Below are 288,358 nucleotides of genomic sequence, written 5' to 3'. Positions count from 1 at the left end.
GAGGCAAGAAGAGTGACTTCTGTCTGGGGCCAATATTCTAAAGTCAAGGTCCAGGCAGGCTGGAATGAGGAAAGCCTAGCCTGGAGACAGTGTGAAAAGTATGAAAAGTGTGAAAACAGCACCAGCTTGGGTTGGGCCAAACAGGTCATAGGACAGAGATCTTGTCAATCACTGTATGGGTGTGTATCTTTGTCTCCACTACACCCAACACAATGCTTTTCCTTGGTGAAAACCACTGTAAATAACCATTAATAATATGTAATTTTATTGTTTTTAAAAAACATTTTTATTGGTTTATTTGCAAGGAGAGAGAGAGAGAGAAAGAGAGAGAGCCAGGACCTACAGCCACTGCAGCTGTAGATGCATGCACCACCTTGTGCATCTGCTTCCACAAGGGCACTAGGGAATTGAACCCAGGTCGTTAGGCTTTGTAGGCAAGGGCCTTAACCTCTGAGCCATCTCTTCAGCCCAATTTTTAAATATTTTTAATGTATTTAAAATATTTTTATATTTATTTATTTATGAAAGAGAGAGAGAGAGAGAGAGAGAGACAAAGAGAAGAAGGGGGAGAGAGAATGGGCACACTATGGCCTCTAAGCCACTGCAAATGAACTCCAGATGCATGTGCCACTATGTGTATCTGACTTATGTGGGTTCTGGAGAATCAAACCCGGGTTCTTTGGGTTTTCAGGCAAGTATCTTAACCATTAAACCATCTCCCCAGCCCTCCAGTCCAATTTTTTGTTGTTAGTTTGAGACAGGTGTTCATGTAGTTCAGTCTGGCCTCCAACTCACTGTCTAGTCAAGGTTGGTCTTGAACGCCTGAATCTACTGCTTCCCAAGTTCTGGGGTTTCAGGTGTGTGCCACCATACTCAGCTAAGATGACACTGATTTATTCAAAGCAAAATTTATATGAACCTAAGAATTGGTAGAATTGATTATAGTGATTATTCATGTAATAAAATAATAAACTAACAAGAACAGATTAATAGCAATCAAGTAACTCAGAGAAGGGTCCTTTCCTTTCACACAGACACTGTGTTGTCTGCCTCTGCCTAAAACATCACAGTATCATTACTCTGGCTTTGGAGAAGGGTGTAGGGACCTAGCAGAGGACCTGGGGGATGGGCATTGGGTGTGCACACTCTGTGCTGGGCAGCTTGGTGGCACTGAGGTAACGTCTGGGTAGAGACAACAGAGGGCAGGAGACAAAAAAAAAGAGGTGAGAGGAAGAGTGCCAGGCGTACCAACAACCGCATTAGCCTGGGAAGGGGAGGGAAGGAGGGATCTGTCCAGACACAGGAGACCTAAGTAGCCCAAGCCAGCGCTCCCTCCTCCAGGCTGAGACCCCTGTCTCCCCCACAGACATCTCCACACCAGATGCAGCTGACCTGAATGGTGGCTCTGATTTAATGAGGAAGAGCATGGTCAGGCATTTTCAGCACCAGGAGGGTCTTCATGGGGACGGTTCTCAGCCTGTCTACCTCCATCCCATCTTCCAGATGACACAAAAACACTCAGCTTCCATCCCCCAGCAGGTGCAGGAATGACTGGAGAAGCGGCCTCTGAGATGCCAGCGTTTCAGGTATCTGGAACCCAGCCATTTCGCCTATGCTTGCTTTTGTGTGCCTAGCTTGTTAGGCAATAAAAGAAAAGTACATCTGCATAGGTTCAAATGAGCTTTCCAGTAAGTACCAGATCTCTAAATACCGAGTGGGTGCTGCCACCTGGGATTCCTCCTTGGTGGTGAGGCCTTGCATTTGAGGAAACCCCATTCCCCCTGTCAGGCAATACTGACGCCAGCTCTACCCAACATGTCACATAGCTTCTCCCACTTCCAGTCTTTCAAAGGTGCTCCGGGCTACAGCAAGTCCTTGTCCTTGGTCCACAGCTCTCTGACATCCCAGGTGAACACCCCAGGCAGGTGCCCCATCTCCCTCCACAATCCATACAGGCTCTCAGGGTTGAACCTGCTGCCAGGAAGGCTGGTCTTGGGCAGGCCACAACTCACCGTGTGCTGTTGGTGCCCACTAGGGGAGGAGACCTGGGTTGGGCAAAGTTTGGATTAACTCTACCCTGCCACTAACACCTGGGGCCACCAAGTGCCCCTTGCCTGAGGAGATATGAGATCCAGAGGCACACTCACCACACGCATGGAGACACACAGAAGGGTACACAAACACACATGCACAAATAGCAAAGAGAACATGAGGACACATAGACATGGACACACACGTGGACATGGTACTGTGGTGGCACCTCGTATCCCAGCACTGGGTGAGCAGTACCCGTGGAACATGTTAATTAACACAGGCATACCCACCGTGTGCTCACTACACCAGGTACAGGCTGAACCAGGAATCGTGTGTTAGATGGGAGGCCTCAAAGCACATTCCTGAGGTGTATTTGTGGCAGTGACACACAAACATTCCTGGGAGCGTGGCATGGTGTGGGACAATAGGAAAGAATGGGGACAAACTCAACAAGGTGTCACTTAAGGCCCTCATCAAACTCATCTGAGAGTATCAGTGAAAGCTAAGGTTGGCCTCAGTTTACCTGGCTTCAACTAATCCAGGCCCACCACCTCTAAATTCAGTCTAGTCCACCTCAGAATGCCCCACTTCAACATCCCTCACCTCAGCATCTCCCACCTCAAAATCACTTAAATCATCAGCCCCCACCTCAGCATCTCTCACCTCAGCATCTCTCACTTCAGCATCTCTCACCTCAGCATCCCACACATAAGCATCTCTCACCTTAGCATCCCTCATCACAGCATCCATCACCTCAGCATCTCTCGCCTCAGCTTACCTCACCTCAGCATCCCTCACCTCAGCATCTCTCACCTCAGCACCTCTCACCTGAGCATCACCCACCTCAGCATCCCTCACCTCAGCATCTCTCACCTCAGCATCACCCACCTCAGCATCTCTCACCTCAGCATCCCTCACCTCAGCATCTCTCACCTCAGCATCTCTCACCTCAGCATCTCTCACCTCAGCATCTCTCACCTCAGCATCCCTCACCTCAGCATCTCTCACCTCAGCATCTCTCACCTCAGCATCCCTCACCTCAGCATCTCTCACCTCAGCATCTCTCACCTCAGCATCTCTCACCTCAGCATCTCTCTCCTCAGCATCCCTCACCTCAGCATCCCTCACCTCAGCATCTCTCACCTCAGCATCTCTCACCTCAGCATCTTACACTTCAGCATCTCTCACCTCAGCATCTCTCACCTTGGCATCTCTCACCTCGGCATCTCCCACTTCAGCATCTCTCACTTCAGCATCTCCCACTTCGGCATCCTTCACCTCAGCATCTCTTACCTCAGCATCTTCCACTTCAGCATGTCTTACCTCAGCATCACCCACCTCAGCATCTCCCACTTCAGCATCCTTCACCTCAGCATCTCTCACCTCAGCATCTTTCACTTCAGTATCTCTTAACTCAGCATCACCCACCTCAGCATCTCTCACCTCAGCATCTCTCACCTTAGCATCCCTCACCTCAGCATCCCCCATCTCAGCATCCCTGTGGTTCCTGGCTGCCCTGGGGCTGCTGCACATTGGTTCCCTGAAGGTGTCCAGGCAGCTGTGGAGCAGAGTCTTGAGTGGATGTGAATGCGACATGAAGAAACACCCAAGAGACTGTGTCACAGGACAAGTCATTTATTTATTAGGGGAATGGGCTTATAAGCATCCATGTAGTGGCAGGAAAAAGGTATGGGGTACCAGTCACAGAGGTATTGACTATGTGAATGAAGGCTGCTGGCTGATACCTCATTAACATATAGGGTTAGGGTAGGGGTACGGGTCATAGGGGAATTGGCTGTGTGAGGGCTGCTGGATGATACCTTAGTAACATATAGGGACCTTCCTGGTGAGTGGTAAAAGGCCACATGGACACTGGTAACTGAAACCTAAGTCTTATCAGGACATACAAGTGCCCCAGGTGGTAGAGGGAGCAGCCTCACTCCTGCTGGTCTCCAGGTGAGATTATCGGGGTTTAGGCCTGTTGCAACCTCCTGGACCTGGGGCCCTTAGCCGTGCCTGACAGCTCAGGCCTGCTTAAACCTCCAGTGGGCCGGGTCCCTCAACTGTGCCCGACACATCCCTTACCTCATCTTCCCCAATATCAGTATCCCTCGGCTTCAGCATCCTCTGGTCTCAGCATTGCTAGCTTCAGGCAGGGAGTTGGGTCTCACATTCTAGTGTTTGATCACTAGAGTCACCAGAGATATTGCCATGTGTTCTACCCATAGCCGAGGCAAGTCCCCAGAAGGAATGTCACAGGTACTGGGGACTTGTGAGAACCTTTGTGGTCACCCACATTATCCATAAAGCATAAATGACCCACATCAATTAGTTTATTTTATGGTTATTTGTTTTTATTTTAGAGGGAGAAAGAGAGAGAGAGAATTGGCATGCCAGGGCCTCAGCCACTGAAATCGAACTCCAGATGCTTGTGCCACATAGTGGGCATGTGTGACCTTGCCTCATGTTTGTGCTTCTAGCTAACGTGGGATCTGGAGAATTGAACATGGGTCCTTAGACTTCACAGGCAAGCCCCTTAACAGTTAAGTCATCTCTCTAGCCCTATTTTATTTTTTTTAGATTTTTAAAATTTATTTGTGAGAGAGGGAGAGAGAGAGAGAGAGAGAGAGAAAGAGGCAGATACAGAGAATGGGTACACCAGGGCCTCTAGCCACTGCAAACAAACTCCAGACACATGTGCCACCTTATGCATCTGGCTTTATGTTGGTACTGGGGAATTGAACCTAGGTCCTTAGGCTTCACAGGCAATTTGCTTAACCACTAAGCCATCTCTCCAGCCCAACACATCAATTATTTTAAAGAAAACTATTTTAACTCAGTGGTAGGGCACATACATGCTTAATATGTATGAGTCTGGGTTCTATCCCTGAGGCTAGAAAAGGAAAAAAAAATGCTTATGTCAATCTGTCCTGACAATGGAATAAGGAGGAGAAAAGCCCATGGCCACCTGTGTAGGAACAGGACACAAGCTAAGCTTTGAGATGCCAGCTTCCCCTTGGTAAATATTACCCAGTCTGGGCCTGGCCCTGTTATGCCTGTGGGTCCTCGTGGACAGGCCAGCTCCATTCCAAACCCCTGCCTGGCTTGGAGGCTTTGTGGCGTGCAGGTGGGTTTTGGGTCCTGTCTGCAGTGTCTTGTTAGACACATGCCTTTCTGACCAAGGTGGGTGAGGCAGGTTAAAGTATGATGGAGACAAAGTGGAAGTCTGTGCCCAAGCCCAGCAGTTCCAGTCCCTCCTGGGCTCTGGCCTGCAGCCTGGCCTCCTGCTTGCCTCTTGTTAATGCCAGGTGAGTGGCGGGTGGTGAATTGCTTACAGATGGTGTGCGTGTTTGTGGGGGGGGGGCATGGGCAATTTGATGGGCCAGCGAGGGCCAGGCCCTCATTTAGACAGACGCGTGGGATGGAGCGGGAATCGTCCCAGGCCACAGCTGAGTAAGCAGCAGGCAGGAAGCCTGTGCGGCTGTTCCAGGCTGGACAATGTCTGCTTAAGTGGAGGTGCGTGGGGAAGAAAGCTCAGTCCCTGGAGGGAGGCCCCACACCCTCAGCTAACAGCCTCAGGCTGCACGTGGCCTGACCCAAACGGAAGAGTGGCTCCTTGGTGACAGATACCAAGGAAGAGAGCATTCAGTGGGACAGCAGCAGGCTGGCTTGACGAGAAGCAGCTGAAATGACATGGCCTTTTAGAATCAAAACTTTCTCAGGAGAAAAAGAAAGACTTTGGAAATCCAAAGTGGTCCCTTTTAAATATATTTTATTTATGTATTTGAGAGAGAGGAAGAGAGAGAGGGAGAGAATGGGCACGCCAGGGCCTCCAGCCACTGCAAACAAACTCCAGATGCATGTGTCCCTTGTGCATCTGGTTTACAGGGGTCCTGGAGAGTCGAACTGGGATCCTTTGGCTTTGCAGGCAAATGCCTTAACCAATTCTCCAGCACCAAGGTGGTCCCTTCTAACAACTGTTCAGGGAAGAGGGAAAATTCTACTCCACTTGACTGTAACTAACTTATATGTGGTAGGAGCCAAGGAGGCATTAGATAAACCATGACCTGGTGGTCTGGGTTTTCCCTGGCAGAAGGGGGGCTGGGTCCTTTCCCCACCTGGCCCTGCTCCCTGGGGAGCAAGAGTCTCTTAAAGTGAACACATCTATGTTCTAACACTTGGGGCATTGGGAAAGCAGAGGCTCAGGATCCCACTGGGTTGGAAGAAGCTTCAGAACTTGGGCCAGGGCAGGATGCAGTAGGACCCTGATTCTTTACCCCTTCCTTCCCTCCTTCTTTCCTCTCCCCTTCTTTCTTCCCTCCTTCCACTTCTTCCTTCCTCCCTTTCTCCTTGACCAAAGACTTGTTTGGCTAGGGAGATGTCTCAGTGGTTCAAAGCACTTGCTTGCAAACCCTGCAGGCCCAGGTTCAATTCCCCAGCACCCACATAAAGCCAGATGCACAAAGTGGTGCATGCATCTGGGGAGTTCGTTTACAGCAACAAGAGGCCCCGGTGTGCCCATTCCCTCTCTCTCAAATAAGTCTTGTTTGGTTCAGTAAAACTTTTTTTTTTTTTTTTTTTGTAACTAACTGCATGACTTATTTTGCATTGCCATGGCCTCACCTCACAGAAGCATCTTAGGAAAGAGGATTTCAGCCCATCAGGGCAGGGGAGGCTCTGTGGAGTAGCTCAGTTACTGGCAATGGGAGCATGTGTCAGAGGCTCTCCACATCACAGCCCCCTAGGAAGCAGAAGGAGACAGGAGGTAGACAGAGATACATAACATACTCCCAAGGACCCCCTTACCTGCCCACCATGTGTGACCCACTTTCTTCAGCTAGGTCCCCACCTCCCACTATAGCACCACTACCTGGGGGTCAAGTATTCAAAACACAAGGGAGCAAGGAAGCCCTCATAACTACAGCACCGTGACTGAACACAGGGAGTCAGCATTGGTACAGTTTCATTACCAAGACCTGGTTCTAGTTCATACTCAAATGTGAGCAACACCCCCAGATGGCCTTTAGAGCCTCATTTCTAAGTCAGGACCAAACCATGCATCTACCTGTCCATGGGCCTCACCTCCTTCATTCCAAAATGGTGCCCCTCTCAGGCTTCCATGCAGGTGTTTAGGCCAGGTGCTCTGTAGCATGCCCTCACTTTGGGTCACCTCAGACATTGGGATAGGCTAGCACAGAAGTGGGTAGATGTTCCCCGATGGCATCTTGAGCAGCGGCGGCATGTGTGTCTGCTGGCTTTCTCCACTTAGGCATTACTATTGCCCCTCTGTATGAGTAAAGGACTTATGGAGATGGGCTGGGGAGATGTCTTGGTGGTTAGGTGAACTTGCTTGCCAAAGTCTATCTGCCTGGGTTCAATCCCCCTGGACCCATGTAAAGCCAGATGCACATAGTAGGTGCATGTATCTGGAGTTTGTTTGCAGCAGCAGGAGACCCTCTGGTGCACTGGCTCATTCTTTCTCTGTCTCTCTTTCTCTGTCCACTCTCTCTCTCTCTCATCTGCTCATAAATAAATAAGTAATTTTTAAAAAGAACTTATAGGAAATCATGTGCCCACAAATAGCCCATTGCTCAGAACCCTTGTTACACTGTAGTTTTGGACACACACCGATCATTTGATTCCACGATTCTGAATGCATCTGTTAGTTGGTCGGGCTCATTAGAGCCAGGAGTGCAAAGTGCAAAGTGCAAACTCCAAAGTTTCTGGAAGGAGAGATGAGCTGTTTGTTTATATGTCCACCTAGGGAGCCTATAGCCTCCCTGGGGGCATGGGTTTCTGCTCATGTGAGTGTCTTCTCCACGTGAGTCATGAAGAGGGAATGTGACATCTTCCAGAAAAACACATCAGCCTTCTGAATCCAAGCCAAGCCCACGTGTCCCTGGCCATGGCTTTAGTGGGTGTTGGGGGTGTGCCTGTTGAGTCCCAGAGTCCCAGGCATTTGGATTGCAAGAGGTAGGTGCTCCTGTCTGCAGAAGTTTCCTCAGTGCACTGGCTGGGTCACACTGCAAGGCCCCTGGAGTCTTAAGAAATCCCCCATTAGTCCCTCTTGGGGCTAGAATCTGGCAATCTTGGTGTAAGGCAGGGCCCAGTCCTCACACCTGCTGGGGGCAGAACTATAATGGGGATGCCTGAGAGTCAGGGCAGCCACAAGGGGTCCACGTTGAGTGGCTAGACATCACCAGCCAAGAGACATTCACCTTATGGATTCAGTCTCCAGGAAAAGGTTGGCTGTCCCAGCTCTTACTTCTCCAAGACAGTCGCATGGGTAACCCATCACCTGACAGGCTGGGGCACACAGCTTGGGTGACAAACAGGACCCAGGCGAGATAGACCCAGGGTCAGGGCTGGCTGGGCCATTCACTAGCAATCCAGCCACCTAACCCCATAGTTTCCCCTTCTGTCAAGGTCCTAAAAGTACTTGACCAATAAAGCCATGACAATGAGTATGATGCTTGGGACCGGGGCTGTGCACAGGGCTGCACAGATCCTTACTGACTAGCTTTTGGGTGGGGGCCGAGACAAAGTCTCACTGTGTAGCTCAGACTGGCTTGGAACTTGCAGCAATCCTCCTGTCTCAGTTTCCCAAGTGCTGAGATTGTAGGCATGCATTGTCACATCGGGCTTGCTGGTTTGAGATATATATATGGGTTTGCTGGGCTCTAACCCTTCCCCCACCCATCTGTAACCTATAAGCCTCCCCACTTTGTTTCAGAGAACAGGAGCTGAGGGAGGTTTACCTCACTGGTAATGCATGGATTGGGTTGGCCTGACCTCAAAGCTCACCTGGTCCAGATACCTGTGTCCCCAACATCCAGGTTGAACCCAATCACTCAGGTGGTAGCATTAGGAATTGGAGCCTTTGGGAGTGAAGAGGTCAGGAAGGCCAAGCTTTCAGGAGAGGAACCAGTGCTCTAAGGGAGCCGCTGAGGGTCCTGGGCCCCTTCTGCCATGAGGTCAATGAAGGCACCATTCGTGAACCAGGAAGCAGCCGCAGCCCTTACCAGACACTCCATCTGTGAAAAATTCATTTCGGTCCTTTATAACTACCCAGGCTAAGGCGTCTTGTTTTTTTTTTTTTTTTTTTGTTAAAAATATTTTTTTTAATTTTTATTTATTTATTTGAGAGCAACAGACACAGAGAGAAAGACAGATAGAGGGAGAGAGAGAGAATGGGTGCGCCAGGGCTTCCAGCCTCTGCAAACGAACTCCAGACGCGTGCGCCCCCTTGTGCATCTGGCTAACGTGGGACCTGGGAAACCAAGCCTCGAACCGGGGTCCTGAGGCTTCACAAGCAAGCGCTTAACCGCTAAGCCATCTCTCCAGCCCTAAGGCGTCTTGTTAAAGTGGTACAAACCAACTAGCACAGCTCCTCCAGCAGAAGAACTCTTCAGAAACACAGCACAGAAGGATTTCTGAGCTATGATCAGCAGTAGACACAGCTCCCAGAAGGCAAGAGCGTCACCACTTGAAGGCCAGCCTGGGTTACATAGCAAAATCTTGTCTCAGAAAGTGTAAATGAGCCAGCAGTGGTGGCGCACGCCTTTAATCCCAGCCCTTGGAAGGCAGAGGTAGGAGGATTGCCATGAGTTTGAGGACACCCTGAGATGACATAGTGAGTTCTAGGTCAGCCTGAGCTAGAGTGAGACCCTACCTCAGAAAACCAAAATAAATAAAGTGCAAATGATGTAACAACAACAATGAAATGCTAGGTGTGGTGGCACTCAGGAGGAGCGAGAGATCAAGGCCATCTTTGGCTACATACTGAGGTGAAGGCCAGACCTGGCCTCCGTGAGACCTTGTCTCAAGAGGTTAAAAAAAAAAAAAAAGAGCCTGAAAAACAGATCCGTTTGGTCTGCAGCTCTGGCTCAGGCGGGATGGATGGGTGGATACAGGATGCCACAAGATGAGCCTCACCCTGGTGCTGGCGAGGGCAGGAGCAGCCAGCACTAAGGCCAGGGGCCAGCAGCAGGCTCTGTCTGGGCACCCAGGGTTCCATGGGGAACACTACTGGGCAGGATAGGACACAGCTGCCCACAGGGCCCTGCAGCGGGAGTGGGGAGAGGTGCAATATACCTCCACCTCCATATCTCACAGCAGCTGGTCCCGAGGGGAGGGTCTCTCGAGCCTGGTATCCACACACAGGCAGGGAAAGGTATGAAGAGTCACAGATCCTGGTATGGACCTATCAAAGCCGGTGCCATTTCCTCTCACACACAGTATTATGGGGGTGGGGGGTCCCAGTGTCTCTCAGGAGAAGGCCCTGCTCTGTAGTCTATAAACATCACAAAGACAAGTAAACATCCCTCTGGAAGCCTGGATCTGCAGGAGACATCTGGAAAAGCTTGCCTTACTCTCTGGCCTGAGATGCCTGCTCCCTGTATGGTGGGAATATTGCCTCAGCCCATGCAGAGACCACAAGGTGCAATCAGAATGGTGTTCCTGGGCCACAGCTGACAAGGCATGTCGGGGTGGGGGGCTGCTCCTGAAAACCAGGGAGACATCTGAGTGATAGTTCTCACTTGGGTCCTGTCTGACATGAGGCTGGACCTGGAGACAATAGTGGATAGTTGATGGGCAGGGGGTTCCAGAACCCTCCAGGGGCCACCTCTCCAGACCTGGGCTTGCCCTTCCCATCAGGGGATCCCACCCTGTGATTCTGTTTTTGTCTGGAATTCCTCCCCAGCTTTTTTGCCTCTGGGATGCCCCCTATACCCTTGGCTCTCCCACAAACATTCCCTTCTTCCCAAACTGGGTCAGAACCCTGCTGTGGGCTCGCTGAGCACCAGTCAAATGGAGAGCGATGGTGAATGTAGACTCTCCCTGACCAAGCTTCAGTTGGACTCCTCTGAATCACTCCTTAGTCAGGCCTCAACCTTTGGGCTTCTGAGCTCATGTCTGTACCCCTGGCTTTACAGGGCATCCCACCAGTAAGTTCAATGGGTATGTCGATTATTCTGACTGACCCAGGTCCTCATGGCCATGTGAGGTCTGGCCACCTTCCACGGGAGTCCCCAGCTGGGGTTTCCGCCCTGCGGTGCCTGCCAGGTCCCCAGCCTCTTCCTCTTCACCATGCTGAGAACTGGGCAGGTGCTGAGGGCTCTCCTCTACCTCAGCATACCTGGACACTGTGCTTTCACGACTGTTCTCTGGCTCTGGTCATCCATGTGCTTGTTGCTGGATGGGCAGGCTTGTGTCTGTCTGGCCCATACCTGGCACGTGGTAAAAATTCGGGACAGAATCTGAGTCCTTGGGTAGGTAATTGAAAATCCCAGGTAAATCTGTTTCTCTTGAGGGTCTTGCCTGGTGTGAATAGGACATGTAGTTAGCAGAATTTCTCACTTGCCTGCCGTGTTCTTTTCTTAAATTAATTTTTATTTATTTCTTAGAGAGAGAGAGAGAGAGAGAGAAAGGCCACTCCAGGGCCTCTAGCCACTGCAAACGAACTCCAGACACATGCACCACCATGTGCATCTGGATTATGTGGGACCTGGAGAACTGAGCTAGGTCCTTAGGCTTCGCTGGTATAGACCTTAACTGCAAAGCCATCTCCCCAGCCCTCCTGCCATGTTCTTAACGGTGTGGGACAGGAAGGAGAAACACGCAACAGCCATCTTCTGATGGTGAAGCAGCATGGAAGTGGCAAATACACAGTGTTCCTCTGCTGTTCCAGAACCTTCTGAGGTTTGCACCTGGCTTGGCAGAGCTACTCACCGGGCAAGACTGGTGTGTGTGTAAGTGTGTGTGTTTGTATGTATGTGTGTGTGTGTGCGTGTGTGTGTGTGCACACATGCACATGCATGCATGTTTCCAGAGCCCCAAACCACCCAGAAGACCGCTTTGCTTCAGAAAAGTCATACAAGATTGCCCCCCCCACTTCTACTCCTGGGCCCAGGACCTTAAGGTCTGAGAACCTGGAGGTCTGAGTCATGAACTCTGGTTGGGAGAGTCCCAGGCTGACAGAATGGTCTATGCACCCCCAATCTGAAGTCCTGGTCATGTCCTACATGGCATATGGATGACAGTCCCCACTCCTTGGTGACAGTGCCTGGAAAGTGGCCCTTACAGACACTGAGGAACACAGATTTGTGAGTCCACAGACTCTCAGAAAACCAGGACAGGAAATTTTGCACAAGATTTTTTTTTTTAAGTGTTGAAACAAACAAACATGAAACAAAAAAAAGAGGGAAAAATATTTTAAAAGGGCTGGAACCAATTTTGGGGTTAAACCCAGCTGCCCACACAGATTCATTTCAGCTTTTTAAGTGTTATTCTATATGATTTATTTCCTGCTAGTGCGTCTGACAACCATGGGGTAAATGTCTCCATGGACTCTGGAAGCGCCCCATCCTTCCCACTTTGGGAAGGTCCTTCCAGCACTTAACCTGATCCAAAACAACAACAACTGGTTTTGATTTAGAAAAACAAAACACACAAGAAGACGGAAGAGTAAAACACTGATTCTGGAAGGAGTCATTGAAGCTTCCCAAACAAGTCACCCCAGGTACCTCTGGTTCCCCGAGAGGTGGGATGGGGTGTGCGTGTCCTTGGGTGAATGACAGCCTCTTCCTAGGGGTACAGTGAGTGTAGGCTGAGATGGGACATGGCATGTGGTAGCAGTGATCATTCCTGTGAGATGGAAACCACTTGCTGGGTGGAGGACTTCCTCCACCATGCCCAACAGATCAGCTCTTACACAGAAGGCCCAGTGACGCTCGCAGATGAGCTTTGGATGTGACTGTCACTTGTTCCAAGCTTGTTCAAGATGAGAGCATGGGCTGGGTGTGGGTGGCACACACCTGTAGTCCCAATATTTGGGAAGTGGAGGCAGGAGGATCAGGAATTCATGGAAGTCTCAGCTATATAGTGTTGCCTGGGCTACTGGAAACCCTGTCTCAAAGAAAGTAGGGCGGTGGGGGGGTCTGGGGAGACAGCTCAGTACTTATACGCAGCACAAGAACCGGACACACACAAGCGACACAATGCAAACAAACAAAATAAAGGGGGAAGCGTGAAGAAATTTCTCAGTAGTTAAAAGAGCTTGTTTGCAAAGCCCCTGGGCCTAGGTTCCACTCCCCAGTTCCCAAGCAAAGCCAGATGCTCAGAATGGTACATGAGTCTAGAGTTTGTTTGCAGCAGCAAGAGGCCCTGGCGTGCCCATCCATTTTCTGTCTCTGCTCTCTAATAAATAAGTAAAAATATATTTTAAAGTCATGGGAGGACTTCATTTGATCAAAGGTTGTGTTGACTCAAGGCAAAGTTGTCTTTTGATTCAAAAATAATCTTTTCGGGGCTAAAGAGATGGTTCAGTGGTTAAGGAACTTGCCTGCAAAGCATAACGACCAGGGTTCAATTCCCCAGTACCCACGTAGAGTCAAATGCATAAACTGGCACATTTATCCGGAGTTTGTTTGCAGTGGCTAGAGGCCCTGGTGTGTCCATTCCCTCCCCCCTCCCCTATCTCTCTCCTTGCACATAGATAAATAAAATGTTTTTTTTTTTTTTTTTCGAGGTAGGGTCTCACTCTAGCCCAGGCTGACCTGGAATTCACTAAGGAGTCTCAGGGTGGCCTTGAACTCACGGCGATCCTCCTACCTCTACCTCCCTAGAGCTGGGAATAAAATATTTTTTAATAAGCTTTTTATCTAAAAAATGGGATTCTTTCTGAGGGAGGAATAGGCTCTAAAAACCTTATAGTTGAGTCTTTCATTCATGACCACCATGTACCCACCCTCCAAAGGCCTGCTGGTTCCATGGAGTTAGTTGGAGAACAAAGAACCCTCCATGAGTCAGGATGAGACAGGATGGCATTCAGATGTAGGGAGTAGGGTTTCTGGAAGGCGCCTGTGGAGTCAGACCTAAATAGAGCAGGTTAGTCCACAGCACCTAGCCATACCCATCCTGTGGCCAGAGAGGTTTGGGGGCCTCCCATGGGTCTGTAAAGGCAGTGTTACTCTCCTTGCATCCCTTGAGGGCCTATCCCTGTGGGTCCTGGGAGTTGTGAACCAGCAGCCACCATCTTTGTGGCCTTGGCATTGCATGTAGCAGTCAGCAGCCACCCAGTTGGCTGTTAGAGCCCACATTGACCCAGAACTGGCAGGCTGGCTCGGGCCCAGGGCAGGTCTGAGTTCAGCCATGGGCGCTGTGCCGCCCTGGTAAGTCCATCTGGGCACCTGTGGCAATGGAAGAAGTAGGTCAGGGCTGGAGGCCAAGAAAGCAATCCGAAGTTAGCCCCAGCAGAGCCAGGCGAAGGCCCTGAGCAAGCCCCGGCCAGACCAGCCAGCCAAGGTCGGCCGGCGCCTGGGCGCCAAACCAAGCAACGCTGGACAGGCCCTAACCCAGGCCAGGCAGGCAGACCGAGCCAGCTCCAAGATGCTGACCAGGCCTCTGAGGGGCCTGGCAGTGGGCAGGGAGCAGGCGCCTGGCCAGGTGTTCCCAGCAGTGCACCTGAGGACACAGCTGCTCAGCCTGGCTGTGACCTTGGCAGCCCCAGGGGTGGGAAGAGGATGGGGCCAGGGCAGATCAGCAGGGTGACCTAAGTGTTGGGGCGGTGCCCGAGCCTCGAGCTTCTTAGCTGATGTTTGTGTTCTGCCTTGAGGCTGGGACTGTGTGCAGGCTTGGCCTGGCCTTAGGGCAGAGACACCCCAACAGGTCCAACCACCTTCCTGGTAAGTCAGGGGCAGCTTGAAGGGATGGCAAATATCAATTTAACCCTTTCTTTGTGTGTGTGTGTGTGTGTGTGTGTGTGTGTGTGTGTGCAAGGCACATGGGAGGGTGTGTACACACATATGTGCTGATGTGGCACTCATTGCACTAGCCTGTGGCAGCCACAGGAGAACATTGGTGGCCCCACCATCACTCACCCACCTGTAGGCTGACCTGGAACTCACTCTAGCCCAGGCTAGCCTTGGACTCACAATGACCCTGCTACTCCCACCTCAGCCCTCTGAGTGCTAGATTAACTGTGCGCCACCACACCCGGATCTCCACTCCCCACAGCACTGGAATTACAGGCATGCGTGGCCATGCACAGCTATCGTGTGGCTTCTGCAGATTCCAACTAGGGCAGCCCCGGGGCCCCCTCAGGCCCTCATGCTTGGTAAGAAGCATACTGACCCGCTGAGCCATCTCGCCCGCCTATTTCTTTCTGTTTTAGGTGGATCGCCCAGAAGCAGAGAGTTTGGGTACAGACAGTTCAAGGGGGAGGCAAGCAGGCCCAGGAAGCACAAACGAAGCGAGGCAGGCGGAGAAGACAGCAAAAGAAAGTGGAACTCCAAAGTACTGAAAGGGAGGACTGCCCGGGCAGTGACGGAGCAGGACTTCCAGACAGTGTATGTAGCCAGTAACCTTGTTACAGAATCTGATGCTTTCACGTGTGGCTTTTATCTTTGGATCCAAAATAGTTGCTCTAGCTGCTGCTGCCATGCCTACATCCCAGTCAGAGAGAGGGGAGAAAAGGCAAAGAGTCCATGCCCTGTATTTCTCTTCTACTCACAGTCACAGTCACGTGCTAATTCCTAGTTGCAAGGGAGGCTGGGAAATGTAGTCTACAGCTGAGGCACTCTATTATCATAGCGGGGGAGTGGGAATGGATGTAGGTGAGAGTTGTAGGAGAGGAATTCCTATATTCACATCCTGAGCTGAGGTCATGTGAATCCAATTCTAACACCTCTGTCAGGCAGAGGCCGTCTGCTCTGGATCCCCACATGCAGTCCATGGAGCATGGTGTGCAGAACAGTCATCCATCCCAGACCCATGAAGAGGGGACTTGCATGATCAGATGTGCATAAGGTAAGGACGAGGGAGTATCATGGTTTATCTGGAGAGTCAAGGTCATCACAAGGTTCCTTGTAAGAGGGAGAGAATAGACTCAGAGGAGGTACCTTGTGATGACAGATGGTGGTTAGGGGTCCTGGGTGGAAGGATGCAGGTGGCCTCTGGGAGCAGGAGGAGGCAGGGAAGGCACTCTGCCCTGCACACAGTGACTCTCCAGTGAGACTCGTGGAGTTGTTCTTGTGGCCTGTAGAGCACACACATGGTCCAGTGCCATGGGAAGTGACAGCCCTGAGCCAGCCTGGGCGGCCCTGGTAACGCAGTCTCAACCTTGGTACAGAGCATGGCTAGCTGTGGCCTCTTCCTGACCTGTGCCAAGCTGGAGGCTGGCACAGCCCTCAGGTGCAAGAGGAACAGAGGGAGTGGCTGGGGTCAGAGATGAGAGTCGAGAGGCTGGGTGTGGGCCGGTGGGGTGCAGCAGGACCCTTGGGAAGGAAGGAGCAAGGGAGCCGCTGGCATGTGACTCTCTGGAGGAGACTTGCCCTGTGGCTATGATGAGGGGCTGCCTCCCCTCGAGGTACTCTGCCCCCTGACTTCTATACAAACATCTGTATCAGGGTGGAGTGACCCAGCCCTTTGAGAGACACTGCTGGACAGGTCTCCCTATGGACTCTGAGCCAAGCCAGGCCCTCCGAGCCTAGAGCTACTCGAAGTTTCCTAGTGGTAAGTAACTCCTTCTCCCTATGCCAGGGGCCTAAGGAAAATTCCCAATTTGATGGACCACTCTGCTCTGCTCCGAAGGGCTCAGTCAGCCTGTCTCAGACAGTTCATGGAAACAACATCATAACAGCCAGCTGTGGCTTCTTTCACTCCACCATGTCCTCAGGATCCGGCCATGGTGTAGCTTGTATCAGCAGCTTTTCCTTTCCTGCTTCTGCCCATGTAATAGTCCACATTTTGTTTTGTCACTAGAGTTGACGGGCAACTGCACTAAGTCTGCCTTTTGGCTGTTGTCCATGGATGGAGACACAGTGAACATTCTTGTGTAAGTTTTTGTGAGCGTAAGTTTTCATTTCTCTTGGGTGGGTACTTACAAGGGGGATTGCTGAGTGTTTAACCTTGAGCCAGATTGGGAAAACCTAGGTTTTTCACAATTTACATAACCTGTTGATTTGCTAACACTTGTGGAATGTTGGCTATGGAAAAAGGTTGTCACCTGAAATATCTTATTTCATCCACACAGCAAACCTACTTGGTTAGAACTATCCCCATTGTATAGAGGCAGGAAACTTGGCGATCAGAAAGGTTAGGTCACCCAAGAAGAGTGTGAAGCTCCTACATCTTGAGCAAAGAGTTGAGTCCAGGCTGTGGGTCCCTCTTCCTTTTGATACCTCCCATCAGTGACTGCGCACGTGCTAGGCAAATGCTCTCTTTGGACTAATTCTTACTAAGGTGTTAGGAAGATGGTAGGAGGAGCTTGGCTCCTAAGAACGCAGTTCTAGTGTCCAGGAGGTCTGAGGAGAGCCTGAGGGAGAAGTGTACCCCAGGCTACTGTCCTCCTCTTCCTCCTGGATGTGCCCATGGGCTGGGCCAGCATGCTGTGTGCAGGGCTCTTTGCATAACTGGCCCAAATCTTCACGGGCGGAGGTATCTAGGCCTGAGCTCCATGCTCCAGGAATCCTACTCTCTCCTCTGAGAATCTGTCTTCCCTCATACTCTTAGGCAGAGGGGATGCTGTCAGCCCCAGGACCCCACTTTGAGGGCCCCTCTGACCCTAAGGCATGGGCCTGTCTGCAGGGTGAGGTCTGTCCCAGGACCCTGCTTTGGATGACAAGGTCGAGCACTTCCATGTCAGCTTGGGCAAAGAAGCCTTCGAGCAAAGCTTATGAAGAGGTTGGTTGTGACTCCACATAACTGAATGTGGGGGTGTTGGGAAAACGGGAAAACCTTGACCGCAATAAAACACACAATGACCAAAAATGAATCCAAAATCAAGCATATCACTGTAGCATTCACCCATGTCAAATTACATGACTTCACTGCAACCTGAGTTCCGGAACACACCATATACACTACCCTGCGCATGCCATCACACCACACAGTGACAGGTGCTGCCTGGAACATCTCAGATCAGGTTCAAGACGGTTGTATATTATAAATTTCATTTTTTTTTCAAGGTAGGGTCTTGCGGTAACCCAGGCTGAACTGGAATTCAGTGTGTATTCTCCGAGTGGCCTCAAACTCACAGCGATCCTCCTATCTCTGCCTCCTGAGTGCTGAGATTAAAGGCATGTCCTACCACACCCGGCTTTATTTTTATTTTATTTTATTATTTAATTTAATTTAACTTAATTTAATTTTATTTTATTTTAAGGTAGAATCATGCTGTAGTCCAGGCTGACCTGGAATTCACTATGTAGTCTCAGGGTGGCCTCAAACTCACAGCGATCCTCCTACTTCTGCCTCCCAAGTGCTAGGATTAAAGGCATGTGCCAGCACACCTGGCACTATAAATTTCATTTGTCTTTTATTTATTTATTTATTTGAGAGAGAGAGAGAGAGAGAGAGAGAGAGAGTAACAGAGACATAGACAGAGGGAAAGAAAGAATTAGTGTACCAGGGCCCCAGTCCCTGCAATTGAACTCTTGCCTCACCTTTGTGTGTCTGGCTTATGTGGGATCTAGAGAGTCAAACATGGGTCCTTAGGCTTTGCAGGCAAGTGCCCTAACTGCTAAGCCATTTTTCCAGCCCAAATTTCACTTTTTATGGTACATGCAAAGTTTGCTGGGCTGAAAGAAACATAATGGTGGCTGAGGAGGAGATGGCTCAGCGGGTAGGTGCGCTTGCTGCACAAGTGCGAGGTCCTGGGTTCAAGCTCCAGCATTTATGCAAAAAAAGTCAAATAGGGCTGTTCAGTCCTGTAACCCCAGCACTAAGAGACAGAAGCAGGAGGATGGCTGTGGCTTCCTGGTCAGCTTGCCTAACGGAAAAACAGGGAGCTCCTGGTTCAGTGAGAGACTGCCGAAGGGAAACAGGGTAGAAGAGCTCTAGAGGACATCTGACATCTTTTTTTTTTTTTCCCTTTTTCTTTTCTTTTCAATTTTTATTAACATTTTCCATGATTATAAAAAAATATCCCATGGTAATTCCCTCCCTCCCCCCCCCACTTTCCCCTTTGAAATTCCATTCTCCATCATATCCCCTCCCCATCTCAATCATTGTACTTACATATATACAATAACATCGGACATCTTTCTCTCGCTTCTACACATGTGGGCATGGGACACACACACACATGCATACATCACATACACACACATTACACACACATGCAAAAAATAAACATAATGGCTTAATTATGAAAAGTAAGTATTTACTTGAGAGAGAATGACAGAAGAAGTAGACACAGAGAGTGCAAACTAACTCCAAATGCATGTGCCACTTTGTGCATCTGGCTTTGCGTGGGTGCTGGGGAATTGAACAGGGGTCTTCAGGCTTTGCAAGCAAGTGCCTTTAACTGCTGAGCCATCTCTCTAGCCCTGAAAACATCAATTTCTTTTATTTTCTTTTTGCTTTTTCTAGGTAGGGTCTCACTCTAGCCCAGGCTGACCTGGAATTTACTCTGTAATTTTAGGATGGCCTTGAACTGCGATACTCCTGCCTCTGCCTCCCGAGTGTTGGGATTAAAGGTGTGCACCACCACACCCGGCTTATTTCTTTTCTTGAGATGAGGTTGCTCCCTCAACCTAGGGCTGCTGTCCATCAGTGAGCCCCAGAAATTCTCTGATCTTCCCCCCATCATTGGACTGGGATTAGTGATGCATGTAGAGCCTAACTTCTTACATGAATTCTGGAGAATTGAACTTGGTGCTCTCTGGCCTGAGAGGCCCTCATGCTTAAGCAGCAAGTGCTCTTAACTAGCGAGCCATCTCCCCAACTCAAAGCCCTGCTGCACCCCCACCCCAGCCCTCTCCTGGGGTCTTATCCAAGTACATGGATGGAACTTACTCTGCACTATAATGAGGACAGGGAGAAGGGGTGCTTAGGTTGGGGGAGTTACTACTCATGGGGATGACCTCGGCCCATCCATTGACACCTACACACTGTCCCTGATTCTGCTTCCTCCTAGCAACGGGGAGCTCTCACTGCCACTCTTGAAGACTGGGGCCCTGCTCTCTGGATCCCAAAAGCCAGGCTGTAGTGCCCTTAGCAGGTGGGGCTTGCTAGTGGAAGTAGATCACTAGGGGCAGCCCTTTGAAGGTGATACCCACTTCCAGTGCCAGCCTGTTTCTCTGCTTCCTAGCCCAAGCCATGTGAACAAACAGCCATCACACGCCCCCACCAAGCCCTCTGGAACCATGAGCCAAAATAAACTTATCTTCCCTGAAGCTGTTCCGCAGAGACTAGAAAAATTCCCAACACGATCATCTGCCCATTATCTATGCGTGCATACACCCCCCCACACACACACACGTGTGCAGATATTCTCCCTCGTGCTGATTGCATACCCATTTAATAAAGTGAGGGTTACCATCTGTGTGTGTCTGTGTTTCTCAGGGTTGGAGCTAGGGACCTCCTGTGTTAAAATTGCCTGGGGCCTTGTCAAACCTAAAGGTTCCTGATCCACTGTTGGGCCTGAGGCTGTCCCTGGATGGGTCTCCTTTGGTATGTTTTGTGGAGATTGAGCCTAGGGCCTTGCATGTGATACAACACAAGCACTCCACCGGAGCTACACCTCAAGGATCCTCAGATGAGAGCTTCAAGCAAGATTTCCAGGCGATTTTGCAGCTGAGGTCTGGGAGCCTGTGATTCCATAGACGCAGCTGTGTGGATGGCTGGGGCCCCAGGCCTAGCCAGGGCAGGGGGAGGGACAACAGCTCCATTGTTCCATCAAGCAAGCGGGAGTCTCTCACCTACCTTCCTCTAAGGCTGAAGCACAGCTGGTGGGTCCTGTGGTCCAGATGTTGGGGTCACGGAGACCCGGCTCCACCCCCTGGCCCTGCAGAGCCATGTACACACAGGCCATTGTTGGGTCAGGCCCACCCTCAGCACGCTTGGCCTTCCTTGGCAGCTGTGTGGTGTTCCCGGGAAGTGGCCAGCACTGACATCCCAGGACAGCCGCTGGGGTGGGCCTCAGAGCCATCTGGAAGTTTCCAAGCCTTAGGGAACACTTACATAACTGTTTAAAGTGGAAGTTTGGATAATGGGTCAGTTTAGAGGCCAAGGACAGATTGAGTGCTCCACGCCCTGGGCAGGGCGGGTCGGGTCCCAGCATGTCTTAGCGGATCCTCAGAGCTCTGTGCACGTGTCTGTGGAATAAGTGTTTATGTGCAGACAAGGCGGAAGTCCTTGGAGCCAGGATGGCCAGAGCATTGGAGGCCCCAGACCATCAGCAGCACCTTGGAATGGGCAAGAAATGCAAATGCTCACTTGGCCGGCGTCAGCCCTTGATCCAGCAGCCTTTACTTTTATGTCCATTTTTGATATTTTTCTGTACATGTGTGTGTTCATGTGTGAGGGTGTGCATGCATATGTATGCAGATGTATGTGGAGGTCAGAGAGTAACCTCAAGCATCGTACCTCACATACACAATCCTTTGAGTTTTTTTTTTGTTGTTTGTTTGTTTGTTTTTGGTTTTGTTTTCAAGGTAGGGTCTCACCCTAGCCCAGGCTGACATGGAATTCACTCTGTATTCTCAGGGTGGCCTCGAACTCACAGTGATCCTCCTACCTCTGCCTCCCAAGTGCTAGGATTAAAGTTGGGTGCTGTCACGCCCAGCTAAATACTCCTTTTTTTTTACCTCTGCCTCCCGAGTGCTGGGATTAAAGGCGTGCGCCACCACGCCCGGCTAAATACTCCTTTTTTTGAGGCAAGTCTCTCATTGGCCTGGAGGTCTCCAAGTAGTCTATACTGACTGGCCAGGGAGCCCCAGGGTTTCCCCTTATCTCTACTTCCCCAGCGCTGGGATGACAGGTGTGCAACGACCACATGAGCATTGTTACCTGGGTTCTGGGGTTCTGAACTCAGGCCCTCGAGCTCTCACAGCAAATGTAAAGACCCACTGGGTCATCGTTCTAGCTGAGTCTGCGTGTTTACCAGCTCCTTGAGGGCTCTGCAGGTTCCAAGGTGAGCTCGCAGGTGGTGCAGGGTGGTGGAGTCAGCTCTCCTGGACACCGTGCAAATGCAGCCCAGTGCTGTCCACCTCAGACCGCCTGGGCTTAGGTCTCTGAACTGGGGGAACCAGGCACTTAGAGGTCCTTTGCAACCCTCCTAGGCAGCTGGCTGAGGCCCACTGGTGTAGGTAGAGGGACCCCAGTGTCAGAAGCCGTGCAGAATCGGAGGCAAATCCCGCCTGTAACAACAGCCTGGAGAGTTTGGGCAAGCCACAGGAAGGTCCATGCCTCAGTTTCCTCACCTTTAAGTGGAGGACCAAAACAAGGAGGGTGGCCTCCTCCTTATGGAATGCCAATCATGGGCTCGGAGCACAGTGCCACGTGTCCTTGCTCCTGTCGCTGTCTCATAGTATCTGGCCCAGATACTATGGGGATTGCTCCCATGGATGGCAATGATATCACTGCTGTTACCACCCACTGAGAGTGTCATCATTACAGCCATGCGGTCATGCTGCTGTCACACTATGGGACCAGATGTCTTCTGTTGCTACTGAGTCCCTGTCAAGTCAGAGGGTGCGGCTCCCTCCTCAGGACTACGGCTCTGGGCTCTCGCAGCTACAGCAACCCAGCAGTCCCGCCCTGGGTCTCAGCCTGTGTAGTGCGAGGGCACAGGGCTGTAGGTGATCTAGAAAGACTCTCTTTCCCAGTACTGGGAGTACCATAAACCACTTTCTGCCTCTCAGGAGGCTCCTATCTTAAGGGACTCAGCCTGTCTCTTGTCATCTGCCACGCAGCAGATGGCATTTATGCTGAGGGTGGCTTCAAAGCAGCCCTGCCCTACCTGAGCCCCTCTTTCTGGGACCAGGAATGCCACAAGCCAGCACAGCCCTCCCTCCAAAGCTGGGAAGGGGACTCTTGCCACGGGTGTCGGCAGCAACCAGCTACGGTTGTCTGGAGTGATTCCTAAGAGAATATATACACCACTGGACTTCAGAAATGCACAAGGAGGCCAGGCATAGTGGCGCATGCCTTTAAACCCAGCGCTTGAGGCTGAAGTAAGAGGATCGCTGTGAGTTTGAGGCCATCCTGAGACTACATAGTGAGTTCCAGGTCAGCCTGGGCTAGAGTGAGACCCTACCTCAAAAAATAAAAAGAAAGATGGGCTGGAGAGATGGCTTAGCGGTTAAGCGCTTGCCTGTGAAGCCTAAGGACCCCGGTTTGAGGCTCGGTTCCCCAGGACCCACGTTAGTCAGATGCACAAGGGGGCACACATGTCTGGAGTTCGTTTGCAGAGGCTAGAAGCCCTGGCGCGCCCATTCTCTCCCTCTCCCTCTGTCTTTCTCTCTGTGTCTGTCGCTCTCAAATAAATAAATAAATAAAATGAGCAAAAAATAAAAAGAAAAAGAAAGAGGAAGGAAGGAAGGATTGCTGGAACTCAGAACTTGATTCTCGAGCTCAGGTCCGAGGCAAGCCATCACAAGGTGGGAGCTGTCAGAGAAGCTATCGAGGTTCACACAGGGGACAAGCTACTGTCTTTTTCCCCTTTCTCTCCTTCTTGCCTGCCCTTCTTTTCCTTCTTCCTTCCTCATGCTATGTATCGAACCCAGGGCCTGATGCATGCTAGGCAGGTGCCTACTCCTGAGCCACACTGCAGCCCAGCATCATGTCTTCCCAATGCTTGCCCTCTTATTTGGATGTGAGCTCTGTGGCCACCTGGTATGACCCACCTCCATACATACCAATAACAGTGTGGCATCTGCTGCCCTAATGGCTGAGGAGTAACTGGCTCCTCTGGTGTTCTCAGAGAAGCAGACATCTATCTCCCTGGGAGCGGCAGGTGACAGCTCTACCCTCGGCCGCCATCCCCCACATCCTCCGTGGTTATTGGAAGATCTGGTTTTCAGTGGAAACACCACGCCACCTACTGAATGTGGAAGGGAGGTGGCATTAGAAAAGTCACTGCTCCCGCAGGTGTCAGGCAAGAGTAAACAGAGGCTTAGAACTTAGTGAAGACTTTCTGGGGAGCAGCCTTTCTCTCTACAAGACAACAGTTTATTTTATTTTATTTATTTGTTTGCAAGCAATCAGAGAGATAGAGTGAGAGGCAGGGAGGGAGGGAGGGACAGGGACAGGGACAGGGACAGGGAAAAGGGACATGCCAGGGCCTCTTGCTGCTGCAAAATAAATCCCAGATGCATGCATCACTTTGTGCATCTGGCTTCATGTGGAGACTGTGGAATCAAACCTGGGCTGTTAGGCTTTGTAGGCAAGTGCCTTAACCATTGAGCCATCGCTCTAGCCCTTGTTTGTTTGTTGTTTTTTTTTTTTTGAAACAGGGTCGTGTGTAGCCTGGGCTGGCCTTGAGTGTTGAGGTCACGGGCATGTGCCACCAAGCCTGGCTTTACTTATTTATTTATTTATTTTTTATTTATTTATTTGAGAGCGACAGACACAGAGAGAAAGACAGATAGAGGGAGAGAGAGAGAATGGGTGCGCCAGGGCTTCCAGCCTCTGCAAACGAACTCCAGACGCATGCTCCCCTTGTGCATCTGGCTAACGTGGGACCTGGGGAACCGAGCCTCGAACCGGGATCCTTAGGCTTCACAGGCAAGCGCTTAACCGCTAAGCTATCTCTCCAGCCCTACTTATTTATTTTTTAATAGGAGCTTCAGCTAGGCTTGGTGGCACATGCCTGTGATCCCAGCACTGGGAAGGCTGAGGCAGGAGGATAGAGAGTTTCAGGCCATCCTGGGTTACATAATAAGTCTGAGGTCAACCTTAGCTAGTGAGATGCTGTCTCAAAACCAAAAATGAAGAAAAGGAGCCTCGCGATGGTAAAACGTGCGGTTCTTTAACAAGCAACAGGGGTGCTATCAACGGGGCCTCCTGGCTGGCTACATGAGGACACACTGTTCCTTCTATGCTGTCCCTGCCCAGAACGCACACCTCCTTGTGAAGAAACACTGGGCAGACTCAGTAAGAGACACATTCACCAGAAACCCATACAGAATGTCAACGTTGTAAAGTTGAGGACATTGAGAGATGGGCCAAACCAAGCCCTGGGCTCAGGCTCTCCTGCCTCCACAGGTGCTGAGTGACCAGTGACATCCAAGCAAGGTCTATAGACTGGACATGCACCGTGCCACAATGGCCTCCTGAGCCAGAGGACTGGCCAGACGGCAGGGGAGAGCATCACGTTCTTGTGCCCTGGTCCTCAGGAGCACACCCCAGAGCATCTAGAGATAAAGGGAGGTCACATGTCTAAACGCTCTCCTGAAACAGTGTGCAAAGAGTGGAGCTGGAGAGAGAGAAGGGCAGAGCAAGTATGTAACGGTGAACCTCACACATCCGAATGGCTGGTGGAGGGGGTGGGGAGTGGGATTCCTGTGGATTTTCTGCAAGTCGGAAATTAGGCCAAAATAAGAACTTAAAAAACAAGGTCTGGCTGGGCGTGGTGGCGCACGCCTTTAATCCCAGCACTCGGGAGGCAGAGGTAGGAGGATTGCCGTGAGTTCGACGCCACCCTGAGACTCCATAGTGAATTCCAGGTCAGCCTGGGCTAGAGTGAGACCCTATCTCGAAAAAAAAAACAAAAACAAACAAACAAGGTCTGGGACTGGAGAGATGGTAAGTGGTTAAGGTGGCAGTGCAGCCTTGCTGGAGGAGGTGTGTTACTTCAGGTGTTATAGCCTAAGCCCCCCTTGCTATAGCCAGATCATTCTGGAAGCTACCTCCCAGCTGCTGTGGTAACATGTAATTTGAATGTACGTCTGCCATAGACTCAGGTATTTTTTTTTTAATTAATTATTTATTTATTTATTTATTTATTTGAGAGCGACAGACACAGAGAGAAAGACAGATAGAGGGAGAGAGAGAGAATGGGCGTGCCAGGGCCTCCAGCCTCTGCAAACGAACTCCAGACGCGTGCAACCCCTTGTGCATCTGGCTAACGTGGGACCTGGGGAACCGAGCCTCGAACTGGGGTCCTTAGGCTTCACAGGCAAGCGCTTAACCGCTAAACCATCTCTCCAGCCCAGGTGTTTTTTTTTTTTTTTTAAAGAAAATTATTATTAATTTATTTGAGAGAAAGAGAGGAGAGAGACAATGGGCACACCAGGGCCTCCAGCCACTGCAAATGAACTCCAGACACATGTGCCACCTTGTGCATCTGGCTTTCGTCAGTCCTGGGGAATCAGATCTGGGTACTTTGGCTTTGCAGGCAAGTACCTTAACCACTAAGCCATCTCTCCATCCCTCAGGTGTTTCATTAAAGCTTGTAATTTGGGGTTTCTAGCCACCTGGCTTGAGGAGGTATGACTGGGCATGGATTCTGGGGTCCAACCCAAAGGTGTTTGGGGGCAGATCTGAATTCCAGCCCAGAGGCATGCAGAGAGGTCTGAGCTCAGGGGACCTGCTTGCTGGTTTTCAGTGTTTGCTGGCTGCTGCTGGTTTTTCTCTCTGCTTGGGTTTACGAATGGGAGCCAGCTTCTTCCACCACAGAAGGAACTTCCCCAGGATCTGTGAATTTGAAGTAAACCCCTTCCTCACACAATCTGGGTCTGGTTTGGATGTCCATCCCAGCAGCATGAAGCTGTCTACTACAGATGTGATGGCCAGCCTCTGCTCTGCCATGATGAAACTTCCCCTCAAAGCCATAAGCCAAAACAAACCCTTTCCTCTCACAAGCTGCTTCTGGTCAGACATTTTGTCTGACCAGAATGAGAGGGAAACTGCTATACCAGCCAGTTCATGTGACAACCTGGACCCCAGACAGAATGAAAAATACATTCTCTATGGCATCTGGGTGAGGGCAAAAACCAGGAGTCACCACTGAGAGGTAGGAGATGATAAGGACGCCATGTCGGTGGCTGACTGTTCACAGAGATCCACATTGGGAAGAGCCAGAGGCCATAGGGGCTGGCCAGTGAAAGAAGCTTCCAGGCTACACTGTGGTGACCTGGCAAGTGTTCTCTGACCAGGATGGAGGATAAGTAGCTGGCAGGGATGTGGCTGCACATCCTGGCTGCCTTCTGCTCACCCTTGGCTGGTTTCAGGTGGCTGTCGGCAGAGTGCTGAGCCAGGTCTCACCCCATGGCAGGTTTCAGCAACAGGGGTCTTTGGGAGGCGCAGTTTTGGGTGCCAGGGGTCCTGGGATAAGAAGCACATCCCGCCAGGTAGGAGGTGTCAGGCTGGTTCTGGGTTCATGCTCCCCCCCATATTCCTGTGTTGGAGCCCTAATGGGACAGTATTTGTATGTAGAGTTGCTAAGGAGGTGACTAAGGTTAAGCAGGTCCTAGGGGTAGGGCATGATCCAGTGTGATCAGTGCCCCTGTAAGAAGCAAGGAAGCTGCCAGGTGTGCACACACAGAGAATGCCCCACGGGCATGCACAGCAAGAAGACGTTAACCAAGGGAGCCAGCCCTGCCCACACCTTGACCCCGTACTTCCAGGCTTGGCTATTGGGTAAGCCACCCCACAGCCTGTAGAAATGTGTCATGGCAGCCCTTACTGGGGAGATGGTGACCGAAGACCCGGAGCCTGTCTCCATTCACAGGGCCATCTGGGGGCTGCTGTGTCTCGGGCTGCATCCCTGCCCGGCCAGGACATAACCTGCTTCTTGGTGACTCACACACTTACAACGACACTCCCTTGAGCTGACAGAGGTGGGGAGGAGTACACAGTCCAGAAAAGAAACATTACACAGAATGTTAGAAATCGAACCAGATTTATTGAAACAATAGCGACAACCAGCGTGGCCCCTATTCACGCAAAGCACATAAAACATTTACAATAAACTTTTGTACACAGGAAGTAGTAAAACACATCATTTTTCATAGAAAAAAAAGCACACAGTAAACTGCGGGCTGAGCAAGCCTACAGATCATTGGTTGAGTCAGCGCACCCTTCTGGACACAGCTGGAGGCAGGTGGCTGTGATGCCCTCGCGCCCCCCTCCATGGGTGCCACCTTTTTTAAGCCTAGGATAGGTGCTGGTGACTCTGGGGAGTCAGTGAGCACAGAAGTTTCAAGGTGATCCCTGACTCCAAGGACATTTGTACTTTTGCATTTTTCTGCAGGAACACGATTCCAGTTTCAAACTGTTGGTGAGGATGGGAAAGGGCCAGCTTGGGAGCATTGAGGCCCTGGGCACTGTCTGTCCCAACAGTGGCACTGACTCCCACTGGGAGTTCCCACTCGCCCTCGAGTGAAAGCTCCCAAAGACCACCCGCTCTACTCCACGACGGCAGCACTGGTCACTCATTCTAGAAATCCAAGAGGGGGTCTGATTTTTCTTCAGTCTTGACCTCACCATGGCCACAGCAGGCTGGGCACTGAGCCAGAGCTGCACAGCACACCTTACATCCAGAAGCTTCCCAGCTGTTGGGTGATAAACAGACCCCTAACAAGTGGACTGGCCAGACCCTCTTTTCTGACTCCTGGGTGGAAGAGTCCATCTATGAGTGACGGTTAGCCCATGGTGCACAAGGCAGAAACAGCCTGGCCAAGTTCAGGGCTCCACGGCTTTTCACAAACTTTCTGGAAGGGCTGGTGGCATTTGCTTTTTTTAATGTATGTGTGTGTGCATGCATGTCTGTATGTGTGAATGGATATGATGCGTATGTGTGTGTGTGTGTGTGTGTGTGTGTGTGTGTGTGCATGTGTGAATGTACATGGTGGATAGGGGTGCACATCTAAGGACAACCTTGGGGTGTTTGTCCTCTTTCTACCTTGCTGGAGTCAAAGTCTTCCCTTACTGTTGCTGCTACGTGTGCTCCGATTTAGCTGGCCTTCAAGTTCCTGGATTCTCCCGGCTCCACCTTCTATGGCTGTAGGCATGCTGGGAATCACAGACACATGTGTCACTTTCAGCCTGGCTTTATGTAGGTTCCGGGGAATAAAACTCAGGCTAGAAGACTTGCAAGTGCCTTTGACCACTGAGCCATCTCCCCATCCCCACAGAAGGGATTTTGGAAAGCGATTAGCCGTCAGAGCTGGTCCTGGTGGGGCACACCTGTGATCCAGCGCTCAGGGGGCTGAGGCAGGGTGACTGCCTTGAACGTGAGACCAGCCACAGCTACACCGTGAGATTCCACCTCCAAACAACAATAAAAAACAGATACGATCTGACAAAGGTGCCTCTGCAGGTCTCGTGGTCCTTGTTCACACTCACATAGGTTTGTGCTGTTATTTCACTCTCTCTCTCTCTCTCTCTGTCTCTTTCTCTCCTTTTGCCTACGAAATATTTGGCTATTTGAAGCCAGTGTTCACAAGGCAACGCACTGGCCAGCCCAGGGCTAGAGGTGGAATTTTACCTTCTGCAGAGAAATGCTATTTATTTCACGGTGGGTTTGGGGCGGGCTCCAGAGGAGCCTTTCTAAGTGATGGAAGCCAGAGCTCACTGACTCTTGGAGCTGGTGACGCTGGCAGAAGCAGAGCCACACAGCAGTGTGTCTCTGTCCCTCTCCCTCACTGCCGCAGGCGGCTTCCTAACCACAAACCAAGCTTCTAACCTCAGTGAGGAATGTGCTGGGAACTCATTCCTCCTGCTGTTAAAATCTAGGTCAGCCCAGGCAGGAGGAAGGAGAGCAGTGATCTGATACTCCAGCAGCTGCTGCAGGGCCACCCTCCCGCCCTCTCAGGGGCCGCATCAGAGACTCCAGAGGGAAAAGAACACAGGAGGCGCACAGAGCCGTCTGCACAGCAAAAGCCCCTCGGCCAGGAGGACGCCTATGCTAGCTACTGGGACGAGCAGGAGCCACGCTGGGTGAGTGGCAAAGGGTCCTGATGCATTGGTCCTCGATGAGACCAAAGGTCACATGGAAACACAAGGGCCACACAGACAAGGAAGGCGGTGACAGACATGAGCAGTCTCTGGAGATGCTGCTAAGCTCTAACAGGCCAGCTCTGCTGGACACATAACACGTGGCTGCCAAGGGGGGCCAAGGGCTGACCTGCAAGGGAGCCCCCACCCTCGGAACCTCTCCTTATAGCCCATTTGTCTGACCAGCAAACATGAACCCCAACTTCCAGGGGTAGGGATGGACTGACTTGTTGCTTTTAAATTATGACTGTCTTTTTCTTGGAGGTAATGTGCTCTATGTCCAGATGCTTTCAAACCTACGTCCTCATGGACTCGGACTCCTCTCCCTCCACCAGCCAAAGAACACATGACAAGGAACATTGTGGCAAGTGACCTCTTCGAGAGGTGGGCCAGCTCTCTAAAGGACAAGGGCTGCCAGCTGGAGACACCAAGTCCTGACAGGCCTGACTCCAAGGATGGTGTTCCTCTATGGTGAAGGGATGAAATGTTATACCCATGCCAAAGGCCACCAAGGGATGTAATGTGTGTGCCATTTGAAAGGACGTTTTCTGACCCTTCTTCATATTCCCATCCCACCCCCAAAGGACAAAATGACAATAAAAAGCAAGACCCTGATGCCCCGTGGGTGACACACACACCCTTCTTCTGGGTGCTGGGCTCTCACTGTCTGACAGCAAAGATCCGGAAGGCACTTCCATCCCGAGGTGTGTTCAGGCTACAAGAGAAAAAAGGCAAGTTACGAGAGTGGTGGGCAGTGGAGTGGCGTGTGGGGAGGTTCTGGTGAGCAACACTCCTACCATTGAAGAGGACAGAGTCCACCTCAGCCAGGCAAGCAGTCATAGTGTGAATCTAGGCCCAGGCATCCTCCTCCCTCAGCTAGATCATCCTCATTCTGTTTACTTGGCTGTATAGTATTCCATAGGTCATCCTCATTCTGTTTACTTGGCTGTATAGTATTCCATAGATCATCCACATTCTGTTTACTGGGCTGTATAAATATTCCATAGGGTGTAAGCACTATGTTGTGCTTACTGGAGTCCCTATGGCTGGGGACTTAGTTCTAACCTTGCACTTTGGCAAACAGGGTCATTACTGTGCCAGGGTTTTATACATGGATATGAGAGTCCCAAGGACAAGCCCCTAGGAATGGAATTGCTGGATAAAAGTGCAGAGGTGAGTCATGTGTGATGGACACCTGTAACCCAGCAGTTGGGAGGCTGAGGCAAGAGGATCTCAAGTTCCAGACCCAGGATACACAGCAAGACCTGTCGTAGCTCAGTGGTTAAGTGCCTTGGGTTAAATCCTCAGTATTGCAAATAAATATATAACAAACAAAAATAGAACAGCTGGATGTGGTGTCACGTGCATTTAATCCCAGCACACAGGAGGCTGAGATAGGAGAATCGCCATTAATTCTAGGCCACCCTGCGCTATAGGGTGAGGTCTAGGTCATCCCGGGCTAGAGTAAGATCCTGTCCCAAAAAAGTAAAAATAGGGCTGGAGAGATGGCTTAGCAGTTAAGTGCTTGCCTGTGAAGCCTAAGGACCCTGGTTTGAGGCTCGATGCCCTAGTACCCATGTAAACCAGATGCACAAGGTGGTGCATGCATCTGGAGTTCCTTTGCAGTGGCTGGAGGCCCTGGTGCACTCATTCTCTCTCTCTCTCTCTGCCTCTTTCTCTGTCTGTCTCTCTCAAATAAATAAATAAAAATAAACAAAACTTTTTAAAAAAAGTAAAAATAAAAGCATGGATGAATTTGTGATCCCAACAGCTGTCAAAACATCTCCCTCAAGCCTTGTGCTAATTGACACCTCCCGGGAACAGTGTGCAGAGTGGCCCCTTAGCTTGTGGAAATTCTGTTCTCAGTGAATAAAGGTGGGGAAGGAGTTTCCATGTGCACACGGCTATAAAGGAGCTTGAGATGAGATGAGCAGCCCAGCCACGATGTATCAGCAGTTTCCTTCAGGGTCCCCACCAAGAACAGGAGAACCCCGATGGACCGGACCCCTGCACCAGACAGCTGGCTGGACCCAGGGTGGCTGGGAGGGAGCCGCGGCCCCTGGGGAACAGCTACTTGGGATTCCTGGTTGTTTTCTCTGCCTTTCCCCTGCTTCCCCCTGGCAGCTCCTCACTGTTGGCTACCCTAGGGTTGAACCCTGGCAAGGCATATCAGATGAGCAAGCTCAGTGACAGGAGCGAGACCAGGACTCAGCAGGGTGCTCAAAGTGGCTCCCGACAAGCAGGGAGGTGGGGGCAGGGCGCTGCCACACTAGGCTGGGCTAACCTCACAGCTGGCTGGTTTCTGGAAAGCTCTGACTGCAAGGCCTGCCTCCCTCAGGGCTCTGGTTGTGGGATCCCCTTGGAGTCTGCCCATCGGACAGTTTAAGAGAATCACCTCGGGCCACACGTTCCCACATGGAGGAAAATGACACAGAGACAGACATGGTGTGGACGGGTGATGGGTTCTCACACTTACGGTACTGTTAAGGGAGCCCCTGAGGTTGCCCTCCAGGTTGGTATGGGCCCACCCAGTGGGCTGGAGGTTTTGCTTGGACCTACCAAGCGCTCCAGAGCACCCTGTCCACCTTGCGGTGGGAGACCCTCCAAGTCAGGCAGTTACTTCTTAACAGACACACCCAGCAGCGTTGCTCCCCCTGGAAAGACTGCCCATGTGAATGCTGGTCCCCTCTGCTGCCCTAGCACAGAGTCCCCAGGCTTGGGTTGCTTGGGAAGCCTTCTTTGGCCCCCATTTGCTCATGCCTCTAGCACCTGTAAAGCTAATTAAAATAATTTTCCCTGCCTTACCCCAAACCAGGCTTTGGGTGCTCTTTAAAAAAAATTTTTTTTGTTCATTTTTATTTATTATTTGAGAGTGACAGACACAGAGAGAATGTGCGCTCCAGGGTCTCCAGCCACTGCAAACAAATTCCAGACACATGTGCCCCCTTGTGCATCTGACTTACGTGGATCCTAGGGAATCGAGCCTTGAACCATGGTCCTTAGGCTTCACAGACAAGCGCTTAACCACTAAGCCATCTCTCCAGCCCTTGGGTGCTCTTTATAGGGTGGCTTGTGACATGTCTCAAGAGAGTAACTATAGCATTCCTGGGCAGTTTCCATAAATGTATTAGACAATTCTTTTTTCTTTTTGTAATCAGTGAATATACTCACATTGTTAGCCTCCTCCCTGTCCCCCACCTCCCCAAGGACCCTTCTTGTTGGGGTATATGGGCCGTGCATTGTGGGGCATATTAGACAATTCTTATAAAGTATTTTGAATGGTTTTCAGAAAGAGTACTAAAAAGTTTCATACAGCATTTTAAAAATCCTTCAAGCAGAGCTGGAGAGATGGCTCAGCAGTGAAATGGGAGCCTTGTGGGGGCCTGAGACCACTGAGTTCCATTTCCCCAAGCCCCACTAGGCAGGACCACATACATCTGTGACCCCAGTGCTGTGGGGAGCAGAGACCAGAGACTTGCTGGGGCTCGTGACCATGCCAAAGCAGCTAAGAGACTCTGTGCACAGAGAGTCTCGCCGGCACACATACATGCATGTGCCACATACACTTCACACCTACTCTTACACACGTGTGCATGTGAAACAGTTGCACACAAATTGCTGGACTCAGTGACTTGCCTGTCATTCAACCAGTGTTCACTGCAGATCTACTATGTACACACTCTGGCCACAGTGTGTAGGGAGGCGGTAACAACGCTGAGAGGCTCTGGCCTTCACAGAGCCTGTACCCACTAACCATGTGCAAGGAAGTCTCCCAGAGTGCTAAGCTCTGGGAAGGAAGTGGCATAGATTAGATGGAGAGAAGAGCAATGCCAGGAGGCAGAGGAGAGCCCTTAGGGAGATGGCACATCTGTCTAGATCCCAGTGATGAGGACAACTCAGCCACAGGCACATGGGGGAGCTGAGGGAGCATCCAGGATTGGATACCAACAGGTACAAAGGCCCTGGGGTAGAATGACCACAGTGTGCCCTGGCAATAGAAAAGGCCGGTGAGGTGGACATGTGGTAAGGCAGTAGATGCCAGAGCGGCGTGGCCGGCTCAGTGTGGTGGGTTTTGCTCCTAGCACAATAGAAGGCCATTGGAGGAAGGGGGTCTAGAAGAGGCGTGGGGGGTGCTTTGGGGATACACTGCTAAGAGGAAGTTACCCAAGGAAAGTGCCAGGAAGTGCCCAAGCTTGCGCAAAGATGTTCTTCCTGGAGCTGCTCAGAATAGCAAGAGAAGAAAACACTGGTGTGAGGCAATCATAGACCATAAATGAGGTCTATCCACAGCACAGGACCGTGGTCATGCAGGTGATGGGGTGGCATATCAGACAATAATCCCATCTTCAAAAAGAAAAGTGTTTGGGCTGGAGAGATGGCTTAGCGGTTAAGCGCTTGCCTGTGAAGCCTAAGGACCCCGGTTCGAGGCTCGGTTCCCCAGGTCCCACGTTAGTCAGATGCACAAGGGGACGCACGCGTCTGGAGTTCGTTTGCAGAGGCTGGAAGCCCTGGTGCGCCCATTCTCTCTCTCTCCCTCTCTCTGTCTTTCTCTCTGTGTCTGTTGCTCTCAAATAAATAAATAAAAATTTAGAAAAAAAAAAAAGAAGAGTGTTTGTAAATCAAAACACGGACAGGAAGTTGTGGGGATGCTGAGTGCTGTTAATTTCCTAACATTATTTTCACTGAGGCTGGGAGGATATGGTTCAGGGTGAAGTGCTAATCTTGTTATCATGAAGACCCAGAACACATGTAAGGAAAGTTGATCTTGGCCACACGCACTTGTAACCCCAATGCTGGGGAGGAGGAGACAGGAGGATCTCTGAGGTGCTGACCAGCCACTCTAGCCTAATTGGTGAGCTCCAGGCCACTGACAAGCCTTATCTCAAAGAGATGGTGGTATACCTGATGATCACACCTGAAGTTGTCCTCTGGCCTCCACACACACATACACGTGTGTGCCAACACACATGCACATGCTAAATATTTTCACTGCCTCCTAAGGTTTCTTTAATCCTATGAAGACGAAGAGGAAGGAGAAGAGAGGAACAGGGGAAAGAGAATGGAGGATGAAGAGCGAGAGAAAGAGGAGAAGAAAAAGGGAGAGAGAAGCAGGAGGAGGAGAAGAGGGAAGGCCAGGGTACAGCTGGTCCAGGGCCTGGCAGAAGATCTGGGAAGCACACTCCCTGTGGGCCTGCGGGACGGTCCAGTTGAACATCTGCCCTGGCCTGCAGCTCCTGCCGTGGCTCTCTGGGGAGGAAGAACTCTTGCCATTGGAACTTTGCAGCCCAACCTGGAGTAAGTGGGAGGACAGCTGGTTCCGGAGCACTGTGACCTGTCCTGAGAGGGACCGTGGCACTGTCCACAGTTTGGCAGCTGGCCTCGGGGGGGTCATGAGACCCAGGACTGGAATAGCGGAGGAGTAGCCCTGTGACTCTGACCTTACAAACATTTCTTCCATCATTAAGAAATACTAAAGCCAGACTTGGTGGAGCAGACCTGTCATCCCAGCTACTTAGGGGCTGAGGCAGAAATATCTTTCTTTCTTTTTTTTTTTTTAATGTTTCTTTGTTTTTAAACTTATTGTTTTATTTATTTGAGAAGGAGAGAGAGACACTATGGGCATGCCAGGGCCTTCACCACTATAAAGGAACTACAGATGCATATACTACCTTGTACATCTGGCTTACATGGGCCCCAGGAATTAAACATGGGTCCTTTGGCTTTGCAGGGAAACGCCTTAACTGTTAAGCCATCTCTCCAGCCCTAGGAACATCTTTAGTTCAAGCTGGATCCTGGCTGGGCTACAGAGTGAGTTGAAGGCCAGTTTGTTGGTTTCAATCAGATGTCCTCTATAAACTCATGTTTGGTCCCCAGCTGACGGCCATTTGGGAGGTGGAGCCTTCCTGGAGAAGGTGTGGTGTTAGAGGCATCTTTGGGATGTTAGAGCCGGTTCCCCATTGCCAGAGTTTGGCTCACTCTCCTGCTGCTGTTTTCCACCTCTGTGGCAGAGGTGATGTCCAATCTCTGGTCATGCTATGCTGTCTAAAATAAAAATTTTCCTCCCATCAGCAGCTTGTGGTCTAGTGCTTTTTTTTCCAGAAAGGAGAAGATAACTACAATAGCCAGCTTGAGTAATTTAGCAAGAGCCTGTCTCAAAATAAAAGGGCTGGGGTATAGCTCAGAGGTAGAGCTTACTCAACATGTACAAGGCACTGGATTCCATGCCCAGACAAGAAGGAAGGAGAAAGGGAAGATCATTGCTATGTCTCTATGTGTACATATGTACTTTTTAAGTCTGTCATCCCAACATTTGGAGGCAGAGGCAGGAGGATGGTGAGTTCAAAGTCAACCTAAGCTCCATGGTGAGGTCTTGATTCAGGGGGAAAATACTAAAGAGGACACAGACTCCACTCTTGTGGGTAGACCCTGGGCTGTTGAGTCCCTTTCACTAGTGTGTCTGTGTGTTGTGTAAGCATGTATATTTGTGTGCAGATGCATGTGTGCACACAGGTGCAGAGGCCAGAGAACAGGTATTCTCTATGGCTCGTCCATTGCTCATCTCTACCTGAAACTGGAGCTGCTTTTCAGTCCAACTGGCTGGCCAGTGAGCCCCAGTGATGCTCTGCTCTCCTCTCCTATGGAACTGGGGTTACAGGCGTACATGGTCATGCCTAACTATTTGCACGGGTGCTGGGGAACTGAACTTGGTGTGAGTCGGTCCTTCATGCTTGTGTAACGAGGGCTCTTACCTGCTGAGCCTTACCTGCTGAGCCAGCTCCTCAGCCCCTCCTTAGGGGCAGTCAGTGAGCTCCTGTGGCCATGCAGGGTGGGGATGACCCAGAGGTAAGTGCTCGGCAGGGGAGCCAGGAGCCCCCTTACCCACTTGCATGTGCCTCACTGCCTAGTCTAAATAAGGTGTGTGTTCCAGATGCATGTGCACACGTGTGTGTGCACACACACACAACACACCTACTGCCTTCCTCAACTGATGCCATGAAATGCACAGTAGTTTTAAGGAAAAAGTAAGTTTCAGGACAACGTATAAAAACTTCAACGTCCATTTTAATTCTGTGTGTTACACAGGCACAAGGCCAGAAAAGCCCAAGTAAGTTATAAATGAACAATTAGCAGAGGTGAACAGGGCCTACACAGTGGCCTCTTGTGTTCAAGAAACGTAGAGGTAAACTAGTACACATTTTGTTCGCTGTCTTTTTAAAGTTTTATTTTTATTTATTCTTGAGACCAAAGAGAGAGAGAGAACGAGAGACGGGACAAAGGGTCTTATATATCCCAGGCTGGCCTTAAAAACAGTGGTGACTTAGTGGTTAAGGCACTTGCCTGTGAAGCGTAAGGACCCAGGTTTGATTCCTCAGAACCCATGTAAAGCAGATGCCAAGGTGGCATATGCATCTGGAGTTTGTTTGCAATGGCTGGAGGCCCTGTTCTGTGTGGGGCTAGGGGCATAGTATCTCTATCTACCTCTCTCTCTCTCTTTCTCTCAAATAAATAAAATTAAAATTAATTTAAAAAAAAAAAGCTATGTAGCTGGGGTGACCTTGAATTTCTGACCCTCCTGCCTCTACCTCCCGAGTACTGAGATTACAGGCATGCACCACCCGCCACGCCTGATTCATGCAGCGCTGGGGATGGAATCCAGGGCTTCAGGCATGTGAGGCAGGCGCTCTACCAACTGAGCTACAACTCCAGCTCCTTCTCTTTGTGTTTTTAAGACAGTGTCTCACTATGTAGCCCAGGCAAGCCTAGACCTCCCCATTCTTCTGCCTCAGCCTCTTGAGGGCTGTGACTGCAGGTATGGGCCACTACTCCCAGCTATGACTAGTATCTTTGAAGTTAGAAATGAGGGCCAGGGAGATGGCTCAGCAGTTAAAGGCACTGCTGACCTGGGTTCAATTTCTCAGCACCCACAAAGAGCCAGACTTAAAAAGTGGTACAATTGTCTAGTGTTCCCTTGCAGTGGCAAGAAGCCCTGGTTTACCTGTTTTATAAATATTCTCTCTCTCTCTCTTTCTCTCTCTCTCTCTCACACACACACACACGAACAATTTCTTTTTTGTTTTTTTTTTTTGAGGTTGGTTTTGCTGTAGCTCAGGCTGACCTGGAATTCACTATGTAGTCTCAGGCTGGCTTTGAATTCACAATGATCCTCCTATCTCTGCCACCTGGCTCCAGCAAAAATGTTTTTAAGTAACTGAAAAACATCTTCAAGCTTGCTTGCATACACTTGCACAGCTAATAAATAAATAATTTTTTTCAAAAGCTTGCTTAAAGTAGAAATGAATGTGACTTGATACTGAAGGCTAACCCTGGCCCCTTCCTAGGAAGGGCTATGCCCCAGCTCACGGGCGTTCTTGGGCCTAAGGAATCAGATTCAAAACACAGGGGCCTGGATTCAAGCCTAGCTCTGCCCTTATGGGCTGTGTGACCTTGGGTGACTTAACTGAACCCCTCTGCGCTTCTTTTCTCGCTCCAAAAAGCTGGGGTTGGCAACAGTCTGTTAGGTGAACAGGAAGACTTGGGAATAGGCTGGCAAGGAAGCCCATTATTTTCTGCCAGCACTCCTACCACAGGGCAGCAGGACCTGAGCGTCCTGGCACTGGTCCAGCCTGGTGTGGGGAGAGCCCCGGAAATAACAGCTCAGTACCTTCTGCTTTTCAGAACCTCTGCAAACAGCTGGAAATTTTGTCACCCAACCTTGAGATCCCCAGAGCGGGGCTGTCAAAATGAAGTAACCACTAGCCATGGGTGACCAAGCAGGCACTTAAAGAAAGCACACCAGAACAGATGCGAACACGGACCCAATCACTAAGATCGTGTGCAGTACGAATGGAACGTTCTTGTGACATTTCCTATGATTTCATATTGAAACGATATGTAATGGCTTTACTGAGCAGAATTAAAAACACCCTAACATTTCACTTCTGTTGTTCATCAGGCTTCTAGAAATGTTAGGAGCCCAAAGGTAGATCATGGTCATGGTGTGTGCCTACTGACTACTTAGCTTTTTTTTTTTTTTTTTTTGTCTTTTTGTCTTTTTGTCTTTTTGAGGTAAGGTCTCACTATAGCCCAGGCTGACCTGGAATTCACTATGGAGTCTCAGGCTGGCCTCAAACTCACAGCGATCCTACCTCTGCCTCCTGAGTGCTGGGATTAAAGGTGTACAACAGGGCTAGAGAGATGGCGTAGTGGTTAAGGCACATGCCTGCGAAGCCTAAGGACCCAGGTTCGATTGTCCAGGATCCACATAAGACAGATGCACAAGGTGGCACATGTGTCTGGAGTTCATTTGCAGTGGCTGGAAGCCCTGGCACACCCATTCTCAGTCTCTCTCTCTCTCTCTCTCTCTCTCTAACAAATAAATAAATAAAAATAAGGCTGGGCATGGTGGTGCACGCCTTTAATCCCAGCACTCGGGAGGCAGAGGTAGGAGGATCACCTTGAGTTTGAGGCCACCCTGAGACTCCATAGTGAATTCCAGGTCAGCCTGGACTAGAGTGAGACCCTACCTCAAAAAAAAAAAATCAATAAAAATAAATATTTTAAAGGTGTCCACCAGCACACAAGGCTTCCTACTTGGACTTTTGAGGATGGGACTTCATCTCTGTTATTACTATGCCCCTAGCCCCACACAGAACATCACCTATACAGTCGACTGACCAACCCCTGAGCTAGGCAAAGGTCTACCCCCAAACATCTTTGAGGATGTCTTCACTGCTAAAGGCAAGTAATCAAGAACACCGTGTCACACTGATGTTTCCCAATCTTCCTGTGACACCTCTCCTAACAGTGACCCACTCTGAGCAGAGCTCCAGGCTGACCGGCCTCTGGATGCTGGCTCTTCCCGAGCGTACACGTGAGCCTGTCTGAGTCAAGCCCATCCACTTCCCTCTGCTCTCTGGGGCTGTGAGGGTGACAGCAAATGGCCTTCGAGGGTCTCCCTCTGCACAGCCACACAGCCTTTAGCAACTTCTCCCAAAGGACTGTTGTGAAACCAAAGCTGCAGTGACCTGACCCCTAGTGCTGGGTGTGGGGTGCGGGGTGCGGGGTGTGGGTGAGGCCCCAGCTGCTCACAGAGGGCTCTGCCCGGAGTGACTGTGATGAATCGGCTCTCTGGATTTACAATGTCGCTTGACATTGTAATCCCAGCACTCGGGAGGTAGAGGTCTCAGAAATCCAAGGCCAGAATCAGCTACACAGAGAGCTTGAGGGCTAGCCTATGATACATGAGCCCTTATTTCAAAATTTTAAAAAAGAAAGAAAATCAATCAGGGGCTGAGACCATGGCATTTGCTTGGAAAGCCTACTGGCCTGGGTTCAAGTCCCCAGCACTCAGGTAAAGCCAGACAGACATCTGTTTGCAATGGTAAGAGACCTTGGCAATGCACACACACAAAATAAATAAATAAAGAGTTTTTAAAAAATCTATCAATCAATAAAATACCAATTACCTAAAACTTGTCATAGAATGTCCTAAACCCTCACCTCCCTTGGGCCCATCTGTTACCCCTCCATGGGCTCCAAGCCACCAGGGATAGTCACCCTCTGGCTTCAAAACTGGTTCCCACAGGCTGGAGAGATTGCTTAGTGGTTAAGGCACTTGCCTGCCAAGCCTAAAGATCCATATTCAATGTTCCAGGTCCCGTGTGAGCTGGACACACAAGGTGATGCAAGGTCACACATGCACACAAGGTGGTGCACATGTCTGGAGTTCGATTGCAGTGGCTGGAGGTCCTGGTGGACCAATTTTCTCTTCTGGTCTCATTGCTCAATGCCACACAATGAAAGGACAGGGGACGGACACACCCAGAGTATCTCTACAGACTCCTTTGCTGAAGACTCACCCACCAAGGAGGGCCCCACCTCCTGGGACAACCTTCCACGACAGTGACTCAAGCCTGCTAACAGGTCATACTTCCACACTGTCTGTCCACAGCAGGTGACCAGTGACACACCACAGGACAGAGTCTAGCTGGATTGGGTACCTGGGGAGCTTGTGGGCTCCCTGCAAGGAGGTTACATGGATGAGCAGGGGCCTAAGAGCTAAAGGAGCATGACAGAATTTGGGGGGGGGGCTTCATGCCCATCCTGAGAGTGAACCCTTGTGGAAGTTTCTCATGCTTGCCCACGTGGCCCTGCGTGGCACGCACACCATCCCAAGCTTTGAACAGACCTTAAAGTCGACATCTTTGCAACTAGGGTGACTGGATTTTGTCACCCACTTAGTATGAGCCATTCTTACTTAATATTCACATTCACTGTGTGACAGCTGAGGGTCTCAGGCTAGGGAAGACTGCCTGCCCCCAGTACAAAGTAGAGAGGTCCCCCAAAGCTACTAGAGGTCATACATCCTCTCAGCCTGAAAGTGCACTCTGCTCTGGACTACAAGTTCCTTGGGCCCTGGGACAGGTCCTGAACACTGACGACGCCCAGACCCAGCAACTCAGCAGTGAGTCAGGATCTGTGTGTAGCTGCCCCCTGGTGTCTGTGGGTGGGTGAGTGGTTCCTGAACCCCTAAGGGCACTGAACTTCAAGATGCTCAAGTTCCTATATGAAATGTGCACTTCCCCCCCCCACATGGTCACATATTCTAGATCACCTGCTGTCCCTAAGCAGAGCGAGACTATGTGACTGGTAATTATGCTGTTTTGCAGGGGAGCAGTGACAAGCGCCAGGTAGTGATCAGAACAGAGCTCATTCCTGTTTGGAATATTAGGAGAACCTGCAGGTATGGAGGGCCACCTGTGCAGAGATGGTCCATGCCAGGTGTGTGGTTCCCTCATACCATTCTCACACATGCCAGTGGGCATCAGACTCCCGAGGGTGCATGTGGACAGGCTGCAGGGCCACTCCACAGTCTGAACTTCAGGCAGAGAAACATGTGATCTTACCAAGTTCCTGTGACTTGGAGGGTCCTTCTGTGGAGACCCCACCTGCAGATGTGCCACCCTGCTATACCCGTGGGCAGTGCTCCGTGCCCCTTTGTAGGTGAGGAATGAGGCACAGAACAGTAAGTTAACTTGCTCAGGCACCACCCCATTCAAGCCTGAGGATTGGGGCAAAGTCTGGGAATGGCAGGGCCTCTCTATCCTGGAGGGACCGTGTGATGGTGGGGTGACTGGATTGGGTAAGAGAAAACAACAACGAGACATAGAGGTTGATGGAGAGAAGCTGCCTTGGGACCCTCTCCCAATCCCCTGCCTTCTCAGACCCCAAAACGTGGGCCCACCCTGAGGCCATCCTACCCCACTGGGAAGCTGCTGTGATGTCCGCACAGGTCACAGGGCAACAGAGCGCCACCCAGCCACTCCTGGTGAAGGCTATGTGCTCCTCAAGGGCCTCAAAGAGTCTTCATCCCCCTGCCATGACACCCTGCAACTTCCCTCCTTAAGCCTTTCCCAAACCAGGCTACAAAGTAGAAGCTGCAAATCCCAGCAATGAGAGACAAGTGTGACCAGCAGCATTGATGGCAGCTGTCCTCACGGAAGGAGATCCAACTGCTCAGAGCCCGAGCATCCCAGAAAACTAGGAGGGTGGCCTCAGGGCAGGCCCAGGAGCCAGTAAGTCTAATGCCAGCTGTAAGAGGCAGGTCTGTAATCTTGACTTTTTCCCCTTTTCTAATGAGGGGTCTTGGATTATGAGACCTTCAGCACTTCCTTTTTCAGTTCAATTATGCCTCAAATTCCATGCTGAAATCCTACTTCCTGGCACCTCAGAATGTGTCTGTGTTAGGAGCATGGGGGGCTGGGGAGATGGCTCAGTGAGCAAGAGCTCTTGTTGCAAACATAAGGGCCTGAGTTCCATTCCCAGCACCCACATAAACAGTCAAGCATGGCCACACGTGTCTGTGACCACAGTCCTGTGGGGAGCTCCATGTGCACAGAGTCTCAGGCCCAAGGAAATAAGTGGATAAGCAACAGAGGACACCCAACATTTTCCTTTGGTCTCTGCATGCACACGTGCACACACACGGGTGCACATCTGTGCATGGGTATACATATACACACACCATATGACATATACCACATATGCCAAAAAATTACAAAGTGATGAAGGGCTGGAGAGGTTGCTTAATGGTTAAGGCGACTGCCTGTGAAGCCTAATGACTCAGATTCCATTCCTCAGGACCCACGTAAGCCAGATACACAAAGTAGTGCATGCATCTGGAGTTTGTTTGCAGTGGCTTGAGGCCCTGGAGCTCCCATTCTTTCTCTCTCTATCTCTGCAGAATAAATAAATAAAACATTTTTTAAAAGGTGATGAAGGGAGCTTGAGGGAGGACTCAGTGAGCAAAGCACCTGGTGTGCAAGCATGAGGACCTGAGTTCCACCCCTAGATCCCATGGAAAACGTTAGGCATGATAGTGTGTGCTTGTAATCCAGCTCCTGGGAAGCAGAAACACGAGGATCCCTGGAGCTTGCTGGCTAGCTAGTCTAGCTTACTTGGTGAGTTCCAATGATAGAAACTGTCTCAAAAAAAAGTGGGTGCTGGAGAGATGACTTAGCAGTTAAGGCACTTGCCTGCAGAGCCAAAGGACCCAGGTTTGATTCCCCAGGACCTATGTAAGCCAGATACACAAGATGGTGCATGTGTCTACTTTGTTTGCAGCAGCTGGAGGCCCTGGTGTGCCCATTTTCTCTCTCTCATTCTCTCTCTCTCTTAATTAAAAAAAAACAAAGGTGGATAGCACCTGGAGATGACACCCAAGGTTGTCCTCTGACCTCCATGTAAGTATGTAGACTCACACACATGTATGCATGATGAAGGTGATGAGGGGCCCTGGTGGTGGACACCACTGTAAACTGACTGGTGTCCTAATAAGAAGAGACTGGGACACAGACATGCCACAGAGCCATGACCATGTGAAGACACCAGGGGACCATCTTCAACCTCACAGGAAACTGCCCATGCCCTGATCTTGGACCCATAGCCTCCAGCACCGTGAGGAAGTAGACAGCCTTTCCCCAGGGCATCCTATCTGGGTTAGCAGCCCAAGTAAACTAGCAAGACACCAAGCCCCCAACACTGTCCTCTCGGGGAAGTGCTGGGCCTCTCAGCGACCGTGAACTCTCAGGAGGAAACCCCAGGGTAGGAATGTCAGTCTTTGGACATCTGGGCTGTTGCTGTTTCTTCAGACAGCAGCGTGTGAGAATGCAGCCATGTGAAGCCAATGGTCCAGCCCTTCCAGACCATCATCCCAAAGCCTTGGAGGTCCAGTGAGTCACTGCTGTGGTAACAGTTGTGGTGTGTACCAGTGTTCCCCCAAAAGGGTGCTTATCACCATGGGATCAGACCCCCTCCCAGGAGAAAGAGACCTTAACCTCCCCCAGCCAGCCATCTCATACTATGACCACCCAAAGCGTTTCACACTGTAATTACCAAAGACATGGAGGAGACCTAAAGGACAGCTCTGGTACCATAAGAGACAAGCCAGAGCTGGCATAATCTTGGTTTCCCATCAGCTTGTCATCATCAGGCCCCATCTCAACAGATCCGGTCACCAAGTTGAGAGTAGGAGGCATCTCAGTTACTTGCAACCTCAAGCAGGTGTCAGTCACCTGCATCTATTGTCCCCACTTCACAGATGAGAAAACTGAGGCTCAGAGAGCACGTCTGCTAGGCTTAGCATGACCAGGCTAACCCTAAGCAGAGCCAGGTATCTGGACATCAGACATGGCCTGAGATTAAGAAACAAGACCATGTCACTGCATCTGTGTGCAGACTGTCACAGCTGGTCTGGCCTAATCAGTTAGATCCAGGCCAATGAGAGAGCCTGTCTCAGAAAAGGCAGACAGAATCTGAAGAATGATACCTGAGTCTGTCCTCTGATCTCATACACGTGCATGCCCCCTCTACATACCTGCACACATGAACATGCACAGAGTATACACATATTAAATGTTCTTACTTAGAAACCAAAAAGCTGAAAGTAAACAAGACCCCAGGCTTGACCTACATGCCATGGTGAGGAAGAACACTCGTCTACCCAGCTGTGGGTTCTGGGGTTTTTTGTTTGTTTTTCAATGTAGGGTCTCACGCTAGGCTAGGCTGACCTGGAATTCACTCCGTAGTCCCAAGCTAGCCTCAAATTCATAGCGATTCTCCTACCTCTGTCTTCCAAGGGCTGGTAATAAAGGCATGCACCACCACACCTGGCTCCAGCTGTGTTTTAAAGACTGATGGACTTCCAGGTCTGAACATAGGCCCTACCTCTCCGACTGCACCCCGTTCCTGAGTGAGCCCACGTAGGTCTTCTTTTTGTCCACAGGCATCACGTCCACATAACCACCAATCTCGTTGCTGATGACGCCCGCATGCACGGCTGCCTTACAGATGCTGGAAGTCTGCAACGACAAGAGGCAGTGGTCAGGGCTGGGGCCCAGACCCCTGGGTCAAGCTCGCCAAGTTCACCATCGCCTGGATCCTCATGGGAGCCACTGAACACAGCCCTAGGAAACACCTTGACCCCTACTGCCTCTAGCATTGGCCAGTGATCTGCTCCACAAATAAGTTTCAGGGTACCTACAATGTGTCAGCCTCTGGGGGACTCAGCAGGGACCAAATAAAGCCCCTGCTCCATGCCAGAGGGAGGCAGGAAGATAAATATACAAGGAATGACATGTGATAACCGGGTGGAGGGGCTGTTTTAGGAGAGTTGTCACGAGTGACCAAAAGGTACCAGGCCAGGCGTGGTGGCGCATGCCTTTAATCCCAGCACTAGGGGGGTAGAGGGAGAAGGATCGCCATGAGTTTGAGGCCACCCTGAGACTACATAGTGAATTCCAGGTCAGCCTGAGCTAGAGTGAGACACTACCTCAAAAAACGAAAACAAAAAAACAAAACAAAAAGGTACCAGTTGCAGCCACGGAAATATCTGTAAGTAGAGCATTCTACGTGAGGGAACAGCTCATGCTAAGGCCCCCGGGTAGGGGTGAACATTTCTCGGGGCAGGGTGGCTACAGTCACGATGAATCAGGAGACCGTGGACACAGGTAGGAACCCCTGTGCCGGGCAAGTTCTGGGGCTCAAGCTGTGGTGAGGGTACTATTTGCTAGACATCAGGTAGCTCAGGCCTGGGGCAAGGCCTCCATTTCACTGTTCATAAAGGTCTTCACTTATTCAGTAGAAGGTGGATCAGGGCGTGTTGTATCAAGGTGACCGATCCACATTTCTCAAAGCTGGACAGGCTCCTCCAGGGATGGGTAGATCTAGGTGGCCCTAGCCAAGGACCAGGTGATTTCAATGACCACTCAAGGTTGGAAGCTACAGTCACCTCCCTCTGGCCATGTCCATGACCATTTCCTCAGCTGTGTCAAACATGGCCCTGGCTTTATCAGCTTGGAGCGTGTCTCCATCTTTACTTTTTACAGTGCTGGAGATGGAACCCAGAGCCTTGCGTGTGCCAGCCAATACTCTTCTGAGCTGTGCTACCAAACAGTGGTCTCCATCTTCACTGCCCCTTGGGACCACCTACGGGGTCTTTCCACAATGATGATGTCCCGTTGCCCCAAACCCTCCCACCCTGCTGTGTCTGGTGGCTTTGGAGAGCCCCAGCCTCGCATTTTAACGGTCTCCCAGCAGAAGGTTCTGGGAGACACAGCTGGAGCTGGGCTGATCTGACTGGGCAGGAACCACCACTGCTCCTGAGGATCCTATATTTCTGGCTGTGACCGATGATGTCATTTAATGTAAAGGAGAGTGGGGGTGACCATTATTCCCACCTCTCGGGCCCACAAGCTGGGCTTGCTGATTCTATAACTTTGCCAAGACAACATAGGGATTGCAGATGCCAACCAAAGCCAGGTTGAGGGAGGGTTCTGCTTCTGTGGTCAGTAGGACAATGGTCCCCAAAGCTGACCACAGCCTAACACTCAGACCTGGGAATAGCCAAAGGGCTTCGCAGGTGGGATTAAGTTAAGGATCTTGAGGCTGGGAGATTACCTGGTTCATCCAGGGGGCCCAGTAGTGTTACAGGGTCCTGTAATCGGAGGCAGGGGTTGGAGTGTGACTGCACAGGACACCCCCAGCTCTGAAAGGGGAGTAAGAGGCTAGGAGTTGACATCACAAGTCTAAAGGGAGCTGCCACTAAGAGTCCTTGTCCACAGATGGAGCCTGAGGGTCAGGAGCCAAATGCCCTGCCCATGGTCAGAGTGAGGAGTAGGAATCTGAGGAACGAAAGGCGACTGTGCCCGCTAGGTGAGGTCCAGGGCACGGGGCACCGTGCACGGTAAGGGCGTGTGAACACACACTGCCAATGGCCAGCCAAAGGCAAACACCACTGTTGCCATCACCACGACTGAGAACACTCAAGGGACTGTCCTTGCCTGTTCGGGGATCCTCAAAAGCAGTCCCCAGCCAGCAGCAATCATGTCACTCAGGATTGGGTTGGAAATGCAGTTCTCCAGCTCCACCCAGGAACACTGAGTCAGAATGGCAGAGGGTGGGGCGGAGAGGACCTGTCAGAACAGGGGCTCCGCGAGATTCTGACACCCCACACCTGAGAGCTTATTGGAGCATCAGGGAACGGGAAAAGGAAATTGCAATTCAGGAGTCAAGGCTGGCCTGACATTCGCTTTGGTGAGTGCCCTGGCTGGGGCAAGCTTGGCCCCCTGACCCCGGCCCTCTGCCCGAGCCTGGCCAGACGCTCCTGCCCAGCTTGCCACAGAGGGAGCAGCTGCCAGGAAAGCACTTCTGTGAAGAGCAAGGCCCTGCGAGGTCTGAAGATGACGCTCCCAAAATAAATCCTAGCTAAACAGACATTTTCCAAGAGCAGCATCATTTCCCAGAACACAAAATGACCTAGAAACTGAGGCCAGCAAAGAGCCTCAGGGATGAGGAGGGCTTTCTTCCTCCCCCTCTCCTGCCTGCCACTCTCCCTCCAGCTTTCTAAACCTCTTCTTCCCTCCCTCCCCCCCATCTTTAGCATTGAATACTGCAGTGTCTTCATTTATTCCACAAACCCTGATTGAGTAATTACTGTGTGCCAAGCTCTGTCATAAGTGAGTGGCTGTAGACGCTGGAAAGCCTAGCAAGCAGCGGAGACCACGTCCAGGCTTTTCCCTACATCCCTGTCCACGTCAGTGCCATGGTGAGTGGGTGGCTTGAGGCATGTCACAGCAGAACAGGGAAAGGACAGACACCTTCTCGTTTGCCATGCTGCTATGTGACTTGGGTCAGGTTGTTCTAAGCCCTGGTTTTCTCCTTTGCAAAGTGGGGATAAGGATACCTAAACAAGGTGTTTTAATATTTTTTTATTTGACAGAGAAAGAGGGAGGAGAGGGTGGAGAGAGAGAGAGGGAGAGAGAGAGAGAATGAGCACCAGGGCCTCCAGCCACTGCAAACGAACTCCAGATGCATGCGTCCCCTTGTGCCTCTGGCTAACATGGGTCCTGGGGAATCGAACCTGGGTCCTTTGGCTTTGCAGGCAAACACCTAAAACAGTAAGCCATCCCTCCAGCCCTACAAGGTGTTTTAAAAGGACTTAACCATAGTAGGTATTGAACAGAAAGCAGTGTTATATTAGTACTTCCACAGAGCTTTCTGTGGGGAAAAAGGAGAGAGCCTGACCTTTGATTTCTAACTGTGTTCTTTTGATTTATATGGTTAGCATTGACGTTGTTTGATGCAAATGGATTTTATCTTCATGTCTCATCATCAGCTGTCTCTCCTGCCTTGTGCATGAGAACTGCTTGTCTTAACTAGTGCACTTCCACTTAAATTCCACTTCAATAGTGGAGTGAGTGTACAGCGCTAAGCAAGACACACATCTCTATCCCATGCTCCAAAGCTCGGAGACCACTGCAGAAGAGGCAGTGGAAAGAATGTAAGTGCCAAAAGAAGGGAGGACTGCTTACAATGCCGTCTTCCAGACACAAAGTGGCTGTGGTATTCATGAGCTCATAGTGCCTAACACTACCTACACAAGACCTGCTTAACAGGAGGAAAAAATGATGGCATCAAAATTAAAAAAAGAGTAGTAGGAAAGAGTAAAGGGGGCATTTTGGAGGGGGAAAGAAGAGTTGTGGGAGGCGCTTCTGCTCATGGTATATTGCCCATAGGTATAGAGGTGGTTAATATAAAGTTGAAAAAGAAGCAATATGGCTGCTTCTCTGTTTTACTGACTAAAGAAGTCTCACACATCATTTTCTTTTGAAATCATTTTAAAATCACAACCTGGAACATTCTTTTTTTAAGTTCTGGAAATGAAATCCAGGACCTTCTGTTAGGAAAACATTCTACCACTGAACTACAACCCCAGCCTATAATCTTTGTCTTTTAAGAGCAAAATTGACTTGACATCTTTACTGTAACAATCAATACATATTATTTTACTCTTCATAAAAGTTCTAACCTTTAATTTTGGCTAAACAGTTTTCCAGAAGAAAAGAAAAAGAAAGAAAGACTCATAAAAAGGAAAGTAAAACGTAGAGGAAAAAAAGCTTAGTCACAAAGGCTGCCTTGACCTTACAGCACAAAGTGACATGGCATTTACAGGAAGATGGGACAATTGAAGACATATGGAGGCAAAGATGGTGGTGGGGAGGGGAGAGGACAAGGATAAGAAAAGGTGGAGAGCTATACTAACTGCAGTCAAGTGATACTACATTGATCAGATGTTGGGGGTGTTAGGATTAGAAGGTTCCTTAGAGGAGACAACCCCAGCTCTGAGCCACTCCTCAGAGAGGAAAACAAGCTGGCAAGAGCATGCAAGCAGTTGGCAGCAGAGAGGGGACCACACTCGGTCTTCTGAGTCACCATGTCCTGAGCCTTGGACAAGCAGAGGGGATAGGTTGAGCTCTGGGGGGGTCCACATAAGAAAAGTCAGCTTCCATGACCAAGACAGGGAGGAACAACCGAGGACCAGTGTCAATATCACAGTTGTTTCATCAAATGAGCAAAGGGGTAATTGTATTTCTTTTTTCCTGTGTGCTTATAGCTGACAGTGTGCAAGGCAGGAAGAGTCCTGACCAGCATCCACAGAAGCACCCCATGGACACACTTGTCCTTGGATTCATAAGGACAAACAGGAGGAGTCCTGACGCATCCATGAATGAGATCACAGCTGTAGACACAGCCGAGTGACCTAAATTGAAACAGTGGCCCTGGTGCGAAATCTTGGGTTTCTGCTTACAGAACCCGGGGCTGGTTTCCGAGGTGGCCACTGAGAAGGCGGCATACTCACGTCTGCGTAGATGTTGGTTCCAAACACTGGGGCCCAGTAGGATGGCTCGTCTCTACAGTACGCAGGACAGTGGACTCTGGAAAACAAGACGTGTTTGTAGAAGGGGAGCCACCAGCAAGGAAAGACAACTTTTTGAGCTGATTCTCTGCGTGTGAACTTGAAGACTCAAATTCTTTCTAAAGGAAACCACCTTGCCATCTTGGTTTTTTTTTGTTGTTGTTGTTGTTGTTGTTGTTATTGTTGTTTTGTTAGTTTTTCCGAGGTAGGGTCTCACTCTAGCCCTGGCTGACCTGGAATTCACTATGTAATCTCAGGGTGGCCTTGAACTCACAGTGATCCTCCTACCTCTGCCTCCTGAGTTCTGGGATTAAAGGCATGCGCCTCCATGGCTGGCCATATTGTTTTTTTATAAATTGTTTTTGTTTGTTTTATTTTTATTTATTTGAGAGCGACAGAGAGAGAGAGAGAGAAATAGGCAGAGAGCAAGAGAGAGAATGGGTGCGCCAGGGCTTCCAGCCACTGCAAACAAACTCCAGATGCGTGCACCCCCTCGTGCATCTGGCTAACGTGGGTCCTCGGGAATCGAGCCTCGAACCAGGGTCCTTAGGCTTCATAGGTAAGCGCTTAACGGCTAAGCCATTTCTCCAGCCTTGGTCATATTGTTTTTTAAGAAAGACAATGGGGGAGGGGGACTAGAGATGAGCTCAGTAGCAGAGTATGAGCTAAGCTTGCAGGAAGCCCTGGCTTTACCCCCTTACTGCAGAAGGGAGGGGGGAAGGGAAAGAGGATGGGAGGAAGGGAGGAAGAGAGGAAAATTCTTTCACTTTAGCAATGGTAAACATGTATGTAGCACTTTTAAATGCTATACAATAAGACATGCAGAAACAAGAAAGCAAAAGGGAATAAAATCCCAAGAGAGCTGCATGTTGGGTCATGGGCCTCCCATACTTGGGTGTTGCCCAGGTTCTGCTGTGGGTATGGCAGATTATTATCAATAGACCTCTTTTCTATGTGGGAGAGGAAAGGGTGGAGGGTCCCCACCTCAGTGACTCACAGAATACTCTAGAAGAGAGCACTGATAACGTGAGGTGGGAAGGGCTGGGTCACCATGGCATCAGTGGCCACATCCCAACTGATGGCCCAGGGGATGAAGAGGGCGCCTCAAACTGGAAATGGGTGGGCCCCAGGTGGCTGGCGAGCACCACACCAGGAAGAAAGCATGAACCGCTGTGCTTAAGAAAAGGCCCTTTGTGTCTATCTGGAACACTTTACCACAGGCCAAGCCCAGGGACCAAGAAGCCAAGATGGCGGCTGGAAGCCACCTGGCCCTGAGACAGGCCGGATGCTTGGTGGGAAGAAAGCCAAAGCCAGGCAGCAGGAGTGAGGCAGTCCTTGGGGGAAAGGAACAGGGCCTGTGTGCCTAGACTTTTTTAAAAAAAGATTTGAGTCGAAGAACTCAAATTCTATTTCTCCTGGAATGTTACATTTGGACACTGTCCTGTGAAGGTTTTGTATTTATATTTTCTGACATTATTTCCTTCTGAGCACTCAAGTGGGCTGGAAGCTAGGGAGAGCACTCTGGGAGTGGCAGGCCCCAGCCTTCTGTCCCCACCCTCACCCTCCTGGACTCTCCCCTCAGCAGACCTGGGGGTTCTCCACCTGTTGTCCCTTCTAGAATCCACCATCTACAAGCCATGTGAAGGCTCCTGGGACACTACATCACCCAGCGTCCAAGGCAGCTGTATTTGCCCTCAGAGCACTTAGCCCAGGGCACAGGGGGCACCACGACATTTGCAACTACAGTGGGCTAAGTCAGAGAGCTTGATTTGACCCAAGGGCATCTTCGCTTTGCCATGTCTTCTGGTGGCTGAGGAACAGTGTATGACAAATAAGTGTGTCCACAGCTCAGGATGGCTGGCTCGTAGGACGCCTCTCTGCTGAGTCCAGGAAGGGGGCCATTTTCTGTGTCCCTTTGGGAACTTTACAGATATGTCACTAGGACACCCTTCATTTGGAGCTACGAGGTATCACCTTCTGAGAACCACAATGGCTAAGGCCCTGCTGCAGGGACAGAAGGCAGATTGTGGTTGTCCAGGGACGGGGACGGGCAACTGGCCACGGGGTCCTTTCTGGGATGATGACAATAGTCCTTATCTTTCTGCATCTAGCCTTATGTGGGTATTGGGGAATGGGACTCTGGTCATTAAGCTCTGCAGACAAGCACCTTAATCGCTGATCCATCTCCTCAGACCCCTGTGTTCTTTATCTTTGTGGTGACAGCAGCCTGCTGAGCATGTGTCACAACAAGCCAAGCCATCTCCCTCAGGGTGGATTTTACTCTGCACTTCAATAATGCTCGCTTTTTGAAAAAAGCCCCTTCTAGGGTTAGGAAGCAGTGAAACAAGGCCAGGTGGGTAGGTGACTGAGCAGTGGGCAGAGCACTTGGTGCGACAACCCGAGTTCAGCTCCCCAGAACCCTCGTGAAGCTGGACGCTATCACGGGAGCATCCGTAATCCCAGCACGCCTTGGGCAAGCAGGCAGGAGGAGACAGGAGAGTGTCCAGGAGTCCCCAGGCAGCTAGCCTGGGGAACCCCATGGTGAGCAAGTGGCCCGGCCTCACACAAGGGGGAAGGCGAGAACACACACCTGGGCTTGTCCTCGGACATCCACATATACAATGCGCCACGTGCACACTCACTGACGTGTGTATGTTATACACATAAATACACACAAAGGCAAAATAAATAAGATCAGACAAGAGCAAGACACAATAATCTCATTGGAAGGGGACAAGGAGAAGCAGCTTCTAGAACTTCCTGACTAGTCTGAGGCAGGAGGATGACATGCCTGAGGGCTTAGAGGGAAACAAGTCACTTTGACAAGGAGAACCCACTCCAGTGAGTGAAGGGGGCACTGCCACATCCTCAGTCATGTTTACCCAAGCAGGAGCACAGCCCCGGGGGGCACTACTCTCTCCATCTGCTGAGGTTCTGGAGTCTTTGCCGACCCCAGGACAATGAATGCTCCTCACTCACCTTGCTGGATCAAGAGTGGGGGCCTACCGGGGAAGAGCTAGAGGCTCCCTGACTTTCAGTGCAGAAAGCCTGACTTCTGGGCACAACACAGCATGGAGCCTTCCTCTCAGGCCCAGCGTAGGCAGAGTGGGACCGCAGCCAGAGCCCCTAACCCACAAGAGAGGAGCCCTGAGCCTCCCACAACTTACCTTGGGCAGTGGGTGACTGGCTTTTCAAAAGGACAGAGCTGAGCCACCGTGGTGTGGCAGTCCAAGTCTTGTTCTAAGAGTAGGAGACAAAGGGAAAGAGTCAGGTCCTGGGGTCCCGGACAGACACTCAGTGGGTGCTCCTACCCCACGCAGGCCACTTGGTGGGGGCAGACTCAAGGCAGAGTGTGTCTGTAGATGGGGTATCACCACCCCCCCCCCACACACACATTTGGTTTCTCCAGGGAACTAACCTAATCTTCACTCAACAGTGCCATTTGGTTTAGAAGCCTGTCCTCAAAGTTGTCACCTGTGAAATTCCTGGGGAATCTGGGCCTCAGAAAAGCTAAGGGACTTTGAAACCTCACAGGGTCCCATCTCATCACAGCCTCTGTCTCCCGTCTCTGAGCCCTGGAACCTGGAGACCTCATGGCCTGGGGACCCACCTCATCACAGCCCATGTCCCCATCTCTGACCTCTGAGAATCTAGCCTGCCAAGCACAGGCAGGTATCTCTGCCTGTCGTGGTCATTTGTGTTTAAGCAGCAGATCCCACACTGGCCATCTGTGGCCCATGACAGGCATTTTCATTCAGCCTTGATCCTCCTGCCTCAGTTTCCAGGGTGTTTGGATCACAAACATGGGCCACCAAGCCTATCAGGCTATTTCTTTTTTATTTTATTTTTTTTAATTTAAAATTTTTTTTTTATTTATTTGAGAGCAACAGACACAGAGAGAAAGACAGATAGAGGGAGAGAGAGAGAATGGGCGCGCCAGGGCTTCCAGCCTCTGCAAACGAACTCCAGACGCATGCGCCCCCTTGTACATCTGGCTAACGTGGGACCTGGGGAACCGAGCCTCGAACTGGGGTTCTTAGGCTTCACAGGCAAGTGCTTAACCGCTAAGCCATCTCTCCAGCCCATCAGGCTATTTCTTAAAGGACAGGACACAACAATATTTTCAGTTTTCTGGGTCCTGTTGTCTATGTGAGCACCATGCTGCTGCCTTAGTGGAAAGCAGTCACAAGTGATGTAAAAATGAATGAATGTGGTTGCATCCCAATAAAACATTACTGACAAACAAGCAATGGGAAGGTTTGGCCTATCGGCTAGCATCTGCCAGCCTCAGCTAGTCTGTCACTGGCCAGCCCATAGGTTCTGCAGCTTCTCAGCAAAAGAAAGGGCTTTGTTCATAATGGCTATCTTTCACCAATATCACTTAGGTTATGCTGATATTTTTCAGATACTTTCAAAGATGTTTCTCAGCATTTCCAAATATTCTGAAACATATGGACATGCTTTTGGAAATGAGAAAACAAAGTCACAACTACATATTGTTGGTTATCTGTTTGTTTTCTGGCTGGTCCTTTGACATGGAGTCAGAGCCCAGGTGGGTCCCAAACTCACTATTAGCCATGATGACTTTGAATATCTGATGTTCCTGCCTCTACCAGCCTCATGCTAAGATGATGGGTGTGCACTACCACATCTGGCTTGTAATAGCACACAGCTTTAGGAAGGTAGCTAAGCAGATATTCCTGCCTCATGGGCAAGTGAGAAGAGCTGCTTTTCCCCAAGGGGAGGACACACCTGTAGGCAGGGGTGCTGTGTGGATATATCCCTGCCTGCTCCAGCTGATGCCAGGCACCATCAGCCTGGCCAGTTTGGGCACTGGTGGCTAGAGCCTGCTCTCCCATCCAGGCATCCTACCCTCCACACAAGTAAACATGAAGCAATATAAAAAGCTGGACCTGGGCTGGAGGGATGGCTTAGCAGTTAAGGAATTTACTTGCAAAGCCAATGGACCTTGGTTTGATTCCCCAGGACCCATTAGCCAGATGCACAAGGGGGCTCACGCATCTGGAGTTCATTTGCAGAGGCTGGAGGCCTTGGCATGCCCATTCTCTCACTCTCTCTTTTTTTCTGTCAAATAAATAAATAGATGAAAGAAAAAAAAATATATATATATATATATTGTTGTTGTTTGAGGTAAGGTCTTGCTCTAGCTCAGGCTGACCTATAATTAACTACCTACGTAGTCTCAGGGTGGCCTCGAACTCACAGCAATCCTCCTACCTCTACCTTCTGAGGGCTGGGATAAAAGGCGTACGCCACCATGCCTGGCTGAAAATAAAATATTTTTTTTAAAAAGCTGGACCACATACTTGGGCTACAAGGTCAATGAGAAACCTTGCTGGAGCTAAGCTGAAAATCTCTTCCATATAGACCAGCTGACAGAAAGCTGGGAAAAGCCACACTGCATGCAGTTCAATGGGAGAGAAAGAAATCACCAGTGGAGATACTCAACAGTGGCCACTGCAAGTCTTAAATTTGGCCATCCAGGCCAAATGAGCCAATGGGTGCAATAGTGGCATGTGTGTTATGGGGGAAACCAACCATCCTCTAATTGGACTGGCGGCCTGCTCCATGGGAAGAAATACATGCCTGATAGTGAAAACCTACAACAGGGCTAGTCATGAGCCCTAGGGGTGTAATGTCTGCTGCTGTCTGGCTAAATGTATATACTATGCTCACCAAACTTCCCAGTAAGCACTTCTCTTAAGGTTCATACCCATGTATTAATGCTACTCTCACTTTTGGTTAGAAACGCTTATCTTTTCAGATGGCAGTGATCTTGGGATGACTCAGAAGTTACCATGGTGCTGAGAAGTGACAGAGGCATGTTCAGCACTGAAATATCTCTATCAAATCTTCTAAAGCTCAGGGTCCATTGTGGAAGAGGTGGCAGAAAGAACACAAGAGCCAAAGGAAGAGTAGGACTCTTTACAACATGCTCCTCCAGATACAAAATAGCCTGGATATCCATGACCTCAGAGTGCCTGACACTATCTACACAAGACCATCATAATAGGAAAAAAAGATCATGGCATCAAAATAAAAGAGAGATGGTTGAGAGGGGGAGGGGATATGATGGAGAGTGGAGTCTCAAAGGGGAAAGTGGAGGGGGGATGGAGGGAATTACCATGGGTTATTGTCTACAATTATGGAAGTTGTCAATAAAAAAAAATTAGGGCTGGAGGGATGGCTTAGCAGTTAAGGCGCTTGCCTGCAAAGCCAAAGGAACCTGGTTAGATTCCCCAGGACCCACAGAAGCAAGATGCACAAGGTGGCACATGTGTCTGGAGTTCATTTGCAGAGGCTGGAGGCCCTGATACACCCATTCCCTTGCTCTCTACTCTCTCTGCCTCTTTCTCTCTGTCAAATAAGTAAATAAAAATAAAATATTTAAACAATAAATTAATAATAAAAAGTTTTAAAATACAACATAAAATAAAAAGCTGGACCAGAGGACCTGGGGAGATGGCTCACTTGCTTCCCAAGTCTGCTGACTGGAACTCAAATCCCTAGCACTCAAGTAAAGCTGGACAAGCAGTCGTCTATAATCCCAGTGCGCTTGGAGCAATGGGAGGTGGAGTCAGGATTGTCCTGAGGCTCAGATCAGCTACATAGGCCTTCCTAGCAGCAGAAAGAAGAAATGGAGGTACTCCGGGCTGGTGAGAAGCATGGCATGTTTGGGTCTGTTTGCTCCAGAAGGCAGCGGGAACCGAGGACAACCAAAATCTACCAACATGACAAGAATAGCTAGCTGACTCCCTGCCAGTGGATGAGCCAGCCCTCACACGCAGCCAGGGCCCAGGTGAGCCCACAGAGGAACTGGAGAGAAGAGCAAGAGCACTGCTTCCATGGCAAGCCTGACAACCTGGGCCAGGGTGATGGAGACAAACCCTGAGGACATTCAAAATGCACCAGAGCAGAAATCCAGAAGCTGCTGAGAGCTCAACACTAAGGTAGAATTAAAACACACCCACCAAGGGAATTTTGTGGAAAAAAGGACAGAAAGATTGTAAGAACCACAGGATGCGAGGGCACATCCAGGGGCATTGCCCCCTTACCCAACAATGACCGACTGCTGCTCTCACAACTCATCACCTACGCCTTCAGGGTAAATACCAGCGATCTTGAAGGATTAAGGAACCACTAGCTTCGGACCACTGAGCTCAGTGGACCACAGAACTTTCCGGGACCATAGGATGATAAGGGACATCGTTACAAAGCAAGTTCATAACTCAAAGATCCGGCTTCAAGAGCCATCGGGCCACCTGGGCAGGCGATTAGCCTTACCTTTCCCCCATTCTTCACTCCCAAAGACACCCCCCCATCCCTCACTCTATACATCTCTACTATGTCCCACATTAGAACGCTGCATCAGCAGTTTCATCCCAGGAGAGCTGCTGTCCCTCCAATAAAATATAGTCTGTGCGGGGCTTTCTCTCTTGTTTTTATTTCTCATGTCTCTCTAATAAATTCCCCATTCTAACAAACCCCACTGAGGAGGGCCCTCAGTGGAATGGAGGCAGGGAGGAGGGAAATTATGGGGCCAACACATAAATATATCCATACAAAGTTTCTACTTAAGAAAATAGCTTGGAGCTGGGCATGATGACGCATGCCTTTAATCCTAGCACTCGGGAGGCAGAGGTAGATGGATCGCCGTGAGTTCGAGGCCATCCTGAGACTCCATAGTGAATTCCAGGTCAGCCTTGGCTAGAGTGAGACCCTACCTTGAAAAACCAAAAAAAAAAAAAAAAAAAAGAAAGAAAGAAAGAAAGAAAGAAAGAAAATAGCTTGGCATGGTGGCACATGCCTTTTATCCAGGCACTTGGGGGAGAGGCAGAGGTAGGAAGATTGCAGTGAGTTTGAGGCCAGCTTGAGACTACAAAGTGAATCTCAGGTCGGCCTGGGCTAGAGTGAGATGCTATCTCAAAGAAAAAAAAAAGAGAGAGAGAGAGAAAGACCCTAAGTAAAACAAGATTGGAAGGAGAGGACCAACACCCCAAGGTTGTACTCCAACCTCCTCACACATGCAATGGCATGTACATGTGTGCATATACACACACAAATTTAAAACTAAAAAAAAAACAGGGCCGGGATGGAGAGATGGCCTAGCAGTTAAGGTGCTTGCCTTCAAAGCCAAAGGACCTTGGTTCAATTCCCCAGTACCCACGTAAGCCAGATGCACAAGGTGGCATATACATCTGGAGTTCATTTGCAGTGGCTGGAAGCCCTGGCGTGCCCCTTCTCTCTCTCTACCCCTTTATCTCTCTCTCTCAAATAAATAAATAAAAATTAAAACAAAAAAGAAACTTTGAAAAACAAAAAAAAAAAAAACAGGACCAGAGATGGCAGATGTCTGCCATACTTCCCCATGTCTCCCTCTCCTGATGGCGGCATTCCACTGGTATCTGCAGCACTGTGTTTCTGACTCAGCCATCCAGGGCGTGGTGGAGCACACCTTTAGTTCCAGCACTCAGGAGGCTGAGGTAGGAGGATCACTGTGACTTCAAGGCCAGCCTGGGGCTACAGTGAATTCCAGATCAGCCTGGACTAGAGTGAGATCCTGCTTAAAAAACAAAACAAACAAACAAAAAAACCCCACCTCCTCCATCCACCCCCACTCCAAAAAGAAATTGGTCAGAAATGGCCACTTCAGTGGAACCTCCTGGAAAAAAACCTTTTTCTTTGTTGAAGAATATGATGGGCTGGCGTGATAAACACGAAAACAATGACTAAGGGAAGGGAAAGTTCCAGGGAAATCCCAGGTAACCCATGGAGCCTGGCCAGCTTACCTTTCACTTTTGACACGATGAATGAGCTGGAAGGCTTGTACTTGCTGGAAAGGAAATCTCGGGTCAGTGCACACAGGGCTTTGAAAGGGCACACACGCCTATCTGATAGCAGCTTCTGCCCCACACATCCCTGCTTGAAGCATGAGAGCCCAAAAGCTCTTAGAATATTCTAGAGTAAAGCTGCTTAACTTATTCTGCCAAGAACACCTCTAGCATCCTGGTAAAGCCTACCCCTTCTTGGAATAAAAGTTTCCTTTTTAGTTCTTTCTCTTTCTCCTTTGGTTTCTTGAGACAGTGTCTTACGTAGCCAGCTGGTCTCGAACTTGTGGCAATGCTCCTGCCACAGCCGGAATAAATGTGTGTGGGGTTTTTGTTTTGTTTTGTTTTGTTTTTATTGCTTATTTTTGTTTTTGGAGGTAGGGTCTCACTAGCCCAGGCTGACCTGGAATTCACCCTGTAGCCCAAGCTGGCCTTGAACTCACAGTGATCCTCCTATCCCAAACTCCTGAGTCCTGGGATTATAAGTGTGAGTCACTATGTCTAGCAAAGAATCAATGTTTTTAAATGCATGTGATGAAGCCCATGTGATAGTCACGCCTGCAAACTCAGGAGGCTGAGGTAGAGGATCAGGAGTTTGAGGCCAGCCTGGGCCACTGGGCTACATAGCCAGGCCGTGTCTAAGTAAATAAGGAAACAACTTCCCTCCAAGAAATGAAAGTGTGTAAGATCTATTTCTCTTGGACCTGGGTGAGGGACTAATCCCATTCTTAGTGATTAACGGCTCAAATGTGGAACAGCTGGGGTCAGCCCTGAAACCCTAGTGTGCATGAGGGTGTGGCCCCCAGGGAGGGGTAGAAAAATGGTCCAAAGGTCCACAGGAGAAGGACATGGGGCAGGACTGGGCTCCACAGGGTGGCCTGGCCACCCACAGCTGTCCTCCCTTCCCAGGTGACAAACATTACTTTGGAGAAATGTAAATATAGAATAAGACCCAAAAGGACCCCTTACTGGAACTGCCTGGGACCAGAAATGTGTCAGACTTGGGGGTATCTGCATAGACTTCACCAGCTGGGCATCCCCAACTCAAACCCAGTGTCTGAGATGCTCTGAAATCCAGCACTTCAGATTTAAGAGCATTTCTTTTTGTTTCTATTTTCCTCTCTTTCGTGCTCTTGTCTTTTTCTGGCAGGGTCTATCTCTGGAGCCTAAGCTAGTCTCAAGCCCTCAATCCTCTCACCTCAGCCTGGGATGACAGTGTGCATCAGTACACCAGCATATCAGATTGTGGAATTAAAGATGCTTGACTCAAAAAAATAAAATTTAAAGAGATGCTTGACTTGTATACATATTTAAACAATGAAAACCCTGAAATAAAATTTTGCTTAAAAAAAAATAAAAAGCCAGGCATGGTGGTACACACCTTTAACCCTGGCACTCGGGAGGATCACCATGAGTTCGAGGCTACCCTGAGACTACATGGTGAATGGCAGGTCAGTGTGAGCTAGAGTGAGACCCTACCTTGAAAACCCCCCAAAATAAATAAACAAATAGATAAAAATTAAAAAGTAAAAAAAAAAATCTCATTCTTTAGGGAGTAGGGAAAGACACAGTCAAGAGTCTGCCCACACATTCCTGGACCCACCAACCACTTTCCCTGTCTTATACTCAGTGACCAGGAGGCTGGAGAATGTAGGATTTGGAGCTCAAGCAGGTGAGTCCCGGCCAGAATCCAGAGCTGCCTGAGCGGCTCAGCTAGCTCCCCCAGCATGAGTCTGGGCTATGGGGCTTGGCGGTCTTTGGTCTTCCTGGCTCCTCATCTGTCTTGGTATCTAGGTCTCAGGGACCCAAACCCTTCCGCCGATGGAAAGCATGTGTCAGAATGGCTACCTCACAGACTCCACGCCGTTCTTCTGCGACTTGACAAAGAAGGGCACCTTTCCATTCCTGGTGATGTCCACCAGGCCTCCTCGGTCATCGATGACACCATAGTGGACAGCAGCCCGACATATGCTGGACGACTGTGGAGGGGAGGGACAACCATAAATCCACTCTGTTAAGCTGTCAGAAATATCCCAGGCATTTGTCCCCAAGCTACTAAAAGACAAAATGACAGACCAAAACACACCCCACCCCACTGTCAGTGCTGTCCTTCACCATGTCTTGGTTCCCGGGTGGCTAATCCTAAAGAGCTCCTTTGAGCTGCCTTACCAGTGAGGAGTGTGACAAGTGGCCCTTTCTCCCCACTAAGCCAACCACGTGGATGCCAGCTTTGACGTGGAGCCTGACTTTGTGACATTGAACCCCACTTCCCAAAATTGGCTCCACTAGCTAGTGCCAGCCCACAAGCTCCTGCGGATCCACCAGTTCAGGCACCAGCTTTGACTAAGGAGTGGAGAAAATACCTTTCCCTATGAAAACTCCCCATTGCCTAAACTACATGGTAGTCACACTTACGCTTTCATAAAACAGGGATCCGAAAACGGTCGCCTGGCTGTTCACACAGCCTGCCGGGCACTGGTACCTGACAGACAATAAGGATGGTGTTCAGAGAAAAGCACATGATTAGATCTCAGGGGGATGCAGCCAGGCTTTCCCTACCAGATCTCTAACTATACTCAGAGAAGTTCCATTTGTGCCATTCCCATGCTTTCATCAAGTCACAGTCCCCCTGGACCCACAGTGAAACTTGCAATCACATACAAGAGACTTTGGTTGGATTTTGTTTATATGAGACAGGAGTTTCACTCTAGCCCAAGCTGGCCTGGAACTCACTTTGTAGCCCAGATTGGTATGAAATTCGTGGAAATCCTTCTGTCTCAGCCTCCTAAGTGCTAGGATTACAGGTCTGTCTCACAATAGTCTTAATGACCCCTGTCGTGTACTCAAGACAAACAAGCCACAGACAAAGGCGGAGGGCTTCAAGGTCATCGCTACCCCCTGTTCCTAGCTGTCAGATGTGCAAACAAAAAGGTGAAGCCATTATGGAGGGATCACACTGCAAGGAGTTTTGGTTTGGGGGTTGTTTGACTGATTGAGGCAAGGTCTCATGTATCCCAGACTGGCTTCCAACTCACTATGTAATAGAGCTTGACCTTGAACCCCTGATCCTTCTGCTTCCACCTCTGTCAGAATGTGTGTGGGTGTGTATGTTTTAATAATAAAAACTTAGTAATGGGCTGGAGAGACAGCTTAGAGGTTAAGGCACGTACCTGCAAAGCCAAAGGACCCAGGTTCAATTTCCCAGGTCCCACATAAGCCAGATGCACAAGGTGGCACATGTATATGGAGTTCGTTTGCAGTGGCTGAAGGCCCTGATGCACCCATTCACACTCTCTCCCTCTCTCAAATGAGAAAATAAGTATTTTTTGCCTTTTTTTTTTTTGGTTTTTGGCTTTTGAGGTAGGGTCTCACTCTAGCCCAGGCTGACCTGAAATTCACTACATAGTCTCAGGGTGACCTTGAACTACAGTGATCCTCCTACCTCTGCCTCCCTAGTGCTGGGATTAAAGGTGGACGCCACCACACCCAGCAAAAAAATAAATAATTTTTAAAAACTCAGTAATGAGGCTCCTTCTCTCGACAGAGACAAACTGTAGGAAAGCCTTGAGATTCATGTTCATAGACCTCCAGATCACCTTGCTTAGGAATAAATTCCAAGCAAAAGCCAGCAAGGCAGACTTGAACACACACTCCAAGTGTACTGCGACTTATGAAAACTGGACAGATGTCAACAGGTGACAGAGAAACAGTCAAATGTAGCTTTGTGGAGCCATATACCAAGGGATCATGTGGCTACTAAAAATGAAGTGTGTCAAGGATCTTTAGAGACTTTGGGAAATGATTAGTGAATTTCATGAGCAGGACTAGGCCCCATCTGCACAGAGAAAGGACTAGAAGGAAATGTATAAAATTGAGGAGGTTCTAGGATACTCTTTTATTAAGAATTTTTTTAAAGAGAGAGAGAGACAGGCAGACAGACAAGAGAGAATTGGCATGCCAGGGCCTCAGCCATTGCAATTGAACTCCAGATGCATGCGCCACCTAGTGGGCATGTGCGACCTTGTGCTTGCCTCACCTTTGTACATCTGGCTTACGTGGGATTTGGAGAGTCAGACGTGGGTCCTTAAACTTTGTAAGCAAGTGCCCTAACTGCTGAGCCATCTCTCCAGCTCTGGATATGCATTTTTAAAATATTTTATTTAGTTATTTATTTATGTATTTTAGAGAGAGGGAGGAAGAAAGAGAGGAAGGCAGAAAGAGAGAGAGAGAATGGCCTCTAGCCACTGCAAATGAACTCCAGACACATGTACCACCTTGTGCATCTGGCTTACATAGGTACTGGGAGACTGAAACTGGGTCCTCAGGTTTTGCAGGCAAGTGCCTTAACTAACTGCTAAGCCATCTCTCCAGCACCTTGCTTTTTTCTTTATACTCTGTTAATTCAGTTTTGGGGATTATTTGTAATGTATTTTCTAAAGATATGTTTTGTTTTTTATAAAAAAACAAACAAACAGCGGCTTTCATTTCCATGGTGAGGCTGGGCTGCCCTCATGCTTGTGGCTTAGAGCTAAGGCACATCTTCTAACTGCAGACCACTGAGAGTGTTTATATATAGATACTCAACTTCTGCTTGGGAATGCTCCCAACATCATCCACCCTGGAACAGTTTCCCATGGGTAGGGTTTTGAGCCACCCTCTTCTTTCAACAGCTCTCCCCCTCCTCCCCACCAGGTAGGGTCTCACTGTAGCTCAGGCTGACCTAGAATTCACTATGTAGTCTCAGGGTGGCCTCAAACTCACAGTGATCCCCGAGGCTTCAACAGCTTCTTCAAATAGACTAACTAATTTATAGGAAGACAGGTAACATCCCCTCCCTGATGACATAGCTCTCCCACCAGCAGCCAATCGCACAAAACTACATTTGCCAAGCACGGTGACATACACCTTTAAATCCCAACACTTGGGAAGCAGAGGTAGGAGGATTGCTGTGAGTTTAAGGCCAGCCTGGGACTACAGAGTGAGATCCAGGTTAACCTGAGCTAGAGTGAGATCTGACCTCAAAAAAAAAAAAAAACCTATAAAAAATAAGTAATATGGCATGCTTTTCTTGGCTGAGTTCTTCAGCATCTGAATGGACTGAATCAAATGCCTGGCGTGTCCATTCTCTCTCTGTCTCTCTATCTGCCTCTTTCTCTCTGTCACTCTCAAATAAATAAATAAAAATGAACAACAAAACATATGCCTCCACTGGCTAATGACCCATTCAATGCACCGGGCTCTCCAGTTGCTGGGGCCATTAGGAAGCAGCTCTGCCCTGCTCAGCCCTGACAGCAGTCCTGTGTTCAAAATTTGGGACTCCCCCACAGTAACTCCAGCACAGAGGGACAGGACAGAGCCCCCAACTTGGGCAAAAGAAGGAGCAAAGGGCTGGAGAGATGGCTTAGTGGTTAAGCACTTGTCTGTGAAGCCTAAGGATCCTGGTTCCTCAGGACCCATGTAAGACATATGCACAGGTGGCGCATGCAGCTGGAGTTCGTTTGCAGTGGCTAGAGGCCCTGGTGCACCCATTTCCTCTCTGTGTCTCTCTGACTCTTTCTCTCTCTGTCTGTTGCTCTCAAATAATAAAAATAAAACAAAAAAAATTTTTTAAAAGAAGTAGACAAGAGCTTCTTGTTTATGACATGTTTATAACAGGTCTGCTACATACATATCTGGCAAGTCTACAGCTTGGGAACTCTTTTGTACGCTGATAAACAGCACATCTGTAATGCAAGTATCTGCCAAGAATCCTGGGCTGGGTCAGCAGACACTGATTGCAAGGACAGACCGAGGGGTGGGGAGCAAGGTGAGACTGACTGATAAGTCACAGGTCCCTTTAAGCTCTGTAAAAGGGAACCAACTCCCTGAGCCTCTCTCTGAAAGACTGTTTAAACCACCTTCACAGCTGGGCACCCAAGCCTCTTGGTTTGCCCAGGACCCCCTTGGGCTCCTAGGACTTTGAGTGCTAAAGCCAGGAAAAGTCAATCTCTGGTAAGTATATCGGCTCTTCTCAGACGTTGCCACCTCACCCCTGCCAAGGATTTAGTTCTTGTATAGTGGGCAATGTTTCTAGGGCCTAGCCATCTTACCCCAGGCACAGCTTGGAAAACTGCCCTCCGCTCCAGGACTCTCAAGGTAACACTCAACACCAGCAGGATGAGCTCCAGAATCTATATGGCTGGCACACTCCTCAGGAGACCCTGCGAGGCACTAGGATCTGGACTACATAGCAGGTGGAGAAATATCACCACACATCTCACTCAGTGCTTGCAGCCCAGGTGGCCAGATAACATTTCCTGACTGGGGCTTTAAAATCAACACTCTAGCCCCGTCATCTCAGAATGTGTCAATGTCCCTGAGCAGAAGCCTCAGGAATGACACTTTCTCAAGTTCAGCATCTAAGCACTCACCCAGGCGACCCAACCGGTCCTCACCTGTTGCACGTGGAACCTTTACACTTGTCCTTCATCTTGGTGTCACAGTGGACCACTTGGGCTAGGAAAGATACATGGGAACATTTGTCACAGTAAGAAACCAGAAGGTGTGCTGAAGACCCTGCCCCCACTACAAGGGATGATCTGGAATGTTCTGGAATCCACACCAAGAACAAGTAAGAGCAAGACCTCCCGGCTATGGGCTTCAGTAGAAGGCTCAAATCCCAAAGCCATCACTTTGCTACCCTTTCTCTATTTTGTTTTTGGTTTTGTTTTTAGTTTTTAGACAAGGTCTTGCTATGTAGCCTAGAACTGGCCTCTAATTCAATCCTCCTGCCTCAGCCTCCTGAGTACTGGGAAGATTAGGTGTGTAGACTCACCATTTTAATGCAATGGGAGTATGTGACCTTGGATAAGTTCTTTTCCTCTAAGATCCATTTTCCGTGCACAGATACTGGAGACAGTGAGAGTGCTAGCCTCAAATGAGAACTAAGTATGGCCCTGAGGGGTGCCTGATATACACTTGGTGTCCAACGTGCCCAAAGGGCTCTGGGAAAACAGGACTTACAAGGGAGGTGGGACCTGCAAGCAGTGGAATTTACAAGGGAGAGGCCCACAGGGGTAGGACTTGCTTACATGGGGGTGTGACTTATATGGGGACAGAACTCTTAAGGAGGTAAAGAAGATGACCCCTCATTCCAGACTGGACACATGAGTCCCAGCTGTTCTCACCCAAGCAGTGTCCTTCACAGCTAAGATGATTTGTGTAAACCTTTCCCACTTTTTAAATACAGGCTTATACCAGAGACTGGAAGCAGTGTTGTTGTTTACAAAAAGAAGAAATAAGATTGTAATTTAGCCGGGCGTGGTGGCACACGCCTTTAATCCCAGCACCCAGGAGGCAGAGGTAGGAAGATCACTGAGAGTTCGAGGTCACCCTGAGACTCCATAGTGAATTCCAGGTCAGCCTGAGCTAGAGTGAGACCCTACTTCAAAAAAAAAAAAAAGATTTTAATTTACATTGTTATTGGTTCTCTTAAACTTCTGGGTAGGCAAGGGCATCAGCCACTATAGAATGGCTACAGGTTTAGCAAGATGTCTGAAGGCCAAAAAGAGAAAGCTTGATAGGGGAAGAAGATCTTTGAGAAAAATTGGGGGATTGCAAGAAGAACAGACATGCCTTCCTCTGGGTGAGTCCTCTGTTATGTCCTCTGTCACAGGACTGAAAGGGAACCCTACCAGCCTTGTCCTTGGCCACAGCAGCTGGTTCCCACATACGGGGCCGGGCAACAGGACAGCGAGGCAGCAGAAGCAGAAAGCCTCTGAAGGTGATGTGTTCAGGGGCCAGGAAGGCAAGAGGTAAGTACAAGACAGTCTGTGTTTGGTGACTTCCAGAAGTCTCCAGGAAAAGTCAGTGCCCCACCCGAGTGTGGATTGGAGGTAATGCACATTAGTCTCAAAGTTCAGGGGCCTCTCCACCGACTCTGGGTGGCCCATGCCCCAGTAACTGACTCTCTTAATCACCTTGCCATAGATACCGTCACCCCCATAGCATGGATGAGCAGAGCCACAGAAAGTCAAGAAAAGGCTGGAAGGATGCGTGGATGTCTGGCTTGTACTGTGTTCTCTCGGAGACCAGTGCATTCCAGAGGTACCTAACCTCAGCCCAGACTCCCTTTGAAAGGACCCAGGAAGGCCTAACCTTAAAATATCTATGGAGGAAAGACGGCCATTCCAGCACACCTCCCATAATGCTTGCTTTTAGAGACTTAAAAATACCATTTTGAGAAAAACTGACTTGTGGTTACACCCTGGCCTGCCACGATTCAGCAGCCCTCGCTGTCTGTGGACTTAGAGGCTGTCGGCGCCCCAGATCCCCACACCACCAGACCCAAAGAAAACCTCCCCCACCCCCCTGTCTCCGAGGTGGCTAGGGGGCAGGCACACTGACTCACTCATGTAGCTGATGGCAGGGGTCTTCTTGGGTTTTGTGGGTTTGACCACCCTCGGTTGGACCCAGACTTGCTTTTCCTCGGGAGCCGGGGCTGTTTCCACCTCGTTCATCTCGTCTGTCTCAGGTTTCTGGTTGTAGCGCTCTTCTTAATGGTGGTGAGGGAGAAAAAAAATAAAATGCACTGGATTAAACCAAAATGCACTTTGGAGAAAAGCAATTTGAAAACTAACCTTGTTTGAGGTTTGCTTTTACAAAGAGTCATTTCAGCTGCAAAGAGGAGGTTATGCTGGGGACAGAACTGGCCAGGTGGAATTCTACCAGCCAGGAGGGGTGGGCCGTCCCGTTGCCTGTGTTTGCCTTGGACCCAAGAGCAGCGGCCGGCATGGGTGGGAAGGCACGATGCCCACCTGGACAGTGAGAATGCCTGCTTGTCCCACCTCCTCTTCCACACATCATCTGCCCAAGGTGCAGCATCAAGACACATCCCTGGCCACTGACCTTAAGCCATAGCTGGCCCTGGGGTTGTTCTGCTCTCAGTTTTGTGGGGGGGGGGGGTTCACAAAGACTCATGCTCTAACCATCAGAACTTTTTTTTTTTTTTTTTTTGGTTTTTCCAGGTAGGGTCTTACTCTAGCCCAGGCTGCTCTGGAATTCATAATGTAGTCTCAGGGTAGCCTTGAACTCATGGCGATCCTCCTACCTCTGCCTCCAGAGTGCTGGGATTAAAGACATGCATCACCACACCCAGCTTCATTGGCATGTTTTGATCCCTTCTCTACCCTTGGGGTCAGGGAACCACTCACCCTGTTCAAGCCACATCTTTGCCCTTGATTTTTGGGTTTTTTTATGTTTGTTTTTTGAGGTAGGGTCTCACTGTAGCCCAGGCTGACCTGGAATTCACTAAGGAGTCTCAGGGCGGCCTCGAACTCGTGGCGAGCCTCCTACTTCTGCCTCCTGAGTGCTGGGATTAAAGTCATGTGCCACCATGCCCGGCTTTGCCCTTGATTTTTGCTAATAACTTTAGACCTAACTGGGCCTGGTGGCACACACCTTTAACCCCAGCACTCAGGAGGCTGAAGCAGGAGGAGTGCTTTGAGTTTGAGGCCAGCCTGGGCTACATAGTGAGACCCTGCCTCACATAAATAAATCTTAAAGAGCTGGGTATGGTGGAACAGGCCTATAATCAATAGTAAGCAGGCAGCTGAGGCAGGAAGAGTGTGAGTCCAAGACCAACCTGGGCTATGTAGTGATATCTATTTAGCAGTAAATAAAAGTTAAATTATGAAATTTGCAGGGAAATGGATGGATCTGGAAAGGATTATATTAAGTGAAGTAACCCAGGCCCAGAAAGCCAAATGTCACATGTTTTCTTTCATATGTGGATCATAGTTACAAATGTTCAGACTTGTGTGTGAGTTGGAGTAAAAATGGGTAGCAGAGGCCAGTAAGCTAGTAAAGGGCTATAAGGGAGGGAGGAGAGGGGAGGACTTCAGGGGATGTTACTGTACCTATGTAGATGGACAGATTACTGCAGGTGGAATGGCCTAACAGAGGTCAGGGGAAGAGACTGAGTAAAAGGAGTGTGGGGGGAGGGTAATAAAAATTCAGGGGCTGGAGAGATGGCTTAGCGGTTAAGCGCTTGCCTGTGAAGCCTAAGGACCCCGGTTCGAGGCTCGGTTCCCCAGGTCCCACGTTAGCCAGATGCACAAGGGGGCGCACGCGTCTGGAGTTCGTTTGCAGAGGCTGGAAGCCCTGGCGCGCCCATTCTCTCTCTCTTCCTCTATCTGTCTTTCTTTCTGTGTCTGTCTCTCTCAAATAAATAAAATAAAAAAATTAAAAAAAATTCAGGATATTGTGAATAAGCCACATGATAACCTACTTTTTTGAATAATGGTACACCTAGAAGCCATAGACTGTTAATAGAAAAACTTCAGTGCCAGGGATGGGATACCTTCTAGTGAGTTGTTCATCAGGGAGGTAGGTCCCTGACGCCCCCAAAACATTACAGGCTATATTGCCAATAAGGCTCTTGTTTTCCCACCAGGAATAGTTAATAAGACCCTATTGCTGAAGACTCCACATGGCTGGGCTGCAAGGTCACCGAGAAATCAAACTGGGGCTGGGATGAAAACCTTCTCCCGGTAGATCAGCTGACAGAAAGCTGGAAAAAGTTGTACTGCATGCAGACTTATGGGAGAGAGAAGCTATCAGTGGTGAAAAGAGTGGACACTGCAAGCCTCAAATTTGGTGAGCCAGGCCAAATGAGCTAATGGGTATAATAGTGGCATGTCTGTTATGGGGAAAACAACTGCTCTCTAATTTGACTGGAGACCTGCTCTATGGGAAGAAATATATGCCTAATACTGAAAACCTAACCAAAAGCCTATGGTGGGGGAGGTCGTGAGCATTAGAATGTAATGCCTGCTCTATATTATGCTCACCAAACTGCCCTGCAGGAACTTTACTTAATGTTCATACCCATATAATAATGCTACTCTCACTTTTGGTTAGAGAAGCTTCTCTTTTCAGGTGGCGGTGACCACTGGGATGACCCAAAAGGCACCAAAGTGCTGAGAAAACGTGATGGAGGAACGTTCAGCACTGAAACATCTCTATCACACCTTCCAAGGCTCAGGGTCCATTGTGGAAGAGGTGACAGAAAGAATGTAAGAGGCATATGTAAGTACAATGATTGAGATGGGGAGGTAATATGATGGAGAATGGAATTTCAAAGGGGAAAGTGCGGGGAGAGAGGGTATTACCATGGGATATTTTTATAATCATGGAAAACGTTAATAAAAATTGTGAAAAGAAAAAAAAGATTACTAAAAAAATTAGAAAATGTCTTTAAAAAAAAAGAATGTAAGAGCCAAAGGAAGAGTAAGACTCCTTAAGATGCAACTGACCAGAGAGAAATTGGCCTCGATATTCACAACCCCACAGTGCCTAGCACTATCTTCACAAGACCCTCATAATAGGAGGAAAAGATGAATGACACCAAAATAAAAGAGAGACTAATGGAGAGAGGGAGGGGATATGATGGAGAGCACAGTTGTGAAGGGGAAAGTAGGGGAGGGGAGGGAAATATCATGGTTTATGTCTGTAAGTATGGAAGCTATCAATAAAAAGGAAAAAAGAAAAAACACAAAACAGACAACCCAGTACTTGGGAGGCTGAGGTAGGAGGAGTGCCATGAGTTTGAGGCAGTGGTGGTCACTTCTCTAACCATACCGCAATCACGATGTTTTAAACACCTCCATTCATGGATCATTGCACAACTCAGCACCAGTTCACTAATCTCCATTTTCATCATGAAAGACAACCAGGAACTGCTCCATGTGGAATAAGACGGACCATCAAGACACCAAAGCTACAAATCGCAGCCAAAGCAGAGAGCCTGAGAGCGAGACCTGCCTACAGGACCTTTCCTCACAGCCTGGGCCTCTGTCCCCTCCAGAGTACAGAGCCAGGAAGCCCACCTCCTGTACACAGAGGTCTATGCATGGCACCCAGGAAGTCTAGCTTCCATGTTCCTGCAAGAAAAAGGCCTCATAGACCCTCCCTGACTTGACAAGGTCATAGACCAATCACCCCACAGTATGTGAATCCAGCTCACCTGCTGAGCAAGCCTCACAGGTAAGCTCAACCAGCCACCCAAGACTCCATGCTCAGGATGCTCTCATGAGCCCATGGTCACTTCCAGCCTCCCCAGTACAACTTTCCATCATTGAAAGAAGACATTCCCAAGGGCTGCTTGCTCTTGTGCTTGAGCTCTCTCTCTCTCTCTCTCTCTCTCTATTATCTGAGGCAGTGTCTCACTCTAGCCCAGACTGGCCTTAAACTCACAAAGATCCTCCTACCTCTGCCTCCTGAGTGCTGGGATTAAGGGAGCGTGCCATCACATTTGGATCTGTCTCGCTCTTTATTATTTTTGTTGTTCTTTGTTTTTTGTTTTGGTTTTTTGAGGTGGGTCTCACTCTAGCTCAGGCTGACCTGGAATTCACTAGGTAGTCTCAGGGTGGCCTTGAACTCACAGCGATCCTCCTACCTCTGCCTTGCAAGTGCTGGGATGAAAGGTGTGCACCACCACACCCAGCTTCTCTCTCTTTTTAATGTATGTGTGTGTTCATATGTGTATGAGTGCAGGCATGTGTGTGCACACATGTGTAGGTCACAGGACAACCTTGGGTGTCATCCCTCAGGTATGCTCCACCTTTTTGGAGACAGAGTCTGTCACTGGCCTGGAGCTCACCAATTAGTCTAGACTGGCTGGCCAGCAAGCCCCAGGGACCCTCCTGTCACCACCTCCCCAGCGCTCGGATTTCAGGCATGTGCCACCACATCTTATGTGCTCTGGGGATTGAACTCAGGTCTTCGTGCAAGGGAAGCACTTTACAGACTCAACTATCTCCCTATCCCCCAGCATTCACTCATCAGAAAGGACAGCCCAAGACACTATACCAGGCATCTAAATGCAGGGCTAAACACAGTGACTCTCTACTGCCTTTCTAGGCTGGGACAACTCTGTAGCTGGTGAGGGCTAATTCATGACCCACCACCCCTAGCTCTGATCCAAGGGATGGGTGAGGCAGAGGTGAAAAGACACTTGTACAGCTATCATCTCATCCACCCATGCTATACCTCGCACCTCCTCCCCCCAAAATGGCCAAGCAACCCAACCCCCCTGAGAATTCTGTCGTCCATCCAAAGGCAAAAACATGCCTGGCAATGCAGTGCTGAGACATTCAAGGCAGGAGTTCTGGGTGGAACCTCCAGGAAGACCCTGGGCTCTGCAGGCCACCGCGCTCCCTCACCACCTCATCAATGCAGCCATTCAGCGGCCCCTTGCTGAAAGCCGGGCTGTCTGGCGGCAGCTGGGTTTCTTCCACTAGCTTTAGGATCTGAAGTCCTTATAATCCCAGCTTTATTGAGCCAAATATAGTTTGGCAAAGCCACAGGAAGGTTTGAGGGCTCACTGTTTCGGCAAACAGGCAGACAGTCCTCACTCCCAGCCACATGCATGAAAATGGAATGCTGGAAATTACTTACGAGCCCCATTTCCCTCCAGCAGGAAGCCACAAGAGACCGTGACCCTGGGGGACTTGGGGAAATGCTGGGCTCCATTCATCCCAGGTTACTTTCAACATATCACCTGTTCCAGGATAGGAGTTGTGGAGCCCAGAACACTGGACATGTTACTCTGCAGGTTCTCCTGTGTTCTGTGACAGGTGACAAGGTTAGAGCTAACGTTTACTAAACTCAGGCTGAGGGACCCCATCCCAGCTCCTGTCCTTCCCCAGCGTTCTTTGCTTCATCTTGTTGCCTTAGGAAACACCATCATCTGGGCAAGGGAGATGGCTCAGCAGATGAAGCTTGCCCCCACAAGCATGAGGACCTGAGTTTGGATCCCCAGAACTTGCATTAAAATGCCAGTCATGGGGGAGGGGCTAGACAAATTGCTCAGTGGTTGAAGATCCATGTTTGCAAGTTTGCTGGCCAGAGGTCAATTCCAAGCACCCACATAAAGGTGGATACCAAGTGACCTAGGCTTCTGTGATCCCAACAGGCCTATGCCAATGGGAGGGGAGCCAGGAGAATATGGAAGCTTGTGGGTCAGCTAGACTGGTACACACAGAGTGACACTTTGTCTCAAGAGAAGGTGAAAGAAGGGAAAAACACCCCTAGGTTATCCTTTGACATCCACAGGTGCACACATGCGCACATGCGCGCGCACGCACACACACACACACACACACACCTCATAAATATCCACGTATACATACACATAATTTTTTAAATGCCAGGTGTGATGGTGTATATCTGCAATCCCAGCTCTGGTGAGGTAGAGGCTAGGGGGTTCCTGGCTAGCTAGTCTAGCTGAATCAGTGAGTCCAAGTTCAATGTCAAAAAAATATAGGTGGAGTGTGATTGAGGAAGACACCTAAGGCTAAAATCTGGCCTCCATAAACACGGGCACATATGTGTACATGCACCCCCTGCACATGTGCGTGCCACACGAACATGCATGCATGTACACCACACACATAAACATGCAGCTCTTTTAAAAAGACACAGCATCAGCTACCTCTCACAGATGAGAAAACTGAGGCTCAGAGAGACTGTGACCTGCCTGAGCTCACACCCCTGGCATGAGGCTGGCCAGGAGTCAGCTTCCTCTCCTGCTGGGGGGAAGGGAACTTCTCTCCTTAGCCTTAAATCCCTGTGTCCCCATTATAAGTCATGGCCTTAAGGGTACCACAGCACACCCTTATTTAGCAGCTTATGGAGATAAGCTGTGTTAGGAAAGGTTTTCTGCATGGTTAGCTAAGAAAATCACAATGCCTGCCAAGTGAAGTTGGTCATCTTCCACCAAAAATAAAGAAATAAGCACACGGGCACCGTGGGGTGAGTAAGCCAATGTCTGAGGCCTCTGTGTGTGCTGGCGCTTTGCAGATGGCCCTCTGTGGTGGTCAAGGTTATGTTTGTTCTGACACCATGGACACACCTACCAAGTGTCCTGGAGGTGATAGAGTGGCAGCGGTTATAACGGCAGCAACGGGGTTCATGAGGAGCTTGTGGGGGGGGGGGTTCTGTGAACACAGGGACAGGTGTATGTCTGTCTGTGATGTCTGGCAGTTCCTTGAGGATGGATGACAGTAGAATGGTGTTTCTAGGGAGAGCCGCTGCTAGGGATGTGTGTCCCAGGGCTGGATAGAAAGTGGTTCACCAAGCCGGGCGTGGTGGTGCATGCCTTTAATCCCAGCACTCGGGAGACAGAGGTAGGAGGATTGCTGTGAGTTCAAGGCCACCCTGAGACTCCATAGTGAATTCCAGGTCAGCCTAGGCTAGAGTGAGACCCTACCTTGAAAAACTAAAAAAAAAAAAAAGGTAAAAAAGAAACAGGTTCACCAGAGCACACCATGTAGGAAGGCCCATCCCCCAGGAGCCCAAACTGTCCCTGCTTCTGCCCTTGACCCCCCCCCCAAGTGTCCCCTGTCAGGTGGCTCAGGTAGCAGAGCACCTGGGTTCCTCAGATTAGGGACCCTGGCTGTTCTTTGCCTCAGAGCCCAGTGGACTGACACCATCTCCTCAGTACATGTCCACCCTATTCTACAAATCTCCCGGCTCAGCCCGCTGATGGAGTCACACAGAACACATTTCTTAGCCGAAGACATCTGATCGGCCAAGGGCTGTAACCCCATTTCTAAGACTCGACTTCTAGGAGCCAGAGGAATGCTTCAGGCATGAAAATGTGTGTTATTTATAGCTAGAGAGGGGGAAAAAAAGCTGGAAACTTCAAAAACCGCTAACAATAAGCAAATAGGGGTGCGGGTAGAAAATGATGTGGCCCTGGGTTTGCATATACCAAGCAAGCACATTCTGCAGTGCCCTTGGCCCAAGGCAGCTTGAGTGGCAGCTCTGAGCCATGAGATGATAGGAACACATTCAGGACACAGCAGGGGCCAAGCATGATGCATACAGGTCACTGGGGACAAGGGCCTGGGAGGAGAGGGTCAAGCATCAGCATAGACACAGACTCCCAAAGGCACAGGTGGCCCCCATCAGCTGGTTGGGAACCTTATGTTGCTTTAAATTTTGAGTTCAATCTACTGTTGTTGTTTTTTAAATCTGTGGGGTCTTTTTTTTTTTTTTTTTTGAGACCATCTGACTCTATAGTCCAGATCAACCTCAAATTCACAGCAAATCTCCTGCCTCAGCCTCCCAAGTGATGGTATGACAAGTGTGAGCCACCATGCCCAGCTTCTAATCAGCTAGCTGCCTGTGGGGACACCCTGGGACAGTGGGGTCCCCAGAAGATGGGGCTGAAGGGAGACCTAGAAGGTGGGTACAAGGGGGTCAAAGACTCTGACTTTATCATTTAATTCCCCTGTCACCCACTGTCATCTGTGACTGAGGGTGGGAAGCCGCACTTGGGATTGGGGTCCTCAGCTCACCTACCTCGGTAACACAGGTTGTTCTTGCAGCCGCCTCCGTAGCTGGGCGGGCACTCGGAGCAGGGCCGGCCATGCTTGTAGGGGGCCTCTCCAATCCAGTTCCCCCTGGGGAGAGGCAGAAACGCCATCAGGGAAGCCACTCCTGAGTTCTAGGGACCTGCCTCTTCCCAGGCTTGCTGGGGAGGCTGAACAGAGTCCCTGGCAACAACAGGAAGTTAAGGGCTGCACACAAGGAAAGGAAGCTGCCCAGGGCTCAGTCAGCCAGAAAGTTTTGGAACTCCAGGGAGCTACGCAGAGGCCCGTCACCCAGCACCATGGCTTGTGTGAGGAGCAGGCACCAAGGGTTCTATGCTCAGGCCTGGAGGCAGAGGGACCTCTACTAGCAATCTCCCACCTTAATCCTCCACTCACTCTTCGTACAGCATGTGGTCATGGGAGCTGGAGAGATGGCTTAGTGGTTAAGCGCCTGCCTGTGAAGCCTAAGGACCCTGGTTTGAGGCTCAATTCCCCAGGACCCATTCTCTAGGGAGCAGGAATTGGGAGACTGGCTAGCACTGACAAGCAAACTACACATACAGCTATCTGTCCTGTGATGGCCTAGAACTTTCTGCTGCCCAGGATGCATGGCATCACCCACAGATGAAGGCAGGGAGGCTGAGCATGCTGGGGAAGAGCTTTCCTCCTTCCCCTCCACCACCCTCCTGGACACACCTTCCTTCCCCTCCAGCCTCCACCTGCAGGGCACTGCTGGGGGCTTCACTGCTCTGACTCTCAGATGTTTAGACTGCCTGGGGATCCATGGCAGGGGGTCACTGGGGTATCAGCACACAGACCAAGATGCTTCAGCTGTCCCTGGGAGAGCTTAGTGGGCTCCTCACACAACTGAGGCCCCACAGGGCTCCATCCTGTTGGCCTAGCCCAGTTTTCTCTGGCATGTGGGTTTCTGTGTGTCCCAAAGACAAACTGTACCTCAAGGCTCATGGAGCCATTTGGACACTGAAAGTTCTTACCTCCCTCAGTGCTGGGGATACAGGCATATACCACCATGAGCAGCTGGTTTGACATGGGTTCGGGGGATTGAACTCAGGTCATGCTTGCAAGGAAAGCATTTCACCAACTGAGCCATCTCCCTGGCCCTGTGATGTTTTGCTAGAGCCATCTGAGCAGGCTGAGCATGTGCCATGAAAATGTGGCTCGGTGGGTGCCTGTGGGTTAACACCTCACTGTATGCAGGGCAAACCTCTGCCAAGAAAGAGAAAAAGATGGTCCTAAAGAAGGGAAGAGTTTTACTTCTGATCAGACGTTTGTTCTGGTTTTTGTTTTTAGAAAAGACTTAAAAAAAAAAAAAAAAAACAAGAGTTGGGGCTGAGGAAATGGTTCAGTGGTTAAAGGTACTGCTTGCAAAGCCTGATGATGCACATTTGATTCCTCAGGATCCATTTAATGCCAGATGCTCGAATTGGCACATGTGTCTGGAGTTCATTTGCAGTGGCAGGAAGCCCCTGGCATACCCATACTCACTCTCTTTCTGTTGCCTATTTCTCTTTGTCTCTCTTTCAAATAAGCAAATATACAAGTTTTTAAATATATATATATATATATATATATATATATATATATATATATATATACATGTGTATATACATACACTAAATATATATATATATATATATATATATATATATATATATATATATATATATACATACATGCTTTTTTCAAGGGTATTGCTCTAGCCCAGGCTGACCGGGAATTCACAATTCACTGTGCATTCTCAGGCTGGTTTTGAACTACCTCTGCCTCCTGAGTGCTGGGATTAAAGGCATATGCCACCAAACGGGCTAAAAATAATTTTTAAAAAGAGTCAAATCAGGGCTGGAGGGATGGTTTAGCAGTTAAAGCGTTTGCCTGCAAAGCCAAAGGACCCAGGTTCGATTCACCAGGACCCATGTTAGCCAGATGCACAAGGGGGTGCAATGTGTCTGGAGTTCATTTGCAGTGGCTGGAAGCCCTGCCATGCCCATTCTCTCTCTCTCTCCCTCTTTCTCTGTCAAATAAATAAAAATAAGTAAATAAGTAAATAAGTAAATTAAAAATCAAGCTATCTCTAGTTTCCCACCTGCTCAGGCTGGGAATTCCATCTTGGGTCCAGTGCATTATGTCCCAGGGGCTAGAGTGCCTGCCTGGCAATGACAAATGTGCCCAAGCCCCAGGGTTGCTGCTGTCACAGAAATTCCTCATGGTTTTTGCACATCCGTCTAAGTTCCTCCCAACCTCCAGCTCCCCTGCACCCCACCTCCCCACGCCAAGCACATGAGGTCATGCCACTGCACCTCGCTGCTCTGCTAACATGGCAGACGACCCGTGGCGACTGGCCTGGTGTTGTAAACCGCAGACTGCAAACGGGAGAATGGCTGTCCTGTCAGCACATACTTGTGCAGTGAGCCATGGGGGTGAGCGACATATGGATGACATAAGCTTGCTCTGAGGAGGAAGAGCAGCTACGCCAGGCAAACCTGACCTGGCTCCTTTCATAGGGAAACAGAAAATGACAAAAACCAGGCCTGGCATGAGCATGTGCTGTCTATGGCACATTTTCAGAGAAAATGCCAGTCCAGTCAACATCTATTCCTGCTTCCGAATTCACACAGGCGGACTCAGAGGAGAACTTACACAGCCAACCAGGACAACTGTATTCTCCCTTGTCTGTGACTCATCTAGCTTAATTACATTTGGAAAAGGGAACAGGTATGGGGTGAGAAGTGTCTAAGGCAACAGCCCTGCCTCCAGCTCTACTTCCCTCTTCCTGGGAAGACGTGGTGCTCATGTTTTAGAGCCACCTTGGAGCGACAAGGAAAGAATGGCAAAGCCAGACTGGAAGACAGCAAGAAATCCTGAGCCCTTGCTGACACTTGGGAGCCATGAGCTAACCCAGAAGCATCCATGTCTAAACTCCTTGTTCTAGGAGATAACTGACTTCACTCCTGAGTCCAATTTTAGCTGGGTCCCCAGAGCAAGCAAGCACACCCCAACCCACACAACATAGCGAGTTTGTCTTACTTTGGAGAATAATTGCAGACGAAGTAGATGGCGTTTTCCCAAACTTCCCCCCAGACATTTATCCTCCGGCAGGTGTGCACAGCACAGCCAATCTTGTTGGTGGTGGCCCAGACAATCTGAAAAGACAGCACATGTATCACAACTCCAGGGACAAGGCACCCCAGGGTAATACACTCTGGCGTGGGTGCTAACACTAAGGGAAGGGTGAAGGAACAGATTTCCCTACCCCACCCACTACAGGAGCCCATCTTTGGGGGGAAAGTTATATCCACTCACTGTCCTAGAAGTTTCTGGTACTCATCCAGAAGCCTCAGGCCTTAGGACTGTCCTAGCAGCCTGGGCACCTCCTGTACTTTTGGGAGTGCTGAACTGAAGCAGGTGCCCAAGGCCATGAGTGGCTGAGCATATACACACCTGGCCACAACCTCCAGGTTTGAGATACAGGCTGAGGTGGTGACCAGCGCCCCAAGTTACCTGCGTGTAGTGGGTGCACATGGGACCCGAGCAGCGTTCAGGACACCAGGGGTTGCACTCGTGAGGGTAGGGGTAGGTATAATCCTTCACCTCATCATACCAGGACTGCACGTGGAACCCAGGGGAGCGATACCTAGGGGAACAAAAGTGAGGTCACATCTCAACCATACAACCCACCAATGGACACACATGCAGCTCCATGGAGACTCATGATCCCAATGCCATGGGGACCTCCGCTCCCAGCCCCACCACCAGGAGCCAGGCTGGAGGAAGCGGCTTCCACCAGCACCTGTTAACCATGCATTGAGCCAGAACTGGACAGCCAGGCATGGTGGTTCACGCCTATAATCCCAGCACTCGGGAAGGTGGGGTAGGATTGCCATCAGTTCAAGGCCAGCCTGGGCTAGAATAAGACCTTGCCTCAAAAAAAAAAAAAAAGTATGTATGTATGTAGGCATTGTGGCACATGCTTTTAATCTCAGCACTCAGAAGGCAGAGGTAGGAGGATCTGTGAGTTCAAGGCCACCCTGAGACTACACAGTGAATTCCAGGTCAGCCTGGGTTAGAGTGAGACCCTACCTCGAAAAACCAAACAAACAAAACAAATTCCCAGGGGTCCCCACACTCCCAGGTGATCCCCACACCACCTGTGTCCAGGAGACTCTAAGCTAGCCCTTGGCAGGTCCTCTGTCATGCTAAGTGTGGGTTTTTTATACACAGTAGAGGATGTGCATTTGCTCAGATTCCACAGGCATTTGTCTAAGTGAGCACTCAATTTAAGATGGGATTCCAGGGCCAGCGTGGTGGTGCCACTCATGAGGCTGAGGAAGGAGAATTACAGATTCAAGGCATGGCTGGGCTACAGAATGAGTTCAAGGCCAGATTGGGCAACTCAGTGAGACCCTATCTTAAAATTAAAATACATACATACATACATACATACATACATACATACATATATACATGTATATATATATAAGGAGGCTGGGGATATGGTTATGAGACTGGTTGAGCACTTGCCTGACATGTGTGAGGAGCTGGGTTCAATCCCTGGTACAGGGAGGGAGGTAGGCCAAGCAAGGAAGAAAAAAAGAGGGAAAAAGGCTGGAGAGATAGATTGCTTAGTGGTTAAGGTGCTTGCCTGCTAAGCCAAAGGACCCAGGTTTGATTCCCCAGGACCCACATAAGCCAGATGCACTAGGTGGCGCATGTACCTGGAGTTTGTTTGCAGTGGCTGGAGGCCCTGGCATGCCCATTCTCTCTTTCTCTCTGCATCTTTCTCTCTCAAATAAATAAAATAAACTAAAAAAGCGAGAGAGGAAGGGAGTAAGGGAGGGAAAGGCAAGGGAACAGGAGAAAGAGCAGAGCAGGGGGACAGAAAGAAGAAAGAAAGGAAGGAGGGGAGTGAGCGGAGGAGAGAGGGAGGACCGACAACATTGTAATTCCACTTATAGCTGAAGTAGAGGCATAGATATGAAGTAAATAATGACAGAAGTGACATATGGCTAGGACACCACCATGGCAGGTCACTGATGGATAGCTCAGGCCAGGTCAGTGCTGTTTTATTTTGAGAGAATCTTGACCAGCCTAGAATTCAGCATCCTCCTGCCTCAGGCCAGTGCCACCGTGCCCAGCTCTGTTCCGTTTTGTTTTAGCCAGGAAAGAAAACAACTTGGATGCAAATCCACAGGCACTTGGTCACCAGCACAAACAACGTGGTTTCAGTACACAGCAAGGCTGGGGGGTGGAATGACCATTTGTGAGAGCAATGTGGTCAGTAAGGCAGTTAGAGGTCTTGTAACAATTACCGCCTGGGCCCAGCACCAGCAGCCGCGGTCACTGAGGCGCAGGACACAGCCTCTCATCCCAGCCAGCTCAGCAGTGACAAGGGGACCTCAAGGAGTTATGAACAGAAGGAAGCCTGCACCATCCGTTCTCGTGGACGTGGGCCCAGAGACACCATGCAGCCGGCACGGGGCCCTGGCAAGCACAGCGTGGAGGGAACAGTCTGAGCCTCTAACCACCTCGGTGTTATCCCCAGGGGCTCCCCGTGGAATGACCCAAAGGACTCAAAATAAACCCCAAGGAACAAGCCAAAGCCATGAGAATGGAAAGGCTCGACGCTTGTCTGTGACTTGATAGATCTCAAGGTGGTCCTCACAGTGGGGGGACAGTACCGTGCTGCGTGTGGTAAAGGGTCTGAGAGTGAATGAGGCGGGAACAAGGACGGAGTCTGGGCTCCGGTACAACCGTGAAACGCGCTGGTCCTCAGCCAAGTGCTACAAGGACGCCCAGAGCGAGGAGCCGAGTCCAGCTGGCCGAGTTACAGGCGGCCCCTCCCCACCCCGCTAGGTGGTTTCTTTTATTTATTCTTTTGTGGAGCTAAGAATGTAACCCAGAGCCTCACACTTACTAGGCAAGCTCTCCCCAAGTCACCCCCAGCCCGTATACTCTCCTCTCTCCCTTCCCACCCCCTTCTCTTCTCCCTTCCTCTACCCTTACACAAGGACTCGCTGTGGAGCCCTGCCTGGCCTCAACCATGTGTTTTGTTTCTTTAATTTTCAAAATTATTTTATATGTACTTATTTATTTGAGAGAGAAATAGAAAGAGGCAGACAGAGAGAGAGAGAGAGAATGAATATGAGCATGCCGGGACCTCCAGCCACTGCAAACGAACTCCAGGCATATGCACCACCTTGTACATCTGGCTTACGTGGGTCCTGGGGAATTGAACCAGGGTCCTTTGGCCTTGCGGACAAATGCCTTAACCACTAAACCATCTCTCCAGCCCTTGTTTTGGTTTTTTTATTTGTTTGTTTGTCTTTGTTTTTCGAGGTAGGGTCTTGATCTAGCCCAGGCTGACCTGGAATTCACTATGTAGTCTCAGGTGGCCTTGAACTCTGGGTGATTCTCCTACTTCTGCCTCCTAAGCGCTGGGATTAAAGGTGTGCGCCACCACACCTGACAAACCATTTGGCTTTAAATTTATTCATTTATTTAATGAGCAAGGCATGGTGGCACACACGTGTTATCCCAGCACTTGAGAGGCTGAGGCAGGAGGATCATTGCAAGATCAAGGCAGCAGGGGCTCTAAGGCTGGGTGGCTGCACTGAGCAGTGAGGGGACAAGAGCCCTGCCAGAACAGGACACGTGGAACCTGGGAGGCCAACAAGCCTTCTGATGGCCTGACAGAGGGAGAAGTAGCAGGTGGAGACAGATGCCACCCACCATGGAAAGAGGCCCCAAGCTGGTTCCCAGCTCACCCCAGCAGCAACAAGTGGGCCCAGAGCCCTTTAGTGGGTAGAAAGGAAATGGCCCTCCAAGAACCCCTGTGCAGTCCTTGGATGTGGGGTCAGCCTCCCCAGCTAGAATCCCTGTGGCCAATTACTTGGAAGCATTTCTGGCACTAGCCTCAATTTCCCCACATGCCTCTTGCCCCATCCCCCTCTCTCCTTTAACGTCGACAATGCACAGGTGCTCACAGCCCTGCATAGTGGGTGCCTTGCCATGGCAGCCAGCTCGCTGCAGCCCAGAGTGCGTGTGCTCTTACCTGCCCCAATGCACCCCCAGGTTCTGCCCGATGGACACCAGCAGGCCAGCGGGCCCATGCTCCCACAGGCACTCCTGTGCCCATGCTGCCGCAGACCTTGCCAGCTCTTCATCCCAAGTCTGCGGGGAGGGAGACGGGCAGTCAGCATTAAGAGCAAGAATCAGAACCATCCCGCTGGGCCCCAGGGCAGCCCTGGGTCAGCCCAGCCACAACCTCTCTTACACTGGGGCCCAAAACTAGCACCTGGAGGTGGCACGCTGGCAGGTGCTCAGCTCCAGAGCCTTGCCAGGGCTCTGCTGGGTCTCTACCCCAATGCGGCCCTGGTGCGTGTGAAGCAGGATGGTTGAGGGTGCTGAGTGGTTGCAGTCGCACACAATGCAGGAAAGGTGCCACTCGGCAGTCATGCAGAGGCCACTGTTAGGAGGCCAGGACCCACCCACAACCTCAATTGCTCTTGATTAGGCATGCACCAGCCTTGGGGTTTTTAAAATATTTTGTTTATTTTTTAATTTTATTTATTTGAGAGAGTGACAGAGAGAGAGAGAGAAAGAGTGAGAGAGAGGGAGAGAATGGGCACACCAGGGCTTCCAGCCACTGCAAACAACCTCCAGACGCGTGCGCCCCCTTGTGCATCTGGCTAATGTGGGTCCTGGGGAATCAAGCCTCGAACTGGGGTCCTTACGCTTCACAGACGAGTGCTTAACCGCTAAGCCATCTCTCCAGCCCCAGCTTTGGATTTTATCAGAGCTTTCCCCTGTACTCTCACCATGACCTTGGAGATTCACATTCTTATTCCCACTTTACAGAAAAGAAAACCAACACTCTGAGAAGCCAGGACGTTTGCCCAGAGTCCCACAGCTAGGGATCTCGAGCGTTCATTTTGTTACTGCCCACATGGCTGAAGTGATGCATGAATTCCCAGGCTGGCATGCTGAACCACAGCACTATGTCACACAGACCGGGTTCCATGTCTGTATTCCTGGCCTGGCCGTGGCAGCAGGTGATTTTCTGCGGCAGGAGGCTCTGCAGCCTGGCCATCTAGCACTGTGTGGCTCAGGCCTGTCCTTCCCAGGCAAACCCCTGAGCCCAGCTCCCCACCTGCATGTTGGCACCAGTTCCCTGCTCTCCCAAATTACTGTCAGGGTTCCACGGGGCCCTCATGAGCGGGTCCCAGCCCAGCTCGCAGCTCTGGCGGGGAGATACATCAGCCACCCACTTGCCCAGGAGACTCTGTTGTAGCATCGTCCATGGCAGAGGCTGCCCCAGCCATGGCAAGGGAGTGCGACAGCAGTCTGAACACATCCCCCTCTGCAGTCACAAGAGGCCAGGCCCTTTGAAGATGGTGCCTGTGTGTGGGAGGTGCCCTGAACAGCACCTGGGAAGTGCACGGTGTCAGTTCCTGGAGGATTTTTCTTTTTCTCCTTTTGTTGAGACAGGATCTCTTATAGCCCAGGCTGACCTTGAACTCCTGATCCTCCTGCTCCTACCTCCTGAGTGCTGGGGTTGCAGGCATGCACCACACCCGGCTTATGCAGGGCTCCTTGTATGCTAGATAAGCACTCCACCCACTGAGTCACAACTCAGGCCTAGTCCCTGAGTTCTTAAAGCCACCTGCAGCTGCTAGAAGACAGGTGGACACTTCTAGTCAGGGGACAAGTAATGGCCCTAAGGAGTTGTCTTCAGTTTCCCATGATTTTAGAAAACCAGTTTGAGAGGGGTGGGGAGCAGAGTTTCAAATCACCCTGGAGCTCAGGGACAAATGGCCACTTCACGTAACCACCCTGGGGCAGCCCACAGCAAGAGCCCAGGAGCACTGGCCTTGTTGGCTGCCATCACCTGTGGCAAAGGCCAGGCATTCAAAAAATGCATGCTGGGAGATGAGGAGACTGACGACCTGCCTGAGGCCAACAACGGAGACCTCCACCCCACAGACCTGAGGGTCATTGTGCCTGTAGGCTCTGCCTGGGGTCCAGGGGAGTTGGGGTGGAGTCTGCACCCAAAACCCCAACCATTCCACCATGACTTTTTCCATTTTCAACCCAAAGTTTGTGCAAGCTGCCCCATGCTTTGGCATCTTGGCAGAGTGCCATACTTCCTCCAAAATTAGCCGGCCCTTTGGACTAAAGACCAGCAGTGCTCCTGAGGGACACAGATGCAGCTTCATGACACAGTCCCCACAGACAGCCTTGTTCGGGAACCCACAGAACCATGTTCTTGTTCTAGACCTGTGTGTGCGCACAAGGGAGCTGCAAGCTGCTTTCCAAGCCACAGCTGCCAGAGGAGGGGAAAAGCCCATGGCTGGAGAGGGACACAGTGGGGCTGTGACCTGGAGCAGGGCCCACAGACAAGGCTCTGCTGAAGCAAAGCAAGAGAAACGACAGGGGAAGGTTGGTAAAGCAGCTCTGTTGGCAAAGTGCTTGCAGAACAGGCATGAAGACCTAGGGTTGATCCTCAGCACTGCTTAAAACTGGGTGTGGTGGAACACATCTCTAATCCCTGCCCATGGGAGGTAGAGGTTTTGGAGGATCAGAAGATAAAGGTTATCTTTGGCTACATGCTGGATTCAAGTCTAGCCTGAGCTACATGAGACCGAGGGGGGGGGGAGATACAGGTGAGGGGGGAGAGGGTGAGAAGATGAATGTGGTGGTGCATGCTTGCAATCCCAGCACTAAGGAGGCTGAGGCAGAGGGATCAGAAGTTGAAAGCCAGGACTGGAGAGATGGATTAGTGGTTAAGGCACTTACTGGCAAAGCTAAAGGAAGCAAGTTCTATTCTCCAGGACCCACATAAATCCAGATGCACAAGGTGGCATATGTGTCTGGAGTATGTTTGCAGTGGCTAGAGGTCCTGGCATACCCATTCTCTCTTTCTCTCTCTCATAAATAAATAAAATATATTTTTTAAAAAAAGAAGTTGAAAGCCAGCCTGGGCAGGCTTTTTGTTGTCTCAAAAACAAACAAATAGAGCCGGGTGTGGTGGCGCACACCTTTAATCCCAGCACCCGGGAGGCAGAGGTAGGAGGATCGCTGAGAGTTCAAGGCCACCCTGAGACTACATAGTGCATTCCAGGTCAGCCTGGGCTAGAATGAGACCCGGCCTCAAAAAACAACCAAAGAGAGAAACCAAGAGTGTTCTCTGGGCAGTGTGCCATTACAGAACACCCAGGAGCAAACTCCCACTGGACACTGAGGTCACAGGTGTAAAGGCAAGGTTCCCAAGTACTGGCACTGCAATATTCAACCTCAGGGGTGACCCTCCACCACCCCTTCCCATCCTCCCACCTCTAACAGATACCCCATTTCCCACGGACTCAGCTACCCCTGGCTCCTCAGAGAAGCCAGGGTAGAAGGGTGGAGTGTCTATGCAAATGTCTCCTGTCACAGGCACACTTCAAGGAGGGGAGTCTCAAGGGAGAGACTGAGGCTTCAGCAAATGTCAAGGGTTCAGAGCACAAAGGTGACCAAGTTGGGACAGGGATGAGCAGCATGTTCCCCCAGCTGCTGCCTAAGGATGAAGAGCTCCAGGCCAGCCTGGGCCACCCAGTGAAACCCTGCCTCAAAAATACCAGAGCCAGGCCAGGCAGGGTGGCACACACCTTTAATGCCAGCACTCAGGAGACTGAGGTAGGATGATCAGTGTGAGCTCAAGGCCAGCTTGGGCTACAGAATGAGTTCCAGGCTAGCCTGGACTACAGTGAAGCCCTGCTTCAAAAACAAAAACAAGGGGCTGGAGAGATGGCTTAGTGATTAAGCGCTTGCCTGTGAAGTCTAAGGACCCCAGTTCGAGGCTCGATTCTCCAGGACCCACGTTAGCCAGATGCACAAGGGGGCGCACGCGTAGGGAGTTCATTTGCAGAGGCTGGAGGCCCTGGAGTGCCCATTCTCTCTCTCTCTCTCTCTCTCTCTGCCTACCTTTCTCTCTCTGTCGCTCTCAAGTAAATAAATAAAAACGAACAAAAAATTAAAAAAAAAACAACCACTAGAGCCAAGGACATGCTGTTGCCTGCCGCTGCCCTTGGCCGGGGGCCCTGCCTGGCCTGCCCGCGTGGCTTTCATGCGCACTCACCATGTACTCCATGTTCGAGGCAGTAGGGTACACCTGTCCTCGCAGCTTGTTGTGCAACGTGAGGATCTCCTCTTGATCCGACCGAGGGATGGCCCTGCGTGCACGCATGCGTGGCCCGTCCTGCCGGTACTTGCTGAGCAGCTGCTCCAGGCGAGTGGTGTTGGGCAGCAGGAAGCCCTGTGCCCCACACAGTAGCAGCGCCAGCCCCACAGGCACGAGGCTCCTCAGAAGGCAGCTCATGATCCCCACACCTGCAGCCACAACCAAAGGGAAGAGGCAGCTTGGGCTCCCAAGGTGCTGTGGGATGCTGGAAGGTTCTAGAAAGAAGAAAGGGGGCAGGAAACATTGAGTTAGTAACCACAGCAGCCATAGCGTGGACTTGGAAATCAAGACTCACAGAGGCCACAGAGCTGGGGTCCCATGACAAGGTGTGGCAAGCCAGGGGTTCTCTGAGTACTAAGCAGGATACCCAGGGGGTCCCCTCCAGTCTCGTCACTGTATGTTCTAATGTTCTTATTCTAAGCCCACATTTCTGTTCATTCCTTACTCACGAGGGTCTATGGCATGATTTCAGTTCGTACTTGGTAAAGATTTAATTTACAACTGGCCAGCAGCCTCATGAAGCCACCCAGTCTTCTCCCCTTGAAACTCTGGAACCCCAGACCAGTCACAGAGAAAGTCACTCAGCCCAACAGGACACCGAGGTGTGCGCTGCTACAAGCCAGCTTGCTCTGTGAAGGAAGTAGTGGTGGAAAGAGGGTGGGGGGCCAATAGGTCCTCTGGGCCCCACCATCCCCAACCCTTCTGGGCAAGCTCTGTTGTAACTCTAGTATTCATGGTTTGGAAACCCATGACACCCCTAAATCTATATAGTGTCTACAGGTGGGGCCTGAGGAGGTGATCAGGGTTAAAGGAGGGCATGAGGGTGGACCCCATGATGGCATCTGTGACTTTATAAGAGGAAAAGAGGGGCTGGAGAGATAGCTTAGTGGTTGAGGCACTTGCCTGTGAAGCCTAAGGACCCAGGTTCAATTCCTCAGGACCCACAAAAGCCAGATGCACAAGGAGGCACAGGCATCTGGAGTTCATTGTAGTGGCTAGAGGCCCTGGCATGCCCATTCTCTCTTTCTCTCTCTCTCAAATAAATAAGTAAAAATAAAATAAAAAACAACAAGAGGAAGAGAGAGCTGAGATAGCAGGCTGCCCTGTCTCACTGTGAGAGACCAACATCACATTAAAGAAATTTTTTGTTTTATTTTTATTTATTTATTTGAGAGCAACAGACAGAGAAAGAGGCAGAGAGAGAAAGGGCACTTCAGGGTCTCCAGCCACTGCAAAGGAACTCCAGATGCATGTGCCATCCTGTGCATCTGACTTACATGGGTCCTGGGGAATCGAGCCTTGATCCAGGGTCCTTAGGCTTCTCAGGCAAGCGCTTAACCACTAAGCCATCTCTCCAGCCCCTCCATCACATTTTAATGCAGCCTGAACCCCTCACTCTTGAACTTCCAGCCTCTAGAACCACAAACCAAGTACACCTCTAGCTTTGTAGATATCTGGTCTCAGGTATGCAGGTATAACCCTTGAAGATGGATGAAAACACCACCAAACAAGCATGTGTGTAGCCTTCCACCAGACTGGCTGGTGACCTTCTGGTTGCTAAGTAGCCAGTAACTGAGTATTCAGTACTTCTCTCCTTGCTGTGATACAATAGCTGGCTAAAGCAACTTAGGAGAGGGGAGATTAGTTTTGGCTCTTGGTTCCAGGGGAGACAGCACACCAGGGCGGGAAGGCATGGTGACAGCAGTGGCTCCTGGCTGTGGCTGCAGCATATGAGGCTGCTTTGTTCTCATCTCAGTGGACCAGGATGCAGAGTTGCAGGATCCTGATCAAGAGGAAGGACAGTGGCCAAGCCCAATGCTGACCCATCAGAAGCCTGAAGGGCCCAGTCCCTTCAGTCAAAGTCTGTCCCTGTCTTTGCCTACACAGAAACCCCCAGGTGAGCACCTGTTGTACTGGCTGTGACTCAAAGGGCAGCTTCAGGGGCAGGGCAGAGAGGTGGGGAGGGGACCAAGGCCAAGTCAGCTTCCTGGAAAGAAATGCCAGCCCCAGGGGCAGGGCAGAAGCAACCCGTGGGAAGGCTGTTCTCTCCTCCCACCTTGGATCTTTCCAAGCCTGAGCCAGAGGCAGCCACAGGCAGAGGGGAGGGCTCAGCATCTCTCTAGCATGCAGGGGCGCTCAAGGGCAGTGCCCAGAGGACGCTGGGGACCACTGCATGTGTACTGGGCCAGCCAGGAAGCAAATCAAGAATGCAGAGTTTCTCTGAGTCCCCAAGCACTCTGCTCTCTGGTATGTGACCCCACCATATATGCACATGTCCCACGGCACAAAGCCAGGTCAAAGACGAAACTCCAAAACTGACGACATCAGGGTGAGATGGGGGAGCGGGAACTAATGTCACTTCACGTCCAGCTTGGCACCGTGGTGACGCTCTGCTTGCGTTACTCTGCGCTTGAGTAGTGTGGGGGCAGGGCTCAAGGTACTCAAACTGTCCTATGACCCAAATGTGACCAACCAGATGAAAACATGGACATAATTGGGACAGGCACAGCTCAGGGGCAATTAATAGGGGGAATGGTGAATAGATTATGGGAAAGCAGGGAGAACTGTGGTAGAATCCTATACAGCAGTAAAGTGACCCAACTAGGTTATGTGTTGGCATTAATTACAAAATATATAATGATGAGTTTAAATAACAAGTTGTAGAGTATTATGCTAAAGATACGACTTATGTTGATTGAAAACATGAGGCTGGGGATGCCACTCAGTGGTGGACCACCTGTCTAACATTCATGAGGCTGGGTTCCATTTCTGGCACTCCAAACAGATACAAATAGACACACAACCATATTTAATATACTTATGGACATATGCACATATACCAAGTTAGTGTCTGTATGTGTGTCTAAGGAAACAAGGATTGAATGTAGGCCAAGTTCATGGCAAGGGGCAACTTCTAGAAACAGGTAAGAAGAATGCGAAAGACTTCACCTTTGTCATCACTTCATTCCTTGTTTACTTATTGGTGGAGAGCAGAGAGAGAATGGGTGCACCAGGGCTTCTTGCCACTGCAAAGGAACTCCAGATACATAAGTCATTGTGCATCTGGCTTCATGTGGGTGGCTTGGGAATTGAACCTGGGCTAACAGGCTTTGCAAGCAAGTGCTTTAACCACTAAGCCGTCTCTTCAGCCCCTCACTCCTCCTTTTATCTTAATCTCAGGCAAATACAGAAAAAAAAAAAAGTTATCATCTGCTCATGAGAGACAACCAGGCAGTTGGAGACAATGCACAGGGGTGATCTAATGGCAGGGCCAGGTAGAGCCTATTCTATCATTTTCACTTGCCTATTTCTATTATTTTTAAAATGTTTTTTAATTTTTTTAAATTTATTTATTAGGGAACGAGAGAAAGAAGCAGAGAGAGGAAAGAGGGGGAGAGAGAGAGAGAGAGAGAGAGAGAGAGAGACACAGAAAGAGAGAGAATGGGCGTGCCAGGGCCTCCAGCCACTGCAAATGATGTGTCACCTTGTGCAGCTGCCTTATGTGCGTCCTGGTGAGTCAAACCTGTTTCCTCTAGCTTTGCAGGCAAGCACCTTAGCTGCTAAGCCATCTCTCCAGCCTTATTTCTATTATTTTAAAATATTAAATACCTGCTTTTCTTGAAGCTTATATGTTAGTGGGAGGGACAGGGGTTGGTACAGAGAGAGAGATGATGAAGGATAAAATAAAATGTCATTTGACAAAATAAAATAAGGACCAAGCCACAAAACAAGCGAATGCTTTACCCACTGGGCCATCTTTCCAGGCCTTTAACAGGGTTTTTAAAAGTTAATTGATTTATTTATAAGCAGAAAGAGAGAAAGAGAATGGGTAGGCCAGAGCCTCTAGCTGCTACAAATGAACTCCAGATACATATACCACTTTATGATTCTAGTTTTACATGGGTACTGGGGAATCAAACCCATGTTGTTAGGCCTTGCAGGTAAGTGCCTTAACTGCTGAGCCATCTCTGGCATGTTTTTAAAAATTATTTATTTACTTATTTATTTGCAAGGGGAGAGAGAGGAGAGAAACAGAGAGAGAGAATGAGCATGTCAGGGCCTCCAGCCACTGCAACCAAACTCCAGATGCATGTGCCCCTTGTGCATCTGGCTTACGTGGGTCCTGGGGAATTGAACCTAGGTCCTTTGGCTTCCCAAGCAAACACCTTAACTGCTAAGTCATTTCTCCAGCCCCTCTGGCACTTTTTGAACAAACATCATCTTGGTTCAAGAGGCCCAGCTACCATGCCACCTTGTGTGGAACTAAAGGGCATCCTGGCTCACAGGAACTTTTCCCAAGGGGATTTCAGAGATAGATTACAGCTGGGTCTGGTGGTATAGCCCTGTCATCCTCATTACCTGGCAGGTTGAGGCAAGAGGATAATAAGTTCATATCCTATGTTGGCTATATAGTAAGTTCAAGGCCAACCTGGACATCTTAGTGAGACCCTGCTTCAAAATTTTTAAAGGTTGGGCTGGAGAGACGGCTTAGGAGTTAAGGTGCTTGCCCATGAAGCCTAAGAATTTAGGTTGGATTCCCCAGGACCCACATAAGCCAGATGCACAGCTGGTGGCGCATGCATCTGGAGTTCATTTACAGTGGTTGAAAGCAATGGTGCGCCCATTCTCTCTCTCCTTCTCAATCCCCAAGCCTACCCTGGCCTTCCTATGGCCCCCACCCAGGGTAGGCTTGGGGATACAGCTCAATCAGCCACTCACAGCAGCTCCGTGCTAGGCATGTGACAGCGCAGCCTGGCTGAAGCCCAGGAAGGCAGGGTTCATGCTGAGGAGGGAAGAAAGTCAGGCAAGGCTAATGGGACCAGGGCCAATAGTGCCCATGTTCCCAGAGCCCACTGGAGGCTTGGGGTGGGGGAGGAAATTAGCATGTAGTTATAGGCTGACCCCAGTGCCTCTGACTCCCACTGACTATGCCACTGAGTCTGGCTCTGAGGTTCTCTTGTGCCCTTCCTCTCTGTCTCCTGAGAAGGGGTTGTTGGTGGGGGGCTGGTATCCTGGTTCAAATGGTGACTTTGGGGGGCTAGCATCCTGGGTCAAATGGTGACTTTGTGCATAAGGACTTCCAAACATGTCACCCGGGGAGACCTTACATCACAATGACATTTCACCACGACACATCCTTCATCAGCATGCGTACACACACACACACACACACACACACACACACACACACACTGCCCATCTGTGCAGTGCCTGGGTTCACTGTGCAAGCTTGTCCCTGGCCCCATCTCCTGTCACTGCAGCTGCTGCAGCCTTAGCTGCTTGCCTGCGGTCCTGGAGCTGCTCACATGGGGACGGCTGGGCCCCAGTTCCCGCCTGTACAAGGCCCATCAGCTCTCCCCTTGCACCCCAATTCTCCTTGGCATTGCCGAGCTCAATGCTATTTCTAAAGGAAGCCATCCACCTGTTGCCCATGGGCTGCAGGTGGTACAGCCAAAATGCTGGCTGTAAGATTTCCTCCTCCTGTGCTGGAGCTGCAAACCTGAGCCATGGGACCACCAGCGGTCACAGCACCCGGGTCTCTGTGCACAGCATGCAGCGGGCGCATGGAGGCTGCAGGGGGGGCAGGGATACCCTTGGATCCAGGGTCCACAGCAAGACCAAGTGTGAAGTCACCTACAGCCGTGGGGTACCTGGTATGCTGCTGGGGACCAGCTGTCTGCAGCCCCATTTTATAACAAAACAGTCTTGCAGATATTAAGTGGTGTTTGGGAGGCTGGGAATGCCAACTACCTACAGCTTGGGAACTTTCAACACACCTGCCATGACGCCAGCCCTCCAGCCACCCCATGAACCACACCGAGGCTCGGTGGGTGTTTGGGGGTCTGGCAAACTGTTAGCAAGCAAGGTACTTGATCCAGAAGCCAGAGATGAAAGGAAACACACCGTGTCATGCTGCCCCAACTGCGTCTGCATGCTTGGGAAAACCTCCAGACAAATTTCAGGGCTGGCCCCATCAGTCCCAGGGCCTCACACACATGATGTTCCCAGAGCCCAGACCCCGACCCCTGCGTGCCCTCTGCCAGGCTAGACAGATGCACTTCTGCTCATAGAGGCCCCTTCCTGGAAAACCTTACGATCCTGTTGGTCTGTCCACTGCTAAGTGGCCAGTGTCTGACATGTCTCTGTTCCATAAATATTTATGGAATGAGCGGGCAGCACCTCCTCCCCAGCTGGATCGAAAGAGCCATATAAGGATGGTGGAGCCTCTAGGGTCTGTAGCCTTGGCTGTTGGGGGACAGGATCGTGGTTCGAATCCTGAGGATGCTGCTCAGCAGCTGTGTGGCCTCAGACAGAGCATGCAGCTCCTCTGAACCACATCTTCATGTTCATAAGGTAGAGGGAGCTGCCAATAAATGACAAGGAACCAGTCCCCAGGGTTTGGCCAAGGCAGGATGGCTTGCTTAGCAGCATGTTGTTTCAAAGCCTCAGTAATAATACTCAGAAAAAAAAAAAAAAATATATATATATATATATACACATATATATATTGAGATAAGGTTTCTCACTCTAGGCCAGGCTGACTTGGAATTCACTATGTAGTCTCAGGGTGGCCTCAAACTCATGGTGATCCTCCTACCTCTGCCTCCTGAATGCTGAGATTAAAGGTATGCACTACCATACCTGGCAAGTTCAAACTTTAAAAACCCATTTGGGCTGGAGAGATGGCTCAGCAGTTAAGGCACTTACCTGCAAGGCCTAACAACCTGGGTTTGATTCCCCAGTACTCATGTAAAACTAGATGCATAAAGTGGTATATGTATCTGGAGTTCATTTGTAGCAGCTAGAGGCTCTGGCCTACCCATTCTCTCTCTCTCTTTCTGCTTATAAATAAATTAATTAACTTTTAAAAACCCTGTTAAAGACCTGGAAAGATTGCTCAGTGGGTAAAGCACTTGATAGGCAAGCCTGAGGGCCAGAGTTCAGATCCCCAGCACCCATGTAAATACCAACTTGCTTGGAGGCCACTTGCAATCCCAGCCTGCAGCAAGTGGAGACAGATTGCCAGTGTCTGCCTTGCAACCATGAGGGCCTGTGTTTGATACCCAGCATGACCATCAAGTGCCAGGTGGCACACACTAACTACAATCCCAGTTCTGGGGACGCAGAGACAACCAGATCCCTGGGGCTTACTTCTAGCCTAACCGAAGAGCTCTAGGCCGATAAGAGGCCCCGTCTCAGAGAGAAGTGGACAGCATTCCTGAGGATGACACCCACAGTTGTTCTCACACATGGGTGCACCTATACACACAGAAACACATACACACACATGCATAAATAAGTGCATAAACAAATAAACTTCCCGTTAGATACGTGGCACGCGGGAGGAATAAAGAGTCCTGGATGCTTGAAGCAGACTGTCAATGTCACCTTGAATATGGGCCAGCCTTCTGAGGAAGCAGGTTTGGGACATCAGGCCTAGAGGGCTGATGTCCAGCCCTGGTCACGAGTCACCCATATGCATGTGTGTTGTCATTTGCCTGGTGACAACCACCCAGTTCCGATGTCCCTTGGGCATGAAGCTCTACCCCCTTCTGCAAGCTCCATCCTGCTGTATCCCAGGCCAGAGCTCCCTCCAGCAGGGGTCTGGCACCCTGTGCTCTGCACCTCTCTGGCTAGGGGCTACAGGAGCTTCCGGCGGGCTAGGAACCCTCAGCAGTCCCCTCCCCAGCACATGGGAAGTCTGCTCCATGTACTGCTTGCCAATTCCCTTGGTGGCAACACTCTCATAGTGGCTAGTGTCAAGCCACCAACCAACGTGAAGTCACAAAAAAAATGACGTCTCTTGAAAGAGCATCACAATGGATCGTGCAGATGCACCAGCTGCCCGCCAGTCCCAGGGCAGAGACAGTAAAATGTACACAATCAGGAAGTGGCCTCCAGTGTCTCGAGGAGTTACTGCCCTCAGCGTAAATGTGACTTATTTTCTTGCAAGTTGACATAATATGGTGCTAAGGGTGACTGTATTATCTGGTTCATGACCTATCAGAAAACTGAACTATCAGCTCCCATGAGCCAAAGCGCCGATCCCAGCACACTGCTGACTGGCTGGGTCCATGTTGGCTTCACCCCTTGTCAAGCGCTTATGACCAGCAATGACCAGGCCAGCGCGTGGTGGGTAAAGACATCCCAGCAGCTTGCTGCTCTCTCCATTCTTGGCACCTCACTTGTCTCCCTTTATAAGCCCTATATTACACCACCATGTCTGGCATTTTATCTGCCCTCTGTGGACTAAACTCAGGTCCTCATGTTCCTTCCCAAGGGAGTCATCTCCCAGCCCACAACGCTGTCTTCAGTAGCCCTATCTCACAGAGGAGACCAAGGCTCATGGTCATGGAGGAGACCTGAGGACAGTATTGATGCATCTGTCACTCTCTGATGGCCCACCCATCTGTCTCACCCAGGCACCAACTTTGCAGTCAGAGCCATTCTTCCCCACTGCCCCCTATCAGTGTGACACATTTAGCAGAGGTGCCCTAACCCCGAATGGCCGAGGGCTTCCCCTGCCTCTCCTCTTCCTCAAATCTAACGAGGGAGAGCTCACAGTCTGAGAGGCCAAGACGGATCCGAGTCATACCCGCAAACCACCCAGAAATTCCAGGAATGAAGTGTGGCTGGGAGGAGGGATGCCCCCACCCAGTGCCTTGCTGCTGCTGATCCCAGGGCAGAACGTTCAGTTACTGACTCGGGATGAGCACCAGACATCTCCCCTCCTTGCTGGATCCCATGGGTTTTTGACAGGATTGAGGCCCCAAGGGAGGCGGCAGGCTGGCTTGACTCTGCCAGCCACTCTGTACCACACAGGCTCCATGCAGCCGAGAGCTGACTGGCTGTCCACTTGGCCTCATGATGACACTAGATTGTCTGTCTCTATGTCTTGTGGGATTTCTGGAATCTGGTTGGATGTATAACAAATTCAATATACAAAGCTCAAGTGTGTGTGTGTGTGTGTGTGTGTGTGTGTGTGTGTGTGTGTGTGTGTATTACTGGGGATAGAACTCAAGGCCTAGAAATGTGGTAGACAAGCACTGTACCCTGAGCCCTCCTTTTATCTTTGTTTAATATTTTATTTATTTATTTGAGAGAGAGGGAAGAAGAGAAAGTGACAAAGAAACAGGCAGATAGAGCGGAATGGGTGCGCTAGGGCCACCAGCCACTGAAAATGAACTCCAGACACACGTGCCACCTTGTGCATCTGGCTTGTGTGGATAAAGGGGAATCAAATCTGGGTCCTTGGGTTTCTAGGCAAATGCCTTAACTGCTAAGCCATCTCTCAAGCCCCCTTTTACACTTTTTAATTTGAAAAAAAAAAAACTATTTTTTTGTTTTGTTTTGGTTTTGCAAGGGTCTTGCTCTAGCCCAAGCTGACCTGAAATTCACTATGTAGTCTCAGGGCGGCCTTGAACTCACAGCGATCCTCCTATCTCTATCTACCAAGTACTAGGACTAAAGGCATGCACCACCATGCCCGACTTTATTTTTTTTATTTAATTTTATTTTTATTTTTTAATTTTTTTTTAAATTTTTATTAACATTTTCCATGATTATAAAATATATCCCATGGTAATTCCCTCCCTCCCCACCCCCACACTTTCCCATTTGAAATTCCATTCTCCATCATATTACCTCACCATTTTTTATTTTTTTTAACTTTTCAAAAAAATATTTTTTTTTTAAAGAAAGATGGAGAGGGAGACAGAGAGAATGAATGAATGAATGGGCACAAGGACCTCTTGCCACTGCAAGTGAACTTCAAATGTATGTGTCACTTTGTGCATCTGGCTTTCCATGGGTACTGGGGAACTGAACCCAAGCAAGAGCCTTTAACCACTGAGCAATCTCTCCAGCACTTATTTTTTTAAATTTTGAGACAGAATCTCACTAAGTTGCCCAGGCTTGCTGGGAACTAACTCTAGCCCAGGCTGGTATTGAACTTGCAACCTCCTGCCTTAGCCTCGCAAGTAGCTGACAGGCCTGTACCACCATGCCTGTCCCAGTTAATCTTTTCTTAAAATATTTTTTCCTTCCAAATTTTTACTAACAACTTCCATAATTATACAAAATACCCCATGGTAATACCCTCCCTTCCCCCGCTTTACCCTTTGAAACTCCATTCTCCATCATACCTCCTCCCCATCTCAACCAGTCTCTCTTTTAATTTGATGTCATGATATAATGGTCTTGTGCAGGTACTATCAGGCACTGTGAGGCCATGGATATCCAGGCCTAAAATATTTTTATTTATTTATTTCAGAGAGAAAATATGGATGTGCACAGGCCTCTTGCCATTGAAAATGAACTCCAGATGCATGTGCCACTTTGTGCATCTGGCTTTATGTGGGTATTGAGAAATCAAACCTGGGTCATTGGACTTTTCAAGAAAGCACCATTAACCACTGAGCCAACTCTCCTGCCCCCCCCACCCCAGTTAACAGTTCTTAATACTATGCTGAGAAAATACAGAGTCTAGACAAGAAGAGAGCAATCATTCCACAAGCAATCCATGGAGACAGCTTGAAGTCAAGGGTGACCATGGGAGCCAAGATAACATATAAGAAACTACTTTAAAGACTGGAGAGATATCTTAGCAGTTAAGGCATTCACCTGAAAAGCCAAAGGACCTAGATTTGATTCTCCAGGACCCATGTTAGCCAGATGCACACGGGGGCATATGCGTCTGGAGTTTGTTTGCAGTGGCTGGAGGCCCTGGCACACCCATTCTCTCTCTCTCCCTGCCTCCCACTTTATCAAATAAATAAAAATTTAAAGAAAGAAAGAAAGAAACTACTTTAAGTGTCTGGGTAATAAAATAACATATTTGTTTTTCTAGCCCAAGCTGATGGAGAATTCACTATGTAGTCTCAGGGTGGACTTGAACTCATGGCAATCCTCCTACCTCTGCCTCCCAAGTGCTGGGATTAAAGACGTGCATCACCATGATCAGCTTACTTTTAATTAATTAATTTGGTGTGTACGTGTGTGCATATACACATACATGACACGGTTTTTGGCTTTTATATGGTGTGGTGTGGGGAGAGGGACCTGGGGATCCAAACTCAGAGACTCAGAGTTTCATGGCAGATGTTTTATCCACGGTGCCATCTTCCCAGCCCTGATAAATTCTTAAGATTCCCAGTGTATAACTCCTGGGCCTGGCTGACGTGTGGAGGTTTCCCCTGGCAGAGGGCAGCATGGAAGCATGGCCAGAGGTCGGGCCTAGGTTCAAATTCCAATCACCCCCCAGAGCTAAGGATTGCCTGGAGGGTCATCGCCTTTCCATGCTTCTGATCCTCATGGACACAACAGGGCTGGCTCAGGGAAAGTGCAAAAACCACAGGAAGCAGTGCTTCTTGGGTCAGGTCTCTAGAAAATGACGTTAACCAGGGAGCCACCCCTCCAGCGCCCTCTTTCACTTCTCTTCCTGGATGAACTCAGGCTATCAGATGTCCCCTGCGCTGGGAGGCCGTCTGCCTCCTGGATCAGCTGCTCAGGCTTTCCCTGGGGCAGGCTGTCTGGCAAGGCACAGCAAGGACCCAGCTGTGGAGTCTCCCTCCACAGGCTTCACATCTGAAAAGCCCCAGGCAAGCCCTAGGGAGTTCTGGGTTCTACACAAAGCCTCCCAGGGGAGGAAGTGACGATGGCACATGGTACAGTGGGCTGAGCTGTGAAAGGACTGGTGCTGTGGCCCTGGTCAAGGTGGGAGGGCGGGGGGCTACTAAGTGAGATCTTACCTTCAGGCAGCCAGAACTTCAAGAACAAAGGCTTGAAGGTGGTGGCAGTCTAGGTGCGACCAAGGCCACGCACAAACCCAGTGGAGAGGAATGGATCATAGGGACGGCCAAGACCAGGTAGCATGAGGCCTTGAAGGCTGCATCAAGAGTTTTGCTTTCTCTCCAATGGCCTCAGCGGGAAGGAAGCCGACGGGCAGACAAGGTCCGACTTACATACTGAAGTCTGTCTGTGTGGAACATTTTCAGCTTGCTGAGCCAAACCAGTCAAACGGAGATGATTAAACACTCACAGCTCCCATACATGACGTTCAAACCCAGCCTGTGCCCTCAGACGTCAGGAAACAGTTACCCTGGGAGTGTGGGGCCATAGGAGGACCCAAGGGGTTCTGAGGGCTGTCTGGCCCCGGCAGCTTTACCTCAGAGGAAATCTACCTGACAGCATGAGTGATAGTGTCTCCTCCTGGATGCTGGACTTCAATAAAAGCTAAGGGATTTTTTTTTTTTTTTTTGAAGTTTGAAATTGCTCAGACTGTTTGAAAGATGGATTACGAGAAGCATGAATGGCTACGCAGAGAACTCTAGAAGTATGCAGGAGCCTGGGGCTTAGACAGGTCCCAGACCTGGCCCTGACAACCCTACAAAGTAAACCAGGAGGAGCCCAGATAAGGCTCAGCCAAGCAGACGCTGGGGCCTCTCCCGGCCAATCCCAGACAGGGCCGGGTTCATCCCCTCGGCTGGCAAGGCACTGCATCTCGTGTTGCCAAGGCCCTGCTGAAAATATCTGCTTGGTGCTGGCCAGGCCGCCAAGGTCCTAGAAATAATCAGTGCGCTCAGCCATGGAAGAGGACAGCCCGCTGGCTGTGCTGGGAGCTGCTGGGGGAAGGTGAGACAGAGCTCCTGATGTATGTGCAAGGCTGTGAAGCAGCTGGGCATGGAGGACTGGCTCTGAGGTTTATGTGTGGATGCACCAGGTAGGGCACCCCAGCTCTTGGGGCCACTGCTTGTGCTGTGAATGCCATGATCCTCAGGGCACGAGCACAGGCGCCAGAGCGTGAGGTATCACAGCCCTTTGCATGGCGTGCTACCCGCCTGGGCATGATTCCCCAGGAAGATTCAGAAATACGCCAACAGCTTCATCTTTGGTTTGGTTTGTTTGCTTATTTTTTTTTTGGTGCGGGGGACTGAGCCCAGGGCCTCACACATGCAAAGCATGGACTGTGTTACTGAGCTCCAACAACTTGATCTGAAGGGGCCTCATTGGTCAGGGCCCTCAGGGGGCGTTTTAGTAATCAAGCACTTACATACCACCAACACTATGACCAGAATCATCTGTGTAGTTCTACCTTTGCTGTGAGCAGCCCCTCTGCACCCCATCTTTGCCAGGGCCAAGGGTAACTCATCAGCTTTCTAAAATAGTGGGTCTCCCAGCTCAGCCTGATCAGAAACTACTGGGTACCCCTTAGAACAGGTGGCTCAGTTAGGCAAAGTGGCTCACTCCTGTAATCCCATCACTCCAGAGGTTGAGGCAGGAAGTTCAAGGCCAGCTGGAAATTCCAACACTTGAAAGGTAAAGGCAGGAGGATCAGGAGTTCAAACCATGAAACCATTCCAGCTTCACCCCCATAGACTGATTTAACGAGACCTGGAGTGGGGCTGAACATCTGTATTCTACTGAGGTTCTGCTACTGGTCTGAGAACCCTACTTTAACTTCCACTACTCTAGATCCTCACAGACCTTGACCCAGTGGTCCCAAACCCAACCCTTCCCAAGTCTTGCCTACTGCATCCTACTGTACTAGGATTTAGCTCAGGGTTCAGGCTAGATTGGTTTGCTTTTGAGGTTGTTTGTTTGGGGAGGATTTTGTTTTGTTTTGCTTTGCTTTGCTTTTTTTCAAGGTAGGGTCTCATTCTTGCCCAGGCTGACCTAGAACTCACTTTGTAGTTCCAGGCAGTCCTTGAACCCATGACAATCCTCCTACCCCAGCCTTCTGAGTGCTGGGATCAAAAGCATGCACCGCTATGCCTGGCAAGAAATTTATTTATTTTTGAATTGATTTTTTTGTTTATTATTTATTTATTTGAGAGTTACAGACAGAGAGAGAAAGAGGCAGAGAGAATGGGAGTGCCAGGGCCTCCAGATGCATGCACCCCCTTATGCATCTAGCTAACATGAGTCCTGGGGAATGGAGCCTTGAACCAGAGTCCTTAGGCTTCACAGGCAAGCACTTAACTGCTAAGCCATCTCTCCAGCCCAAGAAATTTATTTTTTAAAGTCACTTTTCATCCCTGACACTCACAAACAACCTGCACTTCTTCCAGGAAGGGGAAGCTGGAGCAAACTCAGACAACATTCAAATTGAGCAAAGTCACCACCCGCAGCTGGGTGCCACACAGGCTCTGTGGTAGAGGGTGCACTCTTTGTTGTAAAGGGAGATCAGCGTACAGGAGGGTGTTAAGACCAGATGGCCTTACCTGAGACTTTCACCTCTCTTCCACATAGGCAGAGGGGCTGACAGAGACCCCCTAAGTACAGGTCTTGGATTTAGGGAGTTGCTGCTATGAGCACCTGTTTGGTCCTATAGCCCCTCCTTCCCAGTCTCTGTCTGGGCTACCACTACTCTGGGGACAGAGATTATTCCAGAGCTAACAGTCCACAAGGGCAAATGCTACCATCTTTTTGTCCTGAGTGACCCATCCCTAAGTTGGGCCTGCTTAGTGGCCTGGCCTATGCCGGTCAGGGCAGACCCTGCTATCCTGAGCCTGACCCTTTACTCTGGACGCTCCTCACCTCTAGGCCTGTGCACACAGGTGCACTCCCCCTTGGGTTCATTCTCCTCTTCCCTTCTCTCAAAACACAGCCTCTTTTCTCTGGAGTCCCAAGCCTTATTGAGAGTCAGAAGATACCAGGCTAGAAGCCAGCTCCTGTCCTAGGCACCAAAAGGCTTTTCTTGCGCAAAAGAATTTGGGGGGCAGGGTGAGCGCAAGGATCATTGGCACACAGGCAACATGGGCTCATGATTGTTCCCCCTTCTGGAATGTTGCCACTCTGCACTCAAAATATGACACGTTCCAGAAATTAGGATTGGAAACATGGGGTTTCATAATTTATAATATTTTTAATATGATGGGCCAAGAGTTGCAAAATCCTTCATTAGGCTTTTCCCCTCTCTGATTCTGTGGATTTTGTCTCAGCTGACGCAGCACTGGAGACATCAAGACAATTCTCCTTCTGGCTGGATCATCGGGTCCCCACAGCCTTCACAGGGTGGGGGAGGGGGGAGTGTCTGTCCCAGAGAACAGCAGTTGCAAGCAGGGGGCAGAGTAGGGCTCCCCAGGGCAACCTCTCAGACTGGATTCTCAGCCAGCTGTTACTGTGACTCAGAGCGGGACGTCATTGCTGCCCACAGAACACCAGATGACAAGGTTGCCGCGTGCAGGGTGCTGGACCTGGGCACAGTCTGAGGAGAGAGCACATGGCTCTGGCTGCGCAGTGTGCTCAACACTGTGTCATATGACCCAGCCTTCCTTTGAGGTGTGCACCCCAGAGGATGAAAACACACCCACAGAACCTCCTGCTCAGCATTCCCACAGCCAGAGTGGATCATGCATGGAAGTGTGGGCTGGGACCGGGCGTGGTGGTGCACGCCTTTAATCCCAGCACTTGGGAGACAGAGGTAGGTGGATTGCCGTGAGTTCAAGGCCACCCTGAGACTACATAGTGAGTTGCAGGTCAGCCTGGGCTAGAGTGAGACCCTAACTCGAAAAACAGAAGAAGAAAAAACTGGGCTGCGGGATGGCTTAATACCAGAGTGCTTGTCCAGTGTGCATAAGGCTCTGGCTTCAACCCCAGGACCCTCCATATGTGTTTTACTTATATGATGGGAGAGGGCTCTTTCATACAAAATAAGTGAAGGGCAAAGAAGGAGAAGGAGGAGGAAGAGGGGAAAGGGAAAAGCAAGAATAGCAAAAACAAGTTCTGGGCTGGGGAGATGCTTAGTAGGTAAGGTGCTTCCCACACTAGCATGAGGACTTGAATGTGGATCCCAGAACCCACATGAAATGCCAAGGGCGATGGTGCATGCCTGCAATCCCAGCTCTGGGGAAGCAAAGAGGGTAGTCCTGGGGCTCGCTGGCCAGCTCCATCAGTGAGCTCCTGACTCAGCCAGAGATCCTGTCTTGGTAAGGGGGCTAGTGAGGCAAGAAGACTCCAGCATTAATCTCTGACCTCCACATGCACATGCATACATGTGCCTTTGCACACACAGGCACACCCCCCCCACATACCTAAGCAGAACACACAAACACAAGTTCTGATATGATGTGACATCAAACCAGAGGGAGGACTACTGGGGAGAAGGAAGAGCAGAGACCAGCAATAGGGAATCAGAAAGAGCAAAGGTACAGCAGTGTGGAGGGTGATGAATAAGACCAAAGTATAATGACATACGTGCATAAACATGTCACCATGTGGGAGAGAGAATGTAAGAGCCAAAGGAAGGGTAGGACTCCTTACAACGTGCTCCTCCAGACACAAAATGGCCTGGATAGCCATGACCTCACAGTACCTGACACTACCTACACAAGACCATCATAATAGGAGGAAAAGATCATGACATCAAAATAAAAGAGAGACTGATTGGCAGGGGAAGGGATATGATGGAGAGTGGAATTTCAAAGGGGAAAATGGGGGGAGGGTAGGCATTACCGTGAGATATTGTTTACAATTATGGAAGTTGTCAATAGAAAAATTAACATAAAAAATGTCACCATGAAGCCATCGCTTGGCATGCTAATGGAAAAGAGAAGTAATAAAAAAAGGAAAGTTCAGGTATGCACTACACAGCAGACAGGCATGGAAAGCATGGTTGTACACGAACACATCAGACAAAGCCCACATGCATGACTCCATTGGTGTGAAATGTCCAGAATAAGCAAATCCACCGAGACAAACTAGACTGGTGGCCTCCGAGGGTGGGGGAGGGACACGGGCACAACTGCTCATGGATACTGGGTTTCCTCATGAGATGAGAATGTTATGGAATTAGATTGTGGCAAGGCCATATAGCACTGCACATATATTAAATGCCCCTGGATGGTGAATCTTATGTATACAAAAGATGTAAGTATATATGATGCATTTTACATATTTATAATGTTTTATAAATGCATTTTTTACAATACTTTCTTGTCAAGGAAAAAGAAAACAAAACACGACCAATCCTGAGTGCTCTGCCCCTCCCCCAACACACATGCCATGTGCCTGGCTTTGCATGCTCTAAACAGCGTGCTCCCTTGGGGGGGTGGGGGGGCGTGGCAGGGGCACCTCCAGCCCATGAGAATCTCTTGAGCTCAGGGAACTGGAGACAAAGCACAAGGATAAACTCGGGCTGCTCAGTGGTTTTCCCTTTTGACAAGCTGTCAGGCCCTTTGACTGACGCTGGCTCTGCACATCTGGGATTGATCAAAACCAGTGAGTTTGCAAAAATAAAAAAAAAAAATTAAAAAGCCTCCTGTGCACAGTGCAGCAGACACAGAGGCACCTCCCCTGCACACAAATTACACTGGTGACAGAGAAGACTGGCGAACTAGCTCCCAACAGGCCAAGGGAGTCTGTGCTGAGGGGTCCTGCCTCCAACTATCTGGAATGCCATGCATGCAACACCAGCTATCCAACTTGGCATCTTCAGGGGTAATGTGCAGGGGCTTTGTAGTGCCTCACGTCCTCCCTTCCAGTAAGGAGGGCGGCCTCCAGGAGCCAGTGCGGACTTGTATCTCCAGGCACAGCCCTCAGGGCAGAAACAGCTACCTGCTACAGAATTCCTTCCCACCTGACTCCCACCTGGGACAAGGCACCCAGATTCCTGTGCCCACGTGGCATGAGAAGCCTTGTATAGAATGCTCTGACAGTTATGTGGTAGGGCATCTTCCTCCATATCTGAGGCAGGGCCCAGCTGGGGTGCATTCTGAGTGGTGCTGTTGATGAAATGAACCACCTCACAGGACAGCCAGTCACATCACTGCACAAGACAGTCAGTGACACCATTCATGGGAACCCTGGGCACGTCTGGTCTGTGAGATGTGCCAGCAAGGTGTCAGCCACTAGCATTACTGTCATTGTTATGATTCTTACTCTTATGCCTTGGTAAGATTCTTTTTCTCCTCCCTGGGAGCCCCATCCAGCTGTTTTCCCAGAGCCTTTCAGACACTCCTGTGAAGGTCAGGCTCAAAGGCAGAAGTAGCAGTGGACAGAGAAGGATTTTCAATGAGGCGGGGACCAGAGACCAAGACTGAAGGGTCTGAACTGTGTTACTTGACTTAGGGCCAAAGCCTATGTGCTGGTAGTCCTAACAAACCAAGCTTGGCCCCCCATCTTCAATAAACCAGTTAAAAGAGCCAAATTAATTGTGTGGGGGGGAGGCAGAGCTGGAGAGATGGAGGCTGGAGCTTTCTGATGACAACAGCTCTGCTTGAGAGAGACCTGTCTAAAGTGAGGATGGGTGGTAAGAAACACCACCCAACATTCTCCTCTGGCCTCTGTGTGCACATGCAAGGGTGGCATACATGTACCATCCATGCAATGAAAGAAAGAAAGAAAGAAAGAAAGAAAGAAAGAAAGAAAGAAAGAAAGAAAGAAAGAAAGGAAGGAAGGAAGGAAAAGAACAAGCAGAAAAGGGTAATCCATTCAATGTGGCCACATTGGGAAGAAAAACAAAGTGACCCCTGCAGTCAGTATTCAGGGTCCTGACATGAGGTTGAAATAGAAAGCAAGAGGCATGCTTAGTGAGGCAGCACTACTCCAGCCTCTCCTGCAAGGTCCTCAAACTTCCTTGGGACAAGCTCTTCCTTAGGCTGGCAGCAGGCTTCAGCCTTCTTCTTTTCCCAGCATGTGATTCCTGGGGAAATTCCAACATCTCAGGGTTCAGTGTTTCAATAGTCTGGTTGGTAAGCAAGTGTCTCTTAAGAACATCTTCCTTCCTGTCAGGACCATCACAGCTGAGTTGATGGTATCTCACCTCAGCCAGAACATCTTGAGAATGCATTCCTCTAGCTGGGCTTCAGTACCCTATGCTGTGAAATGGTCTCGTACCCATATCAGCATCCCAGGGTGGGCAGGTGTGGGTGGAAGCAGAATATCAGATGCAGGCAGTGCAGCTAGCATGCCCTTCTTGGCTACTTAGGGCTGGGGGCATGATCCATCTTGTCTGCAAAACTGTCAGACTCCAGACCCTAAATGGGGAAGGTAGGCTCACCCTAATCAAATCACAGGGCAAGGTCTGAGAGCTCTCAGTGGAAATTCACAACCCATTCTTGGTTGTGGCAAGAGCCCAGAATTATACCACTGCTTAGATGCTTCTCTTAGTTACACAAGCAATTCACCTTTTTGGCTGAATGATGCCACAAGCCCTCCTGGTTGGCTTGCTTGCCAGCCCAGCCCTTGGCAAGGGAGGCGTTGCGTCTGCATGCCACAAAGGACCAGCCTTGGCTCTCTCCATTGGAGGCAGATCACCTCCCTAGTCCTCAGGCCCATTCTCCACAGGAGGAGTTATTCAGATGCCCACTCTGGCTGACGAGCCAGGAATATGCTCCCTGAGATATTCCCAAGTCTATAGGTTGAGGCCAGCCCACGCTATGCCTGGACACACCATTTGAAGCTTTGGAAGAGGTGCAGCTGGGTTCCGGTCCTTGCTCTGCCTGGACAGCTCACTTCACCTCTCTGACCCCTCAGTGTCTTCATATGAAATAAAGGAAGGAGGTCACCTGGCAGGGTTAAGAATGAACTGTAAAGGGGTGTGGCCCTATACCAGTGGGGGCAAAGGGCACCTGCCGCTACGATCATCTGGGCCCCCCACACTGAGTAAAACACTTTCTAACGCACCCATGCTGTCAGCTTTCCAATTACATACGCCCACTTAGAGCATAGGACTGCCACAAACAGTTGGAGATTGCACAAGGAAGGAAGAGGGTTCGCCTCCAGGGAACCCAGACAGGCTTTGAGTCCTGGCACCTTGGCTTCTGAGCTGTGAATCAGTCCTGGGCAATTACGTCGTAAATGTGCCTCAGTTTCTTTGGATGAAAGGGGATTTTGCGCGCCACAAAGCAAGTTTCTGAGCCGCAGGTAGGAGCTCAGCAGAGCATCGGCACACAGCTCTGAGACTGTCGTCTGCCCTGGTCACTTGAGCCCCTCGGACATCAGGGACAGCGGACCGCAGTTGGCAAAAGGAAGGGGATGCACCAGGCTTGGTGGCGCACGCCTACAATCCCAGGACTCAGGAGGCTGAGGCAGGAGGATTGCTTCCAGTTCAAGGCAAGCCCTTGTCTCAAAAAAAGAAAGAAAGTTAGGGAATCTAGGTCTCACTTACCTCCGCGGAGCGGTCTGATCACTACCTGGACAGCACGGGCTGGGCGTGTGACTGGCGGAGCTAGGACCCTGCAGAAGCCGGACCAGGCGAGTGGTCCCAGGACCCAGCGCGCCGCCTCTTGTAGGTTGCTCTGACCCCCTTGGGCCACGCCCCCGGATTCCGACGACGCCTATTGGTTCGCGATGCGCAGGCCACGCCCCTCGGTTCCAGTCCCCGCCCACTCGTCGGTCCCTGGGAGGCCCTGGGGGACTCCGCGTCCAGAGTCCGCGCGAGCGAGCGGGGCGCGCTGCGTTCCCCCGCCGTGACCATAAAAGTCGTTTTCATTGAGCGCGCGCTCACGACACGCCCCTCGCGGTGCCTGGAACCCCCCGCCAGGCGGTGCAGACTGACCCGGTCCCAACTCCGCAGCCCCGGTGAAGAGGGACACCAGAGGAGCGAGCCCGGGGCTCGCAGCTCAGGGAGTGGGCAAGGGCGTGGGCTCGATCAGCGAACATCACCCGCTGCACTTGCGTAGAGATCCCACTCCTGACCGCTGACACCGACGGAAGACGACCTCAGCGCAGGGTCCCAGCCATCCCGGGAGGTGGGCCACCCCATTTCACAGATCGGGAGACGTTCCTACTATATTGTCAGTCCCAAGACATTTGGCTTTTTCATCCAAAACAAGAATACCCAGACAGGCATCGGAGTCCAAAGACATCACCTTTGCATAGGCGCCCTCGAGTCCCTTGGGGACAGGTGGAGAAATGGGCCAGAGCTACGAAGCACCTCACCCTTCTTGTCACTTAGGTCAAGGGGACTGACATGTCCTGGAGCCCACCCGAGCCGAGCCGAGTTGAGGCAGGCTGTCCACACAGCGGGTGCTACAGTGAGACAATGGAATTAGCTAAGGCTTCTGCAAATACCCATCAGGTCACTGTGCAGCTGAGAGCAGGTGCAGAGAGGCCCACCCTGGGACAGGGACGGCAGATCCGGGGCTCCCACTGGGCTCAGGGCATGGGGTTGTGCAAAGACGGGGAGGTGATGCAGCTTGTGTGCAGGTAATCATCCACACGTTCGCTAGTGTCTTTCTTGTGTTTTTTCTTTTTCTTCCTTTGGGAGAGTCATTCTGCCACCTGCATAGGCACTCATTCATCCATTGCTTAGTAAGCACTTGCTACGTGCTGGGCTCGGTTTCGAGCACCAGAGGAGTCAGCAGTGAACAACGCTGCCTCAGAACAATTGTCAGGATGACCAAGGACCAGCCAGAGGACAGAAGCGTTCTCGGGTGCTCGCTCCACAAGCCTTATCTTGCCAAATCCCTGAGCTGACTGCCCTCCGGTGCTGAGGCTGCTACTAGCAACCAAGTGATGTCTGGGCACAGAGAACCAAGGTCACTTCCCTGGGGTCACAGAGACGCTCAGTGGAAGCACTGGGGTTAGAGCCCATGCTCTCACCCACTCAGCTGCCACTGCTGGTGCCCATCCGGCCTTGGGTGGGTGTAGGAGAAGGGAACCTTGCTCCATGCCTGGAAGTGATAAAGGGTCACCTTCTTCCTGGGTCAACGTTTGAGTGGGCGAGGGTTTGTGTGGGAATGTCCACAACTCTGATGCCCCACCTCTGCCTACTTAAGGATGCTTTTTGTGACAAAAATGTGGCCTCTTTGGTGGCCCAGGTGGCTCTTGGGACACTCCTCCCAGACATTCTAGGGACACTGTTGGTAGCCAGGGGGACACAGTTCTACAAACCTGTCATCCTCTGATACCTTCTGCTCCAGCTAGAACCTTCCAGACCCTCTTTTCCTCCTCTCCTCAGTTTCTCTTGCCCTCCCTCTGCAGCCTTCTCGCCTGCCCCCTTTTGCTTGTCTAGCTCATCCTCAGGGCCTGGACGCATCTGCCACCACCTACTGACACCAGGGGGCAGGCATTTCCACGTGCCAGTAGCTGTGCCCAGGGACCCAGGAGCATTACCTGGTCAACTTCTCACAGCCCAGTGGGAGGAGGGTCTCTAGTTACCGGTGGGGAAACTGAGGGCAGGGACAGGATACTTGCACACAGTCATCTAGCTGTTCACTGGTGGGGCTGGAACCCCAGCCAGGTGGTCTGGGCTGGAGCCCAGGTGACATGTGGATGCATGTCTCCCCAGACTCCCGTGTTGGTGCCTGATCACCAGCACAGGGTATTAGCCAAGGACTCTGGAATGGGATCTCGCAGAGGACTAAGGAGTGCCTTTGCCCCCTCCACCATGTGAGAACTAAGAAGGGCCTTGTATGGACCAGGTACTAGCCCTTACCACACTGGAATCTGCTGGCGTTCTGGTCTTGCACTTCCCAGGCTCAGAACTGCAGGCTGTACAGTTCTGTCATATAACAAGTTAATCAGTCTGTGATATTTTCACTTTTTAACTCATGTGTGTATATGTATGTGTGCATGAGCTCATATGTGCCACCAAGGTGCATGCATGTAGAGGTCAGAAGACAACCTTGGAATGTTCATTCTCTCCCTCCACCTTCTTTTTTTTTTTTTTTTTTTTCGAGGTAGGGTCTCACTCTGTCTCAGGCTGACCTGGATTTAACTGCATAGTCTCAGGGTGGCCTCGAACTCACAGCGATCCTCCTACCACTGTCTCCCGAGTGCTGGGATTAAAGACGTGCACCACCACGCCCGGCTGTAATTTTTTTTTTTTATGAGAGAGGGAATTGGTGCACCAGGGCCTCCAGCTACTGCAGTTGAACTCCAGACACATGCACCACCTTTGTGCTTATGTGGGACCCTGCACACTTGCATTACCTTCTGTATCTGGCTTATGTGGGACCTGGAGAGTTGAACACGGGTTCTTAAGCTTTGCAGGCAAGTGCCTTAACTGGTAAGCCATCTGTCCAGCCCTCTCCACCTTCTTTTGAGGCAGGGTCTCTCTTGCTATGCCACTGTGTGAAAGCTTCCAGATTCTCTGGCTCTGCCTCCCTGGTCATAGGCATACATTGGGATCACAGATGCATGCTTCACGTTTGTCCAGCTTTACATAAGTGATGAGAATCAAACTCAGCTCAGCAGGCTAGCAAGCAAGTGCCTTTAACCACTGAGTCATCTCCCCAGCCCAACCTGTCATATTTTGCTCTAGCAGACAGAATGGACTGAGCTAGCCCATGACCATGGTCTGTAAGTCTCTAAGCTTGAATGGATTAGAGCTCAGATTTTGATGATATGAACCCATTGGATAGTTCAGAGGTATTTTATTTCATTGCTAATATTCAGGGACAAGGACTGGGAAGATGGCTTAGGGGCTAAAGGCACTTGCTTACAAAGCCTGCCAGCCAGATGCACAAAGCAGCACATGCGTCTGGAGTTCATTTGCAGTAGCAAGAGACTCTGGCATGCCCATTTTTATTCTCTCTCGTAACAAATAAATAATATTAAAAATATTTCAGGGTGGGCTGGAGAAATGTTTGCCTGTGAAACCTAAGGGCTCAGGTTCAATTCTCCAGGTCCCATGTAAGCCAGATGCACATGGTGGTACATGCATCTGGAGTTCATTTGAAGTAGATAGAGGCCCTGGTGCACCCATTCTCCCATCTCCCTCTAATAAATAAAAATAAAATCTTTAAAAAAATATATATTTCAGGGCTATGGAAATGGCTTAGCGGTTAAGGCCCTTACCTGCAAAGCCAAAGGACCTAGGTTGGATTCCCCCAGGACCCACTTAAGCCAGATGCACAAGGTGACACATGTGTCTGGAGTTCGTTTGCAGAAACTGGAAGCCCTGGTGCACCCATTCTCTCTCTATCTGTCTCTGTGTGTCTCTCTTACAAAAAATAAATTAAAATTTTTTGAGGGATGAAAGAGAGAAAGAGGAGAAAGAAAGAAGATGAGGGGGAAGGGAGAGGGAAGAAGGAAATGAAAATAGAAAACAAGGACTAGTGGAAAGAAGGGGTTTAGTCTGAGTGGGAAGGAGATGAGAGATAAGAGGGCATCTATACAATCAAAATAATTATATACATGTATAAAATTGCCAAAAATAGTTAAAAATCTTTCGAGAGGGCTGGAGAGATCGCTCAGCAGTTAAGTGCATTGTACAAGCATGAGGACTTGAAACCATCTGGGTCTTAATCCCCAGAACCCACATAAACAGCATGACTGTAACTCCAGTCTTACAAAGGGAAGCAGAGACCAGGGACTTACCTGGCTCACAAAAAGATCTGGTGTCAGAAATAGCCTCGTGCTCAAATAAGAATGGGCAGAAGGGCTAGAGAGATGGCTTAGCGGTTAAGTGCTTACTTGTGAAGCCTAAGGACCCCGGTTCAAGGCTCGATTCCCCAGGACCCACATCAGCCAGATGCACAAGTGGGCGCACACGTCTAGAGTTCATTTGCAGTGGCTAGAAGCCCTGGTGCACCCAGTCTCCTCTCTCTCTCTCTGCCTCTTTTTCTCTCTATCTGTTGCTCTCAAATAAATAAATAAAAATAAAAATAAAAGAATAGACAGAAGATGCTGGGTGTGGTGGTGCACTCTTTTAATCCCAGAACTCGGGAGGCAGTGGTAGGAAGATCACCGTGAGTTAGAGGCCAGCCTGAGACTACGTAGTGAATTCCAGGTCAGCCTGGGCTGGAGCAAGACCCTACCTCAAAAAAATAAATTACTTAATTAAAAAGATAAAGAAAAAGAATGGGCAGAAGAGCGATGGAGCAGGTCACCTGATATTCTCTTCTGGCCACTACATGTGAGCCCATGAGGTGCCACAAGGGCACATCTATGTGCATATATCACACCACACATATGACATACACGTATACACACAGCAAATATAAATATTTCAAGGAGGGGCTGGAGAGATGAATCAGTGGTTAAGGCGCTTGTCTGCAATGCCTAAGGACCCTGGTTTGATTCCCCAGTACCCACGTAAAACCAAATGCACAAGGTGGTGCATGCATCTGGAGTTCATTTGCAGCAGCTAGAGGCCCTGGTGCACCCATTCATTTTCAATGTCTCTCTCTTTCTTGTGGACTCTCTCTCTCTCTCTCTCTCTCTCTCTCTGGCAAATAAATAAAATAAACAAACTTGAATTTCAATGCTAACTTCTCATGCCCCAGCTGTGTGTCTTTGCTTAGGTCACCTGATCTCTCTCCCAAGGAGCAAGTGGAGTCCTCAGCCTCTTCCTGAACCAGTTCAGCTCAGTTCAAATCACAGAAGCTCTGCTTTGAGCCTCACAAATGTCAGGATCTGTGTTCTGCAACATCCATACAAAGACCGCTCCAACTGCCCCACCTCCACTCAGCTTGGGCAATCACCCTAGTGGCTGACCTGCAGCACCGTAAGATGACATGGCTGACCCCAGGGACAGCAAAGCTCCAGGTTTAGTTCCCATCAGCGTTCCCAAAGTATTGCAATCTTGAGACGTCATTAAAAAAAAAAAAAAAAAACACTTGAATTTGGATAAAATGGTAATATGGGCATCATGGATGACTGGAAAGCCCTGGACAAGAATCAGGGTGAGTCCAGTGTCCCTGTGGGAGGGAACTGCCCATTGATATCCCTGGAAATCCCAGCAAGAGTGAGTTTGTGACGTAGGTGAGGACCAGGTCATGGAGGGGGGAAAGTCCTCTGGGTCATGATGAAACCCGACCTGGAAAAGGATGGCACAGGCCTCAGAGAGACAGAACTGCTGGGGGAAGGTGAGGCAGTGTCTTCTCCTCCGGCCTCCACTCAGTTCCGTGGGAAGCCAGCTCTGACCCACACTGAGCTCTTAATCACCAGCTATTTTTATTGGAGGCTCCTACGCGGGAGAGCCAAGGCCCGGGAGTTCCAGGTTCTCCATCACCACTGCCACACCCACCCAGCGGCTGCAATGTCATCTGACCTCAGCTGGGCATAAAAGACCACGAATGGGTGGAGCCGGGCGTGGTGGCGCACTCGGGAGGCAAAGGTAGGAGGATCGCTGTGAGTTCGAGGCCACTCTGAGAGTACATAGTGAATTCCAGGTCAGCCTGGGCCAGAGTGAAACCCTACCTCGGAAAAAAGAGAGAGAGAGAGAGACATGGGGGTGACGGGTAGGGTGACATTCCTGAGACCCAACAGAGGTCAATTTGTGTGGTCCTCACAGCTCTGCCTGGGACTGACCTCTGCAGGATGGAGCGGAGAATGCATGTGGCAGAGCTCCGCATCCCACTCTGGCAGGAACTGAGGGTCAGCAAGGCTCTGCAGGTGGGAAGGTGGCAGTGAGGGGTGGGGGTAAGATCCCCGGAGTGAGCAGACACAGGGGGCCTGCCTGAGAGCCATTGTCATGGAATCCAGCCAGCCAAGATGCTCAGAGGATCGAAGGTAGTCCCCACAGCAGGAGTCAGGTGCCACAAAGTCCTGTCTGCTCTCGCTTCTGTATGAGCGGTCCCTTCCTTGTCCCGTAGGCAGCCAGGCCTCAGGCATCCATTCCACCACACGGGGTTCACATCCCCTCTCCTCAAGGGCAGCTCGGCCATAGGCATCTTGGCTCTGCCGCCTACAGAAAATCCCACTGAGCCCGGAGGGGAAACAAGACTATGCTATTGGGCAGTACCAAATAGTGACAGGTACCACGAGCTGTGGGGATGTCTTCAGAAGGCCAAATTGATGGGGACACTTCACAGCAAAGCATCTGTGTGGTGTGTGGGCACATCAGGCAGGCCCAGGCTCCACAGGGACAATAGCTTGGGGTGAATGACCTCTGTTGACAACTGAAGTAGAGGCTGTCTATGACCATCTGTGTCCCTGCAGAGCCCATCCCTTCTAGACACACCAACTTGACTCCCAGCAGTCACACCTGCATCTCCACGGTGGCCCCTGGGCATGCTCTCATCCAAACAGCCCCCAAATCCAGATGTTGAAAGCTCATCAGAGGCAGGACCTGGAGAAGGTGAGTCCTCACAGCAGAGATTAGGGCTTTCTAAAAGGGCTGAGTGACTGGGTCTACCCCCTTCCACCTTCCTCCATGTGATGACAAGTGTTCACTGCTCCAGAGGATGCAGCCACCTGGTGCCATCTTGGAAGGAGCCCTCACCAGGCACCGTACCACCAGAGCCTGGACCTTGGACTTCCTAGACTCCAAAAGAGCAAGGACTAAGTTTGTCATTTGTGGGCTGGACTTAGTAGTTAAGGTGCTTGCTTGCCTACAAAGTCAAAGGACCTAAGTTTGATTCCCCAGGACCCATGTAAGCCAGATTCACATGGAGGCACATGCATCTGGAGTTTGTAGTGCCTGGAGGCCCTGGTGCACCCATTCTCTTTGTCTCTTTCTCTCTCTCTTTCTCAAATATATATGTTACAGCAGCAGAAATGGACCAAGACATCCACAAGCATGTGGCCCCCAAAGTGCCTGGTTTTAATTTCCCATGGGACTTTGGCTGACAACAATCCACAGGACTAGGGCATAAATCTCCCAGAGCCCTCCTCCGCAGCAGGCTCCAGAGAGACTCTAGCACTGGCCACATCGGAGCTGGCTGAATAGCACACTTGCTTAGCATCTTCCCGTTCTGTATCACTAGTCCTTCCCTCTCCTGTCTGTATCAATGCCTGCATATCCTCAGCACAGGAGCGGGAGCTACAACAAGGACCCTGAGTACAAGGAAAGGGATTCACAAAATCAAGGTGAGGACGCCTGTGGGTTCGCTCATGTAGCTGTTGAACATTTGCCAAGCATATGCTGTCTGCTGGACAAGGCTCTAGCAAACCAAGGGGAGATGGGCAAGGACCAGAAATGTCCACTGCCACACAGAAGAGGCTGGCATTATCATTTATTATTATTCTTACTATTAAGAGAGAGACAATGGGCATGTCAGGGCCACCTGCTACTGCAAATGAACTCCAGACATATGTACCACGCTATGCATTTGGCTTTACATGGGTACTGAGGAATCAAACCCAGGCCATCAGGCTTTGCAAGCAAGTGCTTTAACCAGTGAGCCATCTCTCCAGCCCTGTTTTCTCCTTGAAATTCTTCATCTGGCATGTACCCATCCTGGAGAAAACAACCCGGAAGTGGGCTTGAATCTCTATAGGAGAAGGGAAGGTTTATTTCACAGTCCACTACTCCTTGATCCTCACAGACACACCTAGGCTCCAGGGCCAGCACAAGTCAGCAGGATGGTGACCAGGATAGGAAACCCTTTGGGAAGACAGCCCAGCATTGGCTCTTCTGGCCAGCCAGCATGGTGACTGCTACCCCTGCCCAAGGCCACCTGGAAGCTTGGCTAGGAGAAGTTGGGTCCTGGGTTTCAACCTGAGAGTATGGTGTTTCTAGAAGATTCTAAGCCTGTCATCCCAGTGCCTGTGATGCTGCTGCTCCCCTTGGACCTTATCCATGGCCCAGAGTATATGCAGGGTCCTCCAGGTGAGCTGTGGCCTGGGGCCTTTCCGTGCCAGCAGAGGATGGGAAGAGAACTCCTCACCCCAGATGCAAAGAACCAGCAGCTCCCACAGTTCCTGGGTCCCTTCAGGCCTTGAGGCCCAGCTTGGCACTTCCTGGCTCTGGACCATGGACAAGTGCCATGATTTCTCTGAACTTCAGTCTCTTGTCTGCGGCTGCACAGTAGACAGACTCGCAGGGCATGCTTCCTTAGGCCTGCATGCTGCTCACCTCTGTCCTGCTGGTGGTTTGAAGCTACCAGAGCAATCACCAAACATCACAACTGCGGGCTCCCCTAGCCACCCTACCCCACCCCAAGAGAAGTCAAACTCAGACAGCTGTGATCAGAGCTCCGCGTGGTCCGCCATCCCCATCCTGCTCAATACACAGAGTGTGTCCTCCCAGCTCTGGGGCAGGAGCCACAATTCCAAGTGTGGACAGGGGTACAATGGGGTTGCACCCCTCCTAGGGCTCTATGCCTGAGCATGGAGGCTTGCTCTGGTCTCAACCTGACCTTGTCCAGGCACTGAGGACACTATTCCAGGGCTGACTCTAACCTGTGTACCCTCCAGAGAAGCCCCGGGATGGCTCTCCCTGCCCACAGCCAGGATGCATGTCACTGTCTGTGTAAGTATCTCCTTCTTGCCCAGGCATTGAGCAGTGCTGCTTCACTACCTATCTCCTCCAAATTAAAACACTCCCTAAAAAATAAAGATAAAGAGATAGCTTAGCGGTTAAGACGCATGCCAGTGAAGCCTAAGGACTCAGGTTCAAGTCTCCAGGTCCCATGTAAGCCAAATGCACAAGGTGGCACATGTGTCTGGAGTAAACTTACAAGGCACCTTCCTAAGGTCATGAAAGCAATTGTCTTGCTGGGGAGAGAGGACTCTCCAGTGCAGCTGCCTCAAGGATGCAGCTTGCATCGTCACCTATGATGAGGCGCAGCTGCCTTTGAGTCATTCATGTTGGTAATCCAGGAGAACTCACTCACTGACTCACTGAGCTCAATAGATGGGATCTTTTCTTTGGCCTGTCATTGGTGAGCCTGGGGTGCACAGACCTTGGTTCATGCCCCATAGGCAGGCCCCCCAGTGTTCACCCCACAGCCTTGCGCACACACAGGTGATGTGGGGCAGAAGCAGAGGCTGGAGAGATGCACTCTGAGGACAGGGAATGAGGCCACCAGCCAAGGGACACAGAGAATCTGGACAAGACAGATAAAGGGTTTCTGCCCAGGGGTATCCAGAAGGAAAAGTCCCCCTCTCCCCCCCACACACACACCTTGAGCTTTCCCAAGTAAGATGATCTCCGAGTTCTGACCTCTAGGACTGTGAGGAAGTTTATGCTGTTTTAAGCTATTTGACTTGTGGTCATTTGTTACAGCAGCCACAGGGAACTCATACAGACTCACAGCTAGTGAGTCTGTAGAAGGGTGGAAGGGAGGCCAGGGGCTCCCAGGGAAACCCTGTGAATCAGCCTACAGCGCCGCCCGTTGTTTGCAGGCAGCTGTTCCAAGGCCAAAATGGCCACAGCTCCCAGACCACACACCGCTCCATGTGCCCTGAGTCATCTGGCTTCAAGAAGCACCTCCTTGGAGCCTGCTTACCAGAAATGCTCTGCGTTTGCCCTCATTATTTTACTAGCTGTCAATTAACACATTCCAGATGTACAAAATGGACAACAGCTAGCCTCAGACTGCGCCTGGTTGGGGGTGGGGGGGTCTTCAGCCTGTGAGGCCACCATGGCTACCACTGGAGGATACCTATAATAGGTCTACCCAGGCAGGCTCAAAAATGACCGAGGCCATGGACAGTAGGCACAGTGGACTTTGAGATTGCCCTGATATCACCATCTTACAGTTTCTATCTTATGGGGGCTGGGCAGCTTCTGGTATACCAAGCCCGGGTAGGTGTGTGCCAGAATGACTTTCTTTCCCACACAGGGCTCCGGTGAGGAGGGGTGCTTACACACAGTATGCAGCCTCCTCTCTCTAATCCCCTCTGCCAACTGAAGCAGGCCACACCAGTGTCTCTGACATTTCTTTTTTTTTTTTTTAATTTTTAAATTTTTATTAACATTTTCCATGATTATAAAAAAATACCCCATGGTAATTCCCTCCATCCCCCCTGACACTTTCCCCTTTGAAATTCTATTCTCCATCATATTACCTGCCCATCTCAATCATTGTAATTACATATATACAATTTCAACCTATTAAGTATCCTCCTCCCTTCCTTTCTCTTCTTCCCTTTATGTCTCCTTTTCAACTTACTGGCCTCTGCTACTAAGTATTTTCATTCTCACGCAGAAGCCCAGTCATCTGTAGCTAGGATCCACATATGAGGGAGAACATGTGGCACTTGGCTTTCTGGGCCTGGGTTACCTCAATTAGTATAATCCTTTCCAGGTCCATCCATTTTTCTGCAAATTTCATAACTTCATTTTTCTTTACCGCTGAGTAGAACTCCATTGTATAAATGTATAAATTGTATAAAACATCTTCATTATCCACTCATCAGTTTTGAGGGAAATCTAGGCTGGTCCCATTTCCCAGCTATTATAAATTGAGCAGCAATAAACATGGTTGAGCACATACTTCTAAGGAAATGAGATGAGTCCTTTGGATATATGCCTTTCTCTGACATTTCCATGGTTGTGACCCTCCCTCTTCTGTGATGGCCCCTGGCCCTGGGAGGAGGCAGTATAGACTCTGCCTGAAGGGCGAAGGGATCTTCCTGGTGTGGCTTCCAGGGATGGAAAGAGGCCCTCTAGACCCCTTTGCAGAACACCAAAGCCAGGGCTAGTTTTCATCCAGACATTTGTCACTGATTCAAGGTCCACTGTAGGAATTTAGGATGGTCCCTTCTCAAGACCCTGTACTTGCTGACAGCAGCCAAGACTTTCCCAGTAATGTACCATCCAAAGGTTCTTGGGCTGAGGATTGCACATATCTTTTCAGGGGACACACTCAACCTCGGGGAAGCTTGGCCTTGGTCTCTGGCCCCTGAGTTTTCACAAAGCCACCCAGTGTTCCCCAGACTGACAGGCTCTCCTCCACTGCATCAGCGATGCCTGAACCCTCTGCCTCTAACCCTCTGTCCAGCTCCTCTCTTCCTCCTTCCTCTCCTCCTCTTCTTCCTTCTCTTTCTCCTACTCCTCTCCCCTCAGGCCGGAAGGGAAGGCTTTTGCTCCTTCAGTGAAATGCCGAACTTTCCATCCTCTCCAGCCAACAAGGAATTTGAGGTTCAGGTTCATTGCTTTTTAAAAAAGTATTTTATTTTTAAGGAGAAAAAGAGACAAAGGGTATATCAGTGTCTTCTGCCACTGCAAAGCCCAGACACATGCGCACCTTGTGCATCTGGTTTTATGTGAGTATAAGCATGCACCTTTAACCACTGAGCCATCTCTCCAGCCCAACTTCATTGCTTTTTGAGATAGGGTTTTTCTATGTAAGCAAGGCTCACCTCAAACTCATGATCCTCCTGCCTCAGTCTTTCTTTCTCTTTTTATTCTAAAAATTATTAATTAATTAATTATAGAGAAAGGGGCAGGTAGAGAAAAAGAGAGAGAGAATGGGCACACCAGATCCTCCAGTCATTGCAAACAAACTCCAGATGGCTGCACCACCTTGTGCATCTGGCTTATGTGGGTACTAAGGATTCGAACCTGGGTCCTTAGGTTTCACAGGTAAGTGCCTTAACTGCTAAGCCATAAGCCATCTCTCCAATCCCTGCCTCAGTCTTTTTATATATTTATGTTTTATTTTTATTTTTACTGTTTTGGTGTTTTGAGGTAGGGTCTCACTCTGGCCCAGGCTGACCTGGAATTCACTATGTAGTCTTAGGGTGGCCTCGAACTCACAGCAATCCTCCTACCTCTGCCTCCAGAGTGCTGGGATTAAAGGCATGTGCCACCATACCCAGCAGTCTTTTTATTTTATTTTATTTTTTTAATTTTTGAGATAGGGTCTCGCTTTAGCTCAGGCTGACCTGGAATTCACTATGTAGTCTCAGGTGGCCTTGAACTCACAGTGATCCTCCTACCTCTGCCTCCTAAGGGCTGGCATTAAAGGCATGTGCCACCATGCCCGGCCTGACTCAGTCTTTGAGTGCTAAGATCACAGGCCTGTGCTACCGTGTTCAGTCTGAAGTTCAAATGCTACAAGCCTGTCTCAATGCAGAAGTAGCTTAAGGAGCCTCACCGCACATCAGCGCTCAGGACGTGGCTCATGAGAAAGGGATTGCTAAGTCTCCTTTCTGACTAAGCTCTCGCCAAGCGAATGGGGAAGAGTCAGCTATCAAAACATGAAAATGGGAAACAGGGCCCTATGTTCTACAAATTTTGACCCTCCTCCCTAGACGGGAACTGAGAAGGCCATGGAAAATAACTGATGAGGATCAGAAGAGCAAAGATGGAGACAGGAAGTTCCACAAGAAGGAATCCTCCCTGAGGTGTCTGAGGGACCCAGATTTGCAGGCCTGATAGCTGGACAGCACAGGTGGAAATTCCAGCCATGGCCTGCAGGCCACTGAGCCTGTCACCAGCCATGGAGGGGGTGACAATGATGTGTTCCTCGGGGCATTCTTGGAAAGACTGGATGAGCTAATTAATGCAAACCGTTCTGAAGCTAGGGTGTTGGGTGGACCCTCAGGTATATCAGGCCGGCCTCAAACTCGTGATTCTCCTGCGTCAGCCTTCAGGCGCTGAGATCATAGTCATGCTCTACCACCACCAGCAACAAGGACTGATTAGCCAGGAGCAGGCCTGGAAAGGCCTTGCAGGAGAAAGCCCCTCTTGGCCAAAAGAGGTCACAGTACTCACTCAGCTGCAGAGAGAGGGCTCAGCAGGGGAGAGGGAAGGCTAGTCCCTGCTCATGTGCACAACCTACGCCCAGAATGGTCAGTATAGCTCCTCTACTGCCACAAAGCACAGAAGCTACCATAGAGCAGAAGGACACAGCCTCCCTGAGAAGCATTCAGTCCTGCAGAGAATCATTCAGTCTCCAACAGAAGCACTTGGCCTCTTAGAGAAGTACTGAGTCTACTACGGAAGCACTCAGCCTCCTAGAGAAGCACTCAGTGTCCAAGAGAAGCACTCAGTCTCCTAGAGAATCCCTGAGTCTCCTAGGGAAGCACTCAGTCTACTAGAGAAGCATTCAGTCTACTAGAGAAGCACTAAATCTACTATAGAAGCACTTGGTCTCCTAGAGAGGCACTCAGTCTCCCAGAGAAGCACCAAGTCTCCTAGAAAAGCACTCAGCGTCCCAGAGAAGCACTGAGTCTACTAGAGAAACATTATGTCTCCTAGAGAAGCACCGAGTCTCCTAGAAAAGCACTGAGTCTCCTAGAGAAGCACTGATTCTACTAGAGAAACACTCCATCTTCTAGAGAAGCACTCCATCTCCTAGAGAAGCACTCAGTCTCCTAGAGAAGCACTCAGTCTCCTAGAGAAGCACTCAGTCTCCTAGAGAAGCACTGACTCTACTAGAGAAGCACTTTTCCTTCTAGAAAAACACTCAGTGTCCCAGAGGAGCACTCATCTTCCTAGAGAAGCATTTGGTAGCCTAGAGCAGAAGCTCTTGGTTTCCGGACCAGCTTTTATATATATTTATTTACTTATTTTGGTTTTTCAAGGTAGGGTCTCACTCTAGCCCAGGCTGACCTGGAATTCACTATGTAGTCTCAGGGTGGCCTTGAACTCATGGTGATCCTCCTACCTCTGCCTCCCGCACACAGGGATTAAAGGCATGTGCCACCACGCCCAGCTCCAGCTTTTATTTTATTTTTTTATTCTGCTTCCTGTTGGACACACAGGCCAGTTCAGATCATCTCCTCACAACTGGGCTCATTATTTTAGGGCAAGACTCTTTCCTGTGTCTCTCTAATGAAACTTCAACCTTTACCACATCTGCGATTGCTGGATGCAGGGCTGCACTCTAAGGATCATAGCATGCAGAAGGCGGGGGCAGGAGGATCACAAGTTCAAGGCCAGCCTGGCTATATGAGACTCTGTCATGTGAAACTTTTTCCTGAGAAATCACCCCAGATGACAGACCAAAGGATGAATGTACCAACAGTTTTAGTGAAGCCATGAGTTTAATGAGGTCCCTCACGGAGCAAGGTGAGGGATTGCTTAAGGGAAAGGAGCCCCCAGAGCAGCCGTTTTGATGGAGCTATCAAGATTACCCTTCAGGTATTCCTCCCTCAGCCCTAGGGTGAGGGCTTATAGAGCTTGAAGACCCCAGACCAGCCAAACCATTGAGCAGTCTCATCCCACACTGGAGGACAACTTCCCCATGGCCTCTGAGGTGGAGCTCTCTATGCTGAGATCACCCCTAGGATGCTCTTTCCTCATCAGGGGGAGGGCTTTGGAGACTCCAAAGCAGTGGCTTCAGTGGGGTCACTGCCTCTTGATCACACTCCATCTCCCCTAACCTCAGGTACAGGGGACACCTGAGATCTCTCCTGAGTTGTCCCAACTGCTTTTGTGTATCTTTCTAAAATATTCATTATTTACTTATCTATGAGAGAGGGGAAATAAGAGCACCAGAACCTCCTGCCACTGCATATGAACTCCAGATGCATGGACCACTTTGTGCATAAAGGCTTCATGAGGGTACTGAGAAAGCAAAGCTGGGCTGTCAGACTTTGCAAGCAAGGACCTTTAATGGCTGAGTCATCTCCCCACTCTCCCAGCTGCTTTGATAAAGCTGGCAATAGTTGTTCACTGCTTTTAATACAGAAAAATTTGTCATACAACAGGCTTTTTTATTTTTTTATTTTCTTTTATGAGAGCAAGCAGGAGAGAGAGAATTGATGTGACAGGGCCTCCAGCCACTGAAGTCAAACTCCAGACACATGTGCCACCTTGTGTGCATGTGTGACCTTGCACATTGGTCTCACCTTGTGCATCTGGCTTACATGGGACCTGGAGAATCAAACATGCACAACAGACTCTTTCCAAAATAAATGAATAAATAAAACAAAACACATAGAAATATATAAGTATCCATAAGCAGAAAATAAATTTAGATCAAACATTCTATGTGGTTAATCTAAAAGACAAGAAAAATAGAAAAATAAAAATAGTTAAGGGTTGGAGAGATGGCTTAGCGGTTAAGTGCTTGCCTGTGAAGCTTAAGGACAATGGTTCAAGGCTCAATTCCCCAGTACCCAGGTAAGTCAGATGCACAAGGTAGTACAGGCATTTGGAGTTCATTTGCAGTGGCTGGAGGTCCTAGCATGCCCATTCTCTCCCTCTCTCTCTCTCTCTCTCTCCCTCCCTCTTTCTTTCTGTTTGTTTCTGTCAAATAAATAAAAATTTTTTTTAAAATTTTTTATTTATTTGAGAGCGACAGACACAGAGAGAAAGACAGATAGAGGGAGAGAGAGAATGGGCATGCCAGGGCTTCCAGCCTCTGCAAACGAACTCCAGACGCGTGCACCCCCTTGTGCATCTGGCTAATGTGGGACCTGGGGAACCGAGCCTTGAACTGGGGTCCTTAGGCTTCACAGGCAAGCGCTTAACCACTAAGCCATCTCTCCAGCCCAAATAAAAAAAATTTTAAAGTTAAGATAAACTACAAAAATAAATGGTATTGTGGTAGGATTTTAATCCACATTTCTACTAAACATAAATGTTGTAAACATTCCAAATAAAATGTAGAGACTATCATACTGCATGAAAAATTAAAGCCTAAACATATGCTGTGGTGGTTTGATTCAGGTGTCCCCCATAAACTTAGGTGTTCTGAATGCTAGGTTCCCAGCTGATGGAGATTTGGGAATTAACACCTCCTGGAGGCAGTGTATTGTTGGGGGCAGGCTTATGGTATTATAGCCTGCTTCCCCTTGCCAGTGTTTGGCACACTCTCCTGTTGCTATTGTCTATCTGATGCCCACCCTCTGCTCATGCCATCGATTTCCTCTGCCATCATGGAGTTTCCCTTAGAATCTGTAAGCCAAAATAAACCTTTGTTCCCACAAGCTGCTCTTGATCAGGTGTTTTCTGCCAGCAATGTAATCCTGACTACAACAGTAAAGTTGGTAATGAGACATGGGATTATTGCTACTAGACACCTGACTGTGTAGCTTTTGGCCTTTTGGAGCTTGTTTTGAGGAAGGAATGTGGAAGAATTTGAAACTTTGGCTTAAGAGATGCCTTTCAGTGCTATAAGTACAGCTTGATGGATTGTTCTGGTCATAATTGAAAGACCTGAGTGCAGTAAGAACTATGAAATATGAGGTTTGGCTTGAGATGGTGAGAAAGAACTTTGCCTGGACTGGGCTAGAAGCAGTTTGTGTGAGAGGCTTGCTGTTATGCCTGTGTCTTGAGAATTTGTGCTGGGTTGCATTGTGTAGAAATGGACTGGTATGAGCAGAGGGATATGGCACAGAAAAAATAAAAATTTGGGGCCGAAACTGCTGCCTGTTCATCTGCAATTGTGAGATTCCAACTATTGAGATTGGGCCAGCTGACCTGCATTGGGACAACAGGAAGAATGCAAACTCTTTTGAAGGGACTTGAATGCTGAAGGAGTGTCCTGTTCTTCAAAATCTGCTTTATTCCCCGCCTTGGTTAACAAATTGGGCCCCCACCTGGTATAATGGAGTATAAGAAATGCAAGAAAGAGAGGGTCATTAAATTTGCAACATGGTCTTGTGTTTTGGAAATAGCCATGGGCAGTGTGAAGCAGGTTTGCTGGATGCCTGCATGGAGACCAGATGGAGCCTTGAGGATGGACTGTAGATTGCAGTGGAGACCCATTGGAGATGCTGGGACCACGAGATGGCTGCTAAGAAGAGCTACCAGGCCCAGATGAAGTCTTCCAGGACTGTGAGTCACATGGCTGGAGGGGTAGAATTTGAACTCCAGAGACTTGTTGCTGGTTAGAATTAGTTAACTTGGAAACTTGTCACTGGCTGGAGTTGTTGGGCTTGGTGCTACAGAGTTTGATGTTTTGCCCTGGTTGTTTTAAATCTTGATTGGTTGAATATGTCTATGCCCAATGCCATCTTTTGCAGTGTGAATGTTTATTCTGTGCCATTATGTTTTGTTTTTTTTTTTATGTTTTGGTATTATGGCTCAGTTAAAAGATCTGGGACTATGGGAATGTTTGAACATCATTAGGATTGATTAAAAACTATGGGAACTTTTAAAGTTGGACTGAACGCATTGCTTTTTAAATCATGGATGGCTATCTGTTTGTGGGGGCCAGGGGCAGAATGTGGTGGTTTGATTCAGGTGAGCTCCATAAACTTAGGTGTTCTAAATGCTAGGTTCCCAGCTGATGGAGATTTGGGAATTAATACCTCCTGAAGGCAGCATATTGTTGGGGATGTGCTTGTGGGTGTTAAAGCCTGCTTCCCCTTGCCAATGTTTGGCACACTCTCTTGTTGCTGTTGTCTACCTGATGTTGGCCAGGAGCTGCACATGCCATCTCTTTCCTCTGCCATCATGTAGTTCCTCTCAAGTCTGTAAGCCAAAATAAACCTTTGTTTCCACAAGCTTCTCAGGTCAGGTGTTTTCTTCCAGCAATGTGAACCTAACTGCAACATATACTAATACCAAAAAAAAAAAAAAAATTTTTTTTAATGGGATATTTTTATTTTATTTGTTTTGTTCTTTTTTAAATTTTACTTTTTTTAATTTGAAAGAGAGAGGGAGAGAAAGAGGCAGAGAGAGAGAAAGAGAGAGAGAATTGGCACTCCAGGGCCTCCAGCAACTGCAGACAAACTCCAGATGCATGCACCACCTTGTGCATTTGGCTTATGTGGGTACTGGGGAATCAAACCTGGGTCCCTAGGCTTTGCAGGAAAGCACCTTAACCACTAAGACAACTCTCCAGCCCCTTGTTTGTTTGTTTTGGGGGAAGGGTGGCCTGGCATTCACTCATTAGTGCCAGGTTGGCCTTGCACTCACAGTGATCCTCCTCCCTCAGCCTCCCAAGTGCTTGTATTAAAGCCATGTACCACCATGCCCTGTGACTGGAGTTTTTATGAGTCATGGTTTGTGACGTGGCCCAGGCTAGCCTCAAACCTTCAATCCTCCCGCCTCGGCCTACTGAGTGTCAGGAGTGTTGGAAGTCTGGCATGTGCCAGCACACCCTACTACAAAACAAACTACCAGAGAGGAAGCCAGGGTGGGCGGCTAGTGCTGGGAAATGTGTGCTCACGGACAGGAATGAGAGACTTGTGAAGATGGTTGAGTGCCCTAGACTGGGGGCAGGAGGCGTCCCGTTCTTCAGGGCTATTGCCCATGCTCCATAAATAGCCCCAGCCGATGCTCATGCCAGCAACACTAACTAGACTCAGTGGGTCCCATGCAAAAAGACAGCCTGGAGAGAGGTGGGAAGAAGGTGGTAAGCAGGAGTGAGAAACAGATAAGAACCACTGAGGATGAATGTGATCAAAATACATTATATGCACTGGAGAGATAGCTTAATGGTTAAGGCCCATGCCTACAAAGCGAAAGGACCCAGATTTTTTTTGTTGTTGTTTTTTCTTTTCTTTTTTTTCCTTGGTTTCTCCAGGTAGGGTCTCACTCTAGCTCAGGCTGACCTGGAATTCACTATGTAGTCTCAAGGTGGCCTCGAACTCATGGTGATCCTCCTACCTCTGCCTCCCGAGTACTGGGGTTAAAGGCGTGCGCCACCACACCCGGGACTTCGTTTTTGGTTTTTTTTTTGGGGGGGTGGGGTGGGGTGGGGAAAGGACCCAGTTTTACTCCTCCAGTGCACACATAAAGCCAGATGCACAAGGTGGTACATTCATCTGGAGTTTGTTTGTGGTGGCTAGAAGCCAGGTGTGCCCATTCTCTATCTCTCTCTCTCTCTCTCTCTCTCTATATATGGAGAAAAGTATATATATATATACCATATATACCTTTCTCTCTCAGATAAATAAAATATCTAATACATTATATATGTATGAAATCTTCAAAAAATAAACAGTATGTAACTTTTGAAAACCAGCACGTTACAGAAATATGTAAAATTACTAAATATGTATGTGCCTACTAAGAAAGCTTCAAAAGTACATGAAGCAGCTGGGTGTGGTGGCATATGCCTTTAATCCTAGCACCCGGGAGGAAGATCACAGTGAGTTCATTTGAGGCCAGCCAAGGATTCCAGGTCAGCCTGGGTAGCATGAGACCCTACCTCAAGAAGAGAAAACACTACACGAAGCAGTAACTGACAGGACAGAAAGCAGAGCTAGACAAGTCCACACCACAGGAAATTTCGAAATTCCCTCTCACTGTGCAGTCACTCAGAGAGAAAACCGCCATGGTCATATGAAGGCTCTACCTAAGTCTTCAGGGTTCTCTTTCCTTTTTGTTATGGTTGGTTTTTCGAGGTAGGGTCTCATTCTAGCCCAGGCTTATCTGGAATTCACTATGTGCTCTCAGGGTGGCCTCGAACTCACAGCGATCCTCCTACCTCTAACTCCCGAGTGCTGGATTTAAAGTGTGCGCTACCATGCCCAGCTTTTTTGGTTTTGTTGTGTTAAGATATATTTTTATTTATTTATTTTCAAGAAGAGACAGGCCAAGAGAGAGAGAGAGACAAAATGGGTGCACCAGGGCCTCCATCCACTGCAAAAGAACTCCAGATAGATGTGCCACTTTGTGCATCTGGATTTATGTGGATACTGGGGAATCATCTGGATGGTCAGACTCTGCAGGCAAGTACCTTACTTGTGAGCCGTTTTCCAAGTCCTTCGGTGTTCTCCTAAGATAAAACAAGGTGCATTTCAGCCAGGATGAAGTCACTGTTGTCCTAATACACAAACAAACCACCTTCCAAGTTCCAACTGGCATTGGTGAGACCAGGCACCTGACCCTCAAAAATCTACACCCTTTAAAGAAAAATGAAGTTATGAAATTTGCAGAAAAATGGATGGACCTGGAATGGATTATGCTAAGTGAGGTAACCCAGGCCCAGAAAGCCAAGCGCCACATGTTCTCCCTCATATGTGGATCCTAGCTACAGATGATTGGGCTTCTGCGTGAGAATGAAAATACTTAGTAGCAGAGGCCAGTAAGTTGAAAAGGAGACATAAAGGGAAGAGAAAGGAAGAGAGGAGGGTACTTAATAGGTTGAAATTGTATATATGTAATAACAATGATTGTAATGGGGAGGTAATATGATGGAGAATGGAATTTCAAGTGGGAAAGTGTGGGGGTGGGGAGGGAGGGAATTAACATGGGATATGTTTTATAATCATGGAAAATGTCAATAAAAATTTAAAAAAAAATCTACACCCTGAATAGAATAGACCTGGAGCCATCTGCCACTCTTCCCCATCTCAAAACTGAACACACCTGCCTCTCTTCCCCCACCTGAGTCCTGGATCCATCTGCCTCTCTTCCTACACCTCAGTCCTAGATCCACCTGCCTATCTTCCTCCACATGAGTCTTGGATCCACGAGACTCTTTTCCCCCATATCAATCCTGGATCGACCTGCCTCTCTTCTTGCACCTCAGTACTGGATCCACCTGCCCTTCTTCCAGCCTCAGACATGGACCACCTGCCTCTCTTCCCCCACCTGAGTCCTGGATCCACCTGTCTCTCTTCCCAACCTCAGTCCTAATCCCACATGCCTCTCTTCTGCAACTCAGGCCAGGATCCACCTACCTCTCTTCCCCCACCTCAGTCCTGGATCCACCAACCTCTCTTCCTCCACCTCAGTCCTGGATCCACCTGCATCTAGTCCCCATCTCAGTCCTGGATCTAACTACCTCTCTTCCTCCACCTCAGTCCTGATCCCAACTACCTCTCTTCCTCCATCTCAGACCTGGATCTGCCTGCCTCCGTTCCTCCACCTCAGTCCTGGATCCACCTGCCTCCCTTCCTCCACCTCAAATCTGGATCCACCTGCCTCTCTTCCCCACCTGAGTCCTGGACCACCAGCCTCTCTTCCTCCACCTCAGTCCTGATCCCACCTGCCTCTCTTCCCTATCTCAGTCCTGGATCCACCTGCCTCATCTTCCCCACCTCAGACGTGAATACACCTGCCTCTCTTCCTCCACCTCAGTCCTGAATCCACCTACCTCTCTACCTCCAAATAAAATGAAAGAAATTGTTGCCCATATATACAATGGAAATTTATTGTGCTGTAAAGAAGGATCAAATTGTGACATTTACAAGAATATGGAAGTCAAGTTAAACAAAATAAGCCAGGTTCAGAAAGACAAATACTTTGTTTTTTCTCAAACACTGTGATGATTAATTTTGATTTTCAAGTTGATGGTTTCTGCAATCAACTAAGAGGCACATCTCTGGATGGGTCTGGGAAGGTGTTTCCAGAAAGGATTAGCTGAGGGGAGGAGACCCTCAGAGCACCTTCTGAGTTGTAGTCCAGATACAAAGATGTCTACGGAAAAAGCAGTCCTGAGAGACTGTTTTGATTGCTTGCTGCGGCAGCTGCTGTCTTCAGTGACCCTGGCCTTTGGCTTCTCTTTCTGGCCTCCTCAAAGTGGACTGAAGACCAGCAGCTCCCCAGGAACTCAGGCCTTCGGTGCCAGATGGGGACTACAAAGCACCCACCCTGTGATCAGCACCAGGCACTCTCCAGCACACAGATGGCCATCATGGGACCACTCGGGCCCTGTCAGCTGTCCTAGTAAATCCAGATATAGATATACATACATACATACATACATACATACATACATACATATATATACACACACATACATACATATATATATTATATAATATATGTTATTTTTTTTCTATTCTGCTCCTCTAGCACAGCTGGCCTGACACATATGGGGAATCTATATTTAAATTTACATTTGTATCACAAGAAATAGAAAGAGGGGCATGCAAGCGCCACATGTTCTCTCTCATATGTGGATCCTAGCTACAGATGACTGGGCTTCTGCGTGAGAATGAAAATACTTAGTAGCAGAGGCCAGTAAGTTAAAAAGGAGACATAAAGGGTGGAGAAAGGAAGGGAGGAGGATACTTAATAGGTTGATATTGTACATATGTAATTACAATGAATGTAATGGGGAGGTAATATGATGGAGAATGGAATTTCAAATGGGAAAGTGTGGGGATGGGGAGGGAGGGAATTATCATGGGATATATTTTATAATCATGGAAAATGTTAATAATAAAAAAACAGCTTGAGCTATATAGAACCATCTCAAAAATAAATAAAATAACTACCATTTGCTCTAAAAAAAAAAAAAAGAAAGAAAGAAAGAGGGGCATGGAGGGATGGCTTAGTAGTTAAGGCGTTTGCCTGCAAAGCCAAAGGACCCAGGTTCAATTCCCCAGGACCCACGTTAGCCAGATACACAAGTGGCACATGCATCTGGAGTTCGTTTGCAGTGGCTGGAGGCCCTGGCATGCCCATTCTCTCTCTCTCTCTCTTTCTCTCTCTCTCTCTTTCTCTCTCTCTCTCTCTCCCCCTCTTTCTCTCTGTCAAATAAATAAATGAATAAGTAATTTTTTATGGGAAAAAGAAGTTTATTTTGGCTTAAAGACTTGAGGGGGAAGCTCCATGATGGCAGGGAAAATGATGGCATGAGCAGAGGGTGGATATAACCCCCTGGCCAACATAAGGTGTACAATAGCAACAAGACAGTGTGCCAAACACTGGCAAGGAAAAACTGGCTATAACACCTACAAGCCCTCCCCCAACAATACACCACCTCTAGGAGGCTTTAATTTCCAATTGCCATCAGCTGGGGAACCTAGCATCCAGAACACCTAAGTTTATGGGGGACACCTGAATCAAACCACCATATTCCGCACCTGTCCCCCATAAACTGATAACCATATATGATGTAAAACGCAATGCAAAATGAATAAGTAATTTTTAAAAGCCTTTTTAAAAAGCTTTAAAAAAAGAAATTGAAAGAGGACTGAGAGGAAAGAGCGTAAAGGGAGGAAAGAGGGGAAACAAGCTATGTGACTCAAAAGGCAAAAGGAGGAAAGTTGGGGACCAGCAAAATCTGGACACAGGTTATGAGGAGGGCATTGGAGCATTGCTAATCAGAACAAAGAAATGTACACGTATATGTGTGAACACATGTATGTGTACATGTGAACATGAGTATGTGAGCTCATGTGTGTATGTGTGAAGATGTCACAGTGAAACCCAAGACTCTGTATGCTAACTAAAAAAAAACAATAAGAAAAAGAGGACTGGAGAGATGATTAAAGGTGCTTGCTTGCAAAGCCTAATTTCCCAATACCCATGTAAATTCAGATGCACAGAGTGGCACATACATCTGGAGTTCATTTGCAGTGGCTAGAGACCCTAGTGTGCCCATTATTTTCTGTTTTGTTTTTCGAGGTAGGGTTTCACTCTAGCTCAGGCTGACTTGGAATTCACTATGTCGTCTCAGGGTGGGCTTGAAGTCACGGTGATCCTCCTACCTCTGCCTCTCAAGTGCTGGGATTAAAGATGTGTACCAAAATGCTGTGCCCTGAGTGTTGGAGTTCTGAGTGTCACCTGACAGTCTCTAGTTTACCGTTGACTTCTGAATAGTGTGAGGAATGGTATCAAAGTTAGGGTCTCCATCTATGTGTCCATTTCTCACAACCTGTGGGTAGAAGGTGCTCCCCCATCCCTGCTGAACCTGACTGTGTGCCTGGTGGACATGTTGACTGTACAAGTATGGAGCAATTCATGTGTCCTGCATTCTGTCTCGCCACCCTGAGACGACATAGAGAATTCCAGGTCAGCCTGGCCTAGAGAGAGACCCTACCTTGAAAAGCAAACAAACAAAACAAATACTCAAATGGCTGGAGAAATGACTTAGGAGTTAAGGCGCTTGCCTGCAAAGCCTACATGTTTGACCTCTTTCCAGATCTCATGAAAGCCAGACACACAAAGGTGAGCCAAGTGCAAGGTTGCACATGCCCACTGGGTGGCACAAGTGTCTTGAGTTTGATTGCAATGGCTGAGGCCCTGGTACACCAATTCTCTCTCCGTCTCTCTCTAAAAAAGGCACGGGGGCAGTATGGAGAGATGGCTTAGAGATTAAGGCACTTGCCTGTGAAGCCTAAGGACTCAAGTTCAATTCTCCAGATCCCACGTAAGCCAGATGCACAAGGTGGTGCATGCATCTGGAGTTCATTTGCAGTGGCTAGAGGCCCTGGTGCACTTATTCTGACTGTCTCTCTCTGTGTGTGTCTCAAATCTAATAAATAAATAAATAGCATATGCCACTATGCCCAGCTACCCAAAAAAAAAAAAAAAAAAAAAAAAAAAAAAGCCAGCGTGGTAGCATACATTTTTAGTCTGAGTACTAGGGAGGCCAAGGAAAAAGGACCTCCAAGAATTTGAGACCAGCCTGTGCTACAGAGTGCGTTCCAGATCAGCATGGGCTAGACTCAGAGCCTATCTTGGGGTGAAAAACCAAACAACAAACAAAAATCCAGAGACCTAAACTGAAACTATAAAACTTCTAAGCTGTGATCTGTGATCTTAAGTTTTGCAAACCTTTCTTAGCTAGAACAGAGAACGCCTAGCCCACGGAAGAAGAATTGATGGCGGGATCTGTGAGGCGTGGAAGCAATACATGGCCCTCGCGACCCCGCTCCGCGTGGGAGCCAGGCAGATGCAAACATGGTGTCACGGGCTCCTGGCTCACCTGCAGAGGCAACCCAGCAGCATCTCTCACCCAGCTCTCCCAAGACCACAAAATGATAAAATAAATGAAACGAGAGCAGAAGTCTACAGCGTTGAATCCAGGTACAGTGTTCCATAGAACACAAAGTCATTCTTATTTTTATTTATGTATTTGCAAGCAAAAAGGAAGAGGATGGGCACACGAGGGCACTGTAAACGAACTCCCGACACATGCGTCCGCCCCTCCCCCGCCCCTGGTGCATCTGGCTTTATGTGGGTACGAGGAATCGAACCCAACCCAGGCCAGCAATCTTTGCTAACAAGAGCCTTTAACCACCCAGCCTTCACTCCAGCCCCCCAAAGACAGGCTTAAAAGGGCCACAGAGCAGTCTGTGAGTGCAAAGGGTGTGATGGAGGAGTTGGGCGTCCTTCGCTCTCCACGGAGAGGAGGGTTTGTGTGAGCACGGGTTACTAGGGGAGGAAATGCGTAATGCAGGACAATAAAAGTGAAGCAGACGGGAAGCGAGGGCAACAGGAAGGGGATCTCTCCCGCAGAGAGCAAAGGATGGAGGATGCTGGCAAGCCTGCAGCTTTCCTCGGCCTTCAAGACCCTGGCAGACACAGGCTAGCTGTGGGTGACAGAGAGCAAGGTGTCATGGTCTCAGGGCATGTAATCCACAGCCACACCACCTCCTCCTCAGGAACACAGAGCAGATGAGAGCACAGAGCTACCTGCCTAGGACTGTCATCAGTGACACACTGACCTCTGGGAGCGCACTGTGGCCTGGCTCCGTGATTCAGCAGAATGAGAGAGCGGGAGTTTCCATCTCCTCACAGGCCCAGGGAGGGCTGGGGATGCAGGCCTCTGAGTCAGGCCGGCTGGGCAGGCTGGGACTGCGTGTGCTGGCCTCCGAGGAGGTCACCATGTTCCCACGGGCCAGGCTCTCTCTTACTCCATCACAGAAAGTCTCTGGCTTCCCAGCAAGTTAATCAAAATAGAACACTCCAATCCTGCAAACTGCAAGGGAAACCCCACTTTACTAAGTTTCCCACCAGCACAGCCACGTCACCAAGCAAGCACTAGCTCAACACAACATTCTGCCCATGGGTCATGGGCCAGGTCTTCACTGACGCAGGGCTGACCTATCATGGTCAGGTGGCACCGTTAAGGTTCGAATCCCTGCTGTGCAGCCTCCCCTCTCTGCTCTGCAAATGAGGCAATACGTTGCTCTCATAGTGCTTCGTGGAAACAAATGAAGAGGATGAGTGAGGTTTGCAGTAAGTGGATGGTGCCTATGGGCCGGTGCAGATGTTTGGATAGCAGCAACTTATTTAAAATACAGAGTCCTGGGCTGGAGAGATGGCTTAGTGGTTAAGGTACTTGCCTGTAAAGCCAAAGTACTCAGGTTCAATTCCCCAGTACCCATGTAAGCCAGATGCACAAGGTGGCACATGCATCTGGAGTTCGTCTGAGGTGACTAGAGGCCCTGGTGCTCCCATTTTCTCTCTCTCATAAATAAATAAATGAATATTTTAAAATATATTTAAGGGCTGGAGAGATGGCTTAGTGGTTAAGGAGTTTGCTGCAAAGCCGAAGGACCTCAGTTCACTTCCCCAGGACCCACATAAAGCAGATGACAAGGCGGCACATACGTCTGGAGTTCATTTGCAATGGCTGGAGGCCCTGGTGTGCCTATTCTCTCTCTCTCTCTCTCAAATAAATAAGTATTTTAAATATGTGTATATTTATATATTTAAAACACAGAGTCCTGACTATGCATGCTTGATCCAGGCCCTCCATACCAGTTACCTTCTTGTTGCTGGGACAAAACATATGATCAGAAATAGCTTATGGGAGAAAAGAATTTCTTTTTCTTTCTTTCTTTCTTTTTTTTGATGTGGGTCTCACTCTGTCCCAGGCTGACCTAGAACTCACAATGATCCTCCTTCCTCTGCCTCCCAAGTGCTGGGGCTAAAGGCATGTGCCACCACGCCTGGCTGAAAGGATTTACTCTGGCTTGCAGTTTTGAAGAGAAGTTTCATGATGGTGGTGAAAGGCCAGCAGGGATCGCCAGCCAGGTGTTACATACTCCCCATCAGAGAGAAAGTGAAGACACGCCGAGAAGGAAGTAGTGGGCCCCATGTCTTTGTGCCCAGCTCTTTTGGCTACCTTGACTCTTCTGCCTGTGTTCTTACCACAAAGCACAGTGTCACTACAGGCCCAAGCAACAGGATGCCAAAATAAACCTTTCCTCCTAATCTGCGGTTTGTCTCAGGTGTTTTGTTGCAGCGGCAGAAAGATGACTAACAATATCTAAATGGGCTCGAGCTTGACAAGCTCCCCGCAAGGACCCTGTGCTCCGACCTTCACTGTCCGACTCAACCCACTGCAGCCTCTGCCTCCCTCACCGGCACTGCTATGAAGTTAAAATGGGGCTCACACCTGCAACCCGAGCACTTCGAAGCTGAGGCGGAAATTCCTGTGAGTTCCAGGTCAACCTGGGCTACTGAGTGAGATCTTGTCTTAAACAAAGAAGGGCTGGTGAGATGGCCTAGTGGTTAAGGCAGTTGACTGTGAAGTCTAAGGACCCAGGTTCAACTGCCCAGTGCTCACGTAAGCCAGGTGTCACAAAGTGGCGCACGCGTCTGGAGTTCATTTGTAGTAGCTAGGGGCCCTGGCATGCCACTTCCCTCCCTCAAATAAATAAATAAAATGATATTTAAAAAAAAAAAACAGGGCTGGAGATATGGCTTAGTGGTTAAGTGCTTGCTTGTGAAGCCTAAGGACCCCAGTTCGAGGCTCAGTTCCCCCGGACCCACGTTAGCACAAGGGGGCGCATGCGTCTGGAGTTCGTTTGCAGTGGCTGGAAGCCCTGGCGCGCCCATTCTCTCTCTCTCTCTCTCTCTCTCTCTCTCTGCCTCTTTCTCTCTGTCTGTTGCTCTCAAATAAATAAATAAATAAAATAAACAACAACAAAAAAACATTTTTAAAAAAATTTTAAAAAACAAGTGAAATCTCCACTGGAGGCTACTTCAAAGGCACCTGAAAGCAGAGCGTTCTTTCTTTGACCTTTCTTCCTACTACATTAGAGCCTAATTTTCACCCTTTCATTCTGTTTCAGCCTCCTGTGTAAGAAGTACCGTATTTTCTGCCCATCATACTTTGTAATAAAACTTGAACATGTATAGATTGAAAAAAAAAACAAACAAGTGAAATAAAACGAAAAATTCTAGGAAAGTGACAAGGCTAAGAGGACTCTTGTTCCATCTGATGACAGGTATCATGACCCCTGCCAGCATCGTGCATCATGACATCGTGGTCAAGGCAGTGTGCTGAGCTCCAGGACAGGCTACTTCCACACACATCCTTTCCAGCCCTCTCATCAGGAAGCCTCACCAGTGACATAGAGACAAAAAAGAATCAAAGGCACATAGACTAAACGGGGAGGAGTGCACCCTCTGCCCCACCACCTGTAAGCCACATGACCAGCTCTCTAGACTACATCGAAGAACCCAAGAACATGGCTCATAGAAATGATGACTTTGGCCAGGTATGGTGGCGCCACATCCTTGATCCAGTACTTGGGAGGCAGAGATAGAACTGCTGTGAGTTCAAGGCCACCCTGAGACTACATAGTGAATTCCAGGTCAGTCTAGGCTAGAGTGAGACCCTACTTTGACAAAAACAAACAAACAAACAAAAAAACAAGAAATGATTTTGAAAAGAAATAATGACCTTGGCAAGATCTCTCAATCCCCAAATCACTTATATTTCTCTATGCTATCAAAATGCAAGGGAACTAAAAGACCCATTGACGATAGCTCCTTGGGAGACAGGGACAAGCCTGGCAAAGCTCACATACGTAGGGCACCAGAGACTGTGGAGGCCTCTCCAGCAGGAGCACACCCCCCCACCGAGAGTACCCCTGGCAGAGGACCTCCTTCACTCTCTCCAGAGGAGGAGGATAGTAAGCAGTAGCGCCTGGCACCCTCATCCCTACCTCATGCATACCTAGGATGCTACCAAATCCCCATGGTCTTTGGCCTTGCACAGCGATGCAGGCTGCTACAGGCCCTTGTCTACCCACAGCTGAAAAGGCCTGGCTTCCAGAAGCCAGCAGCACTAATGCACCTGGGTGGGAACTCGTCCCAGTCAACACAGGACACACACACACGTGTGTGTGTGCATGTGTGTGTGTAAGATGGGTTGAGATTTATTTCAGAGGCAGGGAGAGGCTTAGCATGAGTGCAAGGCCCTAGATTTGATCACCAGCAACCAGCATGGAAGAAAGGAAGAGAGGGAGGAGAGAGGGCAGAGGGAGAGAGATAATATAAATGGAGACAACAAATGCTTATGGATTGGAAAATCAACTATAACCCAGTTAATAATTCTCCTCAAATTGATGTAGAGATTTTTTTAAAATTTTTTTTTAAGTTTTGGGGTTTTTTTGAAGTAGTGTCTCACTCTAACCCAGGCTGACCTAGAAGAGAGAAGACTTGAAAAGAATAGAGGTAACTCTCCTTGCCCAGCCTGTATGTGGCCCACAGTCCATCCCTGGGTTTAGCTTTTTTCTAGTGACCATGAGCTCAAGGTTGCCTTGGTCAAGCAGGACCTGGGGATGTAGGCTCATTCCAGCTGTTGGGGGTATCTGGAAGGAGAGCTAGGGGGGTTGCAAATTCACGGCCAGTCTTAACAAATTAGAACCTTTTTCTCTTTTGAGAAAAAAAAAAAAAAAAACACAGAAAGGGCTGAGGATGGAGCTCAGTAATAGAGGGCTTGCTTAGTAGGCCCTTGGGTTTAATCCCTAATACACTGCAAATTAATTAAAAAAAAAACTCAGGAATGTTTTGCCCTACCTTGTGGTAGTTTGAATAGCTGTCCCCCAATATATTCAATGTTTTATTAGTTTGTAGTTTGGATCTGCAGCTACCTGGCTGGGGAAGGTGTCACTGGGGAGATCTTAAGAGTCCAGCTCTAAGGTGTGGTGGTGGATTTACAATTCCAGTCTAAAGATATACAAAGTGCCTGGAGTTCCTAAAGTGTGTTTATTTGTGGTGTGGCTTTTTTTTTTTTTTTTTGCTTGGGGTTTTTCTCTCTTTGCTTGGACCTGTAAAATTGGGCCAGCTTCTTCTGCCATTATGAAACTTCCCCTGGATCTGTAAGCTTTAATAAATATCCCTTCCTCCATAAGTGTGCCTGGTTTAAAAGTTCATCTCAGAGACCTGAGGCTGTCTACTACATACCTCCTTGTGATTTCTGGTTTTCCCTGCAGATACCAGCAAAACTTGGTGCAGGGTGTGTGCTCAAATAACGTTTGATGAAGTACTCTTGAAACTGGCTCAAGACCTGATTGTGGCCACAGTGGACTTCAGACATGGTCCCAGTATTTCTGAAGAAAAAAGTGTGGTGAAGCTAGCCTGTCTGATGGACCATGAGGGGTCCCCACATTGAATCCAGGGCATATGTCCCTTCAGTCACAGCCATAATAACAGACTAACAAAGCCCCCAGCCATGGTTATTAAACACCAATTAGGACTCAGGGTGGAACCACGTAGGGCTGGGAAAAATGTTTCAGACTAACTTCCAAGTGTTTGATGAAACCCCAAGACGGTTTTCCCAGGCATACTTTCCCCCAAAGTAGAAACCCAGAAGTATTTAGGGGGGAACCCAATCCTTGGATTTTGGCTGTTTGTGCTGAACTCACCAGTGTGGAACGGCGATCAGTGCCCAAGAAGCCTGCACACTACGTGCTGCCGACGTGGAATTTAGATCCTTGTGTCTTGGGGTGTAAGACCAAGCCTCATGCTGCTCTGGAGGCAGAACCTGGTGGTGGAGTAGTGAGAGGGTTTGGACTTGGCTGCCGTGCTCCTCAATAAGACAAGCCTCGATGGTAGACACAACCGAACCACAGGCCTAGCCATGCCGGGCAAGGAGACACACGAGGTGAGCTTTGCAGATCTGAAAAAGGGAAAAACGCCTGCGCTTTGTGTCACAGCCCACAAGCTCAGCGCTCGGAGGTGGAGGAAACCAAAGTCACCCTCAACTACATAGTGAGTTCAAGGCCGGTCTGGGCAGCATGAGACCTTGTTTCAAAAACACAACAGAAACTGCAAACTGCCCATCGTGGGTTACCTGAAATATACAGGCTGGCAGAATGACAGAAGAGCACCAGGCAGCTGACACCTAGGCATGGCTCCACGCTGGGCCTTACACGTTGTCTTTCCTCCCCTGTGCTTTGGGAGGCAGCTCTCCACGTGGTGAGCACAAGGCTAAAATGATGGTTGTGGGAGTATGGTGGTCTGTCACTCCCAAGCCCCCCTGGCAAAACTCCCAGGACATGGAGAGGGGTGTAAAGGGGGACAAGCCAGAGAGGAGGCCCACCTGGAACCAGAATCCCAACACTGGCTATTCCTGCCACACGTGCCAACCTCTTCTTGATCTATCTGGCAGAGGTGGAAGAAGTGGAAACACTCCAAGGTGGGTGAAGTGTCACCAACAACCAGGGCTGGCCAGCACACTGCCTCACTCACCCCTTGGATCATCGCAGGGGCACAGCTGCTCAGCCGGGCACTGGAGTCCTGGGAAGGGTGGGTGTCACACAGTTCACAACCGAGAGGCACTGTTAGCAAGTGGTGAGCGTGGACGTGCATGTTTGTGAGCTGAAGGCCCCGACAGCGGGGCTCGGCCCACGGAAGAAGCATGTCAGAGGTCCGCGTGGGGCCTGCAGCGGCCCTGAGGAAGCGGGAATGCAGGACATTGTGCGTCAACATCGACTCGGGATGGGACGTGCTTGCCCCAGACCCTGCAGGTCCACTCCTGGGCATTGTGTACAGGAGAAATGGCATGTGCCCACACAAGGACACGTCTGAGATTCCAGCACAGTGTCGCTGGAAGACACAGCCTGTCCTCTACATGGAATGCATAGCTCCATCGTGGTCTGTCCATGCCAAGGACATCGCTCAGCAGCAAGCAGACACACGATGAGTTTCTGAGGGACGACAAAGAGAAACAAGACACAGGCTGCGGATGCTGCTGGCAGTTCGACACCAAGCATGTCTCCAGCTGTGAGTGAGTCCAGAGGCACTTGGCAGCATCTGAGCATCGTGGGAGGTGGGGATTGCTGATGACCCCTAGTGCTAACAGTGCCCAGGCTGAGAACCAGGGTGTGCTAGCAAAGCCGGGCCCAGGCTCTGGCAGAGCAGCTCTCAGCGTCACATTCCACAGGCGTCCCCACCGCCGTTAAGTAGGGCAGAACACTGAGTCAAAGTATCACATTTACTCGAGTGAAATGAAGGGCTTGGGCTTTTGCTGTTCCAAGGCAAACATGAACCATATGAATACGCAGACTCACGGTAGCCACTTGGGTCTCTTTCACAATCCTTTCCAAACCGCTGCGCACAGTGAGCAGGCAGACGCAATCTCCCAGCATTCACGTTACCGTCCTGGCAGCTGGCCTTCCACGGCTCATCCTTTCCAAGGAGAGGGGCCGTCCTGAGCTCGGCCCTCACTTGCTCAGCCGACCCCAGTCTGCCTGAAGGGTGTTGACAACTGGTCAGTGCTCAGACACCATGTGGGTCTTCCCGCACTGGGCCACCAGGCCACACTGAGTGATGGCTCCACCCAGTGCAGCTCAAGGGTGACACGCAGCCCTGGCCAGACCCTGAAGTTTTTTTTGGGGAGGGTAACTTCTCCATGAAGAACAAACTCAGGTTTTGGACTGAAAGGTGGGTCAGCTGTTGGTGTATTTATTGTTTCCCAGTAGATCCTACTTTCTCCTTGACTTATATTACAAACAGTCACCATTAGGACTAATAAAACCAACAGCCAGGCATGGCGGTGGTCGCCTGTAGTCCCAGCACTCTGAAGACCAAGGCAGGACACTATGAATTTAACATCAATTCAGACTACCCAGATAAACTCAAACAAAATGAAAGGTCCAGGTTTGGCTTCAAAAAGGTGTGTGGGTGGGTGGGGGGAGTTAGGTAGCGTGTGCAGTGTAATTTTCAGCGCCCTGAGGGGGCTGACACCCAAGATGAAGAACAGCCACCAGTGTGGAACCCAGCAGGTAGCTTGCAGGCCGCAATGACTGACACCTCCAAGTTTCCAGTAGGAAGGTCTAACACGCAAGCACTCTCTTAGCACAATGACCTCTGCAACTCGGGCAAATATTAAGTGAAACGGTGATTGGTGTGCCCAGGAGTGGTCAGAGGGTGAGAATTAAGTAAGTCCACTTCAGGCTTCACTGGGGACAAGCAGCCTGCTGTCCCAGGGAACCCTGGTGGTAGGGCTGCCTTTGGCAGAGCAGTGAGCTATGTGGAGGAGGCCCCACCGCACCAGGGCTTCACTTTCTCCCTGCTTGGCATTTTTGTATTTTCCTTCTTGAGATCCTCACCATCTGCTTTCCTTGCCCTTGGATCAGGCCTCCTGCATGTGCCTCCCGTCCCTGGTGCAACGTAGCCTTGCCTGGTTTCTTCTTGTGCACCAGACTTCCCAACAGACAGCAGGTACCTGGATGACCACAACATCGGAAGTCACAGGAGACAGGTGGCCCTCTTAGAAATTTTACTTAGGACAGGCATGGTGGCATATGCCTTTAATCCCAGCACTTGGGAGGCAGAGGTAGGACTATTTTGAGTTTGAGGCCAGTTTGACTAGAGTAAGTTCCAGGTCATCCTGGGCTACAGTTAGACCTTATTTCAAAACAACAAAAGCCGGGCGTGGTGGTGCATGCCTTTAATCCCAGCACTTGGGAGGCAGAGGTAGGGGATTGCCGTGAGTTCTAGGCCACCCTGAGACTCCATAGTGAATTCCAGGTCAGCCTAGGCTAGAGTGAGACCCTACCTTGAAAAACAAACAAACAAACCCAACAACAAAAAATGATGCTTAAGGGGGTGGAGAAATGGCTCAGTAGTTAAAAAGTACTTGCCTGCAAAGTCTGATGGCCTGGGTTCGACTCCCCAGTACCCATGTAAAGTCAGATTCAAAGTGGTGCATGCATCTGGAGTTCATTTGCAGTGGCAGGAGATCCTGGTACACCCTTACTCACTCACTGTCTCTCAAATAAATATTTAAAAGAGCCAAGTGTGGTGGTGCATGCTTTTAATCCTAACATAGGAGGCTTGCTGTGAGTTCAAGACCATCCTGAGACTACATAGTGAATTCTATGTCAGCCTGCGCTAGAGCAAGACTACCTCAACACCCCCCTGCAAAAACAAATAAATAAATAAATGATGCTTACTCATTGTCAAGCTACTTTACGTTTCCAAAATTTCCTGTGACCGTGCCATTGGTTGGTGGCACCGCTCACATGCCCAACACCACCACAGACATTTCACTGAAGGGTGAGGTCCCTCCTTTTTGGGCAGAGAAAACTGTCACAAACTGCACATGGTGATGACATGATCATCATTCAGTTCATAGGCAGGATTGTTTTTAGCATATTTTAAAAAATATTTTATTTTTATTTATTTGAGAGACAGAGACAGAATGGGTGAGCCAAGACCTCCAGCTGCTGTAAATGAACTCCAGACACATGTACCCCCTTGTGCATCTGGCTAAAGTGGATCTTGGGGAATTGAACCTAGATCCTTTGGCTTTGAAGGCAAGTGCCTTAATCACTAAGCCATTTCTCCAGTCCCTTTTAGCATTTTGTTTTTTTGCATGCACGTGTGTGGTATGTGGTGCACGCATCTGTGTGTGCAGACACACTCACCCTATGAGCACACAGGCACAGAGGCAAGAGAACATCAGGAGCCTTCCACATTTCACTCACTTGTGTACTTGGGATGGAGTCTCTCATTCATCAACCTAAAGCTGGTGTTCTCAGTCACACTGGCTGACAAGCAGCCCCAGCACTTAACCCCCACCCCCCACCAGGACTGGTCACCCCCAGCTGTGAAATCAAGAGAATCAGGCCCTCTCTGGCCTTCGTGTGTGCCCTTATCTGCTGAGCCAGCTCCCCAACCCCAGCAGGTGCAATAGACAGTAACCTATACAGCAGCCAGACCAGTGGTGAAGAGGCCAGGGTGGTGAGGTGCCTTCAGGTGAAATGAAGGGACAGTGCAAGAGGCTCTCTGGTTAGGAAGGAAATCTGTATGGCAGGTTATACAGGCAGCTTTCGGTAGGGTCTTGCTCTAGCCAAGGCTGACCTGGAATTCACTATGTAGTCTCAGGGTGGCCTTGAACTCATGGTGATCCTCCTACCTCTGCCTCCTGAGTGCTAGGACAAAAGGTGTGTGCCACCACATCTGACTAGTTCTATTTTTATTTGATTTTTTTTTTTTTTTAAGTAGAGGAACAACTTTTTAAGAAGAAAAATATCAAAATACCCAGGAGGATATGTGACTGGAGAGTTGCTTTCTTTGAAGGGCAGGCAGGAAGCTCCAGGTCAGGTTTACCACTCAACCCTGGAGCCCGTCACATGGACCCACACCACAAACCAGAACTCACTCCAGACAGGCTTCGAGGTTTAAAAAACAAAAATCAGGGCTGGAGAGATGGCTTAGCGGTTAAGCGCTTGCCTGTGAAGCCTAAGGACCCCGGTTCGAGGCTCGGTTCCCCAGGTCCCACGTTAGCCAGATGCACAAGGGGGCGCACGCGTCTGGAGTTCGTTTGCAGAGGCTGGAAGCCCTGGCGCGCCCATTCTCTCTCTCTCCCTCTATCTGTCTTTCTCTCTGTGTCTGTCACTCTCAAATAAATAAATAAAAAATTAAAAAAAAAAAAAGAAGCTAGAAGAATGCATTTAAAAAAAAAAAAATCAAGCTTCCAATTCCCGTCTACTCTAGAAAGGTCCAGAGGTAGTCGTCTCCATGGAGCTCCATGCTGGGTTTCTTCACATGCACCATGTGTCACCCAGCACAGGCTCATCACAGGCGATGACAAGCAGCTAGCCTAGTGCTTTCACCAAACCAAATTGACAGACAAGTGCATTGTCCACCACGATGACCAGAAAGACCAGCACGCGCTGAAATGAGAGCTAAAGAGGGGCTGATGCCACCTTCATGTGAGTGTACTTACCTTAAATGTTATTGCTCAGTGTGAAATCCTGAAGGCCAGTGTCTACACCACTGAGCCAGGGTTATGAGGTTCCCCCTCAATGCAGGGTTGGTGAGTTGAAAGCCTACTGCTGGGGCTGCAAGACAAAGCCTCAAAGAAGATGGGGTTCAGCAACCCGGTGCTGAGCAAATGGCCTCTGCGCAGGAAGGACAGCAGCAAGTCTCCAAGCAAAATCAACTGCAGCCTGGGAGCGGTTTCAGCCCCACACTGGCTAATCAAAGCATGCCGATAATCTTGGGGTGGAGGATGAGGAAGGTGTTGGAGGTGACACTGCTCACTTGTCACTTGCTCATCACTACAGGAGCACTGGCCAGGTAAAGCCAGGTGACAAAAGAAGCAACTTCATTTTTCTCCAACAGATTTCAGATGGGAATGTTGTCCAAAAGATGAAAACAATACTAAAAACAGAACAAGTCCTTGGGAAGTTCTCTGGCTGAGTGCCTGGTGACTGGCTGTGCTGGATTTTAAAGGGGAAAAAACACAGGCTGCGGAGAGCAGGCTCTAGAGACATGCACCGTTATCTCATGTCTTTTACAGTTGCTGATACTCAGGTAACTATTGTAGAGGGAGTTTCATTGAGAACACCAAAAACATACCATCTTCAATCAGAAAAGTAACACAAAATCCTAGGTTTTCTGCCTCTCCAGGGTGTATGTAGTTCTGAAGGATTAAACACTTCAGGTTGTCAGCATGCCACTACCATGCAGTTATCAACTTATGCTGACTTGAGCAAATTAACTGACATCTGTCTGATTCCATACCAGAGTCTGGTTGTGCTGGTAACCGTGAGCACGCCGAGCTCCCCAGCAGTCAGCCTGGGCCAGTACAAGCAGCCTCCAGCAGTGATAATCAGAAAGGCCACTCTGGATGATATTACGAACGAGTCCTCTGTCAACCGCTCATACATTAGACTGCACTGGCATGACTGTCCCAGTAACGCCCTGGTAGGCAGGACTGCCGAGACCCTCATCACTGAGAAACTGCACCCATTCTTCATCCTGAACTCAGAGCCTATCTTTCCTTGGCTCCCAACCAGGAGTAAGCTCATTGTCCCATTCCAGGAGATGCCTACCCCACGTCAGCATGGCTCTGATGGACAGCCACCCACAAAGGCAACACTGAGGGCTGGAGAAATGGCTCAGTAGTTAAGGCACTTGCTGCAAAGCCTAATGACCTGGATTCGATTCCCTAGTACCCATGTAAAGTCAGATACACAAAGGTGATGCATGCACCTGGAGTTCATTTGCAGTGGCTAGAGGCCCTGGCTTGCCCAATTCTGTTTCTCTTCTCTCTTTGCTTGCAAATTGTGTGTGTGTGGGGGGGGGTGTGTATATATATAATTTTTTAATAAAAAAGGCATATTGAGTGCTCATGAAGGATAGTCACTGAATGCTCCTACACCAAGGTCTGTGGCAGACTTCTGGGTGTAAGCAATCTGAAGCCAGAGAAGCAGTGCTAGACGGCTAGCAATATGCAAAGTGCTGTGGTGAAGTCTCGGCAGACAACATGGAAGGCCCACAATTCACTTGTGACCTAGGAAACGTTCTATTTGCTAGAACCACCTAGTTCTCTTATCCACAGACCAACACCTGCATGGGGCCATGTGCTGGTAGTCTTTTGAGCTAGCACACCTCACCCTCCGTGCTCCCACGTGTGGCCGGCTATGTACTTACCCTGTGTGGCCAGTACAAAACCGAGCAGCTTTATTTCTACGAAATGTCTCCAGCATTGACTTGAGCGGGGACCACCATACTGACTAGACTTTCCCCCAGCCCAGTGGGAAGGTATTAGAAGTGGGGCCACCTGAAAGTGGTTAGGGTTAGATGAAGGCAAGGGAGCAGAGGCTTCAAGGGGAGACTCATGTCCTTGTAAGAGAAAAGCAGGGCTCTCTTGACCTGGACCACAGGGAGGTGTCCACCAGCCATGGATCTTCACCATACAAGGGAGCCCTTGATCTTGGATTTCTGCCCAGTCTCTGGCATGTTATTATAGCAGCCACATCAACTGCTCTTCTATGTTTCATGTTTCTGACAAACAGCATGGCCACATGAATGCCCCCAAAGGATCATATGCTGGCTGAACTATAGATCCAGGCATACTACACGCAGGACAGCAGCCATGGAAGTACAGTATTGTTACACGTCACAAGCTTATCAAGATGCCCCAAAGTCCCACTAGACTTAAGTCATCTCTCACTACTCTTCAAAGACCTAAGATGAAGTCACTCCAGATCCCAACCTCTCCCAACAGTAACAATTTAAAGACCATGCAGAAATTGTCTCCTCTAAACACATAGCATGTCCACTAAGACCTGCAGCAGGCTACGGCACCTGACCATGGCATCTTTGCTGGCCTTCTGCTCTGGCCTTCCTGTGAAAAGCGTTCCCACATCAAAGGGCTTTGGTCCCCAGAGGGCACCCCGTCTGAACCCCACAGACACTCAAGGCCACACTGCTGAGTAAACAATCCCTAGTGAGAAAACTGGGGTGCACTCAGGCCAGACTGGAGCATGATCACGAGTGGCACTATCCAGAGGAGTGCTAGCTGAGACTTCCAGAATGGGCTGGTTTCATTCTTGGCTGTGCCACTGCGGGTGTGGGTTGCTTCCCCCAAAGTTAACTTGGCTTCCAGACTCTGTGTGAACCATAGGATTGATTTATACCATATAGCAAGGAGCTATGATGTGCCTGGAATGCACCCAAGCGCAGCAGAGCAGGGCTACAGGCGGTGAGTGGCTAAATGGAGGTTACGACTGTAATTCCACACAGTAGCTTTCTGCACCGGGAGTGACTAGGAGCAGCAGATGGAAGGAGGAAGCATGGGAGAAAAAGGCTCCTGCCACATCAAGACCCCTGCTCAGTACGGTCCTGTACAGACGGCACTGGAAATTGCCTACACAGGCCCAGAAGCTGGGGCACAAGTGAGAGACACCCCAATGTTGGTGGCCTTTCTCTCATACATGACTTGTCCCACCTCTGTCCAGGTAGCTGGGAGTGGCACTGGAGATGCTGCAATGTTGCCTCAGTAGCCCTCAAAAAGACTCATCTTTAAGCCTCACTAATAAGTGGTTCTGAAAACTGTAAAATGAGAAGAAAGGGGGTGAAAGCACCCTTCTCCTCTTCCTATTGACCCTAAAATATGGTTTGCAACTTCAGAACTATTAAGACAGCTGCAGCTGGAGTCCCAGTTCAGTGACAACCCCCCAGCTGGAAATCCTTAGTCTTCTCCAAAAAGCACATTCAGATTCCAATAAGCACACACAGCTTTAAACCAACTGTGTGATCTTTATTGATGGGTGACAACCTCGCGCTCCTAGGCATCATGAGCTGTGTACAAGAGGCTCGTGGCAGAGAGGAGCAGACAGCAGAATTAAACAGCAGACGTCAGGAAATGTCAATCTTCAGTATTTTTGTCCATTTTTCTTTATGTGTACACAGAAGCTTGAATGGCAATGAAGTCACAATCACCCACCTACACAGACTAACATCAACTCCAAATCTGTCATCTGCAGTGTGTACTTAAGCAATTTGTCATCGCACAATTATTAAATTGCATTTTTCCTATTAGGAACCAGCAACATATTTTTTTGTATTTATTTTTCTTTTAAAGTAAGAACTATTCCATCTCTGATAACTGGCTCATTTTTTTTTTATCATTTATCAAAAACTAAAGGGTGGGGAGGAAAGTGTGATGGATTAAAAAATTTATTTTTTTAAGGAAAGATAAAATTCATTTTCACAAATTTACAAGAGTTGCTGGTGCAGGATTTATTCTACTTAGCCATCAGACTGGGGGTCAGATGCGAGCTCCCTTAGCTCAGGAATCAGCATTATTTCACAAGTATGGGTTTTTGTGTATTTTCTGAAATCAAGCGACAGTCTGTTTCAACCAAATGATTTTGATTTGGAAGTTAGAAGCCAACATGAACTATGCAGTGCACAAGCCCCAAGGCATCTCCTTTCCACTCAAGCCCATGTTTGCAAAGGGAGAGTCTCTCTAAAGAGCACGAGAGGCGGGAAGTTAGTGAGAGTCGGAGTTCGAGGAAGCAGCGTCAGGCACACTCGCACGGCTACAGCAGGTCCACGCGGCGGTAATACAGGAGGTAGGCTGTGCGCTCGGCGGTTGGCTTCACCACCTGGTACTGGTTAATCACCTTGACTGTCTGGTCGTCGATGCGCAGCCAGCCGTTCAGCCCTATCTGGAAGACATCCGTCGTGTAATGGCCGCCTGTCGCGCTGCTGCCGTGATGGTAGACCACTGGAAGAGAGCAGCCAGCAGGAGGCCGTGTGAGCAAAGTCCCACAGCCACAAGGCACACCCGATCCTTAGCCAACTGGCAGCCTCGTGAACTGTGAGAGGCCTCTTCAGGCCAGGCCCAGCCCAGGCTCCAGGCAGTGGTGTGCAGCAAGTAAAGATGTCTTGGCTGCCCCCAGCTCCCAGGGCTGTCTGCGGAGGCAGTACTGCAGCAGAACCAGGGCTGGGCACAGCACATGCTCAAGCATCACAGCTCTAATGAGGAAGTAAGAAACGCCGTACTCACCTGCAAACAGCCTATAGGTTCTGTGGCATTTAAAATTCTTATTTTTAACCCCCGGAGACAGCAGCTCTGAAAAACAAAACAGCAACACTTAGAGAAAGGCTCTGCGCAGAAGCCTTGGCGGGTAACACCCTCTAAGTCACCGGAGGGCGGGGACAGCAGCACCCCTCCCCTCAGTGGGGCCCTGAGCACAACCAGCTGTGCAGCCAGCAGGCTGTGACGCTCATGCACAAACCCTGGAAACCTACAAAAAAAGAGCAGCTTCTACCCTGACAACCTCAAGACCAGTCAGACCACAGCTGCTGCAGTTGACACCCAGGAGTCGGCCCAAGAGGCTCGGTCTTCTCAGGACACACAAGGTCCTTAGATCTGCCCCCCCCCCCCCCTTCAGGTCATGGCTGTGTCTAATTTGAATGAGCACCATGACAGGATTGCCTTGTGGCAAAGCAGAGCTCTGGGGCGTCTGGGATGGCTGTTCCAGAGGCAACTAGATCCTGACCTCTGACCTAGTGAAAGGACAGTCTCTGATGGAGTCACAATGGGATGGCATTACCAGGAGGTGGAAAAGACAGGAGAAAGGTCAGTTGGGGACACATTCTTGGAAGCAGTTATCTTGCCACCCCCTTTCCTATATCCTTTCAGCTTCCTGTCCACTATGAAGCGAAGCCCCTCCTCCACCACAGGTTCCCACCATCACGGCGGTCTGCTTTAGTGCCCTGGACTAAGCAACAGTGGACGGAGCTCCCTGAAACCAAGAGCCCAGATAAATCCTCCCTCCTCTAAGCTGCTCTCTCTGGTATTTTGGTCATAGTTACTCAAAAATAACTAGTAGACATTGCTTTTCTACAAAGAAAAATACATGTAACAAGTAGGAAACGTCATGTCAAAGTACAGCACACCATCCCAAGGGTAGTAGCATGTGACTGTAGTACCAGCTGCTTGACAGCCCAGAAGCTCCAAAGCCAGCCCGGGCAGTAACATGGACAGAGCTCATCTTGAAGGGGAGACAGGAGGATGGGAAGGAGGCAGTCTTGCCAGCACCTCCCTTCCTGCTGCTTCTGAAATGGAATTAACCCCACTGCTAAGGAACAGCACAGCAGCTGAGTGTGAGAGTCAGAAGGGCAAGCACTGGCCCTGGGGTGAGGCAGGGCGGGGCGGGGCTGTCTGCTGGTGAGGCTCTGGGGAGCAGGCTGGAGCCACGCTGGAGCTGAACAGAGGGGGCCAACTGCACATGAACACCCGGGCTGGAAGACACACACAGGTGCACAGTGTGGGAAGGAGGGAGCACTCCACTCAGGCTGACCCCCTGGCAAGCAAGCCTCAGACATGAAGACAGCAATGCTATTCGGAGAGTCACTTCAACACTGTCCATTACATGTGTCACAAATGACACTTTCAAGAAGTTTGTCTTCAAGCCGTCTTCAATGAGGCATCATAATTGGGGGCTCTTTAAAACTACTTCCAGGGCTGGGGAGATGGCTCCGTGGCTGAAGGTACGAATTCCCCAGTGCCATGTAAAGTCAGACTCACACAGCAGCACAGCACATCCATCGGGGTGCATTTGCAGTAGCAGAGGCCCCGCTACGCCCATTCTCATTCCCTCTCCCTACTCACAAATAATACAAAATTTTTAAGGTAAAATAAATAAATAAAACTGGCTGGGTGAGGTGGCACATGCCTTTAATCCCAGAACTTGGGGAAGCTGAGGTAGGAGGATCACTGTGAGTTCAGCCAGCCTGGGGCTACAGGGACTGAGTTCCAGGTAAGCCTGGAGTGAGACCCTCCCTCAAAAAAAAAAGAAGAGCCAGAATGGTGGTGCATGTCTTTAAATCCCAGCACTTGGGAGGCAAATACAGAAGGATCATTGTGAGTTCTAGGCCAATCTAAGACTATATAGTGAATTCCAAGTCAGCCTGGGCTAGAGCAAGGCCCTACCTCAACCCCTGACCCCCCCCAAAAAAAAAAAACTTTCCACAATGTGCCAGCACTGTTGAGCCGTTAGCTAGGGAGACTCGAGGCCAGTACAGAACCACAAACGGAATGTGAGTGTCACTGTATTTTCAGGTAGAGAGCATTCTAGTGCCATCAGCCTGGCTGGCACAGCTGCTAGTATGTGGTTTAAGGAATAGTGAGATTGCCTGCTCCACCTGCTCGTAGGTAAAGCGCTTACTTACAGACATGTGTGATCTCTTCTGGATGGGTCAAAGCTCTCTTTCCCATCTAATCAAACCATAGGGCTGATTCCCTCTTGTCACTGTTTCTAAAAAGGCACTCAATGAGAATTTTGAAATAAAAACCCATCAATGCAAAAGCAGCCAAGGAAGAACTTCTTTGACCTTGACCTCATGGGGACAGACAACAGTGTCAAGCTCGTGGCCAGCAGCAGCCTCAGGGTTACCTCTGCTGATCTCCAAGTCCACGGGGTAGTCAATGTTCTTGACCAGCTTCTGACAGCCGCCTGTCTTCTCATAGACAAAGCGCTTCAGGTGCAGCACAAGGACGGGAGGGAGCTTTTCCAGGGTCACTCTCCGGCTGATCTCCACCTGGGACAGAAACACACCAGGGCTCACCAATCTGACCACAGCAGTGGGTGCCTCTCCACTCAGTCAACATTTCTGCGAAGGCTGTGCACCAGAGACGTGTGTAGGGCTCTGCCCATCCTGTGCTAAAGTGGTTGATGGGGTCTTGGGAAAATGCACACAACCCTGCAGACACAGCTGCAAAAGACTCCTTGTGCTCTTGAAGTTCACCTCCAAGTAAAGAGTTTGGCTGTGGCATCATGGATAAATCAGCATAAAAATGTGCTTGGCTGGGGAGTTGGCACGGTGGCTAAAGGAGGTGGCTTTCAAAGCCTACCAACCCAGATTAGATTTCCCAGCACCCAAGTAAAGTCAAACACAAAACATGGCACAAGGGCTGGAGAGATGACTCAGCAGTTAAGGCACTTGCCTGTGAAGCCCAAGGACCCAGGTTTGATTCCCCAGTACCCAAGTAAAGCTAGATGCACAAAGTGGTGTATGCATCTAGAGCTCATCTGCAGTGGCCAGAGGTCCTGGTGTTCCCATTATCTCTCTGTCTTTCTGTGTCTGTCTGTCTGTCTGCTTTCAAATTAATTAATTATAAAATAATTTAAAAAAAAACATTTAAAAAGTATTTTTAAAAAGTAAGACTGGGTGTGGTGGCGCATGCCTTTAATCCCAGCACTCAGGAGGCCAAGTAGGAGATTGCCGAGTTCAAGGCTACCCTGAGACTACACTGAATTCCAGGTCGGCCTGGGCTAGAGTGAGACCCTACCTTGGGGGGAAAAAATGTGGCACAAGCATGTGCCCACATACGCACATGCACACACAGACATGCAAGTAAATCCAAACACTTTTTAAAAACTACAAGGCTAACTTAGAAAGGCTTAGATGACATGTTAGCCTGTTTTCACAGCTCTCAATGTCAAGCTGATGCCAGTCTTCCTTCACATCCTCAGTAATCTGTTCTACTCATCAGACATGTAACATGTCAGCTCACCTGCTCCAGAAGTACTTTCCATGGTCCAAGGAATGGTGACTTGAAGTAACACGGGTGCCTTCTAAAATCATTGTTATATTCCAATTGCAACTTAGTGGGCCATTTCCATATATGCCAGTGTGCACCTATCATATTTACCCATGCCAACTCTCTAGTTCTTCCCAGGCCATGTTTAGATTGTCTTTTTTCTATCTCATAAAATGTATCTTCTGGCTGGGGTGATGGCTTAGCAGTTAAAGACACTTGCTTACAAAACCTACCAGCCTGGATTAAATTCCCCAGTACCCATATATGGGTGCCCATGTATGCCAATGCACAAAGTGGCATCTGGAGTTCTTTGCAGCAGCAAAAGGCCTTGGCGTGCTTACTCATTTTCCTCCACCATTCTCTCCTCTCTTTTCCCTCTTCTACCCCTATACGTGCAAATAAATAAAACAGACATGACTGGCTCACATCAGCAACCAGGACACTGGTGTATCTGTGCAGAGTTTCAGCTGCAGCAGACTGGGCCAAGCTGACAGAATAGACCACGGCCAGACACACACTCACCCAATCAGCCTCCCAACATACCACTCTGCTGCCCCACCTGTGGTTGGCTCCTCTGCCACTCCTGCCCACAGCCAAGCTTCCATCTCTGGCCTAGGTACTTTTCTTTGAATTAGCACCACCCATCAGAGACAGTCTGACAATAGGTGGAGGACTGGCCTGTTTTCTGCAGATCTGCGAGTCTGGCCTGGGCAGTCCAAAGCAGGAAGCCCAGGGCAGCCAAGGTTCCCAGGGTCCCCTTTGCTCTTCTCAGCACATGAGCTGCAGAAAAGGCACAAGTCAACATCTGCCTGGCCTTACACTATGGAGACTCTGCACTGGGACCTCTGACTGCCCTCACAGCTATGATGCAGCTGCACAGGACCCCAAGACTCTTTAGAAAAATGCCATCCCTAACCATCAGCGCTCATCTTGCCAAAGCACTGCTGGCTTCACTGCCACAATACAAGAATGAAACTGAGGAGGTGTCCTCCGCAGCACAGAGACCAGGCCCGCCAGAAAGCCAAACCAGGCCTCTCAACTCCCGAGCTCCCACCTGCTACTTCTGAATGCTGAGGGTGGAGGCGCAGCTCTGATGCTCTCAGATGCACAAGAGCCACAGGCATCCAAACAATGGCTCTCTTATCTGTCAACGACCTTGATGAGCTACAATCAAATGCTAAACACACGTGTCAGGAATATCCTCACTAATCAACGGAAGCTACACTGCCTTCCAGAACACAAACAAGCCACTGGAGGCAGCTGCTCGGGGAAGCCAGGACTAGACTGCCAGAAAGTGAGACGCAGCTGCAGCTCAACGACCACAGGACATCACTTCCCCAGCTTCCAAGAGCACAACAGTAGTTTCAATCTGTTTCAATCACTCCAGCCTGAAACCATGGCCACTTTCAGACCAGAGTTAAGCAACTGGAGAGGCAGAATTCAAATCAGCTCCCCTTGTCCGTAATCTGTTCTTTCCACCCACCCACAGCACCTCTGTCTAAATGCCTAGATTGGCCGGGAACAAACCTCTTGTTTGGTTTTGGTGGTGTAACCTTGGACAGATTCTCTTGCCACCAAACTTTCCAGTGCATCCTGAACTGTACGGATCTTGTCAGACTGGATGTCCAACTGCAGTGTGAAGAATGGCTGTAATGTGGCAGACTCTTTTGAGCTCTGCTGGTACACCACGGACCTAAGAATTGAAAGCAAGAACAGACACATTTGAGATACTACTCCCTGTCACCTTCCCTTAAGATCAACCACCCAGAGAAGAGGGACAGACCCTCAGAATAAGATCTTTCAGCACCACTCTCAGAAGACCACAGTGAGCAGGAGCTGAGTCCACTTTCTAAGCACTGCAGCTAAGTCCACCAGCTGCCAAATGTTCCTGCCTCAGATACTTCCCCTTCTGGGTCTTTCCCCTCCAGGCTGTCACACCATTCAGTTAGTAAGCCAGTTAACAATGCCACCTCTTTGCTGATGGCTAAACTGCTGATGTTTCATTTTTTCCAAGTATTGGCTCTAATGAAAGAGGAGAGCCCAGGCAAACAGTATCTTTAATGCTGCTTTCCCTCTAGAAAATAACGTCCAGGGCTGGAGAGATGGCTTAGCAGTTAAGGCACTTGCCTCCAAAGCCAAAGGACCCATGTTTGATTCCCCAGACCCACGTAAGCCATATGCACAGGTGGCGTCTGTGTCTGGAGTTCATTTGCAGTGGCTGGAAGCCCTGGTACACCCATTCTCTTTGTTTCTCTCCCTCTCGAATAAATAGACAAAAAATAAATAAAAAGTACCAATGTTCTTTAAAAAAGAAAAAAGAAAATGATGTCCAAACAGGAGAAGAGGATGTGGGTAACAAAAACCATGTGAGCATTCCACAAGTCAGACTACCACCCTCCCAATAAGGGTGCCAGTTCAACCTTGTTTTCCCGGCTGCTTTTTCCTTTTTCTTTTACTAAGTTCTCGGAGTGAAAACTGTTGAGTTGGTCCACCTCCCACTAAGTTCGGTGAGGAAAAATTCCCAGTGTTCAATAGGGATTCTCTTTCTATAGGCTAAGTGGCCCAGCTTATGAGTGGAGTGAACCGGGTGGGGACAGGCACTCAGGCTACACAGCACAGATGCCCTGGAGAGCTGGCTGAAGGTTCCCCTATCTAGGGTCTAATTCTAACGCACCACACTCTTCTGAATGTGAAGGCAATGACACCATGAACCATGGAAACTTACAGTAATGGTATCAAGATGTGGTGCTGTCCTTAAGCCAGACATGGTGGCATATGTATTTAATCCCAAGCACTTGGGAGGCTGAGGTGGGATCACCAGAGTTCAGGTCAACCTGGGCTAGAATGAGATCTTGCCTCAAAAAAAGACTAGTAAAAGGCTAGGGAAATGGCTTAGCGGTTAAGGCGTTTGCCTGTGAAGCCTAAGGGCTCTGGTTTGATTCCCCAGGACCCACATAAGACAGATGCACAAGGGGATACATGCATCTGCAGTTCATTTGCAGTGGCTAGAGGCCCTGGCATGCCCATTCTTTCTCTCTATCTGCCTCTCTCTCACTCAAATAAATTACTTGAAAAAAAAAAAAAAAACAACAACAACAAAACTAACAAAGCCAGTGTGGTGGCAGAGGTAGGAGGATTGGCAGGAGTTTGAGGCCAGCCTGAGACTACATAGTGAATTCCAGGTCAGTGTGGCCTAGAGTGAGACCCTACCTCAAAAAGAAAGGGGGAAAAAAGGTGGTATTCTTGACTCAGGGTCTGGGGCTTATCACAAGTGGGAAGGTGTTGGGCTGTAGAACAGTCTCTCACTTGTGTGAACAGAGAATTCTGCTTCATGATGGCCGAGACACAGTTCCCTATCAGCCGGGCAGGATGGCGCACATCTAGAATCCCAGCACTCAGCAGGCTGAGGCAGGAGGATTGCCAAGAGTTCAAGGCCGGTCTAAGCTACAAAGACCCTGTCTCAAAAACACCAAAAGCAATTCCTTAACTTGAGCTGGAGACATCTCAGTTGGTACAGTGCTTGCCTACCATGCAAGATAACCTGGGTTCAATCCCTGGTACCACATAAACAAAGTGGTAAAGCCTGCCTGTCAGCTCAGCACTCAGGTGTAGGCAGGGAGATCAGAAGCTCAAGGCTATGGCTATATAGTGAGTTTGAGGCCAGCCTGGGCTACATGAGACCCTATCTCAAAAATAAATAAGCAGTATGTGGTGGCTCACACCTTTAGGTTCAGCACTTGAGAGGCTGAGGTTGGATCACCAGAGTTCAGATCGCCCTGGGCTAGAATGAGACCCTTCCTCAAAATAACAATAATAATAAAGTTGGGAGTGGTGATGCATGCCTTTAATCCCATGTACTCAGGAGGCTGAAGGAGGATCCCTGTGAGTTCAAGGCTAGAACAAAACTACATAGTGAATTCCAGGTCAGCCTGGGCTAAAGTGAGACCATACTTCACAAAACAAAAAACCCAAACCTAGTATCAATCAATCCTTCTGGATATTCACTGCTTTTCCAAAGAACGCACCAGCAAGCAACTCAGAAGGCCCTGCAGAGGCCAGGCCTATCAGGCGCTTGAGTCAAGCCAGCCACTCTCCAGAGTGGTTTGGTGTTTCCATGGTTGTTTTTAGACATGCTGACATGTCCGAGGATGGTGGCTGCCTGTGGCCCTGCCACTCTGACACTGGCTCTACACAAAAACCTGCCTCTCGTCTCTCTCCCCAAGGCACAGCCCCAGGCTGCTGGGATTGATGGGCTAAGGGCATAGTCACCTTATAATTCACACTGCTTCTTGCAACCTGGCAAGAAGAATCTCCTGTCACCCAGGTGATGACATTTGCCTAGGCTAGTCACAGTGGTGGTGAGGGCAGGGCATTCCCCAGACCACACCTGACCATGTGTTTACACAGAAACTCTAGAACACCAGAGGAGAAAGGGACCTACAAGGTTACTTGTGACACTCCAATGCCTGTCTAGCTCCTCAGCCCTGCAAACAGGGCTCCAGGAGGAGACAGGAGCTTCTGCCAGAGGCTGGTTCTCTGAAGGCTCACTACTAGCCTGCAGAAAGCAGCTCCATCTGCTGGTATAGAGATTAGAGTTGGCTCTGGAGGCAAGAGTACACAGCACAGGGGACAGACCCTGTAGACTAAAGCATCACCCCTGGACGTTACGCTGCAGGGCCTTTAGAGAAGCCATGCCTACAGAAGACTCTAAAGTAAAGACCCTTCGGGGGTGACATCAGCAAGCAGAAAGCCAGGTAAGGGCTGGTACAGAAGCAGATGACATGTCCTCCTGCATGACAGCACTTCCCTAACTCCTTCTAGCGTGACAAGGTCCTGTATCTCACAATGCCTCTAATCCATTCAGTTCTCACCACAATGTGGAAACAACCCATGTGTCCCTATGCAAACAAATGGATAAAGAAACTGCTGCGCACACATGGAGTAGGATTCAGCCTTGGGAAAGGCAGTACTGCTATTCACCGTAATACAGGTGGACCTGGAGGGCACTGTTCCATCTTTATTCGAAAGTTTATGCTCATAACACAGAGGCAGTGACACAAATAAAAATAATCAAATACACAGAGGTAGAAAGAAGAGTCCAGGGGCAAGGTGAACAAGGAAGTAGAGATGTGGATGAGAGGACAGGAACAGCAGAGTAGCCATGGCTGGTGGCACTGGCACAGGACTCTGGACCTTTGCTAAGCCAAAAAAGCCAAAAAGTGGACTTTAAGTGTTCTTCTATACCCTCTTCTCAAAACAGGCGGGCGGGGCGGGGGCTGACGCAGCTGGTAGAGTGCTCTTCTCCAACACGAGAACCTGAGCTGCATCCCCAGCAGCGGCATGGGCCTGTCAGCCCGGCGAGTGGAGACAGAGACAGGCAGTTCCCTAGGGCATACAGGCCAGCCAGTCTAGCTGAATCAGCGAGACCCTGTCTCAAAAGAATGGAAAGTGACAAAGGCAGGCACCTGACACCCACTTCTAGCCTCCACACATGCACGCACATATGTACACACTTATACACACATACATCACACACACATTCCAAAGGAAAAAAAGTAACCATATGATGGTAGGTATGCTCATTTGTTTATGGTAATCATTCCACTATCAATAGTTCATAACATCGTGTTGTAGATTTCAAAAATACATTTGAAACAAATGCAAGGCCTCCAATCAGGTATGTGGATTCCACCTGTCAAAACAAATCAGTTGGCTGGCTTCCTTACTACCCGGCAGTGAGCTAGAAACACTGCTTCTTGCAGGGGTGGCATTAGGTGGGGCAAGTGAAGAGAAGACTAAGATATAAGTTGGTTCTCACCCACCTCCCCGTAGCCATAAAAAAGCCCCAAAAAGCCAAGCATTTAACTATTCCAGAAAAGCACAAACCTGATGTGGCCACCAAAAATACCAGTAATGGGAGTCTGGACAAATTCTGCCTGGCGCGTGACAGAGGTCTTATTCCTGGGGCCCACTTGCTCCCACTCATCCTCACTTCCTTCACCTTCTTCCTCCTGCTCTTCGTCATTGACTAAGTGGCTTCTGGGCCCGTTGGAAATTGTAAGTTCTGAAAGAGAGGGTCTGCTTAGGCTATTACTTTTACAAACAAAGTAAAAAAAAAAGAAAACAAAGGTTTTACAAGAACCATCAAAACTTATTTGACATTTTTATTTTTATAAATATTTTTGTTTATTTGCAAGCAAAGAGAGAGAGAGAGACAGACAGAATGGGTACAACAGGGCTTCTAGCTACCCACAAACAAACTCCAGATACATGTGCCACCTTGTACATCTGGCTTTACACAGGTACTGGGAAATCGAACCTGGGCCATGATGCTTTGCGAGCAAGTGCCTGAACAGCTGAGCCGTCTTTCTAGCCCTGCCATTAGTTTTAAGAACAAAATCTGGGTGTGTTCTGTACTGAGAGTCCCTGCACCCCACTGAGTCCTTGTCTGCACTAATTGCTACAGAAGACACAGCTGGAGGAGCCAGGCACGGTGGCACACTCAGAAAGGCTGAGGCAGGAGGGGACTCAAGAGTTCTAGACCAAATGGAATTTCAAAGGGGAAAGTGGCGCGGGGGGGGGGGGGATTACCATGGGATATTTTTTATAATCATGGAAAATGTTAATAAAAATTGAGAAAAAAATAAAAAGGAGTTCTACACCAGCCTGGGGTAGAATGTGACTCTGCCTCAAAAACAAAAAAAGGCGGGCGGGGGGGGGGGGGGGAGCTGGAGCTCCGAATTTGAAGCACTTGCTTGTGAAGGGTTCAATTCCCCAGTACCTATGTAAAAAGCCAGATGTACAAAGTGATGCATGTGTCTGGAGTCTATGCAGTGGCTGGAGACCCTGAAGTGCCCATACTCATTCTTTTTCTGTCTGCCTGTTTCCATCTCTCTAAAATAAATAAATAGAAAGATTTAAAAAAAAAAAAAAAGCAGTACTGGGGAGATATGAAGATACTCTGGACAACAGATACAATGTATTAGGAGATTCCCTTCAATTTGGAGTGTGGCTATTGGGGAGAAACCTCACCCTCATGGACAGATTTAGCACTGAGGATGACGGGAAAATGTACACAGCCTGTCCACACAGGCACATGTATACAAAGAAAAGAAATAGTTTGGTAACAACTACAGGCTCCTGCACTTCAACAGGTGTTCATCACACTCTTCAGTTTTTCTGCATACTTAATCTTGTTTCCTTTTCTTGTTTTTTTTTTTGGGGGGGGGGCAGGACCTTTCTTTTTCTTGTTAATAATTTTTATTATTATTTACTTATTTGAGATAGACACACACAGACAGAATGGGAGCACCAGGGCCTCTAGCTATCGCAAACAATCTCCGGATGCATGCACCATCTTGTGCATCAGGCTTATGTGGGTACTGGGTAATCGAACCTGGGTCCTCAGGCTTCCCATGCAAGTGCCTAACTGCTACGCCATCTCTCCAGCCCTTAATCTTTTTACTAAGACAAGTTTAATGAAAACAGTTGGGGTCCTGGGTCAATTCCAACTTATCTTACATAGAACCTTCTCAATGTTGAATAAAGTTAAAGAAAAGCAGTTATCTTAATGAGTAAAGAGTGGAGTTTGATGGGCAACTGATTGCTTGGGGAGGGGGAAGGCAATGCAATGTGTGAGTCTGCAACCTTCGGGAAGTATTCTCCCACTCCTGTAGCAAACAGACTAGGAGGTATCTTCATTACCAGGGGACAGGAGCTTCTTCAGGCTCAGCATTTCCTCATGAAGTCCATTGAGAATGAAGCCCAGGTACTCCTCAGCATCTTCTTGTCGGCCCTGGGAAGGTCAGACAGTGCCACATTAGTTTTAAGTGACGGTGTCCAGGGCCTATCAGGACCTGCATATTCAAACTGTATGGAACTGTCCCCCACCCACCGAAGTGACATGAGCATTTCTTGACAGCTGAGGGCCAGGGGACTAGAGAGGAAAGAACCAATTAAATGTTTATTCTAGAACTAGTTGGGATTATTTTCTGATGTAGGCTTTCACTTTTGAAATTTTTCTGCAATATATACACATTATAGTTCTTTTAAAAAGAACAAAAGGGCTGGGGAGATTGCTCAGTGGTTAAGGCACTGTCTGCCAAGCCTAACAAGCCAGGTTCAATTCCCCAGTACCCATGTAAAGCCAGATGCAAAGTGGAAAATGTGCCTGGAGTTGATCTGTAATAGGAAGAGGCCCTGGCACATCAGAGCATACTCTCACTTGCGCTTGCTCTCTCTACTTACAAATAAGTAAATTATTTTTTTTAAGAAGCCAGGTGTGGTGGTGGTACACACCTTTAATCCCAGCACTCAGGAGGCAGAGCTAGGAGGATCATTGTGAGTTTGAGGCAAGCCTGGGAATAGAGAGTGAGTCCAGGAATACAGAGTGAGTTCTAGGTCAGCCAGGCCTAAAGACCCTACCTCAAAAAATAGAAACAAAAAAGAACAAAATGAAAGGTTATTTTAAAATTGCATTTGGGGGCTGGAGCAATGGCTCAGTGGTTAAATGCACTTACTTGTAAAAACTGCTGTAGGCTAATGAAATGACTCAGCAGTTAAAGGCACTTGCTTGCAAAACCTGATGGCCTGAGTTCAATTCCTTAGTACTCACATGTAGTGGTTGAAATCAAGTATCCCCCATAAACTCATGTGTTCTGAATGCTCCCCAGCTGGCAGCAACTAGGGAGGCGGAGCCTTGCTGGAGGAGGCTGTTATTGAGAGCAGGCTTAGGGGTGTTGCAGCTCCCCTTTGCTAGAGTTTGGCGCGCGCTCTCTCTCTCTCTCTCAATCTCTCTCTCTTTTTTTAAGGTGAGGTCTCACTCATGCATGCACACATACATGTAAATAAAACAATATAAAATATTATGGAAAGGTGGCTGGAGAGATGACTCAGCAGTTAAAGCACTTGCCTGCAAAGCATAAAGATTGGAGTTTGATTCTACAGTACCCTCATAAAAGTCAAGATACACAGAGCGATGCACACATCTGGAGTTCAGTTGAAGCAGCTAGAAGCCCTGGCATGCCCATTCACTTTCTCACTCTCTGTCTTTGCTTGCAAGTAAATAAAATTATTTTTAAATATAGTTCATTTATTTGAGAGAGAGATAAAGAGGTAGAGTGAGAGAAAATGGGCATACCAAGGCCTCCAGCCACTACAAACGAAATCCAGATGCATGTGCCACCTTGTGCATCTGGCTTATGGGGGTCCCGGGGAATTGAGCCAGGGTCCTTTGGCTTTGCAGCCAAGCACCTTAACTACTAGCCCATCTTCTCCAGTCCAAATAAAAATATTTTAAAAAAATATAAACATAGCCCGGTGTGGTAGTACGCACCTTTAATCCCAGCACTCGGGACGCAAAGATAAGGAGATAGCCCTGAGTTCGAGGTCACCCTGAGACTACATAGTGAATTCCAGGTCAGCCTGGGCTAGAGTGAGACCCTACCTCAAAAAAAAAAAAAAAAAAAAATACACAAACATGGCACTTGTGGTAACGCACACCTTTAATACCAGCACGCAGGAGGCAGAGGTAAGTGAATCATTGTGTGAGGCTAGCCTGGGACTACAGTGTGAATTCCAGGTCAACGTGGCCTAGAGTGAGACCCTACCTCAATGAATGAATGAATGAATGAATGAATCAATCAATCAATCAATCAATCAAAATACAAACAAGCAGTGGGCACCACCCACAGGGCAGCAAAAAATTCACTCAGCAGCGCAGTTGTTCCTGCAGGAAGGCCCGCATGCCAGGCAGGACCCTGACTGGCATCTAGGGATGCAAGAACCACAATGGACTAAACTCCCTGAGCTAGCAATGTGGCCTGTGCTGGCAACCTGCTTCTGACAGGTTTGGACTCCTGTGTGGCTAAACACAGAGCACGTATGTGACTAGCTCCCAGTAAAACCCCCAGGCCCTGAGTACCCAGAGGGTCCCTGGGAGATGTTGTTCATCACATGCTGTCTGTCTGCTACCAAAGAACAAAGGGCCTGCTATGGCCTGTCACGGCTCTGGGGTAGAATCTGGAATTTTCCTGAGACACTGTCCCAGGGGTCTTTGAATGGTTTTGATTTTGCTTTAGTGTACAGTGGAAGGTGAACAGCTATGCAGCCCAGACTTGAATTTGCAATATCTCTTGTGTTGGAAGTACAGGCATGCGTTACCCCCAAAAGCAACACTTGCTACTGGCTACCATAGGGATTCCAGACCTTTTCAGAGAGGCTTGACTTGATAACCGTCAGGAGTCTGTAAATGTATGTGGGCTCGAAGGCAGCTCCTGGGCGGATATCCCTCACGATTTTCTCCCCAAGAACTGCAAGAGAAAGACAAAGACTTTCATAACAAAAAGGAGGTCTTAGAGGGTAGGATGCAAAGTCAGCCGCCTCCCTATTGGTTGGACATTGAGCAAAGCAGAGGGCAACCACCTATATTTAAAAGGATATTTTCTTTCAAACAAAACCTAATTTACCAAATACAGCTATCTAGCCCCACACTACCAATATGAAATGGCTCCATGTCTGTGACTTACCTTGTCGGGGCTTGGGAGGTACTGGCATGTTCGTAAACTCATTCATTAGCCGAACACTAAACACAGGAAGAAAAATCAGGTGAAGTGTTTAAAAAGACATGCCTTGGATGCTAAATAGCGGTTAGAATAACTGGTGAATTCTTAAATCTTTTAGCGTATCTTAAGTGATGTTTTGTGGACAAACACTAAAATGTTTGCCAGGCATGGTGGCGCACGCCTTTAATTCCAGCACTAGGGAGGCAGAGGTAGGTGGATCACCATGGGTTCAAGGACACCCTGAGAATACATAGTGAATTCCAGGTCAGCCTGGGCTAGAGTGAGACCCTACCTCAAAAAAACAAAAAAAAAAGAAAGAAGGAAAGAAAGAAAAAAAAAACCACTACAGTGTTTTCTGCTGAATTTGAGAATAGAGATTAATATACTCCAATTCTTTAACATACTCCACGCACTAGTCTGTAGGAAATCAAGACATCTGGGCTGGGGTATGGCTCAAGGGAGTGCTTGCTTTGCCCAGTGATTCAAATGCCAATCCTCACAGGGAGAGGCTCCCCACCTCCTCCCACCCCAGCATTTTTGTGTTACTTACAAGCTATCTATCATGGGTGTTGACGTGCAAGGCCTTTGCACTTTTGAGTAGAGAGGAATGAACTTCATCAGGTGGTACATTGGAGGGCAAGCCACCAATGCCTGCAGGGTCTGAATGTGGCAGTAAGGAAGTGTAAAGGAAATGCAACAGACACGGGTTCAATACAAAAGCACATCAAGCCAAGCATGACAGTGCACACCTTTAATCCCAGCACTATGGAGGCAGAAGGAGGATCACCATGGGTTCAAGGCCAGCCTGAGACTCCATAATGAACTCCAGGTCAACCTGGGCTAGAGTGGGACCCTACCTCGGAAAAAAAAAAAAAAAAAAAAAAAGAGCACATTAACCTGAGTAATCCAGGGTCACTGACTACTCAGCTGTGCAAACATGAGAAGCGCAGGGTGAATGAGGAGGAGACTGGTGTGGACACAGCCCTGTCGGGATCCCAGGTGCAGCCAGGCTCATGGTCAAGAACCGAGTGCACCTAAGATCACATCAGTTGGATAAAACTTCCCATTCTAGGTGCTGTCATTATTTAGGACTACTCCAATGAGAATAAAACCTGCCTGATTCTGTCAGTCACAGGCCAGCTTTCACAGGGAGTGTTGGGGAGAAGCTGGGATCAGGAATATCATTGTCTATGGGGCAAAGAGCCCAGTTTCTGGACTCAGTTTCATGAGGCAGCCCTAAGGCAAACACACCCAAAGCAGCCAGACGTGGCATGCGTGGAAGGATACGGCATTAATGTAGCACCAGTTCCCTTTATTGATCAGCCCACGGGGTTGCAGCGACACTGGCTTATGGACTAGGGTCACATTCTCCAGCAACTCTGGAAGAGGGAAGAAGCACATGGTCAGAAACTTCTATTCACAGCTTCTCGTCTGGAGTGTTAAAAATCCCTTCAATAGGAGCTGGAGAGATGGCTTAGCAGTTAAGGCACTTGCCTGCAAAGCCTAATGACCTGGGTTCGATTCCCCAGTGCCCATTTAAAGCCAGATGCACAAGGTGTGCTTGCTTCTGGAGTTCGTTTATAGCAGCTGGAAGCCCTGGTATGCCCATCCTGTCTGTCTCTCTTCCCTCTCTCTCTGCTTGCAAATATATAAATGTTTTTAAAATCACCTCAATAAAGTACATGTCTAAATAAAATTCTCATCATTAAAACTTCATTTGGTTCAATATCAAGTCTGTTATATAATGATGAAATTTTCCTCTTTCAAGCTAATATTTTCCTACAAACACCAACATTCTGTGGGCATATACAAGGAAACACAGTTGCCAGAAAAATGTAAAACAATACAGTGGCAGGAGAGGATACAGCTGGCAAACACAGGGTTTTGAACAAGGTCCCACAGACACCAGGCTTGTGAGGAAGAGAACCATGCCTCCTCCATCCCAGAACCCAAGCAAGTAACACAAGACCAGCACATCACAGCCAAGGCTCCAGGGCTACACAGTGAGAAAGGACACTTCTTGGGGTGGCAAATGCCTCCTTACTAATCACTGTGATTCTATCAGAAATTCAATTCAGCTCTACACACAGCAGCAACTCCTTGCTCCATTTCTAAGCAAGCTTATTTCACAACCACCAGAATTGCATTATCATCATTATCTGAAAAATTTTGAAGTCTCACTATTTGGAAGGTGGAAGCAAAAGAATCAGGAGTTTAAAGCTACTCTCAACTTATATTAGTTCAAGGCAGGCCTAGGCTGTATGAGACTCTGTCTTATATATGAGACAAAAAGGAGGGGTTGGAGAGATGGCTTAATGGTTAAGGTGCTTGCCTGTTAGGAGCCGTGCAGACGCTATTACAAGCTGGCGCCGGTTTCTGGCCTCTTATTGGTCACAGCTGGTGTAAATCAAGCACAGTGCGCATGCTCCAACCCGTCGTGGGCCGATGCTAATGAGGCATCCAGAAAGTAACCAATCACTGATGGCCACATATCCGCAGTTGACCAATCATTTGTGGGTAAGCAGCCTAAAACCCTATATAAACAGTTGCCTTTCGTGGTTCTGGGTCTTCGCGTCTTCGCATTTAGCAGTTTGGCAGTCCCCAATAAAGTGTGTTCAGAAGAATCCTGATTGTGGCGTCCTCCTTGCTGGTGAGGTGGGCGTGACAAGTGGTGCCGAAACCCCGGGAATTGAAGAACATCTTGCACCAGCGAAGACCCCTGTTTTAAGGAGGATTCAGAACTGACACACGGGACGGACGGATCCGGACTTTTTTTTTTTTTTTTTTTCTTCTTCCTTCCTTTTATTCTGTTTTCCTTTTTGTTCCCTTTTTTCTGTTTCTGACATACTGTCCTGATGTTCCGCTAAAGTCCTCTGGCCCTCTTTCACTTTAATGAGCACACAGGGCAAGAAGAAAATCACAACAATAGCATCAACCTCCCAGGGCAGCATACCTCTCAGAAAAAAGTCCGGATCCGTCCGTCCCGTGTGTCAGTTCTGAATCCTCCTTAAAACAGGGGTCTTCGCTGGTGCAAGATGTTCTTCAATTCCCGGGGTTTCGGCACCATTTGTCACGCCCGCCTCACCAGCAAGGAGGACGCCACAATCAGGATTCTTCTGAACACACTTTATTGGGGACTGCCAAACTGCTAAATGCGAAGACGCGAAGACCCAGAACCACGAAAGGCAACTGTTTATATAGGGTTTTAGGCTGCTTACCCACAAATGATTGGTCAACTGCGGATATGTGGCCACCAGTGATTGGTTACTTTCTGGATGCCTCATTAGCATCGGCCCACGACGGGTTGGAGCATGCGCACTGTGCTTGATTTACACCAGCTGTGACCAATAAGAGGCCAGAAACCGGCGCCAGCTTGTAATAGCGTCTGCACGGCTCCTAACACTTGCCTGTGAAGCCTAAGGACCCAGGTTTGATTCCTCAGTATCCATGTAAGCCAGATTCACAGGGTGGTGCATGCATCTGGAGTTCCTTTGCAGTGGCTTGAGGCCCTGGCACAACAATTTTCTCAATATCCCTCTTTCTCTCAAATAAATAAAATAAATAATTTTTTTTAAAAAAAAAAAAAAAGGAGGGCTGGAGAGATGGCTTAGTGGTTAAGGAACATGCTGGCAAAGCCAAATGACCCAGTTCAATTCCCCAGTACCCACATAAAGCCAGATGCACAAGGTAGTGCATGTATATGCAGTTTGTTTGCCAGTGGCTATAGAGGCCCTGGCATGCCCAATTTCTATCTGTCTCTCTCTTTCTCTCTCAAATAAATAAAATATTTAAACAATATTTTTAAAAACAAGGGAGGGAGCCAGGCGTGGCGGCACACACCTTTAATCCCAGCACTCGGGAGGCAGAGGTAAGAGGATTACCGTGAGTTCGAGGCCACCCAAGAGTACATAGGGAATTCCAGGTCAGCCTGCGCTACAGTAAGATCTTACCTCAAGAAACAAAAACAAAAACAAAAACAAACCAAGGGAGGGAAACCTTAAAGGCTGGGTGTGGTAGCATAGCCTTTAATGCCAGCACTGGGGAAGCTGAGGTAGGAGATCTGGGCTAATTCAGGTCAGCCTGGGGTAGAGTGCGACCCTGCCCAAGAAAAATAAAACAAAAACCCTACAAGATAAGGCAGTCTCTCCATGCCCCATTACGAATCCGATTAACAGTAATAGCTGCCATCTGTGACTCCCAATTCAATGCTCTCTGACTGGACTTGGCCCTCTGGAAGCATACCACCACTGACTGCTTTACACTGGAAGGAAACTGAGTTTAATCTGCCTGTGAGCTCACAGGGAGAGCTCTGTGGCCATATATAACCCATTGCCTCCTTTTCTCTACACAGTATCACAATCTAAGGACCACCAAACAAGTCTTTATTTGGAAACACACTTGTGCTGGAAGTCCCTGGCTCCTCCTGCGCAAGCCAACTGACGGCTTGCCAGTTCGAATGACCCCCACGCCCCTCCCTCTCCTTCTAGCTGAGGAAGACAGGATGCCTTCACCTAGCTCTCCTTTTCTGGAGCAAGAATTAAGAGTCCCCAGAACCATCCAGTTAGACTGAGCCTGTGGGGTTCTCTCAGCAAACAAGGTACAGACCTGGGCCCTGAGTGAGTAACAGAACTGAACCCCGGGAAGATCTGTGCTAAGACCTCATGAGCAGTGAGTTATTACCACAGTGACCCAATAAAGAGGGACTTAATTTACAGATGGGGAAACTGCGATCTGGTCAATGAACTGAACAGATACCTTAATCTACCTGACTCTGGTGGCCACACTTTTCTCTCCACTGTATAGAGGGCTCCACTTAAAAACCCCTTTACTCCAAGGTGCCAGGCACCTCCTTTCCCATCATATTTACATGCAGGATTTTCATATCTGCTTTGAGCTACATCATCACAAAAACCTAGTTTCCAGCATGGTCCATGTAACAGTGACTATCCAGTGTAATTAACCAAGCCTGTGTGTGTTCAAATAAACACCAACATCCAAGTTTACTGCACCCACATTCTTTCCATAATATTTTAGATTGTTTTATTTATTTGCACATATGTGTATGCACACTTACACCAAGGCCTCTTTACTGCTACAAACACCACAGGTGTGCACCACTTTCTGGATCTAGCTTGCATAGGTGGCTTGGGAACTGAACCTGAGCTTTCTTTGCAAGCAACCACTGAGCTGTCTTCCCAGCCTCTGCAATGGTGCTTTATATCTAACAACAATCAGTATTATGTTCTGACATGATCACTGCTGTCTTCCCATCACAGGGGTCTGTGTTAAATGAAATGTTACCTTTAGTTGACTGATAGACAGCTGCTGTGCCCTAGCCAATGAGTGAGCTGTGGCCCTGCTCCACACTAACCAGCTCCTAGACTATGGTGAGGAATTTGCTGTCCCTGCTGGGAGCACCACACACTGCAGGGGGTACAGAACACACTTCACCCCTCTATAGTCTGTAGAAACACTGAGAGGGCAGCTGGAGGCTGGGCAGACCAGGAGAACTAGGGATGAGTAGATCCCAGAAGACAGGTGGTGGGAATGGCCAGGCTGTCTGTGTAGTAACACAATAGTGACTCCAATCTTGGGTCAGCGGGAGGTACTAAAATGACATTATGAATGGTGTGTTATACTCAAGTAATTAGTGAGTCACATTTTTATACTCCCACAATAATACACATGGGCCCCTCAGGTTCAAGGTGGAAAGTGTGTGCTCTGATGGCACAAACAAGCAACACCCAAAAGTGGACTGACTGCTCAGCGGGAGCCCAGTGGAGGACCACAGGGGAGAAGAACTAGGTCGGAGGGTGGGCAGGGCACACTGAAGTTTCTGGGTGGGCGATGACATGATGACACGGAGGCAAAGTCTTCTAGGGTCACATGAAGGTGCACAAGGAAGCAGGGGCAGGGCGTGTGGCATTCACTCGTTCTTCACAGAACCAACCTGAACCAGGTGTCGGAATCTAGGTAGAACTCTCCTAGTGCCCACTGTTCTCCACAACTCCAAAGCCACAACCTCTGGTAGAGCCCGTGACACGACTCCTGCCATGCTCAAGAGCACAACTATGAGCTGCCAGCGGACAAGTCCCTTTTGTCACCTTAAGGGAGCTGTGAGCCACAAGAGAGCCCTGTGGAACCTAAGAACACAGCCAACCTGAAGCCAATTACAGAGATACGCCTCTCCAACATTGCCATGGGCAGCCTTGTGTGCAGGCGGTCTCCACACCTGCCCTTCCCCGCACATGGTTACATGAGCCATGGACTGGTGCCACTGTGGTTTTACTGTTTCCTCTCCAAAATGCCAAACTCGTCTCTTACCGTCCGTCACCTAGTGGCTTGTTCAGTACAACAGCAAACTGACAGGACAGGATGTGGACTGGAAAAATCCATGTATTTCCTCATTCTTCCAACAATCTGTTTATTCACACCTTATATGACCACAAGACCTGCTTTCTAAGACAGTGTCTCCTAAGGTTCCTGCATGGTCTGTTCCCAGCAGCAGGCACCATTGCCCTGTGCAGGTGGCAAATCTCTCCCTGGATATGAAGCTCTTTGAAAACAAGGCCTGCACACTGCAGTTCTGAACAGAACTCCACGTCCATGTGTGATAGAGGACTTCATGGCCCTCTCTCCTTGCTCTGCTGCAGCCATCCCTATTATCTGCATAAAGTCTTTCCTCATTGGCCTTCCCCAACACCCCTCTGCAAAGAACAGCTTCTCTTGTCCCTGTTTGTTCCTTTCTTATCTTATGCCTCCAACTACTCTCAAGGCCAGCAAGTCCTGCTGGCCCCAAGTGCTCATGTGCAAACATGGACTCACCAGACCGTCATGCAAACACTAAACGTGGAGAGATCCCATGTGTTGGCTTGACCATACAAATACATTCCAGCTGCTAGAAATGGTCCAAAGAAATTTCAGAGCACAGTTAGCACAGAAGGCTTTGGACCAGACACTAGGGGCAAGAGCTCAACCACAAACAAGACCCAGGATGGCCTGAGCCACATCTGTTCTGCCACTTCATTCACCTGCAACCCTAGAATGCTCTTGTCACTCTTCTCTGGAGCAGAAGCCAGGGCTATATGCCTGGAGGGAAGACAGTGACAAGGTGAAGGGACATGTGGGCCATGCTTAGCATGAAGCAGCCACTCCACAGCCCTTACTGGAAAATTCAGCAGCAATATAAATGAGAGAAGAGAAAGGAAAATATATGCAAGGGTTCGAGAAAATAGCATTTAACATCCCAAGAAGAAACAAATTAAAAACTTGAACTTCTAAACCAGGTGTGGTGGCGCATGCCTTTAATCCCAGCACTCAGGAGGCAGAGGTAGGAGGATTGCTGTGAGTTCAAGGCCACCCTGAGACTCCATAATGAAAAAAAAAACTTAAACTTTTGAACATTTGGGGTATATACAAAGTTCCATTTCAGAATTAAGAATCTTTTTTTTTCTTTTTTCTTTTTCTTTTTCTTTTTTTTTTTTTTTGAGGCAGGGTCTCACTCTAGCTCAAGCTGACCTGCAATTCACTATGTAGTCTCAGGGTGGCCTTGAATTCTCAATGATCCTCCTACCTCTTGCCTCCTGAGTGCTGGGATTAAAGGCATGTGCCACCACGCGCAGCTTGAAGTATCTTTTTGTATAGGACTTTCCCCCAAGATCCAAATGTCTGAAACATCCCAAGTTCCCATTCTGAACCCTGCTGTGCAGTAAGCCAGCTTCCCAAAGTGACACCACAGCCACAAAACAAAACTTGCACTACACAGTGAGGGAAGAAGGCAGGAGACCACCTCGACTCCTGGCCTAACCCACTAAGTACTTCAATTATGAAAGAATCAAAACAAGGATAGGGACACAGGACAGCAAGCCGGGTTTCTGATTGCTTGTGGCTACCACTGAGTAAGCCATTTCATCTTCTCTTGGGGCAAAGTCAAAATCTGTGACAACAAAGACCCCAGAAGCGTTGAACTCCTAAGTGCTGGTGCCATCCAGAGTCAACCTTGGAAACATCACCCCTAACCATCTTTCTCATAAGAGTTAGTGGGGCTGCTCAAAACAGTGTTTGTGGAAAGGGAAGAAATGCCAAAATGACTCATTAAAAATACAAAACTGAAACCAGTGTCTCTGCTTTTGTAAAGGCACGAACATTAAAAGGCTGAACTGAGTTCAGCTTTCTTAGGCAATATGCAGACACTAGAGAAAGCAAGCTGCTTCCCACCACCCTTCCTTCATCTCAAGACACACACAGTTCACGTGGCTCTTGAGGTGACTCAGTGAAACACTTAACACTCAGCACTGGGAGTTTTATGTCAAGCTAAAATTATTCATACACATCTTTTTCTGTATCTGGTTTCACAAATGAAGATTTGTAAAATGAGTACCTGAAGGTCATACTACTGTTCAAAATCCATTTAAATAGCCAGGTGTAAACCAGGCACGGTGGCACATACCTTTAATCCCTGCTCTCAGGAGGCTGAGGTAGGAGGATCATTGCAAGTTTGAGGTCAGCCTGAGCTCCAGAATGTGTTCCACGTAAGCCTGCCTCAAAAAAAAACAAAGCCAGGCACAGTGGTGCACGCCTTTAATTCCAGCACTTGGGAGGAAGAGGTAGGTGGATCGCCATGAGTTCAAGGCCACCCTAAGACTACATAGTGAATTCCAAGTCAGCTTGGGCTAAAGAGTGAGACCTTACCTCAAAAGAAAAAAAGAAAAAAAAAAAAAAACCTCACAAAAATAAAAAGCCAAGGGGCTTTGGAGAGATAGATGGCTTAGTGGTTAAGACGCTTGCCTGCAAAGCCAGAAGACCTATGTTCGCATCCCCAGGACCTATGCAAGGCAGATGCACAAGGTGGCACATATGTCTGGAGTACGTTTGCAATGGCCGGAGGCCCTGGCATGCCCATTCTCCTTTTAACTGACTCTCTCTCAAATAAATAAAATATTTTAAAATTTAAAAAGCCAGGGGTATGGCTGGAGAAAAGGCTCAGCAGTTAGGGCACTTGCCTTCAAAGCTTAATGATCTGGGTTCGATTCCCCAGTGCCCATATAAGTCCAGATGCACCAAGTGGTGCAAGAACCTGGAGTTCGTTTGCAGTGGTGAAGGCCCTGGCATGCTCATTCTCATACTGTCTCCCTCCTTCCTTGCAAATAAATACATAAATAAAAACATATTTTTTACAAAGCCAGGTGCATAACACTCCTTGACTTTTGAACTCCAATAACTAACTGGCCTGACCCACATTCCTGTGTAGCTGACCTACTTTCCTATCACCTTTCTCCAACTGTCCACAAGTTGGCCATGTTTGCTTTTCCTTACTCTCATCACATGGGAAGAGCACGGCAGAGAAGACAGTAATGTGACCAAAACAATTCCACCAAGTCTCCAGTCAGCTCTGCACAGAACCAGCACAGCAAGGCCTCACCATGGGCTGAACGCCCCATCTGCAAGCAAGGTCCTACCAAGGACCCCCCAGCTTTCCAGGAGGGCATGCTACGCTAGCCACACCTTTGCAACTTCATGATTTCAACAGCAAGCATGACGGTGACTGATATTCCACCAAGCAGCTTCTGGATGCATTCCCATTTGCATTTAAAATTCACATGAACATGGCATTCATTCTTCCAGACACACACCATTTACATGGCTGGTTACTTCCCAGCAACTGGTATGGAATAGCAGATAGCTAGACAATTGTCCAAAACCTCAGTTTATTCTCAAGTGGAAAGAAAGGGAGGAAGGGAGGGAAGATAGAAAGGGAGAGAAACTACCTTGGAATAAAAGTAACCAAGGAAGGATTTCTACAATGAAAGCTTGAAACACTCAAGAGAGAAACTGCAGAAGACACTAGGAAATGGGAAACATCCCATGTTCATGGATTGGAAGAATCAATATTGTGAAAATGTAAAAGCAATCTACAGATGTAATGTAATCCCCATCAAAACTCCAATGGCAGGGCTAGAGATGGCTTAGCAGTTAAGATGCGGATTGCAGAGGCTGGAAGCCCTGGCACGCCAATTCTCTCTCACACATACTTTTTTTTGTTTTGTTTTGTTTTTTGTTTTTCAAGGTAGGGTCTCACTCGGTCCAGGCTGACCTGGAACTCACTCTGTAGCTCCAGGGTGGCCTTGAACTCACAGTGATCCTCCCACCTCTGCCTCCCGGGATTAAAGGCGTGCGCCACCACACCCGGCTCTCACATACATTTTTTAAAAATTTTTTTGTTTTTATTTATTAATATTTGAGAGTGACAGACAGAAAGAGGGAGAGAGAGAGAGAGAGAGAGAGAGAGAGAGAGAGAGAGAGCGCGCCAGGGCTTCTAGCCACTGCAAACGAACTCCAGATGCGTGCACCCCCTTGTGCATCTGGCTAACGTGGGTCCTGGGGAACCAAGCCTCGAACCGAGGTCCTTAGGCTTCACAGGCAAGCGCTTAACTGCTAAGCCATCTCTCCAGCCCCTCTCTCATACATTTTTAAAAAATTCCAGTGTGAGGGCTGGAGAGATGGCCTAGAAGTTAGGGCACTTGCTTGCAAAGCCAAAGGACCTAGGTTCAATTCCCCAGAACCCACATAAGCCAGGTGCACAAGATGGCTATCATAAAGAAACTAAGTAACAAGAAATTCTAGCAATGGTATGGGAAAGAGGAACCTTTCTTCATCGTTGGTAGGAATATAAACTGGTATAGCCATTATGGAAATCAGTGTAGAGGTTCCTGAGACAGCTAAAAATAGAATTACCCAGTGAAGGGAGGAAATTATCAATTTATTGCATATGATTATAGAAGTTGTCAATAAAAAAGTTTTAAAAATAGAATTACCATATAACCCAGCTATACAACTCATTGACAAATGCCCTAAAGACTCTACTCATTACTATAGAGATACCCGCTCATCCATGTTCATTGCTGCTCTGTTCACAATGGATAGGAAATGGAACCAGCCTAGATATCCATCAAAAGATGAGTGGATAGTAAAAATGTGGTACATTTACACAATGGAGTTGTATTCAGCTGTATAGAAAAGTGAAATAAAAAAAAATTACTTTTGGTTTTTTGAGGTAGGGTCTCACTCTAGGCCAGGCTGACTTGGAATTCACTATGGAGCCTCACGGCAATCCTCCTACCTCTGCCTCCCGAGTGCTGGGATTAAAGGTGTGCACCACCATAACCGGCAAAAAGTGAAAATTTTGAAATTTTCAGGGAAATGGATCTGAAAACAACTGTACTAAGTGAGGTAACCCAGGTCCATGTTCTCTCTTGTTTGTGGTTCCTAGCTTCAAATGTATGGATTTATATGTGAATTGAAGTGAAAGTCAGTACTAGAGGGCAGGAAGCTAGAAAGAGGCTATGAGGCAGGAAGGAAAGGGGAGGGTATAGTAAATTCGTAAGTAGAGGGGCAAAATACCAGGGGTGAAACAGGGTCAGGGGAGGGAATGGAAGAGAGGAAGGGGTGGAAGTAAGGTTCATCAAAATTAAAGAGGTTGCTGGACGTGGTGGTGCACACCTTTAATCCCAGCACTCAGGAGGCAGAGGTAAGAGGATTTCTGTGAGTTCATTGCCACCCTGAGAGAACATAGTGAATTCCAGGTCAGCTTGAGCTACAGCGAGACCCTACCTCAATAAAAAAAAAAAAAATTAAGATGTTATGAATAAGCCATATGGAAACCTACTTCTTAACTAATAATATATATTAAAAAACGAAGAGTTTGGGCAGAAATATCCTATGGAGGTAGATAACACTGTGCTCAGAAACCACAGATTGTTATTAGAAAAATTTCAGTACAAGGGGTAATAACTTCCAGCAAGGTGTTGGTCAGGGCCCTTGAAGCCGCCAAAATAATACAGGCTATTGCTAAGGCTCTTGGCTGCCCACCAGAACTAGATGATAAGACCTAATTGCTAAAGACTGCACACACTTGGGCTGTAGGTCACTGAGAGATCAAGCTGGAGCTGAGCTGGAAGCCTCCTCCCTGTGGAACAGCTGTCATGATGCTGGAAGAGCTACACAGCCTGTAGGGGGAGAAAAGTCATCAATGGTCTTAACCAGCAATGGGCCCCACAAGCTTTATGACTGACAAGTCAAGCCAAATGTACCAATTCCTATGGTGCTCAGTGTGGTAGCACAGGCCTTTAATACCTACACTTCTTTAATCCTAGCACTCAGGAGGCTGAAGTAGAATTGCTGAGTTTAAGGCCAGCCTGAACCAGATTCAATTCCCCAGGACACACATAAGTCAGATGCACAAGGTGGCACATGTGTCTGGTGGTTGTCTGCATCAGTTGGAGGCCCAGGTATACCCATTCTCTCTCTCTCTCATTTAAATAAATAAAAATAAAATATTTTTTAAAAAGAAAAACCTATGGCTTGGGAGCTCATAAGCCCTAGGTGTACACTACTGTTGTGTCTGGCTAAATGCATTTACTCTGCCCACCAAACAACCCTCTAAGTGTTTATGTGTATGCCCAAATATTACGAGTACTCTCACTTCTGGTTAGAGAAGAAGCTTCTCTGCTCAGATGGTGGTAACCACAGGAAGATTCAAAACTCATCAAAGTGTTGAGAAGCGACAGTGGAGTATTCAGTATTGAGACATCTCTATCACACCATCCAAGGCTCAAGGGACCACTGCAGAAAAGGTGGCAGATAGAATTTAAGAGTCAAAGGAAGGGGAGGAATGCTTACAATATTGTCATTATTATCATACACAACCATAGTACAGCTCAGAAAACAAGACATAAACATTGCTTCTTGAAAGAAAAAAAAAAAAGCAGGAGTTGCTAGGTATGGTGGCACACAACTTTAATCCCACCACTTGAGAGGCAGAGGTAGGAAGATCATTGTGAGTTCAAGGCCAGCCTGAATTCTGGGTCAGCCTGGGCTACAGCAAGACAATACCTCAAAAAAAAAAAAAAAAAAGCAGAGACTAGTTGAAAAGAACAGATAAAATAGAGGGAGAATTTGGGAGGGGGAGAAAAAAGGTAAGAGAGAATCATGATCATGATTTATAATCTTTATTTATGGAAGTTGACATTAAAATTTTTTAAAGAACCTCAGTCTACCTAGTTTTAGGCTGAAGTTTTCTTTGCACCTGGCCCAGTCTCTCTCTGCCCTTGTTTAGTTATTCACCCTCCATTAAAGCCATGCTGATGGCGGATTTTAAGATGCACCACGCAAAGCCGGGTGCTTAGAAAGCATTTTGACAGCTTAGTTTAGGGCATGTCATATGCTCCTTAGCAGAACCCAGGATGACCAGGTGTCCATCAGGAGCACGGATATGTTCAGTGCCCAATGCCTTATACGTCTGCCCCAAGTGCCTGTGCTGATGGAGGGGGACAGCCGCAGACACCTCTATACTGCGTGCACTTGTCACACTGACCCCTGAATGCAGTGTGCAGGGGCTGTTCTGTCAACAAACTACAGATATTTAAGTTTCTTGGCTCAGTAATTTAATTTCTACAGAAAAATTGTCAAAATCCCTCAGAGAGTGACATGAACCAGCCACTACAACACAGTTGGCCCTCGCAGACTGTGTGGTTTACATGCAGACTTCTTTCAATGTCAGGGAAAAACTGTAAAGCACCTGTTGACATGATCATCCTCGTGTTTCCTATTCTTAAATATGCTCACAATTAAAAAGAACAGCTCTTTCTCTCCTGTTGCTTGCAATAAACTAACTCATTGAAAAACAAGAACAGAAGGTTGACAATGTTCATTGAGAAAATGACCCTGCCACCATGAAAGTAGACAGACAGGTGGTCTCAGGAGTCATTGAGTGGGTGCTATTTCATTTCAAAACACAAATGCAAAGCCAGGTGTGTTGGTGTACCCCTTTAATCCAGCACTTGAGAGATTAAGGTAGAACTGCTATGAATTCGAGGCTAACCTGGGCTACAAAGTGAGCACCTAGTCAGGCTGGGCTAGAATGAGACCCTGCAAGTAAAAAAAAAAAAAAGGCATATGTAATTTGTATTCTTTTACAATTGATTTGCCTTCTGAGTTTGTATTTTACTTCAAGTTATATAAAAATTAAGTGACTGGGCTGGAGAGATGGCTTAGTGGTTAAGGCACTTGCTGGCAAAGCCAAAAGACCCAGGTTCAATTTCCCAGTACCCATGTAAAACCAGATGCACAAGGTGGCACATGCATCTGGAGTTCGTTTGCAGTAGCAGAAGGCCCTGGTGTATTCATTCTCTCTCTCTTTCTCTCTCTGGTTTCTGCTTGTAAATAAATTAATAAAAATAATGTTTTAAAAAATTAAGTGGCTCAGCCAGGCACGACACACACGCACATAATGTCCCCTTATGGCATGTCATGCACCTGACTGTGGTGGCCAGAGCAGAATGCCAGGTGCCCTGCTCTATCACTCTCCACCTGTTCTTATTTGAGCCGGAAACTCTTAGTAATCCCAGAGCTTGCAGTTTGTGGCAAGCTCTGATGATTCTCCAGTCTCCACATCCCTATGGAACTGAAGTTACAAATGCATGTGGCCACACCCAGCTGTTTATGTGGGTCCTGGGGATGAAACTGTCACTCCTCCTCAGGCCCTCGTGCTTGCACAGGAAGAGCTCTTATCTACTGAACCATCTCTACAACCCTATTTTATGATTTTTATAAGTAAATCTGAAAGCAGGAGAACATGACATGACAAGGAGAAAAGGCTTCCAAGTCACAGCACATCACGTGAGCCCTCCTGATGAGGACAATAGGCCTCCACTACACTGTGTACTGGGAGCAGTGGGGGCTTCTGAAAGGATTATTTTAGCTCAGATAATTGTAACCTATCCTTATGACTGGCCTGATAAAAACAGGGTTAAGAAAATCCATCTGCTGGGGATAAGCATTCCTAAGAGCCCCTATAGAAATAATTCTGGGGACCATGCAGCAGTGTCCCTCCCATTTATAAGGTAGCCAATGGATTTCAACACACACAGTACAAAGCAAAACAGAACAAACTGAGGCAGGATAAAAGATGGGGAAAGTCATGGGAACATGGGAAAAGAAAGAAGTCCCTTGCTCCACAGTCTGACTGAAGCTCCTTTCCACCTGAGAATCAAGAATTCCAACACAATGAGCAATGTCCGCTGTGAACGATGCAACAAGGACACAACAGGACAGCTATACAGGCATGTCTCAAAGAATGCTGTCATAGAGATGGACCATGCTCATGGCCTTCTCCTCTCCTAGATGTAAACCTGCAGTTCTCTAGGGCTTTCATCAGAAACCCTGTACAGAAAGGACACACCCTGACCCCATGTAGCCCTAGGGCTCTTGTTTCATTTTGTTAGATTGTAATCCCACCCACACATGTACACACACACACACACACACACACACACACACACACACTTGCTGTTTTTCGAGGTGGTTTCTTGCTCTAGCCCAGGCTGATCTGGAATTCACTATGTAGTCTCAGGGTGGCCTCGAACTCACAGAGGTTCTCCTACTTCTGCCTCCCAAGTGCTAGCATTAAAGGCATGTACCACCTCACCCAGCTAAATATATATCTTTAAAAAGCAGGGGGGGAGTTTTTTTAGCAAGTTTTGAAGACTTAACTTGAGAGCCACCAAAACAGTATAGCTAGCTAGTACTGAGACACTTCAGTGCAGCTCTCCTTTGAGAACCCCCGATTCATGCTCTGGGGTACACAGCCTTCTTTCTCTATGTGCCTTTTATTTTATTTAATAAACTCCAACTCTGTTTCATACTGGTTCTTCCTAAAATTCTTTTCTGTGTGGAAGCCAAGCATCCAGCTTTACCTGAGTGGAGGTCCCTAAGGATTAAAGAAACTCCTTAGGCTGCAGAGAGACAGTGAGAAGCTACACACCTACCCCACCACTATCTGAAAACCACACTGTTTGGTCAAGCCAGGCATAGAGGCACACACCTTTAACCCCAGCACTCGAGAGGCTGATATTGGAGGGCTGACTTGAGTTCCAGGTGACAAAATAAAAAATAAAGTAAAGCCTGTATTCTCTGCCCCTTCTCCATTTCTCTCCTTCCTTCTACCTCCCTGCCTCAGGTCTGTGTGAATGTTCTGCAGCTCCAAGCCTTCTTTCTCATTATTTTTAGGTAGAAAGTGAGAAACTTCCCCCAGGTGTGGAGGCTTTCCTTCGTGAAGCTCTTGACCTGACTCAGAACACACACCTTCAAATGAGGGCAGGGCTTCCTACAAGCTAAAGATCAACTCAGCTCTAGATCTCTACACAGGGGCGGACTGCCTTGCAGTGGACACACACTAACAGAAATACATTCAATACAGCAAAAAAATTGGGCCAGGCATGGTGAAGAGAAGAGAGGAGAGGGGTCACCTGCCTTGTGAAAACACAAAGTGGAAGCCAGAGGGCTGGTGGTATACACCTGTAATACCAGATAGAAGCAAGAGGATCTCCACCTTGATAACAGCTACACAGCAAGTTCAAGGCTGGCAAAGGATAATATGTGGTGAGAATCTCTATCAAAAACAAATAAAATGTTTAACCTATCAGCTTTCTCATTTTAAACACTTTTTAAAAGACTTTACAACACCAAGATTATTTAAACACAAGGTGTAACTCAGGTTGGCTCTGAACATGCTGTGTAGCTGATGACTTTGAACTCCTGATCTTCCTTGCCTCTACCTCCCAAGTGCTAGGATACATGTGTGAGCTACCATGCTGGGTTTATGAGGTACTGGAGATTAAACTCAGGGCCTCATGCATGCTAGGTAAGCACTCTACCAACTGAGTCACATTACCATCCCATAATAATAATAATAATAATATATTTATTATTTATTATTATTATTATTTATTTAATATTATTATTATATTTATTGAGGGAAGTACAGAGCCAAGGAAAAGCACCCACATGGCTAGAGATCCCACATGAAGATCTTAGGGGGGAAAACGTGGAAAGAAAAAAAAAAGTTCAAGGAGCTCCTGTGACGTGGGGAGCTGGAGGGGATAAAGAACCCAAGCAGAGAGTAAGGGCTAGGGTCCCTCCTGGCAGAGCCAGCCTAGGGAAAAACTCACCCTCAGCTGGAAGTTCCCAAGTGATCAGAGATCAAAATAATATATTTTTATAAGCAAGAAAATATTCCCTTTGTTTTGTTTTTGAGACAGAGACTTGCTATGTAGCCCAGGCTGCCTTCAACTTCACAAGGGCAGCCTGGGCTATACACATGGTGTCTTCAGTCTACTTGACCAGGCAGTTCCTGTCATGTTCACTTTAAATACAGCCTGTGAAATGCATTGCATTATATTTTTATTGTGAATTAAAAGAAAATGTTAACTTTGCAGTGAACTCATTGATCCTGGTTTGCTACAACTCTAAGTAAAATCTACTCAAAGTCATTAAAAGCTTAAACAAAACCCCTCTGTTATTCACAAAATGCCTTCTTACATCTTCACATAGAAAAGAAAGAGTAGTACAGAGTGAGTGCCAACCGGGGCTGCCACAGCTAAAGTGCACACCAGCTACACACATAACAGGTGATTATACATCCAAACAGTAGAGTGGCATTATATGAACAGGTAAGAAATGGAATTTGTCAGTAGGAAAGGAGTCAAGGACATGGAGGATTTTTTTCTATGTAACATAAAGGTATGGCACCTCTCCTCCCACTTCTGTTTCTATATAGTTATATACTCTTAGATAATGTTAATAGACAACATTCCTTAAATCGTCCACTGGCCACCCAGGTCAACTCCCACAGCTATGGTTACAATCCACCAGCAGCATGGGGAGCCCCAACTGCAACATGTCATTTTGCAGCCTGGTCTGAGCGACTGTACCTGCAATCTTTATGGCTACAGGATCCTCTGAGACTGGAACCAGCCCTTCTTTGACTTCTACCCGCTGTTCAGAGGCCAGGGGAGATGGGACAGGAGGGGAACACTTAGTTTCCACATATGCCATGGGCGAGGAGGAAGAGGGCTTAGAATCATGGAAGAGGCTGGCCCAAGACTTGGCAGGCTGGCTAATGGGAATGGCGCCCGACACTGAGACTGCGCTTTCAGCAGGAGGTGAGGAACTCTCAGACTTTGAAGGGTCCAAGTCTACACTGTCCACTGTGTGCAACTCTATCCCATTGGCAGCTGTGCCCTCGCCCAAAGATTCAAGTATTTTTCCATTAGCAATGACAAGGTTCTCAGTAGTATCGGTGCCAGCAAAGGGCTGTGCCAAAGCTGTCCTTAGCAGGCTGTCTGCAGGGAGGCAAGGTTGCTCCAAGTCGGTCCCATGGCAGCCCTCAGGCAGCCCTGCAGTCCTGGCATCACCATCAAGTGCTCGGGAGAAAGGACTGTCAGGCACAGCATCACTGATGAAGTTCATGGAGTTCTGAGGGCTGTCACAAGTCCTGGGCGTAACTGAGGGAAGCACATCGGCAATGAACTCTGCATCCTCTGCACCCATGCTGTTTGCAACTGCTGAAGTGGCATGACCATTGACCAGGGCTTCTGGGGAAATGCTCTCGTCACCACCATCTTTCAGGTAACTGTAATATCCAGGAGGCCGCTTTTTCTTCTTTTTACGCTCCCTTTGTCCAAGTCCACCCGAGACACCATCATTTTCTAAGATATCTGCCTCCACATTAGAACTGCTATCCAAAGCAAGGGCAGAGCCTGGGCACTGGCTGTCGATGGAACTGCAGTTCACTTCTTTATCTAGGCCAGCAGTGGTCTTCTGGGAAGTTGTACAACCAAGAATAAATTCAGGGGCCTGAGGATTCAATGTGCTTGAAATACTGTAGCTGGGGGTTCTCGGCAAAGCATCACTGGGTTCAATTACTTCATTAACACCAAACTCAATTCTCCGACGGTCTTGTCCTGCTTAGAAACAATGACCAGTAAGTATTCCACCAGCCAGAAGCACAGATCTACAAACTATAGAAGTACGGTAATGACCAACGCCTCCCTCCATGAAACATGCCTCATACAGCCCAGGCTGGCCTCAAACTCACTATGTAGTCAAGACCTTGAGGCCCAAATCCTCCTGTCTCCACCTCCCCAGTGCTGAGATTATAGGCATGTGCCACCAGGTTTATGCAGTGCTAGAGATCGAACTGCAAGCATGCTAGCCAAACATTCTAACAACTGAGCTAAAACGCCAGCCCTTCATTTATTTTCTCACGTAGGGTATCATTGTAGCCCAACTGACCTGGAACTCACTCTATAGGCCCCAGCTGCTTTTCCTTATTAACACAGCTATGGCATATTTCATTTCTGTCCTGAATAATCTGCTGAAATAATGTTCATAAAACTATATTTAACTGAAGACATGAAAACAGAAGCTTGTCCTTCAATTCTCTGGGCAGCTAAGAAAACCTTTCAAATAGAAATTAAAAAACATGTGTGGGGCTGAGGAGATGTCTTTGTAGTTAAAGGCACTTGCTTGTAAAGCCTGCCAGCCTAGGTTCAATTCCCAAGCACACACATAAACAAACACAAAATGTAGTGCATGCATATGGCATTCATCTGCAGTGGCAAAAGACCTTTACAGTAAGCTGTTCCAAGTCCCATGTGTACCCCACCCCCATGTCCTTCTTTTGGTCTCTGGACCAGGCAACAGCCCTTACATGAATGGGCATGACTAACCTGTACATGGATTCACACTGAATGAACTCACAGGTGGAGGTGCCACTTCCAAAAACATTACAAGATTAAGTTAGGGTAGTGGGCCTTTTCTAAGAGGGGTGGGGTGGAGAAGGGTGGCTTTTGGAAACAAGATCTTGACGTGTAGTCCAGGCTAACATCCAACATGTGAAGATCTTTCTGCCTCTGCTTCCCCAGTGCTGGGATTACAGGTAAATACCACCACACCCTGCCCACTGTGAACTTCAAAAGTTTACTTTGGGAAGTCTCCAATATGTACTCCTCCCAGTTAACCACAACCTACACAGCAAGCCTGTGCATGCTGGGATGCACACTTTTCCTGTCTCTGACATGAGGTTATTAGAATCAGCTGTGCTTTTTACCAGACATGGACCATCAATGTTGCCTCATATTTGGCCGAGTTGAAATTAACAAAGGGTCACATACCTTTAAGTCTCGTAGAAGGGGGCAATATTTTCCAAGCCCTCCATTTCAAGAGAAGTATTCTGGTTTTGTTTGTTTTGGTTTTGGTTTTTCAAGGTAGAGTCACTCTAGCCCAGGCCGACCTGGGATTCACTATGTTGTCTCAGGGTGGCCTCGAACTCATGGCAAGCCTCCTACTTCTGCCTCCCAAGAGCTGGGATGAAAAGTGCCACCATGCCTGGCAACTAAAGTATTTGGGGTGTGGGGAACAAGCCTAGAAAGAGGCTAATGATCTGCTAATTTGTGGGAGGCAAGAAGACAGGGACCTAAACACAGCCTGCTGTTCAGAATGCCTTCACTGCAAATAAGGCAGGGACAGAGTGCCATCCTGCCCAAAACACCAAGCCAGTGCTTAGAAAAGCATGGCAGTTTACAACTGATTATCGCTGGCCACTGAAGAGTTATTTTGTTTCCTTACCTTGAAAGTCATCACCAAAGAGAAACTAACTATCCACTTTGCTTCCAGGCCTCATTTACTCTGTAATATTTTTAAGAAGGACACATGGATTGAAAGCAGGGCGCCTAAAGAAAGAGGCCATGATGAAAACCCATTAAAAATTACTTGCCTCTGTGGTGTGAAGCTTATCCAAGACTGATTCTCAGTTCTTAATCTTATCAGAGCATAAAATATTCTAGAATGTCATGTGCCATGAACAAAATTGCTTCAAAATGTTACAACCATTTACTCAACACAGTGCCATGACCACAAGGCTGAAGCAGATTCCCAGACAGAGAGGTCCTCTTATCACGCATGCTCACAATAGGCATGTATAGCCTATACAGTAGAATGCTGGGACAGAAGGAGCCCCATCTGTCAGGTGGAGGTAGGGGGAGGCCTGCAAATGTGACAGACAGGTCAGACAAGAAACTGGGAAGACAGAACCTTAACAATGAGATCTTGTCAGCAACAGGCTTGTAAAGGAACACCCTCAGGTTAAAAAGAAAAGAAAAAAGACATCCTAAGGCAGAGTATTTCAAGGTGAGCTCTGTTTAGTACACATGCTCCCATTCCATGAGTCAAGGGTGGGAGGCCTCCCAGGCCAGGAATGCAAGGTCCCTTCTCTGGGAGTTTGTATTTTCTCAGACTAACACAAACACACAAGGATGACCATGCAAAAGGAAGGCGCGCGGGGGGGGGGGGGGATGGGCAGGTGGATCTGTATGAGTCACTGCCTAGCATACACAATGCCCTGGGTTCAATCTCTAATACCAAAGAGAGAGAGAGAGAGAGAGAGAGAGAGCGAGCGAGCGAGAGGGGGGGGAGACTATCAAGAGTGACACATCTGCAGCATAAGGACTATGTAAGAATGGGGAAGGCCATCTCCTGACCCAGAACCAAGGGGCCTGGAGTTGGACACCAGCAGATAAAACAGCAGCTCAGCAAGCCAAGTTGCTAGCCCCGGGGTCCCAGACCTTTGTTTATTAATTACACTAAGCTATTAAGCCCATCCTTTCCCTTAAGGTCTCCAATTTTTTATAAAACTGCTACAACTTTCAGATTAGTCACTTTTGTGTGTGGATGCATGCATGCCACAGTGTGCATGTGGAAGCCAGAGGACAACCTCTGAATTCAGTCCTTACCTTCCCTCTTTGTTTGAAAGGGGCCACTGCCAATGCGAGATTAGCAGGCAGGCATCCAGATTCTCCTGACTCCAACCCCCACTGCTGTGGGTGCCCTGGGATTGCAGACACGTACATTCCTTGCATGTGACTTTACATGATTTCTAGAAGTCCCAACTCTGGTGCTCAGGTTTATGCAGCCGTGCTTTCAACAACTGAGCCAACCCTCCAGCCCCAGGTAAGTAACTCTGAATACTACTGAGCTGGTCTTTCCAAGTTTATGTATAAAGACACTCATAATGAAAAGATTCTCAAGTCTATGAAAGCTAACTAAATCCAAGCCCTTGCTCTCCAAAACATGTCTTCCTTAAGCAGAGCATGGGGGCACACGTCTTTAATTCCAGCAGGCAGAGGTAAGAGGATCATCATGAGTTCAAGGCCATCCTGAGACTACATAGTGAATTCCAGGTCAGCCTGAGCTAGAGTGAGACCCTACCTCAAAAAAATAAACAAACAAATGAAAATGTCTTTGGTTCAACACGGGATTTTTTTATAATCATAAAAAATGCTAATAAAAATTAAAAAAAAAAAAGAAAAAGAAAATGTCTTTGTTTCAGTTTCTTGGAGGCCAGCAACTCTTCACAATGATGCTGACTGAAAACAGTCTGGTGTGAACTGAGCCTGTGGAGGCATCTATGATGACTGCCCTGTGGAGCATTCACCACTGGTGCTACACAACACAGGAGACAGTTGTGCATCAATAAGGCAACCAGCACAGGGCCCAGTGCTGGACACCCGAACAGGACAAGACCAAGTGAGGCTATGACCTGAAGGCTTGGGCCTGGGACAGACTGTGACACAAACACAGACTGTGAGAAAAGTCTATGGCACCCTTAGCTATACAAAGCACTTGTACTCAGAGCCTAGCCGCTAACATGGGAGCGCCTCAGCCACAAGCCAAAGAAGCCCCTTGGGAACCTGAGCACACAGCTATAAGGACTGACACACCTGTGGCATGAGGCTCCTTAAGGAAGGACAGGTGCCCTTGAGGGTCTGGCACTGGGAGGCACAGTACAAACTTCAAAGCACATCCAGCCACACGGAGTGAGTCTGTTACTGAGTATGTTAGCGTTCACAGCAAGAACACTGAGCTGCAATTTATAATAGCTGGGAAATGGAACCAGCCTAGATGTCCATCAACAGATGAGTGGATAATGAAGATGTGGCACATTTATACAATGGAGTTCTACTCAGCGGTAAAGAAAAATGAAGTTATGAAATTTGCAGAAAAATGGATGGACCTGGAAAGGATTATACTAAGTGAGGTAACCCAGGCCCAGAAAGCCAAGCGCCACATGTTCTCTCTCATATGTGGATCCTAGCTACAGATGATTGGGCTTCTGCGTGAGAATGAAAATACTTAGTAGCAGAGGCCAGTAAGTTAAAAAGGAGAAATAAAGGGTAGAGAAAGGAAGAGGGGAGGATATTTAATAGGTTGATATTGTATATATGTAATTACAATGATTGTAATGGGGAGGTAATATGATGGAGAATGGAATTTCAAATGGGAAAGTGTGGGGGTGGGGAGGGAGGGAATTACCATGGGATATATTTTATAATCATGGAAAATGTTAATAAAAATTTAAAAAGAAAAAAGAACACTGAGCTGTAAGAAAATGCTGTTCTGGGAGCTAGAGATGGCTTAGCAGTTAACATACTTGCCTACGAATCCTAAGGAACCAAGTTTGATTCCCCAGTACTCACATAAGCCAGATGCACAGGGTGGCTGGCACACCCATTTTCATTTTCTCTCCCTCTCTTTCAAATCAATAAATAAATAATAGTGAGGCATGGTGGAGCATGCCTTTAATTCCAGCGTCTGGGAGGCATAGATAGAAGGATCACCGTGAGTTCAAGGCAACCCTGAGACTCCACAGTGATCAGCCTGGGCTGGAGTGAGACCCTACCTCAAATAAATAAGTAAATAAATAAATAAATGTTGCTTCAAGCCTGCCCAGTGGAGCAGGCCTGCTATCTGGGGAGGCTGAAGCAGAGACTGAAACTTCAAGTCCTGCCTGGGCTACAGAGAAAACTTTGAAAGTATGAACCCAGACTGGGGAGATGCCTTAGTGGTTAAGGTGCTTGCTTACAAAGCCTAACGACTTGGGTTCCATTCCTCTGTACCCCATGTAAAGCCAGATGTACAAAGTGACGCAAGTATCTGAAGTTCATTTGCAGTGGCTGAAGACCCTGGGGTGACCATTCTCCCTCCCCACCCCCTGCTGGGCATGGTGGTATACATTTGGGAGGCCAGGGTAGCAGGTAAGAGTTTGAAACCAGCCTGAGACTACATACTGAGTTCCAGATCAGCTGGGCTAGAGCAAGACCCTACCTGGAAAAAAAAAAAAAAAAGTATAAACTCGTAGGAAAATGTGTTTGATGTGTATGCAGACATCATGGCCATCCAGCACATATGACCAGAATCAGTCATGAAAGAAAGAAAATCCAACTTACCATTGGGCAGTCCATCTGTAACCTGTGAGCCATATAGAGCTGTCCCACTGTATGGAGGGAGCTGCATGAGGAATCAGAACACAAATTTCACTTTACACATATTGTACACTAACACAGCACCCCACTGAACACTACCCTCATACCATTACCAGAGCCATGCTTGTGTAGATCCAGCCCCATCTGATGGCCTTCACTGACTACAGGGGACACTCCAGGAATACATTCAAATATTTATCATTAAATACATTGAACCTAACTGCAAACTTCAACTGATACATGTCCCACTGCAATAAAATCTACAACATTTGGAGAGATGGAGAGATGGCTTAGTAGTTAAGGCACTTACCTGTGAAGCTCAAGAACCCAGCTTCAAGTCCCCAGTTCCCACATAAGACAGATGCCCAAGGTAGCACATGCATCTGTAATTTGTTTGTAGTGGCTGGAAGCCCTGGTGTACCCATTCTCATTCATATTCATCCTCCCTCCCTCGCTCGCTCCCTCTCTTTCTCTGTCCACACACACACAACACACAATCTTTCTCTCAAATAAATAAAAATATTTAAAATGGGGCTGGAGAGATGACTTAGCAGTTAAGGAGCTTGTCTATGAAGCCTAGGGATCCATGCTTGACTCTCCAGATGCCACATAAGCCAGACACACAAAGGTGAAGCAAGCACAAAGCTGCACATGCCCATTAAGTGGTGCAATCGTCTGGAGTTCAATTGCCATGGCTGAGACCAGGGCATGCCACTTTCTCTCCCCCCACCCCCCGCGCCCCCTCACTCTCTAAAATAAATATTTAAAATGCTGTAACATTTCTTCCTCCCACAGGTTGTCAGATCCCAGCATCATCTGTCCATGAGTGAAGATGGCTCCAGTGTAAAAAGCAGGCAGGTAGAGTGAATCTCTGAAATGTTTCTTCTTCCTAGCAATTTCACATTTAAGAGTTGGAAATGCATCACATGGACATGTGTGAGGAAAGGTCAGTAGACAAACTGTGACCTCAAGGCAGGACATTTGGTGCTGCATTTCTCCAAGTCTGGTCTGCAGTACAATACAAAGACCCAGGACCTGGAGGAAGCTGAGATTTGCCAGGGTCAGCAGTCCCTACATGGCTCTCATGGTCACTACTCTTTGGGACTGCTATTTTAGTGGCTTCCTCAGATGATGTCTCCAGTGAACTCTTACCAGGCCAATTCAATAATAACAGAGATAGGGTTATCTCTACACATAATCCAGGAAGTTCTGCCCCAGACATTAGGGGAAGGGAGGGAGGGAGAGAAGGAGGGAGGGAGGGAGTGAAGGAGGGAGGGATGGAGTGAAGGAGGGAGGGAGGGAGGGAGAGAGGGAGAGGGGAAGGAGAAAGATGGAGGGAGGGAGAAGGAAACACAGCAGTGACTAGAAAGGAACTTCAGGACTTGGAGACACATTATCTCTATTCCCAGAGAGCAGCCAGCCAGCCAGCACACAGCACTCCCCTGCACCTGCAGCAACAAAACCATCCTGCTGCGGCACCATCGCAAAGAAGATGTGCACAGCAGCCTCTAGGAAGTCACAAAGCAAGGCCCTTGCAGAAAGAAACCCTATAGAATGCCTATTCTTTCCTATTACCAACACCAGGGTGCCCCCTAGTGACAATAACCTATCCTCTGAGGCAGAAATGGAAGGGCCAACCCTTAAGCTGTCATCTGACTGCCCCAAGAGCCCACCCCCATATACACAAAGCACACAAACACAAATAATGAAAAAATAAAAATAAATTTTTAGTGTTCTGAGGGGCTGGAGATACCCATGTAAAACCAGATGCACAAAGTGGTGCATGCATCTGGAGTTTGTTTGCAGCAGCTAGAGGCCCTGACAAACATACTTTTTTCTCCCTGCTTACAAATAAATAAATATTTTTTGAAATGTTATTTTTATTGATTTGAGAGTGAAAGAGGCAGATGGAGAGAATCGGCATTTCCTCCTTATGTCTGAGCACTAGTAACGTGTCTATGACTGGGATTCAATCATGCTGAGTAAGTAAGCTGACTTATTTCCACCAGAGAAGTTCCTTTTTAAGTCACCCTGTCTACAACTATATCACCCTCAACATGCCGGATCTCGTCTTAAGTCACCCTGAGCCAGGTGTGGTTGCACACACCCTTAATTCCAGCACTCTAGGGGATGAGGTAGGAGAAGCATTATGAGTTTGTGGCCAGCCTGGATTACAAACTGAGTTTGGGGTCAGGCTGGGCTAGAAGAGATCCTGCCTCAAAAACACCAAAAATAAAAAATAAAAGGAGGAAGAAGAAAAGAAAAAACAGGTCAGGTGTGGTGGCGCACACTTTTAATCCCAGTACTTGGGAGGCAGAGGTAGAAGGACTGCAGTGAGTTCAAGGCCACCCTGAGACTACATATTGAATTCCAGGTCAGCTTGGGCTAGATCAAGACCCTACATCAAAAACCAAAAAAGGGGGCTGGAGAGATGGCTTAGTGGTTAAACACTTGCCTGTGAAGCCTGAGGACCCTGGTTCAGGGCTCGATTCTCCAGGACCCATGTTAGCCAGATGCACAAGGGGGCGCACGCATCTGAAGTTCGGTTTGCAGTGGCTGGAGGCCCTGGCGCGCCCATTCTCTCTCTCTCTCTCTATCTGCCTCTTTCTCTCTCTATCACTCTCAAATAAATAAAAATAAACAAAAAAAAGGGGGCGGGTTAAGCACTTGCCTGTGAAGCCTAATGACCCCGGTGTGAGGCTCAATTCCCCAGGACCCATAAAGCAAGATGCACAAGGTGGTGAATGCATCTAGAGTCATTTGCAGTGGCTGGAAGCCTGGTACGCCCATTTTCTTTCTCACTCTCTCTCTCTCTGCCTCTTTCTGTCGCTCTCAAACAAATGAATTAAATTTCAAAAAAGGGGGGGGGTCATCCTGGCTTATGAACTAGAGCACAGCTTTCCATTTGCCATCAAAAAATAATACTAATATTTAAGATCACATACAAACACATTCAAATACATACAAATATAAATACACCTTAAGTGTGTTTCTCCTGATTTTGTTAAAAACTATTGGCTGCCCTACATTGCTGAGGGCAAACTAAAAGAGGTTAAAAAAAAATTTATAGCTGTGATATTTTACATTGTATTAATCTGTATTTGTTAATACTGGCTTTTAACTTCTTGGCCCCATGTAGAGAAAAGAAGTGCTTCATCCAGGTCCTGACAGTCAAAGCACATGAAGGCTAGGCCTGGATTCTAACCTATGCCACAGCCATAGCCACAGGGCAAGAAGAGACATGTGTGCTATTTCACTTCCAAGATAGAAAACCTGTAAGACAGAAAGCCAAAAGCATGACGATGAAATGGAAGTGATACCATCACTCACTGGCTCACTCATCCACAAACCCACTGAGCAGACACTCCCAGGTCTACGCCCCAGCTTACTATTATGGTGCAACAAGTAAATTATGGTCCTGAGCAATTTGAATCAGGGAACAGCATCATCTTACACCATGAAAGATGGCTACAATGCATCATTACATAGTATTACAACACAAAGAACACTGCAGTGACTACCTAGTAACTGACACCTGCGGCAGTCGTTGCTTCAGAGGAGTAGGGAGGAACACAGGAGAGGGAGAGTCAAAGCTTCAACTATATGTGTAAAGTTTTACTTATAAGTCAAGAGTTGGACAGATGGCTCAGCAGTTAAGGTACTTGCCTGCAAAACCTAACGACCCTGGTTCAATTATCCAGTGCCCATGTAAAGCCAGATGCCTAACGTGGTGCATGCCACTTTGGAGTTCATATGCAGTGACTGAAGGCCCTGGCGCACCCATTCTCTGTCTCTCTTCTATCTCTCTCTGCTTGCAAACAAACAAATAAATATACAAACAAACTTTAAAAGTCTAAAGCACACACAGTAAGATTCATCAGTCAGAATCTAGCCAGAGAGTTTAGGCATTTTTTCACATTACTAGTCTCCATGCTTCTCCATACCTGGACTGAAAAATCACAATCAAAATGGAAATATGAGCACTAACCATCACTACACATGCATCCACAAAAACAGTTTGTCTTACCTCTACTGACGACCGGGGAGTCACAAAGAACTGATTGAATTCATCAGGGCTAAAATCTCCAAAAATATACTGGGGGGGGAAAAAAAGAGTCCTTGATCACATAAAGTATACAGACTTCTTTTGAAAGTAAGTTTAAAAACTACCTATTTTAATAAGTCTATGAAATATGTGGGCTGGAATTTCCTGAAACCTTTTTCAAGTGGGGCTGCAAATGCAGACTTCAGGGGGCAGTGTCGTCCTTCCCCATCCCCTGTCTAAGAGCACAGAAAGTGATGCAGCTCATGGTAAACCACCAGCCATATACACCAAGCTTGTAGAGTCCTGCCAGTGGGAAATCTTTCTGGTTCAGTACTTCCAGTTTACCTTCTCACTTCCGACCCCCTTCTGCTGAGTCATTTCAGTCTCCCTGCCAATCACCAACAGAAGCAGCACAGGGAAGGAAGGCAGGGAAATCCAGACAGAAAATATGTTCTTCCCTCCCTCTCTCTCTTTCTTGCCTCCTCGCTTTCTCATTTTCGTTTGGTTTTTTACAAGGTAGTGTCTCACCTCTATCCCAGACTGACCTGGGACTCACTCCATAGCCCAAGCTAGCCACCACCCACCCAGGTTTTAGACAGACATGTGATTTATTATTTTTTAAACTGTACATGGGCCAGGTGTGGTTGTATGTACCTTTAATCCCAGCACTCAGGAAGCTGAAGTAGGAAGAGTGCTGTGAGTATGAGGCTAGCCTGGGGTAAGAGTGAGTTCCACATCAGCCTGGGCTAGAGCAAGACTCTACCTCAAAAAACCAAGAAAAAGGAAATAAACAAACAAACAGAAAAAACAGGTGGGTGAGTGACAGAGGGAAATACCAGGCCCACAGGGTACCAGAGCTGAGCAAACAGCAGTGCATATACCATACCACACACACAAACCCACAACACACATACTATACACAAACACACAAATCACTAATCTAGAACCATGTTTTGATTATTAAGAACAGAAATACTGCATTGAAAGTTACTACTGTTAAATCAATCCTTTTAGGAATAAGAACTCTTAATTCGGAATGTGGGAAGATGTATATGGTTAAGAATTGAAATGTTCTATTATTATTTCCTTGGACCAGGCATGGTGGCACATGCCTTTAATCCCAGCACTCAGGAGGCAGAGATAGAAGGAACACTGTAAGTTCAAGATCAGCCTGAAACTACATAGTGAATTCAAGGTCAGCCTGGGCTACAGTGAGACCCTTACTTGGGGCAGGGTGAGGGTTAAGGTACATGCCTATGAAGCCTAAGGACCCATATTCTACTCTCCATGTCCCATGTTAGCCTGATGCACAAGGTGAGGCAAGCACAAGGTGGCACACGCCCAATAAGTGGCACAAGTGTCTGGAGTTCGATTGCAGTGGGAAGAGGCCCTAGTGGGCAAATTCTCTAACACTCCTCTCTTAAAAAAAAATAATACTTTAAACCCAAAGTTATCAGATTTGGGGCTAGAGAGAGGTGGCTCTGCACTTAAAGGCACTTGCTTGCAAAGCCTGACAGCCTGGGTTCAATTTATCAGCACCCATATAAAGCCAGATGCAAAAGTGATGCATGCATGCGGAGTTTGCAGTAGCTAGAGGTCCTGGTACAGATCATACTTTCTCTATGTCTGCCTCTTCTCTGTCTCTTATCTCTCAAATAAATAAAATAGATTTTTAAAATTTTTATTTTACTTATTTATTGGAGAGGGAGGGAGGGAGAGAGAAAATGGGCACACCAGGGCCTTCAGCCATTGCAAACAAACTCCAGACACATGCGCCACCTTGTGCATCTGGCTTATATGGGAACTGGGGAGTTGAATCTGGACCCTTAAGGCATCACAGGCAAGCACCTTAACTAAGCCATTTCTCCAGCCCTAAATTATTTTTTTTAATTTATTTTATTTATTTGCAAGCAAAGAGAGAGAGAAAGAAGATAGACAGAGAGAACAGGCACAGCAGGGCCTCCAGCTGCTGCAAACGACCTCCAGATGCATGCACTGCTTTGGCAGCTGGCTTTACATGGGTACTAGGGAATCAAACCAGGGTCCTTTGGCTTTGCAGGCAAGTATCTTAACCACTAAGCAATCTCTCCAGTCCTTAAAATATAAATGAGAGAAAAGAAAATATATGCAAGGGTTTGAGAAAATAGCATTTAACATCCCAAGAAGAAACAAAAACTTGAGCTTTTAAACTGGCGTGGTGGCGCACACCTTTAATCCCAGCACTAGGGAAGCAGAGGTAGGAGGATCACCATGAGTTTGAGGCCATCCTGAGACTAAGGACCCTGGTTCAATTCCCTTGGACCCATGTAGGCCAAATGCACAAGGGGGGGGCATTGTCTGGAGTTCACTTGCAGTGGCTGGAGGTCCTGGCATGCCCATATTCTCTCTCTCTCTCTCCCTTTTCTTCTGTCTCTCTCTCAAATAAAACAAATAAATAAAATATTTAAGAAATACATATTTTCTTAAAAAAGAACAGAAATTGGGCTGGAGATGGCTTGGCAATTGAGGCATTTGCCTACAAAGCCTAAGGACCCAGGTTCAATTCCCCAGTACCCACATAAGCCAGATGCACAAGGTGGCACATGTGTCTGGAGTTCATTTGCAGTGGCTAGAGGCCATTCTCTCTCTCTCTCCCTCTCTCTCTCTCTCTCTCTCTCTCTCTCTCTGCCTCTCTCAAATAAATAAATAATAAATAACAAATAATTTTATGATTTATTCAAATATAACCATACTGCACAGACGTTTTTCCCAACATAGTGTCCCATTCTAGGCCAGGCTGACCTAAAAATCACTTTCAGTCTCAGGCTGGCCTCGAACTCACAGCGATCCTCCTACCTCTGCCTCTCTGGTGCTGGGATTAAAGGTGTACACCACCACACCTGGCTTTGCCCAGACTTTAATCGTGCATGTGTGCTACTTTCAAAATCTTACTGATAGATTACAACTCAATGAAAACATTTAACCCACAAAGACACCATAAACAATGAGATGCTAAAAACATCACTTCAGGGGGCTGGAGAGATGGCTTACCAGTTAAGGTGCTTGCCTGTGAAGCCTAAGGACCCAGGTTTGATTCCCCAGAACCCACAGTAGCACATGTGTCTGAAGATTGTTTGCAGTATTTAGAAGTCCTGGTGTGCCTATTCTCTCTCTCTCTCTCTCTCTCTCTATCTAATAAATCACTTGGGAGGCAGAGGTTGCTGAGAGTTCAAGGACAGCCTGAAACCACATAGTGAATTCAAGGTCAGCCTAAGCTAAAGCAAGACCCTACCTCAAAAAAACAAAATCATAATAATGGATGGATGGATGGGTGGGTGAGTGGTTCTGTGAGTTCGAGGCCATCCTGGGTTACAGTGAGACGTTATGGTGGGGGGGGGAGAACAACAACAAAACCACAATTTGAATCACATCCTCCTGCCATATCAAACCTATGTTCAATCACTACAATGTGTATGTTTTTACTTTTTTTTATTTTGGGGAGGGACCTTTAATGCATAAACATAAAATAATTTGATCATGTTCCTGTCCCACTATCCTCTTCTGTCCCTTCTCCCCCTCCCCTTTCCCTTCTGTGTTTTCTTATCTATTCCTTTTGCCCTCCCACTGTTGATAGGCTCAGTTCTGTGCTGGTCTCCTGGAGGTACATATAACCACTGAAGGGTTGTGAATGTCCCAGTGGTTCATGTGGGAAGCATGTGTTTTACAAGTCCTTAACTGCACCTCACCAGCAGTAAAAAGCATATGAATATGGTTACTGAAGACAGAAGGCAAGGCTCCACGAGGAGCCGGGTCAGGAGTCCGGCCTCCTATGCAGTACAAAAACCCCACCTACTCACAGCATGTCTGCACCTATCTTCTTCACAGCCACACAGAAAAGTATATAAAAGAATAGCCAGGCATGGTGGTGCTTGTCTTTACTCACAGCACTCTGGGAGGCAGAGGTAGGAGGATGACAGCCTGAGACTACATAGTGAATTCCAGGTTAGTCTGGGCTACAGTTAGACCCTACCTGGCAGGATGGGGGAGTAAATAAAAGAATACCTATAAAGGGAAGAGAAAGGAAGGGAGGAGGATACTTAATAGGTTGATATTGTATATATGTAATTACAATAATTGTAATGGGGAGGTAATATGATGGAGAATGGAATTTCAAAGGGGAAACTGTGGGGGTGGGAAGGGAGGGAATTACCATGGGATATTTTTTTATAATAATGGAAAATGTTAATAAAAATTAAAAAATTAAAAAATAAATAAATAAAAGAATACTTGACATTTGGGGAGTTTATTGTCAAAGGCCAGAAAAGATCAAGTTACTGAGATCCAAGGCCAGTGTGCTTATAAATTAAAGAGAGTTTCCTATACTCGTACAAACATTTTCAACAAATGAAAAATAGTTTTGTCTGTGCAAAGTAATCTTTGTATGGTACCATTCAAACACCCATCAAAGGTGACACAGTACAAGACCCCACGTACACCTGAACAACATCACCTTGGTGCTTAACAAATCATATGCATCATTCAAAGATCACCACACCCAGAAAGCGTTACTGTTCAAAACTGTTTATTACTGACACTACTGCAAGTCCGCAAACAGGAGTGTTGCTTATAAAATTTTAAATAGCTGAACTTCTGGGCAGAGGAGATAGCTCAGCAGTAGTGCGTATTTGCTATGCAAGCCTTAGACCTGAATTCAATCTTCATACCCATATGAAGAGAGAAAACTGAAAAACGGCTGGGCAAGGACTAGCGAGATGGCTCAGCAGTTAAAGTGCTTGCCTATGAAGCTTAAAGACACAGGTTCAAATCCCCAGTACCCATGTAAGCCACATGCACAAGATGCCCATGCATCTGAAGTTTGTTTGCAGTGGTTAGAGGCCCTGACCCACCCATTCTCTTTCTTGCATATAAATAAATAAATTTTTAGAGGGCTGGAGAGATGGCTTAGTGGTTAAGGCACTTGCCTGCAAAGCCTAAGGACCCAGGTTCAATTCTCCAGGTCCCATGTAAGCAAGATGTACAAGGTAATGCATACGTCTGGACTTGGTTTACAGTGGCTAGAGGCCCTGGTGCACTTATTCTCTATTTCTCTCTTTCTTCCCCTCTCTCTGTTTCTAATAAATAAATAAAAATAAATAATTTTTAATTAAAATATATTTTTTAGAGCCAGGCATGGTAGCACATGCCTTTAATCCTAGCACTCAGGAAGCAGACACAGGCAGATTGCCTTTAAGTTCGAGGCCACCCTGAGACTACATAGTGAATCCCAGGACAGCCTAGGATACAGCAAGACCCTACCTTAATTAAAAAATAAAAAAAAAGAGCCAGGCGTGGTAATCCCAGCACTTAGGAGGCAGAGGTAGGAGGATCACCATGAGTTTGAGGCCACCCTGAGACTCCGTAGTGAATTCCAGGTCATCCTGGGCTACAGCAAGACCCTACCTTGAACCCCCCCCCCCCCGCCCCAAGAGTATCCACTTGCAGTCTAGCCTAATTGGCTCTAGGCCAATTAGAAACCATCTCAAGAAAGTTGAACATGGGTCCTTAGGCTTCACAGGCAAGCACTGTAACTGCTAAGCCATCTCTCTAACCCCTATTTGCCTCCGTGTGTATGTGTCTCAAATAAATTAATTAAATTTAAAAATAGAAAAAAAAAAAAAACCTCAAGAAAAGTGGTGGCACCTGAGGAATGGCATCCTCCAAGGTTGTCCTCAGGCCTCTACCTGCATATGCACATACACACATGTACACTTATGTGTACACATACATGCACATACAAACATGCATACACACATACTAAATAATTTATTGAGAAGAGGAAAAGGTAAAATGTTAATGTGTTGATAAAACCGTAAAAGCAAAGAAAATGGCCAAATCTTCTTTTCAACAGAAAATTTCAGCGAGTGGACATAAATTATACTACCTTCCCATGTCCATGACAACCATTTAACTGAAATGTGACTAAAGGCTAAAACATGTTTTGCAACCCTGAAGAGTTGCAAGGAAATCTGAGGCAGCCAACTACTAATAACATATTCAGGTCTCACCACCTCCTTCTCAAAAGCTTTCAGAATTTTTCAGTCTAAAACACTTGAGGACGCCAGGTATGGTGGTGTAGAATGTGACTAGCACTCGGGTAGCATAATTTCAAAGCCAGGGGAGCTGCTTTTGCCCGGAATCCCAGCACTGAGGAGGATGAGGCAAGAGCACTACTACAGAGCTCGAGGCCAGCCTGGGCTGCAGAGGCCCTGTCTCAACAAAAGAAAACATTATTTTCAGGGCTGGAAGTATAGCTAAGTGGCAGACAGTTGTTCTGGAGTTTGAAATGGCTCGATACCCTGGCATGCCCATTTTCTCTGTCTCTCTTCCATCTCTCTCTGCTTTAAAATAAATAAATAAATAGTTAAAAGAGGTAAGGGAAATTTGTGCTAAATATTTTTTTTTTAATTAATGAGAGAGCAAGAGACAGAAAGAGAGAGAGAGAGAGAGAGAGAATTGCTGTGGCAGGGCCTCCAAACACTAAAATTGAACTCCAGATGCATGAGCCACCTAGTGTGCATTTGCAACCTTGCACTTTCATCACCTTGTGCATCTGGCTTACGTGGGAACTGAAGAGTGGAACATGGGTCCTTAGGCTTCGCAGGCAAGTGCCTTAACCACCTAACAATCTCTCCAGCCCTAAAACACTTTTTAAAAATAGTGTGGCCACCATCATGAAAACAAATGATCATAGATGTTGGCGGGGATGTGGAAAAACAGGAACCCTTCTACACTGCTGGTGGGAATGCAATCTGGACCAGCCATTGTGGAAATCAGTGTGGAGGTTCCTAAAACAGCTAAAGATTGATCTACCATATGACCCAGCTATAGCACTCCTAGGCATATATCCTAAGGACTCATCTCATTTCCTTAGAAGTACGTGCTCAACCATGTTTACTGCTGTTCAATTTATAATAGCTGGGAAATGGAACCAGCCTAGATGTCCCTCAACTGATGAGTGGATAATGAAGATGTGGCACATTTATACAATGGAGTTCTACTCAGCGGTAAAGAAAAATGAAGTTATGAAATTTGCATAAAAATGGATGGACCTGGAAAGGATTATACTAAGTGAGGTAACCCAGGCCCAGAAAGCCAAACGCCACATGTTCTCTCTCATATGTGGATCCTAGCTACAGATGACTGGGCTTATGTGTGAGAATGAAAATACTAGCAGAGGCCAGTAAATTAAAAAGGAGACATAAAGGGAAGGGAAAGGAAGGGAGGAGGGTACTTAATAGGTTGATATTGTATATATGTAAGTACAATGATTGTTATGGGGAGGTAATATGATGGAGAATGAAATTTCAAAGGAGAAAGTAGGGGGGAAGGAAGGGAATTAACACGGGATTTTTTTATAATCATGGAAAATGCTAATAAAAATTTTTAAAAAATAGTGTGGCCAGACATGGTAGCACACACCTTTAATCCCAGCACTTGGGAGGCAGAGGTAGGAGGATCACTATGAGTTTGAGAACACCCTAAGACTACACAGTGAATTCCAGGTCAGCATGGACTAGAGCAAGACCCTACCTTGAAAAACAAAGAACTTAACAGGTGTGGTGGTGCATGCCTTTAACCCCAGCACTTGGGAAGCAGAGGTAGGAGAACTGCCATGAGTTCAAGGCCACCCTGAGACTACATAGTGAATTCCAGGTCAGGCCAGGCGTGGTGGCGCATGCCTTTAATCCCAGCACTCGGGAGGCAGAGGTAGGAGGATTGCCATGAGTTCAAGGCCACCCTGAGACTCTGTAGTGAATTCCAGGTCAGCCTGGGCTAGAGTGAGACCCTACCTCAAAAAAAAACTAAAAAAAAAAAAAAAAAAAAGAAGCTCCTGGTTCCAGACACAAAAGTGATGCAAGCATGCAATGTCACACATGCACACAAGAGGGCACACACCTCTGGAGTTCATTCATAGCAGCTGAAAGGCCCTGGCACACCTTCTCTCTCTCTCTCTCTCTCTCTCTCTCTCTCTCTCTCTCTCTCTCTCATTGCCTTTCTCTCAAAATTAAAATAATTTTTTTAAAAAAAAAGGCCGGGCATGGTGGTGCACACCTTTAATCCCAACACTCAGAAGGCAGAGGTAGGAGGATCATTGTGAGTTCTAGGCCACCCTGACACTACATAGGTAATTCCAGGTCAGCCTGGACCAGGGTGAGACCCTATCTCAAAAATAATAGTAATAATAATAATAAACCAGGCATGGTGGCACACACCTTTAATCCCAGGACTTAGGAGGCAAAGGTAGGAGGATCACCATGAATTCAAGGCCACCCTAAAATTACAAAGTAAATTCCAGGTCAGCCTGAGCTAGAGTGAGACCCTACCTCAGGGCAGAGGGGGGAACAAAAACAGAGTTCAGATCCCCAGCACCCACATAAAAGCCAGCTGCGGTGACACATTTGCAATCCCAGTTGCCCACATAAGATGAGAGGTAGAGGGCTGGAGGGATGGCTTAGTGGTTAAAAAGTTTGCCTGCAAAGCCAAAGGACTCAGGTTCAATTCCCCAGAACCCACATTAGCTAGATGCACAAGGGAGTACACACATCTGGAGTTTGTTTGCAGTGGCTGGAGGCCCTGGTGTGGCCATTCTCTCTTCCTCCCTCCCTCCCTCTTTTCGCTGTCAAATAAATAAATAAATAAAAATAAAAGTAAATTTTTTAAAAAAGATGAGAGGCAGAGACAGGAGGACTCCCAGAAGCTCACAGGACAGTTTGCCTAGCCTATACAGCAGTGAATGACAGAGACTGCCTCAAACAAGGTGGAAGGCAAGGATCAACACCCCAAAATTGTCCTCCGACGCCACACCTGCACTGGGGCATGTGCCCTTCTGAATGAAAATACACACACATACACTTTTTTAAAAGCTCAAATTAAGAATACTTTCCTTCCCCCTGGGCCTGGAGAGATGGATCAGTGGATAAAGTTCTTGCTTGCTTGGAAGCCTAATAACCCAAGTTCAATTCCCCAACCACCAGCGTAAAGCTGGACAGCCATTCCATGGCAGAGGCAAGAGGCTGTTCCATGTGCACACAGGTGCAAAGAAATAAATGATTTTTTAAAAGAATAACCTACCCCTTGCATGAATATGAAATATTATTTTTTTAAAGGATTGTTTTCCTTTTTGTAGTGCTGGAATGGAACCCAGTGTCTTGTGCATGGCAGGCAAGTATTGTACCATAAAGCTACAGCACTGGTCCAATTTTTAACTTCTGAAGTAGAAATGCTAAGTTACTTAAACTGGCCTTGAACTCACTCTGTAGCCTACGAAGATCTTGAAACTTGTTTTGGAGGGGAGGAGTTTGAGGTTGGGTCTCTCTGTAGCCCAGGCTGACCTGGAATTCACTATGTAGTTCCAGGATGGCCTTGAACTCACAGCAATCGATCATCCTACCTCTGCCTCCTGAGTGCTGGGATTAAAGGGGTGAGCCAGTATATTCAGCAGACCTTGAACTTTTAATCCTCCTGCCTCAGCCTACTGGGTAGCTGGACTGGGATTACATAGGTCTGCATTATCAGTCCTGACAATAAACTCACCTTAAATAAGCCTATTAAAGGCAGGGGTGAATGAGAAATAGTACAGATGAGGTTTAAGGACAGAGCCTATGACTGTCTTCACAGGATTTACCACCTGGTGGGGAAGGAAGCCACTAACCCTATCAGCTAGTTCTGTTCTGTAAGGACACAGCACAATCAAGTTACCTGCATGTAGATTTAAGAGTCAGATGAAGTTCACTCTTGTATGGAGGACACACAAGAAGTCATTGTGAGGACAGTGTGACAGGAACAGATGGCAGAAGGAGTGCTGTAGGGCAGGCGCTGTCCACTCCAGGTCTTTGCAGCCGCCTGGGCATTAGGAAGCCATCAGATGCACATCAGGACCACCACAAGCTCCTTCTCCATGCACTGAGACCCACAGTAACCCTCTACTATCAGGGTTCAAGTGAGGGTGCAGCCATGCCCCCTCCCTTTTGAGGAAGTAAAACTGCATGCAGTGGAGTGACCATTCCCACTTCCACGAGGAGCAAAGCTGGGCTTCACACCTGCTCCCACCCTTGGCTCCAGATCCCCTCCAGAGAGGACATGAACACCCCTCCACCAGAAGTACTCCAGGAAGAAGGGCAAGTCCAAAAAACAGGTGGGACAGAAACAAAGACACCTCACTAAAGCACAGGAAGATGTGTGGCCAACTCTTGATCTTAAATTCTAGAGGAAACAGGCTACTCGGCTATAAAAGGGCCTTGGAGAAGCCAGTGTTTGTACCAAAGGAAAGGCAAAGAGGCTGTGCTCAGAACCAAAGATAAGTTGCCCAGTCTCAGCCCACAGAACATGTGAGAGGAGATGGAACATGTCTACAGAAGAAAAGCAAACACAGGAGACGTCTTGTCCGCAGGACAGGAGTTCCCACTACAGTGTGGCACTAGGGGGCGCTGAAGGACAGCATTCTCAGTCCTCAAACTTTCAAAGCCTTTCTTATCTTACAAAGTCAACTAAGCATGTGAACTGCACCTAAATTGTCTTTTTTAAAGGTGGGGGAAGGGGAGGGGGAGGGAGAGGCTTGTGACAATAGAAGGGAGGTAAGTAATCATTTACTACTTTGCATCTGTCATACATAAGTATCAAGGGGAGCTATACTCAAAGCCCTAGAACAACCTCCCATTTGCAGCTGAAAAGCTAAACCTGGCAGACTTAATGAAGGCATTGTCAACACAGAAGCAGAAAGAGAACTTGGTGGTAGAGAAACATTTAGGAGTAATGAACTGTTCACAGTGATCAATCCTTAATGTCATCGGTTAAATTAGGGTGCCCTGGACTAGACAAACTCTAAAATTTCTTCATAGTTCCAAAGGGATTTGGATCCCACAAGGAATGAGAAACATGGGTGGGGCTGGACAGATGGCTTAGCAGTTAAAAGTTCTTGCTTTCAAAGCCTGAAGGCTCAGGTTCAATACTCCAGTACCCTTGTAACGGCAGATGCACAAAGTGGCACAAGCACCTGGAGTTCATTTGCAGCAAAAAGAGGCCCTGAGGCAACCATTCTTTCTCATGTCTCTGCTCATTAATAAATAATATATATATTTGGGGGCGCTGGGCATGGTGGTACACACATTATATCCCAGCACTAAGGAGGGAGAGGTAGGAGGATCACTGTGAGTTCAAGGCCAGCCTGAGACAACATAGTAAATTCTAGGTCTGCTTGGACTAGATTGAGACCCTGCCTCAGAAAAAAAAAAAAAAGCTGGAGATATGGCTTAGTGGTTAAGGCACTTGCGCCTGTGAAGCCTAAGAACTGATGTTCAACTCTCCAGGTCTCATGTAAACCAGACACACAAGGTGACACAAGTGCGCAAGGTCGCACATGCACACAAGGTGGCAGTGGCTGGAGGCCCAGGCACGCCAATTCTCTTTCTTTTACTTGTTCTCTCATAAGAACAACAACAACAAAAAAAACTCTAAAAAAATAAAATGATTAAGTTTTTAAAAAGAAACATAGGTAACACTGGGTGTGGCTCCAAGGGAAAACACTTGCCTGGCATATTCCGAGCATGGCCAAAGTGAAACAAAAACAGGGAGATGGGCTACAGAAGTGGCTTAGAGGTTAAGGCATTTGCTGGCAAAGAAGGACCCAGGTTCAACTCACCAATACCCATGTAAAGACAGATGCAAAAGGTAGCATGTGTCTATAGAGTTCATTTACAGTGGCTAGAGGCCCTGGCATGCCCATTCCTCTCTATATGCCTGCCCCTCCCTCCCTCCCTCTCCTTCCTTTTCTCCCTCTCTCTCTCTCTCTCTCTTTCTCTCGATCTCAATCTCCCTCTCAAATAAATAAATAATTTTTAAGAAAATCAGGGAGAGGGCTAGAGAGATGGCTTAATGGTTAAGGGGCTGGCCTGCAAAGCCTAAGGACCCAGGTTCAATTCCCCAAAACCCACATAAAGCCAGATGAACATATATCTGGAGTTTTATAGTCTGCAGTTTATAGAGGACCTGGCACAGCCCCCCCTTTCCTCATATAAATACATATATACACACACCCACACATATTAAAATATTTTAAAAAACAGGGAGAGGAGAAAACATGGGATTAGAAACACAAACTAGTAACACCTCTCAGGTATCATGGACCCTAACTAATGCTGCTGACAGAAATAGCAGAGTCTATAGCAGGGACTTCCTGCCCATCCTGTATGCACCATCCAGAGAGCCCAGACCAGGAACCCTGCCCGTCCTGTATGCTCCATCCAGAAAGTCCAGACCAGAAACCCTGCCCATCCTGTATGCTCCATCCAGATACTCTAGACCAGGAACCCTGCCCGTCCTGTATGCTCCATCCAGAGTCTCTAGATCAGGAACCCTGCCCATCCTTTATGTTCCATCGAGACTCCAGACCAGGAATCCTGCCCGTTCTGTATGCTCCATTCAGCGACTCTAGACCAGGAACCTTACCTGTCCTGTATACTCCATTCAAAGAGGCCAGACCAAGAACGCTACTCATTCTGTATGCTCTATCGAGAGACTCTAGACCAGGAACCTTGACCATCCTGTATACTCCATCCAGAGATGTCCAGAAGAGGCAAATCCAGAGAAAGAATGCAGATGAGGACTGTCTAGGCTGGTGGAAAAGGTCAACAGAGTATGTGCTGATGGCTTCAAGGCTTCTTTGGGGATAATGAATGCTCGATACTTAATTGTGGTGACAGATATAACACTTATAAACGTACTAAACCACTGGAATGCACACTTGCAAAAATAAGTAACAGGCCGGGCATGGTGGTGCACGCCTTTAATCTCAGCACTCGGGAGGCAAAGGTAGGAGGACTGCCTTGAGTTCAAGGGCACCCTCAGACTACACAGTGAATTCCAGGTCAGCCTGAGCTAGAGCAAGACACTACCTCAACAAAACAAAACAAAACAAAACAAAACAAAACAAAACAAAAAACAGCAAGTGAGTATCTTAGTCAAATAAAGGAAGAAGAAAAATAGGGCCATGGTTACATCAAAAGGAAAATTATTGATTCTGTACAGTATGTTAGGTATGTTAACTCGCACCCACTAAGCAGAAATACTGTGCTTTCAAGTGTTGTGGGTGGTTTAGGGACACATGAAGATGACACTGTTCAGTCAATGCAGACCTGCAGTTTCCCTGATTTAACATTTACTGAGCAGAACTATCCACACTGAACTGTGTGAGAGCATGAGCCTTAATCTTGAAGTTGATAAGCACAGGGTTAGGACATCAGCACACTTGTCACAATGCAGGTGAGCAGCGAGCTGCAGGGCAAGGAGCAAGGGTTAGGACCTCAGCACACCTGTCACAGTGCAGGTGAGCAGCGAGCTGCAGGGCAAGGAGCAAGGGTTAGGACCTCAGCACACCTGTCACAGTGCAGGTGAGCAGCGAGCTGCAGGGCAAGGAGCAAGGGTTAGGACCTCAGCACACCTGTCACAGTGCAGGTGAGCAGCGAGCTGCAGGGCAAGGCAGCAAGGGTTAGGACCTCAGCACACCTGTCACAGTGCAGGTGAGCAGCGAGCTGCAGGGCAAGGAGCAAGGGTTAGGACCTCAGCACACCTGTCACAGTGCAGGTGAGCAGCGAGCAGCAGGGCAAGCAGCAAGGGTTAGGACCTCAGAACACCTGTCACAGTGCAGGTGAGCAGCGAGCTGCAGGGCAAGGAGCAAGGGTTAGGACCTCAGAACACCTGTCACAGTGCAGGTGAGCAGCGAGCTGCAGGGCAAGGAGCAAGGGTTAGGACCTCAGAACACCTGTCACAGTGCAGGTGAGCAGCGAGCTGCAGGGCAAGGAGCAAGGGTTAGGACCTCAGAACACCTGTCACAGTGCAGGTGAGCAGCAAGCTGCAGGGCAAGGAGCAAGGGTTAGGACCTCAGCACACCTGTCACAGTGCAGGTGAGCAGCGAGCTGCAGGGCAAGGAGCAAGGGTTAGGACCTCAGCACACCTGTCACAGTGCAGGTGAGCAGCGAGCAGCAGGGCAAGCAGCAAGGGTTAGGACCTCAGAACACCTGTCACAGTGCAGGTGAGCAGCGAGCTGCAGGGCAAGGCGCAAGGGTTAGGACCTCAGCACACCTGTCACAGTGCAGGTGAGCAGCGAGCTGCAGGGCAAGGAGCAGGAGCAAGGGTTAGGACCTCAGCACACCTGTCACAGTGCAGGTGAGCAGCGAGCTGCAGGGCAAGGAGCAGGAGCAAGGGTTAGGACCTCAGCACACCTGTCACAGTGCAGGTGAGCAGCGAGCTGCAGGGCAAGGAGCAAGGGTTAGGACCTCAGCACACCTGTCACAGTACAGGTGAGCAGCGAGCTGCAGGGCAAGGAGCAAGGGTTAGGACCTCAGCACACCTGTCACAGTGCAGGTGAGCAGCGAGCTGCAGGGCAAGGAGCAAGGGTTAGGACCTCAGCACACCTGTCACAGTGCAGGTGAGCAGCGAGCTGCAGGGCAAGGAGCAAGGGTTAGGACCTCAGCACACCTCTCACAGTACAGGTGAGCAGCGAGCTGCAGGGCAAGGAGCAAGGGTTAGGACCTCAGCACACCTCTCACAGTACAGGTGAGCAGCGAGCTGCAGGGCAAGGAGCAAGGGTTAGGACTTCAGAACACCTGTCACAGTGCAGGTGAGCAGCAAGCTGCAGGGCAAGAAGTTCACAAAGTCTACTTCTGCACTGACTGAGCTGTAATTTGGCTGTACTTCCTTGGGACGAGGACTGTGAAGTACAGAAGGGGGCTAGAGAAATGGCTCAGTGGTTAAAGACACTTGCTAGCAAAGCCTTATAGCCTGGGTTCATGTTCCCAGTACTCGCATAAAGCCAGATGAACAAAGTACCACAAGGTAGCACATGCCTCTGGAGTTCATTTGCAACAGCAGGAGTCCCTAGCACACCCATATGCTCTCTTTTTCTTTCAAATAAATAAAATATCTAAAAATAAATAAATAAAATGGGTTTGCTAAACTGGGTGTGTTGGTTCATATCTTTAATTCCAGCACTCAGAAGACTGAAGCAGGCCTGTGTGCTACAGCGTTCCAGATCAGCATGGGCTAAAGACCCTGCCATGAACAACAACAACAAAAAACACTATGACTAACTGAAAAATCCAAGCCGAGTGCACACCTTTAACTTTAGCACTGGGGAGGTTAAGGTGGGAGGATTTCTCTCAGTTCCAGGCCAGCCTAGAGCTACAGAGTGAGTTCTGGGGCAATCTGGACTACAATGAGACCCAAAGCAAAGGGAAAAGGGAAAAAGGAACGAAAGAGAAAAAGAAAAAGAAAAATCCTGTTACTAACTTTCTGAGATCCCATGTCTATAGAAAAACTGTATTGCAATTAAATTTTAACTTGTCCTGTCAGTACATTAATCCACAGGAGGACATGGAGAGCACTCCTTATATAAGAATTTGCTGTGTAGAAATATTTTAATTTTATTTATTTTTTGAGAGAGGGACAGACAGATAGGATGGGCACACCAGGGCCTTTAACCATCGCAAATGAACTCCAGATACACGCACCATCTTGTGCATCTGGCTTACATGAGTCCTGGCGAATTGAACCTGGGTCCTTTGGCTTCACAGGCCAACACTCTCTACCTGCTAAGCCATCTCTTCAGCCCGGTACAGAATTTTGGTCAAAGACCAGTGGATAAATTAAGAAGTGAACCAGTAAATATTATGCTGAATAGCCTTGGTGGAAGTTCAAGGTTCAATCTGTTTTACTAACTACTACAATCACCTTGGAGCCAATCTTAAAGAGGAGAAAGAGGAAATGGGAATAAAAAGCAGACCAATCAAAAGAATGTGACATAAACAACCACTGGAGGCTCAGTCTCTGCTGGGGAGGGTGAGGAAACACCTAACAAGTACATCACTAGCTGCCTGCAAGGGATGGGGGACTCACAAAACACAGTGTGAGGGGACTTTGGAGTTAAAATGGTGCATTTGGGCCAGACAGATGGCTTAATGGTTAAGGCACTCGCCTGTAAAGCCAAAAGATCTAGGTTCAGTTTTCCAGGACCCACGTAAGCCAGATGCACAATGTGACGCATATATCTGGAGCTCATTTGTAGCAGCTAGAGACCCTAGCATAGCATATTCTCTCTCTCTCTCTCAAATAAATAAAGAAAAATTTTAATGGGAATATTTACTATATCAAATCCTATGCAAATAAAGGGGTTTGGAGCATGTGTGTACGCAAGTTCATATATGTGCAAGTACATGTGAACATGCACAGGCCAAAGGAAAACCTCAGATGTCCTCCTCAGGCACTATCCACCTCTTTTTGAGACAGGGTACTACCTCAGGCCTGGAGCTCACAGTTAGGCTAGACCAGCTGGCCAGCAAGCTCTAGAGATGGATCCTCCAATTTCTACTGCCCCAGCACTAAAACTACAAGTGTTACCATGCCCACCCTGTTTACATGGGTGCTGGAGACTGAACTCAAATTCACAAGCTACTTTACCTTGTGATCTCTCTCCCAACCCCAATAAGGTTGGTTTGGGGGCAGGGGAGACTGGGGAGATGGCTCAGCGGTTAAAGGTGACTGCTTAGAAAGCCTGCCAGTACGGGTCCAATTCCTCAGCCACCCAAATAAAGCCAGATACAAAAGATGGCCTGCGGTGTTTGCAGAGGCAAAAGACCTTGATGAGCCCACTACACACACAAGTGCAAATAAATATATAATGTAAATTTTAAAAGGTGGGGTTAGGCAGGCAAAGTGGATGAGGCAGCTATCAGAACTAGGAAGACAACACACTGGGGCTCTCCATATTTTCTCATCCAGAAACAAGAACAATTGCCAAAGGCACACAAAGGACCCCAGAAGTGCTGCACCTGGTGTTTCTGGGCTGCCAGTTGTCTTCACTGTGGTGTGCCCTGTTCTCCTAGATGGCCCTCTCCTATCACCTCTCGATCACTTCAGGTCACTCCTGCCTAGCCAAGCCTTCTGCCTCTCTCCAGGCACTCAAGTTCCACACAGACAGCTACAGCCAAGAACACAGAAGCAAAACTTTATTGTCCCGCTAAACTGAGTGGCTGAGTGGCAGAAATGTGCCAGTGTTCTGTTCTATGGGATTCTTCACTTAATGAAGTCATGGCAGAGGCTCAACACTATGGCCATCTGCAGGGAAGGAAGGCATGAGTAAATCTTCATGTGAAAGGCCAGAGTGAAAAGAGAAGCTAAGGACCTAAACTATCTGCCGATTTACTGGCCCTGGAACACAAAACTGCCTGAGGAGGACAGAAGCTGAAGAAAGAGCCCTTACACAATTTTCCCTCTGAGGAAGAGAATACTAATGGAAACCAACATATCAGAAGGTAAGCTGGTCAAAATAAAACACTGCAAAATCATTAGCTGAAAATAAAGAATGCCAAGACCAAGGGTGCTGACAGCTGGAGACCGCCCAGGTCCACTCTTTCTCAATGTGACCTTCACCTCATCATCTGTTGAAAATGTCTTCCAAAGGCATTCCAAAGGTTTAGCTCTGCACATATAATTCAATAGTCAAAATCGTAAGTTTTCAAGCTGGGCATGGTAGCACACGCCTTTAATCCCAGCACTCGGGAGACAGAGGTAGGAGGATCGCCATGAGTTCAAGGCATAGAGAATTCCAAGTCAGCCAGGACTATAGGGAGACCCTACTGCTAAAAATAAAAAATTTTAAAAAAGTTTGCCCTTCATTCTTCAACTATGTGCAACTTTGAAGCTCACTGTTATGATTAAAATTTGAGGGGGGGAGGACTGGAAGGATGGCTTAGTAGTTAAGGCACTTGCCTACAAAGCCAAAGAACCCAGGTTTGATTCCCCTGGGACTCACATAAGCCAGATGCACAGGTGGCACATGCATCTGGAGCTCATTTGCAGTGGCTAGAGGCCCTGACGTTCCCATTCTCTCTATCTCTGTCTCTCTCTCTCTCTCAAATAAATAAATAAATGTTAAAATATATCTTAAAGAACTTTTTTTTATTTTTGATTATTTGAAAGGGTCTTACTCTAGTCCTGGCTGGCCTCAACCACACTGCAATCCTACCTCAGCCTCCTGAGTGCTAGAATCAAGGTGTACACCACCATGCCCAGCAATTAAAACTTTTTACTAGCCAGGCGTGGTGGCACATGCCTTTAATGCCAGCTCTTGGGAGGCAGAGGTAGGAGGACTGCTATGAGTTTGAGGCTACCCTGAGACTACATAGTGAATTCCAGGTCAGCCTGAGCTAGAGTGAGACCCTACCTCGAAAAACCAAAACAAACAAACAAACAAACAAACAAAGCAGGCATGGTGGCTCATGACAGTGATTCCAGCACTCAGGAGACTGAGGTAGTTTGGTCCTCAGCTGAAGGCCAACCTAGGCTACAGAGTGAGTTTCCAGCTGCCTAGACTGTAGTGAGATTCTGCCTAAAAAAAAAAAATCAACCTTGGGCTGGAGAGAGGGCTTAATGGTTAAGGTGCTTGCCTGCAAAGTCTAAAGACCCAGGTTCAATTCCCTAGTACCCACATTAGCTAGGTGCACAAGTTGATGCATACGTCTGGAGTTCATTTAGTGGCTAGAGGACTTGACATACCCATTCTCATTCTCTATCTCTCTCAAATAAATAAATAATTTTTTAAAAATCTTTTACTAGAAAAAGTATCTTGACACTTCACAAAGTCTCCCATAAGGTAACTCAGGAACTCAATCAGCTCAGAACACCACTTTCAGCACAGAGCAGGAAACTCTGCTGGCCCTCAGTGATCACCTAGCAGGGGAGCAGGGTGGTCCAGCACACAGGCCTCTTAAAAGGTCTTAAAACTGAAGCATTCTGGGGCCATACCAGCAACATCTGCAGTCAGTGGCCTCATTCCAGAATTTTAAACACCCCATGCTCATTCTAACTTGTAGTCAAGGTTCAAAAATCCCTGCACTGGGGCATGGGGCAAGGGCCCTGGGAAAGTGGGAGGAACCAAGCAGAAGAGAGGAACTACTTCCCCACATAGTTACCAGCAAAGCAAGAGAGCAACTGCATCATCACTCACCTTACAAACTCATCAGCTGGGCAAGGTGGTACACACCTGTAATCCCAGGTCTCAGGAGTTTGAAGACAGGAAGATCAGGACTGGGAGGCCAGCCTGGGCTATAGGAAGAGCCTGTCTCAAAAAAAAAAAAAAAAAAAAAAAAAAAAAAAAAAAAAAAAACCCTTAAACTGGGCATGGTGGTACACACCTTTAATCCCAGCACTTGGGAGGCCAAGGTAGGAGGATTACTGTGAGTTCAAGGCCACCCTGAGAATACAGAGTGAATTCCAGGCCAGCCTGGGCTAGAGGGAGACCCTACTACAAAAAAAAAAAAAAAAAAAAAAAAAACCTTAACACAAGCTAAAAGTCATTTGACTGTCCAAATGTGGTGGCACAAACCTTTAGACCCAGTACTCAGGAGGAGGGCAAGGTAGAAGGAGCGCTGTGAGTTGAAGACAGCCTGGAACTAAAGAGTGAGATCCAGATCAGCCTGGGCTAGAATGAGTCCCTACCTCGGAAAAAAATTATGAAGTAAAAATATTTTGATATACTAAACTTCTGTCTCTGCATGAAGCACTTCTTTTATGTGAATTCATTTTAGTTCACTGTCCTCTCTCACCTATAAGATAGACAATTTCTAAAACATAATTTTCCAATCTAGGATCACTTTTGATTTCAACCTAGAGAAGGTCTCTCTCACAGCCACTGTGACACACTCCCTGCAGTGACCTACTCCACAAAAACTAATCCTGGCCTGTTTGGGGTTTTTGTTTGCTAATATTGGTTGCTGCTTTAGTTTTTTTTTTTTTAAATGTATATATGTATTTACTTGTTTATTGGAGAGAAAGACAAAAAGGTAGATAGAGAGAATGGTCTCTCCAAAGCCTCTAGACACTACAGACATCTTGTGCATCTGGCTTTTGTGGGTACTGGCAAATCAGACGTGGGTCCTTAGACTTTGCAGGCAAGTGCCTCAAAGCCATCTCTCCAGCCCTTCTGTTTAAGTTTTATATTTTATTTGCACCTGTTCGTGTGTGTGTGTATGTTTGTACATATATGTGTATACGTGTTATGTGGTGTGTGTGCACACATGCATGCACCAGGGTATCTTGCAACATATAAATGCCCATCCAGCTATACATAAATGGCTGAGGAATTGAACCCAGGCAACTGAGCCATCTCCCCAGGCCTCTATTTTAGTTATTTGAGACAGAGCCTTGCTTTAAAGCCCAAGTGACCTGGACTCACCAAACTCCTACCTCAGCATGTCCACAATTCCCAGCTCTTGCTCCTGTACCTCCTCTGGACTGGCAAGGATATACTGGCCCTAGGCAGCTGACCTACTCTCTGACTCAACTATAGTGATCAGCTCCAAATTCACATCTTCCACCTGAATTGTTCAATTATATTCAGTTCTGTTTCTAGCTTGTCAATCCCACACCATGACCATGTTTGTTTCCATGTTCATGTCCATGCCCTATTGTAACATTAAAATCAAAAAACCTGGGCTTGGGGCTGGGCATGGTGGCGCACGCAAGACCCTCCCCCCCCCAAAAAAAAAAGGCTGGTGAGATGGCTTAGTGATTAAGTGCTTGCCTGTGAAGCCTAAGAACCCTGGTTCGAGGCTTAATTCCTCAGGACCCACGTTAGCCAGATGAACAAGGGGGCACATGCATCTGGAGTTCGTTTGCAGTGGCTGGAAGCCCTGGCACACCCATTCTCTCTCTTGCTTTCTGCCTCTTTCTCTCTCTGTCGCTCTCAAATACATAAATAAGTTTTAAAAAATATAAAAATATGGGCTGGAAATGGCTTAGCAGTTAAGGCACTTGTCTAAGGAGCCTAAGGACCTAAGTTTGACTCTCCAGATCCCACAAAGCCAGACACACAAGGTGACACAATCGCAAGCTCACATATGCACACTAGTAGCACATGCATCTGGAGCTTGATTGCAATGGCTGGAGGCCCTGGCATACCCATTCTCTCTCATTAAAAAAATAAAAATTAAAAATAAGTAAGTAAATAAGCCAGGTGTGGTGGCACATGCCTTTAATCCCAGCACTCGGAGGCAGAGGTAAGAGGATCACCATGAGTTCAAGGCCACCCTGAGAAGACAGTGAATTCCAGGTCAGCCTATGCTACAGTGAGACCCTGCCTCAAAAAAACAAAACAAAACAAAAAGATAAATAAATAAATAAAATAGGGCTGGAGAGATGGCTTAGCAGTTAAGGCGTTTGCCTGCAGAGCCAAAGGACCTCACTTCAATTCCCCAGTAAGCCCGATGCACAAGGTGACACATGTGTCTGGAGTACATCTGCAGTGGCTAGAGGCCCTGGCATGCCCATTCTCTCTCTCTCTCTCTCTGTCTTTCTCTCTCTCTCCTCTCTGTGTCAAATATATAAATAAAATATTAAAATGAAAAAGCCCATTAGCCAGGCATGGTGGTACACTCCTTTAATCCTAGCACTCAGGTGGCCAAGGTAGGAGGATCACTGAATTGCAGGCCAATGTGAGACTACACGGTGAATTCCAGGTCAGCCTGGGATAGAGCAAGACTCAACCTCAAAAAAGAAAAAGAAAAAAAAAGCTCATTATTTTCTCAAAACAGTTTCCACATGTGGGTCAATGCAACACTCCATTGTTCTTCCATTTCTTAGGTGACAACCTTTGAAAATACCTTGAGTTACACATACACATCCTAAATACCTAATAATCACCAACTTCTTACCTCAACAAAGTATTAAGCTGGTCAAGCACAGTGGCACATGCCTTTAATCCCAAGCTGAGATAGGAGGACCACTGTGAGTTCAAGGCCAGCCTCAGACTACATCATGTATTCAAGATCAGCCTGGACTAGAATGAGACCCTACCCTCCCCCCAAAAAAAAAGGAAGAATAATTTACTTTGAGACGAAGTCTCAACTAAATTGCCTGAACGGCCTCAAACTCACTCCAAACCACCACAACCAACTTAGTGCTGGTCATTAGAGAGATTTCAACAGAAGACCCCTCTGACATTTGTGGTGGTACAGGCTGGAGGCCTAATCTTCAGTCTCAGAACTACCAAGCCCATGCAGTCCTCCTGTGAGCATAGTTCTCTCACTTCATCCCACTGTCCTTCTCTGTCAGGCACCTAGCAAGCACTTGGGCACTGCTACAGTCACACCACAGCAGATGCCAGAACACTTTCCACCGGGTATGACACATTGCCACCACAGCACCAAAAAGGCCAAGGCAGATGAATCAGGAGATCAAGATCATCCTCCGCCACACACTGAGTTGGAGGCAGCTTGGAATAGAATACCTGTCTTTAAAGGAGGGGAGCGGGGCAGGAAGATAGCTCAGCTATTAAAGGTTCAATGGTTAAAGGCACTTGTTTGCAAGCTTGCCAGCCCAAATTTAATTCTGCAGCACCCACACAATGTCAAACACAAAGTGGCCCACGTGTTTATAATCCCAGTGCACCTACAGCAACAGGAACCAGGAGAATCCAGGAGCTCACAAACAACAGCAGCAAAAGAAATCCTGTTTCAAAAGGTGGGGGCTGAAAAAATGGTTCAACAGTTAAGGCATTTGCCTGCAAAGCCAAAAGACCTCACTTTGATTCCCCAGGACGCACATAAGCCAGATGCACAAGGTGGTGTATGTATCTGGAGTCGGTTTGCAGTGGCTGGAAGCCCTGGCACGCCCATTCTCTCTCCCGCCCCTTTGTTTCTCTCTCAAATAAATAAATTAAAATTAAAAATATATATTAAAAAAAGGAATGTAAAAAAAAAAAAAAAGGAATGTAGAAGGAAAGGAGAAATACCCCAAAACTGTCCTCTGACTTCCACATGGGCACTGTGGCAAGTATGCACCCATACCCACACAAATCATACATATATACACCCAAATGAGTAATAAAAATCGGGGAACTAGCCACGTGTGGTGGCACACGTCTTTAATCCCATCACTCGGGAGGCAGAGGCAGGAGGATCGCTGTGAGTTCGAGGCCATCCTGAGACTACATAGTGAATTCAGGTCAGCCTGGACTAGGGTGAGACTCTACCTCAAAAAACAAAATTAACTGGGCGTAGTGGTGCACGCCTTTAATCCCAGCACTCGGGAGGCAGAGGTAGGAGGATTGTCGTGAGTTCAAGGCTACCCTGTCACTACATAGTGAATTCCAGGTCAGCCTGGGCCAGAGTAAGATCCTACCTCAAAAAGAAAAAAGAAAAAAGAAAAAAGAAAAAAGAAAAAAAAACAAAAAACAGGGGACTGAGGATATGACTCAACAGTTAAAGCCTGACCTGGCCAGGGTTCAACTCCCCATCTACCTCTCACTTAAAGACAGACATGCATTCATTTCCCACAGCAAGTGACCCTGACATGCCCAAACACAGACATGGCCACACACATATATGTAAATAATTTTTTTTTTTAATTGGGTGGTATTTGGGGAGTCGGCTCAGTGTGTAACAGTACTTGCTGTACACAAGAACCTGAGTTTGATTCCAGCACCCATGTAAAAAGTGTAGCCATGACGGGCGTGATGGCACACACCTTTAATCCCAGCACTCAGGAAGCAGAGGTAGGAGGATAGCCATGAGTTCAAGGCCACCCCGAGAACACAGAGTAAATTCCAGGTCAGCCTAGGCTAGAGTGAGACCCTACCTCAAAAAAAAAAAAAAGTGTAGCCATGCACACCTGTAACCCCAGAGCTGAGGCAGGTAGAGATAGGAGAGTCCATGCAGCTCACTGGTCAGCCAACAAAACCTGAGCTCCAAGTTCAATGAGCCCTGATCTCAAGGAAATAAGGTAGAAGAGTGACAGAGGATACCTCATGTCCTCCTATGGTCTCTACATAGGTGTGCACACACATTTACACATGCAAACACCTTAATGAGCCCAATCAAGTCCATCTGCATATCATGCACACTGCACATGACAATCCCTAGACAGAGCCATGTCCTTCTGGGCCTGCACAGGATGATCACCTCCCAGAAGGAAGCAGGGCTAGAGTCAAAATCCATAGACCTGAAAAGCCTGCAGTGCACAGAAGAGAATGGGGCTCACTTCCTGTTTTCTTGTTTTTGGTTTTTCGAGGTAGGGTCTCACTCTAGCCCAGGCTGGCCTGAAATTCACTGGAGTCTCAGGGTGGCCTCAAACTCACGGCAATCCTCCTACCTCTGCCTCCCGAGTGCTGGGATTAAAGGCGTGTGCCACCATGCCCGGCTCACTTCCTGTTTTAAGAGGAAAGTGATGGATTACTACCATTAACCACGTATGTTTTCTAGCCAAGGTCCTCACAGAGCAACAGGATGGCAGTGTGCAGTACTTTCTGCTGCCTAAGAAAGCCCTTTGTCCAGCATGCCTCCTGGGATGAGACCTCAGCTCTTCCCAAGCACATCTCTGGCAAATGGATCCAAGAGTAATCGTTGCAGGAAAGGATGCTGTAGTAGCACTATGTGGAGAGTCTATTTCACAGCCAGTAAGAATCTGCCCCAAACTGAGGCAAATACTTAGTATTTTTAGTTTTATATTTTGTATTTATTTGGTTGGGGGAACACCAGAGTCCCCTGCCACTGCAAATAAATGCCCATCAGGCATTATATGGGAGGCTGGGAAACTGAATCCTGGGCTGGCAGGCTTTGCAAGCAAGCACACCATCTCCCCAGGCCCTGAAGAGAATGCTTTTTAAGGTGTGGAGAGATGTCTCAGCAGTTAAAGGCACTTGTTTGAAAATGCTTTTAAAGAGTCAAAGTAGCTGGGTATGAAGACATACCCCTTAAAAAAAATTATTTGAGAGACAGAGAGGGAGAATAGGAATGCCAGGGCCTACAGTCACTGCAAACAAACTCCAGATGCATGTGCCACCTTGTGCATCTGGCTTACAGGGATCCTGAGGAATCAAACCAAGGTCCTTTGGCTTTGCAGACAAGTGTTTTAACAAGCCATCTCTCCAGCCCCTTATTTTAATTTTTTATTTATCTATTTATTTGAGAGAGAGAGAGAGGACACACACACCTTTAATCCCAGCACTTGGGAGGCTGAGGTAGGAGGATCACTGTGAGTTCAAAGCCAGCCTGAGACTACATAGTGAATTTCAGATTAGCCTGGGCTAGAGTGAGACTCTACTTCAAAAGACCAAACAAAAAAAAGACCGGGCGTAGTGGTACATGCCTTTAGTCCCAGCACTCAGAAGGCAGAGGTAGGAGGATCACCATGAGTTCAAGGCCAACATGAGACTACATTGTGAATTTCAGGTCAGCCTAAGCTACAGTGAAACCCTACCATGAAAAGCTTAAAAAAAAAACTGTATGCGCACACAGATATTAACTTAATATTTTATCCTTTCTCAGATATAAAGAGGATAATCTTTCCTTTAAAGGGCTCCCTATCCCCTGAAATACAGAGAATAATGTCCCTAAGTAACTTCTCTAACCATTCACTGAGAAGCTTCAGGAAGGGGCAGAGAAAAGGGAAGAAAAACAAAAGATGAACCCCACCTTCTTTCCTCAAAGCTATGAGAACTAAGAAATACTAAGGTGAGTAGAATGGACCCCAGCTCTAGGAAAGCCTAACAAGTCATGAAGGTCTCATGTCCCCTGGCCGGGCAGCAGAAAGAGCAGAAAGACCAACACTGTCTCCTCAAGCCTGTGGCTTCCACAGCTCCCACCTGGCAACAGGGAGACAGCCATCTCCATCCTGACTCCAAGGTTCTTTACCTCTCCTCCAGCATGTTGCCTCAATTTCACTCTACACTTCATTTCTGAACTGGCCTGCTTTCCACACATGTTCCAGGCTTTGACACCATTCCTCTTTGTGCTCTACCTATATGAGTTACTTTCTCTTTGCTAAGACAAAATACCCAAGCAGAAGCAACTTAGGGAAGGGAATGGGTTCAGTCTGGCTTGTAACAGTCCATCACAGCAGGGAAGCCATGGTGCGGGGAGCTGGTCACCTTCTGTGCACAGTGAGATCTCACACTGAAGACACATGGCACTGTCCACAGCAGCGTGCTATTTCACACTGCATTCACGGGCACTATCCACAACAGTGTGCAATCTCACCCCACAGACACAGGGCACTGGCCACGACAGTGTGCTATCTCACACTGTAACTCTCAGCTAATGCATCATTTCCACGATTCCTCTCAACTGCCCAAGGCTGCGCTAACAGACAGAGGTCACTACCTTCAGGCCACACCACAGTTTGTGATGACACAGAGTTAGTGTGATTAACTGATTAGCAAAGCCAGTGGACCAGAAGCTGTGGAGAGACAATGCCAGGTTTTCCTCATCTCTTGCCTCAATACCTAGAACATGGTGACAGCTCAGGAACTATATGATGGCTGAATAAATGTGAGTCAATATTCTTGACTATGTTGTTCACAGTCATCTCAGCAACTACCAGCCTAAAACTGGACTCCCCCACCAATCAGCCTGTCTCTCCCCATTACTCTGTCAACTTATAAGTCATAGGAACTACCTTTTGTCATTATATCTCCACTGCTCTGCCATCAAAAGCTTTTGAACTATCACAAAGATCCCTCTCTATGTTCTGAATAGAAACATAATCAATGAAACGGGATGTACCCTTGGAAGACCTAACTGCATTTTATCAGCCGGCTGGAGTTAGATCTGGTTGTTCTATTTCTTGTCATTGTAGTACTCTGACAAGTGAGAGAAGACAACATAATTTTGGAGAAAACTGAGAAACTGAGAAAACCTAAGGTGAATTATTCAGTACTTCACTATTCAGGCAGATGACCAACAATGAAAGATTTGTCCTTTTGGAACTCTGTGTACAGTCAACACATCTCCAATAACTTACATGGGAATAACTTCTTTTTATACCATAAAAACTGGAGCATAGGCACCATAATTAAAGCATTAAACCATAATTAAAGCATTGTCTTCAAAATATTGTTTTTAAAATACAGCCAGGAATGGTGGCACACGCCTTTAATCCCAGCACTCGGGAGGCAGAGGTAGTAGGATTGCCGTGACTACATAGTAAATTCCAGGTCAACCTGGGCTAGAGTGAGACCCTACTTCTAAAAAACCAAAAACATAAAAATAAAATTGTTCGAGGGCTGGAGAGCTGGTTTAGCAGTAAAGGTGCTTGCCCACAAAGCCTAAGAATCCGGGTTTGATTCCCCATTATCCACATAAACAAGATGCACAAGGTGGCGCATGTATCTGGAGTTTGTCAGCAGCGGCTGAAGGCCCTGGTGTACCCATTCCATCCACCCCACCTCTCTCTCTCAAATAAATTTAAAAAAATGTTTTTTTAAAATTAACAAAACAAACAAAAAGGCAGACGTGGTGGTAGCACATGGCTTAAATCCCAGCATTCAGGAGGCAGAGAAAGAAGGACTGCATGAGTTCAAGGCCACCCTGAGACTACATAGTGAGTTCCAGATCAGGCTGGGCTACAGTGAAACCCTACCTTGAAAAAAAAAAAAAAAAAAACAGAAAAACAAAAAATTGCTTGAGGGCTGGAGAGATGGCTTAGTGGTTAAGGCACTTTCCTACCAAGCCTAAGGACCCAGGTTTGATTCCCAACTACCCATGTAAGTCAGATGCACAAAGTGGCACATGTGAGCCGGGAGTGGTGACACACACCTTTAATCCCAGCACTTGGGAGGCAGAGGTAGGAGGATAGCCGAAACTTCAAGGCCACCCTGAGACTATATAGTGAATCCCCCCCACAAAAAAAAATGTGGCGCATGTGTCTGGAGTTTGTTTGCAATGGCTGCAGGCCCTGGCGCACCCATTCTCATTCTGTCTCTTTTATCTTTCTCTGCCTACAAATTAATTAATTAAAATAAAATTGTTTGAGCAAGGCATGTGTCACATATCTGTAATTCTAATTTGTAATTCCAGCCTTAAAGAGGAAGAGGCAAAAGGATCATAAGGAGCTTGAGGCCAGCCTGTGATACAGTGACCCTGTCTCAAAAAACCAGCATGGAGGCTGGACAGATGTGGCTCAGCAGTCAATAACACTTCCTGTGCAAGCATGAGGTCCTTAGGAGACCTGAGAGACCATTCACATTTGATCCCCAGGACCCACAAAAACTGCTGGGCATATATATATCTATAACCTCCATCCCATAGGGGAGCAGAGACATGAGACTCGCTGAGCTTATGAATGGCAAATTCCAGGATCAGTAAGAGACTCTGGCTCAAATAAGAACAGGTTGAAGGCCAGGGGTGGTGGTTCATGCCTTTAATTCCAACACTCAGAGAAGTTGAGACCACAGGATCACCAATTATTCAAGGCCAGTCTGGACTACAGTATGTGTTCCAGGTCAGTCTGGGCTACAGGGAGGCCCTGACTTGGAAAAAAAAAAAAAGTAAAAACAAACAAATAAACTACAACAAGAACAGGTTAGGGCTGGAGAGATGGCTTAGCACTTAAGGTACTTGGCTGTAAAGCCTAAGGACCCAGGTTCGATCCCCCAGAACCTACGTTAGCCAGATGTGCATAATGGTACATGCAACTGGAGTTCGTTTGCAGCAGCTAGAGGTTCTAGTGTGCCCGTTCCCTCACCCTCTCCCTTTCTTTTTCTCTCTCTTCTGTCTCTCTCTCTCTCTCTCAAATAAATAAATAAATAATTTAAAGAAAAAGAATGGAGCAGAATATTCAATGTCCTGTTCCCGCCACCACAGTCAAGCAGGCAACACTTCTCTGCACAGATGAGCACACAGAGTGCTGTTTGGGCAAATGCATATGCATATACCACACACATGCAAGCATACCAACAACTCTGGAGCTCACTCCTGTAATCCCAGTATTTGGCAGTCTGAGGTGGATTACTTAAAATTTATGGGCAACTCCACTAAGACCCTGCCTCCAAAAGCCCTAACCTAAAATGTATAGAAGATAAAACATTCAACTGGAGATTAAGGGTCAGAGAGTGCTTTGTGCTATTTACTTTAGATGCCCTGAGTCAGGGGCTGGGGAGATGGCTCAGCAGTTGAAGATGTCTGCTTGCAAACCTGTCAGCTCCAGTTTGATTTCTAACACCCATGTAAAACACAAACTGGCAAACCTGTCTGTGACCCCAACAGGTTTCTGTCAATGGGAGGTGGAGCCAGGAGAATCCAGAAGCTCAGGGGCCAGCTAGACTGCACACACAGAGCAGCAGAACATGAGACCCTGTGGAAGGAGGACAACTACCACCAGGTTGTCCTCTGTCCTCCACAGACATACACAAACACATTAAAAGCAAGTCCCACAGGGCATGGTAGCCCATGCCATTAGTCACAGCACAGCACTCTGGAGGCTTAAGTAGTAGAATCCCTGTGAGTTGGAAGCTACCTTGTAGCTATAGTTCCAGGTCAGCCTAGAGTGAGACCCTGCCTCAAACAACAAACAGAAATACAGAAATGGCTCATACATGAGAAATGCTTGCTTGCAAAGCCTGTCAGCATGGGTTCAATTCCCCAGTACCCACATAAAGCCATACAAAGTGGTACATACATCTAGAGTTCATTTGCAGCAGCAAGAGGCCCACTCACAACCAACCCCAACACACACACACAGAGCATACTTCCTGAGCAAGCATGAGGACCCGAGATGGCCCAATCCTGCCCGTTTGATTCCTCAGCACCCACCTAAACATCCAATCACGACCATGCACATCTATGACCTTATTCCTATTGGAAGCAGAAACCAGAGAATTAGTGATACTACTCTAATCTCAAGAAAACCCATAAAAGACTAATGTAGGGGATCCCTTACATGCTCCTTTGGCGTCCATCTACAGGGCACCACATCTGCACACATATACACACACACACACAAATTCCTTGTGTTGTTTGCAGGGATAAATAGCTAACAAAATATTTTAGCTTGTATCTAACATAAGAAAAAAAATATTTTTTTTGGCTTTTCGATGTAGGGTCTCGCTCTAGCCCAGGCTATGTAGTCTCAGGGTGGCCTTGAACTCACAGCGATCCTCCTACCTCAGCCACCCAAGTGCTGGGATTTAAGGCATGTGCCACCATAACCAGCAGAATGAACTTTTATAAAAATGTAACCCAGGGGCTGGAGAGATGGCTTAGAAGACTAAGTACTTGTTTGCAAAGCCTAAAGCCCTGGGTTAGATTCCCCTGTACCCACATAAAGCCAGATGCACAGAATAGCACATGCATCTGGAATTCATTTATAGTGGTAGGAGGCCCTAACACGCCACTTCTCTTTCTCTCTCTCTCCTTGCAAATAAATAAAATATTCAAAAAGAAATATGTATCATATGGGAGCACCAGATGGTCAGCGGTTGCTTCCTGTGACTTTTCAATCAGAGAGTCCTTCCTGAGTCAGTGGGCTTCGGGAGCTCCTCATTATCACCTAGAGTTTGCATTCCTCTTGCCCACCAATTAAAAGAAGGGCTGGAGAGATGGCTTAGCAGTTAAGGCACTTGCCAATAAAACCAAAGAACCCAGGTTCAATTTGCCAATATCCATATAAGCCAGATGCACAAGGTAGTGCACGCATTTGGAGTTAATTTGCAATGGCTAGAGGCCCTGGCACACCCATTCTCTTTCTATATATATCTGCTCCCCCCCACCCACTCTCTCTAACATAATAAGTAAAATTTTAAAAATTAAAAACTAGAGCTAGAGAGATGATTCATTATAGCCACTTACTTGCAAAACTTACCAGCCTGGGCTCAATTTCCCCAGTACCCACATGAAGATGCACAAGATGCACAAAGTGGCACATGTGTCTGGAGTTCATTTCCAAGGGCAAGAGGTCCTAGCATATCCATACTTTCTCACTCACTCACCCTTGCAATCAGTATAATATTTTTCTGTATTTTTATTTATTTGTTTGTTTGTTTATTTGAGAGAGAGAAGCAGAGAGAGAGAATGGGTACACCCAGACCTCTAGTCAACTGCAAACAAACTCCATGTGTATGCGCTACCCTGTGCATCTGGCTTACATGGGTACTAGGAAATCAAACCTGGGTCCTTAGGCTTTGCAAGCAAGCACCTTAACCGCTAAGGCATCTCTCCAGCCCTTTTAAAATTTTTTTAAATATATTTTATTTTTATTTTACTTATTTGACAGAAAGGGGGGAGAGAGAATGGACACACCAGGGCCTCTCGCCGCTGCAAACGAACTCCAGACTCATGTGCCACCTTGAGCATCTGGCTCTTACATGGGTCCTGGGGAATCAAACCTGGGTCTTTTTAGCTTTGCAGGCAAGCGCCTTAACTGCCATCTCTCTAGCCCCATTTTTAAAATTTTTAAATGTAATCCAAACTGTAGTAATTCTAACATATTAAAGTTAGTTAAGACTTTACTTCTTTCATTCCTTCCATCCTTATATATCTTCATTGAAGAACTACTATGAGAATATCACACTGATCACCAGGCCCTTTACCAGTCTCTCCTAAAAAAACAACCTTACAAATGAGAAGAAAAAAAAAAAAAAAAGAACTAGCAGACCAAAACCTGCTCACTCATTTATCAGCCGTGGGAGTTGGCATCAGCACCTTTCTGGGTCTTACTTTGTGTGTGTGAAATGGTGATAAGTATAGGAACAGCTGCCACAGGACCAAGGAAGCATGGGCCCACACCATGGCTGCTCAGCTAAGAGCTGCCCAGTAAGCATGTTCTTCCCTGCTCTACCACCTCATCTGCCCGCAAGGCCAAGGCTGGGTCCAGAATCAAAAGATATGGTCTTGGCAGCCATCTAAGTAATTACTAAAATACCAAGAAGAGAAGGGGGATATGGGAAATCTGTGTCTTTCTCACAATTCTGCTATGAACTAAAACTGCTCTTTAAAAAGTCCTAAAGAAGGGCTGGAGAGATTGCTTAGTGGTTAAGGTGTTTGCCTGCAAAGCCAAAGGACCAAGGTTTGGTTCCCCAGGACCAACATAAACCAACGTAAATCAACACAAGGGAGCGCATGCGTCTGGAGTTCATATGCAGTGGCTGAAAGCCCTGGAGCATCCATTCACACTCTTTCTCTCTCTCCCTCTTTCTCTCTCCCAAATAAATAAATAAAATATCTTTAAAAAAAAAAAAAAAAAAAACTCTTTCTCTTAAAAATAAAAAAAAAAAAAAGTCCTAAAGAAGCTGGGCATGGTGGCGCACACCTTTAATCCCAATACTCAGGAGACAGAGGTAGGAAGGTCGCCATGAGTTTGAGGCCACCCTGAGACTACATAGTGAATTCCAGGTCAGACTGAGCTAGAGTGAGTCCTTGCCTCAAAAGAAAAAAAAATTTTTTTAAATAAAAAAATTAAAAGTCCTTTAAAAAAGAAGCCTTGTGTGGTGGCACATGCCTTTAGCCCCAATTTAGGAGGCAAAGGTAGGAGGACTCTGTGAGTTTGAGGCTACCCTGAGGAATTCCAGGTCAGTCTAGGCTAGAGCAAGACCTTATCTCAATAAACCAATTAAATAAATACAATAAAAGCCAGCATAGTGACACAGTCCTTTAATCCCAGCAATTGGGAGGCAGAGGTAGGAGATGAACTATGAGTTTGAGGCCACCCTGAGACTACATAATGAATTCCAGGTCAGCCTATGCTAGAATGAGACCCTACACCTCAAAAAACAAATAAAATAAGCTGGGCACAGTAGCACATGTCTTTAATCCCAGCACTTGGAATGCTGAGGTAGGAGGATCACTGTGAGTTCAAGTTTACCCTAAAACTACATGGTGAATTCCAGGTTAGCCTGTGCTAAAATGAGACCCTACCTCGAAAAACAAAAATTAAATAAATAAAAAAAATAAACTGGACATGATGTCACATGTCTTTAATCCCAGCACTTGGGATGCTGAAGTAAGGGGATCACTGAGAGTTCAAGTCCACCCTAAGACTACACAGTGAATTTCAGGTCAGCCTGGGCTAGAGTGAGACCCTACATTGAAAACCCAAATAAATAAATAAAATAAAGCCAGGCATAGTGGCAAAGGCCTTAATCCCTGCACTCGGGAGGCAGAGGTAGGAGGATCATCTTGAGTTCGAGGCCAGCCTGAGACTACATAGTGAATTTCAGGTCAGCCTGGGCTAGTGCAAGAGCATACCTCAGAAAAAAAACAAAAATAAATAAATAGTGGGCTGGAGAGATGGTTTAATGGTTAAGGCACTTGCCTGCAAAGCCAAAGGACCCAGGTTCAATTCTCCAGGTCCCATGTCAGACAGATGCACAGGGAGGTGCATGAGTCTGGAATTCGTTTACAGTGGCTAGAGGCCCTGGCACACCTATCCTCTCTCTCATAAATAAATAAATAAATAAAATATATTTTTAAAAAATAGGACTTCCAGGTAAGATGGCAGCGTAGGTACCACAACAAATCAGCCTGGGGGGGGGGGAAGCTAAAAAATAAATAAATAGGCTGTAGAGATGGCTTATCAGTTAAGGCACTTGCCTGCAAAGCCAAAGAACCCAGGTTCAATTCCCCAGGACCCATGTAAGCCAGATGCACAAGGGGGTGGGGGCGCATGCATCTAGAGTTTGTTTGCAATGGCCCAAGGCAACCTAGCACAACCATTCTCTCCCTGTATCTGCCTTTCTCCCTCTCCCTCTCAAATAAATAAATATAAATATAAATATAAATATAAATATAAATATAAATATAAATACAAATACAAATATAACTAAATAAAGTATCATACAACACTGGACAGGAGCCACCACCAGCTCTAGAATGAAGCTGGCTCTCAAACTCTCATCTACCCTAAAGCATTAACACTCAAACATGTCACCAAGAAGGAAAAATGGGCAGGCACGGTGGTACACACCTTTAATCCCAGCGCTTGGGAGGCAAGTAGAAGGATCACCGTGAGAGCTACATAGTGAATTCCAGGTCAGTCTAGGCTAGAGTGAAACCCTACCTTGAATTGTTTTCACAGCTCACTTTCTTGCCCATCCCAACCAAGGATTCTACAAGTCTACTTTTCCAGTTTTACTACTTTCTCTACTTTATTTATTTAACTTATATATTTATTTGCATGTGGGAGTGGGGGGCACAGGCCAGGTCTCTTGCTTGGGCCACTTTCTAGACTGACCTGGAATTAACTATGTAGTCTCAGGGTGGCCTTGAACTCATGGCAATCCTCCTACCTCTGCCTCAATCCTCCTACCTCTGCCTCGAGTGCTGGGATAAGGCACGTGCCACCACGCCCAGCCAGTAAACTGGTCCTTTTTTTATACAAGAGAGCAAGAGTGTGAGTGACAGCGAGAGCAAGGGAGAGGGAGAGGGAGAGGGAGAGAATTGGCACGCCAGGGCCTCCAGCCACTGCAATCAAACTTCAAATGTGTGCACCACTTTGTGCACATGCTTGTGTCACTTTGTGTATCTGGTTTACATAGGACCTGGGGAGTCAAACATGGGTCCTTAGGCTTTGCAGGCAAGCACCTTAACTGCTAAGCCATCTCTCCTGCCTACTTGGGCTGTTTTCTGCATCCAATGGGCAGTTTGGGAACTGAACCAAGGTAAACAGGCTTTGTATGAAAGCACTCTTTTTTAAAAAAAAAAAAAATTCATTTATTTACTTATTTATTGCATAGATAAACAAAGATGACAGACAACAGGTGCGTCAGGGCCTCTAGCCACTGCAAACAAACTCCAGATATATGCTCCTCTTTGTGCAACTGGCTTTATGTGAGCACTGGGGCTTCAAACCTGGGTCATTAGGCTTTAGAGGCAAGCGCCTTAACCACTGAGCCATCTCTCCAGCCCCTACCTTCAGTTCTTATGGCAGGACACATGCAATGCATGTATTCAGTCATTAACATTTATACATATATGTTGTCACAGCAGCTGCCCTGAGAGTCAGGTTGTAGCTGCTTAGTAAATCTGCTACTTTTAGGATGACTTTGCCATGAACCAAGAAACCACTCAGCGGTTAACGGCGCTTGTTTGCAAAGCTCAACAGTTCAATTCTCGGCCACAAGAAGTGCCACATACATCTGGCATTCATTTGCAGCAGCAAGAAACACTGGTGAGCATGTGACAATAAATATTTTTTTTTCTAAAGATGACTTTAAGTGGCCAGGGTGCAGGTTGTAGAGTGCTTGCCCATCTCGCAGGAAGCCGTGCATTTTATCTCCAGAACTGCATACACCAGATGTGGTGATGCACAACTTCTAAGTCCAGCAATTGTGAGGTCATCCTCGGCTATACAGGAGTGCAAAAACATCCTGAAAAAGGGGCTAGAGAGATGGCAGAGTGGTTAAGGCACTTGCCTATGAAGCCTATGGACTCATGTTCAACTCTCCAGGTCCCATGTAAGCCAGACACAGTGACACTAGCACTCAAGGTCCCTCATGCACACAAGGGAGCACATGCATCTAGATTTCCAGTGCAATGGTTGGAGGTCCTGGCTCACCAATTCATTCTCTCTCTTACATTAAAAAAAGGGCTGAAGGGCTGGAGAGATAGCTTAGCAGTTAAGCGCTGCCTGTGAAGCCTAAGGACCTCGGTTCGAGGCTCGATTCCCCAGGACCCCCGTTAGCCAGATGCACAAGGAGGCGCACACATCTGGAGTTCGTTTGCAGTGGCTGGAGGCCCTGGCGCGCCCATTCTCTCTTTCTCCTTCTCTCTCTGCCTGTCTTTCTCAAATGAATAAGTAAAATAAACAAAAAAAAAATAAAAATAAATAAATAAAAATTAAAAAGGGGGTTGAAGAGATTGCTTAGTGGTTAAGGTGCTCGCCTGTGAAACGTAAGGACCCAGGTTTGATTCCCCAGTACTCACATAAGCCATATGTGGCACAAGGTGACATATATGTCTGGAATTTGTTTGTAGTGGCTAGAGGCCCTGGCCCACCCATTCTCTCTCTCTCACTCTCTCTGTCTCTTCCTTTCTTTCTTTCAAATAAAATAAAATAAAATGTAAAAGAGATTGGGCATAGTGGCGCACATCTTTAATCCCAGCACTCGGAAGGCAGAGGCAGGAGGATTGCTGTGAATTCGAGAGCACCCTGAGACTACATAGTGAATTCCAGATCAGCTTGGACTAAAGCAATACGCTACCTTGAAAAACCAAAAAGGAAAAGAGGGGCTGTAGAAAGATGGCTTATCAGTTAAGGTGCTTGCCTGCAAAGCCAAAAGACCCAGGTTCAATTCCCCAGGATCCTTGCAAGCCAGATGCACAAGGAGGCAGCAGACATCTAGAGTTCGTTTGCAGTGGCCAGAAACCCTGGTGGGACCATTCTCTCTCTGTCTCTCTCCTTGGTGATTTCTCTCTTTCTACCTATTTTTCTCTCTAATAATTTTTTTAAAAGCTTTTGAATGGAAAAGAGAGCTGGAGAGATGGATGTCTCAGTAGTTGAAGTGTTTGTCTGTAGAGCCCAACAACCTGAGTTGAATTCCCCAGTTCCCACATAAAGCCAGATGCACAACAACACATGCATCTAGAATCTGTAATGACTGGAGGCCCTACAGCACCCATTCTGTCTCTCTCCTAGTTCTCTCTGCTTCCAAATAAATAAATATTTTAAAAAATAAAATGAGTAAGAGCTGGGCATCAGAATGCACACCTTTAAATCCAGCAGTTGAGAGGCAGAGGTAGGAGGATTGCCATGAGTTTGAAGCTACCCTGAGACTACATAGTGACTTCCAGGTCAGCCTGGGCTACAGTGAGATCCTCCCTCAAAGAAAAGAAAAGAAAAAAAGAAAGGAAAGGGAGAAAGAAGAAAAGAAAAAGAGAGAAATGACTTTGTCAGGGAAAAGCAATAGCCTACTTACTAAACAGAAATGAAAAAAGAAAACAGCACTTCTGGACTAGAAAGATGATTGAGATTATGAGCACATGCTGCTTAAGCACAAGGGCCTGGGAAGAGCCTCTCCCTTCTCCCAAGCAGACACCCTGTGCCCTGCACACTCCTCTCAGGGGAGCCAAACAGAAACTGTAGGAAGAGGGGATTGGATCCTCTGGGACTACCTTTCTCTCCCAGCCCAAACCACTCTTCTCTCCCACTACCTTCCCAGCCTTTTTCCTAGAAGAGGGTAAGGCAACAAATGGGGTATGGCAGGTATCAGTATGAGACAGAACAGAATGGGCAGCTTCTGGTTTCCCAGGTCTCTGGATAGACAGTCACAGCCAAGGAGCTTTGCAACGATTAGAGGACAGCCAGCTATGAAAGCCTGTGATCTGGAGCCCATGTGTATGCTTATGACAAATCACCTATTTTCTCATCCTTGAAGCAAATACTATAAATATACTCTATAGGCTACTTTTATGTTCCAACACATGCCATCACTGGTTTTTCTTGAGATAGGATCTTGCTATGTAACCCAGGCTGACCTTGAACTCACACTCCTCCTACCTCATCTTCCCCATGCTGGAATGACAAGTGGGCTCCACTATGCCCAGCCCAATGCTAGACTAACAGAAATGTTCATAGAAAGACCTTTTGGGAGATCACTTCAATAGACAGGAAAACTGCAGTCCAAGCACATGCAAGTCTTTGGAAATGAACATCTACACTGCTGAAGTGGCACTAAAGTAACAAATGACACTAATCCAATGGCTCAAGGCCAGCAAATTCCACTGCAAACACATTTGTCTGTTTCCTGCCACCGTGATTCTTGCATGTGTAAATAGCAATGCTATGGCCAAATTCCTGATTCAAACACAGAAAGCCCTCCCCGTACTTCATGGTGAAAAAGAAGTGTCCTCAGCAGTCACTTAAAAACCTGTACCAGTTAGCAGAAGTGCTGACAAACCTGAAGTGAGCACAACTAGTTCACATGGAGATGCTACGTGAAGGCTCTAGTCTGAGTGCAGCATGCACACGCTATGCACTGGGTTCCAGTCTAAGCACAGCATATACACACTGAGAGACAGCACAGCATCATGGAACTTAGGAATCATTCCCTTTCCCTCCTGTGTGCACTGTTTAAATCACCATAAACCAAAATAAACATCCCAACTTTTGTTAGAGAAAATTCTAGAATTCAATGGGACCTCTTACTGTTAGACTTCACAAGTCTGATGAGCACACAAGTGAGGCCTGAACCCAGTGCATATGCACTCATATCTGAGATCATTACCTGCCACACTCCAGAGGCACAGACATCACACATACTCAGTTTACTGTCACTATACAAGAAATGGTGTTTTGAATATACTATCAACATTTCAAACAATTTTACTCCCTTCAGTTACTCACTAAGTAAGATGCCAATTAAAATGTATCTTGGGACCGGACATGGTGGCACATGCCTTTAATCCCAGCACTGGGGAGGCAGAGGTAGGAGGATTACCATTAGTTCAATGCCACCCTGTGACTACATAGTGAGTTCCAGGTCAGCCTGGACTAGACTGAGACCCTACCTCGGGGAAAAAAAATGGTTATCTTTCAGCAAGCAAGTTGGCCCACACCTGCAATCCTGGCATTCTGTAGGCAGAGACCAGAGTGGCAAGTTAGACACCAGGCCATGGCTACAAAGTAAGTTTCAGGCCTGGGTAACATAGTGCCACATTGTCACAAAAAAAAAGTATCTCTTTCAGCCAGGTATGGTGGTGCGCAGAGGTAAGCGGATCTCTGTCCATCCTGAGACTACATAGTGAATTCCAGGTCAGCCTGGACTAGACCGAGACCCTACCTCAAAAAAAAAGTGTCTCTTGGGCTGGAGAGATGGCTTAGCAGTTAAGTGCTTGCCTGTGAAGCCTAAGGACCCCGGTTCGAGGCTCCATTCCCCAGGTCCTATGTTAGCCAGATGCACAAGGGGGCGCACGCATCTGGAATTTGTCTGCAGTGGCTGGAGGCCCTGGCGCGCCCATTCTCTCCCTCTCTCTCTCTGCCTCTTTCTCTGTCTGTCACTCTCAAATAAGTAAATAAAAATAAACCACAAAAATTTTTAAAAAAAAAGTGTCTCTTGCAAGAATTACACAAATTCAACTGGCAATGAGAGCAATAGTAACACTCTGCCCTTTGCTTTAAATTAAGAAATCAAGAAATTCCAGCACAGATAATGTGGGGCCCCACTATCTTGTAGTAGTAAAAAACATGGGGGTGGGGGCAGATATGGTGGCACGCACCTTCAATCACAGCATTCAGAAGGCAGGAGGAGGAGGATCGCCATGAATTCGAGGCCAGCCTGAGACTATATAGTGAATTCCAGGTCAGTCTGAGCTAGAGTAAGACACCACCTCAAAGAAAAAAAAAAGCGAGTGTAGGAAACATTGTGGAGCACGGTAAGTGGCTTCAATGATCACAACGTTTTAAGTACCCAGCAGAATTACTGATACACCTTAATAACCTCAAAATGTTTCATCAGCTCTCTCCTGACAACAGAATCCACCAATTAGACAAATGCTTCAGCTGACCAAGTCCCCTGGTGTTAAAATGCCAGCCTCGGAAGTGTTCCCAGTTTGCCACTGGTGCACTTCAGCCCTGGGAGCAGGGTTCACAAATGCTTTTCAGCAACACAGGCACAAACTGCAATCTAAAGTACTCAACTGAAACCTTGAACAAGTAATGTCAAAGCTGGTCTAGATCTGGTAGGGTGGCACACACCTTTAATCCCAGCACTCAGGACGCTGAGGTAGGAGGGTCACCAGGAGTTCTAGGAGACCCTGTGGGAAGGGGGGGTAGACTCTTATTTTGGCATGTGTATTTCGGGTGATATTTATGTAAATGTGTGCGTGCACATGCACACAGAAGCCAGAGGCAAACGTCCAGTATCTATCATTTTTCCACACTGCTTCCTTGAGATGGAATCTCTCGCTGCATCTGGAGCTTAAGTGCTTTTAAATATTTTATTTGGAAGCCGGGTGTGGTGGTACATACATGCCTTTAATCCCACCAGCACTCGCCTTAAATCCCAGTACTCAGGAGGCAGAGGTAGGAGGATCACAGTGAGTTCAAGACAACCCTAAGACTACAGAGTGAATTCCAGGTCAGCCTGGGTTAGAGACCCTACCTCAAAAAAAAAAACAAAAAAAAAAAGGAGAGAGAAGGAGAGAGAAAATGGGTGCATCAGGTCCTCTTGCTACTACTGCACATGAACTCTAGATGCATGTGACACCCTGTGCATCTGGCTTTACATAGGTACTGGGACATCAAACCTGGGTCATCAGCCTTGCAAGTAAGTACATTTAACTGCTGAGTCATCGCTCCAGCTCAGGTTTTTAATTCAGATTTGTTTACCTACAAACCCCAGCTATTGTTTCCACTTGTCACCCCCAAAACATACACACACACAGAGGACTGGGGTTACAGGCATGCATGACCATGCCCAGCTTTGTTTTGTTTTTTCAAGGTAGGGCCTCACTCTAGTCCAGGTTGTCCTGGATTTTACTATGTAGTCTCAGGGTGGCCTCAAACTCAGAGCAAACCTCCTACCTCGGCCTTTAATCCCAGCACTCAGGAGGCAGGGGTAGAGGATCGCTGTGAGTTCAAGGCCACTCTGAGACTACATACTAAATTCCAGGTCAGCCTGAGCTAGAGTGAGACCCTACCTTGAAAACCAAAATAAATAAATAAATAAATAAACAAAGTAAATAATAAGTCAGAATGTTACTAATTTCTTAAATATTTTTTATTTATTTGGGAGAGGGGAGAGAAAGAATGTATGAATGAATATTGGTGTCCCTGAGCCTCTTACCACAGCAAACTAACTCCAAACACATGCACCACTCTGTGCATCTGGCTTTCTGGATACTGGGGAATCAAATCCAAGACAAGCATGTACATTTAACCTCAAAGCTATATCCCTAACCCTCACTAACATTTATGTCTAGCAAATATTTGCCCATCTAATTTTCTAAAACTCTGTATAGGCAGTATCATCCTATAAAACACAAATACTGGGACAATGACCCAAAATGAAATTACAATTACATTTACTTATCATCACCAACATGTCAATCAATTTGGCATTGTGCCTGGTAATTACGAGAACTGAATTATGCTTAAACATGTTTTCTTTTTCTTAAAAAAATGCTGAAAGGGGCTGAAGAGAAGGCTTAACAGTTAAAACACTTGTCTGTGAAGCCTAAGGACTTTGGTTCAAGGCTCAATTCCCCAGGACCCACGTAAGCCAGATGCACAAGGTGGCGCATGCATCTGGAGTTCACTTGCAGTGGCTGGAGACCCTGGCATGCCCATTCTCTATCTATCTGCCTCTTTCTCTCTCTGTCTGTCGCTCTCAAATAAATAAAGAACTTGCTTGCAAAGCCTAAGGACTCATGTTCAATTCTCCAGGTCCCACATAAGACAGAAATATAAGGTGACATAAGTATGCATGGTGGCACATGCGCACAAGATGATGCAAGTGTCTGGAGTTCAGTGGCAATGGCTGGAGGCCCTGGCATGCCAATTCTCTCTCACTCTCTCTCTCTCTCTGATAAAAAATAATAAAAAGAGCCTGGTGTGGTGGTGCACACCTTTAATCCCAGCACTTGGGAGGCACAGTTAGGAGGATCACCATGAGTTCAAGGACACCCTGAGACTTCATAGTCAGCTTGGGCTAGAGTGAGACCCTACCTCAAAAAAATAAAATAAAATGAGCCAGGTGTGGTGGCACACGCCTTTAATCCCAGCACTTGGGAGGCAGAGGTAGGATTGTTGTGAGTTTGAGAGTATATAGTGAATTCCAGGTCAGCCTGGGCTAGAATGATAACCTACCCCAAAAAACCAAAATGAAAAATAATAATAATAATAATAATAAAAGATTTTTAAAAACTACAAAGAATGTATTACACAGTAGTTCATAATGAACCTTATGCCTATATGGACTAATTTCAAAATAAACTATTGAAGGTGGGTGTGGTGGCACAGGCCTTTAATCCCAGCACTCAGGAGGCAGAGGTAGGAAGACTACCATGAGTTCAAGGCCACCCTGAGACTACATAGTAAATTCCAGGTCAGCCTGAGCTAGAGTGAAATCTTACCTCAAAAAAACAAAAAAACAAAACAAAACAAAAAAAAAGCTATTGAACTGAACTTAAAATGTTGTGCAAATGGCAAATACCAAATCTCTTCAGTCAATGAATAGCACATTTGTAAAACTACTCAACTAGGTGCCTTACTAATGCAAAGAAATATGCTTAATAAATACAAAAAATATACAAGTGAAAAAAAAAAAAGTCAGGGCTAGAAGGATGGCTTAGCAGTTGAGATTGCAAAGCCAAAGGACCCAGGTTCAAAACCCCAGAAATCACATAAATCAGATAGATGCAATAAGGTGGCACATGCATCTGGAGTTCATTTGTAGTAGCTGGAGGCCCTGGTGCACCATTCTCTCTCTCTCTCTTTCAAATAAATAATTTAAAAAAAAAATTTTTTTTAAGTCAAAGCTGGGCTGGAGAGATGGCTTAGTGGGTAAGGCATTTGCCTACAAAGCCAAAGGACCCAGGTTTGATTCCCCAGGACCCATGTTAGTCAGATGCACAATGGGGCACACATGTCTGGAATTCATTTGCAGTGGCTGGAGGCCCTGGTGCACCCATTCTCTCCCTCTCTCCCTCTTTCTCTGTCAAATAAAAATAAATAAATAAAATAAAATATTTTTAAAATTAAAAAAAAGTCAAAGCTCTCAAAGCCAGGTGCAGTGGTGCACACCTTTAATCCCAGCATTCAGGAAGCAGAGATAAAAGAGTATCACCATGACTTCGAGTCCACCCTGAAACTACATAGTGAAGTCCACGTCAGCCTGAGATAGAGTGAAACCCTACCTTAAAAAAAAAAAGTCAAAGCTCTAATGTCACAAACTAAATGGCAGCTTCTGTAAGAACTAAGTTAAAAAAGAGAAAGACTCTAGTTTTTCTCTTTTGATTTTTTTTTGGGGGGGTTGTTATTTCTGGTTTTTCAAGGTAGGGTCTCACTCTAGCTCAGGCTGAATTCACTATGTAGTCTCAGGGTGGCCTCGAACTCTAGGCGATCTTCCTACTTTTGCCTCCCAAGTGCTAGAATTAAAGGCATGCACCACCATGTCCAGCAAGACACTAGTTTTAAACCTCACAGCTTGAATTAAAAGCAACAACTACTAAAGTCAATTAGAAAGGCTGTGGTGGCCCACACCTTTAAAGCCAGCACTTGGGAAACTGAGGTAGGACTGCAGTGAGTATGAGGCCAGCCTGGGTGCCACAGAGTGAGTTCCAGGTCTCCAGACAGCCTGAGCTAGTGAGACCCTGACTCAAAATAAATAAATAAATTAATTAATTAAATAGACAGCTGTTAATCCCAGCACTCAGGAGGCAGAGGCAGGAGGATCCCTTTGAGCTTAAGACCAGCCTGGGACTACAAAGAGGGTTCCAGGGCAGCCAACAGCCTGGGCTAGAGTGAGACCCTACCTGGGGTTGTGGGATGGGGGGCAGGTAGCAGGGCTGGACAGAGGTCTCAGCAGTTAAAGGCACTTGCTTGACTGGATTCAATTCCCCAGTACACCCATATAAAGCCAAAAGCATAAAGTGACACATGATTCTGGGGTTCATTTAGAGTGGCAGGAAGCCCAGCATATCCACACATACATACATCCTCCCTCCCTCCCTCCCTCTCTCTCTCTGTTTCAAATAAATAAAAATTCTTTAAAAAAAATAATCATTTAGAAGCCAGGCGTGGTGGCACATGCCTTTAATCCCAACACTCCGGAGGCAGAGGTAGGAAGATTGCCATGAGTTCAAGGCTACCCTAGTACTACACCGTGAATTCCAGGTCAGCCTGAGCTAGAGTGAGACCCTACCTCGAAAAGTAAAAAAATCATTCACAGGGCTGGAGAAATGGCTTAGCGGTTAAGGTGCTTGCCTGCAAAGCCAAAGAACTCCATGTTCGATTTCCCAGGACCCATACAAACCAGATGCACAAGGTGGCGCATTTATCTGGAGTTTGTTTGTAGCAGCTGGAGGCCCTGGTGGGCCCATACTCATTCATTTTCTGTCTCTCTCTCAAATAAATAAATAAAAATATTTTTAAAAGATCATTTAGGGCTGGAGAGATGGCTTAGTGGTTAAGGTGCTTGCCTGCAAAGCCAAAGGACCCAGGTTCGATTTCCCAGTACCCACGTAAAGCCAAATGCACAAGGTGGCACATGTGTCTGGAGTTCGTTTGCAGTGGCTAGAGACTCTGGGGTGCCCTTTCTCACTCTATCTCCCTCTTTCTTTCTCTCAAATAAATAAATAAAATATAAATAATAACAATCAGTTAGCACCGGGCGTGGTGGTGTACACCTTTAATCCCAGCACTCAGGAGGAAGAGGTAGGAGGATTGCTGTGAGTTCAAGGCCACCGTGAAACTACATAGTGAATTCTGGGTCAACCTGGGCTAGACCAAAATCCTACTTCGGAAAAAAAAAATTTTTTAATTCATGTGTATTAGAGCTAAGCACCGCAACCCATAGCTGTGCCCATGATTCGCGAGACTGAGACAGAGGAGCATCTCAAGTGGGAAACCAGCCTAGACTACACAGTGACCCCTGCCTCAAGAATAAATAATAAATTTTTTAAAAAGATACAAGAGTTCTCTCTGGGTCCCTTTATGTACCCATACACACCATATCCCCATCTACCCGCTTGTGGGAGGTTACGGCTTTTTAGTTTCCCAGAGTTACTTTATTTCTCCGCTGGTATAAAAGTAGGCAACAGTTTCCACAGACGAGTGGCAACAAATCCTGGGTCACAAGCAACCCTAACAAGTCACACCACGTGCTGACTTTTATTCTTCCACACTGACAGGCACTGGGGGAGAGAGCACCCCCCCCCACACGACAAGGGTTCGGTCCCCGGGCGCCCGCAGCTCCACGGCGGCCTGGGCGGATCCGTGCGAGCCCCGGGAGCGGTCGCGCCACTTCTGTGCACTTTTTTTGCCACACTATCCCGGGGCAGGAGTCCCCGGCTCGGAGCTCCGGGGCTCGGCATCGATCCTCCACCCCAGCGGGCCCCGCGGGCTCTGGGGGCGTGGGCCCCGGACACGCTGCGCCGTCCGCGCTCAGCACCAGGGCCCGAGCGGCGCGGCCGGCGCGTCGCCCGGGGGGCTGCGGGACCCGCGGGAGGCCTTCGCCTCAGCCGTCGGCCCGGGAGCCGAGTGGCGACGCCGCCCGCCCCGGCAGCGGACCCCAGCCCCGCGGCGGGCGGCGGCGAGGGGCGCGGCGCGGGCCTAGGCCGGCGGCGTGTCCGCGCTTCCCCCCACCGCGCCGCCCGCCCGCCGCGTGCCCGCCGCCCGCCGCCGCCCCAAGCCCGGGATCTACACCCAGGACGCGGCCGACGCTACCTGCGGGTTGTGGAGGGCCATGGCGGCCCGTTTCAATGAGGCCCGGCGCTGCTCCGGCTCCTCACGCCGCGTCCCCCGCCGCCGCCATCTTCTCGCCGCGCACGCACGCACGCACACATACACACACTCACACACACACACTCACTCAGACACACTCTCTCGCAGCGGCCGCCGCGCCTGCGCACTGGCCGCACCGCGGGCGGGCAGGCGGCGTTCTGCGCCTGCGCGCGACAGGTGGGCGTGCGCCGGGCCCCACGACCCTCCAGCCCCGCCTCTAGCCGCTTAGGACTCTGAGTTGGTCTGCTTGGCTGCAGCGGAGCAGCGCTGGTGGAGACTGATGAGGGCCCCGCGGCGGGTCTCGGGAGAGATCACTGGAGAGCCCCATGGACCCTCCAGTTGATGGAGATCACTTTTCTGCGCATTCATTCATTTATTCCCCATCACAAATTTGACCTGTACCACCACGTCTTCTGTCAGGCATTGGCACACAAACAAGTGGACCCTTAAGTACTGTCTGGCTCAAGTGGACCATTGCCTCCTTGCATACAAAACTTGTACTTTCGCTTTCTTCTTAATCAAATTTCTCTGCATTAACAAGAAAAAATAATAATAATGTAAGCTTGAGGAGGTGGCTCCGTTGGTAGAATGCTTGCCTAGCATGCACGAAGACCTGGGTCAAATGCCCAGCACCCAAATAAACCGGGTATGAGGCACCCACCTGTAATCCTAGCACTTGGAGGAAGGAGGATCAGACGTTTATGAGTTTCAGGTCAGCCTGAGCTACAGTGAGACCCTACCTCAAAAAAAAAAAAAAAAAAAAGTTGAGTGCTTAGCACAGGACCAAGCAAACAGTAGGTGTTGGCTTGCGCATGCACACACATACACATAGCTCACGTAGCTACAGCGGGACAGCCAAGCTTTGCATCTTTGGTTTATCCATATATAACAGTTATTGGGTTGGAGATTTAGCTCAGTGGTAAAGTGCTTATCTAACAAACAAAGCCCTGGATTCAGGCCCCAGGGAGAGAAAAGGAAAGTAAAAGAAAAAAAGAAGAGAAGGACTGGAGAGATGGCTTAGCCCTTAAGGCCTTTGCCTGTGAAGCCTAAGGACCCTGGTTCAATTCCCTTGGACCCACATAAGCCAGATGCACAAGGGGGCGCACATGTCTGGAGTTCATTTGTAGTGACTGGAGGCCTTAGCCCCTCTATCCTCTCTCCTTCCCTTCCTCCCTCCCTCCCCCCCCCCTTTCTCTCTCAAGTAAATAAATAAATAAATAAATTTGAAAGAATAGCTGGGCGGGGTGGTGCACACCTTTAATGGCAGCACTCCGGAGGCAGAGGTAGGAGGATTGCTGTGAAGTTGAGGCCGGCCTAATACTACATAGTGAATTCCAGGTCAGCCTGAGCTAGAGTGACACCCTACTTCAAAAATCCAAAAAAAAAGGGGGGGCTGGAGAGATGGCTTAGTGGTTAAGCGCTTGCCTGTGAAGCCTAAGGACCCTGATTCGAGGCTCTATTTCCCAGGACCCACGTTAGCCAGATGCACAGGGGTCACACGCATCTGGAGTATATATGCAGTGGCTGGAAGCACTGGAGCACCCACTCTCTCTCTCTCTCTCTATCTGCCTCTCTCAGTCACTCTCAAATAAATAAGTAAAAATGAACAAAAATAAATTTTTAAAAATCTAAAAAAAAAAATAAAATAAAGAGAAGGGCTGGGAAGATGGCTTAGCAGTTAAGGTGCTGGACTGCAAAGCCAAAGGACCCAGGTTCAACTCCCCAGGACCCACATAAGCCATATGCACAAGGTGGTGCATGTGTCTGGAGTTCATTTGCAGTGGCTGAAAGCCCTGGTGCACCCATTCTCTCTGCCTCTTTCTCTCTCTCTCTTTTTCAAATAAATAAATAAAAATAGAATATTTTTAAAAAGAAAGGGGGCTGGAGAGATGGTTTAGCTGTTAAGGCGCTTGCCTGCAAAGCCAAAGGACCCAGGTTCAATTCTCCAGGACCCACATTTGTCTGGAATTTGTTTGCAGTGGCTGAAAGTCCTGGCGGCGCTTATTCTGTGTGTGTATGTGTGTGTGTGTGTGTCTGTCTGTCTGTCTGTCTCACCTTTCTCTCTCTCTTGCTCTCAAATAAATAAATAAAATATTATGAAAAAAACAGAAAAGAAAAAAATCATTGAGCCCCCTACCACACACTTTCCCAGTTAATGGGTCTGACACCCTATTTGGCTCCATTTCTATGTATGTGATTTCAGACAAGTTTTCTTCCCTTTCCTCACAAGTGTATGGAGTGAATAGAAGGTCTCAACTCATGAAATTTCTTATTTATTTATTTAAGAGAAGGAGATAAAGTATGGATGTACCAAGGCCTCTTTCACTGAAAATGAACTCCAGATACATGCACAACTGTGTGCATTTGGCTTTATTTGGGTACTGGAGAATTGAACCTGGGACAGCAGGCTTTGCAAGCAAGTGCCTTTAACTGCTGAGTTATCTCCTCCGCCCTCTCATTTCTTATTATTTTGTGTCCAGCTCAACTACTTTCATTTTTGAGCAATCTTTCTCTACATTTAATGCTACACGGCCTGCTGTATTAAAGCCTCTGGGCATGGGTCTTACTGTTAATCATTCCTGCTTAGCCCGGGGCCTGGTCATAGCAGGCTCCTGTAGGTAATTGTTGGACAAGTGAAATCGGCTACCACAGTTATCAAAAAGACAGCACAGAAGCCTGTTTCACTGAGAGCTCTCCTGGCCTGAGTGCTCACACATATGTAATGTGATCCTCTAGAACTCTCCTGGGAGGGGTCTTGGAAGCATAGTTTAGTGACAAAAGCTGGTCTATGTGCACAAGGCCCTGGGTCATGTCCTCAGCATCACACACAGAAAAATAATAAAGGCATGCATGAGTGCTGGAGAGATGGCTCGATGGTTAGTCACCTGCTTGAATGCATGAATGAGTCAATGAATAAATAAAAAGTGCTGGAGTCAGGTGTGGTGATGCACGCCTTTAATCCTAGCACTAGGGAGGAGGAGAAAGTAGAGGTAGGGGGATATCCATGAATTCGAAGCCAGTCTGAGACTATAGTGAATTTCCAGGTCAGTCTGGGCCAGAGTGAAACCCTACCTCCGGAATTAAAAAAAAAAAAAAAAAAAAAAAAGACTCCCTGAGGAGCTACGGTTTATGCTTGTAATCCCAGCACTGAGGAGGCTGAAGCAGGTGGATTGCTGTGAGTTCCAGGCCAGCTTGGACTACAGAGTAGGCAGCCATGGCGCCCAGCCGGAATGGCATGATCCTGAATCCCCAATTCCACAAGGACTGGCAGCGACGAGTGGGCACCTGATTAAACCAGCCGGCGCGGAAGATCCGCAGGTGCGGGGCGCGGCGCGGCGCGTGGGGGTCCTGCGTGGGTCTGGGGCTCTGGTGACCGTCCCGTTTCCTCCGCCCCGCGGCGCATCGCCCCTCGGCCCGCGTCCGGGCCCATCCGGCCCATCGTGCGGTGTCCCACCGTGCGCTACCACACCAAAGTCCGAGCCGGCCGCGGCTTCAGCCTGAAGGAGCTCAGGGTGAGTACGGCCGAGTCTCGGCCTGGCGTGTGGCTCTCGGTGCAATGATGACATTTCTCCGGAATCGCTGTACTTCTGCCTTGATGAAAGTACCTTTGAACCCTTTTCCATCTGACGCCACCGATCGTCCTCGTCGAGCCCCGTAGCCGAGGGTCTCCCCGGTACTTCATGGGGTTCTCCCTCTGGGCAGGTGGCCGGCATCCACAAAAAGGTGGCCTGGACTATTGGTATCTCTGTGGACCCGAGGAGGCGGAACAAGTCCACGGAGTCTCTGCAGGCCAATGTGCAGCGCTTGAAGGAGTACCGCTCCAAGCTCATCCTCTTCCCCAGGAAGCCCTCCGCCCCCAAGAAGGGAGACAGCTCGGTGAGTACACTGGATGCTGCGGGGCTCCCGTGATACCCACAGAAAGCCCGAGTTATCATACAGGAGAAGGACGTCAGGACTTTGCCAGACTTGGCATGACCCGTGCCAATGCCGGGAATTCTGGCAGCCCAGCAAAAAGGGCCAAGGAAGCCGAGGGTGGCGACGCATGCCTTTCATGACAGCACTCAGAATGCCGAGGTAGGAGGACAGCCGTGAGTTCGAGGCCAGCCAGTGAATTCCAGGTCAGCCTGAGCTAGAGCGAGACCCTACTTCGAAAAAATGAAAGAGAGAGAGAGGGAGAGAGAGAGAGAAAAGAAAAATAAGGGCAAGGGAGATGGTTCAGTGGTTAAAGTAGTTTACTTACAAAGCCCGTCATCCTGGGTTCGATTCCCCAGTTCCCACCTAAAGCTAGATTTAAAAAAAAAAAAAGTGACACCAGTCGTTTGTTTGTAAGAACCCTGGCATACACAGGCATAAGTAAAACATACATTTTATTTTTATTTATTTGTTTTTCAAGGTAGGGTCTTGCTGTAGTCCAGGCTGACCTGGAATTCGCTGTGTAGTCTCAGGCTGGCCTCAAACTCACTACATTCCCCCTACCTCTGCCTCCCAAGTGCTGGGATTAAAGGCATGTGTCACCATGGCCACTTAAATATGCATGTTTGTTTGTTTTTGAAGATAGGGTCTCACTCTAGCCCAGGCTGACCTGGAATTCACTTTGTAGTCTCGAAGTGACCTTGAACTCACAGCAATCCTCCTACCTCAGTTTCCCCAATGCTGGGATTAAAGGTGTGTGCCATCACGCCCAACATACACACACACACACACACACACACACACACCTTTTTTTTTTAATTTTTTTTGGTTTTTCGAGGTAGTGGCTCACTCTGGTCCAGGCTGACCTGGAATTAACTCTGTCATCTCAGGGTGGCCTTGAACTCATGGCAATCCTTCTACCTCTGCCTCCCGAGTGCTGGGATTAAAGGCGTGCGCCACCACGCCCGGCCAACACTTTTTTTAAACTTTTACAGAGAGATTGAGAGCATTGACATGCTAGGGCCTCAGCCACTGAAATCGAACTCCAGATGCTTGCACTACCAAGTAGGCATGTGCTTGCCTCACCTTTGTGCATTTCTTCCGCGCCAGCTGGTTTAATCTGGTTTACATGGGATCTAGAGAGTCATACAACATGGGTCCTTAGGCTTTGCAAACACCTTAACCAGGAAGCCATTTCTCTAGACCAATTTCACAGTTGCAGTGGCTGAGGCCCTGGCATGCTAATTCTGTGTGTCTCACTCACTCTAAAATAATAAAATTACACAATTTAAAAAAAGTTTTAAAATATTTTTATTTATTGATTTGCAAGGAAAGAGTGAGAAAGGGCCCACCAGGGCCTCTTGCCAGGGCCTTCTGCCACTACAGAGGTGCTCTAGATGCATGTGCCACTTTGTGCATCTGGCTTTACATGGGAACTGGGGAATCGAACCCAGACCATCAGGCTTTGCAAACAAGTACCTTCTCCAGCCCTGGAGAAGCCTTTTCTGGAATTCTGATTATGAAGAGGAGCTATAAGCTATGTGACCATGGGTGGGTGCTAATCATCTGGGCTCAGTTTCCTCATCTATATAGAATGGGAGTTGAACTAGGCTGTAGTGAATATGAACAAGATAGCATGTAAAACATTTAGTAAGATACTGGCTGACATACAGCAGGAGCCTAACAGGTGCTGAAAGTCATAGTGTCTAGGGTCCTCAGGAAGGAAGGTGATGACGTCCTAGGAAGGGCTCAAAGCATTTGACACCTGTTATCAATGATAAAATTCAAGCATTCAAACAAAAATTCTTGCCAGGAGTGGTGACATATGTCTTTAATCTCAGCACTCGGGGAGGTAGACGTACAAGGACTACCATAAATTTGAGGCCAGCCTGAGACTACATAGTGAATTTCAGGTCAGCCTGGGCTAGAGTAAGACACTACCTTGAAAAAAAAATTTGTTTTAAATTTTTTGGAGAACTAGAGAGATGACTTAGCAGTTAGGGCACTTGCCCACAAAGCCAAAGGACCCAGGTTTGATTTCCCAGGACCCACATAAACCAGATACATAAGGTGATGCTTGCATCTGGAGACCCTGGCATGCCCATTCTCTCTCCCTCACTCTCTCAAATAAATAAAAATAAAAAAATATATTTTAAAATATTTTTAAGGATAAAGAAGTAGCCTTTTTTTGGTTGTCTTTGTTATTCAAGGTGGGGTCTCACTTTAGCCCAGGCTAACCTGGAATTGACTATGTAGTCTCAGGGTGGCCTCGAACTCACAGCAATCCTCTTACCTCTGCCTTCCAAGTGCTGGGATTAAAGGCATGTGCCACCATGTTTAGCTGCCTTTTAAAAATATTTATTTATTTATTTATTTATTTATTTATTTATTTGCAAACACAGACAGAAAGAGAAGAAGGGGAGAGAGAATGGGTGCACCAGGGCCTCCTGCTACTGCAAATGAACTAAGATGCATGAGCCACTTTGTGCATCTGGCTTTACATGAGTACTGGGAAATTGAACCCAGGCTATCAGGCATTGCAAGCAAACACCTTAACTTCTAAGCCATCTCTCCAGCCACCGCCCCCGCAAAAGAATATCTTCTAAATGAGAATGCAGGGTATTATAAAATCACATACTTTCTGGGTGTGGTGAGGCAAGCCTATGGTCTCAGCTTCTGGGGAGGCTGAGAGAAGGCTGCTTGAGCTGGAGTCTGGGGCCAGCTTAGGCAACATAATGAGACTAAAAAGTTTGTTGACATCTGTCTTTTTGTTTGTTTTTGAAACAGGGTCTCACTCTAGCCCAGGCTGACCTAGGGTATTTTTAAAAATTGCCAGGTGTGGTGGTGCACACCTTTAGTCCCAGCACTTGGGAGGCAGAGGTAGGAGGATCACCATGAGTTGGAGGCCACCCTGAGACTACATAGTGAATTCCAAGTCAGCCTGGACTAGAGTGAGACCCTACCTCAATAAATAAATAAACAAAATAAAATAAAAATTGCTGGCATGGTGGCACATGCCTTTAATCCCAGCACTTGCACTTGGGAGGCAGAGATAGGAGGATTGCTGTGAGTTCAAGGCCACCTTGAGACTACATAGTGAATTCCAGGTCAGCCTGGGCTAGAGTGAGACCTTACCTTGAAAAAAAAAAAATTAAAAGGGGCTAGAGAGCTAGAGATATGGCTTAGTGGTTAAGGCATATGCCTGCAAAGCCTAAGGACCCATGTTCTCCTTCCAGATCCCATGTTAGCCAGATGCATAAAAGGTGAGACAAGCCCAAGGTCACACATGCCCACTCTCTTGGCATGCATTCCCTCTCTCTAAAAAAAAGGGGGGGAGGTTGCTGAAGAGATGGCACAGTAGTTAAGGCGCTTGCCTACAAAGCCTTCAAACCTGGTTCGATTCCCCAGAACCCAGATGCACAAGGCAGTGTACTGTCTGGAGTTCGCTTGCAGTGGCTAGGTGCCCTGCCATGCCAATTCATCTCTCTCTCTCCTCTCCTAAATAAATAAAATATTGTAAAACGTTTAAGAAGCCAGGTGTGGTGCTGCATGCCTTTAATCCCAGCACTCGGGAGACAGAGGCAGGATTGCCCTGAGTTCAAGGCCTCCCTGAGACTAAATAGTAAACTCCAGGTCAGCCTGAGCTAGAGTAAAACCCTACCTCAAAAAATAAAATAAAATAAAAATGTTTCAAAGCCAGGCATGGTGGCACACGCCTTTAATCCCAGCACTCAGGAGGCAGAAGTAGGAGGATCCTTGTGAGTCCGAGGCCACCCTGAGACTCCATAGTGAATTCCAGGTCATCCTGGGCTACAGTGAGACCCTACCTCGAAAAAAAAAAGGAAAAAGAAAACGTTTCAGTAAGGCAACCCAGCCAGAGTTCTCTAGCCATGGTCACACATTAGAGATCTCATGTGTCTCAGGGAACAACTCCCCTAGAGCTGCATGGGTTTCCTGTGGTTGCTGGGACCAGTGAGCACAGACTCTGCGGCTAAAGCAACAGGAATTTATTCTCTCATAATTTTAGACGTGGAGAGTCCCATATCCAGGTATTCGCTGCCCTCTGGAAGCTGTGAGGGAGCCTTAGTCCACTTTCCGTTGTTCTAACACTGTCTGTCAGAGTTACTGGCTTCTATGCAAAACAGGTTTCTGCAGCTCACAGTCCTGGAGGCTGGAAGTCCAGGAGAACAGCACCAGCATCTGGTTTGCCTCCTTGCAGCAGCATGACATGGAGGGGGGCTTGTCACAGAGAGGGCAGTGTGCCAGTTCAGGTCTTTCTCCCCTCCTCCTCTTCCTCCTCCTTTCAACATTTTTAAAAAATTTTTTATTTATTTATTTGAGAGAGAGAGAGAGCGGGAGGGAGGGGGAAATGGGTGCCAGGACCTCCAGCCACTGAAAACAAACTCCAGACGCATGTGCCACCTTGTGCATCTGGATTATGTTGGTCCTGGGGAATTGAACCAAGGTCCTCTGACTTTTCAGGCAAACGCCTTAACTGCTAAGCCATCTCTCCAGCCCCTTTCAACATTTTTTTTGTTCATTTTCTTAATTTATTTGACAGTGACAGAGAGAGAGAAAGAGGCAGGTAAAAAGACAGAATGCACACACCGGGGCTTCCAGCCACTGCAAACGAACTCCAGACGCATGTGACCCCTTGTGCATGTGGCTAATGTGGGTCCTGGGAAATCAAGCCTTGAACTGGGGTCCTCAGGCTTCACAGGCAAGCGCTTAACTGCTAAGCCATCTCTCTAGCTCTCAACATTTTAAAATAAATATTTTGTTTATTTATTTTTATTTGTCCTGTTTTTTTTAAGATAGGGTTTCACTCTAGCCCAGACTGACCTGAAATTCACTATATAGTCTCAAGGTGGCCTCGAACTCATGGAGCTTTTCTGTCTCCTGTGTGCTAGGATTAAAAGTGTGCACCACAGGGCTGGAGAGATGACTTAACGGTTAAGGCACTTGCCTGTAAAGCCAAAGGACCCAGGTTAAACTTCCCACAAACCAGGTAAGCCAGATGCACAAAGTGGCACATACGTCTGGAGTTCATTTGCAGCAGCTGAAGGCCCTGAAGTGCCTATTCTCTCTCCCCACTATCTCTCTAATAAATAAAATAGTTTATTTATTTATAAGCAGAGAGGGAGAGAAAAGAGACAGACAAGAGAGAATGGGCATGCCAGGGTCTCTAGCCACTGCAAATGAATGAATTCCAGATGCATATGCCACTTTGTGCATCTGGCTTTATATGGATACTGGGGAATCAAACCAGGGTCATTAGGCTTTGCAGGCAAATGCCTTAACCACTGAGCCATCTCTCCAGAGACAGTATCTCACCCTAGCCAACGCAGCTGACCTGGAACTCACTCTGTAGCCCAGGATGGCCTTGAACTCACGGTTCTTACCTCAGCCTTCCAAATGTTTGGATTAAAGGCAGGGTGCCACCATGCCTGGTGAGTGGCTATAATATATAAAAACAGACCCAAAACCAGGCTGTTCTTTCCAGGTGAAGGCCACTGCCTCCAGGGTTCCCCAAACATTCCACAAACTCCTCCCCTGGTCCTCTGCCTCATGGATACGGCTTTGCAGACTACACTTGGAGGATACTCACCTACAGTCATCTCACCCACAGGGCAAGAAACTGAAATTCAAGATGGAGTTCCTTGTCCAGCAGAGCCTGACTCAGCTCTGTGCTGTACCTGTCCCAGGACCGTGATCAGTCCCTACTTTAAGGCCAGAGACTTTGGCTGAGCAGCTCTCAGAACACAAAAGATGGCCCCTACTGGAATCCAGGTCTCTTCAATTTTGTGCCTGGAGCACAAAAGGCCTGCAGCCTTGGTGTGCCTGGAAATCTAGAACTGTATTTTTAGCACCTTTGGATGACTGAAGAGCCAGACAGGGCCTTGGGGGCGGGGCAGGGGGAATGAATCACTATCATGGCGTGCCTGGTAAAGTGTTCTGTGGAACAGAGCCAACGGATGCTGGAGGCCTGCTCAGAGGGCTGGGCCAGACCTCAGGGCTTCCTGCTGCTGTCAACAGGAAGGGCCATGGAGATGTATCCTTGAGGGGTCAGCAGGTTTGAGCCCCTACAGAAGAGACTCCAGCCTTCCCAAATTGGACATTTAGGCCACTCCAAAGCAGAGAAGCCCATGGCCATGGTTTTGGCCAGAACAAAGTGAAAAGTTATCAGCTAATGAATGAGGAGTCAGGAAGAACTACCAAGAGAGAAAGGAGTGAGATGCATAGAGCAGTGAGTGGTACTAAGTCTTGACCATGCATGAGCATCACTGCCAAGGCTTGTAGTGCCACCCCAGGCTTTCTCCCGCTCAGGGCATGAGGCCCTGCTGGTCTGCAGCGCCCCCTGGAGGTCACCCTGAAGTCTGCAATCACACAGGCCTGAAAGGAAAGCTGCCTGCCGCCTCACCATTAGTTTTGTCATTTTTGTTGTTTTCCGAGATAGGGTCTCACTCTAGCCCAGACTGACCTGAAACACACAGTGATCCTCCTACCCTCTGCCTCCTGAATGCTGGGATTACAGACATGTCTCACCATGCCTGGCCAGCCTTACCATTTCTACACTAAGTTTATAATCCAAACAGGGAGGTTTGGCCCTGGCTTGAAACCTGCAGTTATACTGAGACCAACAGAACTGGAATAATGGGGTGAAATATTGATTTAATACTTTACTGAATTTTAATTTTATTTGCACGTGTACGTGTCTCTTGTCTGTTTCTGCTAGAAATGAATGCTTGTCCAGTTGTAAGTGGGTGGCTGAGGAATTGAACCTGGGTTGGCAGGTTTTGTAAGCAAACACCTTTACTCACTGAGCCATCTTCCCAGTCCCCTGCTTTAATTTACATAGCTTTATTGAGATATAACACATGAGATATATAACATGCACTAATGGACTGTGTTTTTTTTTTTCTGAGGTAGGGACTGGCTGTAGCCCAGGCTGACCTGGACTTACCACATAGTCTAAAGGTGGCCTTGAACTCAGACATCCTCTTACTCTGCCTCCCAAGAGTGTTGGAATTAAAGGCATGCACCACCACACCAGGCTTATTTTTTTGTTTTGAATTGTCTTAGGGGGAGGTTTTTTTTGTTTTTTGTTTTTCTTCAAACCAGTGTCTTACTCTAGCCTAACTTCACCTGGAATTCACTCTGTAGCCTCAGATTGGCCTCAAACTCATGGTGATCCTGCTACCACAGGCTCCAGAGTGCTAGGACTAAAGGTGTGCACCACCACACCCATCTTGAAAATGCATTCCTTTTTATTTAGGCAAGCATTCTATCAACTGAACTACATGCCTATCTTGAAAATGCACTTTTTTGTTGTTTTTGTTCTTTTGATGTAGGGTCTTGCTGTAGCCCAGGCTGACCTGGAATTCACTATGTAGTCTCAGGGTGGCCTCAAACTCACAGCAATCCTTCTACCTCTGCATCCCGAGTGTTGGGATTAATGGTGTGTGCTCAGCTGTTTTTTTTTTTTCATTTATTATTTATTATTATTTGCAAACAGGTAAAGAAAGAGAATGAGCATGGTCACACCAGAGTCTCTTGCCATTGCAAGGGAACTCCAAACACATGTGCCACTTTGTGCATCTGGCTTTATGTGGGAACTGGGGATTCAAACCTGGGTTGTCAGACTTGCAATCAAGTGCCTTAACCACTAAGCCATCTCCCTAACCCTTTTTTGAGATTTTTTTTTTTTTTTTTTTTTTTGGTGTTGTGGGGGGACACAAGTGGAGCCTGCTTGCTTCCTTCCCAGGCTGAGATGACATCCGGGAAGGGGAAGTGGAGGAAGAAGGGACATCCTGTTGTCTGCCTTGCCTGAGGAAAGAGCCGTTTTCCCCTACATCCCCCCCAGGATGACATGGCAGGGAGTCAAGGAAGTTGCCTCTTCCACATCAGACATACTGGCAGACTGACATGAAACAGACTACAGGGAGGGAAACTTACACTCCACTGGATAAAGGGAAGAAGCATTTTGACAAGAAGGACCTATAAGAAGATGAGGAACTGGATCCATCATTGGCATAAGGGAGGAAAAAGGGAAGCCGGTGACCCTATAACCCACTACCCCATCTGGAGCCTGCTTGGATGGCTCAGACAGATTTCCAGCTCTGTATCCCTTCCCATCTCCACAAGAGCTTTTTATCTTTATTTGTTTCTTTTTGTTTTTCTTTTCTTTTTTTAATTTTTTTAATGCTTTTTTATTTTTTATTTTATTTTATTTTTTTATCTTTATTTATTAGAGAGAGAAAGAGGCAGATAGAGAGAATGGGCACACCAGGGCCTCCAGCCAGTGCAAACGAACTCCAGACACATGCGCCACCATGTGCATCTGGCTATGTGGGTACTGGGGAATTGAACCTGGGTCCTTAGGCTTTGCAGGCAAGCACCTGAACCACTAAGCCATCTATCTCTCCAGCCCCATGGGAGCTTTTATTCATAATAAACCATTTATCTTTGTTTCTTTGCACTTCCAAGCTTCTTTTTGTCTTTCCTGCAGTGTCCAATTCTTTGTTCACCCTAAGGAACTAATCCAAACCCCCTAAACAGTACACCAGAGGGCCCCACATCAGACCACTGCCCTCTTCTGTTCCACATGCTCTTCTACCCACCTCCTGTCACTTCTCACCCTTTTCTCTCTCCATGTTTTCTTCTCCATCTTGCCATGCATTACTATGAATATATGATACACCAAGACAAGCATAGTAGTATACTCGGGAGGCAGAGTTAGGAGGATCACCACAGTTTGAGGGTACCCTGAGACTACACAGTGAATTCCAGGTCAGCCTGGGCCACAGTGAGACCCTACCTCAAAAAAAAAAAAAAAACACAAATGCTACACTACCAACCTGCCAGCCAAATGAGGCCAGTGGTGCAATAGTGGCATAGCTGTTGTCAAGCAACCAACATTCTGGTTGGATTTGAAGCCAACTCCACAGGAGGGAATTCATGTCTGATACTGTTAACCTGGTCAAAAGCTTGTGGCTGGGGAGGTCGTAAGCCCTCATGGGGAAGTTACTGCTGATGTTTTGCTAAAGGGATGTGAGGTGCCCATCAAACTGCCTTGTGAATATTTATGTTTGGAACTGGAGAGATGGCTTAGCAGTTAAGACCTTTGCCTGCAAAGCCAAAGGACCCAGGTTTGACTCCCCAGGACCCACGTAAGCCAGACACACAAGGTGGCACAAGCATCTGGAGTTTCATTTGCAGTGGCTGGAGGCCCTGATGCACCCATCCTCTCTCTCTCTTTTAAATATCTTATTTTCATTTATTTATTTATTTGAAAGAGAGTGTATGAGCACACCAGGGCCTCTAGCCACTGCAAATGAACTCTAGACGCATGTTCCACCATATGCATCTGGTTTATGCGGGTCCTGGGGAGTTGAACATGTTTCTTTAGGCTTTACAGGAAAGCGCCTTAACCACTAAGCCATCTCTCCAGTTCTCTCTCTCCCCCTCTTCCGTCTTTCTCTCATATAAATAAATATTTATTTATGTTATAACCATGATGGTGTCCACCGCTGTAATGACAGCGGCTTTTTATTTTTCTTTTTTCTTTGGATTTTTGAGGTAGGGTCTCACTCTAGCCCAGGATGACCTGGAATTCACTATGTGGTCTCATGGTGGCCTTGAACTTAGGGCGATCCTTCTACCTCTGCCTCCCGAGTACTGGGATTAAAGGCATGTGCCACCATGCCCTGGTCAGAGAAGCTTCTTAAACAAACAAACAAACAAACAAACAACTTTTAAGCTGGGCATAGTGCAGCACACACCTTTAATCCCAGCATTCCACTCGGGAGGCAGAGGTAGAAGGATCACCGTGAGTTCGATGCCACCCTGAGACTACATAGTGAATTCCAGGTCAGCCTAAGCTACAGTGAGACCCTGCCTCAAAAAAAAAAAAAAAAAAGATTATAAAGTATCACACACACCCCCACCCCAAGGCTCAGGGCACATCACAGAAGAGGGATGGAAAGAAGGTAAGGCCAGAGGAAGGGGTGGAATGTTGTGGACCACTGTCTTGCTGGTGTCTGGGCATGATGTGGCCTTTGCCACCTTGAACTTTCAGCAGCTGTGATTACCTGAGATTAAAACTGTCAACATTCTGTCATGGAGGTGGGGACTCATGAGGTCCCATCCTTCTCTGATTTTTTATTTTATTTATTTGAGAGAGGATATGGATGCTCCAGGACCTTCAGCCACTATAAACAACTTCCTTTGGGCCATTGTAAACAAACTCCAGATGCATACACTATCTTATGAATCTGGCTTACATGGGTCCTGCGGAACCCAACTTCGGTCCTTTGACTTTACAAGCATTAACCACTAAGCCATCTCTCCAGCCCTGAGGGAAAAAAAAAAATTTTTTTTTTGAGGTAGGGTCTCGCTGTATCCCGGGCTGACCTGGAACTCACTATGCAGTCTCAGAGTGGCCTCAAACTCACAGCGATCCTCTGCCTCCCAAGTGCTGAGATTAAAGGCATGAGCCACCACACCCAACTCTTCTCTGAGAAAATATTTTTATTTATTTATTTGTGAAGATAGAAAGAGGGTGGGTGCACCTCTTGCCACTGCAAACAAACTCTGGATGCAAGTGCCACTTTGTGCATCTGGCTTTACATGGGTACTGGGGAACTGAACCTGGGCTGTCAGACTTTGCAAGCATGTACCTGTAACCCTGATTCATCTCTCCAGCCCCTCTCTGAGGATGAACAGACAGTTAATGGCTGCTAGGTGGGGGTAGGGAAAGACACTTCATTTTCTTTGGTGGTGTAGCCACTGGTAAGGTACCAATGCAACTATAAGTAACCCTAATCAAATGCATTGACCATTAAACTTCTTGATCATCAAACTCATTGGCTATTAAAAAAACAAGAGAGAAGCCAGGTGTGGTGGTACACACCTTTGATCCTAGCACTCAGGAGTTAGAGGTAGGAGGATCACCATGAATTTGAGGCCACACTGAGACTACATAGTGAACTCTAGGTTAGCCTGAGCTAGAATGAAACCTTGCCTCCAAAAACCAAAAAAAAAAAAAAAAAATTAATAAAAATAAAAAAGAGTTGGGGCTAGAGAGATGGCTTAGCAGTTAAGGCACTTGCCTGTGAAGCCTAAGGACCCATGTTCCACTCCCCAGATCCCACATAAACCAGACAAACAATGTTGTGCATGCCCATGAGGTGGCACATGTGTCTGGAGTTGGATTACAGTGGCTGGAGGCCCTGGCATGCCAATTCTCTCTCTCTCGTTCTCTCACATAAAAATGGCCAGTCTGTTGGGCTTGCCTAAAAAGGAAAAAAAAAAAAAAAAAGCTAGGCACTGGAGAGATGGCTTAGCAGTTAAGGTACTTACCTGCAAAGCCAAAGGACCAAGGTTCAATGCCCCAGGAACCACTTAAGCAAGATGCGCAAGGTGGCACATGCATCTGAAGTTTGTTTGCAGTGGCTAGAGGCCCTGACATGTCTCATTCTTTTTCTCCTTTCCTCTCCTCCTCTCTCTTTCTCTGTGTCTCAAATAAATAAATAAAAATAATTTTAAAAAATAAAGGTAAATCCTGCTGGAACTGAGCTGATAACCTCTTCAATGTAGACCACCTTCTCCATGTAGACCAGCTGACAGAAAGCTGGAAGAAGACATTCTGCATGTAGTTCAATGGGAGAAAGAGATACCACTGGTGAAGATACTCAGCAGTGGACCCTGCAAGTCTTAAACTTTGCCCACCAGGCCAAATGAGCCAATGGGTGCAACAGTGGCACGTCTGTCATGGTGGAAACCAACTGCCCTCTAATTGCACTGCAGGCCTCCTCCATGGGAGGGAATACATCCCTGATACCGAAAACTTAAAATAGGTGTAGTCATGAGCCCTAGAGGTATAATGTCTGCTGCTGTCTGGCTAAATGTTAAAAGGGATGAGCATAAAGGGATGTGAGGTGCCCATCAAACTGCTTTGTGAATATTTATGTTTGGAACTGGAGAGATGGCTTAGCAGTTAAGGCCTTTGTCTGCAAAGCCAAAGGACCCAGGTTTGACTCCCCAGGACCCACGTAAGCCAGACACACAAGGTGGCATAAGCTCATCAAACTGCCCAGTAAGAACTTCTCTTAATGTTCACATCCTTATATTAATGCTACTCTCACTTGTGGTTGAGAATCTTCTCTTTTCAGATGGCAGTGACCTTGGGATGACTCAGAAGGCATTATGGTGCTGGAAAGAAGCGAAAGGAGTGCTCAGCACTGCAGTAACTCTAACATACCTTCCAAGGCTCAGGGTCTATTGCAGATGAGGTAGCAGACAGAATGTAAGAGCCAAAGGAAGGGTAGGGCTCCTTACAACATGCTCCCCCCAGACACAAAATGGCCTGGATATCCATGACCTCACAGTGCCTGACACTACCACACAAGACCATCACAATAGGAGAAGATCATGACATCAAAATAAAAGATAGACTGATTGAGAAGGGGAGGGGATATGATGGAGAATGGAGTTTCAAAGGGGAAAGTGGAGCCAGGCGTGGTGGCTCATGCCTTTAAAAGTCCCAACACTCGGGAGACAGAGGTAGGTGGATTGCCACAAGTTTGAGGCCACCCTGAGATTATAGTGAATTCCAGGTTAGCCGTGGCTACAGTGAGACCCTACCTTAAAAAAAACAAACAAAAAAACGAAGGGGAAAGTAGGGAGAAGGAGGGCATTACCATGGGATATTGTTTACAATCATGGACATTGTTAATTTTTTAAAAAAAGGGAAAAAAATAAAGGTGACACACACCTTTAATCCCAGCACTCAGGAGACAGGTAGAGGTAGGAGGATCGCTGTGAGTTCAAGGCCAGCCTGAGACTACAGAGTAAGTTCCAGGTCAGTCTGGACTGCAGCAAGACCCTACTTAGAACTTCAGACACACGCACCATCTTGTGCATCTGGCTTTATGTGGGTACTGGGAAATGGAACCCTAGGCCTACAGGCTTTGTAAGTGTTGCAGTCAGGTTCACACTGCTGGTAGAAATCACCAGACCAAGAGCAGCTTTTGGGGAAAAAAAAGGGGTTTATTTTGGCTTACAGACTCAAGGGGAAGCTCCATGATGGCAGGGGGTAAATGATGGTATAAGCAGAGGGTGGTCATCACTCCCTGGCCAACACAGGGTGGACAATAGCAACAGGAAAGTGTGACCAACACTGGTAAGGGGACACTGGCTGTAATACCCATAAGCCGGCCCCCAACAATACACTGCCTCCAGGAGGCGTTAATCCCCAAATCTCCATCAGCTGGGAACCTAGCATTCAGAACACATAAATTTATAGGGGACACCAGAATCAAACCGCCACAATAAGCAGGCATCCACCTAACCCTTCAAAGATCTTTTTTTCAAGGTAGGATTTTGTTTGTTTGCTCGTTTTTTGAGGTAGGGTCCTGCTCTAGCCCAAGCTGACCTGGAACTTAACTCTAGTCCCAGGCTGGCCTTGAACTCACACTAATCCTCCTACCTCTGCCTCCTAAGAGTGCTGGGATTAAATGCATGCACCACCACGCCCAGCCCAAGAGGTTCATTTCATATGGACAGAGTGTTAAATAGAAATGAAGATTACTGCCACAGCCACTCACTGACAAGAATTATACAGCAATGCACACCCTGGCAGGCACACCATTGTAACGTGTTGCAAGAATTGAGCAATCTGAGCCGGGTGTGGGCTCACACCTTTAATCCCAGCACTTGAGAGGCAGAGGTAGGAGGATAGCCAAGAGTTCAAGGCTGAGACCTTGAGACTACATAGTGAATTCCAAGTCAGCCTGGGCTAGAGTAAGACTCTACCTGGAAACAACAAAGTATCAAAATAAGCAGGGCATGGTGGCTCATGTCTCTGAGGTAGATGTGAGTTCGAGAGCAGCCTGGAGCTAGAGTTGAATTCCACGTCAGCTTGGGCTAGAATGAGACCCTAACTGGGTAGAGGGGAAGAAACAAACAAATGTACCAACATAGCTCAAAAACCTCTAAAAACAGCCAGCTTGGCATTTAAACAGGCTTTCCAGGGCTCTCCAGGGGTTGCCCTGTGTTTTACAAGGACATCTTAGAGGGCCCCACTTGCTCCTCATGGGGTCCAGCAGCTTCTGTGGAGACCCCAAGAGGCTCAGAGCACAGCTAGCTGCCTGCAGCTTTCATCCCCAAAGCTGAGGGTCCAGTCAAAGCTGAGACTGGGACTGACTGCTGCTGGCTGTGCTCCATGCCATGGGGGCCAGGGTGAAGAAGGAAGGATGACCACCGTTAAGGGGTGGTAGGGGGCAAGGTGCTTGGATACATTGGATACAGGTCAATGCAGCTGAACTCATGGCTCTGGGCTTCATAGGAAGGGACTCTTGCTAGTCCCCAGGGTTGGCTACTTAAGCCTCAGCTAAATCCTCCCCTCCCCTTATCATTAGGACAGGCATGAGGCATTTGCACCTGTAGTTCTGCCCAGAGCAAGGTCACCAAGCTCTGCTTGGGAGTCCTGACATCACAGTGTCTGCATCACCAACCAAGAGCTAAGGACAGCAAAGTGGCCCAGGCTATCTATGGACATTTTGTTCTGGGGACAAGGTCTCACTATGTTGTACATGCCAACCTGGAACTCTCCAGTTTAAGAGATCCTCCAGTTTTGGCCTCCCTATGGGCTGGGACTGCAGCTATCTCACTGTATCTGGCTGGAGCAGGGGTAGATGGGTGTGTGTGTGTTTTATTTATTTTTTGTTTTCTCGAGGTATGGTCTCACTCTAATCCAGGCTTACCTGGAATTCACTACGTAGTCTTAGGATGGCCTCGAACTCACAGTAATCCTCCTACCTCTGAGTGCTGGGATTAAAGGCACGCACCACCATGCCTGGCCCATTACCTGTTTTTTTTTTTTCTTTAATATTTTGTTTTTATTTATTTATTTGAGTAACAGAGAAACAGGCCAGGCTCTGAAGCCTTCAATGCCCAAGCCATGCCCACCTCTCCCGGAAGAGGGGAAACAGCCATGGCAAACCTGGAGACTGGTAAAGAAGTGCATGAAAAGAGAAACAGAAATGAAGGTGAGCTGAGAAGCCAGCACGGCAGGCATACTTGCAATCTCAGCACTCGTTTAGTGAAGGAAAGAGGATTGTAAGTTCAAGGTCAACTCCAGTTATTTATGAAGTTCCAGACCAGCCTGGGCTATGTGAGACCTGTATCTAATATAAAAACAACACTGAGGGTAAGGGAGGCTGGAGAGATGGCTAGGTGGTTAGAGGTGCTTGCTTGCAAAGCCTGCTGGCCCTGGTCTAATTCCCCAATCCACGTAAAGCATAAATACATAAAGTGGCATCTGGAGTTGGCTTTCAATGGCAAGACGCCTTTGCATACCATACTTTCCTCTCGCCTCACAAATAAAAATATTATCAAACAAAACATCAAAACAGCTGGACATGGTGGTGCACACTTTTAATCCCAGCACTCGTGAGGCAGAGGTAGGATGGTGGCCATGAGTTTGAGGCCATCCTGAGACTACTTAGTGAATTCCAGGTCAGCCTGAGCTAGACTGAGACTGTACCTTGAAAAAAAAAAATTCAAAACAGTAGCCGGCAAGTTGTGGCTTCTCTCTAACATGTTAACAGTGAGCCTGGAAGCTTACTCGTCCAGCCATCAGGACTTTCCTTGGAGGTACCAATCCTAATACCCACCTGACTCCACTCCATCTTCCCACCATGCTTTGCATGCACACAGGCTGAGGCCACAGTCTGCCAGCTCTGGGAAGATCACCACAGGTGAGCACATGGCAGCTGCCCATTCAAAAGGAAGCACTGGACGTCTATCAGCAGCAGAGAAAGCTGGGAGAAGTTATCACCTAGGGGAGCTAGTGCAGATTTCATCTTCACCTGTCACATAAGGGACATGTTGTGGACAGGACACAATAAAATCTGACTGGGTACATTGGTACACACCTGTAACTTAGCACTTAGGGGGCTTAAGCAGGATTGCAGATTGCTTTGAGTTGAGGCCAGTGTAGGTAGGCTACCTCCTGAGACAGAGAGAGAGAGAGAAAGGGACCACCAGCAGGGCTGTCACTAACAGCGGGTGCCAGGGTATGTTGCTTACTCTGGGTGATGGTTCCGGGCCACCAACTTTGGGGACCAGAGTGCTCACCTGTACACACTCCCAATGACTGCTCAGAGCCTCAGCCTAGAAGGATGACCACAGGTTCTAGAATGGCCATCTTTCCTTCCTGGATAATAAGATGGTTGTCACGGGCAGCTAACTATACAGCATAGTTTACAGCACACTTAGGCCACTCTCCTGCCTTTCTTAGTTTACCTTTTAGACTTTATAAAGGGTACCAGTTGGGAAAAATGGAATATTCAGGAGTGAGCTAACACAAATCAATAATAAAAGCAAGAGCTCCTGGGTCTCAAATATCTGGGGGTCTGGGCCCAGGACCCCTTACCTGCTCTGATGAGGCCCCATATTGGGTCTTGCCTGCAACTGTGGAGTGATGCTCAGTACCTGAGGAACAAGCTCAAAGGAGTCTCTGGGCCTGCCTCCAGCTAGTTCCACACCAGGAGTCTTGAACTGGAGTACCCTCAGAGAGGCCTGGAAATCTGCAGAGCTCAGTGAGGTTTGGGAGCCCAGACTGGTTGGACTGATCTGAAATAGCCCTTTGAGACCCGAGTTTCACTACAAAAGTTTCTGCAAAACCTGTGTGCTAGCCACTTTCAGGGGACAGTCACAGAGATCCTCAGAGTGCATCCTGTGGGAAGGGGGGTGTTGGCTATCTGGGTCTAGGTTTAAGTATGCAAGCAAGATAATATGTAGTTACGTAGAATGTTTAATTATCAGTTACTGTGATGTCATAGAAATACCAAGGATCATAAAAGTACAAAAAAAGCTGCTGAGTATAGAATGCAGCCAGGATGGGAGGGTGGCTGTCATTCACTGTGGTCCTGGTGCTGCCTGGCCTTGCCTTTCTTCTTGTCTTCTAGCCGCGGCTTCAGGGCACACACACAGGCTGACACACCAGCAATGCACTTCGGCAGGTCAGGGCCTCTGCTCCAGCGGTCAGCCTCATGGTCATACACCTGCACGGCCTTGGAGAAGGTGGTGTGCTCCCAGCTATAGCCACCCAGAATATAAATGCGGCCCTGCCACACGGCCACACCGGACTCACTGTTAGCCTGCAGGAGGGGGGCCACGCAGGTCCACTGGTTGCACTGTGGGCTGTAGGCCTCCACGCTCAGCACGTCAAAGCGCTCCATGGAGTCAACATGGTCGTCGCTGCCCCCAATGGAGTAGATGGTATCACCCAGGCTGCACATGCTGTGCCAGCCACGAGCAGTGGTCATGGGCCGCCGCTCCTCCCACACGTCAGTCCGGTAGTCATAGCACACCAAGTTTTTGCGATATGGGCCAATCTGGTAGTCATGGCCCCCCGAGATGTACAGGAAGTTCTTGTAGATGGTGCCTGCATGGCCATAGGTGAACCTGCAGAGGACAGAGGGGTTCAGGGCTGAGCAAACCAGATAGTTGGACTTCTCTGCCAAATGGGAGCAGCCTGCTTCTTGAGGGGTCATGAGGGTAAGAGAAAAAGAAGGGAGCAGGAAACCATCACTGGCCAAGAGGGAAAATGGGCAGCCCTGTCTCAGGTCCCCTGCCTCAGGTCCCCATTCTGTGCCCTGTGAATTTCCACATTTCCACCTAGTTCTCTTAGTGGCTAGGGACAACTGTAGTGATATTCTATTTAAACACAGACATGCACCTGGTCAAATGATGCATCAAAGGGAAGAAAAGTGCAGAGGACCAGTAGGAGAGAACAGAAGAGGGTAATGAGGGATTGTAAATATGGCCAAAGTACATTAGAAACATGAATGCAAACGTCATCTCATCACAAGGGCTACAGATTTAGCATACTGCTAAAGCACTTCGCCCTAGGACACACAAGGACCTGAGTTCAGTGTGGCACACCTTTATCCTAGCACTAGGAAGGCAAACATAGGAGGATTGCAATGAGTTCTAGGCCAGCCTGGGCTACAGTGAGACCCTGCTTCAAAACGTCATCACAAAACTGTTTTGTGTAATGAATGCTAATAATTTTTTGCCTGTATATGTGGGGGGGGGCGTGCCTACGTATGTACATATATGGGTACATGTGTATATGTGTGTGTTTGCTAAAGACAGAGGGTAACACTGGATATGTCTTCCTTAGTCTCACTCTAGCCCAGGCTGATCTAGAACTCACTCTTGTAGTCCCAGGCTGAACTTACAATGATCCTCCTACCTCTGCCTCCTGAGTGCTGAGATTAAAAGCATGCCATCATGCACTGATGCACTCATTCTCATTCACTCTCTCTCTCTCTCCCTCTCTCAAATAAATAAAAATAAAACATTTTTTTAAAAAAGATGGCTCAGCAGTTAAAGTGCTTGCCTTCAAAGCCTAATGACCTGGGTTCCATTCCCCAGTACTCACATAAAGCCAGATGAACCAAGTAGCCCATGCATCTGGAGTTTGCAGTGGCTGGAGGCTCTGGTACACCCATTCTGACTCTGACTCTGTGTCTGTCTGTGTGTGTGTGTGTGTCTGTCTGTCTCTCTCTCTCTCTGCTTGCAAATAAATAAGGCAAAACAGAAAGAGAAAGAAAAGGCAAGGTATACCATCAGCTACGTGGATATCCTAGGAAAGACAACAGATGTGAAATCAGTGGGGTCAGGCTATGGGTAGAAGGGGGGGTTCAGGAAGTTCAGAGAAAATGGACACTTCTTGATGCTGGAGGGGTGGGCATGTGCTCCTACGTATTTGTTAAAACCCAGAGGACTGTGTGACAGCAAGGGTGGTCTTCCCTATCGTGTCACCATGGGCTCAGCACTGTTAACTGTGTGCCAGTGCAAGAGATCAACAAGAGAATTTGTGCCAAGAGCTTGGAAACTCTTACTCTCAGTAAGCACAAGAGTCCTCTAAACATTATTGAAACCTGAAAAGGAAAAAAGGAGACAAAAAATGTGTAAACGAAGATTTAAAAATAACAAAATCATCTGGGCGTGGTGGCACATGCCTTTAATCCCAGCACTTGGGAGGCAGAAGTAGGAGGACTGCCATGAGTTCGAGGCCACCCTGAAACTCCATAGTGAATTCCAGGTCAGCCTGGGCTAGAGTGAGACCCTACCTTGAAAAACCAAAAAAAATAAAATAACAAAATAAAAATAACAAAATCAAGTCAGATGTGGTGGCTCATATAACCCCAGCACTCTAGTGGCTGAGGTAAGATTGTCATAAATTCAAGAACTGCTTTGGCTAGAGTGAGAACCTGCCTCAAAAAGCAAGGGTTGCTCGGCATGGTGGCAAATGTCTTTAATTCCAGCACCTGAGAGACAGAAATAGGAGGATTGCCATGAGTTTGAGGCCACCCTGAGACTACATAGTGAATTCCAGGTCAGCCTGGGCTACAGGGAGACCGTACCTCAAAAAACCAAGAACATGTCCAGCGTGGTGGCACACGCCTTTAATCCCAGCACTCGGGAGGCAGAGGTAGGAGGATCACCGTGAGTTCGAGGCCACCCTGAGACTACATAGAGAATTCCTGGTCAGCCTGAGCTAAACTGAGACCCTACCTTGAAAACCCAAAAAAAAAAAAAAAAAAAAAAAAAACCAAACAAACCAGGGATTGAGAAAATGACAGCAGTTAAAGGCACTTCCTTATAAAACCTATAGGCTCCATGTAAGCCAGACACAAAATGTGGCATGTGTGTTCATATGCAGACACAAGAGGCCCATGGTGTGCCTATACACATATACACATGTGAAAGTAATCTGAACTAAAAAAAAATTACCTCAACCCAAAACCCCCACAAAACTCAGGAACAAAGTCATGAAATTCTGTGTGGTGGCAACTTAGTGGGAGTCAGGTCTGGAGAAGGCCAGGGCCAGGACCATGGTCACAGCAGTTCAGAACAGGCAGAAGGGAGCACACAACAAGGGAACGAGGGAAGGGCAGCGCAGGTGGTAACCATGGCAGAGGAGCCTCTTAGGAATCACATGACCACACTGGTGGCCCAGGGGTGGAGGACACAGCAAATGTGCTGCACGTGACCGCTAGGCCTAACTACACCTGAAAAAACGGTGATAATGCATACAAACTCGGGGGCCCATGGGTTCACACAAACAACCTGCCCCATTCACTCACGGCCGCCCTGGGTTAGGTGGGGACTTGTATCTTTCCACCCACCAGATTACTATGAGATCCAGGGACTGATCCAGGCAACCAGAGAGCTGCTGTGGTCACCAGGGGTGTCACCTACTTCCCAGCAGTGTCTGGGAATTACTCCCAGGCTTCCTGAATCCTCAATCATCTATATGATGGTGTTCGCCTAGGACCCGGAAGGGCAGGGACTCATGGCCCAGCCACACTTAATGTATGAGGCAGGGTCTCACTATGTAGCTGAGGCTGGCCTCCAACTTGCCGCAATCCTCTGCCCTCAGCTTCCTGGATACCGAGATGATGCAATGAACCACCATACCCAGCCCAACTGCAACTATGAAACACAAATATACTCCCACCTCATACACCCTTCTAACTCTTGGGAGACAAAGTCCCCAGGATGCCTGGTGTACCCCACAGCAAGACTGTCCTTCTAATCTTCTCACAAGAAACTGCTCCAACCCCTCTGCAGACATGGAAATGGAGCCCAAGTGGGTAGGGCCTCAGATCCCTAAATACTCCTGTCTATACCTATGGGTCTTCCAGGAAGTCGCCCTCTGTCCAAACGCAGTCAGTCTCTGAACTCAGTGGACAGATATTGGGGAGCCTGCCCTGGTGGCATAACTGACAGCAGCACTCATGGTCTGAAACCAGAGGCTGGCTTTCCATGGCCACACCCCGTGGCTCATGGCCCACCTACCGCTACACAGGAGCCAGGAGATTTTCCCTTGAATCTGAACCACATGACCTTTATCCCATGAAAGTATCACCTTGGCAAGGCAGCCACGTAGGACCAGGAGTCAGTCTTGGGACTGTACGTCTCTACAGAAGACAGCGCTCCATTCTCATTCCGGCCACCGACTGCCACCAGCATGTCCTCAATGGAGGCCAAGTAGAAATCCACACGGCGCTGGTTCATGGAGGCCATCTGTGAGGATGAGATGTCTGAAGCCTCCCTTCCCCATATCTGAAACAGCATCACCACCTGGTACCACATTCCCCAACTGTGTATAGAGTGGCCCTGAAGGGTGAGACAGTGGCCAAGTGAACTGGGGAAGGTGGTGAGGCTTGAGCCAAGAGCAGGACTTCTAGCAGGAATTCTTAAGCCCAAAGCTCCCATGGGGAAGCCAGAGGGGCAAGGGGACATACTTCCTCCAGCTGCTTTGGCGATGTGGTCAGCCTCAAAGGTTAGACCCAACAAGTCAGAGATTTTTCTAAAGTAAGAAAAATGTTCTTTCCCTTTTCCCTTCTCCATGTTTGTTTACAGTGCTGGGGATAGAAGCTGGGGCTTCATGCATGCCACACAGGTGCTCTGCCACTGGGCTACATACGCCCTCAGCTCTACATATCATAAGGACTTAAATGCCATGTTAACAGAAAGTGTCACTCCACAGGAAGTTAGGAAGTAGAAGCTCCAACCTTCACAATCCCAGCAGGACACAGTGGCACAGGGTCTGGTAGGAGGCCACACATCTGGGCTGGCACTGTCATAAAGCTTCTGGAGACAGACTCCAAAGCTGGGACTTCCTCCTCCCACCTAGTAGTCCAATTTCTTTTTTCTCCCTGAGACAAGATTTCAATCTATTGATTAGGCTAGCCTAGAACTTACTTATGTAGCCCAGGTTGCCCTCAAACTTATGGCAACCCTCCTGCCTCAGCCTCCCATGTGATGGGATTACAGGCCAGAGCCACTATGCCCAGCTGTTCTGTTTGGCTCAGTGAACACTGAAATAAGTAGTGCGGAGGTGTAAGCATAAAGACAGTTTGAAGGGAACCTCACCTACACCAGGCACATGCCAATCAACACGGGCTATCAACCCCTTGACCTCAGCAAGGCCACATGCATTTCTATGAGTAATTTTGTGAGGCTAAGGGACCAGCCTAAAACCCTGGGCCCACATTAGCCCAGCTAGGCTCATGCCTAGGCTTTTGCATTTTTAAGAATCAGTCACCACACCAACTTCAGCCCCATTGAGTGTGGCCTCCTGAAAGTTGCTCCAGAAACCTCTCCATCAGAAGGGCCCAGAGGAGGCCCAGGCGTGGTGGCGCACACCTTTAATCCCAGCACTCAGGAGGCAGAGGTAGGAGGATGGCCGTGAGTTTGAGGCCACCCTGAGACTCCATAGTGAATTCCAGGTCGGCCTGAGCTAGAGTGAGACCCTACCTCAAAAAAAAAAAAAAAAAAAAGATAAAAGATAAATAATAAAAATAAGAAAGGCCCAGAAGAGGCTCAGAGGTACAGGGAATGGTTTAATGTCTGGAGCCTTGTGAGGGCACATAAACCTAACATCACTCAAAAGGGGTAAGGGACTTCTGGAAGGGACTACTGAGGCCCAGGGCATTCACACCAGGGCAGGAAGGCCACTGACAGTGAAGCATTGGACAACAACCAGCCCTAGGTGGTCAGCCCTCCCAACCCCAACCAGGGTGCAGGCCTGGGGAGTATGAGAATGACACAATCACTTTCTCATCACACCTCCCTCAGAGGCAGGACAGCTGTGAGGGCCAGAGAGGAGGAAGGGGAAGCCCAGGTGAGGTTAGAGATAAGAGGCCTCAAGAGTAAAGAAGGAATCTGCTTTAATCTCACCTTGATCCACTGTTTACAGCGGGGGTCATACCTATAAAAAAGATTGGAGGCTGCATCCCCTCCGTTGTCCCTGGAGAAGCTGCCACCCGCAATGAAGATAAAGCCCCCCAGCACGGCAACACAGTGGTGGCTCCGGCAGGCTGGCAGGGGTGTCTCCGTGACCCACTGCTGGCTCTTGGTATCCAGGTAGCAAGTATCATCACTGAGCTCCAGACACCGCTCAGAGACCTCACCGCCCACGAACAGCAGGCACTCCTCATTGGTACGCAGCGCGGTGTACTTGGTCTGCATGACGGGCTGCGCAGCCAAGTTGTCGTGGTAGTGCACAGCCTCCTCAATAAAGCTCTCACAGTCGGCCTCGCGGGGCAGCAGGGCACTCACGGCCGGCTTGACGCGGTGCAGCAGGTCATTCTTGGGGATAAGCGGGAAGTGGATATTCTCCAGCACACGGTGGGCGTGTGTCTCGCGCTCTGGCTGCTGCGTCAGCCACTGCAGGGCCACCTGCAGCAGGTCGTGCTCGCACTCGTGCTGCACCCGGCTGCTGCTGAGGTACAAGCACAGCTTCTGCACGGAGACACTCTGCAGGAAGTCAGGCGTGAAGGACAGTGTGCCGAAGTGGCTCAGCACAAAGTTGTCAATGAAGACATCAAGCCGCTTAAGGCTGTAGATGGAGGCCAGCTCCTGCAGGTACAGGTAGTTGTCCTCGCTCACCTCCTGCTCCAGGTACTCACAACAGAAGTCCACCACCGTCCAGATCTGCAGCAGGTGCGCCGTCTCCAAGATGTAGTCAATGTTGCCACCATCCAGCACCAGCTCACCACCGTACAAGAAGTCCACCACGGCCTTGAGCCCCACATAAGAGGTGCCAAACATCTCCACCTCCTTCTGGAAGGCCTCACGCATGCCCAAGGTGAACATGGAGTTGAAGTAGTCACTGCACACAGCCAGCAGGTTGCGGTGGGCTGGCACATGCTGCTCGTCGGCCACCAGGATCACGTCGCAGAAGAGGCCACGCAGCCGCTGCTCATTCAGTCTCTGCAGCACGGTGGTGGAGTGGTCAGTCCAGTGGTACACCTGCACAGAGGAGGAGGTCAGGAGAGGGAGTCCCAGCCTGGCCCCACCCCTGGCCTGTGCAGCCAGCCCATTGTCAGTCCAGAGGGCACAGCCATCTTCAGATGCGGGGAAGGCGCCACAGAAATACAACATTAGATAGCACTGCAGACCCCTCCTTCTAAAATATCATCCCTAAGAACTAACTTTCTCTCCCTCTTATCTCCTTCCATCTTTATAAATAGAATTCTAAAGCTTTCTTTTTCCCATCTTTCTTTCCCCTGCTCTCCCTCTGGGTAATGACAAATTTGTTATTTTTAAAAATATTTTATTTTTAATGAATTTTTAATGAATGAGCACACCAGGGCATCCAGCCACTGCAAATGAACTCCAGACACATGTGCCACCTTGTGCATCTGGCTTACATGTATCCTAGGGAATTGAACCTGGGTCTTTTGGCTTTGCAGGCAAGTGCCTTAACCACTAAGCCATTTCTCCAGTGAGGCCCCCCCCCCCCCCCGGGCACTTTAAAAGATGTTTTATTTTTATTCATTTACTTGAGAGAGAGAGAGGCAAAGAGAGAGAATAAGTGTGCCAGGTCCAGCTGCTACAAATGAACTATGGATGTATGTGCCACCTTGTGCATCTGGCTTATGTGGGCTCTGGGGAATTGAACCTGGGCCCTTTGGCTTTGCAGAAAAGCACCTTAACTGCTAAGCCATCTCTCCAGACACCTCCCTTTTTGAGGTAGGTTCTCACTTTAGCCCAGGCTGACCTGGAAATCACTTGGTAGTCTCAGGGTGGCCTCAAACTCACAGCATTCTTCCTACCTCTACCTCCCAAGTGATGGGATTAAAGACATGTACCACCACATGCTGCGCCCCCCTCCTCCTTTTTTGGAGGTAGGGTCTTGCTCTAGCCCAGGCTGACATGGAATTCACTATGTAGTCCCAGGTCAGACTTGAACTCATGGTGATCCTCCTACCTTGACCTCCTGAAGGCTGGGATTAAAGGCATATGCCCCAATGGTCAACTGACAATTATGTCTTTCCTACTAGAGGAGTGCAGCACCTCAGGAGGAAGCCCCAAACGTCAGGTGGAACCTGAGTCTGGACTCTAGCTCTACTGTGTGGTCTTAGGTTAGCAGCACACCCTCTCTGTGCCCTCAGTTTCACACCTCACATCACAGAAGGGTACTGAGTACTTAGTTTTAAAGCATTCATGAGTCAGAACACCACAGAGAGCAGCTCTATTGGCTCAGAGGCTCTGTACACAGGAGGAAGCCTTCTCTGCCTTATGTACACTGTCACTCTACACAGCATGGACACTATTTCCACTGCTTAATCCCAGAAGGTGGCAGCCATTACAATCAACTGACACAGGTGCTCTGGGACCTCGTCTGTGAACCCAGGGTTAAGGGAAGCATGGTGTGCAGCAGTGCTGCCTTCATGGGGCTCCTGTGCTACCTGTGAGCCATGCTAGGTCTTCTTTCTCACTTAGCATCCTACATCACACCACAGCAACTCCCTGAGGGAACATCTATTACAATCCCATTTTCCAGATGAGGAAAACAGAGGTTCAAGGGGACTAAGAAACTTGCCCCCAGTATCGTAGGAATGTGTACATGACAGAACTGAGATTTGTTTTGATTTATTCTCCAGGCTACACTGAAATGAATGTATTTAATAATAGTCAGGTGTGGTGGCTCACAGCTTTAATCCCAGCACTCAGGAGGCTGAGGTAGGAGGATCATTGTGAGTTTGAGGCCCTGATGAGCCCATTCTTTTTATTTTTATTTTCTCTATTTGCCTCTTTCTGTCTCTAATAAATAGACAATTTTCTTCTCAATTTTTGTTAACATTTTCCATGATTGACATTTTTTTTAAAGAATACAAACTGGCCTGACTACCTCCAGTGGAAGACATCTACTGAATGCTGCATGAAGAGACACAGCAGGCCCAAATGAGTGCATCGCACACTGCTGCTTTATCTACTAAATATAAGAGAAGTGAAAGAGGTTGGATTTAGAGGCACACACCCTTAATCCCAGCACTTAGGAGGCCAAGATAGGAGGGTCGTTATGAGTTTGAAGCCAGCCTGAGACTACATAGCAAATTCCAGTTAGGCTGGACTAAATCAAGACCCTAGCTTGATAAACAAAAATCAAAAAAAGAAGAAAGAAATAAAGGAAGAAAAGAGAACCCAGTACAATGACATATGCCTGTAGTCTTAGCTACTCAGGAGTGGAGGTTGGAAGATCATTTGGGCTCATGAGTTTGGGAACAGCTAGACAGAGGAAGGGGGTGAGGAAAAGGCAGCTCAACTCAGGGAAAACAGACTGTTCAAAAATCTCAAGCAGTAGCTGGTCTATTCAAGGACAACTGAGAAGACTGGGTAGGTCTGGGAAGTGCAAGTGTGACTGGAAGAGAAAAGCATGGCTGGGAACTAACTGGGGGTCAGCGGTGTGCTGGCATGACTAAACCCTTTCTTCCCTAAGCTTCTGGTGACAATACTCTTACTCTTTCCTGTTTATTTTGAAACTACCTCATATGTCCCAGGCTGGCCTCAAACTTAGCATGTAGCCAAGAATGATCATGAACTTCTGATCTTTCAATAACTGCCCCAAGTACCAGGATGACGAGGGTACAAAAATACGCCAGTTTGTGTGGTGATAAGAGATGAAACCCAGGGTTTTGTGCATGTGAAGCTATAGCCACACCCCCTTTCCTCTTTTACTCCCCTTTTGAATCTGCTATTTCCTGCAGCAGATGCCTTTGTAGTGGAGTTTCTTTACTTCCTTCTGTGTCTGCTCACTCCACCATCTTCCCACAGACTGAGGAAGATAGACAAGTCACTCCTAACTCAGTGGCCAGGCTCTGCTGCTCTTCTGTAACAAACACTACTTCTCCTAGGGACCCCACGAGCATTTTTTTAATGCTGGCTCCTCTCCCAGCAAGGCCATGCTGGCCTCCAGCAGGACTGGTCTGGGCACCTCCCAGGTGGACCAAAGGCAAGAAATTGACAGGTGACAAAGGACCATAATGGCTCAGTGTGCCTAGAGAAGCAGGTAGGCCCACTGAGTCCTATAGTGGTGAGTTGCTGGGTGGATCAGGAGAGCCCAACCTTACTGAGTACGGGTCTAGGGAAGAGCACAGCAGCTGTGTCTGACACCTGCTTCCTTCCCCACCTGGCTTTACCTGTTCTGCCATTTCAGCTGCAGAAATGGCAGCTTCCCCCACACACCATCCCCAGACCCAGGAACCAGGAAGAATTTGGCATCATTCCCAACATTTCTTGACCAATATCAGTCCTCTTCATCCTTATCTGACTTTAGTGCCTCATCAAACACAGGGAGTGACAGGGGTGTGGGGGGGTGGCGTTGGTAATGAGACACCACAGATGATGAGGGGCCATTGATGGTCCAGCAGAGCTCAGCAGACAGGTGTGTTTCCTGTTAGCACAGAACTGGATCTTATTGCGGAAGCTGAAAGAACAGGGGCAGTCCCACTGCAGGCTCACAGCAGACAGACCCCATCCCTGAGGAAGAACAACCTGCCACTGCCTGGAGTTCCCCAAGGAGCCCCAGTGGCCTCCCTCTGTGTGATACAACAACACACAGGAGCACCAGGAAAACCAGTTGGTGAGCACACAGCATGGCAGGAAGGGCAGAGAGCAATTTTACTGACCTCAGTTTTCTTCCACTGGGGGCTACATGGATGTGTTGGATGTATACAAAACACAAAAGGTGCACCAAGGATGTTAGCATCTTTAAAAAAATTTATTTACTTAAGCTCACACCGTTAATCCCAACACTCAGTAGGCAGAGGTAGGAGGTTCACCATGAGTTCAAGGCCACCCTGAGACTACATAGTGAATTTCAGGTCAGCCTGGACTAGAGTGAAACCCTACCTTGAAAAACCAATATATACATTACTTACTTACATACATACATGTATACATACATTTATTTATTAATTTACAAGTAGAGAGAGATAGAAAGAAAAGAGACAAAATGAGTATGCCAGGGTCCTCCAGCCACTCCAAATGAACTCCAGACCCATGCGCCACTTTGTGCATCTGGCTTTTTATGGGTACTGGAGAATCAAACTTGGAGCATTAGGCTTTGTAGGCAAGTGTCTTAACAGGTAAACCATCTCTCCAGCCCAAAAGCATTTTGTTGCTGGGTGTGATGGTACACACCTTTAATCCCAGCATTCAGGAGTCAAAGGTAGGAAGACCACCATGAGTTTGAAGCCAAGGCAGAGGTAGGAGGATCACCTTGATTGAGTTCAAGGCCAGCCTGAGACTACATACTGAATTTCACATCAGTCTGGGGTAGGGTGAGACCTTACCTTGAAAAACCAAAATAATAAAAATTTTTAATAAGCATTTTATTTTCTATTTATTTATCTAAGGGAGAAAGAAAGAGGCAGAGAGAGAGAGAGAGAGATAGAAAGGGAGAAAACAGGTGTGCCAGGACCTCCATCCATTGCAAATGAACTCTGAGCACATACACCACCTTGCGCATCTGTCTTACATGGGCCCTAGGGAATGGAACCTGGGTCCTTTGGCTTTGCAGGCAAGTGCCTTAACAGCTAAGCCATCTCTCCAGCCTGTATTCTGGCATCTTTTTAAAGAGGTTAGAAGCATGATTAAGGACAGAGAACCCCATTCCTAAAAGCTGCTGTTCTGACCCTAAAGTGCAATCATACTTGGAAAGTGGCAGCCAGGTGTGATGGCGCACGTCTTTAATCCCAACACTATGGAAGCAGAGACAGAGGCCATCCTGGAACTACATAGTAAACAAGACCCTACCTCAAAAAAAAAAAAAAAAAAAAAACCAAGAAAAAAAAGTGACAAGTCTTTGCAGCCAAACCCTCTGAGCAGTGGCCAGACTCTTTAAGCAAGATTTGGCAGAGCCTTTTCCACAAACCTGGATGGCACCAAAAGACTAGTTCTCAGGAGAAGCAACCTGTCCTGTAAATGATACCCTACTTTTCTCTGACATGTCCCCACAGAAGCCATTACACTTAGCTTTCCAGGCTGCTCACACACCCTTCATCTAATGCAGTTTCTTGATTCTTCCAAGCCTTTGTGCATATGTGGTGAGTATGTCTGCATGTATTTATGTCAGGTGACTCTCTCTATTATTCATTTGATTATTTCCCAAGTTTCTGAAACCAATGCTGCTGTTTTTGCCTCAGTAACTCTCCAGTGTCCATCCCACACAGGACTGGGGTAACAGACATGCGTGGTCATGCTCACCTGTCTTACATGGATGCTGGGGAACTGAATTCAGATGGTCTCAGGCCCTCTCAAGTCCTCATGCTTCTGTGGCAAATGCTCTTAACCTGCTGAGCCATCTCCCTAGCATTAATTTTTGTTTTCTTTTTGAGGCAGGGTCTCAACTTTAGCCCATGCTGACCTGAGTTCATTCTGTAGCTCAAGGCTGGCCTCAAACTCAAAGCAATCCTAGTACCTCTGCCTCTCAAAATGCTGGGATTAAAGGTATGTACCACCAAACCTACTAAAACCTACACACACACACACACACACACACACACACACACACACACACACACACAGTTTCCAGTAGCCTAGATTGGCCTCAAAGTTTGTTTGTTTTGTTTTTGAGTCTCGCTCTAGCTCAGGCTGTCCTGGAATTCACTAGGTAGTCTCAGGGTGGCCTCGAACGCACAGTGATCCTCCTACCCCTGCCTCCCGAGTGCTGGGATTAAAGGCGTGTGCCACTACGCCCAGCTTTCAAACTGCTAAGGATGACCCTGAACTTCTCATCTGCCTGCCTCTACTTCCCAAGTGCTGGAGTTACAGGGGTACACTACCACACTCAGTTTATGCAGAACTGGAGATCAGGTGCATGCTAGATGAGCCACATTCCAAGCCCTCTTTTTTTTTTAATTTTTTTTTTTTTGTTATTTTTGTTTATTTATTTGAGAGGGACAGAAAGAGACAGATAGAGAAAGGGAGAGAGAATGGGCATGCCAGGGCCTCCAGCCACTGCAAACGAACTCCAGATGCATGTGCCCTTGTGCATATGGCTAACGCGGGTCCTGGGGAGTCGAGCCTCGAACCGGGGTCCTTAGGCTTCACAGGCAAGCGCTTAACCACTAAGCCATCTCTCCAGCCCTCCAAGCCCTCTTTTTGGAGAGTCTTTATATGTGGTCCTGGTTGGCCTGGTACTATGTAGTCCAGGCTGATTTCAATCTCATGGCAATCTTCCTGCATTAACCTCCCCAGGATGGGATTACAGATATGTGTCATCACACCTGGCTGGGCAAGTCTTTCTCCCTGGACTCCTCTTCCATATTCCTGAAGAGTCCACCCTTGCTCACTCTTGGGGGTCCCAGAGAATCCAATGATGAGCATGGAAGAAGACCTGGATCCTTTACAAGGGTCCTACTTTATGGTCAGAGGCTGTGTTCTCCATGAGCCCCATATGGCAGTTTCTTTTTTGTTTTGTTTGGTTTTTCCAAGGTAGGGTATGACTCTAACCCAGGCTGACCTGGTACTTACTCTGTAGTCCCAGGCTGGCCTCAAACTCACAGTGATACTACTACCTCTGCCTCCCAAATTATGGGATTAAAGGAGTGTGCCACAACTCCCTACTCACTGGAATTGTTGAGCCCATATGGAGACAGAAATCCCACAGTTCTTATCCTACCCACTCCCATACTGATATGCAGAGTGAAAGAAGGAAACTATGTACAGATGCAGTTCTGAAGGCCACAGCAACCACTTTGAGGGGATTAGCACCCCAAGACCAGTGAGAAAGAGGCAATCAGAAACAGGGGACTGACAAGTCACAGACCTTTGAAGACTCGCTGATCTTGTATGGACGAGACACTCGGGTGTGCCTGCTTGCCTCCATTGTAAGGGATTGAAGACCTACAAAAGAACAGGATTTCTGAGTGTGCAGAGTAAACCAGGCCACTCATTACCTGCAGGCCCTACCCACAGAGCCAAGGTCAACAGATATGGAACTCCTGTCCCCCATCGCCTCCAGCCCATCCTGAAAAGGAGAGAACAGAATCCAGCAAAGAAATCTTGACCCTGTGGGAGGAAAGACTCAGATTGTCAGAGAACTGTTTACAACATTTAACTCATAACCCCTTATCATCTAAAGTCTGTGTCCTACACACACGCCTATGGATGCTTCATCCAAAGCAGGCCCTTTGGCTAGGTCCGGGTTGGTTGGTTGATTTGTTTCCTTCTTTCTTTCTTTTTTCTTTTTGGTTTTTCAAGGTAGAGTCTCACTCTAGCTCAGGCTAACCTGGAATTCACTATGTAGTCTCAGGGTGGCCTTGAACTCATAGTGCTCCTCCTACCTCTGCCTCCCAAGTGCTGGGATTAAAGGCCTGCATCATCACGCCCAGCCTAGGTCAAGGTTTTTGTAGGAATAGCTATCATTTCCAGCTGACTAAACGGTGGACCCAAGATAAGGAACTTCCACGAGTACCTCCTGTAACAAGCAGACCAAGGTGATGTCATCTACCCCATTCTACAGATAAAAACATTGAGTCATGACCACACTGTTAGTTAACAAAGGACAAACAAACACAGAGCTGCCTGGTATCAAAACCCAGGCCTTTACCTGAGCCCAAGGAAAGAGTTCAGACTGGCCCATGGTCACATTCTGAAACTATTAGCATGATGTCAAGGATGTGATACAGCAACAACCAATGTGGACACTATTCTACTGTCTCCCAGGGCTTTGGTTTTCCATAAGTTTTCTCTCAGGATAACCCCAGGAGACAAGCACTGTACTGTTTTTGTTCTACACGGGAAGAGGTGATGTCAGAGGGGTGAAACAATCTTTAAGACAAAGAGGGTAGAGCTGGAATGCCTTTCCAGAAGGTGTCACACGCCTTTGAACTCCAACTCCATTGTGGCCTGAGAACTTAACATGAACTTTTTTGTTGTTGTTGGTTTTTCGAGGTAGGGTTCTGCTGTAACCCAGACTGACCTGGAATTCACTATGTAATCTCAGGGTGGCCTCAAACTCATGGTGATCCTCCTACCTCTACCTCCTGAATGCTGGGAGTAAAGGCGTGCGCCACCACACCCACACTCTCAGCTTTTGAACATGAACTTAAGCAAGTGTTAATCTCTATGATCAAATCCATAAAAGCACGAGGTGATATTAAGGTTTCTAGTGGTGTTAACATGCCAGGCAATTCATGCATACCATAGGGACTTGGGAAGGGACACTGAGATAGGCCTATGTCAACAGTGTGGACAAAGGTGACTCTAGGAGCGAGGGTTTAAGGAACACTCACTCACTCTGCTGGAACCCTGAGAATCATGTGTCACCACTGACCAACAGCTTTTGCTAAAGATAACAATGTAGTAAGAAGTCAGCACTGTTCCGAGATCAATGGGGACATGGACATGGGGCTCCAGCACTCCCATGGGAGGAACAAATCTGGGCACATTCCATCCTGTTCAACTCCCCCGGGAAGGAAGCGACAACTAGAGTCTCTGGACAAACTAGTAGTAAGTCTCTGTAGCTGGCAGGCTGTGCCCACTCTGGGGAGGAGGAGAGAAGAGAAACAGCATTCATGCAGGGCTTACTGCATACCCCGGAGTCCCTCGGGTCACCCTGACCCTCTGAAACAGGGGCCCTGTCATTTACACAGGGACCCTTCCAGACGCGGGTGTCTGAGAGTCAGGGGATGCCCAAGGTCACGGGGAAGAAACTACAGGTGCCGTGTCTTCGTCCTCTCTTTTCGGGCTGGAAGGTTTCTTTTCTAGGCCAAGATCGACCCAAGTCTCGGGAGCTGGGCGCCCCTTTGTCTTCAGGCAGGCAGGCAGGCGCCTGGGACTCCTTTCTGGCCGGGTGCAAGCAGGTGAGGCGCTCGGTGGACACAGCCACAGCGGCGCCGGGGTCAGTCGGGAAACTAGGGGACCCCGCCGCGGGGTCCCCGGGGAGCCGACGACTCGAGATTGCCACGCGTCACTCGGGCGTCCCAGGCGGGTCTCCAGGGACCCTGCCGAGGCCAGCCGGGAGCCCGCAGCCCAGGAAGGCGCGGGCCGGGCGAGGAGGCGGAGCTGGGCGTCCCCGGCGGCCCGGCCTCACCTGCGGGGGCGGCGCCCTCCCTCCCGGCCCGCGCCCCGCCGAGAAGACCCGCCCCGCCCCCTGGACGGCGCGCGCGGAGGCCCACCTGGGAGGGAGTCAGGGGTGCGTCGCAGACGGCGGCGGGACCGGGCGGGCGAGGCGGCGGGACGCGGGCGGCGGGGCCCCGAGGCCGTCCCGGAGCGCCGCCATGGCTCCGCCAGGAAGTGCGAACCCAGAGCCAAGAAAGCGCGGCCAATGGCGGCGGCCGAGGGGGGCGGCGCCTGAGGGAGCCCGGCCTGAGGAGGCCAGCCGACCGGAGGGCGGCGCGCGGGGTGGGGCCTCCCGGACAGGGCCGTAGCTGCTGGGGGCGGGGCTCTAAAGGAAGACAGACGTGGGGGCGGGGCCTCCCGGACAGGGCCGCAGCTGCTGGGGGCGGGGCTCTAAAGGAAGACAGGCGTGGGGGCGGGGCCTCCAGGACAGGGCCGCAGTTGCTGGGGGCGGGGCTCTAAAGGAAGACAGGCGTGGAGCGGGGCCTCCCGGACAGGGCCGCAGCTGCTGGGGGCGGGGCTCTAAAGGAAGACAGGCGTGGGGCGGGGCCTCCCGGACAGGGCCGCAGCTGCTGGGGGCGGGGCTCTAAAGGAAGACAGACGTGGGGGCGGGGCCTCCCGGACAGGGCCGCAGCTGCTGGGGGCGGGGCTCTAAAGGAAGACAGACGTGGGGGCGGGGCCTCCAGGACAGGGCCGCAGTTGCTGGGGGCGGGGCTCTAAAGGAAGACAGGCGTGGGGGGCGGGGCCTAGGGCGGGAGCCTGCGTGCTGGGGGCGGGGCTCTCGGGACTGCCCTAGGAGCCCGGTCTCATTTGGAAGGAAGGGAGGTGACCGCAGGAGGCGGGGTTCCAGGACGGGGTCTGGGGGTGAGGCCTGTGGAAGCCGAAGGGAAGGAAGGCGGGGCAGTCTTTTGGGCGGGAAGCAGGAACGCTAGACGGGATTGGAGGGGCGGAGCCTACGGGCTGGAAGGCGGGGTCAGGAGACGTCATCCTGGGCCCGGGATCAGATCCGCAGCTCACTACTGGGGCGATCCCGAGATGGTCGCAACCTGTGTTGCAGAAGCCCTCCCCGCCCCCGCCTCAGGCACGACCCCAGACCTCATGGGACCAACAAGGTCCCCGATGGCCTCCACACCTCCTTCCGGTGGAAGAGTCCCCTGCGTCCAAAAGCCTTTGCTGACCTCTCTGTAGTCACTTCCTCTTTCCAGTGCTGGAGATTGAGCCCGGAGCCCATGCCTCTGAGCGGCCCGTCAGCCGGCTCATATTTTACATAACTTTTCTTTTTGTCTTTTTTTACAAATCTTCAGCACAGTAGCCTTTTGGTAAGTATTTGTTGAACTACCGAATTAGAACATCTTAATCTATCAGTTGCTAAACTTCTCTCACGTTACAGCCTAGGTGAGAGCCTAGAAGTTCCACTAAGTGCAGGGAAAACAAACCTAACACAAGAGGACACACACTAGCAGGGCCTGGTGGCCCTCATCTGGGATCCCAGCCTAGGGCGGCTGAAGTAAGAGGTCCTATAGTTTCAGGTCAGCCTGGACCACATAGGAAGACCAAGTTTCTGAAAGCAAGGGCCAGGGGGATAGTTCAGTGTGTAAAACGCGTTCCTGACTTGGATTTCCGGTGCCCATGTAAAATGCCAGATCCCTGTAATCCTAGCACTGCAGGAGGGGGAAACAGAAGAATTCCTAGGACTTTCTGTCTAGTGTAGCAGAATCTGAGTCCCAGGTTCAAAGACCCTATCATAAAAAAAGGGGGGGGGGTAGCCGGGCGTGGTGGCGCACGCCTTTAATCCCAGCACTCGGGAGGCAGAGGTAGGAGGATTGCTGTGAGTTCGAGGCCACCCTGAGACTCCATAGTGAATTCCAGGTCAGCCTGGGCTAGAGTGAGACCCTACCTCGAAAACCAGAAAAAAAAAAGGGGGGGGGAGGGCTGGAGAAATGGCTTAGTGGCTAAGGCACTTGCCTGCAAAGCCAAAAGACCCAGGACCCACATAAGCCATGTGCACAGGGGGGTGCACACATCTGTAGTTTGTTTGCAGTGGCTGGAGGCTCTGGCACGCCCATTCTTTCTCTCCCTGCTTTTCTCCCTCCCTCTCTCTCTCTCTCTCTCAAATAAATAAAAATAAAAAACAAGTTAAAAAAAACTCAAAAAGAAAAGGACACGTGGTATGCCCCTATCTAAGTAAATATTCAAATAGGGGCTGGAGAGATGTTGTAGCGGTTAAGCGCTTGCCTGTGAAGCCTAAGGACCCCGGTTTGAGGCTCGATTCCCCAGGACCCACGTTAGCCAGATGCACAAGGGGGCGCACGCGTCTGGAGTTCGTTTGCCAAGGCTGGAAGCCCTGGCGCGCCCATTCCCTCTCTCTCTCTCTATCTGCCTCTTTCTCTCTGTCACTCTCAAATAAATAAAATTCTTTAAAAAAAAATTCAAATAGGCAAATGGAAGAGCCATGAGTAGGGTTGCTGGGGAAATGGATCATGGCTCAACATAAGGTGTTTCTTTGGGGAAGATGAAAACGGTCTGAAATTAGATAGTATTGCTAATTGCACACCTCTGGGAATGTAAGACTATCTACTATCAAGATAAGAGATAAAGATTGTTTTGTTTTTTCTTTTTCTTAGAGAGAGGCAGGCAGAGAGAATGGGCCTCCTACCCAACACAGACAAACTCCATGTGCTGCCACTTTGTGCATCTGGTTTACATGGGTACTGGGAAATTGAACCTGGGTCCTTTTGATTTTGCTGGCAAGTGCCTTAACCACTGAGCAATCTCTCCAGCCCTCTTCTCCCTGTTTTTGAGATAGGATCCCATATACCCAAACTAGCCTAAGTAGTCAAGGATGACCTTGAACTTCTGATCCTCCTGCCTCTACTCCCAAGTGCCGAAATTAGAGGCATGTGCCACCACACCTGATTTAGTCTGGGGATGGAACCCAGGGCTTCATGCATGCTAGGGAAGCACTCTGCCAACTGAGCTACATCTTTAGTGCCTCCCTCCCTCCCTCCCTCCCTCCCTCCCTCTCTCTCTCTCTCTCTCTCTCTCTCTCTCTCTCTCTCTCTCTATATATATATATATATATATATATATAAATATATATATATATTTTTTTTTTTTTTATAGTAGTCTCACTCTAGCAAAGGCTGACCTGAAATTCACTATATAGTCTCATGGTGATGCTTCTACCTCTGCCTCCAAGAGTGCTGGAATTAAAGGCATGTGCCACCACACCATGCATAAGCCAACTCTTGAAGGTTACCCAGTAACTGGCTGGTGCATGGGAAGTTTGGTGAATGACCAAGTGGATCAGAAAAGGGGATCTCTGGCTCCCCCAGAACATGAGGCAGGGCCTGCAAAGGGTAGAGGCCCATTCTAACTGCTGTGGACAGCTGCAGCTCTGTTCCCTCCAGGGATTTATAAGGTTGCAGGGCTCCAGGAGGAGGAAGCTGGACACAGGAGGTGGGTCCTACTCTCTAAACATCCCGCATTCTGCTTGCCAAGGTTTTGTCCTTGGCCCAGCCTGCCTCCCCCAAAGGCTGAGTAATCTAGAGAAATTGCAGCTCTGCACAAAAGAGCAGTCCCAAGGACCAACCCCAAGTACATCCATACTTGGAAGTTTGTCACTGTTGGAGCTTTGTGCAGGAAGCAGCAAATTCTTGTACATGTGGCTAGCACAGGGGCAGGGCCTCAGAAGCCTCTGGGCTGGGGGTGGGGGTTGGCTAATCATTTCAGATTAGAAAACAAAGACCTTCCCTGAGAGCCTCTAGTCACCCTTCCCTCCTTCCTTGCTAACATTTATCTGCAACTGTGACTGGATATGAGCCTGTCCTGGCTGTTCCTGATATGTAAACTGCACGAAAAACCTCACTTTATTGTGCCTCAGTTTTCCCACCTCCAAGTGGGAAAGTACCAGCTCCTGCCTCCTGGTATTGTCCAGAGAGTTAAATGGATTAATCTCACAGCCTCATGCTCTATGAACATATATTATCTTTGGCTGAGAATGCTGGACATGCTAGCAATCATAGGGCTCTTTGGTTTAAGCCCCGATTCCTATTAAACAGATGTGGTCTAATAAACATGTAAAGCCTACCTGAACACAAACACATTTGCTGGAATATTTGCTCACTGGCACCACTTACCAGTTAGCCTGGAGCCAACCTTAACTCTAGACTGCTCTATGTCATCAGACATGTGTAGCTCCTTTAAAGGTCGGCTCAAGATTTACTTAAAATTCTAAGTTCAGGGCTGGAGAGATGGCTTAGTGGTTAGTTAAGGCACTTGCTTGTGAAGCCTAAGGACCCATTTTTGACTCTTCAGAACCCACACAAGCCAGATGCACAAGGTGGCACACATGTTTGGAGTTGGATTGCAGTGACTGGAGGCCCTGGCATACCAATTCTCTCTCTGAAAATAAAAAAGTCTAAGTTCAGACTTTCACTTGCCTGTTTCAAGTGCTTAGTAGGTACACCTGGCTAGTGGCTGTCCTGTGGGACAGTGTAGGTTACAGAATGTTATATCATCCTAGAAAGTTCTGCCTTGGCTTTGACCAAGTTACTGCTCTGGGCCTCAGTTTCCTCATCTACAAAATGGGAGTTCATCTGTACCACCCAACACTTACTGAGTACCTGTTTGATCTGGTACTATATTTTAGGAGCCCAGGATGCAATGATAAACAAGCCAGATGCACAAGGTGGCACATGTGTCTGGAGTTCGTTTGCAGCAGCTGGAGGCCCTAGTGCGCTCACACTCTCTCTCTCAAATATATAAATAAAAATATAAATAGAATGATGGAGAAATGGCTTAGCGGCTAAGGTGCTTGCCTGCAAAGCCAAAGGACCACAGTTCGATTCCCCAGGACCCATGTAAGCCAGATGTACAAGGTGGCACATGCATATGCATCTGGAGTTTGTTTGCAAGCAGCTGGAGGCTCTGACATGCCCATTCTCTCTCCCTCTCTCCTTCTGTCTCTCAAATATGAATAAAATATTTAAAATTATACACATTTACACACACACATACATATATAAATGATACCATAGCCCTCATGGGGCTAAGCTGTTAGAGGACAGGACCATAACAACATTCATCTCCCAGGGTTCAATGAGGATGAAATGAGACCGAGCAGGAAGAGCAATGAACATGGTGCATTGGATATGCTGAATAAATGGTAGTATGATTTTGACAAGGCCTTATTGGAAGCCCAGGCTGACCTCAACTTCAGCCTGCCTGCCTCAGCTTCTCAAGTGCTGAGATTTTACAGGCATGTGCCATCCTGCCTGGCTTAGATTATTCTGATTAACAATCTGCCCAGTTTTCTTCTCCCATAGTTTTGCTACTCATGATGGTGAACACCATATGGGTGCCTTGGCCTTCCACCCTGTGTCCATGGCAGGCATGGCTAACTGATTCCTGCACACTTTCCCTGAAGGAGTGACCACACGGACCCTGGACAGACACCAGGGATTTGCCCAGAGATTGCAGCCTTGTAGGCAAACTCAAGCTACAACCCGCCCAGAGATGGTCACCTGCCCCCTCTATCTTAGGCCACAAGAAGCCACTTGCTGACTTGTCACCACAGGAAACTAAAATAATTCCAGAGACTTCCAGCCCAGATGGCGACTGCCTAGCTGCGCTGCAAATCCCAGGGAAAGATAGATGTAGATCCTAAGGAGAAAGCCACCCCATCATACCTCAAAAAGACCCCAGCCGAAACTAAGGAAAATTAGCAAAACAAGCAAGGGTGCTGTTTTCCTGATGAACCGGATACCAGCACAAGGGGGAAGGGGACCAACACAGAGAAAAATGAACTCCTACCAAATCAGAGAGCCAGAGCCTCAGAGGCCCCCAACACCTCATCACTGAAGCAGACCCAAAATGAACCCGACATGGCTCAGGGAAATTTTGCGGAAGAGGGGCCGGAAAGAATGTCAGAGCCACATGTTGGGTCATGATATGGAGAGACATTTATTGTACCAATAACTGTGGGCTAACTCCACAATGCACGACCCATATACCTCAACAAGGAGGGGCCAATGGGGAGGGGGTAGGTCACACATGAGCCTAATAATGGTACCAAACTGCCTGTATTTGCTGAATACAAAACTAATTAAAAAATAATAAAATAACTCCAGACAGCTTGCAGCTCACATGTCCTCACTTCCCCCTTCCTCATCTTTTAAAATATTTTTGAGGCTTTTTATTTTTATTTATTTATGAGAGAGAGAGAATAGGCATGCCAGGGTCTCTAGCCACTGCAAGAAACTCCACATGCATGTGCCACCATATTCACCTGACTTACATGGGTTCTGAGGAGACAAACCTAGATCCTTAGGGTTTGTAGGCAAGCACCTTAAGTGCTGAGTCATCTCTCCAGCCCTAGTTTTGCAGCTAGAACAACCCTCTGCCCTGTCCCAAGGCTAATAAAACCTCCCAACACCTGCCACCCAGTGTGCATTCTTTTTTTTTTTTTTTTAATTTGAGAGAGGGAAAGTGTGTGCGTATGAGAGAGAATGAATGAGTGTGCCAGGGCTCCCAGCCACTGCAAAAGAACTCCAGATGCATGCACCACCTCGTGTGTCTGCCTTATGTGGGTACTGGGGAATTGGAGTGAGTTCCTTTGGCTTTGAAAGCAAGTGCCTTAACCTCTAAGCCATCTCTCCAGCCCCCAGTGTGCACTCTTGTTTCCAGGGGCATAGTGCCTTTGGAACCTGAGGCAGCAACCTCCCAGGCCCATACTCTAAATAAAACCTTTTTGCCATTGAGATTTCTATCACTTTATTCCTTCCAAATTCACCTCTAAACTTTTTCCTTACATTCCTGAGTTCAAAAGTGGCTGTGGGATTCCAGAATAGAACCCATAGGCACATCTTCCCAGAACTCACAATCCCCCTTTCAACACTGCCTCTGAGTCTCCCCCGACCAAGTGCCTATCCTGCATAAACCCAGAAGCTGAGACCCTTTAGGTCCTGTCTGCAGAGTTTAGGCTGGGTCTCTTGTTGGGTTTAGGGGACAGCAAGCACATGGTCAGTACCTTGTCAGCTGAGTGGCTTTGCCGGCTTCTTGCTTGTATGCTCTGGCTGGGTTCTCACCAAAACAGGCTGAGCGTTTTTCAGAAATAAGCTGGTGAGGGAGACAGGTCTGAGCACAGTTGCAATCTGGGGAGATAAGGGAGGACAGAAGCTGGCCCTCACTCTGGGAACCAAGGGAGGAAGGAATACAGGGCACAGGGTAGTCTGCTTCACCAGAAGGTGCCCGTCCTGGATCACCATGTCCACCATCTGCAGCCAGACCCTTGTAATGGCCTGTCCCAGGGCCCTCCCTTCCCCCATGGCAGGGACAGACTTGGGGGGCCTGTCCTAGAGGCATGTCTGCTCATTAAGGTTTTTGCTGATTGCATTCATTCATTTGGCCACATAGTGGCTATATAAAGTTGGGCCAATTGCACAGCTGATATTGTAGCCTCTATGAAGTGAAAAGATTTTTCCTCAAGATTTAGGGAGGATTTATCAAGACGGCAGTAAGTGCTGGGTACAGGCTCACAGATGTAGCCAGCCATATACATGATCTACCCCCACCCATAGCCCTGGAGGTGTGTTATCTTTTACTCTGTGTGCAAGATAAATTCATGAACTTTTTTTTTTTTTTTTTTTGGTTTGTCTGAGGTAGGATCTCACTGTAGCCCAGGCTAACCTGGAATTCACTATGTAGTCTCAGGGTGGCTTTGAACTCACAGTGATACAGTGATCCTCCTACCCCTGCCTCCTAAGTGCTGGGATTAAAGGCATGTGGCACCATGTCATAAACTTTTTTTTTTTTTTTTTTTTTTTTTTTGGCTTTTTGAGGTAGGGTTTCACTCTATCCCAGGCTGACCTGGAATTCACCATGTAGTCTCAGGGTGGCCTTGAACTCACAGCAATCTTCCTACCTCAGCCTTCTGAGTGCTGGGATTAAAGGCGTGTGCCACCTCGCCCAGCCCAATTCATGAACTTTTTAGAAAACACATTTATTAGTTATTTGCAAAGAGAGAGAAAGAATGTAAACCGGGCATGGTGGCGCACGCCTTTAATCCCAGCACAGGAGGCAGTGGTAGGAGGATCGCTGTGAGTTCAAGGCCACCCTGAGACTACCAAGAATGTGAATGGGTATGCCAGGGCCTCCGGCCCCTGCAAATGAATTCCAGACCATGTGCCACTTTGTGTACCTGGCTTTTCATGGGTTCTAGGGAATTGAGTCCTGGGCTGGCAGGCTCTGAAATCAAGTGCCTTTAACCACTGAGCCATGTCCCCAGTGAGTTTTTTACAAATTAATTTTGGGAGCCGGGTGTAATGGCGCAAGCCTTTAATCCCAGCACTTGGGAGGCAGAGGTAGGAGGATTGCCTCGAGTTTGAGGCCACCCTGAGACTACATGGTGAATTCCAGGTCAGCCTGGGCTAGAGTGAGACCCTACCTCGAAAAAAAAAAAAAAACATTATTTTTGGTTTGGTTTTGTTAAATCAAGAATGTATTTTCAGCTGGATGTGGTGGCACACTCCTTTAATCCCAGCACTGGGAAGGCAGAAGTAGGAGGATCACTGTGAGTTGAAGGCCATCCTGAGACCCTACCTGAAAAAAAAAAGGGGTGGGGAGGGGACTGGAGAGATGGCTTAGCAGTTAAGGCATTTGCCTGCAAAGCCAAAGGATCCTGGTTCGACTCTCCAGGACCCATGTAAGCCAGATGCACAAGGGGGCGCATGCATTTGGAGTTCATTTGCAGTGGCTGGAGGCCCTGACATCCCCATTCTCTCTCTGAAGTAAATAAATAAATAAATAATATATATCTTAAAATCTAGTTTCAGCCAGGCGTGGTGGCACACACCTTTAATCCCAGCATGTGGGAGGCAGAGGTAGGAGGATCGCTGTGAGTTCAAGGCCATCCTGAGACTATATAGTGAATTACAGGTCAGCTTGGGCTAGAGTGAGAGCCTACCTCGAAAAAAAAATGTATTTTGGGGCCAGATAGATAACTCAGAGATTAAAAGTGCATGCTTACAAAGCCTACAGGCCCAGAGTTTATTTCCCCAGTACCAGAGCTACAAACAAACTCCAGACACATGTGCCACCCTGTGCATCTGGCTTTACATGGGTACTGGGGAATTGGACCCAGGCATTAGGTAGGTAAGCTTTGTAAACAAGTGCCTTTAAACCACTGAGCCATCTCCCCAGACCTGAGAATAACACTTAAAATGCCAGCTGCCACTGGAAGACCTTTGCCCACATCCTCCATGTGTGGTCCTCCCAACCTCTGCAGGATACCCCCTTTCTCTAAAGAGGAAACTGACAGGAGGCTGAGGCAGGACTGAGCAATAAATACCTGTTCAGCCCTTACCATTGGACATTGCCTCACTGCCCACACAGCCCTGGACTCTCCTCCTGGACTCCCAGGCAGAGGAACTCCAGGTTGCATCATCTGGGAAGCCAGAAGGTCCTTGCCACCTTCCATCCAGGCTGGGCAGCTTCCTCTCTGACATTCCTGGGAGCCTCTTTTTAGAGCTCTGACAATGGTTGAGATGGGCTGATTCCACAAATAGCCTTTTCTATAAATACCCATCACCACCCAGGCACCTGTTTCTCAGCAAAACCACCTTGCTGAGGAAACAAGTGTCAGGGTGTGCTCCATCTCAGGTCAGCAAAGGGGACCTGTCTGTGTTTCGTTTTTCAACTTGTTGCCCTGTGGAAAACTGGAAACCAGAACACTGATCAAAAAGTCTGTAAGGGGGGCTGGAGAGATGGCTTAGCAGTTACGGCACTTGCTTGCAAAGCCTAAGAATGCATGTTTGAATCCCCAGGTCCCACAAAGTGATGCAAGAGTGCAAGGTCACACATGCGCACAAGATGGCTCTTATGTCTAGAGTTCAATTGCAGTGGCTGGAGGTCCTAGTACCCCAATTCTCTCTCTCTTGCAAGGGGGCACACATATCTAGAGTTCATTCATAGCAGCTCAAAGGCCATGGTATAACTGTTTTTTCTCTCTCTCTGCTTCTTTCTCCCAAAAATAAATAATAAGGGCTGGAGAAATGTCTTAGTGGTTAAGGCATTTGCCTGCAAAGCCTAAGGACTCCCCAGTTCAATTCCCTAGGACCCACATAAGCCAGATGCACAAGGGGCACATGCATCTGGAGTTCATTTGCGGTGGCTAGAGGCCCTTGCATGCCCATTCTCTCTTTTTCTCTGCTTCTTCCTCTCTCAAATAAATAAAGAAATAAAATATTAAAAAATAAATAAAAAGTCTGTAAGGGGGCTAGAGAGATGGCTTAGTGGTTAAGGCACTTGCCTGTGAAGCCTAAGGACCCATGTTCAGCTCTCCAGGTCTCATGTAAGCCAGGCGCACAAGGTGGTGTAAGCACACGAGGTGGCACATGCACACAAGGTGGCTCTTGTATCTGGAGTTCAGTTGCAATGGCTGGAGGCCCTGGTGTACCAATTCTCTCTCTCTCTCACTCACTCATAAAAAAAAAGAAGAAGAAGAAGAAGAAGAAGAAGAAGAAGAAGAAGAAGAAGAAGAAGAAGAAGAAGAAGAAGAAGAAGAAGAAGAAGGAAGTCTGTAAGGTTTTTGCAAAGACAGAAATAAAGGCTACACATAGAATACAACCTATGTGTTTCATTTTGTTTTTGAGACAGAGTCTTATGGATCCCAGGCTGGCCCTGATCTTGTGAACTAGCTGGGAATTGACTTTCTGATCTCCTGCCTTCACCTTCTGTGTTTGAAGCCAATCTGAGACTATATAGTGAATTCCAGGCCATTCTGGGCTAGAGTGAGACCAAAACCCAAAAACACAACCCAGGGGGATGGCTTCACCTCTCATCTATGTTGATATGGTACAAGGTCTCCTCAAGCTGAAATGAGAATTAACTGAGAAAATAGCTGCATACAGCTGGGTTTAGGAAGTAGAAACAGAAGGATCAGGAATTCAAGGCCATCTTTGTGTACATAGTGAGTTCTAGGCCATCCTGGGCTACTGGAGACCCTGTCTCAAAACAACAACAGCAAGAGAGGCTGGAGAGATAGCTCAGTGATTAAAGGTGCTTGCAAAGCCTGATGGCCCAAGGTTCAATTCCCTAATACCCATATAAAGCCAGACACACAAAGTGGTACATTTGTAATGGTAAGAGGCCTCAGGCCACCCATTCTCTGTCTCTCTTTCTCTTTCTGCTTACAAATAAAGTAAAATCAAGAGGGGAGCAGGCATGGTGGCAGACGACTTTAATCCCTGTGCTCAGGAGGCAAAGGTAGGAGGATAACTGAGAGTTTGAGGCCACTCTGAGACTACATAGTGAATTCCAGGTCAGCCTGGGCTAGAGCGAGACCCTACCTCGAAAAACTGAATAAAAATAAATTAATTAATAGAGTAAAATCAAGAGAAGCATAAGTGTGATGACTTTAATCCCTGTGCTCAGGAGACAGGGGTAGGAGCATCTCTGTGAGTTTAAAGCCAGCCTGGGCTATGGTGAAACTATACCATGCAAAATAGAAGAAGCAAAGCCTGTAACATGGTGACATGTAGTGCAAGCTCATAGGAGGACATGCTGATCACCAGTACTATAAAACCTACAGGTTAACCACATAGCATACAGGATGTATGATATCACAGCAACTAATGCTATGTAGCATAGTCACAGCTTCTATGTGATTTGGCTATCTGGTATGGTTGTGGAGGGTCACAGGAGGCCATAAACAAAGGAGCAGGCACAAACCAGGCTCTGGTCTTCAGTGTCTGTCCACTGTCCATCTCCTGGGCCAATAACAGATCAACATGGCTCTGGAGCTGGAGGCTCAGGTGTGAGGCCTTCTGTTCAATTCTTAGCATTACACTCATAAAATTTTCTCTGTGCACTAATGTCACCGGAAATCTTTTTCCTAGGGAGATGCAAATTCACTTCTCTTCACCCCAGATAGGGCACAGACCACAGACCCAAAGTAAGGTTACACCAAAACTGGTATTGATGACATGAGTTTATTGGGGCTACTTGCAAAGTCGGGTTGAAAGGAAAGTGTAAGAGAAAAGCAAAAGAGAACATTGGGCTTGATCTGTACAGACAGACTGTTTATTGGGAGAAACAGCGAGGGGAAGCAATCTTCCCACGGTAGAAGGCTGAAACTATGCCACGTTGGGGCTCAGACTTATAAGGAGGATCCTAAGAAACAGACTGTACCAGGTGCAGTTGATAAGAAAATTGTGGCTGTTTGTGTCCTTGTTCAGAATAGGCTTCTTCAGCCAAGATTGTCTAAGGGAGGACACTCAGATGGTTTCTGGTCCTTCAAGGCAATCTGAGCTTAAGGGGAGTACATCAATCACGGAAAAGTGTCGAACTTAAGGAGGCCAGATATCTCTGTGACTTCTTTATTACCTGTTAGTTTTAGGGATAGTTATTAACTCTTTAGTTCCCTCTAGTTTTCAGGAAAAGCTATTAACCCTTCAGTTCGGACCTCTGGGAGATAAAAAAGAATGGGGAGAATTGGCGATATGTGGGGCATCTAGGGGAGGATTGTGTGGGCTGGAACGGGGTGGACAATGACTTGTCTCTAACTACTTCAAGCTGAGGGGGGCAGCAGATCTCTCGGGGTGTCCCACACAGCCCTGTGAAGGTGGGATGCTCAGGAGCTGATATTCAGTGGCCATGAGGAATTCAGTGTCTCATCATGAAGTGAAGGCAACAATTCTGTCATGGAGGAATTCAATGAGGCATCTGAATAGGCAAGGACCAAAAGATAGGGAGAACATTATTATAATCAGAGGAATAAAGTACATGTCAGAGACAGGATAGGTTTAACTTGAAGGAAGTAGAGCTGTGAGATTTTTCAAAAACATTATAGCAATAGTTATCTAAGTTGGTTGCACCCATTGGCTCATTTAGCCTGGATGGCCAAATATAAGGCTGCAGTGTCCACTGTTGGGTATTTTAACTGGTGATTTCTCTGTCTCCCATTGAACTGTATGCAGCATGGCTTTTTCCAGCTTTTTGTCAGCTGGTATACATGGAAGAAGTTTTCAGCTCAGATCCACCAGGGTTTCTCAGTGATCTTGCTGCCCAAGTATGTGGAGTCTTTAGCAATAGGGTCTTACCATCTATTCCTGGTGGGAAAACAAGGGCCTCAGCAATGGCCTGTAATGTTTTGGGGGCATTAGTGGCCTTCCTGGCCAACAACTCACTGGAAGGTATCCCACCCCTGGCACTTAAAATTTTCTAGTAACAATCTATGGCTCCTGTGTGTTCCATTGTCCAAAAACGTAGGTTTCCATATGACTTATTTATAGCCTCTTAGATCTTGTTTAGCCCTCCCTCCACCTTTCCTGTACTCAATCTCTTCCCCTGACCTCACTTAGGTCTTTTCACCCCCATTAATCTGTTCTTCTACTTATATATATACAATACTGTCTTATTAAGTCCCCCTCACTCTCTTTCTATTCCCTTTATATCTCCTTTCTAGCTTACTGGCCTCTGCTACTGAGTTTTTTCCTTCTCACACAGAAGCCCAATCATCTGTAGCTAGGATCCACATATGAGAGAGAACATGCGATGCTTGGCTTTCTGATCCTGGGTTACCTCACTTAGTATAATCCTTTCCAGATCCATCCATTTTCCTGCAAATTTCATAACTTCATTTTTCTTTATTGCTGAGTAGAACTCCATTGTATAAATGTGCCATATCTTCATTATCCACTCATCAGTTGAGGGACATCTAGGCTGGTTCTATTTCCCAGCTATTATGAATTGAGCAGCAATAAACATGGTTGAGCACGTACTTCTAAGGAAATGAGATAAGTCCTTAGGATATATGCCTTGGAGAGTTATAGCTGGGTCATATGGTAGATCAATTTTTAGCTGTTTTAGGAACCTCCACACTGATTTCCACAATGGCTGGACCAGATTGCATTCCCACCAGCAGTGTAGAAGGGTTCCTCTATTTCAACATCCTCGCCAGCATTTATGATCATTTGTTTTCATGATGGTAGCCAATCTGACAGGAATGAGATGGAATCTCAATGTAGTTTTAATCTGCATTTCCCTGATGACTAGGGATGTAGAACATGTCTTTAGATTCTTATACACCATCATATTTCTTCTTTTGAGAACTCTCTACTTAGCGCCATAGCCCATTTTTTATTGGCTTGATTTCTTATTATTTAACTTTTTGAGTTCTTTGTATATCCTAGATATTAATTCTATATCAGATGTATAGCTGTCAAAGACTTTTTTCCCATTATGTAGGTTGCCTCTTTGCTTTATTCACAGTGTCCTTTGCAGTACAAAATCTTTGTAATCTTATGAGGTCCCAGTAGTTAATCTGTGGTTTTATTGCCAGAGCAACTGGGGTTATATTCAGAAAGTCTTTGCAAGACCAATATGTTGAAGGTTTCCCCTACTTTTTTCTCTAGCAGTTTCAGAGCTTCAGGTCTGATGTTAAGGTCTTTAATACATTTAGACTTAATTCTTGTGCATGGAGAGAGAGAAGAATCTATTTTCATCCTTCTACAGATACATAGCCAGTTTTCCCAACAACATTTGCTAAAGAGGCTGTCTTTTCTCTAATGAGTATTTTTGGCATTTGTAACAAATATCAGGTGACTATAGCTACCTGAACTTAACTCTGGGTCCTCTATTCTGTTCCATTGATCTACATGTTTGCTTTTGTGCCAGTACCATACTGTTTTTGTTACTATGGCTCTATAGTATAGGTTAAAATCAGGTATGGTGATACCACCAACCTTAGTTTTGTTGCTCAGTATTATTTTAGATATTCAAGGTTTTTTGTGATTCCAAATGAATTTTTGGATTGTTTTTTCTATTTCCATGGAGAATGCCATTGGAATTTTGATGGGAATTGCATAAAATTGCCATTTTCACAATATTAATTCTTCCGATCCAGAAACAAGTAATGTTTTTCCATTTCCTAGTGTCTTCTGCAATTTCTCGCTTAAATTGTTTTGTAGTTTTCATTGTAGAGATCCTTTACTTCCTTGGTTAGGCTTATTCCAAGGTACTTTATTTTCTTTGATGCAATTGTTAATGGGATTGATTCTCTGATTGCATCCTCTGTGTGTTTGTTTTTAGCACATTGGAAGGCTACTGATATCTGTGTATTTATTTTGTAACTTGCTATGTGGCTGTAGGTGTTTATCAGCTCTAACAGTTTGCTGGTAGAGGGTCCTTTATATATAGAATCATGTCATCTGCAAATAATGGTAACTTGATCTCTTCATTTCCAATTTGTATCCCTTTTATGTGTGTCTCTTGCCTTATTGCTATGGCTAAGACTTCCAGTACTATATTAAATAAAATTGGCGACAGTGGACACCCTTGCCTTGTATCTGATTTTAGTGGAAAAGCTTCCAGTTTTCCCCATTTAGTAATATGTTGGCTGTAGGCTTGTCATGAGTAGCCTTTATTATATTGAGATATGTTCCTTCTATTCCCAGTCTCTGTAGGACTTTTATCATAAAAGGATGTTGAATTTTGTCAAATGCTTTCTCTGCATCTAATGAGATGATCATGTGATTTTCGTCCTTCAGTCCATTTATATAATGTATTCCATTTATCGATTTGCATATGTTGAACTATCGCTGTATCTCTGGGATAAAGCCTACTTGGTCAGGTTGAATGATCTTTCTGATATATTCTTGTATTCTGTTTGCCAATACTTTGTTGAGAATTTTTGCATCTATGTTCATGAGGGAGATTGGTCTGTAATTTTCTGTTTTTCTTCTATCTTTGCCTGGTTTTGGTATCAGTGTAATGCTGGCTTCATAGAAGGAGTTTGGTAGGATTCCTTCTTTTTCTATCCTATGGAAAAGCTTAAGAAGCAATGGTGTTAGTTCTTTCCTGAAGGTCTTGTAAAATTCAGCAGCAAATCCATCTGGGCCTGGGCCTTTTTTAGTTGGAAGATTTTTGATAACTGCTTGGATCTCCATGTTTCCTATAAGTCTATTTAAGTGATTAGTCTCATCTTGACTTAATTTAGGTAGGTCATATAATCAAAGAAATCATCCATTTCTTCCAGATTTTCATACTTTGTGGAGTATATGCTTTTATATTATGTCCCTATGATTTTTTTGAATTTCTCTGGCATCTGTTGTAATGTTACCTTTTTCATCTCTAATTTTATTAATTTGTGTCTCTTCTCTCTTTCTTTTAGTCAGATTTGCTAAGGGTTTATCAATCTTGTTTATCCTTTCAAAGAACCAACTTTTGTTTCATTGATTGTTTGGATTTTTTTTTTTTTTTTGGTTTTTATTTCATTAATTTCTTCCCTAATCTTTATTATTTCTTCCCGTCTACTGATTTTTGGTTTGCCTTGTTCTTCTTTTTCCAAGGCTTTAAGATAAAGCATTAGGTCATTTACATACGACCTTTCTAATATCTTTATTTTTTTTTAATTTTTATTTATTTATTTGAGAGTGACAGACACAGAGAGAAAGACAGATAGAGGGAGAGAGAGAGAATGGGCGCGCCAGGGCTTCCAGCCTCTGCAAATCCAGCCCTCTAATATCTTAATATAGGCATTTAAAGCTATAAATTTACTTCTTAGGACTGCCTTCATTGTGTCCCAGAGATTTTGGTATGTTGTGTTCTCATTATTGTTTGGCTCTATAAATTTTTTGATTTCCTTCTTGATTTCTTCATTGACCCTTTCATCATTTAGTAGTGTGTTGTTTAATTCCCATGATTTTGTGTATGCTCTATAGCCTTTCTTGCTATTGATTTGTAGTTTGACTCCATTGTGGTCATATAGAATGCAGGGAATTATTTTAATTTTCCAGTATTTTTTTTAATATTTTTTTGTTCATTTTTTATTTATTTTTTTGAGAGTGACAGACACAG

The 288,358-nt window shown here is 48.0% G+C and overlaps 3 protein-coding genes, 1 non-coding gene and 1 pseudogene across 12 annotated transcripts; 2 read left to right on the top strand and 3 right to left on the bottom strand.

Moving 5' to 3' along the window:
• Window positions 1-27,647: 27,647 nt before the first annotated feature.
• On the bottom strand, window positions 27,648-106,640 carry Crispld2 (cysteine rich secretory protein LCCL domain containing 2). Of its 2 annotated transcripts, none has more exons than XM_045159887.1 (15): window positions 106,568-106,640; window positions 86,356-86,672; window positions 82,291-82,409; window positions 78,741-78,873; window positions 78,267-78,382; window positions 75,211-75,311; window positions 67,253-67,396; window positions 65,298-65,358; window positions 61,279-61,345; window positions 60,712-60,842; window positions 58,825-58,868; window positions 53,182-53,254; window positions 49,958-50,033; window positions 44,986-45,119; window positions 27,648-30,475 (listed from the first exon to the last, which is right to left on the bottom strand). In XM_045159887.1, exons 2-15 carry the CDS (start codon window positions 86,593-86,595, stop codon window positions 30,421-30,423), a joined length of 1,494 nt encoding a protein of 497 aa, XP_045015822.1. In that variant the 5' UTR covers window positions 86,596-86,672; window positions 106,568-106,640; the 3' UTR covers window positions 27,648-30,420. The 2 variants fall into 2 exon arrangements, with proteins under 2 accessions (XP_045015822.1, XP_045015823.1); XM_045159888.1 differs by having other exon boundaries at window positions 67,253-67,393.
• A 39,169-nt stretch (window positions 106,641-145,809) lies between these two features.
• On the bottom strand, window positions 145,810-234,730 carry Usp10 (ubiquitin specific peptidase 10). 5 transcript variants are annotated; one of them, XM_045135945.1, is made up of 14 exons: window positions 234,593-234,730; window positions 189,395-189,463; window positions 185,332-185,392; window positions 178,978-180,012; window positions 162,497-162,588; window positions 161,760-161,869; window positions 161,174-161,229; window positions 160,854-160,957; window positions 158,352-158,442; window positions 156,534-156,711; window positions 152,175-152,340; window positions 149,500-149,644; window positions 147,105-147,170; window positions 145,810-146,822 (listed from the first exon to the last, which is right to left on the bottom strand). In XM_045135945.1, exons 1-14 carry the CDS (start codon window positions 234,611-234,613, stop codon window positions 146,635-146,637), a joined length of 2,382 nt encoding a protein of 793 aa, XP_044991880.1. In that variant the 5' UTR covers window positions 234,614-234,730; the 3' UTR covers window positions 145,810-146,634. The 5 variants fall into 5 exon arrangements, with proteins under 5 accessions (XP_044991880.1, XP_044991887.1, XP_044991891.1 ...); XM_045135952.1 differs by having other exon boundaries at window positions 178,978-180,009; XM_045135956.1 differs by lacking the exon at window positions 234,593-234,730 and adding an exon at window positions 199,151-199,171.
• Window positions 234,731-237,863: 3,133 nt separating this feature from the next.
• On the top strand, window positions 237,864-238,704 carry LOC123458474 (annotated as a pseudogene).
• On the top strand, window positions 238,207-238,296 carry LOC123457818. Its single transcript, XR_006635181.1, has one exon. It is a non-coding gene; the product is annotated as a small nucleolar RNA MBII-202 (small nucleolar RNA).
• A 16,658-nt stretch (window positions 238,705-255,362) lies between the features above and the next one.
• Klhl36 (kelch like family member 36) lies at window positions 255,363-271,634 on the bottom strand. Of its 4 annotated transcripts, none has more exons than XM_045141913.1 (6): window positions 271,561-271,634; window positions 269,208-269,284; window positions 261,329-262,402; window positions 260,161-260,304; window positions 259,512-259,669; window positions 255,363-256,033 (listed from the first exon to the last, which is right to left on the bottom strand). In XM_045141913.1, exons 2-6 carry the CDS (start codon window positions 269,265-269,267, stop codon window positions 255,481-255,483), a joined length of 1,989 nt encoding a protein of 662 aa, XP_044997848.1. In that variant the 5' UTR covers window positions 269,268-269,284; window positions 271,561-271,634; the 3' UTR covers window positions 255,363-255,480. The 4 variants fall into 4 exon arrangements, with proteins under 4 accessions (XP_044997848.1, XP_044997849.1, XP_044997850.1 ...); XM_045141914.1 differs by lacking the exon at window positions 271,561-271,634 and adding an exon at window positions 270,978-271,021; XM_045141915.1 differs by lacking the exon at window positions 271,561-271,634 and adding an exon at window positions 270,676-270,694.
• Window positions 271,635-288,358: the final 16,724 nt, after the last annotated feature.

This window comes from Jaculus jaculus, chromosome 1 (assembly GCF_020740685.1).
Source record: "Jaculus jaculus isolate mJacJac1 chromosome 1, mJacJac1.mat.Y.cur, whole genome shotgun sequence".
NCBI lineage: Eukaryota > Metazoa > Chordata > Mammalia > Rodentia > Dipodidae > Jaculus > Jaculus jaculus.
The sequence above is the reverse complement of the archived record's forward strand: the minus strand, read 5'-3'. Positions and strand labels throughout refer to the sequence as shown.

Bases quoted from the DNA above. Each gene is read 5' to 3' on its own strand.
- Crispld2 (XM_045159887.1), bottom strand. From the start codon at position 86,595: ATGAGCTGCCTTCTGAGGAGCCTCGTGCCTGTGGGGCTGGCGCTGCTA. The intron at 78,383-78,740 runs GTAACTTGGGGC...CTGTCTTTTCAG, and splicing joins TGTGCACCCACTACACGCAG to ATTGTCTGGGCCACCACCAA. The intron at 45,120-49,957 runs GTGAGTATGCCG...TTGTCGTTGCAG, and splicing joins GAACCAACATCTACGCAGAC to ACTTCCAGCATCTGTAAGGC.
- Usp10 (XM_045135945.1), bottom strand. From the start codon at position 234,613: ATGGCCCTCCACAACCCGCAG. The intron at 161,870-162,496 runs GTATCCTTCCAC...TGCCACATTCAG, and splicing joins ACTGGTGCTACATTAATGCC to ACCCTGCAGGCATTGGTGGC. The intron at 161,230-161,759 runs GTAAGTAACACA...TCCTGTGTTTAG, and splicing joins ACACCCATGATAGATAGCTT to TGTTCGGCTAATGAATGAGT.
- Klhl36 (XM_045141913.1), bottom strand. From the start codon at position 269,267: ATGGAGGCAAGCAGGCACACCCGAGTGTCTCGTCCATACAAGATCAGC. The intron at 262,403-269,207 runs GTCTGTGACTTG...TCCTCTGTGCAG, and splicing joins AGATCAGCGAGTCTTCAAAG to GTGTACCACTGGACTGACCA. The intron at 256,034-259,511 runs GTGATACTTTCA...TGTCCTCTGCAG, and splicing joins TACGTGGCTGCCTTGCCAAG to GTTCACCTATGGCCATGCAG.